The sequence below is a fragment of the Acartia tonsa genome, chromosome 14 (genome assembly GCF_053477335.1).
Source record: "Acartia tonsa isolate MP-2025a chromosome 14, ASM5347733v1, whole genome shotgun sequence".
Classification (NCBI taxonomy): domain Eukaryota; kingdom Metazoa; phylum Arthropoda; class Copepoda; order Calanoida; family Acartiidae; genus Acartia; species Acartia tonsa.
Window position 1 is genome coordinate 32956104 of NC_137273.1, and position 244234 is coordinate 33200337.

General features: G+C 32.9%; 9 protein-coding genes and 1 long non-coding RNA gene across 65 annotated transcripts in view; 5 read left to right on the plus strand and 5 right to left on the minus strand.

Moving 5' to 3' along the window:
• LOC145305681 (uncharacterized) overlaps positions 1-1402 on the plus strand; it is a 3979-nt gene extending 2577 nt beyond the window's left edge. The window contains exon 2 of the long non-coding RNA XR_013874683.1: positions 280-1402. This is a non-coding gene — a long non-coding RNA (uncharacterized LOC145305681). The remainder of the gene's footprint in view (positions 1-279) is intronic.
• Positions 1403-20603: 19201 nt separating this feature from the next.
• LOC145306630 (uncharacterized) lies at positions 20604-28762 on the plus strand. The gene is made up of 9 exons (XM_080148862.1): positions 20604-20730; positions 22622-22810; positions 22893-23447; positions 24506-24703; positions 25215-25703; positions 25996-26184; positions 26304-26921; positions 27025-27234; positions 27667-28762. Exons 1-9 carry the CDS (start codon positions 20668-20670, stop codon positions 28510-28512), a joined length of 3357 nt encoding a protein of 1118 aa, XP_080004988.1. The 5' UTR covers positions 20604-20667; the 3' UTR covers positions 28513-28762.
• fne (ELAV like RNA binding protein found in neurons) lies at positions 25805-208836 on the plus strand. Of its 50 annotated transcripts, none has more exons than XM_080148863.1 (18): positions 25805-25837; positions 166060-166104; positions 167376-167638; positions 174439-174504; positions 179887-179955; positions 180434-180512; positions 181732-181835; positions 182521-182605; positions 185463-185534; positions 190096-190160; positions 193884-193979; positions 198203-198288; positions 199320-199370; positions 200159-200197; positions 202238-202287; positions 203521-203639; positions 204748-204873; positions 205303-208836. In XM_080148863.1, exons 4-18 carry the CDS (start codon positions 174439-174441, stop codon positions 205333-205335), a joined length of 1140 nt encoding a protein of 379 aa, XP_080004989.1. In that variant the 5' UTR covers positions 25805-25837; positions 166060-166104; positions 167376-167638; the 3' UTR covers positions 205336-208836. The 50 variants fall into 50 exon arrangements, with proteins under 50 accessions (XP_080004989.1, XP_080004994.1, XP_080004991.1 ...); XM_080148868.1 differs by having other exon boundaries at positions 193884-193973; XM_080148865.1 differs by having other exon boundaries at positions 193887-193979.
• Positions 33713-38624, plus strand: LOC145306629 (uncharacterized). Its single transcript, XM_080148860.1, has 5 exons — positions 33713-33747; positions 33894-33955; positions 34469-34597; positions 34918-38089; positions 38307-38624. Exons 1-5 carry the CDS (start codon positions 33727-33729, stop codon positions 38487-38489), a joined length of 3567 nt encoding a protein of 1188 aa, XP_080004986.1. The 5' UTR covers positions 33713-33726; the 3' UTR covers positions 38490-38624.
• LOC145305427 (uncharacterized) lies at positions 57372-62829 on the plus strand. Its single transcript, XM_080147044.1, has 10 exons — positions 57372-57419; positions 59061-59181; positions 59630-59755; positions 59895-60077; positions 60805-60863; positions 60958-61057; positions 61695-61910; positions 62069-62151; positions 62527-62658; positions 62739-62829. Exons 1-9 carry the CDS (start codon positions 57372-57374, stop codon positions 62629-62631), a joined length of 1041 nt encoding a protein of 346 aa, XP_080003170.1. The 3' UTR covers positions 62632-62658; positions 62739-62829.
• On the minus strand, positions 63741-104375 carry orb2 (cytoplasmic polyadenylation element-binding protein orb2). 3 transcript variants are annotated; one of them, XM_080148797.1, is made up of 25 exons: positions 104325-104375; positions 102358-102419; positions 97034-97153; positions 96247-96348; positions 95877-95991; positions 95215-95375; positions 91735-91827; positions 90256-90334; positions 89814-89897; positions 78967-79014; positions 78464-78611; positions 78034-78086; positions 77529-77624; positions 76608-76674; positions 76096-76142; positions 75059-75115; positions 74137-74249; positions 73663-73704; positions 73313-73481; positions 71573-71623; positions 70488-70581; positions 69895-69982; positions 69269-69328; positions 68769-68843; positions 63741-68311 (listed from the first exon to the last, which is right to left on the minus strand). In XM_080148797.1, exons 2-25 carry the CDS (start codon positions 102364-102366, stop codon positions 68270-68272), a joined length of 2013 nt encoding a protein of 670 aa, XP_080004923.1. In that variant the 5' UTR covers positions 102367-102419; positions 104325-104375; the 3' UTR covers positions 63741-68269. The 3 variants fall into 3 exon arrangements, with proteins under 3 accessions (XP_080004923.1, XP_080004922.1, XP_080004921.1); XM_080148796.1 differs by having other exon boundaries at positions 77523-77624; XM_080148795.1 differs by having other exon boundaries at positions 76608-76683; positions 77523-77624.
• On the minus strand, positions 110209-155923 carry Taf1 (TATA-box binding protein associated factor 1). Of its 5 annotated transcripts, none has more exons than XM_080148859.1 (56): positions 155772-155922; positions 155333-155438; positions 154841-154900; positions 154418-154477; positions 152100-152240; positions 151608-151699; positions 151375-151434; positions 150864-151056; positions 150573-150665; positions 150095-150192; positions 149161-149246; positions 148899-148943; positions 148517-148590; positions 148218-148268; positions 147927-147988; positions 147412-147482; positions 147083-147161; positions 146689-146838; positions 142312-142429; positions 141634-141706; positions 141188-141284; positions 140608-140689; positions 139399-139476; positions 138415-138544; positions 137804-137889; positions 136984-137066; positions 136177-136294; positions 135434-135639; positions 135160-135234; positions 133750-133864; positions 133174-133281; positions 132674-132814; positions 132210-132289; positions 131412-131490; positions 130626-130760; positions 129863-129924; positions 129221-129317; positions 127523-127639; positions 126813-126911; positions 125801-125936; positions 125097-125215; positions 124666-124767; positions 124260-124399; positions 123547-123681; positions 122591-122678; positions 121843-121998; positions 121326-121463; positions 120167-120315; positions 119618-119709; positions 119092-119208; positions 116922-117034; positions 114462-114488; positions 113960-114052; positions 113256-113339; positions 112646-112738; positions 110209-111294 (listed from the first exon to the last, which is right to left on the minus strand). In XM_080148859.1, the coding sequence occupies exons 1-56, from the start codon at positions 155846-155848 to the stop codon at positions 111157-111159; spliced, it is 5697 nt and encodes a 1898-aa protein (XP_080004985.1). In that variant the 5' UTR covers positions 155849-155922; the 3' UTR covers positions 110209-111156. The 5 variants fall into 5 exon arrangements, with proteins under 5 accessions (XP_080004985.1, XP_080004983.1, XP_080004981.1 ...); XM_080148857.1 differs by having other exon boundaries at positions 126828-126911; positions 148517-148650; XM_080148855.1 differs by having other exon boundaries at positions 148517-148650.
• Positions 208837-213494: 4658 nt separating the features above from the next.
• On the minus strand, positions 213495-225450 carry LOC145306015 (transmembrane protein 129). Its single transcript, XM_080147948.1, has 16 exons — positions 225337-225450; positions 224478-224592; positions 224010-224053; positions 223777-223851; positions 223152-223221; positions 222584-222647; positions 221983-222026; positions 220075-220179; positions 219559-219655; positions 218762-218857; positions 217830-217889; positions 215549-215606; positions 214970-215078; positions 214600-214645; positions 214330-214388; positions 213495-213893 (listed from the first exon to the last, which is right to left on the minus strand). The coding sequence occupies exons 1-16, from the start codon at positions 225401-225403 to the stop codon at positions 213854-213856; spliced, it is 1149 nt and encodes a 382-aa protein (XP_080004074.1). The 5' UTR covers positions 225404-225450; the 3' UTR covers positions 213495-213853.
• A 5906-nt stretch (positions 225451-231356) lies between these two features.
• On the minus strand, positions 231357-232949 carry LOC145305934 (uncharacterized). The gene is made up of 4 exons (XM_080147816.1): positions 232653-232949; positions 232379-232461; positions 231540-231695; positions 231357-231453 (listed from the first exon to the last, which is right to left on the minus strand). Exons 1-3 carry the CDS (start codon positions 232747-232749, stop codon positions 231564-231566), a joined length of 312 nt encoding a protein of 103 aa, XP_080003942.1. The 5' UTR covers positions 232750-232949; the 3' UTR covers positions 231357-231453; positions 231540-231563.
• Positions 232950-233661: 712 nt separating this feature from the next.
• Positions 233662-239811, minus strand: LOC145305428 (C-type mannose receptor 2-like). The gene is made up of 6 exons (XM_080147045.1): positions 239760-239811; positions 238313-238390; positions 236295-236420; positions 235102-235281; positions 233873-233931; positions 233662-233775 (listed from the first exon to the last, which is right to left on the minus strand). Exons 1-6 carry the CDS (start codon positions 239809-239811, stop codon positions 233662-233664), a joined length of 609 nt encoding a protein of 202 aa, XP_080003171.1.
• Between the last annotated feature and the right edge of the window lie 4423 nt (positions 239812-244234).

Here is a 244234-nt window from a genome sequence, read left to right on the forward strand (position 1 = left end):
GGCTATTTCCTCCTCCAAGACTTATTCTAAAAACTATTAATCATTTGTTAAATTGTAAAGGAATAGGTTTACTTCTTACCCCTGAATGGGAAAACTCCTCTTTTTTGCCTTATTTACGAGTCATATTACAACAATATGGAAAATGTAAAATGTTAAGATTTAAACCAGAAAATGTTTTTATTAAAGGATCGGACCCGACTTCTTATTTTGGACCTGATTTTAATTCAGCTGTTCTAGTTTGGTATCTTGATTTTACTTAAATTTCTTCTATCATTTTAGACTATTTTCCTTCGGATACCGGTATGGACTTCCCACCAACATTATTGAGAAATCACCTAAATTTCAAGCCCTATCCTGCTTACCTGTAAGAGACCAGAATCGTTTGATTGAAGCGGATCTTCAAGGTTACAGTCCTAATACACTCAAGTCGTATGAATGTTGTAAACATTTTATTGAATTTTGCCCGGAATTTCCTATAAATATTGTTAAGCTAAAATTATATTTATTAAATGAAGCAGAAAAAGGTCGTTCATTTCTTGTTTTACAACGTATTATTTCTGCCATAAATTTTGTTTGTGATTTTTTGGAATATCCTAAAATTGATACTGTAAAAATCAGAAAACTTAAACGTTATTTACGTAAAATAGCCAAACCACGCAGGCTTGTACGTAAAGGTTTTCAAAAATATCATTTGAATTTATTATGGAAAAATGTATGTAGATATAACATTAAAAATTTAACTTTAATTGAACTTCGTACTTTTGTAATGATAAATGTTTTATATTACACTGGGACACGTTTTAGTTGTGTTCAAAATATTAAACTAACTGATATTGTTTACAAGGATGATTTTTTGCATTGTAAAATAGCTAAATCTAAAACAGACCAATCTGGGGAAGGCCATGTAGTTTATGTACCATATGTTTCTAATTATAATCCAATTAAACTTATATGTATGTATTTAAATGTTAATTTTGCGAATCCATATTTATTTCCTTCTTCAAAGTATGACAGATTGAATAAATCTTGGTTTTTTCATCCAATTAATCCTATAAGCTACAGCACTGCTTATAGACAATTCAAATTATTTTTGGATAAATTTGGTTTGAATTCTAAGTCTTTTGGTTTGCATAGCCCTAGAATAGGGTTTACAACAGATTTGTTTGAAAAAGGCGTCCCTTCCGACGTCATAGATCGTGCTGGACGTTGGTTATCGAAATCAACGAAATTTGGATATTGCAAGCATGAGGAAACTTATTTTAAAAAACACATAAAACGCTTTGTTTCCTCTTCATGATAATACGTTGCAATTTTATCTCACAACTTATCATTGTTTTTTGTACATATGCTTTACTTGAATGCTCAAATAACCTTTGAAATAATAAATTCTGTTTAATTATGATTATTGTTCTTTTTATTAAGTGTATTATTTTAGTTGTTTATTTTCCTAACGCAGTGGAAAATAAAACCAGAATTAAAACATCTAAATGTTAAAATTGGATGTATGGTCTTTCTAGCAACTAAATAAACTAAATAGTTAACAATGTACCTATTGTTACAGAAGTTATCTCATATTTGAATATATAGAATTACAGACTAATCTTATAAGTATAAATGCTTTGCTGTATATAACACAGCCCTGGCCTAAGTGTGTATGTACTAAAATCTTTGTAGAGATTAAATTAAATATGTGAAGTAAAGTTTTGATATTTTGGCCGCTAGCTGTTTAATAACTAACATTAAAGTGAGAAACATTGAACTTCTCGTTAACTTTGGTTTAACAAGCATGACAACATTCATAAAAGCAAGCTCGAAGATTAGGTACATTAAAAACGAATAGTAACTCTTTTAGAGTGTTAGAACTTTTCAGGCATAATATTAATATGTAAGATTACTCAAGTCAAAAAGGACTTACTTTCAATTTTAGGGTTTGATTATAGAGATGCATCGCTTATATGTTTCTTGTTGTCCTAGGAAGCAGTATTCTAAAAATTAAATGAATAAGATAATTATATTATATAAATCAGCCTGTTTTAAATGGACGTGTGAACTTTCTGGTAACGATTAAAGAGTTGCTATTTTTTCTAAATTTTGCTTGAATGTTATAGGAATCATAATGTAATAAAGTTTGAAATCGATAGGACAATTCTAACATGTATATGTATATCAACCAAAACAGCTGGATACGGACGTACGTATGGAATGACTGGTTTAAATTATAAAAACAGCTTCACTTTTTAAAAGGACGACAGAAATCATATAAAGCATAAAGTAGAAATTATCCCAACTGCTGCTTTGTCAGGTGCATGTTGATGTGTTAAAAATAACAAGATTGTTTTGGCCCATATACAGATTTTACTTATTAACATTCACTCACGACAACAATTGTTGTTTTTAAGGTCGGTTGTCTAGCAAATTGATGTTAACCGTTAACGCGTTGCATGGAATTGGTACACAAAAAAACTTATTGGTGTATTAGCTGCGCCATAAGCTTTTTGAAGTTATGCATTCAAAGGGGTAGAGGAAACAGAAAAAATAGCCTAAAACCATAGGACTTAAATATAATAAATAAGTTACCATCCCGTGACCTATGTAAACCTTTGAGAACTTATATCATGGTTCAGTATCGAAAGTCTAAGCTAAAGACAAAAATGCTTAATTAGTGTTAGTTTGACTATAGTAACACATTTGATAACACTTAATCTAAGTTAAAAATCTAATAGGAGCAGAAAAAGATGAGACATTGACACGTGAATTATAATAGTATTTAAAATATGATCTATCATTCGTGGGCTTCAAAACTGTGAGTACTCATAATAATTCTTGATTAGTTGCAGTGTGCGAACTTTTGCACCAATAAGTTTTATAACTTTTATAATATTAGCTTATAGCAATTCTATTAGCAATAGAGAAACGAACGCATCAAGTAGTTAATACTTAATACTATGATTATTGTTTCTGCAATTGCTCCATCCTTGAATACCCAATGCATAGTTTAAAAGTTTAAAGATAAGGGAAACTTGAATTGACTCAAATATAATTTCTCATAATAAGTACCAGAGAATAATATTATTAGAATTCATTCAAAATCATCTGTCAATTTAAGATTTAAGCCTAAATAATTTTTCTTTTAAAATCTAGACTATAACTTTTCTATAATTAGGTTCGGTCCGTACGTCCGTCCGTCCAAGATAGTTAGCTTTTATTCGTTAATTTAGGCATGTTAGAATTGTCCTATCGATTTCAAACTTTGCATGGTGATTTCTGTAGTAGTTAGGTACGATTTAGAAAGCGTAGCAACTCTATAATCGTTACCAGAATGTCCGTACGTCCATTTTAAACATGTTGATTTTTTACTTTTTTAATAACAATTTTTTATGTGATAAAATCATCCGATTGATCTGATTTTTTGATTACTGATTCCTATTACTATAAGGTACGATATTATGAGCGAAGCATCTCTATAATCAAGTATTAAAAATGTCAGTATGTCCTTAAACATAATTCTGTATTTAAGAAGTTTTGCAACAAATTTACGTATAACTTGGTCAAACCCTATATATTCATATTTTGTATATTCAGTTCTGACACTCAACAAAAGTTAATGTTCGTCTGTCATATCGTTTCAGAGCTTCGCTTTTATGGATGTTGTCATCCTTGTTAAGTCTTTAATTTCTGTTGGTTATATAATCTACAGTATGTAAGCAGTTTTGCAGTCTTGATGCATACTGTCTTCAAAAGCTTAGAATGTGTACTTTTTATTATGGTTAGGCCGGATATCCGGTCTGGCCGGTTATCCGGCCGTATATCCGGCCATTTTCAATAGCTGGCCGGATACGGCTGATTTTTGACGCCGGATATCCGGTAAATTGCCGGATATCGAACTTTGGCCAGATATCCGGCCGGATATCCGGTATCCGGCCAAAAAAGTATCCAGCCCAACCTTACTTTTTATGACAATGAAATGCATTCTCTATAGGCTTTGCATATACTGTACATTATCTACTGAAACAGACATTCCATGATTGACAAATTAAAAAGATGTACTTCTTTTCAGGGATATAAAGGGATAAGATAATGGTCGATAAATTGGTTCTACTTCCCCTTACTAGATTGTTATTAGTGGACACACAACTTAATAAATCAAACAATCAAAATACAATAAAAGTATCCAACGTTTTTAGGCAAGTGAAGAAGCACATGATTATAGAACTTTTGGGTACTAGTGTAGTAAACAGAATAATAGTTTTCTTTATTTCTAGATTTTACGATTCTTTGGTTAAATTTGATATTCTATTTAAATTAAGATTAACTCACACAGAGAGTAAAAGCGAAATACAAGTCAGATAAATTAATTTTAGTTCATTATACAGGGTGTCTCAAGTATAATATAGAAATACAAGTCAGATAAATTAATTTTAGTTCATTATACAGGGTGTCCCAAGTATAATATAGAAATACAAGTCAGATAAATTAATTTTAGTTCATTATACAGGGTGTCCCAAGTATAATATAGAAATACAAGTAAGTTAGATTAATTTTAGTTCATTATGCAGGATTACCCAAGTATAATATAGAAATACAAGTATGATAGATTAATTTTAGTTCATTATACAGGGTGTCCCAAGTATAATATAGAAATACAAGTAAGTTAGATTAATTTTAGTTCATTATACAAAGTAGCTTGATGTCTGTCTGTCTGTCCCTTAAGATCTCGGTAACCACTAAACCGATCGGATTCTACTCTTCAGGGAATATACCTACTGGTCCTGTGGGGGGTTTAGGCTATTTTCTTGGGGCGTGGGACAAGTATGATGTATATGATAAAGAATTACATCCGCAATTTTTTTTTTATAATGCATGTGATAAAGATGAAGATCCACCACATGTACTACATTTTAGTTTTCAATTAACTCTTGGGGCAAAGCCCCTAGATGCTAGGGTCGAAGCCGCTAGTATATAATATAGTATTACAAGTATGATAAATTAATTTTAGTTCTTTATACAGAGTGTTTTAAGAATAATATCGAAATACAAGTCAGATTAATAAATCTATCGAGTGTAATATAGAAATACAAGATAAATTAACTTGAATCCATTATACAGGGTGTCTCAAGTATAATATAGAAATACAAGTATGATAGGTTACTTTTAGTTCATTATACAGGGTGTCTCAAGAATAATATAGAAATACAAGTCAGATAAATTAATTTTAGTTCATAATTCCTTATTTGAAACTAAAAATATTTAATTGGACACCCTGTACATAAATTTAGAAATTATATGTCACAGTTTGAAACCAAGTTTATAATTTAAATGATGGTTTTCTGTGCAAGAGTTAAAATCAGGGATATAAAGACAGGTCAATCCTTATAAAAAAAGTAACAGGGTGTATTTTTGTCTCTGTGTTATTTATACCGAAGGATATTGTTAACCAATATGGTTCTCCTTTACAATACATATAGCTTCTCACAGGTCATTGCTGAAAATGGGGGGTCGACCTGCCACCAACTCAAGTTCCCCTAGAGCCCTCTAAAGCATACTGCATGTACTTGAATTCAATGTAAATGCTAAAAAGTCTACATTGAAAAGTTGTACTAATCCTACAAAATTTCTTTAATTTGTCCAGAAAAGGTTTAGAACGGCCACAGTAAAAGTGTCTGACTATGACGTCAGAAAAAATTAACAACTAACCAATGAGAGGCCGCTATAATACTATTAATACTGGCTTCTCATTGGTTAATTGTTAATTTTTTCTGACGTCATAGTCAGACACTTTTACTGTGGCCGTTTAGAACTATTTGTCCACCCTTCCAAGAGAAATCATCAATAGAAAACAAAACTTTCGCCCTCAAGATTTGCTGCTTCTTATTATCGAAGTATCAAGTTTTCTAACGTTATCGCTGTTTTAACGGTGATTAAAGTTAGACAGCTGATTTTTTAAAGATACCCCTCACCATAGAGCATTCAGTATACAACTTACTTGGCCCTTTTGTCTGTCGGCAATTCTACAAATATATACATATTTCATTCTAAAGAATTCGTGACAAGTGCAAAGTCAAACTACAACTGCCTTTTTAAGACATCTTTTGGAGGTTAGTACTTTTAGCAGCTGGCTACAGCTAGCTCTGTTAATAATAATATAGCCAGGGTATTACTTTATAAAATACTTAATTAGTGAGCAAAGCTACACTATCAGTTACCACGCGACAATATTATCATCCTTGTTAAATGTTAATATCATAAATGGATATTAGATCTATAGTTGATCAGTATAAAAGCTAAAATACATTTAGTTGTAAAATTTGCTGGATATTCATTTAATTTCACACCTGACTGAATTCTGTATGGAAACAGGGATAAGACAATGGGTGACAAACTAATCTTCCTCAATCATTCCAAACTCTCCATTTTGTAGGGTAAGGTGGGTCGAAGGCGGTAGCTGGGCGAAGCCGGTTATTTTCCGACAACCTTATTAAAATTACATTGTTATCCATGTTCCCATCGAATGCCAAAAAAAGCATATAAGCAAAGATGTTCGTTATTACCTTGGCCACAAAAATAAGGAGTTGTAATGGTCTTGGTTTTATATAGAAATAATTTATAGAATTCATTTACCCTCTTTTAAAAAATAAAACAGCAAAAATTACCGCCTTCACCCCACCTTGCCCTAGCTTGAAAAAATATACAGTAAAGGTTTGACATAAAAATACCTTTTCTTTTTCAGACTTCTCCATCAGATTATATCTATACATTGAAGACAAAATTTATCAATAAAAGAATTAAATCATCAATTGTCCATTCCCTGAAAAATCTGTAGTGAATATAGCTCAGTAAAGGTGTTTACACCATTTAACCAGTAAATGATAATAAGTCCTACATAAAAATAATAGGATGATTGTCTTTGTGTTTTTGAAACAAAAGAAACTAAGAGAAACTTCTTCTTGTTAATTGTTTTTTCTTTAAAAAAAAAATATCAGGCAGTGGGGTGACATCTCCTACTTTATTCAAAATACTTCTAGAGGCTTACTGGGGCTTAGTACACCGCAAACTTTAATTTTTTTTCTTTCAAACAAATTATTATTGCAGTTTGGTGACATCCCCTCCCCATATAAATATACCTCTAGAGGCTTACTTCTATGTTATCTTCTATGTTTTATTCTCTTTTAATTTAAGTTACATTAAATAAACTCCTTTATAGCTCGGCCATTTATCATTTCATGGTAGATTTAAACCAAGGATGTCTATGTACAGCGAATTTTACATAGTACATTTGCAAGTAATCTAATTGAGTGCACAGGGTTTTGTTAAGGGGGTGTGAAGCTTTTAGGGATGGGGGATTAAAAAGAAGACATGTACATTTTTAATTTTAACGGGGGAAGGAGCCTCTACATCTCCTCACTTTCCCCAACACGCCAATGGAAACCATGGCTGCTTTCCCTCCAAACTTACAACTGAAATAGTCTTATTATCACCTAAATAATAAATATAGTAGTACATCTAGATCCCCAATCAGTAAATAGGACTAATTAGAACACAGTGAAGGTACAATCTGATCATACTATTGGTTAGAACAATGTGTACACATTGTGTTTAAAAGGATGAATATATTTTCATCAATATATAATAAGAGTTTGATATAAAAAGTTGAATTTCTTAATATAAGGCTAGCTTTCTGGAAAATAAATCGTTTTAAATTTTATCGCTTCCATGATTAGAATAAATGTATGACAAAATATAAATAAAGAATTTCGTCTGCCAATAATTCCTTTATAAACTTTGGATTGACAGATTATTTTAGATTGACAGTCTACCATGTATAATGCATCTATGGGTATTTTGGCAGAGAGAGAGGGGACAATAGACTGTTTATTACACTAGTCCCCGAAGTTTTATAATAACTTTTTTATTATTCATTTGTTTATCAACTTTGGTACTTTAGTGAATTTTGGTTGGTTGATTCATTAAGTTGAGTGTTTAAACGTTTCTATCACTAATTTTAATCTACAGAACGGGTAATTTTGTGTATCATCATTGGGGATATACAATAATGTAAGAGTCATTGGCTTTTCCCCCTTTCGATCTATGTTATTATGGGCTTTTAAGCCGTTACCTTATTTGAATACTTGAGAAACTTACTTTGGCTTTTGAAGTATACAAAGTCTATATGAAATACTCGATTTACATAAATCTCTCCTTTTCAAACTTAAAATGTAATAAATAGAAGAGAAATTCATAAACGTATTTTTAAGGTACTTATACTTATATACTATAAACTATGACAGGATCTATGTCAAACTGCCCTAAATTTGAAAACTGGGCTTGGCCCCAAGAGGTGATGGGAAGTCCCTATTCCTAATAATGTAACAATTCTAAATGGGGTATTCCTGTCCAGTTTTTTGTTTAGGAATGAATATTTCTTACCCGAGGGAATAAATGATGGACCGATAGGTCATCATTTATTCACGAGGGTAAGAAATATTCATTCCTAAACAAAAAACTGGACAGGAATATCATTCTCATTTCAACAAAAACTCATTTGTATGCTAGTAAAATGTGGTTTAATTTTGGTTTTTAAATTTCATTTATTTCCCTGGTATAATTTTTCTTTCTTTTAGTAATTAATAAAAATTCTAAAATCTTCCAAAAAAAATTAAAAATCTTCTAAAATCATACCAGGGATATAAATGAGATACCAGGGAAATAAATGAATATTTACATCCACTATTTAAGGGGTTGTTTATATGGGAATGCTTTTTTCTACTTCTTTTTCTTTAATTTTGGGGAGCGCTATCGGTTCAGCGGTTACCGAGATCGTAAGGTTCAGATAGGTAGACGGACGATTAGGCGTACGGACAGACATCATTCTACTGTTAATTGTAGATATAGCTTCGTTAATTCTGGTATCAAACACTTTACTTAGTTCAAACTACTGTAAATTGCAATGCGTGTTTTACAAGGTCAATAGAACGATGCCATAAGAGCTATCCGCAATGGAAGGACAAACGTAATTGACATAAATATAGGAAAGCTTCGCTTTCAATAAAAAGGTCTCATTTGAGTTTAAAATTATGTAATATGTTTGTTTAACCTATATATATATCTAGAGGTTAAAATGTGCAATGAAGCGAGGCTACTCTATAAATGAATGTTGCACAAAAATAAACTCTTTACTATTTTGCCCTTTGGCCAACGAAAAAGGATCAATTCTTTACAAATGTTAAATTTGCAGCGTGGTGCCAACAGAGTAACATCCAACAGACAATCAACCCATCAATTGCGAGACATTTGTCAGGTATTTCTAACTGTACATGATAATGAGATACACATCTTACTGGCTAAGGCTTGGTCCTAGCTTTAACTATTAGTGGCATGCGATATACATAGTATCTGTTGGGTTTACTCGTGTGCGATGCAAATTGTTAAATAAAACTAAAAATCTAATTTTGAAACTTTATCCTAAAAAAATATATGTTTTTGTTGCAAAAAAATTGAAGACGGCTCTTTTCGAATATTATTAGAAATTGCAGATTTTTTTCTTCTTTGTGTTTATCTAAGATGCAAGGTCGCATCTTAGATAATGACCTTTTTTAGCCAGAACCAAGGACAATACTTCTTTAAAGTTAGTGGTGCTAAAACTGAAAGAAAATAAACTTGCTAATATGTATTACTGCTAACAGTATCTTTATACTTTAGGACTATTCTTCAACTTTTAATACAGTGTAAATAAATTTATAGTATAGATGGTTAACCAGACAACTACCTGTTTTCCACTGTTAGAGACCTTTTCGTCTGCTAGCAAATTGCTTTTTGCTCTTTTGTAGCGACACAAGGTCCTCAAGGAGACAAACAGTCATTAAACCCCTTCCCCAACTTGTGTTTTACTATATGGGGTATATGAACACTAACACTAACAAACCGAGAAAAATATTGATATATTTTAATATATTAAACAAAACAAAAACATTATTTCCATCTTAATCTTAAATTAGGATAGTTGAAGATTTTGCGACAATAAGGAAGGTTAATTTCAGTTTTTTTTTCTCAGCTATGTGAGAAAAAAGGAAAGGGATTTCTGTCCCTCATATAATATTAATCTTAATATGTGAAGGTTTGTTGAGTATATTTTTTGGTTAGTCAATAAAGTAGAAAGTTGTAACAAAGATTTTTTGATCGCCGAGGGGTGTATTATGTTTTGAAGCAATTTCTTTATTATAACAATTTAAAAGAAACATAAAAGAATAGTTTATTCCTACGTAGTCTCGTAAAAGACTAAGAGACTTGCACATTCATACAATAACGCAAGGACGTCCAAGACATTGGTTTCAAAACTAAATTATCTTGTATTAACCTATCTATTAATTCCCAGGTTACCAATGCAGTATACTAAGACATTGGTCTCAAAACTAAATTATCTTGTATTAACCTATCTATGATATACCCAGGTTACCTATGCAGTGTCGACACACTAAGATATTGGTCTCAAAACTAAATTATCTTGTATTAACTTATCTGTGATATTCCTAGGTTACCTATGCAGTATACTAAGACATTGGTCTCAAAACTAAATCATCTTGTATTGACTTATCTATGATATACCCAGGTTACCTATGCAGTATACTAATACACTGGTCTCAAAACTAAATCATCTTGTATTGACTTATCTATGATATACCAAGGTTACCTATGCAGTATACTAATACATTGGTCTGAAAACAAAATCATCTTGTATTGACCTACCTATGATATACCAAGGTTACCTATGCAGTGTGAACACACTAATACATTGGTTTCAAAACTAAATTATCTTGAATTAACCTATCTATGATATTCCTAGGTTACCTATGTCATCACACTAATACATTGGTATCAAAACTAAATTATCTTGTATTGACCTATCTATGATGCACCCAGGTTTTCTTTGCTGTGTAGACACACTATACACTGGTCTCAAAACTAAATTATCTTGTATTAACCTATCTATAATACTCGTTGGTTACCTATACAGTGTCGACATACTAAGACATTGGTCTCAAAACTAAATTATCTTGTATTAACCTATCTATGATATTCCTAGGTTACCTATGTAGTGTCATCACACTAATACATTAGTATCAAAACTAAATTATCTTGTATTAACTTATCTGTGACATTTCTAGGTTATTTATGCAGTGTCAACACAATAATACACTGGTCTCCAAACTAAATTATCTTTTATTAACTTATCTGTGACATTTCTAGGTTATTTATACAGAATAATACATTGGTCTCAAAACTAAATTATCTTGTATTAACCTATCTATGATATACCCAGGTTACCTATGCAGTATACTAATGCATTGGTTTCAAAACTAAATTATCTTGTATTAACCTATCTATGATATACCCAGGTTACCTATGCAGTATACTAAGACATTGGTTTCAAAACTAAATTATTTTGTATTAACCTATCTATGATATACCAAGTTTACCTATGCAGTATACTAAGACATTGGTTTCAAAACTAAATTATTTTGTATTAACCTATCTATGATATACCCAGGTTACCTATGCAGTATACTAAGACATTGGTTCCAAAACTAAATTATCTTGTATTAACCTATCTATGATATACCCAGGTTACCTATGCAGTATACTAAGACATTGGTTTCAAAACTAAATTATCTTGTATTAACCTATCTATGATATACCCAGGTTACCTATGCAGTATACTAATGCATTGGTTTCAAAACTAAATTATCTTGTATTGGCCTATCTATGATATACCCAGGTTACCTATGCAGTATACTAATGCATTGGTTTCAAAACTAAATTATTTTGTATTAACCTATCTATGATATACCCAGGTTACCTATGCAGTATACTAATGCATTGGTTTCAAAACTAAATTATTTTGTATTAACCTATCTATGATATACCCAGGTTACCTATGCATAGAGAACATACTAATGCATTGGTTCCAAAACTAAATTATCTTGTATTAACCTATCTATGATATACCCAGGTTACCTATGCAGTATACTAAGACATTGGTCTGAAAACTAATATATCTTGTATTAACCTATCTATGATATACCAAGTTTACCTATGTAGTATCGACACACTAATATATTGGTCTCAAAACTAAATTATTTTGTATTAACCTATCTATGATATACCCAGGTTACCTATGCAGTATACTAATGCATTGGTTTCAAAACTAAATTATCTTGTATTAACCTATCTATGATATACCCAGGTTACCTATGCAGTATACTAAGACATTGGTCTCAAAACTTTCAATTATTTTCACAGACAGAAATAAGGCAACTAAATATTTAAAGATTTGGTCTGATACCTTTTATATTTATTTGATTATCCAAAATAGTAGAGGCTTCTAGAGGCGTATACGCTTGTAATACATAATTCCTGAATCAAGTTATAATACTATGATTGCTTAATACTCTTTATTTATTAAGCAGACGACTATCCTTGTTTAAGATTGTAAATTATGTCGATAAGCTAAATTATTAGATGCAGCAAAAAGGAAAATCTAAAAAAAATACTTTACTTCATATACCCTTTAAGTAACTTTATATACTTTTATATACTTTATAAGTAACTAACGGATACGCCCCTACTACTGGCACTTGAATAAAGGAAAGGGTGGAAGTATTTTGACCCTCAACTTCCAATTTAAGAAGAAAATATGGGGAGGGGGGTTAAAATTTCTCTTGGGAGGGTGTAGGTATCCTCCCTCACAACACTTGTAAACATTCCCTAGATCTATAAGAGGATTAACTGTAAAGTAGATCCATATCTGTTCAGCGGTTAAGTACATCCATATCGGTTCAGCGGTTAGTTAGTCCCTTGCAAACAGACACACAGTTTTCTCTGTATCTGTGGTTTTAGGGAAACTAGCCGCTGCACCACTGTTAATTAAGAGCTCTGTTTTCTAAAGGGTAGGAATGCAGACAAAGTGAACAATAAAGTATCTTCGCAACTAAAGAGAAATTAGTTTTTAGTTTAGGCTGTGTTTCCTAAAAGCATAATTGTCCTTGTTTCATAATACAAATCTCTGTCCTTAAAATCAAATTCTAGAGGAGTAAAACAAAAGAAAAAAGTTTTTGATAGGGTTCAACTTTTTTGCTGTGTTCTACTTTTTTAGACTCGCAGCTTCTGTGTGATAGGCATAGATGTTCATCTGCTAACCAAAATGAATTGAAACTAAGGGTTGGTGAATATTTTTTATGTACCTAACCCCTGCAGAGTCCCTAACCTTACAGGGACTAAACCTGTGATGTTTTAACCTTAAGGACATTTCTGACATGCTTAAATTAACAATAAGAGCTATCAATTACACACGAACGTATTAACCCATATTATAGAAAAGCATTGCTTTTAATAAGTAAAAGTTATCAACATTGAATTTTAATTTTAATTTTTCTTTAAACTTAAATTAATGATTGTAAAATTTAAAAAGTCTTGCTATTGTTTATAAGAAATTATAAAAATTAAAATTTAGAAGTTTGCTTTTACTCATATATGTTAAACGATACCTTAGTTATCATGTTATTTTAGTGGCACAGCTGAAGTATGTGCTAGCCTGTGCGTTTAATAGTCATCAAACTTGATCAATAATAAATATCCCGCGACTGTGTCCTAATTCGTAGGTAGGGGGAAGAAGGCACTCAAAAATTAGCCACGTGACGTCATAAAAATAAAGGATTATCCATCTCTTTTTAAGGGGTTTTCTTTCCCACTTCTCCTCTCACTTCCCTCATTTTTATGACGTCACATGGCTGATTTTTAAGTGACTTTCCCCCCTACATACGTAGCGCATCCGCTCGTTGTCGGGAGGGTGATAGGTTTTAATCTTGGCTGAACAGTAACACACCGCAACATAAATAGTCAGAGAAGGGAGAATGCCTTTCCCCAGAACAGGCGCAACTCATTACCATGCACTATAGACTTTCAGATAAAGGTCCAGCAATTAAGCAAGATTCGGGTTATTCAAAATAAATGTAGGAAATGTAATTAACTGTATCTCTCCGATTCATTTCCACCGTATTATAGCCGGATCTGGGCCTTACTGAATAAATCCTAAAGTTGTTTTGGGGTCACACAATAAAAATAATTCTTATCTTAATTTACGCATCTTTTTGTTAAATAAAGATAAAGAATAGTTATTTATCGCATTGTATTTTAAACAGCTTTCAGCGGATATCAATATAAAAATATAAGATTTAAACAAACCAAAGCTCTGTTATAACAAAAATTGTATTAATTTTATGCTTTTATTAGGGTTGGGCCGGATATCCGGTGTGGCCGGATATTCGGCCGGATATCCGGCCATTTTCAATATCCGGCCGGATACCGGATATTGAAACTATCCGGCCGGATATCCGGCTCAATAATTTTTTATACTTTACACCAAAAATCTCTGCTTTTTAAAATTTTAAATGGCTATAATTTTCTTATTATTGAAGCTAGAAGAACATTTTTTCTGAACAACATTAACTTTATGTAAATTTATATAAGATTTCTGAAAAAAAAATTTTTGCTACCTTAGTATCTGGTAATTTGGCCGGTTATCCGGTCGGATATCCGGTAATTTGGCCGGATAACCGGATATCCGGCGTTTGAAATCAGCCGGATATCCGGTATCCGGTATCCGGCCAAAAAAGTATCCGGCCCAACCCTAGCTTTTATTTTGATATTTGTGGAAAATTGTCTTTAATACGATGCTATACAAAATTTTTCAGTTAGAACTGCTTCTAATCCAGCTGATTTCAATCGGCTTCAAAGCCATACTGGAAACAATTTTGCTTTTACTAAAAAAGTTTAAGGGTCAATAAGTGAAAATTTAGTGCAGAGATAAGGATAATACCTAACAGGAACAATTTCATAATTTAAGATTTTAAGAAAATTTTATAAAGGTTATTTCATCCAGACAAAAGAATTTACTAGTTAAACAAGGAGGGGGGGGGGGGGACACAGTGGGATCTTTTGCCAAAAAACGGGACATTAAGGGTAGACAAAAGTAAATATCAATAAAAAAGCTTGTATTTGACGAAATGATGTAATTTCTTTTGCTTTAACTCAAAAATAACATAAATTTTGCTCCTGTTAACTTCTAATGTGCATTTTGTAAGTACGTCTGGCGGTTTTGGAAGAGCGAAGCTACCCTATTTTTAAAAAATCTATAAACCTTCATAACTTTAGTTAGGATAGGAATATTTTAACAAAATAAACGTCTATGTAAATATTTCTTCAATGCAAACAATGTTTGTGAACATGAATATAGCGTCAGGTGCACCCAGTTCGAGTCCCGGCATTTTTAGGTAGGTCAAGTATAAGTAAAATAGGACACTAATAAGGCAAATTTTCCAATGTTTTTTTTACAGATATAAACAACAATAACATAATTTTCAAAACACTTTTGATTTTGTGTTAATACCTTTATTCTAAGTCTAGCTATCTTCATTTAAAGTTTGTAAAAGAATATAAACATAATTGCTTATATTATATTCTCTCTCAAACGTATATTTCTCTCTCTCTCTCCGACGCATATATAATGTTTTTGCAATATTATAATTAATCCCCGAATTTGAATTTCTGCTGAACCAAAACCAGTTAGAAATACAATTTTTTTTAGGACACATGAAATTTAGCAAATTTAATTGCTAAAATAAAAGTATTTATAAGTCATCTTTTTTTAAGGACTCCTTGTTCCCTTAAATGTCCATTAAAACCGCGAGAACAGCAAAAATCGTTAAAAATAACACCTACGGCGGCAAATAACGGCGAAACGGTTAGCTTGAGGCAAATAATGCATAAGTAAAGAAAGTTCCGCCTCAAAAAGTTAGAAAACATTGCAGAGATGACTTTGGGCTCTAAAATGACTCCTTCCCCCTCTAACGAGGGAAAATTTCAAATTAACAAGAACGAAATTGTTAAACCATGCAATGTAAAATGCTCAATTACTCAAAAACGGCCGGGAGGCCCCAGGTTATGAAAACTGTTTTAAACACAATACATGTTGCATATTAATATTATTATTGCAAAACCCGGGGCATCCTGGCCGTTTTTAGACATTGGTACAGGTATCTGAAAAGTACCTCAATCAAAATTTATTTTCATAAGATGAACATAAATGTATTTTTTGTTGCTTTGAAAAAATTGTGTAAAAAAATCTGAAAAATCATCAAAACTGAAAAGAAATTTTTCACTACCTTTCCGCCAAAAATGAATATTTTTAAAAAATTTCTTTTCTAGCTGTCTACTTACAGCCATTATTAATTCCTAGGATAGATAAAAGTCAATTTTAAATTTTTTGGATGTCCCACTGGATCCCACTGTGGGGGAAGTTCTGACACATTTGCGTAAACCTGGTGTATAGGCTTTACCTTTGGACTGAGAGGATAGGTTATTAGGGATAAAATTAAAATTAAAATTTAAGTCTTACTAGATACTTTAAAAAATAGTCCTACTGCTGCAATGTCAGGCAATAAACAGATGCAACTCATTACCATGCACAGATAGAACTTTTAGACAAAGGTCGCGCTATCAAAGGATTACACCGCAATTATAAGACGTGGAGAGGTCTAGAACCCGAAGCTAAAACAAGCCCTCCAAAGAGGTCATCAAGCTCCTAAATAATAGTTTTAGATATATTTGTATTTTGGAAACCATGTTGTTTGCTGTATTTGTAAATCTTAGAAAATCTTGTTAGCTTTTTTGCAAAGAAATTGCGATAGATAGGATACTTATATGGATGTTTTAGAATAGATAGATAGGAAACTTATATGGATGTTTTAGTTAGATAGATAGGATACTTATATGGATGTTTTAGAATAGATAGATAGGATACTTATATGGATGTTTTAGATAGATAGATAAGTTACTTATATGGCTGTTTTAGAATAGATAGATAGGATACTTATATGGATGTTTTAGATAGATAGATAGGATACTTATATGGATGTTTTAGAATAGGTAGATAGGATACTTATATGGATGTTTTAGATAGATAGATAGATTACTTATATGGATGTTTTAGAATAGGTAGATAGGATACTTATATGGATGTTTTAGAATAGATAGATAGGATACTTATATGGATGTTTTAGAAATATAGATAGGATACTTAAAGGATGATTTATAATAGATAGATTGGATACTTAAATGGATGTTTTGCAATGAGATAGATAGGATACTTATATGGATGTTTTAGATAGATAGATAGGATACTTATATGGATGTTTCAGAATAGATAGATAGGATACCTATATGGATGTTTTAGATAGAAAGATAGGATACCTATATGGATGTTTTAGAAATATAAATAGGATTCTTATATGGATGTTTTAGATAGATAGATAGGATACTTATATGGATGTTTTAGATAGATAGATAGATACTTATATGGATGTTTTAGATAGATAGATAGGATACTTATATGGATGTTTTAGATAGATAAATAGGATACTTATATGGATGTTTTAGCTAGATGGATAGGATACTTATATGGATGTTTTAGATAGATAGGATACCTATATGGATGTTTTAGATAGATAGATAGATAGGATACTTATATGGATATTTTAGAAATATAGATAGAATACTTATATGGATGTTTTAGAATAGATATATAGGATACTTATATGGATGTTTTAGATAGATAGATAGATAGGATACTTATATGGATGTTTTAGATAGATAGATAGATAGATAGGATACTTATATGAATGTTTTAGATAGATAGATAGGATACCTATATGGATGTTTTAGAATAGATAAATAGGATACTTATATGGATGGATGTTTTAGAATAGATAAACCTCACTCTTATATACTAAAAGAGCTGAATTTGTTCATGAATGTCCATTAATATCTCGGACATACTGGTAAAAAAATCATTATTTACTACCCTTTCTAAATTATACCTTGTTGTTGCAGGAATCATCATGCCACAATTAGAGCTTTCAGTTAAGTACTGGCGGACGTACGTCACTTAGGCTTTGTTTTTAAAACAAAAACGTTTTAATTTCATACAACGGGACAATTAAATATTTTAGCGACAAAATTTATTGTGTTGCAGTTTATTTTTAGGGAGGTATGGGTAGATAGATGAAAAGCTGGATATAATAAAAATGCGTAGCGATCATTGGAGAATGCATTGGAACTTAGATGAACTATCTTTTAGGTAGAGAATAAAATAGAGGTGCTTTTACACAAAGTTCCTCTTGAGCACTCATACCACTCAGGGACCAAAACCAGAGCTGGATCTTTAAATCATTTCAATGGTGCGCCAAATCGGAGTGAGCTAACTTTCCACCAATAAGAGCACAGCATTTTACGAAATGCCGCGCTGTGATTGGCTGAAATTCGGCGCACCCCGATTTGGCGCACCATTGAAATGATTTAAAGATCCAGCTCAGTAGTCCCCTAACCCTACTTGGCTATCTGGTACGGGGGACTGCCATTTACACATCCAGCAAATTTACAGTGGATGTGTTTTCGCCAGTGCAATAGATGTATTTATGACAAACTGAATTTTTACTGTATAAATGATAGTAAAATCGATTCTCATGCCATAAAAAAAATTTATTTTAAAATTCGTCCACCCAACTTACAGTGCCCCTAAGAGGCCTCAAGATGAGTAGCTACTAGTGAAAAGAAATACAATCTATTGATACTTCATCTATGTTGATATACCAATTTAAATGCATTAGCTTTATATACTTTTTTCTATATATCACAAATAAAAACAACCCTTAGTCTATTCTGCTAAAAGATATTAAATATTTTCAAGACAAATATATATGCTTTTTTGACTGTTACAAAGGATCTCATGAACCGGTGAACCAATATGGTTTTTCTTTACAATGTCCAGGGAATGTTTTTAACCATCATAGCTCTGTCTCTTCGAATACAGAGCCCCTTGATGCTAATTACATTCCCAAATTATAAACTTATTGATTCTCATAGTTTTACCAAGCAACAGACGAACAAAACGATGTATAGACTGGACACAGACAGACACGAACACTTTTAAAGTAGTTTCGCTACTCAAAATAAATTGTGGCTTTTAAAGCAGAGTCGTGCAGATGGGGGTGTAAATGGGTGTATCCACAAAAACTAAGGTAAATAGATACTCCCCCCCCCCCCCTGCCATATGTGTTCACCTCATTGATAAGGGACTTTCGATGATTTACCCCCTTCAAACAGCCGAGGGGGGTGTCAAATAAAAAAGTGCCAGCTCCTTTTAGAATTTGAGGGGGTATGTACGAAATTATTTAGCTTCTCGCGTCAATTTACAAATCTCAGGATGATTGTTTAACGTATGTTAAGATTATGGGGTGGACACTTATGGGAGTGTATCAGCCCCAATGACAATAAAATTACACCCATCAAGTTGTTTTTACACCCACAAAAGCTTAATCCCACCTCGATTTTGGTATAGGAAGATGTCAAAATACTTGGGTGCGCTTCTCGCCCCCCCCCCCCCTGACAAAATACTGTACACGCCACTGTTTTCAAGCAGGTTTTATCTTTTAACCACACATAAAGTAACTCCTCATAAATAAAAACATTTGTGACAACGCCTCTTAAGGGGCGTTCATTGTATTTTGACAATAGATTTTCTCCTATTTCTAGCCCCTGCGGTGGGCTCTAACCCTGTGAGGCGAATTACCTAACCCTGCGGGGCAATCACCTAACCTAATATAACCTAACCTAAAATAATCTATCAAAAGCTACTGTGAAAATTCGACGAAACCCCTCTTATAAGGCTTTGCCACGAAAGGGGCTATACCCAAACATTTTATTCACCTGATCAAATATATATATTTACTACGTCAATTACGTACTTAGTCATTACTTAGTCATTAATTTAGGTAATTTGTACTATCAAATTTTAAGCTTTGCAAGACTATTCCATTAGTAAGATAAAATTTTGCAACTAGATAATCATTAGCCAAAAGTAAGCAGGTTTGTTGAAACTGTAATTCATCTTAATTTTGGAATAATGCTTTCTTGGACAATTAGGCATGTTATGTTATAAACAAAACACCTCTACGTCTAATTATGTCCTTATGTAGTTCAAGTAACTTTAATTTTACACTTCTACATAATGTTGAGTATTTTTTACTTTACATACATTATGATTCATTTTTCCAAATTTAAAACATACAATATTCCAAAGTTGTTGTTTTTTAAAGTAACTAATACATTTATACATCTTAAGGATCATTAACAAAAATAGACAGAAATGCTACTTTTATGTGTATTACTAGCGGTTACGCCCCTAGAGGCCTCTAGTGGCACTTTTAAATGTTCTTTTTTTCAAGTAATACGTTACCTATCTATGCTGCGTTCAAGTCTCTCGATTTTTTTCTCTTGGGAGGGTGGTGGTACCCTCCCCCAAACTAGTTAAAAACTTTCCCGGGACCTATGAAAAACTACCCTGTTAAGGAGAACCTGATCGGTTCTACGGTTAGTGAGATTCTTCGGTACAAACACACAAACAAAAATCCTGTTACTTTAGTACAAGGATTATCATGTTATTGTTTGGCTACTAATGAACTTGCCTATTCTGTTTTTACACGCCAATCATGTATAGATAAGGGGTAAAGAATCAAAGATTAGTAATATTATGACTATGGAAACTCAAACAAGTAAACAATGAATTCAACAGATAATGTTCAGATAATTGTGGATACAGAAGAATGCAAACAAATAGTGCAGGTTCAGAATTCATTAATAGTTTTCTCTCGCATCGTATTATAAACAGATTTCCACGGATATAAAATGTACAATTTTACAAGATTAAAATTATTTTTTTTAGCCCCGAGTTGCCGAATCTTATGATTGTACATTTTTATTTTCGTAGAAAACTGGATATAATACGATGCTAGACATAGTTTTTTCGTATAGATGAGAACCGGTTCTAAGCCACCGGTTTCAAATGAATACTAGAAAAAAAAATTTAATTCCTTAAAGGATGTTAACTTCTGTCAAATCCAAAAGCTAGAAATTTTGGTGCTGTTCCTTTGTTTGATAAAGAATATTCGACTATAATACAGTCAATTTTTGCTTTTTGCGCACCCCTTTATGTAGTAAACTTTGTTTATGAGTCCTTTTTTTTTAAGAAGTTGAAGTTATTTTTTTCAAGTATTATTCATGTTTTATTAGATATTTATTTACAAATTTTCACAACACATATTTTCGGCGACAGTCTCCTGTATTAGAATAAAAGTTTATTGATTAACTGGGGTGATATCTGTATGGGATTATGCTCTGATGATATAATAGAACTCTACTTTTCAGGGAACATAGCTACTAGTTTTGCAGTTGTTTAAAAATATTTTCATGTGGGTTGTACATCAAACCCGCTTCCCATTCCTCCCCAACAAAGTAATTGATAACCCCCCAAACTAAATTTATGTAAACAGAAACAAATAAGGAGAAGCTATTTCAACAACACTTGTAGAATGCGAAAAAATTACATTTCCTCCTTTTTTTAATTTAAACTGTTTTTAACATATTTTTGAATGGGGGGTCAAAAATATACTAGGACACCTATAGAATCAGACTGCAGAGCCCAAATTTGAATTAAGTCCCCAATAAACTTTTTTTGGGGGATTTAAAAATTAATTTTTAGTGTTGCTGTAATCATTTTATCCGGAGCAAAAGCTCTTTTTTTACTTCGGGTAATATTGTGGCTTACAGAATATTTTTATATAATTCACTTTATATTGATACAATAAAAAAACATTACTCTGTTCATTGGAAATAATTTTTTTTTCCAAAACAATTAATTTCATTGAAAAATCTAACATTTACAATAAAACAAATAATTCTGAAATCTAACCAATAACAAGTCTTGTTTTATATAATTCTTTACAATTCAAAAAAAGAGTGTTTTCACAAAGTGACTTATTTCCAATGTAGTTAAATATTTTTTATTTAATTAAAATGAAAAGAATGAAAACCATACACATAAAATATACATACTTTTTAAAATTATTTTAAAAGATAAGTTTGAATAATCTTATTTTATAACACATTTGTATATGTGACAAAAATAAATTTGTTGTATTGCATGAACATTTGTTGTCATTTAACCCTTTACAGCCATTTTTTATGTTTTTAAAATAAGTGAGAGAACACAAACATGTTAATGTTAATTCATTGATATATTATAAAGAATTAACGTTTTAGTGAATTTTTATAGTAAAATCATAAGGCCTAATTTTACTCTATACCAGAATACAATATTTATGAAGCAAAACACTCTAAAAGCTACGAATTTTACCCAAATAAAAAAAACCTTTTGCTTTGGTCAAAATGATCACGGCAACAGTAAAAATTAATATTTAAATCCCCCCCAAAAAGTTTATTGGGGACTTAATTCAAATTTAGGCTCTGCAGTCTCATTCTACTGGTGTCATAGTATATTTTTTATATACGTTTTAAAAATAGGTTAAAAACAGTTTAATAACTACCACAGTTTACACATTCAATGTTGTGCAAATTTACCCTGGGATAAGTTGTGTCAGATAGTAATTCAAATTAGAAATTTTTTTCTTTATCGATTGGGTTTTACGCCATTTTTAAAACTGATTTATCTATTAAGGATATTTTTGATGATGCAAAATCAGACAAGCTAAAAGCAGCAGTTGGTATAAACATACACAATCCTATCAAAACCATTACAATATGTACATGGAACAAAACTGTTTATTTGTTTGATTTGCTGACAAACCCTTTTTTGATGACAAAAGGTAGAATTGGAGAACTCTTAGAAGCAGAACATGTTTTAAAGGTAGAATATTAGTAAAATAAAAAAATTTAAAGTCAGTAATTGGATTTTATTTTTTGTTTTTGTCTTCAATTTTAAATTTTAGGTTGCCAATATCTTTAAGATCAAATTCAATGAAATCTACAGAAAGTATGGAATAATTACCATGCCATTGTATGACCCTGGCTTATTTAACTACATGGATGGTTGCCCCTTGAAAAGAACTAATGGAAAATGTATCAAATTCATTGAATATGAAATTCTTTGTACAAGTTTTGGCATTGGCAAGGGAAAAACTGCCTTTCAAGTTGAACATTTGATGACAATTATGCAAGCACAGCTAGCTGATAAAAACATAACAGAAAAACTTAAAATAATGACAAAAATGGGATACAATTATATCAAGGAATTAAAACCAAAAGACCAAACAAGAAAAGAAAAGATTATGGCAAATCAGAAGCATTTTCTGATCTCAAATTTTCCAGAATGTGAAAAGGACAAAGATTTATCAGAGATAACAACTGATGAAAATTTAGAAAATCACAAGGAAAACACTAAAATTAGGTCAAGCTTGAAAGAAAACAATCAAAGAAAAACTACTGAACCTGATGATACTATCACAGTGATAGTTGAAACAGAAATTTGTAAACAAATCATTCAGGTATTTATAGATTTAAATCATAGATATGTGCAGCAATAATAAAGTTATGTGAAAGATAATTACTCCTGCCCATTTGCTGTCATGATAGTTATAATATATAATATACTTATGATGGCTGTGTATGGCTACCAGACTTTAAAAGTTTTATTTTTTATTATTTTTCACACATTTACATCTTGAAAATTATCATGAAAATTAATTGATTCACACTTTTAAATTCACAAAAAAAACATAACTGTCGAGGAACATGCTAACAGCCGTTCCCAGATCTTGTCATACAGATAAATTAAACATCTACTCCCATGAGAAAATCTAAGGCAGATTTACGAATACAAGTTTATTGTATAAAAATGGATTGCCTGAAACAAAAATAGTAAAATTAATGCATGATATTACAATAATTCATAATTCATTTTATGTTTTTTGTTTAATAAAGGCTTCAAAAAGGGCTTCAAATTAATTTTAAAATTAAGAAAAATCAAAATAAACAAACGAGGTTTTGTGATCAATATTAATTTTATATTGAACGAGGTTGTGTGAGCTACTTCCGGGTCATTAAATTTTCAAAAAATAAATCTTATTTTTAAGAAAAAACACAGTAAAACTGAATAAAATTAATTAGTTTATGTGTCAAAAAATCATAAAAGCATTATATTTCATTCATAAATAAGTTTAATAAAAAATTAATCGGTCTATCTTTAGAAATAAAAGATATAAAAAATACTCTTTTTAAAAGTAAATAAATTGCATTTTTGAAATTTTTAGCGCACAAAACACACATAAAAATTTACCTAGTTAGATTACTTGGATGTGTTTTAAGCATGGGGGACAATTCTTTCATTCAAAAACATTCTCTTATTGTCAAACACCTTCACCGTGCACAATCAAAAGAAATACAAAAAATGTACACAAAAGCGCTTAACTCAAGGGATATACCGCGCTCAAATTCCAGCACAAATGTCATCTTCCGTATAAGTTTTTGGGGATTTAATCATGTAGGACAACTCAAACATAAAAGGTAACTAAATTCCAATACAATAACAGATTTATCTATTAAGGAAATTTTTGATGATGCAAAATCAGACAAGCTTAAAGCAGCAGTTGGTATAAACTTAAACAATCCTAGTAAAATCACTACAATATGTACAATATGTACATGGAACAAAAGTATTTACTTGTTTGATTTGCAGACAAACCCTTCTTTGATGAAAGAAGGTAGAATTGGAGAACTTTTAGAAGCAGAGCAAGTCTTAAAGGTAAAGATTATTCTATACCTATATGAGCGACAACTTTTTATATTTTTTACTTTATGAAATATTTTCAACAGATTTTTTATAAAACCGCCTAATTTATTGCTTCAAGTTCCATGACAGATCTATATAGGAAATAAACATCTATAAATGAGCTCGTGTCTTCCAATGGTAGAGTGTTTAATACTCATAGTGCTCTAATAATCCTAATTTAACTCTCATTAACCTTCCTAATATAGTAAATTTAAGAAAACTCTGGGTTTTTTTTAAATTTGATTGTGGCGACACTTCCTTTGTGTGTTCAAATATTAAGACTAAAATTTTAATCATATTAACCCTTTAGTGATGGTAATGTGAAAAAAAATATAATTAAAAAAATCTTGTTAAAATCATTATAGTTATATTGAGCGAACTCTAGTTAATGATATAGGGGGGTTGGAAGTTAAAATGTAAGACCATTAGTAATCAAATTGTTTTTTTTTCTTCATATGTTAATTTCAAATTTTAAAATGTTTAGGTTGCCAATCACTTTCAAAACAAATTCAGTAAAATCTACAAGCAGTATGGAATAAAAACAATGCCATTATATGACACTAGCTTAGTTAATAAAATGAATGGGACTTTGAATAGTAAGGGAAAACCTATGAGATTCGTGGATTATAATACTCTTTGCAAGATTTTTAGCATCCATACACCAATGTTTCCAAGGGAAAAACAATTCTTTTCTCCAACTGTTCAACCATTACAAGAAGTACAAGTAAGAAAATATGCTTTTCATGTTGAACATTTGATGACCATTATGCAAGAACAGATAGCAGATAAAAATGAAGATGAAATACAAGAAGTTATCATGATGATTGGGAAACAATATATTAATCAAATCAAATCAATGGTAAAAACTGAAAAGAAGAACACTGTATCAAAACCTAAAGGAAACAATACTGTAGTAACTGATGATAGTATCACAGTGATAGTTGAAACAGAAATTTGTAAACAAATCATTCAGGTATTTATAGTTTTTAAATCTTAGGTTTGGAAATTAGCAGTAAAGATAATGTAAAAGAAAGTAACTTCAGATGGATTGCTGTTGACCTTAATTAATTAATTAAGCTAATATTGCTTGATTCACTTCTACAAGAGGCAAAATGAATTGAAAATGATTGCTAAAATCGAAATATATCTTCATGTCTTAGAATAGTGTATTTTTTTAAAATAGGTTGAAAAACATACTAACTTTAAAATATTAATTAATTCACACAGTTAAAAATAATGAAAAAAAAATAGATTTATCTATTAAGGAAATTTTTGATAGTGCAAAATCAGACAAGCTAAAAGCAGCAGTTGGTTTAAACTTACATGATCCTATTAAAATCATTACTTTATGTACATGGAACAAAAGTATTTACTTGTTTGATTTGCTGACAAACCCTTCTTTGATGACAGAAGGTAGAATTGGAGAACTCTTAAAAGCAGAGCAAGTCTTAAAGGTAAAGATTATTAATTATATGGAGAAAAAAAATTAAAATGTAAGACCATTACTAATTTATTTGAGTTTTTGTTATTTTTAAAAAATTTACATGTTAATAACAAATTTTAATATGTTTAGGTTGCCAATCACTTTATAATCAAATTCAGTAAAATCTACAAGCATTATGGAATAAAAACATTGCCATTGTATGACACTAGCATGGTTAATTCAATTGAAGGTCCTTTGAATAATAAAGGAAAACCAATGAGATTAGTGGATTGTAACACTCTTTGCACGATTTTTGGCATCAAAACTCCAAAGTTTCCTAAGGAAAAACATTTCCAACCTCCAACTATTCGTCCATTACAAGAAGAACAAGTAAGAAAACTTGCGTTTCAAGTTGAACATTTGATGACAATCATGCAAGAACAGATAGCAGATAAAAATATAGAAGAAAAACTTGAAATAATGACAACAATTGGAGAACAGTATATCATTAAAATAAAACCAATAGTCAACACAAGAAAAGAAATATTAAAAATGATAATGACAAATCAGAAGAATTTTCTTATTTCAAATTTTCCAAAATTGAAACAAAACAAAAATTTATCAGAAATGGATGAATATTTTGAAAACCAAAAGGAAAACACTGATATTAAATCAAACTCTAAAGAGAACAATCAAAAGAAAAATACTGAAACTGATCATACTGTCAGAGTGATAGTTGAAACCGAAATTTGTAGACAAATTATTCAGGTATTTATAATTATAAAATCTTTGGGTTTAAACTTATTTACCTGGAAAGAAGTTAGATTTATGTTTTTTTATCTAATCTAATTAATTCAATGAATACTTTTAGAAAATATTTGATGATGGTGATAATGATGTATCAAAGGCAGTTGTTGGTCTTGATTCTGAAGGAGTAAGTCTTGGTCGTAAGGGCAAACTAACACTTATTCAGATAAGCACTTGGAAGAATGACACATTCCTCTTTGATGTTCTAAATAACCCAGGTTTACTATCAGAGGGACAACTTGGATATCTTCTACAATCGGATAGAATTCTTAAGGTATAAACAACTTAATAGCCATTGAAATAATAAAGGGATAGTTTCATGAAGTGCATTTCAGAAATTTGATTTCAAGCATAAGTTACAAGTATACCATCAAACATTTATGATTTTGTATTACAATAAATAACAAACAATTAGACATCACTAAAATAGTCGTCATGCTGTTTTTGTGAAAACAAGCCAGATATATAAATTGCATATATCATAAGAATATGATTTTCAAGTCTTGATAATTTTTAAACTATATGGTAGAAAATTGAAATTCTTCAATGATATGCCCTATAAATGTACTATAAACCATTGAACAGGAAAAAATGTGCAGTTCACTAAATTCAAGTTTAAATACATTTTGTGCAACTACCCCTTTTCCTTTTTAGTAGGTAATTAACTGTATCAAATTATTTTCTTATTAAATCAATTTTTTATAAGGTTATCCATGCCCCAGACAATGATGTTTTGGCATTATACTTTCAGCATGGAATAACTCTGAATAATATTCATGATACCCAAGCTGCTCATTCACTTAACAAGTCAAAAACTAAACAAATTTCCTATATCAAACTAAGCAGTTTTTATGGCTTCAGTGTAAGTAAGATTTCTAAAGGAAAAAATAACATTTACAAAAAACGTCCAAAATTTTGGGAAGAGAGACCTTTAACAGAAAAAATGATTGCACTTGCTGCTGAGGATGTAAAATTCTCCTTGGTGATTCTTGAAAAACAAGCTAAACAAATGACAAGAGAAGATCTTATGCTGTTTCAAAAAGCATGCCAAAAGGAGGTCCAGTTTGTAATCAGAAAACAATTTGACATTGATAAAAAGAAGAAACTTCTTAAACTTCCTGAAATTATTAAAATTCAAAGAAATCAGTTAGAAGAACTAGATTACAGTAAAGGAATTCTAAGGGAAAAAGAATCTACAATAAAAGAATTGACAGCTAAAATCAAGAAGCAAACCAAGAACAAACAAAACTTGAAGAAAGGGCGCAAATGGAAAATAAACTGGAAAGCAAAATATCATCATAGAATAATGAAACAAAACATACAGTTGCAGGAAAGTGGAGAAGATATTAGAAACTATGGAGAAATAGAAGAGATCACTAAAATTGATATTGAGATGTGTATATCAAAATTGAAGGAAGAGCACAATCACAATATGATGAAAGTTAATTATGCTATTGAATTTCTAACAAAACAAATCAATGAACTTCAAAATCAATTAGATGGGATTACTGAAGAAGAAAACAAATTGAATTTGACCTGTGCAGATTTGTAGAACCTTGCACTGTTTGAATTTAACCATTCTCAGTATAAAATAATTAATTTTTACTTGTATCATGAATTTTGTTTCATGAAAAATAGTATACTAGTGCATGATTATTCATAAAACAGATATTTACTAAATTTTTTATTTAGAGTATAAACAACATCTGATTTTTTAAATTATTTTCCTAACTTAACATTGATAATAATACTTCTTTTAGTGTTTTATATGTTTGAATTTGTAAAATATAGAAATATTTAATTATTTTGTACTTAAGGATTAGAGATATTAATTGCTTATTGTTATTTGTCCTCTACAAATTTTTTTTCCTTAATTAGGTTAGCAGCAAATACAACCTTTATTATTTTTCTATTGTCTAGAGTATATTAAAAAGTGTGGACTAGATTCTGAAATTTATTTTTGCTCTTTCCACCTACCACTTCCAATGAGTCCCTGTAACGTAAGGGCACAGCTGATTGTATAATTATAAGCAGTAAACGTTTTTTTGTTTGAAGCTTTAGATCTTAGAACTTTCTTGTCCAAATGGGTTTTATGATACAAAATTTTAAAAAATCAACATGTTCTAAATCGGGCGTTGCTACAAAAGACCTACTCTACAAAAGACCTACCCCTACATAAGACCTACTCTACAAAATACCTACCCCTACATAAGACCTACTCTACAAAAGACCTACGAATATATATTGTTATATAAACATCAAATTTATTAATAAAGTAATACATAATCAATACATGGCCGCAGCGCTCGGCCCCCTGGCCTGCCTAGCCGCGGGCGCTCGGCCCCCTTGCCTATAACCTAACCTAACCTTACCTAAATATTGTAAACAAAAATATTAAAATTTGAAAAAAATCTACCAACCACTTTTTGTAAATCAACGAAATTCTAAAATATAATTAAGTTAATGTACGATAAACATTCATACATTATTACATATAAGTTAGGTTAGGTTATAGGCAAGGGGGCCGAGCTCTGCGACCATGACCTTCTAGCATTACGATTTTTTGTAGAGTAGGTCTTTTGTAGACATTGGTCTTTTGTAGAACCGACGAGTAGGTCTTTTGTAGGGGTAGGTCTTTTGTAGAGTAGGTCTTTTGTAGCAACGCTCTAAATCGTACATTGCTGTTTTTTTAGGAATCCGAATCATCATCTAAAGTTTGAAATCAATAGAACTATCCAAACATGCATAAAATAAAAAAAAAGAGCTAGCAGTAATAACCGCACAGACCCTAATTATAGAACAGCTTTGCTTTTTAAAAAGGAAATTGATATATTTGTGGTACATGATGAAGTTTGGCAGAAATATTATCGTGTTTCCACTTCATTTCTCTCACTACATATGAATCATGATTATACCAAGTTATATCTTTGTCGACGATGGATATAAAAAATTCCTGGAGATATTGACAGGAAAAATTGTTAATATAAACCTCTTTAATTGGTTAGTTCATTCATGTGGAGAGTATGGGTTAAGGGGGGTGGATGTAGAATATCGTTATTTTAGCCACCTGGGATTATAACTTTATTAAAGTACTAGAGGCTACGCCCCTAGTATCTAATGACTATATTCAACGGGAAGAGAAATATAGATTAAAACTATTACACGACTTTTAATAAAATAGCCAAAAAACATCAGAGAAACTAAAATAGAAAAACAATCAGTTCCATATTCATTGAGATCTTAAGCTTCAGACCAAAAATCTTTATTAATTTATAGAATAGGACATGAAAATCTGGTACAACATCTAAGTAATAGCAAATAACAAAACAGACAGGAATTTAGGGAATAAGACAATGGCTGATAAATTGATATACATTCCCAATGACGATAGAAAAAAATACCTTCTATAGATTATAATTACCTCCAATTATACTAATGTCATTAAATTCCAATAATAAAAATATTTTCCTTAAAATAAGTCATTTTTGCATTAAATATGATTGATTGTTGAATTTTATATAAGCTAATTATCATTGCAAATTATTTGATTCATGTATTGCATTTTCCTTAACCCTTAATATTGGGGGCCTTTTAATTACTTAACTAACCTTTAAGAGTAGTAGCCATTGGAGTAAAACGATAGAGGGGGAAGGGGTTATATAACTGTATGTCCCCACCCAGTGCACTTTAAATATTAGCCAATAGCATCTTAAATGTTAATACAGCCAAGATGCTACAAAACCGAGCGGAAAGCAATTTACTAGCAGACGAAAAGGTCCCCAAGACCGGTGGTCAGGTAGTTGACTTGGTTATCAAAATATACTTATTACATTTATTGAGTAGCCAATCATTATGTATATTCTCTTTTATGTAAATAACTTTGTTTAAAAATAAGGATGACAACTTCCATAAAAGCAAAGCTCTGAAACGATATGACAACCGAACATTAACTCTTGTAAAGTGTCAGAACTGAATATACAAAATATTAATATAAAAGTTTTGACAAAATTATACGTAAAAACTTCTTTAATACAGAATTCTGTTTAAGGACATACTGACATTATAAGGACTTAATTATAGAGATGCTTCGCTCAAAATATTGTACCTTATAGTAATAGGAATCAGTATTCCAAAAATCAGATCAATTAGATAATTTTATCACATAAAAAATTGTTGTTAAAAAAGTAAAAAAAATCAACATGTTTCACAGTGCCTTCGAAGGTGCTTTGACTTTAGTGTCAGAACCTAAATTGGGACATAGTGCATTTCATTACCCTAGGTTAGGTAACTTTATTTCACTTTTCAATAAAATCTAAAATGCAGCGGTTTTTGAGAAAATTAAATTCGAAAATTTCAAGTTAAGTTTTCACCCACTAGGAGTTACCGCATAATTATGACAAGAAAAGCAAAGAATATTTATTTAAAATTTTGAACAACTTTGCTTTTAGTTCTTCATAAAACCACTCCTGAAGTGAGTTAATTAATGGCCATTTTTATCAATTGCTTTGCTAAGGTCACGGAAATTCAGCCTTAAATAAATCATATATAGAGAGGTTTTATGACTAACTTTATAAAAGCTTTTCTTGTCATGATTATGCGCTAACCTCTAAAATGTATGGTTCTTCTTTTAAATGTAGCTTCTCTTGGGTCCTGCAATATTTTATAACTATTTTGAGGGAGATACCCAAGAATATTCGCTCCTAAAAAAGAAATAACACAAAAAATTAAAAGAGACCGCCACTGTTTGAATCACTGGGCTTCCCTACGAACAAGGGTGCCAAAACTTTTTACTTTTCAAAAACTATAATTGAAAGTCATAGTTTTCTGTAAGTCTGCTATTAATTTACATGAAACTGTCAAAAATTATTTTAACTTTCCTGTTCAATAAATTTTGCTAATTTATATGAAAACATTGCAATTTATTTCAATGTAGCCACCTTGTTTTGAAATTTCATTTTGCATCTTATTAATAATTATGTCTGTAGAGCAGGTTTATAGAGCTTATCTTCTCTCACCTATACTACACTGTGTGTTAATCGCCTTAGACTTACACCCTCCCAAGATAAATTGCCCCACTAAAAAAATAATCCTCGCCCCCCAAAAATTTTTGTTAAATTAAATTTCCCGACCTAAAGTGCTACTAGAGGCGTAGCCGCTTGTAAACCTCTACAATGGAAAAACCCTATAGGTTCAGTGGTTAGTAGATCTTAAGCTACAGACAAAATATCATACTTTTTTATATAATAGGATAATCAAAATTTAATTTTGATTATCCTCTTTTTACTAAAAAGATTTAGACTAATTGTATTATACTTGTAAATTGGACATAAGTACGAATGAAAAGTTTGCAAATATTAAGACTTGATTTAACCATAGGAAACTATGAATTACTAAAAATAATTTAAAGGTACATAAAAATTTTTCATTCTAATGAATTCAAGGCAACTGAAACTATCAAAATATGAATATTAACAATCTTTTGTTAATGTACCCCTCAGTCTTTACTATTATATTTGAGTAAAGGCAGCTGTAAGGTTCCAACAGCTTGAGAAAGCTAAGTTTAATGACGTTTCATCTGCTTGTTACAGGTCAATGTAATTTAGGGCAAGCAATTAACATTTTTTTCTAATTTCATTTTTTTGTGTAATAAAGCAAACACTAACCACTTTTTCTAGTAGCATATATCTAAACTCGAGATATTTACCAGGGATATAGGATATGACTATAAAAGATTTACAATTCTCCCACTTTATTGAAAACAAATTACTACTTAGATTGAAATTATTTAATGAAAAATGTCTAGAAGGTGGCTTTGTCTGTCTAATCAATCCTTTTTCAAACTTTCTGTGTTGGATTTTTAGGCTAACCAATGCCAGAAGCAAGGTACTTTTTTATTTTCCCAACCTTTATTATGATAGAAAAAAATATATCAGTGTTTCACTTTGATTCTTAAATCCAAATATGCCCTTACTATGTCAAAAAGAATGACACATGATCATACAATTAAAAAGTAATTATTTTAAATGTCATTGCAGAATTAAGTATTAATGTTTTAAAATTACAATAGTCACATATGTATTGGGCATTAAACCACAAAATTCATTAAAGAACTCTTTCTTCTATAAAAACAAAGTAAACTATTTTTAAAAAATAACAATTATTTGTCTTTGTTTTAGACTTGCTTTGAATATCATGTACAACTAATATCAATACATGTTTAAACAATATCCTATCCTCTCTTCCCACACTTCTTCTTTTTTTATCTAGAAAACTCTATTGGATGTTTCAATTATCCTGATACTTAGTAGAATTATAATCTTTTGAGTTATTATTGTTTGGCAGAAAAAGAGACATGTTACTTTACTTAATGTATTATATTTTTTTGCTGATAAATTCCAACATAATTGCAAATAATAAGAAGGTTCACAAATTTAAAACAATTTTAAACTTTGCATTTAATGTCAATTTTATGACTTTAGTATTGTTAAAACTTCAAATGTGTCTGTAATTAAAAATTTTTCTTTTATTATTATAGCCTAAAAATATAAGATGCCTATTATATATTTGATGTTATAGCCACATTTTAAATTTCCATGTATTTTATATTTTTGCATTTTTTATCATTAAACAGAGGGAATTTTAACTTTTGCCTTTATTCATAACTCAATAGGTTTTATATATGAATGTAATTATTTAAGTAAGCAAAACAACACAGATAATAAAATAAAAGATATTATGTTTTTTTCAGAATAAATGTTTATCAAGTATGACAAACATTGAAATTTTGGTAAATATGTTAAGAAAAAAAATTATGACAAAATAACATTAAGAACATAAAATATTGTTTTTTAACTTCTTTCCATTAATTAAAGATTGTATCTTGAAAATTTAGACAGTTAGATTTGTAATTGAAAATATTATAAACTGTTTCAGAAGGTTGTTGTTTTCCTAATTGTGATTTCTTATGCATATTCTGAGCAGATTCAATACATAAGGTAATACTATTTATAAAAATAAGACATGTTTATCAATGAATAACAAAATTATAATAAGCTTTTACAAATGGACATGATATACAAATCTAGATGATCCATCTGACCCCATTTTTTACTTTAAAAGGGATTTTTGCAAAACCTTTGTTTACTTTTTGTTGTATATGAGATAGGGGCAACATTTTTATTGACAAATTTTTAAAACAATATAACTAACTTTATTCTAATAAATTCAACTGTTCATAACTACCTAACTCTTATATGTTTTTACATTTTTACACGAATTAATTTACCAAGAAAAACTTTATCCTAAGATATGCAACAATTTATAGCTGACTCATAATGCAAATAAAATGAAAAATTAGGTCCTTATGTACCAAGATATGTAAAATGTTTCAACCAATGAGCTGTCTTGAATGTACCTTTAGTATTCTCCTATTGGCTAATTTAAACAGTATGACTCTAGGTTATCTCTATTCTATTACTCAATTTATCTGATTGCCCACTTCTTTTTAGAACTAAAAACATCAGTGTAACCAATTTTGAGGCCAGAAGAACTAAAACAGAATTTGCTCGAAGTATTCTTCATTGTGGTTATAAATGTCACTACTGGCAACAATCAAATGCCAGTTGTAACTCCATCAGGTACAGACAACAATGTCTTAGTTTAATCTTCATTAAATAACAGAACATTAAATCATGGTTTTGTCAAATTCTGTTTGTCATATGATTCATTCTTGAATGATTAATAGTTCCATACAATCAATATGATTATACAGCACTCACATTGGACTTTATGAAAATGTGAAAAGCAAAGCTATTCTATGATTAATGTTTCAGCCAAATTAAAGTCAACACATTTTTGCTTTTTCTTGTATGATTAGAGTTTTAACTGGATATACAATAATAATAATAATACTGTTTTACAGCATAAATACCCAAATTACCTTATTTATGTTTCTCAGTTTTAACAAATCACTGCAACAATGTGAGATGGCTGTTCTTGACTTTCTAGAGGATCCAATAGAAACTGAAACACCTAAGGATATCTTAGTGGATCTAAGTGTTATAGAAGAGATTCCCATGCATTGCAGAGGTGGTGAGCATTGCTGCTACAAGGGTCATGCCAACCAATGTGGGGAGGGTGAAGGAGATTGCAATACTGATAATGACTGTGAAGGAGCTCTTGTTTGTGGTCACAATAATTGTTTGGAAACAAGAATTGCTGGAGGTTTGTATGATGATCAGGATGATTGCTGTGAAAGAGCATGTACTCCAGAACATCCTTGTAAACATGGCGAGGGAACTTGTTCTACTGATGATGATTGTCTGGGTCAAGCTGTTGTATGTGGTTTTGATAATTGCATGAATGAACAAACTTTTCCAAGGGCAAATTTTCCCAACAATTACTTTGCTGAACACTTTAATTCTACTAATAAATGTTGTGTTCAACTTTGCGGACCCACATTCAAATGTGATATCAATGAGTTTGGTTGCTCATCAGATGATGAATGTCAAAATGGACTCTTTTGTGATAAAATTGATAACATTTGTAAAGATATTGATGAATGTAACATTACCAATGGTAAAAGTAATAAGATTTATGAATGTGGTCTAAATGCCTATTGTACCAACACAGACAAAAGTTTCACTTGTAGTTGTAATGTTGGATATACAAATTTCATAAAATATGAAGGTTGCTCAGATATAAATGAGTGTTCTACTACATCATGTGGTTCCAGAACAATCTGCATCAACACAATTGGAAGCTACCTGTGTGTTTGTAAAGAAGGCTACACTGGTTCATATTCAAGCTGTTACGATATTGATGAATGCAAACTTGATAAGCATACTTGTAATGCATACCCTACTTTAGATACTGAGACCTCATTTATAAATGGTGAAAAGAAATATTTCTCTTCTGATCCATTTTCTTTAGATGATGGGAAGTACCATTCAATTCGGTTTGATCTGCAAAGCTATGATACATCAGTAATTGGAATAGGAAATAGTGATGAGGAAGTTTTGTTTTATATAAATCCTAGTAGTGTTGATGTAAAATATAGAGAGGGTGAGGCTATATCAACCTTGAATTCAATAACTGACATACCCTCTGAGGGAAGGATTGGTAAGGATTTTGTTCCCTATCAAATTGGATTTAAGCTGCTAAATGGTATGATAAACATTGATTTTGGTGCTCTTGGTTCAAATATTGGGGCAAGCATAACATATTCAAAGTTCCCCACTAACTTCACCGGTTACAGTTTTCAATCTCTAGAAGATTTTGCTTTTTGGAGGAACGTTCGCAAGAATGGACCAGATACCTTAGAATATTGTATCAATACTATTGGTTCTTTTCTGTGTACAGACATTGATAACTTTGGTATTGGATTTGGAGGTACTACAGATAGTTCATATGAGACTTCAACAGATGTAAGTGTTATATCAAGTGCAATGTTCTCTTGTGGTGCTCATCTTATTCCAAAGTTAGAGTACAGTGTTATGGGTCATGGAATGGCAACATTAAATAATCATCTTCTAGTTTGTGGAGGCTTTGAAGATGGAGTAATTAGTATATATTATGCTTCTAGGAATTGCTATAAATTTAATCTAAATAATCCATCAGAAGGTTGGACAGGATCAACTGCATTACCTTATGTAATTGGACATCACAGCATGGTGTCCTATGGATCATCTATATATGTTTTTGGTGGTACTGATACTGATATTAGTCGAAATGATCTTCTTCAATTTTCTCAAATTGGTGGGGGTTGGGTCTATCGAGCTAAAATGTTTTACAATGCACATGGAGTAGGTGGAATAGCCGATGAGGATGGTGGAAGGCTTTGGACATTTGGAGGATACACAAATGGTTATGGACTAAGATCCACAGTCACCTACTACACTGTTGGAACTAATACATGGACCTATCATGGAGAATTGACGTATGCAACAGAATACAATGCTTGTGTGATTGTTTGGACTATGAACAATACTAAAAAGATTGTATGTTTATTGACAGGATATAGTACTATTTACTCAATGTCAATTACAAGCAATATCTGGTATTCTGAGGGATCCTTGTACGCTAGCGGATATTATAGTTTCACAGCAGCAAAGGTGATTGCATTTAATCATCACCAAGCAGCAATACTTTCTGGATATACTACAAAATTTGGTATAAGCCTCTCAAACTTTTTCACCTTTGATTACACATTATCTAGTTATAAAGTTCTCTCTAACTATAAATATTTACAAAATTTTGGATATCATACAGCATGGACAACAATCAGAAGTGATAAAAATTATAAGGCAACTGCAAATTGTCTAGCATCACAGACTTATGCTGCGATTGGATGGGGTGGACAATTTAATACACAATGGAGTGTTGTACTGAGACAAAGAAATAGATATTCTTCAGGAAACTTTGAAACTTGTCATACAAGGATTATTCCAGATTTGAATCCTGGCAAGAAGAGTCCTGGAATAATAGTAGTAAACTATCTCATAATTGTATGTGGGGGAGCTGAATATCTAATGGATGCAACTGAAGAATGTTATTTTCTTGATACAAATGATGTCAATATTACTAAGTTTGAAGAAATTGAAATAAATGGATGGAAAACTATGGAAAGCATGCCTACAGCAAGAATGTCCTTTTCTCTGGAAGCATACGCAGATGTTGTCTTTGCAATTGGTGGTGAAACATCAACAGATAGTGCAATAACTAGTGTTGACAGATGGACGCAGAACACAGGCTGGACTACAAGTACTGATCTGTCTGAACCCTTAGCAGACACATGTTCCACATCTTATGAAGGGAAAGGAAAAATATTTGTAGGAGGTGGTAGGGGACAAATTTTTGTTAATAAAAAGCTATTTGTGTTGGATGTCAAGTCAGAAACATGGAGTGAACACTCTTCAATTGGGATTTCAGAAGGCTCCTGTGGTATGAGTATTGTACAGCATAGAGTTGATGGTCACATGCTATTATACGTAGTTGGTGGGGATAATTCATTTTACTATGACTTAACTGCGGAGGAAAATTCAGGGTCATCATTTTGGAGATCAGTTATTGCAGAGTATTCTTCATCATATACCAGACTTGTGTCATTGTCTATGTCAGAAATGTTAGAGGTAGGTTATTGCTATGTATAGATTACAAATAATTTTTTAGTAACAAAGCTTTTTTTATCTAGAACATTATTTTATTGTAAAGCTTTATTATTGGCATTCAACAGATAAAAATAAACTGTAACATTATTTGAGCTAAATTAAGATAATGTAAACTTGTAATTGTTACTTTCTTTATTAGCAAATGTATCTTCTGTATTTTGACTCGTAATATTTACAGTTAGGTGGGGAAACTTCAACTTATGGAACATCCTACCGTAACGTTGCAGTCTACAGACCTGAATACAATAATCATTACTTAATACCTGGACTCTACTTGACAACTTCTATGATGTATTCAGATTGGACAAGACTGCCAGAGGATGCTAAAATTTTGTCTACCTGTGTTCAAAAGTATATATGAGCTAGACAATTTGATTTCAAAATCGGTTTTCTCTGTAGACTAGGATAATTAAATTAATTAGGTCTAACAAAAAAAAAACATTTTTTTTCAATTGGTAAAAGTTTATTAAAGTTGTTCAATAATATTCACTAATGTAGAACATACTTCAACTAAAGACTGCATGCAAAAAGACGTTTCAGCTTTTAAATCAGCTGGATATGATAAATGTAATTATATGCAATCCTATCTATCTTGATTAATTGTGTTTAGTTATTTGTGCACCACTAAAAAATATGGAAACTTGCAAATTTAGACTAGCTTTATCATTCAGCAAAGCTTACTCTACAATTCTTATTGTCCATCACCAAGAGACTATGTAGAACACACCGTACTACAGATTAACATTAACTTAAAGATATTATATTCAAATATCTATTTACATAAATATTTGTTTGGCATAACTGACAGACAGACGGACCAAATAATTTAATAAATCATATGCTGGAAGCTCATTGGAATAGGGATACCTGATAAAAATTTCAGACGTCTATCTTGCAAAGCAGCTGAGATAAATATATTTCCCCTGTGACGGACGGACAGACAGACAAGCAAAGTAAATTATAGAGTAGTTTTGCTATTAATAAGCAGTAAAAGTTTCAGCTATAATATTACAATTTAGTGTATATTTATTTTAATTTTAAGAAAAACTTTTCAGCTTAGAAAGCCATAATCATGGTTTTAACATGAGAAGTTTATGGTGGAAATTAAAAACCATATTAACAAGCGAAACTTTTAAATTATTATTTTAGCATATTCTGTATGTAATGGAAATACAGGCGTTCATGGGGGGGGGGGTACATCCCTCTGCACCCCCTTGATAAGGGTCTACACAACCTAATACAGTCAAGAGGTGTCAAAGTAAAAAAATCACACCACTATTAGAGGTAATTTATCAATTCAAAAATGCTTGTTTGAGATTTTTGTGGATGGGTAACCATGAAAGGGTTGGTATCCTGCCCTCTGATACTAAAAATACACAACTCTTGTTGTCTATTAATCTTATAAATATTGATGTTAAAGCTTTTAAAACTGCCTCATGATATGATACTTTAAGCTGTTCTTACATGAGGGAATTAAACACACTATAAAGATAAGTTTATATTTCCTTAATAGGTAAAAGATAAACATGGTATCTTAATGACTTTTCTTATGGGAATTTAGAAGTATACTAAACAAGAATTACAATATCCATAAGTATCAGTGTCTTAACTTATCTACCAATAATTATAATTTACTTACAGGGTAATTTTGTATGTCTTAAATTGGGGTACTTTAATCAGTCATCCATTGATTTCTTACAGAAGATTTTTGGGATTATTAAGTGTTTTTTTTTCTACTGATAACAAGGATGACAACACCTATAATGTAAAATAAGCGAATAACAAATAAATCATGGATGGACAAAGGAACAAAGTGAGTTATAGAGCAGATATTTTGTGATTATAAAAAGGGAAATCAAATTTAAATAGAATTTGATAAAAACTAATTTAGTTTATAGCGTTACGGACGGACCGACTGACAACCTGAATAATAGGGTAGCTTTGCTACGACAAAAAAAAACAGATAAAAAGATTTAAACTTATCCTTTCTCACCAAAAAGACTTTTTCTAGTTATAAGAGCTGGTAAAGAAATCGATATTCAATATATGGAAATACATTATCATTTCAATAGGTTACCAATACCAGCCAACTACAGCACAGGTTAGACTTCTTAATAGATACAGAATGTCTAACGGTTTTCTTTATATTGCCTAGCACTGAAAATATGGGAGGAGGTAATTTTTCAGAAGTTAGTGCTTTACCTTAAGTTATGTTTTAGGTTAAGTTAGGTTTTATAGGGTACAGGTTAAGATTGTGGATGGCTTATTGAAATTATTACCATATTTCAAACCAGTGGATACACCGCTAGAGGCCTCAAGGGGCACTTGATGAGGGGTGGGGGGAGTTGAATTCGATAACACATTTTTTTTTTTTAGATTTAAAAAGAAAAATTAAAACTAATTTTTTTAAGGGGGGGGGGGTATGGTTGACCACTTCCATAGTTTTTATTTTTTTAGTTTTAACATGATACAATTAATGACACATGACGAAAATTTAATTTAAAAATCTTAACTTCTAATGTCACTCTTGCGCTTGTTGTCCTTGTTCTTTTAAAAACTAGGAAGTTGATCCTTGGTTAGAATGAGCAGCATAAACCCAATATCAATATTTTATCCAAAGTTGAAGCTTTGAATGGGCCTCAAATCATTTCGAAACTAGGGGCAGAGATAAATATTAAAGAAAAATAGAGTGCATAATAAAGTTCACATAAACTCATTCTTTATGTTTGTCTGTCTAACGCACTTTTTATAATGTAATTATTTGTTTTTGTTTACCAACAAAATATCAAAAATAGATTTTAGTTTTAAAAGCAAAGTTTTTCTATTTAAGCATGTTAGAATTACCCTATCGATTTAAATTTTCATAATTATTCCTGTTAATCTAGTTTTTGTAATATTGAATCCTAGGACAAGAAGATTATAAGCGAAGAATTTCTATAAGTTCTTAAAATGTAAACAATTCCTTGATAGTATCCTGTTTTTTATCACATTTTGTTCAGACTTAAAAATTAACATTCTACCTATTAAGTACTGACACTAGCAATTGTTTCTGTTTGTTTGTGCATATCGTCTAATTTACAAGCTTCACTTTTTTGGATGTTTAAATTCTTATTCTATAAAAATTGTTTACTAATCATCAATCCATAAATTTCCTGGAAGTTTTTACTGGACCAGGAAAGGTTTTTTGCTATTTCCTTGAGTGATAAAAAAAAACCTTAAAAACACTCACCTCACTAAATGTCTCCTTCTTTCATAAACAAACAAAAAATTGGGAATCCCTTAAGGCAATGCTCTTAGAGTGGGGTCAGATCAAATCATCTTAAATGTTGTGTTTTACCTAACACCTAACATACAACAAACCCTACAATTGTTCAATCCATGTCTGGAAGTTTATACTGTGCATGGTAATGACATAGTCATTCTCTTTGTTTCTACTTTATACTGATGTCTTGTGCCAGATACAACAGAACGCAATTCAAAATCTTTAGAAAGACGTGAAGTGGTCGAGACTCAAACTCGATACCTCCAGAGAGAAAGGGGACACTAAGCTGTTTATTACACTAGCCCCAAAGTTTTATAATAATGTTTTCTTATTCGTTGGCTTTGGAACTTAAGTAAATTTTGATTAGTTAGCTCATTAAGTTTAGAAAGTTTCAACTACTAATTTAATCTGCAAAAGGTGTAATTTTGTTTATCATCATTTGGGATGTACCTCAATTCATCGCCCATTGTCTTATCCCTTAACCCTTACAGCTCGGGCCCCAATTCCCACCTTAATAGATTGGGGGGGGGGGGGGGCTCCAAGAGCCCCCCCCCTCTATCTCTGCTCCTGTTACAGATAAAGACGTAAAATTTTTTTCTGGTGGTTCATGTGTATTTTTAAAGAAAATTACTTTTACTAGTCATAGCGGCCAGACCGCTCCTTAGCCGCTTTTTAGCGGCCAGCCGCTAAATTTTAAAACAGCTGTAGAGCGGCCAATTTTGCAGCTAGGATGACCAAATTTTAGGACGAACTATTATTTTTCATAACAAAAAAATTACTTTTTCTGATCATCGCCGAAAAACGGCAAATAACGGAAACCGCCATTTTCGGCGGTTACGGCGGTAAAACGGCGGTTGGCGGCGCCAATTAATATTTGTATCAGTTTGATGTTGCTCAAGGATTTACCAAAAAAAAATTATAGGTCTCTAGCTGTAATAGAAGCCACGATATTCATGATATATGTCTGTAGTAAAAGCCGGACAAAAATCGGTCATAAAGTCGGCCAGGGAGCGGTCAAACGGTCATAACACAACTTTTCTCAGAAGGTCATTGATATCTAAGTATTCACCAAAAAATTTTAGGTTTCTACCTTATACACAAAAGTCATAATGTAGAAATTAAGATTTATTTATAATTTTTTTTCTAATTTTGGTGCTACCCAACCGACTTTGACCGGACACCACGACCGACACAGACCAGATATCCTAATAAAATCAACTCTTGCCGACGTATAATTACTAAACTTAAAAAGTCATGAAGTCACAGCACTCCATCTTACCTACAAAAAAAATGAGATTGAAAAAACTAGAGGGGGGGGCTCTTGGAGCCCCCCCCCCCCCCCGATCTGTAAGGGTTAAGATTTCTGTGATACCTTACTGAATGAAAGATTGCTCGTTATTTTTTGTGAATACCTGCTACGCATCTTAAAATGTGAAACTTTCTTCTTTATTTTAATGATAAGGTAGAGAAATTTGGCCATTATATCTATATTCATAAAGTCTCAACTTATCCAGAAAGGATGGTTGAAAGCCAAAAAAATCTTTATCCAAATTCAAAAAATATATATTAAATAATTAAATCCTTGATTTATGCATTAGAACCATGAGTTTAAACTCAAAGTTATTTAGTATAATAATGTCTGTCTGTCCGTCCGTCAGTCTATAACACTAAGGGGAAAGGAGATTTACTTAGCCGCTATATAAGTTAGAATTTTATAATTTGTCCACATTCCCATCTTTATGAGACATATTTGAGTGTATGTATTAAATCCATAGCAGTCCGACAGCTTTCAAGAAGCTTTTTGTCTACTTCCATTTTTTAACTGATTTCCACATAGCTTTGAAATAATTTACCCAAAAATAGTTATTTCTTGCATCATATTATAAACAGCTTTCCGCGGATATAAAATGTACAGTTACAAGATTGAAACCAAATTTGTGATTGTACATTTTTATATACGCAGAAAACTGGATATAACACGATGCTAGACATAGTTTTTTTTCGCATGGATGAGAACCGGTTCTAATCCACCGGATATATATCGGTCTCGAATAAATACGGGAAAAGCTTTATTCTAATAATTGCGACTATTTATATCTGACTCATTATGCAAACTAAATAAAAAATAACTAAATAACTGATCTTTTGTATAAAAATCTGTACACTTTCTAACCAATTAGGCCAGATTGTTCCTCCACTGTTTTTCCATTGGCTAAATTAGAGATTATGTGTCTAGATTATATTGTGTTACCTATCCTCACATCTTGAAAAATTATCTAAGTTATCTAAAAGACCATTAAAACAAAATTGTTGGATATTAAAAGTTCACACTTCTAGCAAAATAGACCATACAAAAGTGTAGGATAATTTTTAAAGATGTGGAAAATATAAAAGAAAACAAGGATGACAACATCCATAAGTAGAGAAGCACAAACAAAATCGTATACTTAAATTTTCAAAATTGAAAAAAAAATTCTAAGAGGATATTACCAAAATGTGAAAAATAGACTATAACTGTTTTACACTTGTGTCGACGTAACCCCAAAGTTTTATCAAAACATTTTCGTATTTGTGGCTTAACAGTTATTTACTTTTTTAAAAATTTTGATTGGTTGTTTAATTAATTTGAGTGTTCAAACATTTCAACAAATAAGTGAAATGTAGCTGTACAAATTGTCTTTAAAAATCAGCCATGTGACGTCATAAAAATAAGGGATTATCCATTTCTTTTTTAGGGGTTTTCTATCCCACTTCTCCTATCATCTCTCTATTTTTTATGACATCACATGGCTGATTTTTGAGACACTTTGTCCAGCTACAGTGAAATCTACAGAATTTTGTGTATCAACATTGGGTATGTACATCAATTTAACGGCTATTGTCTTATCCCTGGTACTTTCTGTTTTTTTTAATATTGTGTAAATAATGAAGTAATTTTTAGAGCATAAAATTATGAAATATCAAAGTTTAATCCCCATGTAATTTACATTCATCAGAGAAAAGGAAAGATATTCAGAGAGGTTCAATACCTGTAGACAGCTGGTTGCCAGGGTTTTGCCACCTTTTTACCTTCCTAAATAGCTATAAACCTTCCCAGAACCTATGAGAAGCTAAACTGTAAAGGAGAACTGTATCGGTTCAGTGGTTATCATAATCCTTGTACAGGCAAAAAATACTTTACTTCTTTATATCATGGGATTAAAAAAAATATTAATCTAAGTAACACCTCTAAAGGTTTATGAAAAATGTTGACATTAAAGGCAACAAAAGAAATCAGACACAAAGCAATTTTCCAAAGTACAAAATTTAAATCAATTTAAAAGGTTTTTAGAATAACACATTAAGTAAATAGCTCTAACAAATATTAAGTTTACCTTAACTTCATCTTTTTCATATCAAATTATAAAATATATGAAATTTTGCAATAACAAATGAAAATCAATTTAATCAAAGGAAATCATCTATTAAAGTATGAACAGTAAAACATATGTTATACCAATGTTATTCAAAATATTAAACAAATATTTACTTCAACAAACTTATTTGTGTTAATTAAGTGTATTCATACCTTGTTAATGTTTTTTTAAAAACTATTTCGTAGAAAAGCAGTGTCGTGCGAACAGGGGTTATAAAGCAATTTTAAAAAGCAAAGCTTTTCTATAATTAGGTTCGGTCCGTTCGTACGTCCGTCGGTAACGGATAGCTTTTTTCGTTAATTTAGGCATGTTAGAATTGTCCTATCGATTTCAAACTTTCCATGGTGATTCCTTTAGTAGTTAGGTACAATTTAGAAAGCAACTCTATAATCATTACCAAAATGTCCGTACGTCCATTTTAAACATGTTGATTTTTTTACTTTTTTTAACAACAAATTTTTATGTGATCTAATCATCTGATTGATCTGATTTTTGATATATTAATTCCTGGGACAACAAAGTATAATATTATAAGCAAAGCAACTCTATAATCAAGTCTTAAAAATGTAAGTATGTCCATAAACATTATCCTGTATCAAGCAGACTTCTTACATTTTTGCTTCGACTCTTATACATTTATATTCTGATTATTCAGTTCTTACACTATATAAATGATAATGTCCGTTTGTCCTACCGTTTCAGTGCTTCGCTTTCATGGATGTTGTCATCCTTGGTTGTTATTGAAGCTGGAGGCTTTTAAGATATTGGGTCTTATTGTGCCAATCTTTCAGCAGTTAAAGCAGTGTACTTCCTTTAATTATCACAATGTTTGACAATAATACCCAAATGATCTTAGCAAATTGTTGTGGTTGGGATTTTGTACCCCATAAAAAAAACATAGCTGTATGCCTTTAGATCACCTGGTGTAAGTTTGCATAAGTATTGTACATTTATAAAGTTATATTTACAATGAGTAGTCACATGCAATCACTTTAACACACAACAATATTAAACTTTAAAAAATAAAGAGCAGCCTTAGAAATGAGAGCAAGACTGCGAGTTTTTTTTCAAATATGTGCATCCTTGTTTTGCATGTTTCAAGCTTTTCAAGCTTTCAAAAAGTATTTTGAATACCCTGTGGTTGTTCAAACATCAGAAAGAGCAAGAAATGCAGATGAAAGGGCTTTGTTTTACATTTGTGAGACCAAGTTCTCTTTTGATTATCCGCTTGCTAAAGAATTTGGATACGCATCCTTCTCCTCATTTCTGGCAGGTGACCTACTTGGATCAGAGATTCCTTCCTGGAAAGGAATTAATGGAAGCTCTTCATATCATGAGCTGTTCAAAATTTTACTGAACAATGACTTTAGCCAGGTGAAGGTTAATGAAGACACAGAAAAGATGTTCATTTTCCACAATGGTTTCTGCCTAAAAACATTCAGAACATCAAAAGAAATGTTAGAAGTAGCAACAAACAGTAAAGCTTTGAAAATCTATCCATCCCACCCACTTATTGATCTCAAAATAACAAATGCTAAGACTCCTGAGGATACTGTCTTGCTGGATGTTGATGAAAACTTTCATTACTTGAGATATTAATTAATTTATGAAGTACATGACAATAGTATTCATGATGGAATTTCCTGTGTTGACTATCGAAGACTACAAGAAGATTATGGAGACTGTCTCTACAGAGCTTTTAAGAAAGATACCTATGCCACTTATGGTTGTTACCTTCCTTGGATAGATGATGTTGGTGAAAATGTCTGTGAAGAACATGAAACACCAATAACAAATAGAAATGGTCATTATGATAAAATTTTTGATGATTTGAATGCCTTGACTGATGGAGATGACATTGACTCTATGAAGAAATGCTTACCACCATGCTACACTGTAAAAATGTTTTTGAAAAAAAGATCTCACTTTAAAAATACCAGAGATTACTCATTTGCCATAATTACAAATGGCCTTGATACAGTGAAAGTTTATAAATCTGCATACAGCTATGATCTTTTTGCTCTCATCACTGAATTGGGAAGTAGCTTTGGACTTTGGTTAGGTATGTAGTAATATTTGCTTTTTTTGCAACTTGAATTGTTCTTTGTTGTTGATGCAAAATGTTTTGGTTTCTTATATATATCCCTTTCCTAAATTAGTCTAAAATAATAGGTAATTTATTGCGGCAGAAGTGTAATTTAAAGAAGGTTAGTTTTTCAATTTGAAGTCCTCTGATTTGTTGCAATCAATGAGATCTAAGCTGGTAAACAAAGGGTCTTGGTAGTCAATTTATATTCCTCTTGATATAATAAAAGAATATTCTTACAGTACATTTCCTTAAAATTCTTCATATTTACCATTTAGAGGTACAAAAAGAAGACTTAAAAATATAGCATGATGCACCTACCTGAATTTCCCTGCAGGAAAAGATCATGGATTGAATCTTATTCCTGGCCAAAGAAATCTGAAAAATACATATCAAAGTAAAAATCTTCACTGAGGCAATTTTTACTACTTTATATCACCTGATACTTGAAAATGCTCTTTTGTTCTAATATTATTTAACAATTTCAGGGAGGTGCAAGATAACATGAATAGAAAAAATCTTTAGAGCTGCTGATAAGGGGGGGGGGGTATTCACATATCCAGGGGCACATGGTTCTCACCTGGAGAATTATAATGATAATAATACACAAACTAGTATTCAGTTTAAAGTTAGTTAAGAATCTGTTGCCTAAACATTTCAATATCACTTTTGTTGAAATATACTGATTAATATCTTATGATCTTGAAACATTATCATTTATTTAGGACTATCAGCAATGAGTTTCTATGATCAAGTTATCTTCTTGTGGCCAAGAGTCAAACAGATGCTATGTAGAGTTACTCAACACCAGCTGTAACCAACAACTCAAGTTTTTTTTTAATTCTTAAAGGTTTTATGATTTTAAGGAGCGGATTGTAAATGTTTTTTGTCTGGTAAATTACAATAACCTCTTAAGTTTTTAAGTTGATTGATTTACAAACTTTTGATGTCCAAACTTTTCATCTATAATTTTAATCTATGTATAGAGTAACTTTGTTTTTCATAGTAATTAGAGAGAGATTACCCTTAAGACCCCTTGATTTTTAGATAGACTTTTAATACATTTCAATACTTAGAGACTTCAAATTAAGTCATTCTTGACACTATTTTTCCTAAACAGAGAATGACCCTTTTATGAACACAAAATTTTATAGGACAAAAGAATTTTTAAAGTAATATTTACTAATGGCGGCTAGAGACCTCTTTGGGCATTTTATATTTGAAATAACACTCTCCCAAACAATTATAAATCTATATTAAACCTTTAAAAATGACATAAACTTTATTACCTATTCTGTGTGTTAAAATAAACATTATTTAATTGAATAGAAACATGTTTTGTAAAAAAATGTAAAACAATTTTATATCTAAATGAAATTGTTTTAATAATGTATTATGATATAAATATGTTAAATAACTTAGTTTAAGAGGAGTAGGTTTAATGCTACCATCTCATGATCAATGTGCAAATGACACTTTTTCATTATTAAACTTGGCATGAGTAAATTCCTCCAAATCGGACAAAAAGTTTAAGCCATTTTTTTTGGCTATTTTCAGGGCAAATCCGTCACAAGCCTATCTACACATCATTCTCTTTACCTATCCTAGACGTTTTCTATCCGGTAGCCAATGGTTAGAAATCTAAAAAATGTTTTTTTTGTATCATTTCACATGAGTTAAAGCAAAAATATCTTTCAAAAAGTTGATCCCTACGCAATGAATGATAGATTTGCCCAAAAAATATCCACAAAAAAACAGCTGAGCTTTTAGACGTTGCTTTTCTAACTTTTTGTTTGAATATAGACCTATCAAGGATTACTCATGCTCAAACAAAATTTAAATTCTAAGTGCCATCTGCTCATTGATTACGAGATTGGTGCATTAACCCCCCCTCCCATATATCTTTAAATAGATTTCATAATACAAAACACTAAAGTTTTTTATATTATTTTCATTAGTATGCCTTTAAACGACGACATATGTTAGTATATAATTTAAAGGGATCTAATATCAGGAATCTAAAGTTATAAGACAAAGGCCAATAAATTGATGTACATTCACAATAATGTTACACAAAAATTAAGCTTTATGTAGATTACAATTTGTGGCTGAAATATTTGAAAACACACTTAATGAACCAACAAATCAAACTTTAATAAAATTTCCCAAAGTTGATCAGCCAACAAATAAAGAAATGTTATTATAAAACATTGGGGACTAGTTAAATGTTCTCTTCGTCCCTGGCATAATTCTATATCAAAGTATTTATTTGTTTATGTTTACAAAAATTTTTGTCTGCTATTAAAAATATACACAATTATATTTTTACTGTGTGGTATTCGGCAACCGTGAGCCATGTTCTATGGCAACCCTGACCTTGGTTCGGAGAAGGGCCGAGGGCCCTCCCCCGAGTACTGGGGAAGGGGTCAGCCTGACCCCTCCCTATGCTTTAAAATTAATGATAGATTTTGACAGCCTTATTATGGTTAAGCTGTATTGTTTGGTTCCCCCACCCTTTCCAGGGATGGGGGATCATTATTGCCCAATCTGATTATTGTATATGTATTTATATTGATTCTGCTTTAGGATTATTTATTCCAATCTGTGTATTTATTATTTGTTGTATATAACTTTAGTAAACCTTAGACCCTGAATAAAGTAACATCTGAATAGACTCTGTTTATTATTTAGTGATTGCTAGAGAAGCGTAGCTTCTCTATAATATATGTGTCCACGTCTGTTCGCACTGCCGTAGTCATTTGAACTTGGGTGTCTGCCATTTAACCGAGGCGGATACCACAACTTTTGGTGACAGCTGTGTGAGATTACGGCAAACCACAAGTGTAGAGCAGACGCGCAGCTGAAGCTAAGGTACTCCCAGCAGTGAAACTAGCAAAACTGACACAAGCAACCTGAATTACCCACCCTGGATAGCAAGGTCTAACTCTGTATCCGGCAGTTGTGGAAGCGAAACCTAGCAAAAGACCACGGAGAGTGGCGGAACCAGAGCTGCGGAGAGCAGCGAAATCGGACGAGAGACTGCAGAGAGCAGCGAAACTTGACGGAGAACCGCGAAGAGCGCCGAAATCTAACAGAGGATTGAGCGCTTAAAGGCTGAAACAGGCCTGCGGACGGGCTGAAACAGGCCAAATAATTGCAAACGGCTGAAAACAGGCCACCATTTACTGCAAAAGATAGCAGGATCCGAACCCACGGCGCTGCAGGACGGGACATTCCCTGCCGCCACCACCCGGATTCGGACCCATGGCGCTGCAGGACGGGACATTCCCTGCCGCCGACTGGCTGAAACAAGCAAAATAGCTGCGAGCTGTGAGCGAAAATACGAGTGTAGTGTACCAAGCAGAAGAAAAACTACGTTAACTCCAAGTATCCTGAGAGGCTACAGCGCAGCCACCCATTGAGAAAGACAGATATTATACCAGATTTCCAAGTGTCCTGAGAGGCTACAGCCCAGCCATCCATTGAGAAAAACAGATATTATATCAGATTTTATGGATTACCACCCTAGTGTGAAAGCTAAACAATAGATTTATGGGCAGGGTTTGGTAAATAATTTGTTGTGTATTGTGATAAAGCCAAAAATAGAACCTAGATGTAAGATAACAATGCATTGGTAAACAATCTGACCCCCAAACCTGCAGCATGACAAATACACCCCCTTATCCCAACGGAAGGGGAGGGGCCCACCATAAATTGAAGCAAATACAATTGAGGTGACATAAGAATAAGCCAAGGATTAAGGGAGAAGCCCAATTACCTCACCACCCAGTCACCTCAAACCTGCGGCACCCCCCTCCCCATCTGGGGAAGGGCGGCTTTACCCCGTCCCCTCACGCGCTCCCCCTTCTCCCCACACTTGGATAAGTCCGTCTACCGTGCGGAGATAGCGACCGGGAGAACGGAGCGCATTTCACGGGTTGCGCAGCGGAGCTCGGGACGCAACGAAAATTCGACGGACAAAGGAGATAAAGCGGACCAATGAGAGAGCAGATTGAGGGATAGATGCGCGTTTTACCTGTGTGCGCACTCTGACGGCGCGTAGGCGCGTTGCAAGAAAAGGGGATTTCACGCACACACACACACACAGGAGAGGAGCTACTCTATAGCATACAACAGAGATATTTTTAGAAAAAAAGACTTGCAAGCTCCTCCCTCCTATCTACAGTGTGATAAGGAAAACCAAATCAGTTCCTGACAGCAGTTCAGACCCTCAACAACTCTCTACACCTACCAGCCTACCTAAAAGCTTAGAAGCTAGTGACAAGTACCCTAGTGTACACCTATTTTAGATCTTTGTAGTTCAAACTACCAACCAAGTGATAAACAGTATTGGCTGCTAGGATAGTAACCATAAGTGTAAACCGCCTATAGTATTGACTTAAGACTTAGTGTCCCGTCGCTGAACCTTTGACCCGATGGAGCAGCAACAAGCGCAAGGAGGCGACCAGCTCCAAGGATGGCTCCAGGACGATCCCCAGCCGGCTCCAGCCGAGTACCGCAAGCTGATGTTGAGTAACATGCCGGAGTACCGAGGACCGCCCAAGCAGTCCTGGAACTCCCACATCCGGAGGCTGAAAATGTCATGGGCGGCTTACCGCGTACCCCCCCATGACACACTGAACCGCCGCAACGCCCTTTTACTATCCCTGGCGGGCAAGCGGCGGAGATGGCCTCTCATCTGTTTGGAGAGGCGGGCCAAGCCTTGACCTACGAACAAGTCAAGGCCGAGTGTGAAATGTTATTTCGTCCAGCCTATGAGTCCCAGACCCTGAAGCAAGCCTTCAGGGACTACAGGCAACACTCGACGGAGCCCATACAAGCCTACATATCCACCAAGTGTGCGCTGTACAGGGAGGCCTACAGCCACGAAGTTACTCATCGATGAACTTAACCGCGGCATCCGTAATGCCAATGTGAAACGCGAGATGATGGGACATGAGATCGCCTCGGTACCTGAGTACACGAGGCGAGCCATGTTCACCGTGACCATGATCACCAAGCAGCTGAAGGAGGGTGTGTGCCTAGTGGACGCCACCGACGGGCTCACGGGATTGGCCAGCGTCCAGTTGCCCCAGTACGATGATTCGGAGCCAATGGAGATTGGCGCCTTGGCTCCGGGTCTCCACCAGATGGGGAAGGTTGCACCAGACGACGCCTCCAAGATTCCAGGCCGCTGCTACCGCTGCCATGGGAAGGGCCACCGAGTCAGAGATTGTCCTACGCCTATGGAGGTCAGCCTAGAAGAGCGACGCACCCAGCCACGCTGTGACCGTTCTGCCAGATGTGAACGTTGCCATTACTCAGGCCATACGGCAGCCGAGTGCAAGGCTGACTGGGACCAGGTAGCCAACAGGAGACGTGTAGCCGGCAAGGGCGCTCCCTCAGGGAAGCCCAGCCAGGTAGCCAACATGGAAGGGAGCGCGCCCCCAGCAACACTCCAGCAAGCAGCCGCCCCCAGCGCTGTGGGCCACTCAGAAGGAATGCCGCAGTTTGGGACTATCCCAGCCAGGATCAACGTGCTGGGAGGAGCGGCTGAACCCAACCGGGTTGGCCTGGGCTTCAGCCTCAACCACATGGGACCGGAGTTCGTGCAGCCAACCAACATTGCGGAGCCAGAAGTCCTGCGGCCTCTACCATTCAGCCTCAACATGATGGTGCCTGCCAGACCGAGTCCCCCGAAGGAGGAGGTAACCCCTGTCACCCCCAGCACGAGCGGAGGGGCGCTACCCAGCGCCACCGAGACGATGTACGGGGAGGCCCTGGCGGCCGCAGAGCGGGAGAGGCGAGAGGCGCTAGCCAGCGAGTCTGAGTCGATGTATGGGGCGCCATCCGGCGTCGCCACCTGGGAAGGACTATAGGATATTTTAGTATTAGATAACATGAAATGCTTTGTTTAAGTAAAAAAATATTTTTACTTTTTACCTGAATGACCTTACCAGATTTGCTGGCATCCTGTGCCCGCCAGGAAAGAGGTATTCTAACTCTCAGTTATGTGTCATACCCATATTTCGAAAGTCAGTCAGTTATAGCCCTCAACCTTTTATACACAGAAAATGGGATAGAAAAAAACAGAGGGGGGGAGGGTGGCAGGCATTCAACGCCACCTCCACGCCCATCCTCCAACCGTTAGGGGTTGATAATACAGATTGAGGGTAGTAATAGTTAATTAGATTTATTTGCTAAGAAGAAAGATTATTTAATAGTTACTTAATTTTTAAGTTTTAACCTTAATTTTATCCTTTTATCCTATTATATAAAGTAGTAAGCTTTTTTGTCTGTAGCAAAGGATCTCGCTAACCGCTGAACCGATATAGTTCTCCTTTAGAGTGAAGCTTCGTATAGGTCCCAGGGTGGTTTTAGGCTGTTTAATTTCTATAATAAAGTCGTTGTAAGGTTTTAATTTATTTTTCTGCACTTTCATGTCCCTTCTAATATCCCTAGATACTAGGGACGCAGCCGCTATTATAATATAAAATATAAAAAGTTTATTTTACGGCTATAGTCTCTTTCGTGGCTTAAGGAGCGATTATTCGTATTTTTACAGTAGCTTTCCTCCTATTTCTAGCCCCTCGCGGGGGACTCTAACCTTGCGGGGCCAATTGCTTAACCCTGCGGGGCAATCACCTAACCAAATATAACCTAAATTAACCTATTAAAAGCAATTTTAAAAATACAACGAATCGCCCCTTAAGGTGCGTTGCCACGAAAGGGACTATATCCTTTTTTGATACTTTAATATGTAGTAACTTGGCCGGTTATCCGGCCGGATATCCGGTAATTTGGCCAGATAACCGGATATTTGCCGGATATCCGGCCCAACCCTAGTCCAAATATTTCAACCACTAATTGTAATATGTGAAAGGTATAATATTTGTATTATGTACATCAATTTATCAGTCATTGTTTATCCATTCAGACCCCTGATCCTTTACAACGCAATAGCTGAATAATTTTTTTCCAATGCCATAAAGTGATCAAAAAATTTGTATTATCCTCATAGGATTTTTTCTCTCAATAATTTTGTAAACTTTAAGTATAAAGGTAATAAAAATGAATACAATTTTTAATTGTACTTAGCAAATAATAAAAATGTTATTATCCTGGTAATAAATCATATTTTTCAAGCTTACTTGTAGCACGTCTATTAGTACATTTAATATAATAGTATGTTAAAAGTACTAAAACTTATCTAAAATGATTAAAACTAAAATATATCTAAATCCTCCGAAATAACCATGTTCATAACGACAGAAAATAAAAACAAATTGTTAAAAAAAAATGTATTCCCTTAGGACAATTCTTTAGAGCTATAGTAATTTATACCTTAAGTAATGAGAATTTTGCTTTGAATATGATATTTAACATCTCTTATGTCTTAGGGCAGTTGTGGTATCCGCCTCGGTTAAATGGCAGACACCCGAGTTCAAATGACTACGGCAGTGCGAACAGACGTGGACACATATATTATAGAGAAGCTACGCTTCTCTAGCAATCACTAAATAATAAACAGAGTCTATTCAGATGTTACTTTATTCAGGGTCTAAGGTTTACTAAAGTTATATACAACAAATAATAAATACACAGATTGGAATAAATAATCCTAAAGCAGAATCAATATAAATACATATACAATAATCAGATTGGGCAATAATGATCCCCCATCCCTGGAAAGGGTGGGGGAACCAAACAATACAGCTTAACCATAATAAGGCTGTCAAAATCTATCATTAATTTTAAAGCATAGGGAGGGGTCAGGCTGACCCCTTCCCCAGTAGCTCTATCCACCCTTCCTCGGTGTGTACAGTTAGGGGGTAGGTGGAGGAGCAGGGAATCTTGGTGGCGTGGCCGCTATACACCTTTGTCACGGCATCTACAAATCCTGTGGGCTCCACCGGCACCTTGTCCCAACATTCATTGCTCTCCCTTACCACGTACTTATTACGCTGGCAGGTAAGCTGGAGCAATACATCTCCCCTCAAAATAGAGAACGTGCTCCCCTGGACACGCACCGGATGGGCCGGGTCTAGCTGCTGGAGCTTCCAGCAATTGGCCGCTACTTCTTCTGCTGCTGCACTTCTCATTCGAGTTTCCAGGGTAAATCCGATGTAACCCGCGTGTATCTGGGCCTGGAGGGGGACATCCACGTCCCTGGCCGATACTCGGGGCAACGCTGCCGCGGCCGGGTCGGCTGCCACGAACAATGCTGGGTGGTTGGTGGCATGGGCTTCGAAGTTGCAGTTCACTATCGAGGTGGGGGTAGTCATGTTGATAAAGAATTGTGCCTGATGGTCAACCAGGAACGCATCCATCACCAGGCTGGGCTGGAGGCTGCGGATCAGCCTCAAGGGGCAATCTCTCCCCAGGTGGTCCCACACGTACGTGGCCTCTCCAGTGACACAGGACAGCTCGGACTGGGGACACTCTAGGGTCAGGTGGTCGGACTGGGACTCCACCCGTCCGTTCTCAACTACGTAGGTCTCTTCCTTGACCAGCAGCCGTCGCTCCTGGAGCACTAACTCATTTCGGTACAGCTGGCCTTCAAAATGGACGTCCTCCCCTTCACAACCCACCCCCTTGGGGCTGTTGACCAGTGCGCCTACCATATCAAGGGTAAAGAACAGGGGGTGGTTCAGCTGGAACGTCAATAGCTTGGTCTTGCCTGGCAGGGTGTAGACTCGGCTCCGGGCTAGGTCCCGGCATGTTTCTGGGTCAATCTTGGCTGGCCGCATGAGGGTGGGGACCGAGGTCACCTTCAGGTGGCCCCAGACTCCACACCTAAATGTCCACTGGGACACTGTGAGTTGACAGCTATATCCCGTGGTCTCCCGGATCTTAACTTGCTGCAGGATATGTACCTCATGGCCCAAGGGCACCTCCTGGTGTAGCGGCTCCTTGCTACACATCTGCTCTTTGTTGAAGGCGGTGACATGGGTGGGGTTGGCACAGTCCCACCCTACTAAGACATAGCTAGTTGTAGGCCACACAGCTGCTAGCAATAGGCCCCACAGAACCATCCACCAGTGGGAGAATCTGCCAGACAGCCATCGTCCTCGCGCGCGCATCTGGGGATTCTCGGCTCTGGCCACAACTGCTTCCTGGGGCTGGATACTGCTGGACTGCTCCTGGCTAGATATAAATTTCCATTGAGTGTTATCTTTAGACGCCCGGGGCGTCCCGATACCCTCCCCAATGACGGACTGACAGGTGACTGGCGCCTGTCTGGGCGTCGGCTCCCCTAGCCTCAAGGTGGCCCTTCCCTCGTCCATGGCATGCCCAGTGGCATGGGGCTGTAGTGCGTGTGGCACAGGCTCGCCCTGTATTACATCCCTCCCCTGCCCTAGGAACTCAGGTGCATGTGGCACAGGCAAGTCCTGATAACCCCAAATCTCAATCTCCCCAGCCTCTGGTGCGGGAGGCACAGGCAAGGCTGGAGGGTTACAATATTTTGGGTACAATGCATTTGTCAATTTTAACTTATCCTGGCTCAGTTGAGGGTGGTAGACAGCTGGACTCTCTCTGCTGGCTGGGGGCTCTAGATGAGGGACAGCTGGACTCTCCCGCACCCCCAAGCTGATGTCTGGGGCGGCAATTGCCGCCGCCACCTGTGAAGACTGGGGGGTGCTATCCAGCGCCCCCACACTGGTGCCTGGGGCGACAACCGTCGCCGCCACTGAGAGACCTGGACCCAGGAACGAGCCTGCAGCCCCAGAGGGAGGGGTGACATCCGTCACCCCCAGTCAGCCAGCGCCCCCAGCCAGCAGGGAGAGTCCAGCTATCCATCATCCAGAGCCCCCAGCCAGCAGGGAGAGTCCAGCTGTCCCTCATCTAGAGCCCCCAGCCAGCAGAGAGAGTCCAGCTGTCTACCACCCTCAACTGAGCCAGGATAAGTTAAAATTGACAAATGCATTGTACCCAAAATATTGTAACCCTCCAGCCTTGCCTGTGCCTCCCGCACCAGAGGCTGGGGAGATTGAGATTTGGGGTTATCAGGACTTGCCTGTGCCACATGCACCTGAGTTCCTAGGGCAGGGGAGGGATGTAATACAGGGCGAGCCTGTGCCACACGCACTACAGCCCCATGCCACTGGGCATGCCATGGACGAGGGAAGGGCCACCTTGAGGCTAGGGGAGCCGACGCCCAGACAGGCGCCAGTCACCTGTCAGTCCGTCATTGGGGAGGGTATCGGGACGCCCCGGGCGTCTAAAGATAACACTCAATGGAAATTTATATCTAGCCAGGAGCAGTCCAGCAGTATCCAGCCCCAGGAAGCAGTTGTGGCCAGAGCCGAGAATCCCCAGATGCGCGCGCGAGGACGATGGCTGTCTGGCAGATTCTCCCACTGGTGGATGGTTCTGTGGGGCCTATTGCTAGCAGCTGTGTGGCCTACAACTAGCTATGTCTTAGTAGGGTGGGACTGTGCCAACCCCACCCATGTCACCGCCTTCAACAAAGAGCAGATGTGTAGCAAGGAGCCGCTACACCAGGAGGTGCCCTTGGGCCATGAGGTACATATCCTGCAGCAAGTTAAGATCCGGGAGACCACGGGATATAGCTGTCAACTCACAGTGTCCCAGTGGACATTTAGGTGTGGAGTCTGGGGCCACCTGAAGGTGACCTCGGTCCCCACCCTCATGCGGCCAGCCAAGATTGACCCAGAAACGTGCCGGGACCTAGCCCGGAGCCGAGTCTACACCCTGCCAGGCAAGACCAAGCTATTGACGTTCCAGCTGAACCACCCCCTGTTCTTTACCCTTGATATGGTAGGCGCACTGGTCAACAGCCCCAAGGGGGTGGGTTGTGAAGGGGAGGACGTCCATTTTGAAGGCCAGCTGTACCGAAATGAGTTAGTGCTCCAGGAGCGACGGCTGCTGGTCAAGGAAGAGACCTACGTAGTTGAGAACGGACGGGTGGAGTCCCAGTCCGACCACCTGACCCTAGAGTGTCCCCAGTCCGAGCTGTCCTGTGTCACTGGAGAGGCCACGTACGTGTGGGACCACCTGGGGAGAGATTGCCCCTTGAGGCTGATCCGCAGCCTCCAGCCCAGCCTGGTGATGGATGCGTTCCTGGTTGACCATCAGGCACAATTCTTTATCAACATGACTACCCCCACCTCGATAGTGAACTGCAACTTCGAAGCCCATGCCACCAACCACCCAGCATTGTTCGTGGCAGCCGACCCGGCCGCGGCAGCGTTGCCCCGAGTATCGGCCAGGGACGTGGATGTCCCCCTCCAGGCCCAGATACACGCGGGTTACATCGGATTTACCCTGGAAACTCGAATGAGAAGTGCAGCAGCAGAAGAAGTAGCGGCCAATTGCTGGAAGCTCCAGCAGCTAGACCCGGCCCATCCGGTGCGTGTCCAGGGGAGCACGTTCTCTATTTTGAGGGGAGATGTATTGCTCCAGCTTACCTGCCAGCGTAATAAGTACGTGGTAAGGGAGAGCAATGAATGTTGGGACAAGGTGCCGGTGGAGCCCACAGGATTTGTAGATGCCGTGACAAAGGTGTATAGCGGCCACGCTACCAAGATTCCCTGCTCCTCCACCTACCCCCTAACTGTACACACCGAGGAAGGGTGGATAGAGCTACTGGGGAAGGGGTCAGCCTGACCCCTCCCTATGCTTTAAAATTAATGATAGATTTTGACAGCCTTATTATGGTTAATAATAGAACAACAAAAAAATATTTCAGTTTTCATTTAAAAAGTACAGTAAAATCTACAATTCAAAACTTAGGTGTCAACATCTAAAAATGGTTTTAGCGCATTTTTCTTATGCCTAAATCTTCTAAAAAAAAACTTAGATTTTCTGTAGTCGACTTTGGGGAGCCAGTACTCCCTCCCTAGTTGAGATATGACCTTTAAACTTTGATATGTTCTAGTACATGTCCCTAATAGTATCTGTATACATTTTTAGCTCTATATCTCAACTTTGAAGTGTTTTGCAGCCATTCTTGCAAAAGGTTGAATATTTGAGCATAAGAAAAATGCGCTGAAACCATTTTTAGATGTTGACACCTAAGTTTTGAATTTTAGATTTTACTGTTTTTTTCAAAATAAAAACTGAAATATTTTTTTGTTGTTCTATTAATTGCCTTAAAAAACGAAGAAAATAAGTCATTAATCATTAAATTCTGATAACTATAAGTGGGGTAAAATTGCTTTCAAAAAAGTTCTCATAAAAAAAACACACTGTATTTTAGGATCATGTTTATATGATAAACCTTCAAATAGTGATTATTCCTGGTGGGTCGAAATTCCTGAAACAGGTAAATTAATTTTTTTAAATCAAATTTAATAATATTTTCCATCATTGCTTTGAGGAGAAGTGAACATAAAATTGGAATTTTAGAAATATCTTAAAAATATATGATAAAAAGTAATCTTTTTATATATATATATATATAAAATTTTTTTAAAAAGCCTAAAGATGTTTGAAAATTAATGTTTATAAATATTTAAGCTAAAACATGTTAATGCTTTAACATAATTAACTTTAAACCTCTCCAAACCTCTTGATTTTGAAGAAAGCAATACTGAATAATCTTATACTGTAAATGTGATTGAAAAAGTTACCACTTTCAAAGCTGATATTTTAAATAGTAATAACGTTGATTAAATATTTGTATTAACATTGATATAAGTATTTTTAAGCTTAGGATTTTAAAAATACATATTTATTATACTACTGAAACTAATTATATTAATACTGTTTAGGGTACTGTTACTGGGCTACTGGCGATTCAGATGCTCATTGGTGGCAAGAATACAAAGAAACCTGTGAATATTTTGGTGCTGAACTTGCCTACATTGAGTCACTAGAGGAATGGGAGTTGGTTAAAGGTGGGTCCACAAAAACTTAACTCTTTTCAAAGATAATAATAATTTATTATAAATTTTGTATATTCATTTCCATGATATTTTCTGTTTACAATCACTGAACCTTGCAATTAAATTTTCTTATTAGTTAAATTTATTTAAGGGCTTTTGGATAATTTTATGAATCGGGAAGATTCTCAATATTGGGTTAACTCTGGTTATTGGCCATATGCTGGTATATGGTTGGGAGGTAGTGCTGGCCATTCTGGTTTTAATGGATGGAATTCTGGCATAAGAAATAATAATAATGGTACTTTCCCATGGGTGTGGACTAATGGATCTCCAGGTTTATATAAATTTTTAATATCTTATGGGAACTTTCATTGGACTAATAAATACCCCTTTTTGAAAAATAAATTTATAATAAGCATGAGGCTAGTTTTTTGACATTTTTTTGACCTAAGCGGGAACCTGCACTTGAGTTGTATAAGTATAATACACCTCTGGTTGATTTAAAAAACGTTGGCGACCACAGATAGAATGTAAATGGGAGTAAAAAATTTATTGAATCAGAACTATGGCTTCATGGTGCTCCCTGAAAAAGCCTCGAGGAGTTGAATCAGGAACTTTTGTCCGTTTAAAATATCTAGTTCCTTGCCTGACTAAATCTCAAAAAAACCTCTACAAATTGAACAATTCTCAATAAACCCTAAAATATTGTGTTTTTTAGTTATTTATAAGGCTAGGAACAAGATATTTTGAAATGGAAAAAAGTTCCTCATTCTACTCAAGGCCTTTTCAGAAATCATCATGAAGCCATAGTTCTGATTCAATAAATTTTTGACTCCGATTAACAAATAGCTATATAAATCAAGTGCAGGTTCCCGCTTAGGTCTTAGATAAAAATGTCCAAAATCGACCCACCTTAATGCCTAACCCCTGGAGGGGGGGGGGGGGGGGGACTAAACATTAGGTGCCTTACAACTACAGGGCTATCCTGTACCATATATATTCTAAACTAATTTGGCCCTTAAAGTAAAAACAAATAATCAAAACTACTATTTCTTTATTAGTAAATTTTACGGATTGGGCTCCAAATCAACCAAATAGAACTTCTGAAACTTGTATGATGGTAAGTTTACTTTTCTAAGTATTACCTTTATACTGTAGTTGCTAACTAATAAGTGTCAATAAAGAATAAAAGACAATATCATGTCTTTTTATAGGCATACCAACCTGATAATTGGAAATGGCATAGTTTAGATTGCCATTGGGATGATGTTTATGGACGTAAGAGAATTTTACCTGCTTTGTGTAAGCAGCCAGGTAAAAACAACTAATAAGGTCTTGTGTTAAACTTAATTGAAAACTTTTTTTTATTTAACGTATTTTCCGTAAGTTGGGTGTAACCTTTTAGTCAAATGCTTCTTAATTATTAGGCTATAAAAGTTTTCCGGAATTTTAATAAATATAATAGATTTGAAATCTGCATAAAATTTTAAGGATTTTTTATAAAATTCGTTTTTTATATAATTCATTATTTAAAAGCGCAAATCCAATTTTAGTTAATAAATTTTGACCAATAGGATAGGTGGATTGGAAACTACCTGCGCTCTAATTGGTTGAATGATGTACGTCACTTAAGCTTCTCCAATCAGAGCGCAGATAGTTTTCAATCCACCAATCACAGATGTCAAAATTATTTAACTTAATTTGTATTTGCGCTTATAGATAAAGAATTATACAAAAAACGAATTTTATAAAAATTCCTTAAAATTTTATGCAGATTTCAAATCTATTATATTTATTAAAATTCCGGAAAACTTTTATAGCCTATTAATTATGACCAAACGCTCAGTATACATTATGTCATAATTAAGAACAGTTTGACTTAATCATTTGACTAAGAGGTTACACCCATTTTTATGGAAAATATCGCATAAAAATTACCCTCTTTATTCAGTACGTTGTGGTGCAGGATGGATTGAAAGCAACAAAACTACTACAACTAATTCAACTTTTACAACTACCATAGTACCAAAACAAACAGAAGGAACCTGCTACAAGTTCCTAGATGATATCACGGTAGACTGGGAAACTGCAAATAAAACATGTGTAGAAATGGGAATGAACATAACCCTTGCAATCATACAAGACAGTGATGCTGATTATCTTAGTGGTAAAAATATATTTTTTTAACTATTTATTTAATGATTTTAAGCATATTCATTTTTTATAAAACAATATTTTTTAAATTAAAATCCTGGTGGTTTCACTCATTTCAAAATTGAACCACAAACAAACTTTTTGAAAATAATAAAATGAACAAATATTTAGGATTGCTGGTAGACAATCATGTATCCAATGGAAGAGATGGGTTTTGGATAGGACCAAAAAATGACACCGTTTGTTATTATATGGTACCTTTATTTGTATATTAATAATTCTATGTATACATTTAGATTTTGCATGTTGCAAATGTTATATATAAAATACAATGTCCGTACAATGTCTGTCTGTCACTTAAAATCTTGGTAACCGCTGAAATGATTGGGCCCTACTCTTCAGGGAATATATGTACTGGTCTTTATTTCTTTATTTAGTTTGAATTCTTCTTTTAAATTCTTTTTTTAAATTTAAGTTGGAAAACCTCCCTCAGCCTGTTGGGGCAAAGCACCAAAAGGCCAAAAATTTATGAAGGAATGAAATTCCCTTGTATACTAAGGGCGAAGCCACTAGTAATTCATTTAGTTGAGTAATGTAAATATAAAATATATTAATAGTTTTTCTTTCAGAAGGAGAATATGCAAGATGCGTCATATTTAAAGGAACCAGCTAATTGTAATCAAAAACATCACCCAATATGTGAGAAAAAGTGGTCAAGAATTTATGGATGGTAATAAAGATCTTATTAATAATCATCAAAGGTATAATCTTATAGCAATACAAAATGATTGATTAACTAAAAATAATTAATGCATGTTAAAGAAATTTATTTTATTATTAGAATTCTGGCTGATCTTGGATTTGGAATTTTCAAAAATCATTTTTATAAACTTATTTTGTAATTCAAAAACTATCAAAATAAATTTTTTCAATTTTTTCATTTTAAAAACTATACATAAACATTTGAAATGTTTTTTGGGTTTTAAGAAAACTTTACTGTTAAAGTGATTCCTTTCCAATTATTCAAATCCTATTTCTTTGTTAATTTTATGATAAGAGTCTTAAAATCCAAGTTGGCCTTAAGTATCTTGGCAATTATAGAATCAGTCCAAGGTATTTTGACATTCTTTAGACTTTATGTATAGCAGCTTCAACTTCTTGAATAATTGGTGGTCTTATATCTATGCCTATTTTATGTCTTGTTTCTGATTCAGCAGTAATTTCAGATTCAGGTCTGTTCAGCACTTCTGCTAAATGCAATTTCCACCTTTCAGCTACTTCTTTTACTGTGCTGTATCCAAGGATAAGACAAAACTCGAACTCCAAGTAAAGAAATTTTATAGGATTTTTCTCACTGTTTTTTTAGTAGCGAACCTACTCTATAAGTCTATCCGTAAGACACGCTTTGGGGGAATCCTGATTTTTCTCAGCTCCTATTCAAGATAGACGGGTGATAAGGATATCAAATCAAGGAAATATAATATCCATGGCAGTCGGACTGCTTTTTATCAGTTTTTTTTTTGGCTATTTTTATATTTTTATATATTTCCCCGTACATCTTTGGTGAATTTTGTCCGATTTTCGAAGTTTTGTGGATAATAGTCTCAAAATTTGATTTTAAGTTTTTCTGGACATCCGGTATGCTTTGCTTTTAAAATCTACTTGTCCATGATTGTTTGTGCTTCGCTATTTATGGATGTTGTGATCCTTGTTTATTTTTAAAATGTTTACCATTTAACCTAATATGTAAAATCTTTGAGCTTGTCTAATGTTAGCTTGTGTATTGTTGCGCTACATGTAACAATAAAATTGTCCACATTGTGTGAATAAATTAACACTGATATTTGAATTGAATAACACTAATATATATTTGAAAAATAAAATCTACTCAATAATCGGAATAAAAATGACTGAAATATGACTAGACCGTATTATAAGAATGGGGCTACAAAATTGTTAAAAAGTATAATGGCGACAAACTAGAGGAGGTATTACAAAAACACCATTCATTAAGAAGGGGGCAAAAAGGCTTTGGATCAATAGTTTTTAGTACAGTTGGTTTCATCTCACAATTTTAGTTATATCTCCTTATTTACAAAAGGATTTTTTTATTTTGAACCAAAGACTTTTTTTATCCCTTCTTTTTTCTTTCGCTCAAACATACAAAGTGCTAAATTAGCAGTGAAAAAAAAATATTATAAATATTCAAAATATAATCAGTTCACAAAAAATTAGATGGAACTATGAATTAGTATTTTGAATATTATATCATTTATATCAAATGTAATAAAAAAGAACAAAAAAATATATGTAATTTGTTGGTTATAAAGCTTAAAAATGTGAATAATAAAGAAAATATAATAGAAAATTGTTAGTATAATAAAAATAATAATAAGCAAAAATAATCTTTTAATATGTAAAAAAACATGATGCTAAAATTAAAAGTGTTTAAATAATCTTACTAGAAGGATTCAGTTATAAAATGGTTTTCAAGGTTAAATTACAATACAAAAACCAGCCAAAATTTAAGTAAAAAGTCTTCTAAATGAAAGATTTTAAATTTTCATTAAAAAAGACAAATTCAATTAAAAAATTGCAACTGGTTATAATAATGATGTTAAGTGTGAAACACTAACAGTAGTATCAAAGTTAAATATTGTATGTATCAAAGCATTTTCTAAATATTTCATAAATACTGGACTGTCCTGACGGCCATTGTAGCAAAGTGAAAATTGTAGTTTATAATATTATGATAGTTTTTTTTCAAACAGTTTCAAAATTTGTCTTTTCTCAAAAGTTTTTAAGTTACTGCATTTAAACAGCAATTCAAATGTTTATAAAAAGAGAAGAAAATATCTAAAACTGTTGAATTTTTTTTACACACAATATAAAATATGAATTTCGTACCCCAAAAAGTTATAAAATTATGCTTCATTTGATGATTTTTTTAAATATTAAAGTTTGGGTAAAGATAAATATTTTTAATTGTGTGTTTGTAAAATACTTTAGCTAATCACAAGAAAAATTATTGTGAAAACAGGTTTTTACAAGTCTAATATTGGGTTGTAACTTTTAATAGGGAATGTGATGTTTTGCAGGGATATTAAGGGATAAGACAATGGACGATAAATTTATATTCATTCCCAAGGATGATAAACAAAATTATCCCTTCTGTAGATTTTTATTGGTTAAAAGATTTGGACACCATTAGTCAGAGAACTAAACAATCTAAATTTAATAAAAGTATCCAAACTTTTTGTGCCAGCAAATGAAATGACTTGGTTTGTAAACTTTGGGTACTAGTATGATTTACTGTCCAATATCCACACCCTCCCTAGATGTTTTGTTTTATTGTGCCTAACCTTATATCATTAAAATTCTATTTTAATCTTTTAATATAAAAAATACTAGCACAATATTTGAAAAAGTATATGATCTTTGGTTTTTTTTTAAAAAGTTTAAGGCTTAAAATTTTATACAAAATTGTGATGAAAATATTTTATGAAAAATCTAAGTTTTCAAAAATGCCAGTAAGATATTAAAAATAATTTGAGTATTTATTTTCTTGATAAAAAAATTGTATTTGATTATTACTTAAGGCAATTTTGAGCTAATTTCTAGGTCGTCTTCAAGAATCTAATATTAATATTTACAATTATTTAATAACTATAATGATAAAACTAAACTTTTAGAAAAGTTACAAAACTTTAGAATTCCCTCAACAAAAATACTGAATTCCCTTTCATCAAATATTTTTTTATACAAAATAAAATTTTATTTGTGGCCTCTCAAATTTGGGAAAAAAACTAAAACGAAAAAAAAACAAGTCTCAATTCTGTTTTTGATACAAATATACAAAAACACAGAATAAAAATATTTGATTTGTGTATAAAAAAGTTTAAAAAGTTTACATGCACCATAATAGTATAAATCGGGGGCTGACAATTTAAGAACAAATTTCACTAACATTTAATTCTTTTAATAATAATGATAAAAAAGATTATTTCAAATAGTTACCTAAAAGTATTGCAAAAATGTATTGAAAAAAATCAACAACAAGTATCTTTTGTCTACATAAAAACGTGGCTTTCATAAACAAAATTGATTTTCTTTTTTTTATATTAAAAAAGCTATAAAAGGTTGGCCATGGTTAAGAAAAGAGCCAATCACAGCACTGATGGTGTTCATATAATGTAACGGGACAGGATGCCATGGTAGTAAGTAGTAGTAGTATGCGTATATCAAAATAAAGTCTCAAAAAATTTGTATCTGTGGTTAATTAGTTATTAGTATTCGTGTGTATAACTATACACTGTAAAAAATCATACAATAATACGAAACTTTTATCACACTCTAAAAAATATTCCATACTTTATTCAATAAACAGAACTTTCAAGAAATTTTCTGACAATTCTATTGTTTAACTTTGTTATTCATTTGTATTGTATATTTTTAATAAAAATGATAAAATTTCCATAAATATGAATAATTTTTTTACAGTGTAATGATAATAATAATAATAGTGAACGATCAAAATTCCGCTGTTAAAAAAGTGAATGTATAAAAACCTGTAAAAAGGACAATTAGTTTAAAAATAAGTTTTCACACAAAGCAGTTAGTTTTTTTTTTGATTTATTATACAAGCAAAAGTATTTTGAATAAATTTAAAAATCCTCAAAAATACCAAAATTTTGTTATTAATTTTTCCCCATTTTAACTAAACTATTTTGTGTGAAAATTGTAGTAAATATATGCATAAAAAAGAACAACTAATGATTACAAAAGATCTATATATAAAATATTTATGTATAGATATATAAGGATACTTAGTTTAGTCTATAACAAATAGTTTTTATTAGTAAAAATTAAAGCTTTTTAATTTAAAATTTTGAAGCAACATTATTTAGAAAATTTCAAAGCTAAAACAGTTTATAAAAAATAAATTTTGGAAAAGCAAGTAAAGAGCCAATAAAGTATTATAAAAAATTACAATTTACCGGGTTTCTATGCAATATTTATTGAAAACTACATGGTATAAAAAGATTAAAAATAAAGGTGAAATATCCCTATATATATATTTATAAACTAACAGGAAACCATTTAAACCAAACAAAAAACTGTACACAAGAAGGCCACAAAAATTTTCAAATCTAAAAATAAAAATATCTAAAGCTGCACAACATTATAACATTAACATCAAGTGGTTCAAGAAATTTTTTTAATCCTAAGAATTACAGAGTAGCTGCGCTACTCAAAATTTTCAAATTTATTATCTAAAGACTAGATTTATATAATTAGCTTAAGTACCTATATATACAAAAAAATGCCTATAAAAATGAGGCAAAAAACAGTATGAAAAGTTAAATTTTTCCTGTATGAAATAGAAACTAAATTTTATGAATTTCAAAGTTTTTTTTCTACTAAAATATTAACATTAAAAAATTTGCAAAAATTTAATTCTAATATTAAAAAGTCTAATGCTGATTAAGTATTACCTAAAAAGTTATCTATCAAACTCAAAGCACTAGTTTTATTTTGGTTTGAGTAATATTTATGATGCCAAAAAGGAATTTGACAAATCTTTGGTAGTTTTCAATTATCAGATCTTTTCTGGGTTTTCATTGAATTCTTTTAAAGGGATAATTATAATATCCAAAAAGTTTGAACAGTTCTAATGTCCTTATTTTTAATTTAAGATCATTGACTAGAGGAACTTTTTAAAGAATGACAATTAATTCTTTGGTTTCTTAAAATTAACTTACTGTAGAACATGATTAAATATGTGTAAATATTCAAAATTTATATTATCAAACTTTAGACCAAATAGTCTTATAAGTAGGATTAAATAATTCTTATATTTATTAGGAAATAAAAAAAAACTGCCCAATTAAATATTTTAGAAATGTATTTAAAAATTGAGCACCGATTTCTCTAATTAGTCTTAAGAGGTCAACAATCAAATATGAACCTTTACTATAGAAAACTCAATTTTGAATTTTGTCCTAAATTTAATACTTATAAGCTAACAAGGGGTGAAAGAATGTATTTTATTAAAAATAATGATTTTGATATCTCGGTCATATAAGATGCATGGCTGAACTATATTTTAGTAATAATCATAAGGATATCATTGATTATAAGAAAAGGTTAGAAATACAAAATATCAGCTGATACATTCTCAAGTATTATATCATTGTATAATACATTTCTTTAGCCAAAAGCTTCTTTAGGATTAATATTGCACTTATTTTTTTCTTTCTCCATCTCCTTAGTATCGACTAGCAGTGCTTTTTTTCAAGGCAACCTCTTTTTTTGTTATTATTTTTTTTAGCATCGAATTTGAGTATTAATTTCTGGTTAATTTGTTGATATTCAACACCATCTAAAAGGAACAGCTCTGGGTCTATCTGCCCCTTCCTACAAATCATAAAAACCATTTAAAAACTGATTGTTATATTGAAAAAATTTAAACTATAATCATTCAAATAAAAATATATATTACTACTGACTAAAATTTTTACTTGAGAATGTTTTGTTTTATTCATTAAAATATTCCTATGGTATGCTCTATATTACCCAATACCTAGTTAATACAATAAATAATAAGTAAATAAAATATAAAATAGGTATTTAACAACACTTTGACTTAAGAATGACATTGATTTAAGATGTATTATCCATCTTGTAATGATAGATATAGAATAATGGATATTGTGACAGGGTAATTTTCACAGCCTATTTAGGTTGCTAATATAGTCCACAGATGTTGGTCAATACGTTCTTTAATGTTTCTATTTACAATAGACCTGCTCCTTTTTAATCAGTAATTTATTATCATGAATTATTAATGTGAAATAAATGGTTTTATATTTTCCTTGACAAGTGGTTTGTGGAATTCACGTCCTGGTCTGCTATGAATGCTTCCCCAACATTGCTCACAGTAATACTATAATAGATAGATAGATAGACATACAAATAGATAGATAGATAGACATACAAATAGATAGATAGATAGACATACAAATAGATAGATAGATAGACATACAAATAGATAGATAGATAGACATACAAATAGATAGATAGATAGATATACAGATAGATAGATATGCCCGACTATGAATACTTTCCCAACATAATAAATAGATAGATAGACATACATAAAGATAATTAAGACGTTTCAATATCTTTCATAGCATGACCAACAGACTAACGTTCTAAATAATTATTTATTCAAGATGTGCTTTGGCAAATTATCAGCAAAAAAATCAGCAGTCTATCCTAAAAGCAACCGAGTAGATCACATTTTAAGGAATGACGTACAGCCAAAGTTATTTATTAAGTAGCTTCGCTACTAGATGAATAATGTTTTACCTGAAGGCAAGTGACATTAGCACAGAAGAATGGAGCAAATTTACCACCGCAGCGAGCACCCTAAAATACGTAAATAAAAATTTAACATTTTCATACTTTTTCGTTATTCATTTTTTCTCTTTTTTTTCGCGATCTCTCTCTCTCTTTCTCATTTTTTCTAGATGTCTCTTTCTCTCCTACGCTATTCTGCTATTAACAATATCAATATCAGCTATATTTGTAAAGAAAAAGTAAAGCGAAATGTAAATTTATAAAATATAAGATTATATACATTTCAGAAAAATATATACGTACAGAAATTGCGTGGTTTTCATTTAAATTACCAACAAAATTATTTTCTTATAAAAATTTAAATTTTTTTTGTTATTATAGTGAATAAGTAATAATTCGCTTTAAGCACAATCAAAAAGTTATTTATTCATCTTGTCTATCTATCTATCTATCTGTATATCTATCTATCTATCTATCTGTATATCTATCTATTTTTCTATTTATCTATCTGTATTTTTATCTATCTACAAATACCTGACACTCATCGCACAGCTGATCATCAAGAACATATGGTTTAACCTCTATCATCTTGTCTATCTATCTATCTATCTATCTGTATATCTATCTATATCTACCTGACACTCGTCGCACAGCTGATCATCAAGAACATACGGTTTAACCTCGACTCTCTTGTCTATTTCTCCATGCTGGAGTTGAACAAACCTAGAAAATAATTAAAGATGGGATGTAATACAATTACATGTATGTATTGAGTGATCAATATAGTTTATTTAAAAAAGTCTTTTTATTTAGTAAGTATAATGCACAGTGTTTAATAAAAAATAATGTTAATAAATATTTCACTATCATATGATATTTTTACAAAAGCAAACTGTGCACACGAAGAAATAAAGGCACCTGAGGCTTAGCCAGTACTCGGCGCCATTTTAAAATAGGACTTCAAGAAAGTTGACAATAAAAGATTTTAGCAAATAAAATAATAAAAGAGAAAGTCAAAGGTTTTGCTTCAGTCAAACTAACATTAAATTAAGTAAAAACAAAGAATTAGTTGATTACCAAGGACGTACAAGTGGGGGAGGTGGTAACTAATTAATAAGGAGATACTTACACGCTACCTTAACTGTAATTACCCCACATATTGAGATTTTGTCCCTGCCCCTCCCCCCTACACAAAAAGGCTTGGACTTCCTTATTGCTTGTTGTTTACCTGGCTGAAATGGCAGCAATATAACTTTGTTGATTACTGAAAGCAACCCTCCCGGCTCCTTTGGGATACTTCAATTCTGGGTCTGTGTCGATTCCTGTTAAAAAGATACAGTTTTAATGGAAAATGTCTTCTTTATGGTTCGCGACAAGCTTTTTAACTCGAGACTATCTATAATACAAAGTAGCTTGTTGTATGTCTGTCTGTCTGTCCGTCCGTCCGTCCGTCTGAAGCTTAAGATCTCGGTAACCACTGAACCGATCGGATTCTACTCTTCAGGGTATATACCTATTGGTCCTGCGGTGGTTTTAAGCTATTTTTTTGGAGGGTGGGACACCCCCAACCCCCCAAAAAACAAACCCCCCCCCCCTTTTTTTACGAATTTTGCAAATTCGTTATTTAATCGCTATTTTTTTAATTTTTTTTACGAATTTTGCGAATTCGTTATTTAATCGAGAAAATGTTTTCCTGCTGGGTAGGTGCGAAAATTTGCGATCCGTTCTGCTGGGTAAGTAATAGAAGATGTAATTATACCTCTTGGGGCAAAGCCCCTACTAGAGGCTAGGGGCGAAGCCGCTAGTGGAGTAAAAAGTAGCGAATTCGGTCGTTGTCGGGAAGGTGATAGGTTCGAACCTTGGCTCAATATTACATCGTAACTTAAAACGTTAAAATCTTCCTACTCTGTTATGTCAGGTGCAAAACATAAATAGTTAAAGTTAGAACACAGTAATAGTGTCTGACTGATTATGACGTAACAAAAAAAATTAGCCAATGAGAGGCCGTTATTGACCAATGGTAAAATTTATAGTGGCCTCTCATTGGCTAATTTTTTTGTTACGTCATAATCAGTCAGACACTATTACTGTGTTCGTTAAAGTTAGGGGTAATATCATGGCCCAAAAACAAGCGGAATTCATTACCATATGCACAAGATCGTGCAATCAAAAGTTTTGGTTGTCATAAAATTAGATAACTAAGCTAGATTTTGTTTAGTAATATTTCGTATAAATAAAAATTCTAGAACAACAAGTTGATCTAATCTATCTATCTACCTATCTATCTATCCATATATCTATCTAATAACAAACCTGCATAACAAACACCACCATAAAGTCTATCCATAATCATGGCCAGCTCAACTAAAACAAATAACAAACATTAGTTTGTCTAAAATACAAATATACAAAAAAACTTTTTTTATATTTTGTATTTGAAGTTTCTTTCTTTTTGTTGATTTACTATATCAATGGTTTATCTAAACTATATGGCAACAAATACAAGTGGCTATGACTGACATATAATATACGTCATTTTTAGTAGCGAAGCTACTCTATAATTTGAAATGTCCGTCTGTCCGTCCGTCTTAGTTTGGGGGAAACGTAAATTTCTCGGCTCCTATAAAAGATAAAAGGCTGAAATTTTTTGACAACATTCCTATTATTAAGGAGCACAATTAACTATAAAACATCAATGGCGGTCGGACCGCTTTTTAGCAGGTTTTAGGCTATTTTTGTATTTTTCACATTTTTCTCCATATCTTTGGTGTTTATGGTCCGATTTCCAAATTTTTTTCAGTTAAAGATATCAAAATTGAATTTCCTGTCGATTTAAGAAAACAACTATGACGGTCAGACTGTCTTTAAGCAGGTTTTAGGCTATTTTTGTATTTTTCACATTTTCTTCCATACCTTTAGTGTTTATGGTCCGATTTCCAAAATTTTTTCAGTTAAACATATCAAAATTGAATTTCCTGTCGATTTAAGAAAACAACTATGACGGTCAGACTGTCTTTAAGCAGGTTTTAGGCTATTTTTTTAATTTTTCACATTTTATTCCATACCTTTGGTGTTTATGGTCCGATTTCCAAAATTTTTTTCAGTTAAAGATATCAAAATTAAATTTTCTATCGTTTAAAGAAAACAACTATGATGGTCAGAATTGCCTTTTATCAGGTTTTTGGCTATTTTTATATCTTTTACATTTTTCCTCATATCTTTGGTGTTTATGGTCCGTTTTTTTTAAATTTTTGTAGTTAAACATATCAAAATTAAAATTCCCGTTGTTTTGAGCATCCACTATTTAATTTACTTTAACCATCAGTCAGTTTATCATAGTACTGAAATATAAATATTAAGAAATTAAAAACAAATGTTGAAAAGGTTTCGTGATTTTTTCCTAATATAAATGCTTTTGACAACTAGTATCTAAAATCTTATTTAATTGTTTGTGCTTCGCTACTTATGGATGTTGTCATCCTTGTTTTTTATATTAGTTTCGACTAGGTTTTTTTATTTTTAAATTTAAAAAAAGAAGCTAACTGCCATACTGTTATCTTAATGATATTTTGACTACAGTCTTTTGTTAATGTAATAATAAGTTTCATTTCAGGTTAAACAGCCCACCCCATTTAATTTATTTAAGCTATTTGTATAAGGGACTTGCCACAATCATCTGCAAATGCTCTTCCCCCAATTTCTTATCATTAGTTAGCTTTAAAGTTTTGAGGAGAAAAGATCATAAGCTAACATTCTCATAATTTCTTCTCATATACACAAATGTAATCTACTAAAAATTGAATTTTAATAGAGGGGACTTTACTTTATCATCTACTAGTGGTTCCGCCCCTAGCATCTAGGATCTATATTTGAAAGAATATGGAGGGCAGAAAATTAAATAGCCTAAAACCATACCCAGACTTTTTATAGCTTCCATAAAAAAGGAGGACCACATAGGTTCAGAGGTAAGCGTGATCCTTCCCTACAAATAAAAGCTTACTACTTTATATAATAGGATTGTCCTCTCCCTGTCTGCATGGTTGTTTACCCTACCTGCTTTCAGAGGCCTAGGAACCCCGCCGACAAAGACCGTTTTCCTGGGGTCCAGGGGCAACGAATCGTCCAGGACAAAGTCGGCGTCTGACAACTTCCAGGGCCTAATTTGAACAGGCTTGTCCTTGATAGTGGGGCTCGAGACACATAGGTAGAGCTTGTCTTCATCCTAGATAGATGTAAATAGATAAATAGATGGATAAATGGATAGATAGAGAGATAGATGGATAGACTACCAGATATATTAAGAAATGAAGAAATAAATTGTTTAATGGAAAAACATGTGGAAAAGGTACCTACCAAAATTTAAAAACATACATTTTAATGAGACATATAAATGAAATTTCTACCTGTATACAAACTTCTATCAAGGACTGAACAGAACTTTCATCCTAAAATAACAATTTATATATCTAATTCACCTTAACCTAACCTAAAAAAAATATAAAATGTATTTTTTATAAAGTTTATTGTGTATCTGTATTGATTTGAGAAAAAAACAGCTAACTTTTCTTTAGAGAGGCTGCCAAATAATCACTGCAAAAAACCAGTTTGTCTAGCTGAGTTTAAAACAGCAGGGATCTTAAGGGATAAGACAATGTACGATAAATTAATATGCATGCCCAATTATGATCAACAAAAATAACCCTTTTGAATTTTTTTGTTGAAAATTTTTTGTTGAAAAGTTTGAACTGTAGTAGTCTTGAACCAAACCAATCAAAATTACATTAAAGAGTAATTGACCCAGATATGAGATAACGTGTTATGGGTTCCAGAGTAATTCATAGCCCAATGTAAACTCCCTCCTTAATAAAAACATTAACCTGAAACAGAAGGAAAGCATAGCCCTTGGGTGGGAAGTATGACTTGCTCTCGGCCTTGTGGGGCCAATCTACAACAAGGGGGCCAAATCTTCTAAAGGATGCCGTAATTTCATCTAAAAATAATAATTATATTTATTCTGAAAAAATCTAAGGTGGCTTATTGGATAAGACAATGGCAATAAATTATTTTACATCCCAAAGATGTTATAAAAAAAGATTAGAATTTCTGGTGGAAAAGTTTCGAAACAAGTAGTTTTAAACTAACCAATCAAAATTCAATAAAAGTACCCAATGTTTTTAGCAGTGTTTCGGAGCCAGAGCCGGGAGCAGCAACATTTTTGGTGGAGCCGGATCCGGAGCCGTATTTTTCGTTAAAAACGGCTCCGGCTCCGGATTAGCTAAAAATGATTTTTAAAGTAATATTATAATTTGTCAACGGTCTATTTCCATATAATAAACTGAAAAACTATTGTTACTTAACAAAAAGACACACATCCTTCTACTTTTATATAGCTTTAATCAAATAAAAGCAAAATATTTTATATTATTTATTTTATTTTATCAAATTCAATAATGAAAAAAAATTGATATATTAATTTTAAGGTAGGAGCCTGAGCCGGAGCTGGAGCTGGAGCTTGAGCCAGAGCTGGAGCCGGAGCCGCATCAAAATTAAACGGCTCCGACACCCTGGTTTTTAGGCCAAAGAATAACATCACATGGTTATAAAACTTTGGGTACCATTTCACTCAATCCCTAGAAACTCTACAAAAATTTAGCGGGGAAAGAGGCAGATTTTCTTCAAACCTAAAAAAATAATGCAAAGAGAGCGTCATTATTTGTTTAGGTATTGGCCAGGTGTTTTCAATCAAACCCGTGGGATTCTAGAAAACCTAACCTAACCTAATAATAAAATTTATTTTACCTTCATCAATATCAGGTGGAAGTCCTCCAACGAACACTTTTCTGGAAAATCTTTCTCCTAAAAAGTTTATATATTTTTTTAAGGATGAAATGCGCTTCTTGTGAATTCAAGTTGCTTTTTTCCAACGAAAGAAAGGGTATTTTACAAAAAAAAAATGACCAAGGTTATGAAGAGGATGTCTGAACATTTTTTGTGAAGATTCCATTGAATTTGTGACATGTTTTTTTAGACATTTCATGAAACATTACACTTTAGCCACTTTTTTTGTGTATTTTTTTCAGCTTGTTTAAACTTTTAAAACTTAACACAAACTTTTTTATTTTAAAATTTAACATTTAATTAATTTAATGTTACCTCAATGCAAAAATATTAAAATATAAGGGAAATTACTTTTAAGCATTGTATATTTTTCGCTTAAAAATGTTTATATTAATTTTAAATCAGTAATCGTAGGTATTCTTTATAAATTTCATACTGTTAAAACCATGTGCTTTATAGAGTAGTTAGTTACGCTAGTGAAACATACTTGTTATGCTTTTAATATTTACTTGATAATTATATAGTTGACATAAATCAATAGTAACATGATGTATTTTTTGTTTTTAATAACAGTCGGATTTTTTTTGCTTTGGATCTACTTTATATGTCTGTTTTAGAGAGTCATTCTGTCCTTTGCAACTAAATAATAAAAGGTGTATCCTGTAACTATAAAAGAGAATCTTCTTAAATCGTATCTTTTATTGTAAAACACGCAAGACAAGATTTATATGTCACTCTGCTAATAGACGTAATCGTGCATGTTTTACCTTTATGTTAAATAGTTGCTACGCTACCTAGAGGCCTCTAGGGATGTTTAAGGGGATTATTCTTGGGAGGGGTTGTGGTATCATCTCCCCAAATAGTTATAAACCTTCACTGGACCTATAGAAAACTACACTGTAAAGGAGAATCATAATGGTTTATCGATCCTTCGGTACATAAAGACAGACAGGCATCCTGTTACTTTCATATGTAGATAATAATGAAATTAACCTTACCCATGGCGTTATCATACTGATGTCCTCCAATGGCGTTCTGATGGGATCTAAACAACAAAAATATATACACTAAAAGTTTAATTATAGCAAGGGTAAAAAGTTTTCTTTACAAAGTAATAGTTTTATAAATTTATTAAATTATTGTATAAAGATAATAACTATCGTATAGTATTATAGACAGCTTTTCACGGATATTAAAACAATCTTGTTGGTCTCTAGGGGCCCAAGGCCCGGGCAAACATACTAGTTTTAATCTTGAAACAGCGTAAAGTGCCTCCAAAAAAATGACGTCATACAATTAAATGACTAATGATAGGCCAGTATACATTGTAATTGACCAATGGTAAAATTCATACTGGCCTCTCATTAGTCATTTATTGTTTGGCGTAATTTTTTTGGAAGCACTTTACGCTGTTTCTTTAATCTTACGATTTGTATATTAAGAGTCGTGGAAAATTGCATATTCCAGCGGATATAAATCTGTTTCGAAGCCATACTGGAAAACTGATTACCTAGGCGAAGAGCGTGTAGAGTAGAAACCAGAACTTCCTGACTCACTCATCAGGCCTTCTTCACCACCTATGTAAACTAGGATTAATCTAAATAAGCGACTGTCCTTTTAAACATGAATTATATAGATGTATAGAAAAATACTATAAGACTGTCCTTTTATTCAGTAACATAGGTAGTACGTATCACCACCTATGTAAACTAGGATTAATCTAAATATGGGACTGTCCTTTTAAACATGAATTATATCTATAATAAAAATATAATGTATTACTGTCCTTTTATTAAGTAACATAGGTAGTACGTATTACCACCTATGTAAATAGGATTAATCTTTCCTTTTAAACATGAATTATATTATTAAAAAACCTTTAATAGCGTAAAATTATTTATTACTAATATTATATTAAGTAGTAAGGATTTTTTGTCTGTAGCTTAAGATTTTGATTACTACTTAACGGACTGAGTTCTTCATTCTAGGAAAGCTTGACATAGGTCCCGACTCCCAAGGTGGATTTAGAATACCTATTTGTTTTTAGATTCTAACCTTTAGATGGTGTAAACTAATATTATAAATAAGTGACTGTCCTTTAGAACATGAATTATAGGAATAAAAAAATAATGTTATACAGTCATTCGCTACTAAAAATCCGGTAATACTGTTCTTTTATCCATCAAATAATAAAAATGCTTTAAAAACCAATCTGTAAGGTTCCAATTATAAAAAGCAAATCTTTTCTAAAGTCCATCCCCCCACCCGTCCGCCAAAATAACTCTGGTCGTTAATCTAGGCATGTTTGGATTTTCCTATTGATTTTAAACTTGAAAAAAGATTCCTGAAACAATCAGATACAATTTAGGAAGTGTGGAAACTCTATAATCATGACTAAAACGTCCGTATGTTCTTTTCTGTTTACCTTTACCATCAGCGTATTGTCTGGTTTGATTAGGGTTAGGAAGATACTGCTCCATAGATCTCATATTTTCCAGACCCCCTTCGGGGTAATACTCCTCACAGTCTAAACAGAATGTTTATTAACGGGGAAGGTTAGGTTATAGTCCATATACGTCCAAGAGGGTGGTGAGGTGGGTAAAGGGGTGTTTACCCCCTCCGAACTTTGTTAGCCTCATTTAATCCCCTTCAAGTTATTGAAAATACATTAGCTTGACCTTCACAAACCTTTAAAACCCCTCATTTTACCCCTGAAAAACTAAAAATCCTTATATAAAAGTAAATTGGCTGTTTGTATGCATGTAGCTAAAGATTCACTAGTTGTATGAACAATGACATAATTTTGTACTAATAATTAAGAATTTTAAAAATCCCTGGGAATATTATATATCATGTTGAAGATTTCTAAACATTTTATGATATGAGTGAGGAATTTAAATTTTAGAGTAAAATATACAAAATTTTTAGACCTTCACCTCTTGGTTTTTGATGTTGAACTGGGCTAGTTAAACCTCCAAATGGCTTATTTCTAAAAAAATAAAAAGATATTAATTTATAACAATATTGTGTTTTTTTCATGATGATGTAATAATCTATCATTTTTTTCTAAAATATTTCGTATTTTTCTTCAGTTTTAACTATTTTTCTATTCTTTAAGAGTGTATTATTTTAATAGCTTACAAAATCACGAATAAAGATATGGAAAAATATAATTATAGCCAAAAAGATGCTTAAAACACCCATGGATGTTTTGTAATTGATTATGCTCCATAATAAAGGGAATTATGTCAAAAAGTTTCAGCCTTCTATCTATTATAGGAGCCTATCAGTGTCTTGCAGACAGACGGACATTTAGAATAATAAAGTAGCTTCGCTACTAAAAACAATTTAAATATGTAGTAGTACCTTCCATTTTGATGTTGTTGGGGGGTGCGTCTCTGCATGCCCCCACCCATCTGTCCCATGCCCTGGCCCCCATGTGCGGGAGGCTGACCCCAGCTTATTGGGGGCGGGGTCATGGACATTGAGGGCGGACCAGGGGGTGGCCCGGTACCTACGATAATAAATTTTTAAAGTTCATAGATTTTTTGTTTTAAAATTGGAAGATTTTTTTCTAAAAATTGAGATTTAAATTTCTATAATTTATAACAAACATAACTACTTTATTCAAAATGCTATTTCAAACTAGTGATAATAGTATTAGTAAAAGTAGGGGGAATGGTTTGGCCCAAAACAGGCTTAACTCTTTTCCATCCACAGTTAGGATTTCAATATAAAGGTATTGCTATCATAAGGTTAGTTTTCTGAAGGACATTAATCCAACAAGTTAAAGTTAAATTAAACAAGAACTTAAAGTATAAGAGGAGCCCACCTTTAGGTTAGGTAAAAGGAAATAAATTATTGTTTACCTGACCAGCTTGGACTTCCCCATCCTGGAGGCGGGTAAGTTTGTTTACCTATAATCCAGTAGAACATTCAATTTATGAAAACTTGGGGCTTGCACACCAAGTGCATAGTTGGGTATTAATTTGAAACCCCCACTTTTTTGTAATCATACTGGGACCAAAAGTTTTATTTCATTGTCTGAACCTTAAGATCCCTGGTATAGCTTTACAAATGAATAGAAAAGTCAAATTAGATTTCAAGTCCTATTGAAAGAGATATTGAGATGGGTGTTTTTCCCATTCATCCAAAAATTTAAAATTAGCAGAATATTCAAAATACTTGATAAGATGTTGTTGGGCATGCTAGCCCTTGAAGGCATATTTTTTTGAGTAGGAGAGCCACCCCCACTTTCTTTATTAAAAGTAAAAAGTATAATAGTTTTTCATCGCATCGTATTCTAAACAGCTTTCCAATTATAAGATTAAAACCATTTTCAAACCTGAGATGCTGGAGTTACGGGCTTAAAACTGGTTTTAATCCTATGATTGTACATTTTTATATTCGTAGAAAACTGAATATAATACGATTCTATACATAATTTTTCAGTATGCCTGAGAACCGGTTCTAATCCAACGGATTATATTAAACAGGAGAAAACTAATCTAAACTAAATACCTATCCAAACATATTAAAATCTAAATTAAAAAATAAGTTTTGGTATTCAACTCCCCTCTCCTCAAGTGCCCCTAGAGGTTTTTAGGGGCGTAGCCGCTAGTCAAAGATAAGGAAATAATCTTCCTCCTATTAAAAATACTGATTATTGTAGTATGAAAAAACGGGCTAGAAAAAATTATTATCACTCATTTCCTTAAGATAAGATAAGATTTAAGATTTATTTTCCTCAAAGGTACAGCATGTTTTATTAAGTATATATCATACATTAAGTTACTATGCTTTGATTGGTTTGATTCTTCTGGTTTGTTATGTTTGATTCAAGTTTAAGAGCAATTTACATAATAACTATTATTAAGTACCTAGCATGGAATTGGCCGAACTTCGTCTCCACCTAGTTGCCAGGCCAGTTCGAATAGGATGAAAATATCATTTTACAAGAAAAATTCCATGCAACATTGTACCAGATAGTTTGCATAACCCTTTAAGGGTTGTGGAGCCACTGGTGTACTTTGACGCTTGCCAAGCCGATACAATGTTATATGTGCAAAACAATCTTAACAATAATGATAATAATAATAAATACAGTATCTTGCTGTGTATTTCAGACATCCTCCTACTGTCAGTTGCAACTCCTCCAAGCATAAATTCGGAACAATTAAGGAACCAAAACCTTCGTGAGAAGTTGCTATTCCCGTTGTGATCCCTTATCAACTTTACCCAGACAGTTTCCTTTGTAACAAATTATTTTCATTATAGAGTGGGGTTTGTCCGTGTCTAAGGACATCTCCACACTAATAATTACAGGGTAACGATAAATATCGCGACAACGCTGGTCCAATACCAATAAATAAAATACTTAGAAGATGTGTCTATAGATAATAAACCGTACCTATGTGACGTATTTAGGTACCTAAGTGAACAAGGAGTAATGATTGGTTTCGATTCCTACGGAATCTGAGTTTTATTTCTTGGGAAGGGATATAAAAATCCACTAGTGTACAAAAAAAATAAAAATATAGGTCATATGCGATTCCTACGGAATCTGATTTTGGTATTTTGAGGTGAAGGGAGCGTGTCCCTAAGTGTGTAAGGTTCGATTCCTCCGGAATCTGATTTTTGTGTTTTGAGAACTAGTCACAGCATAGCTGTGAATGGGGTACAAACATGTGGTGGGACGTGGGGGGGATTGGGGGAGAGGGGAGAGGGGTTGGTTCCCAAAAAACGTTATATTAATCACGCCTTTTTTTATAAAAGAGAGGGGTGAAAGTGGGTCATGGTAAAGATAAAAAAAGAACTGTGGCGCGCTGTCGCGTGCTTAATTTTGGTCATAGCTTTGCTTTTAGTAGAGTCTTAATCTTACTATTGTTTAGGCACGAAAAATGTTCGGAGAGGAAGAATACCAACAAATGTGGCAGCCGCTACGCAATCGATTGACAATAACATATCAACGACTTCTCAATATAGTTAATGGTGACAATGTCAGCGAGGAAGTGCGTCGTGAGGTAGCCCGTCTACTATACCAGCAGGGTTATCTTGAAACCGAGTTGGCACTCACTCTGTACAATCCAAACAAGGACATGGAGTATCATGAAAATAAATTGGGTGAAATTGCTCAGCAGATTACTGCTCAAGAGGGGGCATGTCTCCAACTTTAACTCTAGAAAGTGGCCATTACCGGTCCAGGACCAGTAACGGTCAAATTCGGTCAAATTCTCTACAACTTCGTATACAAGATATCCTCAAAAATATCCACAAAACATCCACGAAAAATATCTACAAAAAATATCTACAAAGATATCCACAAAAAATCCACAGAAATATCCACAAGATATACCCGTGAAAAATAGAACATTTGAAAAGTTATGCTGCTAATTTTGAATAATTATGGCTATTAAAATGAATTGTTCAGTGAGAAATAGTACTGTTAAAAATTAGAATTAAAATAAAATTAAAATTATTTTGTGTACTTATTTTAAAACATACCATAAATTCATCAATTTTATTTTATTAATAAATCCTAGATATCTTGCAATGAACTTTAATTATAAAAAAAAGAAATGGGTAAAGTAATAGGATGTCTGTAAATATGTGTTAATATGTTGCTATGGGTCAAACCTATTAATATTATTAATATTGTATTGGCATCAAAATAGGAAGTGAAATAAATAAAAAGAATGTAAGTAAAGACTTGGTTAAGTATTGGGGAAAAGTTAAAGAATTGAAAGGGTAAAGGGGAGGATGGGGGGGGGGAAAATCGAAAGGAGAAAAGGGGCGTGGTGAGTGGTTTATTCACGACCGTGGCTACTTGTCAGACTGAGCGGCGCGTATTGTTTGGTATAGGCAGAGGGGGGAAAAAAAAAAGGGGGTGGGGGGAGGAGTGGTTTCCTGGTATAGCGCATAAAAAAGGCGGGAGGAAAAACAATTGGTTATAAAGCATAGGGGAAAATAAGCGGGAAGCGGAAGTGGGGAAAGTGTATTACTTATTAATAAATTTAATTAAAAGATTACATAATATATGGTATTAAAACACAAGGGGGGTATAAATATGGGGGAGATTAGGTCAAGATTTAATTGTTTCCAAGATGTCAAATCAAGAAGAAGAGGAAGGAGGACAAGGCCAAGGTGCTATACCAGGAGGAGCGCCGGGAATTCCGGTAGATGCTGGAGGTGAGGAGGATGCTCCCCTCCATGATCAGGTACAGGAGCTCGTCGCCATGCTTGACACCAGCGAAGAAGCAGATGATCCTGTACCCGTACCCGACGTCCAGCAGCTGTTGAACCTCGCGGCAGTGCCTGATCTACTCCCATTTCCGGGGGTAGACAGGCGCTGTTTAGACCTCTGGTTTATGGTCAAGCGCAGGTTGATGGGCGTCGTGTACGAGGGGGACATGTTGATGTGGAGGAGGTTCCGCAACGACGTCATCGATGAAGAAGTCCTCCGTATGATGTATGGAAACTATGGGTTAGTCGTGCGGTTAATTCAAGCAATGCCCACGTACGCCCGGTCCTTCCAAGCCAACATGGACGCCATCGCCGCAATGGACCGCCTGGTCACAGTCCAGCAGGACATCCTTGAGGAGCTGCTCAACCAGGAACCCGACGGCGCCTACGGCGACTCAAGCGACTACGACTCATAGATGGCTATGCCCTCAAGAGCTTAACCAGTCTGCGATAGTCATTTTAATAAATTTCGATATCAAAATTTAAATAAATAAATAAATTTTCGGCCAAAATTCAACAAAATTTTGTTATTTTTATTAGATAGATAGAGGTTGCGTGATTCGTTAGCTGCTGGATAAAATATATAAAAGAAATAAAATATGGTTGAAATATGGGTAAAAAACCGATAAAAAATCGATAAAAAACCGATATAAAAACGATAAAAAATGGATAAAAAGCAAACTATGCCAAGCTACTCTATACTTGGGTATGTGTGTCGGTTCCTACGGAACCTATTCGTTATGATTTGAGGTTAAAAAAATGCTGTTTTATTGAATTTTATCAAAGAAGTTTAATGCTTACAGAAAGTGGAGGGCTAAGAATAGAATAAGGAGTACGGATAGAAACAAGACTTGCGAAAATCTAAAAAAAAAATCTTAAAATCTTAAAAAATCTTAAAAAATCTTTTCCTGATTGGTTTAAACAAAGAAAAATCCAAAAAGAACAATGTATATTACACTTTGGTATTAACCAATGTTGAGTAAAAAGAAAGAAAAATATTTGCATTTTAATTAAAACTCAATTTTGTTTAGGTAATAAGTAAAACATTTTTTCTTAAAAATATTTTTATTATCAATTAACTTAATTTCAAGTGGAAGGTTGTTAAAGATAGTTGGAAAAGAGTTAAGAGGGGCGTGCAGGAGAAAGTTTCTATTGGTGCCCGGTTCCTAAGCAAAGTTGTTCCTGTTCCTTGTGCCATATGTATGTCTGTAAGTGTTTTCAAAGATTTTAGGAAAAATACCTAATTTATAGGCGTGCATGAATTTACAAACATTGAATTCAATTAATAGGTTGAATGGGAGTATGCCATTAGATTTAAAAAATTCAGCTGTATGAGCTCTGCTTGGTAAGTTTTCAATTATTCTGATGGCTTGCTTTTGTAATTTAATAATTGGTGCTAACAGGTACATAGGGCAAGCAGTGAACAGGAGACAACAGTATTCGATATTCGACTTAATGTAAGAAGTATAGAGTAGCTTTAAATGTTTTTTATCCAATAAGTGACGCATTACTTTCATACTGTAAATTATTTTAGAGACTTTACTATAGACTTTTTCAAGATGATAAGAAAATTTCATTTTCTCGTCTATTTGAATTCCTAAGTGTTTGATACTACCCTCGTTGGTACCGCTAACAAGATCCAGCTTAGTAATTTTTGATTCATCATTTTCATTGTGATTGTTCATATCTACATAAACTTCAAAGTTGGTCTTAGCTGCGAGCTCAGCGGGGGTGAGTATCTCTCGGGGGGAGGAAAAGACCATACATTTAGTCTTGCGGGGGTGTATGAGAAGCTTATTGGCGTTGTACCATTGGGTCAGTCTGGGGACAAGCTCCTTTGCAAGGTTTATTAATTGAATTATATTCTGCTTTTCAATAAAGCCCACTGCGTCATCAGCAAAGAGATTGATTAGGATCTCCTCACTGCATGAAACAAGGTCATTGATGAAAATTAAAAAAAGGATTGGTCCCAGGACTGACCCCTGGAGTACGCCAATGATAATGAATTCAATAGTAGAGGAGAAAAGGCCCTTAAAAAATACACGCTGCTTCCTATTTGCATAATAACTACGGAACCACTCGAGTGCAACCCCCCTTATCCCTGAATTCTCAAGTTTACTAAAAAGGATGTCTCTATTTATCATGTCGAAACACTTCCTTATGTCCAAAAATATGGCCATACAGGAAGCGCTTCGACTGAGTGCTTGGGTGATCATTGTACTTAAATTCAATACATTATGGAAGGTTGAGATTCCTTTCATGAAGCCAAACTGGCGATTGCTAAAAAAAGATCGATCCTCTAAAAACTTAACCAGCGTGTCACAGACATATTTTTCGATGGGTTTGGAAAAGTTATCAATGAGACTAATGCCTCGATGATTATCTGCCTCGCTGAGTGAACCAGATTTGTGAAGGACAACTATTTTAGAAGTTTTCATTTTTTCAGGAAAAGTGCCATTTTGAAGTGATAAATTATAAACATGTGTTAGGGGAGTGGCAATGGTATCAGCACAGCGAGACAGGACATACATCGAGACATCATTGATGTCTGTAGAACGCTTAGGTTTAATGCTACGGATAATATTAATAACCTTGAAGGGGTACAATGGTTCAAAAAAGAGGGAGTCTTGACATGGGGGGGGTAAATATTCAAAAAAATTTTTGGGGGTGGAAGGAATTTCAGGCCTTAGGGAAGACCCAATCTGACTAAAATAACGATTGAATTCGTTAGCTATTTCTTGGTCATTTTCAATTTTGTTTGGGCCTACTTGGAGGTATGTGCACTCAGGGGAAGATTTATTAAAACCAATGACTTCTTTGAGAGTTTTCCAAAGTTTCTTCCCATCCCCATTTGCATCTCTAATTTGTTTTCTATAATAATCAATCTTTGCTCTTCTCACCTGCCTATTATAATTATTCCTATAGACATTGTAAATACTTTCATTTTCTATTGTTTTGTCTTTTAAAAAGTTGCTGTACAATATGTCTCTATGCAATCTACAACGCAATAAGTAATCTGACATGAAAGGTTGCTGGGGCTGGGTGCGTTTGTTTTTTCGTTTTTTTCTAACTGGACACTTTTCATTATAAAGTTTTAAAAAGGTTGAAATAAAATTATCATAAGCAGTGTTTGTGTTGTCTTGACTTAAAACATGGTTCCAGTTAGTGTGGTAGAGTGCATAGTTTAAGGCATCAAAGTTTTCATCATTCAATTCTCTTTTTTCAAAAAAATCTGGAAGTTTGGGTTTATTTACTTTGTCTATTCGGAATGAATTAATAATTGGCAAGTGATCGGAGATTTTTGAAGTTAAAACAAAAGATGACATTAGGTTTTGAATAAAATTCCCTACCCCGAATAAATCAAGAAGGGTTGCTGTGGTTCTAGTAACTCTAGTGGCTCTGGTAACAGTATTTATGATACCGTTAAAAGAAAAAGATTCAATAATTCTCATGGAATTACTGTTTATATTATTTATTTTGAAAAGGTCAAAATTGAAATCTCCTACAATGAAGTATGGTATGTTTAGTGCTGCTATTCTATCAATTAAATCCAAGAAAAGTTCAAAAAATTCTTCGATTTCAGCATTACTTTGGTTGGGTGGGCGGTAGCAGTTTAATAAACAAAACTTCAAACCATTGTAGGAAATTTTTAAGCAAATAGATTCAAGAATATTTTCTTTAAATGAGAACTTATCAAATAATTTATCAACTTTATAATATCTGCTTACTAGGATACCCACCCCTCCCCCCCTACTATTCACTCTGAGTTTGACATGCCAATCATAATTATTAATCCCATAGCAATCCATATTTACATCCTTATTTAGCCATAATTCTTGGAAGCATAGGACATTTAAGTGGATATCATGTTGTTTGAAGAAGTCTACGGTGGAGACAATATCGTTATATTTAGAATGTAATGACTGACAATTAATACTAAAAATATTTTTCGTTTTCGTTAAATGTTTTCAGTTTTTGTACAATTCCTTGTTCACTTGAAAAGACACAATTTATTCCGAATTCATTTTCGAAATCATTAAAATAGTCACCGTAAATCGGATTCATAAGGTTTAGACCAACGTTATCGTTCAAGTTACCGTTATCCTGGTTAATTTGTTCATTAGGGAGGTTTGTCATGGTAGAGTTGGTCCAGGAGCACCGCAGGAGGAATCGTTTTAACGTCAAGTATGGACATCTGAAACACAGTAGATATTAATAAACAAATAAAGATAGTTAATATACAGAATATTATCGTTGAAACGAAAAAAATTACTATATTTACTATATTTATTCCGATTGCGTTTAGTTTATGTGTGTGTTGGGGGTGGCAACACATTTAAAAGCTAGTTTAGTTCCCCCTACTCTTTTCCATTCAAGTTCCATATATTTTATAAGTTAATCAGAAAAAACAGAGATATGGAGGTGACTGAGACTATAGCTTAAGTAAGAACATTAGATTCAATTCGATTCATTCAATTTAATCAATAATCATTAATCATTAATACACTGATTATCTAGTATTCTGACAAAAAAAAGATTAAATTAATTGGAGACATTGACGTATGAACAATAGTAAGTTAAATAGGACATGTAATATTATAGAGTTCACGTCATATCAATCAAAAGTAACTCCAAAATATTTAAAAAATATTTAAGATATTCCGAAAATAATAATTATGCTGAAAGTCTTATGTTAGGTACCTTTTTTCGCCGTTCAAGATACTTAAATTACCGCCTTTGTTGCTGTACGCTTTGCTTTGTTGGCGGTGTCTCTCACTTCCTTGATTTCTCTGGATTTGGCCCTCGTGGCAACAGGATCAGCGGGAGCTGTGGCAACGGCAGATGCAGAAGGTGCAGAAGATGCAGAATATGCGGCGGCAAGTGTGGCGGCAGGTGCGGCGGCGTGTGCGGCGGTAGGTGCGGCAGTAAATGCAGCAGGTACGGCGGCAGACGCGGCGGCAAGTGCGGCAGTAGATGCAGGTACGGCGGCGGACACGGCGGCAGGTGCGACGGCAGATGTCGTGGCTGATGTCGTGGCTGATGCGACGGCAATTGCGGCGTCAGTTGCGGCGGTGAGCGCGGCGGCAGGTGCGGCAGTGAACTCAGCGGCAGCGGCGGCGGCGGGTGCGGCAGGTGCATACTGTGCGGCGGCGGCAGGTGCAACGGCGGCGTGTGCGGCACTAGGTGCGGCGGTTGCGGCGGTTGCAGTTGCGGCATTACGTGCGGCGGCAGAGTCAATTGGAGGGAACACAGCCAGGTCCTCAAGAGCTGGGGCAGGGGCTGATGTCGAATTATGCTGAACCGTGCTGGCTGGATGGGCAGTAATTGTATTGAACTGTCTGGGGAAATCGTCCTCTGTTAAGTCAGCTTGGTTCGAGAAGAATGTTTTCCTTTCCTCAGGCGTTAATTTGTTGAAACGGAGGATCGGCGGTGCTTCAGATAGAAAAAAATCCTCGCTTCCAGGTATGGGCAGAGACATTTCCTTCAGGTCCTTGCCAAACGGATTAAGGCAGCGTATCCAGCGGCTGCCGTTCTTAAGTTGGAATTGCACATATTGGCCAGCGACTTTGGCCCTTGAGATCTGGTTGGTGGCATATACAAAGGTCATTGTCTTCCTGTTGAGGTCTGACATGTCTTGCTTGGCCTGTACAAATCTGTTGGGAAAGAACGGGACTGGTGACGCGTTATTCCTGGGGTTGAACCTCTTGATCTCGGCGTTGTAGCGGTCGAGCACAGCCTTCTTATTGTTCATCCACGCGTCGAGGTAGGATCTAGACATAAAACGAAAGATAAATACAGGGATCTGGCCCTTTGAATATGGGAGCATATGAGCACGCTCAACGATATCACTAAAATGTGAAGGGATATACTCTAATTCCCCTCGTTTAACGGCGGTTTCAAGGGTGGGCCTTATAATGTTTCTGAATATAACAAACTCTGTGATATTTTCGCGGCTCCATGGCTGCTGAAAGTTCACTATTCTACAGCTCCAATCGCGACACCTTTGCTCTCTTATCGAGTTTTGTAGAAGCTGATACTTTACAAAATTATCCCTCGACGTTTCGACAGAGTTTAGATAGTCCTTTTGTTGTGTAACCGTGGTCCTAATCGCTTTTTGTTCACTTGCGACTAATTTAGCGTCGACGAAATTTTCAATACCTTCGATAGATTGTAACTTAACGTTTAAATCTGAGACTCTCGATTTAATATCATTTATTTCGGTTTTATGACTGGCAAAAGTACTATGGATAAGCTCATCCCTTACCTTGGCTATATTCGCATCGTATTCACTAAACTTAACATCCAAAGCTGCGTCCAAATTTGATTTGAATTTTGACCAATATTCTGGGTTGTCACACGTACTACAGGCCATGATGAAATGAAGATGGCTGATCCGAGGGTGCTGAATGAGTGTGGGTCGGCTGACCAATAGTGGGACGCGTGAATATGTTAGCCAATGGGAGAGCTTATTTGTGGAAAGTACTTTGCGCCGGTAGAATGTTGCCAGACCGATAAATTATCAAAAAGTTTTAAAGAGTGTCTTCACTATAAATTGTTCGATAAAGCGATTAGGTTACACATACATATATTTAAATTTTAAAATTAATTCATTTAGTGTTTTATTTTCACTTTTTGTGTTAACAATTGACCGATACGTTAACACAAACACATTGCCAGGCCTAAATACGAGGTGCCCTCTGGCTACAGTGTCTTCCCTTTCCTCCAACTGCGGAGTGACCACGGGCAGTGGGGAGAGGGGAACTAGTTGAGAGAGAGGGGGAAGGTAGAACTGAGCTTAACACATGGGTAGGGCGGGGAGAGCTTGCAAAATGCGTGTTCTCAGCCCGACTCTCTGAACTAAAAAAAACTTAGGACTGCATATTGCATGCATATTTACATAGGTATTAAATCTATTCACACGCCCACACACATACACACACACACATACACACACACACACATTTATCAACTTGTCTAATTTAAAAGTTTGGGTAAAACTTGAGTGAGGATCAGGGATCTTAAGGGATAAGACAATAGAAAAAAATGATATATATTCCCAGTGGTGATAAACAAAACTACGATCATTCTGTAGATTATAATTTTTGGTTGAAAAGTTTGGATACTAATTCTTTGTTAGCAACCAATCTAAATTCAATTAAAAGTACCCAAGGTTTTTGAGCTAACAAATAAGAAAATGTTATTATAAAACTTTGGGTACCAACCAATAGGCATAAGGATCAGGAATATATATTTCCAGGGATCTCAAGGGATAAGACCATAGACATGCGCAGTGATTAACAGAGGGTGTGAAACCATTAGGGGGTGGACAGTCCATCCCAATTTCATAGTAAGGAAGGCGTTGGCACCTCTCTACAGCACGACAATGGACAAAATAATTACAAACTTCCGCCAGTTTTGTCAGTTTTAACAAATGGTACCCAAAACCATTGAATATGATTGTTCGACTCCTTGCCTATATACTGTCCTTGGTGAGGGGGTGGAGGGGGGAGGGCAGAAGACTGATAATGAGGGGCGCGGGGGTAACCAAAATTATTTCCTGATAATTTAAATAACCATTTTAAAAATTATATTAATTAAAAATTTTAATAGCTTTAATATCTTAAGTTGTAACATGTCAATTAAAAGCGCAGGAATAAAAGGCCTAAAAATACTTATATTTAACTGATTCAATTTGAAGCATTTTTGAAGGTACTAGATATTTTAAACTGAGACACTGAAAGAAGGGGGTATAAAAATAGAGTAAAAAAGATTAAATTTGCGAGAAAAAAAATAGAAAACCATCCCGGGGCCTATGTGATGCTTCCCGTAATAGAAGAACTAAATGATTTAAGTAGTTATTAAAACCTTATTTAAGTAAACAGTTTTTCTATACTAATATGAAATGGTTAGTCTGCCTGTGATGGGACGTCTAGCAATTTGGGAAGGTTGTTGCGAGCCGGGCATAGCATACTGGGGCATATACGGGTTCACCTCCTAGATAGATAGATAGATAGATAGATAGATAGATAGATAGATAGATAGATAGATAGATAGATAGATAGATAGATAGATAGATAGATAGATAGATAGATAGATAGATAGATAGATAGATAGATAGATAGATAGATAGATAGATAGATAGATAGATAGATAGATAGATAGATAGATAGATAGATAGATAGATAGATAGATAGATAGATAGATAGATAGATAGATAGATAGATAGATAGATAGATAGATAGATAGATAGATAGATAGATAGATAGATAGATAGATAGATAGATAGATAGATAGATAGATAGATAGATAGATAGATAGATAGATAGATAGATAGATAGATAGATAGATAGATAGATAGATAGATAGATAGATAGATAGATAGATAGATAGATAGATAGATAGATAGATAGATAGATAGATAGATAGATAGATAGATAGATAGATAGATAGATAGATAGATAGATAGATAGATAGATAGATAGATAGATAGATAGATAGATAGATAGATAGATAGATAGATAGATAGATAGATAGATAGATAGATAGATAGATAGATAGATAGATAGATAGATAGATAGATAGATAGATAGATAGATAGATAGATAGATAGATAGATAGATAGATAGATAGATAGATAGATAGATAGATAGATAGATAGATAGATAGATAGATAGATAGATAGATAGATAGATAGATAGATAGATAGATAGATAGATAGATAGATAGATAGATAGATAGATAGATAGATAGATAGATAGATAGATAGATAGATAGATAGATAGATAGATAGATAGATAGATAGATAGATAGATGAAGGAAAATATGGGTAAATAAATTGCTTTTTAGAGATGATTTCTTTTTTGTGGTAAGAGTGTATAATGATGTTTTGTATAGATCTACTTATTAATTATTAATAACATACTAGTACTAGTATATAACCAGAAGGAGGGAGAGGAATATAGCAGTTAAGTTAACTCTTTATACCAAACTAGTGGCTAGGCCCCTTGAGGCCTATTGGGGCAATTGAGGGAGGGTGTACTCAACCCCTGCCAATTTTCATAAAATACAGAAAAAAATCGGGGGGAGGGTCAGTTTTCCTGCCACGATCTCTCTTGGGTTTTTCAATAATAGTTATAAACCTTCCCTGGACCCTTGAGAACCATATAGTTAGACAGATACATACAAAAACATTCAGACACACATCCTGTTATTTTTATAAAAGAATATTTTTACAGAACTTTTAGATTCTTTTACAGAATATTAATGAAAAGTTTTCTTTTTTTTTAATAAAAAAAAGATTGTCCCTTACTTTCGAGCCAAAAATAAGTCTAGCTTGACTTTACCCCAAAAATATAAGAAAATTTGGTTAATAAAGCCTCTTGATAGATAGATACCTGAATAGCAGAGCCCTGAGCCTCCCATGGGGGTAGAGTCCCCCCGTTTCTGTATGTAAACTCCATGTTGGAAGGGTCGATAGCATGGTAAAGCTGAAAATAAAATATCTTAAGAGATCTAAAAAGCTTTAATACAGGTATAGGTTTCAAAATATTTTTGAATATCTCTATGTTTTGTTCATTTTAGTAACTAACTAAACCTTTTTTGAAATACCTGTAAAACTAAATTGAACCCCTTATTTACAAAATATCCCAAGTACAAATTGGACCTTAAAATAACATATCGTCACAAATATGTCACAAATGAAGGCAAATGATAAATCTAAACTTTATAGATTAGTTCTACTTTAAAGGTTTGATTATAAACAATATTAAATTTTCAAATAGATCATGTGTATATTCTAATCATAGAGAAGTTACTATACTTAAAAATGATGAAAATAATAAAATTATGCAATTTGTAAATGTTCAGTATATATAGATGAAAATTTACAGTGTGCCTTTGATTCCGCATAATAGCACATTTGCATGGTGTTTTATTAAAGCAAAAATACAAGATTTTATGGGATAAAACATTTGCGTTAAGCTGATGTATACCTCAAATTACGATATACAAGATAAGCCCTTCACTAGATTAATTCATTGGTGGACAATTTTTGACAATTCTACTTTGTTATACCCAAGCAAAGAAATTCCCCAAAGTCAAAAAAAAGAGGAACTTTCAAACTTTGGAGACAAGTATAATTTACAGTTTTATGTCCCCTCTGGGCCTTTCTCCCTTGCAAAAACACACAAAGTAAAACAAAATCAAAATAATAAGATAGTCTTAAAGTTAAAGTTGCAATTAGTATTGTTGTAATATTATGCAATATTGCCAATCTAATAACGAGATACTCAGCGGAAGTGAATACACACCAGAGTTTAAAAATTCTACAAGATTTGCATTTCTTTCAACTAACAGTGGTAAAGGGGAATGTAATATGACAAAAAAATAAATATATTTTTTAAAAATCCTTTACCACGTATTTCCATGTGAAAATACCTGAATAAGTAAATAAGGATACAAGGACTGATTGAGTTCTTCGTTTTAAGGAAGCTTCATATTGGTCCTGTTATGGTTTTAGGCTATTATATTTTTAAACATCTTGGAATGGGTTTATGCTTTTTTTTCTGCTCTTATGCGCAGTTTGATAACAAACAGTAGATTGTAGTTTAGAAATAGTTTAAAACCGGTTTTTATGCAGCAAAAATAAAATAAATTCTGAGACGTCGGAATAGTATCTTTTTTGTCGATAACACTATCTCTTTATCCCCTCTTTTAAAACTGGGCAAAAGATGCAAGTCAAAAAATGTATGAATTTAATGTATTTTCATACAGTGCACATAGGGGCAACAAGGGGCATCAATTCACCACCCCCAAATCAAGTTTTAAACATTCTATGAGTATTATCATACCCAATGTACATCAGATTTCAAAGGAATCGTAAAAATACGCTTTTCAAGTAAGCATTCTAATGCATGGAAGTCAAGAAATGCAAAAATTTTCTTACAGAAAAAGGCATACTTTTTGTGTTTCACCAACAATTTTAAAAGTATTATAAAATCTCTTAGAATTAACGTAATTAGACAAAATAACTTTTGATGAGTCATGCATTACATATATTTTGACAGTATAAAAGAAAAAAACACAAATTGAAGAAATTAGTCCTAAATAATTCTAGTTGAAGTTAAGATTTTAGTTTATTTTTGTTTGTTTTAAAATCAACATTTAAGTAGACAGTATCAGGAAACATGTTTTCACCGGGTGCCACCGGCTAAAAAAGCAATATTTGATTACCAAAAGACATATTATAATCGCCAGTACTGGTTTCATTTACCCCCCCGCGCCCCTGTAGGGGTTTTTAGCCTGTTTTCTGAAGGTGGGTGCACAAAAACTTGTACTTGGCAGCTGCCAACCACCGCAGTCGGCGGGTGGCGGGAAAACGGCGGCGGATCTTTAGGAAATTTTAATACATTATGTAGACATACAAGAAAAGCTTAAATTTAAAATTTGAAGTCTCTAAGTCAAAAATTGCGGTCACAGGAGGCTTTTAAAGATTTCTAGAGACCTGGAGGATCAGGACCTTCAAGATCATACCTGGAACCTAAAATTGACTTGAATACCTATATTTTACATAAGGGTTTACTACTAGATGATATTTTAGTAAGATAAAAGGCTTTGTTTAAGTCAGAAAAAATGTTTTGCTTTTTATCTGGATGAACCTGTCAGGTTTGCTGGTATGCAGTGCCCGCCAGGCTGGAGATATTTAAAAAATTCCAACTCTCAGTTATGTGGCATAGCCATAGTTAAGAAGTCACTCATTTATAGCCCTCTATCTTTTACACACAGAAAATATGATAGAAAAAACGGAGGGGAGGAGGGGGGGGGGAAATGACCCCCTCCCCCTAACCGTTAAGGTTTAATATACACAAAGAGTAAACAAGAATCATAATTTCATTATAAATATAGATATTAGTTTATAAAAATTGATGTCAATCATGCCTACATTTATAATGGATTTATCATCACTGAACAAACTTGTAGCTGACTAAAATAAGGATTTCCCATCCACCCCCTTTACACCATCCCCTCCCCTTCTACCGAAATAAATTCCCAGGACCAACAACCCCTAATTTGACACTTTGAACACTAAAATCGGACTACAATTGACATAGATACACTTTAAAGGGCCCAAAAAGCTAGTGATAGAGTAGCTGCGCTACTGAAAAATTTTCGTATTACTCTGATAAGTTGAGAAATGCATTCCCTGACCTCAAACATTCTAATTTGACATTTTGAACACGAAATTCGGGCTCTAAATAATTAAATCCCCTTTTTGGCTGATATGCCCCAATGTGCAGTGTAGAAAATATCAAAAATGTTAGCAAATATTAGGTAAATATTCAATATACAGTAAAAAAAAACTATTATTTGTTGTTGATTCAGAATGTGCTCAAGTTAAAAAAGGGCAAAAAAATTACCACTAAAATACTGACTCTAAAAGTTAAATTAAATTTCTTTTAAAAATCCATTTATTGCATTTGTAAAATTGTACATGTACAATGTACACATAATATGTACTGTACACAATCGTACTCTGTATTTGCCTGCCATTCCTCAAACAACATTTACACTTTGTGTAAGATGATTTTGGATCATTTTTTCCTTAAAAATTGCTATTCCTTAAAACAAGCATTTGTTACATTTTATAAACCTACACTATGAATTTGTGAGTTTTTTTTGCAAGCAAATTCGTTTTGGGTAACCTTTAATTAATATTTTAATCAAATTTTAAGAAAATATTTAAAATATTTTTAAAGTTTTTGTTATTTTAATTTAATTAAGTACTTTTTTGCTAACGAATAAGATAACATGGTTCTAAAACTATTGGTACCATTGTAATTAACAGTCCAATAGCCACTTCCTCTCTAGTTCTTCACCTGTTGTGTCATAGATGGAGTAAATGTTGGCTGCTGCTGTGAAACTTGTTGCTGGTGTCCAACCCCTGGCATACCTGGATCCTCCATGCCTCCTGCAGGTAGGCCAGAGCCGCCAGCAAGAGTAGGTCCCACTCCACCATTTCCGTTCGTGTTTGCATATCCTAACAAATATATATTTTATTTGGAGTAGATTTTATCTTCCATTTGCATATCCTAGTAAGGCTGACATCTTCCATAGATGAATGTTTGTCTGTTTTATGTCTGTTTGTCTATCTATTTGTTTGTCTGTGTGTTACAATGTCTGTCTGTTTATCTTCCTCTCTGATTGTCTGTATTTTAATGTTTGTCCATCTGTCTGTTTATTTCATACTGGTTGCTACTACCCTAGCCTCTCGGGAAAGATAGGATAGGTTAGTAAAATAGCTAAAACCACCTCAAAATATACATAAAGGGGGGGGGGGAGAAAAATCGACCCCCACGATCAATTCAAGTTTTAAAAGAAAAAAAAACCATTTTTTTTTGGGGTGGGTGTTAATTTTTTCTAAGGGCAATTTCTCTTGGGAGGATGGTTGCACCCTCCCCCAAAATAGTTATAAATCTTCCCAGAACCTCTGAGAAGCTACCCTGTACAGGAGAACCATATCGAATCAACATTATTATACCTGAGCTAATGTGTTGGTTGTCCGCCTGAACTTGTTGTCTGCCAGTCTCTGTCTGTTGTCTGTTGCTGTTTTCTTCGTCACCTTGAGGTGCTAGGGGTGATTGAGGAGCACCACTCTGTACAATTAATTTACACATTAGGATATTTTTTTCATTTAAAAATATTTCATATGCAATTTTATTTTTATAGATGCTTTTCTACGTTTAGGGTATGTGCGTCCTTTCATTAGCACGATAGATTGCTGAAAATTGATTCTAAGTAAAAATTTCCCCTAACCCCCTTCTTTTTTATCCTCTTCCTTTTAGTTACATCATAAAACAAGCTATACTCCAAAATTACTTTTTTAATTAAAATTAATGTTTATAAATTTCCTGTTGATTTGATGATCCATTATTAGCTGTGGGTAGCTGCTGACTGCTGCCAACTGTCTGACTACCACTTGGAGACTGACGTCCTTTACTTTCAGATGATGCCTAATAGATAGATAGATATTATTAGCTGCTGACTGCTGCCAGCTGTCTGGCTGCCACTTGGAGACTGGTGTCCTTTACTTTCAAAGGTTGCCTAGATAGATAGATATTATTAGTTGCTGCCAGCTGTCTGGCTGCCACTTGGAGACTGACGTCATTTACTTTCAGTTGATGCCTAGATAGATAGATATTATTAGCTGCTGACTGCTGCCAGCTGTCTGGCTGCCACTTGGAGACTGGCGTCCTTTACTTTCAGATGTTGCCTAATAGATAGATAGATATTATCAGATGCTGACTTCTGCCAGCTGTCTGGCTGCCACTTGGAGACTGACGTCCTTTACTTTCAGTTGATGCCTAGATAGATAGATATTATTAGCTGCTGAATGCTGCCAGCTGTCTGGCTGCCACTTGGAGACTGGCGTCCTTTACTTTCAGAGGTTGCCTAGATAGATAGATAGATAAATATTATTGAACTATGATTGACTTACTATATTTAAGTAGATTAAAACTTAAGACTATGGTTTATAAACTTTTTTGTGTGTGATTTACTTCCTTGTACTACAGATAATGTACTCCAAAGTCATACTTTTGATGTACTTCTATGAAATAGAATTGATGTACTTCCTATTACATTATCATGTACTATGTTTGTACTCTCTTATACTATTGACAATGTACATAAATGTACCTTTGGAGAAGAGGCTCCTTGTTGTACCAGAGGTGATGTACTGCCTTGTACTAGGGGTGATGTACTCCCCTGTACAGATGGAGAGGAATTGCCTAAAGAAGCTGTGGGTGGATTTTCAACCTAAAACAAGTGTTCTTAGTTATAACCAAATGTATGTATATAAATGAAATGGTCCATAATTAGGAACAGTTTGACTTAATAAGCGCATTTGGCTAAACGGTAACACATAACTTTTCGGAAAATGCGCGAAAAAAATGACCCCTCTCAAATCAAATTGATGATACTTTTCTTAACAACTTCTTAATTAATTTGTCTTATTTTGAAAGCGAATCTACAAGATTGAAATTATTATAGGGTTACATAAAAATATTTGAAGTCTAGATGGACAATCCACAGTGTAGGAACAAGCCGACCACATTTTTAAAAGCGAAACCTTTCTATAATTAGGGTCGGTCCGTCCGTACGTCCGTAACGGATAGCTTTTTTCGTTAATTTAGGCATGTTAGAATTGTCCTATCGATTTCAAATTTTGCATGGTGATTCCTTTAATAGTTAGGTACGATTTTGAAAACGTAGCAACTCTATAATCATTAAAAAAATGTCCGTACGTCCGTTTTAAACATGTTGATTTTTGTAACTTTTTTAACAACTAATTTTTATGTGATCAAATCATCCGATTGATCTAATTTTTGGTATATTGACTCCTGGAACAACAAAGTATAATGTTATAAGCGAAGCAACTCTATAATCAAGTCCTAAATATGTAGGTATGTCCATAAACATTATTATGTATAAAGCAGTTTTTCAACAAATTTACTTAGAATTTTGCTTCGAGTCTTATATATTTATATTCTGATTATTTAGTTCTGACAATATATAAGTGTTAATGTCCGTTTGTCCTACCGTTTCAGTGCTTCGCTTTTATGGATGTTGTCATCCATGTTGGTAATAAAGGGAAAATTCTTTGTTTTAAAAAATTCAGTTCCATATATTGAATCATATGTGACTGTCAGAAAAAAATAAAATAAAAATCGTTGTCTCCTAAAAATTCCTTGTGACTGATTGAACATCTGGGATAATAAATCTATTAGCTACACACAGTGTTTCTTTTACAGTATGGCTTGGAAACCGATTTATATTTGCTAAATTACAACTCTCGCCTAAAACCTAGCCCTAGCCTTCAGCCCCTCAGGGCTAACAAAACTGGTTTTAATCTTATAATTTTTCATTTTAATATCCGCGGAAAGCTGTCTATAATAAGATGAGATATAAACTATTAATCGATTCTATTTTTATATCTATAATAGTATGCTACTTAAAAATATGTATCTGTCTACACAACTATCTTTTTAACCCTTTTACTTGAAATATTCGCCTTGCATTCCACAAAAAAACTTTGGGACAGGCACACGGTACCCATAGAAAAACAATTTTCCCAAGCTTTTTTCTAGTTTCAACTTATCATTATAAGACAATCCGTTTTTTTATCATATCTAATAAAAGTTTATTCAATATTCTTCAAAATCAATATTTTCATTATTCACAAAGTTGTAAGTAAATATTTTTCTTTCAATGCTCTATCCCTCCTCCCTGGGCAAAACTAGGTTGAACTGTTTATTGACCCTCTGCATATGCAAGCAGGGATACAGGGATAGAACCGTGGCATACAAATTAAACTTGTGCCAAATTCTTGTTGACTTATAGCTTTGATAGATCATAAATGAGAATATTCCAGTTATGATTTTAATTTACATGCTTTGGCATGTTTACACAGGGGGGGGGGGGGAATCTCCTTACAAAATTGGTAAATAAAGAAGTAAATTATCAGAGGTGAAAATAAAAAAGACTCTGTAGCGATACAAAGCTATTCTTTAGCTATTGTAGGTCAGTACGTCTAATTGTCATTCTGTAAGATTAGGATCTCCTATAGATATTAGGTTCATGGGAAAAAAAATTTGTAGTTGATGGGTTATTTAGGTCAGGTAAATGTTAATGCTTGCCCCGCACGGTAAGGAAATTGGTCCCACAGGGTTAGATCCCCCCGCAGGGTTCTTTTTCTTTCCATTATCCAAATATTTTATCTTGTAGGAAGGATAGTAAAATAAAATAGGAATGATTTTTTTCTCGTTCGTAGAAAATTGTTGAATATTGTATACATTTTAAGTTAATAAACTTAAAAAAGACACTTAATAAAATTTTATGTAGGACTTACTTATTGCAAATATCGTAACCCTAATTCTTTGGGAAAATTTTATGCGGGATTTAAATACATATTATAAAAAAAACTCTTTCTATTCAAAAGTTTGTGCTTTCACTCAATCATACTTCTAGAACGCCGAATCCTCCCCTTTATTTTCAATTTGAAAACACCTGCAAGGGGCCTTATTATTACTACTATCCCTTCGGGACACTAACAACCTTTTCTTAACCTAAACTAAAATAAGCATAAAAGGAAGGATTAAATAAAAAATATTCAAGTTAGTTTTTGAATCTTTGTTTGTTAACGTCAAGTGTAGAAAATTTATATTTAGCATGTTTTAAAGACAGCTTTCCACGAATAGTAAAATGAAAATTTTAATATTGACCCCGTCTTAAAAAGATCCTTTTTTAGTATAACTTAGAACCGTTTCTCATTTGGCATTAATGATTAAATATTTTTTCCGAATAAATATTCCATATTGGTGAATATTTATGATATCTTTCTCCCTCTTGTTGTTAGTTCTTAATGTTTTGTCAATAATTTTGTTCACTACACAGAAGTCATTGCTCTCCCCCCCCCCCCCATCCCCCAACAGGACTTTTGCACGCATCTAAAGGGATAAGACAATTATGTACATATATCCCTATTGAAAATACACAAAATTACCCCTATTGTAGATCACAATTAGTGATTGAAACGTTCGGACAACCAACTTAATAGACCAACCAATCAAATAACAAAGAAAGTCCCCAAAGTTGTCAAGCCAATGGCTAAGAAAACGTTATTATGAAACTTTGGGGATAAGTGTAATAATCAGCCCAATGTCCCCTCCCTCCCTGGAACCTTTCCCTACAACCCTTACCTGAATGACGTTTTTGTTAGAATTTGTGTAGCAAAGCTGTTCTATAACTCTAAATGTCTATCTGTCAGTGATTTTCTTAATTTTTCCAAGTTTGTTAATTTCTGTAAAGAGCTTTAATAAATAAGGAAATAAATATTGAAATGAAGTAGCTTAAGTTTTTTACTGGGGTTAGTAGTAGTTAAGACATGTATTTTTCTCATATTATGAGCTTTAATTTTGTCTGTCTTACGGCTCTATGAAATTTGTTTAAAAAATCATTGAGATAGGTATTTCTAATCATTGGTATCTACAATATAAATAACTTTGTACGTTTGTATGTTTGTCTTACTTTTCTTACAATGCTCAGTAACTTATGGATGTTTTCGTCCTAGATACTAAAGTAGTTAGTTGTCCATTCCATTAAGATCTTATAAACGGTTAATGCATCAATGCCAGATTTTATTAAGTTTTTGAAGTAACTTTTTAAAATAAAAATATACTTTTATTGCTAACTAATGTAGATATGTTGTTTTACATGAAATGTCCAATTTTTATCATAAGTTTCATTCCCTTCTCCACAAAAATAACTTTGTTTTACCCTTTCAAAGGAAACTACGAGGAATTGATTTTCCAGTATGGCTTCGAAACCGATTAATATCCGCTGGATTAGAACCAGTTCTGAGCCATACAGAAAAATCATGTATAGTATTCGATATTTTGTATCCAGACTTCTAAAAATATAAAAAATGTACAATCATAATGTTAAAAACTAATTTTGTTAGCCCGTGACTTCGGCATCTCGGAGCTCACAAAACTGGTTTCTATCTTATAATTATGCATTTTTATATCCCCGGAAAGCTATTTATAATACGATGCGATAAATAACTATTCCAAAGAACAATAAATTTTAATTATACAGTATGAGTAATGAATTGAAATAAATCAATGTTTTAAATCATAGCGAAGTAGTAGATTAAAAGATAAAATAATCAATTTTGACTGACTTTAAATAGGTTTAATTTTCAAATAAAAGTTTAGTTAGATACATAACTTAATTTTAGGCTTTGTATACTTTGAATTATTAAGTATCTGCGCTTTTAAAATTGATATTGGGAGTTTCCCTCTAGTAGAATATTTCATGATTTTCTAAACCTATTAAAGTTTTACTTAAGAAAGTAACTTTTTAACATTTTTGTCGTTATAATTATACATTTTATTATGTTATAGCAAAATATTTTGATATAAACAACATTTTAAAACTGTCATTCTTATTTTTGTATTTTTTTCTAAATTTTTTTAATAATAAAAAAGTTCTTTTAAAAGTAACATGATGTCTGTCTGTTATTAACGAAGGATCTCGCTAACTGCTGGACCGATATTGTTCTTCTGTACAGTGCAGCTTATTATAGGTCAAAAAAAGGTTTATCACATTTTTGCGGGGGGGGGGGGGAGGCCCATACCTCCATCCAATCACTATATGCACGGTAGGACAAATACAAAAAATAAGACCTAATAATTTATAGGCCTATGTTCGCTATTTAGTACTGTAAATTTGGGGTTTTTGGAATCCATGAATGAAGCTAGTAAAGGTGGCGGCACAGATTATGACGTCAAAAAAATTAACCAATGAAAAGCCACTATAAATTTTACCATTGGTCAATTACAGTGTATACTGGCCTTAATTGGTTATTTTTTTTGACGTCAAAATCTGAGTTAGCCACTTTTACTAGCTTCCACCTAATTACCACATTGCACGGAATGACAAAGAAAACTAATTAGGATTGTGAATTTAGAGTTTTTAGAATCAATGAATAAGCTTTATCCTAACCAAGCAGTAAGCTTCTCTAAAAACTTTGGCTACAAGTAGAATTATCAGTCAGTTTTCCCTCCTCCCTGATATTGATAAGCTGCATCCTAACAGAAATCATAAAAATTTAATATAGGTATACCTTTAGGTATGAAGTATAGTTATTTTCGCATCGTATTAAAGACAGATTTCTACGAATATTAAAATGATAGAATAAAACCAGTTTAGTTATTCTCCAGGGGCCGAAGGACCAGGCTAACCAAACTGGTACTAATCTTATGATTTTTATTTTAATATTTGTGGAAAATTGTTTGTAATATGATCGGTACTATAATCATTTTTGTTCAGTAAGGCTAAGAACCGGTTCTGATCCAACGTATATATATTAATCGGTTTGGAAACCATACTGGAAAATATCTGTTTGTAAATATAGGCATCCCTATTTTATTTTCTCAAAAAAATATGTAAAACCTTACCTTTTCCATTTTGTGTTTGGTTTTTGGTTTACAGGGCGTTTTTTGTCTGTCCGTTTTCAGCCCTAAAAAAAGAAGAAAAAAATATAGAATTTTTGTATAAATTGGTTGGATTTTTTTGTGTAAGAGGCCATTTGACCCATAACTCTTTCAAAAATGCTTACAAAACAGGCCTTTTTCGACCTAAGATACTGAAACAGTTTCTTTACAAGCCCAAATAATCAGGGATATAAAGGGATATGACAATGTCTGATAAATTGTTGTACATACTCAAACATGATACACAAAATTATCCCTTCTGTAGATTTAAAATTAGTGGTTAAACTTTGGCCTCTCAACTTAATAAACCAACCAATCAAAATTCACTAATGTCCCCAAAGTTATTAAGCCAACGAATAAGAAAACGCTTTCATAAAAATTTGGGGACTAGTGTAATAAACAGCCCATTGTCCCCTACTTCCCTGATTAAAATCACATTCAAAGTGAATTACGTAAATCAGGTGAGAATATGAAACATTTTATTTAAATTTCGTAATAAATTTTCTCGTATTCATTCGAATCCGGTGGATAGGAACCGGTTCTCATCCATACAAAAAAAACTATGTCTAGCACCGTATTATATCCAGCTTTCTACGAATATAAAAATGTACAATCATAAGATTAAAAAAGTTTTTTAGCCGGTCTCGGGGCTAAAAAAACTAGTTTTAATCTTATAATTGTACATTCTATATCCGTGGAAAGCCGTTTATAATACGATGCGAGAAATAACTATTACAATGCTATTGTTTTTTTACATTTGTGATACAGGGATATAATTATGGTGGATAATTAAATACTCTCCCAAAATTTTTTGTTACCATTGTTACTTTGTAAGGTTAGATTTCCCTCAAATAATTTTAATCTATCATTCAAAAGTGAGGACTTTTTGTGTCATATTAGAGGAAAGATTTATCGTTCATTGTCCTATTCCTGTAAATTTTTTAGTACAGTTTTTTAACATTGCATCATCAAGTTAAAAAATTGGATCTAGTCGAATATACAATGGGCTGTATTTTCAATTACTTTAAAGGCTGCAATGGACAAATCTTCCGGCCATTCAGCCTACCATGGACCACCATAATGGGCCAAGTCCTGCAAAATTTCTTAGGATAGCCTCTTTATAGCTTTTTAAGGTTAAGGAACACTAACTCCTAGGATACCATAGAAACATTAATGACTGTTTAAAAGGACTCTCCACAGAAAAATCAACTTTGGATTTTTGAAAATCTAACCTGAAATTATTATTCTCTGTTCAATTTTAGGCATTTTTTGTTTTTGTGGCATCGCGATCGAAGCCCTTTGAAAACTTTGTCCGCCGCCTATTTGTACTGCCGCTATAACAATATATACTTCACTTTCCTCCACTCAATATATGTTCGCCGCTAAAGAACATTTGCTCCATTGCAACCGGCCGCTCTACGATTTATTCTCTTCCTTGACTGGACAATCCTGCCGCCTCCATTTTGTGTTCGCCTCCGCCAAATATAACTATCTTTTGCCGCAGTTGCCGCATTCTCCGCCCTTCTCCGCCGCTATACATTGCGTACGTAGCTATACACAACACCCCCAGCCTCCATTTAATTTCTGAACAAGGGAGAGGGGAGCATGTATTAAAAAGCGACGTACAGCGGAGTAGCGGCGGAGAAGGGCGATGAATGCGGCAACGGCGGCAAAAATAGAAGCTAAAAATCACTAAAGCAGCACAAATTAAATGGCGGGAGGATTCACTTAAAGGAGGTAAAAAATTTCAAAGGGCTTCGATCGCGTGGAGAGTCCTTTTAAAAGGGCTATCGAAAAAATTAAAGATACATAAAATAAAGCCCTAACCCCCCTCAAAAAAATTCGTCCCTTAATTTTAATCCCCGCACATAAAAAATCATTTTATCACATCACATATCCGACCTGCCCGCCCAACAAAAATGTATAATTACCTTATTCTTGATTCACTTTCTATTGTTTCATTATGAGTATAAAAAAGTTCTGTAAACAATTAAAATATAAAAATCCACGAATAGTTATTTATCGCATCGTATTATAGAAAGCATTCGGCAAATATCATGAGAAATGATAAGATTAAACCAGTTTTGTTAGACCCGAGGGGCCCGACCTTACAAAACTGGTATTGATTTTATGATTTTTATTTAACATTTGTGGAAATTTGTCTGTAATACGATGTTCTACATAATATTTCAGTATGGCTAAGAACTGGTTCTAATACGGCGGATATTAATCGGTTTCGAAGCCATACTGGAAATAAAGTAATAGACTTTTCTCGTATTCATTCGAATCCGGTGGACAGGAACCGGTTCTCATCCATACGAAAAAAACTATGTCTAGCATCGTATTATATCCAGTTTTCTACGAATATAAAAATGTACAATCATAAGATTAAAACCAGTTTTTTTAGCCGGTGCCTCCGGCACCTCGGGGCTAAAAAAAACTAGTTTTAATCTTATAATTGTACATTCTATATCCGCGGAAAGCCGTTTAAAATACGATACGAGAAATAACTATTAAATGAAACCCTGAAAATACCGTAAATTCGAGAATGCACATTCAATATATGTTATTAAATAATTTGATTAGCTATCTATTTAAATTTTTCTGTATACATATTTATCATATAATAAATAATTAATTTATAATAATTATTATCTTAAATATAACTAAAATTGATCATATTTTGAAAGAAATTTAGTGAAAAATAATAGATTTTTAGGTCTACTGAAAGAAGGGTTTAAGAATTATAAAAATCAGCTGTAACTTATTGATTTTATTTACTATATACAGTAATTATAATCTTTATATTACATAATAATAGTATAAAAAGTAATTAAAAAAATACTATATTTTTACGCAAATTTTAACTACTTATCTTGATTATTTATAGCACTTTTTGATAAAGAACTTAAATTTCACATTTAAATGAAATATAATGTCGAAATATAATTTTAAGTTCACTAAATAATACAAATAAAATCACCATCTACTCCGATCCTTAGCTATAAAAATTTCACATTAATCCAAAAAATGCAAAAAAAAATCTTCCGGCATTCACTGACCCCCCAACAAAATATCTCCCCCCCCCCCCCCCATCACCACCAACCCTCCCAAAAGAGGATATTTGACCCAGTTCCTGAGTGCAGTACTGCTGGCTCTAGTGTGTCTATCTATCTATGGATATCCAGCTGGATATCTATCTATCTATGTATGTATGTGTAGAGGTATCTAGGTACATATGTACAATACATGGGGAGGGATGGTATCACTGTGAATAACTATTGTCAAGCTAAACTCTGCGGATTTCTTCTTCGAGGTTAACCATACAACTTTCCCCCCCCCCCTAAAATTCCCCCCCCCCCCCGTAGAACGTCCCTACAAAGAAACGATATATTTTTCCATTTCATAAGCAATATCAAAAAGAATAAGGGTTGCATAAAAACGCACTGGATTATTGTCATTTTTATGGTAAAATAATGGTTGGACATTATCTCTAAGCGCAATTTGTTTACCTATTGAAGTTATTACTTAATAAAATTTATGATCAAATAAAATTAGATGTTTATCCTTTAGTTATTTAGACATAGTTGCTTAGTCCCTAGCCTCAAGTAAGGCAGAGGGGGGGGGGGGGGGTTAAATATATTGCTTAAGATATTTATAAAGCATACCTAGAAAACAATAGCATCAAACAAAAACATCCTACTACTTCATTTTAAAGAATGGTAAATTTGGTTAAGGATTATGTGTAATTGTATCTATTTAAATTTGAGAAAAAAATAGTTTTTATTGGTGGTTTTGTATATTATTTCCCCCTTCCTAATAACCATTTCCCCCCCTTTACACCTTCTCTTTTTATAACCATTGCCTTCATCACCTTCCTTTTTTCTTCTTTTGCATATCAAGAGTTCGTCAAATATATTTTTAAACAAGGTAATTTTAGTTCTTTTTCACGTTTTGAATATTCACATATAAAATTTAAGAAAGAAAACTTCTTTAATAAACAGTATACATAGAGTTTCTATTTATAACTTCACTGAAAACATAAAATCACAAAAAATACTTCACGGTCCCTTTAATGGTTACGGGGCGTGGGGGGGGGGGAATAGGGGAGGGGTTTAAATTCCCCTGTATTCCATTCAAACAATGTTAGGCTGGAGTGGGGGAATGGTTTTATACTTGTATGTTGGATCAATACATATAGAATTGTCAATATATCCAAGTTCTTCTGTAAACAGCTGATCCTTTCCCTTTAAATAACTCAAGTATCATACTCCCCCTCTCTCACAAGCTTCCCCTTTCCTTTTTTTTCATCGGAGCTGCTATCTCCCCTTTCCCCCCCCCCCTCTTTTTATTTCTCTCTCTTTCTCCGTTTCTTTTAACTCTGAACGGAGCTATAATATAGTTTCCCTGTCAACAAAAATTTCCCGTATTTTCGACCGAATATTGTATTTTAACCCTTTTATTAAAATATATTTTTTTAATCGAAAATTACATTTGTATTATTAAGAATCTATCAAAATTTGTTTTATCAAAATAACAAATTTGATAAACATTTATATATTTTTAGTTAATGTTCATTTATTTGAAATAAAAGTTTAGATTTATAAAAATTTTAATATAAACAAAAAGTCAATTTAAATTTGCATACAACTTAAAATTGACTTTTTTTTTAACAGGGAAATGATATACCTCCTTCCTATTTTGGTGCCTTTTTCATTTCACTTTCTCTTTCGTTCGGCGCCTGTCAGAGGCATAGAATAGAGGAGGGCGGGGAGTAGATTGAGGGGTGGAACTACCTGCTCACGGAGATTGGATGGGAAAAGGGGGGAGGCACCTCTGAGAGTCAATTCACGACACTCCTCAATTCAATCAAGAGTAATAATTTTCATATTGTTTTATTGATTTTTTTTGCTTTAGGGCCCCAAGAGGTCGAAAGAGCAATTTTTTCTAAGGCCATATCTCTTAGGGAGGAAGATTTACTTCCCCGTTGAAAATACATAAACCTTATAAGGACAAGTATACAGCTTCCCTTACAATTATAGATATTTAAAATATATGTTAACTAGCGGTTGCGCCCAGGATCTTTATGAATTTGGGTAGGTAAGGAATATGGGGGCATTAGAGTAGCCAAAAACCTTCCCAGGACCTATGTTAAGCTCTCCAAAATAGGAGAAGTCATTCAGTTCATTATTTATTGAAATTTCAAACATCAGACAAACAACCTAACTACTTTATATAATAGGATTAACAACAATTTTCGAAATTGATATTGACAGTTTTAGTTTTAGCTTGTTTAGGACTGGGGGTCCTGTGTCTTTCCTTTAACCTCTCTTCTATTTTACACCCTTGTACTTCTATTCCCCCTACACACACACACACACACACACACACACACACACACACACATAAACTGTCAAGCATAAATAGTATGCCCACCTTTGCTTTCCACCGTCCCTTTCTTTTTTTATTCTAGGGGAGGGGGGGAGGTGAGTGGTTATATTTAGCTTGATAGATAAAAGCCGGGAGGCTTTCTAAATTCGGGCGCTCACTAAAAACAGCTGAAAAATTCCTGTCAGAAAATGAAGCATATCAAAAAATAATCCATTCGATTAATTAGACATAATTATATAATGCTCTTTTTTACTTAACGATGTTTCAATAAGAAATTTCCCCGTAACTTCTTTATAAAATTATCGAAAACTCTTCAATTTTACAATAATCTAATCAATAAAATTCTTGCAGTATTGTATTCTAACCAATGAATCTCTAATTTCTCAATATCTAGTAGGTAGAGCTTTCAATTTTGAGGCGGGCTATTTAAATAAACTTCAAATGTCAAAATAGAAAAATTCGAGGATTTTTGCAATTATTATCTTTAATATGCGTCATTTTTTTAGGTGTGTGCGGATTGACTAAAAAAGTTTAAAAATGCAGAAATATGTATCAAGTAAGTATATTAGCTAAGACTTTGTAGTAGACAAAGTAGACTTTATTTAAGACGTAAAAAATTAATTGAGTGTATAAGGGGGCGTTCTGATCGAGGGGGTAATACTAATTACAATCCCCTCCCCCAAACCCTCAAAAACAATTGTAAGGTTTTAAGGTTAAAGAGACAACCAAAAGAATTGTAGGGAAGGGTGGTGTATGATTTTACTGGTTCCATTGGAATTCAGCCCACACGGGATTCAACCCATGGTATTCAGCCCATATGGGATTCAACCCACGGAATTCAGCCCACACGGGATTCAACCCACGGTATTCAGACCACACGGGACTCAACCCACGGTATTCAGTCCATACGGGATTCAACCCAATATATATCTATTTTTTTCTAAATATTTCTTTTTAATTTGTAAAAACAATTTTTTTTTACATTTAGAAAAAATATCTATGGAAATTTTTTTTTAAAATTAGAGAAAAAATCTCAGAAAAAAATATGAAAAATTGAATCCCGTATGGGCTGAATTCCGTGGGTTGAATCCTATATGGGCTGAATTCCAATGGAACCGATTTTACTCCCTATATTTTGCTACATGATTTAGGGCCATCGAGAATACATTCTTTTGAACCAGCCAATCCAAGAACTAATAGAAGCTAGAGTTTGGAAGCAACAAGAAAGTTTTTGTATGAAACTTTTGGGATATAAGTCTATTTTAAAGTCCATTGTCCCCTCCCTCCCTGATATAACACCACAACAATTATTTTGATAAATATTATTTATAAAAATCAATATTTCGCAATAAAAAGTAGGGTTGGGCCGGATACTTTATTGGCCGGATACCGGATATCCGGCTGATTTCTAATGCCTGATATCCGGCCGGATATCTGGCCAACATTCGATATCCGGCAATTTACCGGATATCCGGCGGGATAACCGGATATCCGGCGTCAAAAATCAGCCGGATATCATTGAACCGGATAGTTTTAATATCCGGTATCCGGCCGGATATTGAAAATGGCCGGATAACCGGCCAGACCAGATATCCGGCCCAACCCTAATAAAAAGTATAAGCCTTGTATAATTGTATGGAGAACAAGGACATTTAATAGCAATGGTATATACATGTACTAGCGGTTTCGCCCCTAGTCTATAGGGGCTTTGCTCCAAGAGGTTTAATCAACCTATTTTTGTGGTATTAAGATTTTAAAAGTAAAAAAAACTTTGGGAGGGGGGGGGGAGAATTTTTTTTTGGGGGGGGGAGTGGGATAGTCGAACTCCCCTTTTTTTTATTTTAGTTTTAAAAAAAAAATTTTGGGGAAGTAGCTTAAAGCCATCCCAGGACCAGTAGGTATATTCCCGGAAGAGTTGAGGCCAATCGGTTCAGTGGATACTGAGATCTTAAGCTTCAGACAGACGGACAGGCAGATAGACATCGTACTACTTTGTATTATAGATAAAAATTGGATACTATTTAAACATGTTTGATTTTCTTGTTATTGCTACGCCACTTTCGGACATTAATATCAGATAACCCGCGACAAAATTATCACAGTACCAGTAGGTACATTCCCTGAAAGGCGCATATTAATCTTTTCGGCACGGAGCACTAAAAAATTTGCGTTGACATTATTGGATGTTTTCAGCTCCTAATGTTTTTGGCTACGCACCTGGCTGCGTTTTTTTAACCTTGGGTTTAAAATTTTCAATTTTTTGTTAGTAGTGGAAACATTACCTCAGTGTAGCAGTAAGCGAGATTTTGAAGTACAAGTGAACGGATATACAGACAGACAGACAGACTCAAGGGTAACAGCACTAAGAAAAGATGGAGAAAACCTCCAATAAATAATAGCCTAAAACCTACTAAGAAAATAATGTTACATATGATAATTTATTAAAGTGCAAACAATATACATTTATTTACAAATTTAACAGCAGTTTTCAATTAATGATTATCAAATTGAACTTTTATTGCCTAAAACTTATCAAAATATTACTTATATAGATAAAATATAAAAGGTTAAAACAAACTTTTTATTGAGAGATATATAACTAGATTACTGGTGCTTTCCCAAAAAGTGCCTATAAAGCCCTGATCCACCTCCCCTTATTTTTTTAATGAATTGAAAATATTGGGTGGCGTATTGTTTCCCCTATACCTAACACCTGGTAGATTTATACCAGTTGTGTCTTAACCCTGCGGGGCTAACCAGTGCTTAATTTGACCTTACCTGACCTAAATATAATAGTACCTCTAACATAACAAAACAAATATAATTTATTTAAAATATAGAGGGGGGTTTCCCTGCTCGACATGGCACTTTAATAGAAAACGCCGAACAACTATTTTATTCCATACAATTATTTGATAAATATTGTCGTTTTTATTTAAGATTTTTGTTGTTGAAAATGTTAAAGAATTATTTCTTAAAAATTGTACCTTATTCTTATTACAATAAACAAAGTTTGATCAACATAAACTCAGAAAATATATCACATTGAAATACAAATACTGACTATAAAACAGCTATGTATATTAAAATAAGTGAAAACCATAATTTTCATTTTTTTCTTTTTTCATATTTAGGTTAGTCCTTTATCCTGTGTAATACAGTTTTAAATGTTTACAACTGAATATTATTAAAACAGCACAAACTAATCTTCTCCATTGCTTCAATCTCAGACACTCCCCCTTTCTTAGAGGAATGGGGGGTATCCTTATATTAGCCAGCTGCGAGCATCACTTTAGTAGAGTACATGAAAATCTTGTGCAACATCCATTACATAATAATATCATATTAATTATATATGAATTAGATACTATACTAGAATGCCAGAGCATCATCTGAGGAAATATTTGGTTTCCTGTCCTCCTGTTCTTCTAATTCATCCTCACTACTGACGGCAAGATCATCATTCAGGTTGTGATCATCTCCTCGTGGCAGCTGCGGCACAACGACATCCTTTTAATTAGAACAATATTATTATTAGGGTTGACAATCCGAAATCCGTCCACTTATTGAATTCAGAATCCCAATCCGCAATTTAAATAACGGATTCGGATTGTTGATTTCTATGACTTTTGTAGCACTTAAAATTCTTTTATTTAAAATGTGTCAGACAAAAACCAAAAAAAATTCTATTGTTTCTTAACTACAAGAAAAATGGTGGGTAGCATCCCAAATTTTTTTAAATTTTATTTTTAAATTAGCTTTTCATGCTTATTTTAGGTCAAAGTAAGGGCTTGAAAATATCTGCTGTAAAGGCTAGAATATTTTAATATAAAAAAAAACCTTTTCAAATATTTCTACAATCCGGAATCCGCAAAAAAACGAGAATCCGCAATCCACGGATTAATCCGCTTTATTTTTTGGCGGTTTTTGTAAGAATCCAAATCCGACCCAAAAAATCAGTAGTAGCAAAAATTTCAATAAAAGAATAGTTATTTCTCGCATCGTATTATAAACAGCTTTCCGAGGATATACAAATGTACAATTATAAGATTAAGAGGGGGGGGGGGGGGAGTTTTGACACATTTGCGTAAACAGTGAGTATAGGCTTTATCTTTGGACTGAGAGGATAGGTTATTAGGGCTAAAATCATTCTTATATGATAAATTTTCCAAAGTTTTAAGATTTTTTTGGATATGCCTCCAGGTTCAGGTGCTGCAGGCCTCCAGGTACAAGAGCTGCAGGCCTCCAGTTGGTCTCTGGACAGGTAAAAAAAAATATTTTTTTTTAAGAGATAGAGGTCAACTTATTAACAATAAATGCATCTTTTTCTTCAAATATGTAAATAACATTTAAAAATATACAAATTTTGTTGTATAAAATGACCTCTAACTTTACAACAACAAAAAAATTATTTTGATTTTTGCCTGTCGAGAGACCACCTGGAGGCCTGTAGCTCCTGAACCTGGGGCCAATCCTAAAAATCTTAAAACTTGGGAAAATTTATCATATAAGAATGATTTTAGCCCTAATAAACTATCCTCTCCGTCCAAAGTTAAAGCCTATACTCACTGTTTATGCAAATGTGTCAAAACTTCCCCCCCTCTTGTTATTGATTCTATGATTTTATATTTATTATTCGTGATAAATTGTGTAAAATATGATAGGATACACGATTTTTCAAGATTGGTTAGAACTTGTTCTAATCCAGGTGATATTAATCGGTTTCGAAGCCATACTGTTGTGTTATTTATCCTAAGTGTTTATGTTCGTTTGTCCTACCGTTTCAGAGCCTCGTTTTATGTATGTTGTCATCATTGTCCTTGTTAAAAAATGTAAAATTGTAAAACATGTAAATCTAAACCTGTAGGAAAGCTGTGGGATCATAATCTTCAGTAATTTCTTCCTGTTGTGAGTCCTGCATCTGATCCTGGTACTGATGGAATCCCCCAAGATTCTGAAATAATCATTCTTGTTATAAACTTTTTTGGTGGTTTCCTTCAAAGTACCCAATCGAGCACAAAACCATCCCCCTTTCTTTTGAATTAGAAGTAAAATAAAGGATAGGTTGGTTGTTTTCTTTTTGGTCAGGTTGGGTTAATGTGAGTAATTCTTCCCACATGTTTAGTTAGTGGCAAAAAAACTATCTGTTCCCCTTTATTTTCAAATTATTTAAAAATTGTGGGTGGGGTGGAGGGGCGGACTGGGAGAACTTCAATGTTCAATAGTCAATTTGAGGGCAAGCACCAAAAATAAGAACGAAAAATAGTACATAGTTTTAAAAACTTGATTTAAGGTAATAGCGGCTGTTCTTCTTACATCTAGGGACTAAGTTGTGTTATGGAATTTAATAAAATCTAATTAGGTAACCTATTCGATACACGTAATAATTTTTTCTGTATTTCTGTGCTCGCTAAGCACTTTGAGAAATAGCACCATAACTAAATTAACCATTAATAGAATATTATTTTTACCTGAAGATTTTGAATATTGACAGGATTCAGACCAAATCCTCCATCCATTGCATCACCATACATGTCGTGGCCGCCAGTGACTCCCTGAACATATTTAAACAATTTGTGATTAATAGCTTAGTAATTTAGCTTAATAGACATGTTTATTAGATATGTAAAGTAAACAAGCAAAGTAAATCTAGACTAATATTAGGGGGGTAGATAAAAAGGTTGTCAATTAAAGTGTTACCTCCAATGACAGTAGAATAATTATTTCTTGCATCGTATTATAAACAACTTTCCGCGGATATAGAATCCCCGAGGTGCCGAAGGCACCGGCTAAAAAAACTGGTTTTAATCTTATGATTGTACATTTTTATATTCGTAGAAAGCTAGATATAATACGATGCTAGACATAGTTTTTCGTATGGATGAGAACCGGTTCCTATCCTGTTTACCCGCCTTGTCCTACCTCACACACACACACACACACACACACACAACACACACACACACACACACACAACATACCTGTAGATCCTGGTACTGTTGACCCGCCTGAGTTCCTGCAGCATACAAATTACCATCCTGTCCTGCCTCACACAAACACACACACAACACATACAACACACAAACCACATACAACACTCACACTCACACACATACACACACACACACACACACACACACACACACACACACACACACACACACACACAACATACCTGTAGGTCCTGATACTGTTGACCCGCCTGAGTTCCTGCAGCATACAAATTACCATCCTGTCCTGCCTCAATGTTGAACGCGGGTCCAGCATTCTACAAGAAAATAAAAAAAAATTTAGATTTTTGTCCTTTAGAAATGCAATTAGCCACCAAGTAAAATTCGACGGTTTCCCTTAAAAGTACCTAACCAAGCACAGAACCTCCCTTAATTTGTCTTGAAATAAATTGAACATAAAGGAAAGGGGGGAGGAGATACTCTACTTTATGTCAGGTTGGGTTTTATTTCTTGGTTCAGGGCAGGTTTAGGGCACTGCAGGTATGGGCCCTGTAGGGTTCTGCATATGAAAATATACACACCTTAATCAATTTATTTTAAAAATAAGTGGGTGAGTTCTGTGCACACTATGCAATATTATTTATTAAGAATATTATTTAGAAAAGAAGGAACATATCGGTATTCGAATATTGGAGTTTATATATTTTAAAGATAAAATGTAACAACCTGTATGTTAAAAGCAGGCCCTGCATTCTAAATAAAGACAATAGGTATTAATATTTAAAAACTAAAGTAACTTTCACTGATCAAAAAAAAGTTTAGTTGCAGGAAAAATATATATGATTAATACTTTTGCCTTCTTAGTTTTTTTTGTAGGCTTGTCTAATCAAGTTAAAAGTTGTTTTAATCAATAAAGTTTTATAAAGCAATTAAGAACTAAATTAAAAATCATTTTAAAAATTAAATAAAATAAAATAAAGCAGTTTTAATGCAAAGAGGACTAAACATTATGCACAAATGAGAGCAAGTGATATCAAGCACCTTCCAGAAGTGATTTTGAGTATTTTCTAATTGAATATACCAGGTTTATGTAACTATTTTATATAGTTATTCTAAATAAATAAGTTTCACCAGAGTTTTGTATAAAAACTTTGAAATGTTAAGCATTTTTTTAAAGAAATATACATTATCAAATGTTTTGTTAAGTTCAAACTGCAAAATAAAAGTAACACACAAAAAAAAGTATATTTCAATGTCTATTTTGATGAGTTAAAATCTCAACAGTTCATTTACATAAAGTATACCTAACTATCAAACTGAAAAATGTCTTAAATCATTGCTGGAAGGTGCTTGACAACAAGGGGGGGGGGGCACATCTGACACTTTTGCGTAAACAGGGATTATAGGCTTTGTCTTAGGAGTTATAGGATAGGTTATTTGGGGAAAAAGTTTAGTTTTTGGGTGTATTTTCCTTATATTTAAAAAAAATTTTGATAGGTCTCCAGGTTCAGGTGCTGCAAGCTGGAAGGTCACTTCTGGACAGGTATAAAGGAAAAAAAAATTTTGTTTGAAGAGATAGAGATCAACTTATTAAACTAAATATGCATCTTTTGGGATGTTATGAGCATATATGAAGAAAAAATAAAAATCAGCCTCCAGGTTCAGGTCCTGCAGGCCTCCAGGTGAATTCTGGACAGGTAAAAACTGAAAATTTTAAATTTTATAGTTATAACAAAATTTATTTTACAAAAGTTGCTACTTTATGGATGGTATGAACTAATTTGAAGAAAAATTTGAAATCGGGCTCCAGGTACAGGTACTGCAGGCCTCCAGGTAAATTCTGGACAGGTAAAAACTGAAATTTTTTACTTTTGAAGTTAGAACAAAACTTATTTAATAAAAGTTGCTACTTTATGGATGGTATGAACTAATTTGAAGTAAAATATGAAATCGGGCTCCAGGATCAGGCACTGCAGGCTTCCAGGTAAATTCTGGATAGGTAAAAATTGAAAAATTTTAATTTTATAGTTAGAACAAAACTTATTTTACAAAAGTTGCTACTTTATGGATGGTATAAACTAATTTGAAGAAAAATTTGAAATCAGGCTCCAGGTACAGGTACTGCAGGCCTCCAGTATAAAAAAAGGGATATGAAAACTTTCTGACAAAATTAACTTAAAAGTAACAAACAAACCAAACAAATTTTGTTAAAATAGACAATTAACCTGTCCACCTGGAGGCCTGCAGGACCTGAACCTGGAGCCAGATTTCAAATATGTTAATACCATCCTTAAAGAAGCAACTTTTGTTCTATAAGTTTTGTTCTAACTTCAATAGTAAAAAATTTCAGTTTTTACCTGTCCAGAATTTACCTGGAGGCCTGCAGTACCTGTACCTGGAGCCCGATTTCAAATTTTTCTTCAAATTGGTTAATACTATCCAAAAAGTAGCAACTTTTGTTAAATAAGTTATGCTCTAACTTTAAAAGTGAAAATTTTTAGTTTTTACCTGTCCAGGATCCACCTGGAGGCCTGCAGTACCTGTACCTGGAGCCTGATTTCAAATTTTTCTTCAAATTAGTTCATACCATCCATAAAGTAGCAACTTTTGTAAAATAAGTTTTGTTCTAACTATAAAATTAAAATTTTTAAATTTTTACCTGTCCAGAATTTACCTGGAAGTAGCAACTTTTGTAAAATAAATTTTGTTATAACTATAAAATTTAAAATTTTCAGTTTTTACCTGTCCAGAATTCACCTGGAGGCCTGCAGGACCTGAACCTGGAGGCTGATTTTTATTTTTTCTTCATATATGCTCATAACATCCCAAAAGATGCATATTTAGTTTTATAAGTTGATCTCTATCTCTTCAAACAAAATTTTTTTTTCATTTATACCTGTCCAGAAGTGACCTTCCAGCCTGCAGCACCTGAACCTGGAGACCTATCAAAATTTTTTTTAAATATAAGGAAAATACACCCAAAAACTAAACTTTTTCCCCAAATAACCTATCCTATAACTATTAAGACAAAGCCTATAATCCCTGTTTACGCAAAAGTGTCAGATGTGCTCCCCCCCTTGCTTTCGTTCGTACATAGTCCCTTTAAGCATAAAAATTGAGACATATATGCAGACAGAAATACAGAAACTATTATTTAGATAGAAAGTCTAATGCTTGCAAAATTACCTCTAGTTGTTGATTATGGAAATAATCAGTCATGTCGACAGGTTCTGATTTAACAGGCATTGTATCTGGCAAGTTGCCTGGGTCAGGCTTGATTATAATTCCACCTGGGAAACCTATAATAGATAGATAGATATATAACTAGATAGAAAGATATATACATAACTAGATAGATAGATAAATATATAACTAGATAGATAAATATATAACTAGATAGATAAATACATAACTAGATAGATAGATAAATATATAACTAGATAGATAATTATATAACTAGGGTAAGGGGGGGGAAATTTCGGTTTTTTTTCGGTTTTTTTGAAAAAAAATGGGGTAAATATTAATATTTTCAAATGAAACACAGACCAGAAGAAAGCTTACGGAAAGGACTATCAGGTCCTAAAAGGACATTATCCTAGGACTTTTAGAAGTTGGCCGAAATTGACCGCAAAAAAGTTACCGATATTTCCCCACCACCGGGGGAAATATCGGTAATTTTTTTCAACCAAAAAAAAATCGATGAAAAACGGCCAAACGGCCAGTCGAACATAAATAATCATAATTAGTATAGGTTATAGGGATAATCCACAAAAAGTTTCATAATGATCGGACTATTCCTTCTATGTTAAAAATGAATTTTTATGAAAGACGCGAATTTTCGATTTTTTTTTTCGAAATTTTTTTTTTTAAAAACTTAAAATTAATATAAGATAAAAGCGTATTTTATTACTTTTTAGGCCTGATCCTAAAAAAGCTCACATTGAACTATAGATTTAGCCCAAAAAACATGAAAATTGATTAAAAATTGACCTCAAAAATTGAATTTGAAGCAAAAGTGTCATCTTTGCAAAAAATCTTGACTACATTTTAACCTTAAAAAAATCGATGAAAAAAGGCCAAACGACCAAACAAGCGTAATAAATCATAATTAGTATAGGTGATTGGGATTAACCACAAAAAAATTCATAAAGATCGGACTATTCCTCCTATGTCAAAAATATTTTTTTTTCGAAGGACCAGAAATTTTGATTTTTTCCTCGCAAAATTTTGATTCAAAAAATAAAATTAATTTTTTTTTTGTTTTTTATCTGTTCTATTCATTTTTAGGCCTAATTCTTAAAAAGTCCATATGGAATAATAGATTTGACAAAAGAAAACATGAAAACATGACCTTAAAAGTTGAATTTTAATTTCTTTTGAAATTACCGATTTTTCCCCCGGCGCCAACTTTGGTCATTTTTGAAAAAAATATTAACCCGATTTTAAAGCTCTCAACGGATTTGGAAAAAGCGGGCAATTTCTAGTTCAAAAAGTTTTTCAGATCAGCTCTAGGTCTTACCAATTTTTGTGTAGGTCGATCTTTACACACCTACTAAAAAATTTTTGGAAAAAAAAATTTTTTCGTCCGACTTTGAGACCCAATAAGTACCCTTAATATTCATCTCACAAAAAATTCATTTTATACTTTTTTGTAGGCAATTTAATAAGGAACAAATTTGCTTATATGTTTTTTTCTGTCATTTGAAAGGAACATGGAGAAAAATGTCATTTAATGAAGGTAGGTCGAAATTACCGAGAATAGCCCCTTACCGAAACTTCCCCCCCCTTACCCTAGATAGATAATTATATAACTAGATAGATAAATATATAACTAGATAGATAAATATATAACTAGATAGATAATTATATAACTAGATAGATAAATACATAACTAGATAGATAAATATATAACTAGATAGATAAATATATAACTAGATAGATAAATATATAACTAGATAGATAAATATATAACTAGATAGATTTTGTGACAAAGGAATTTTAGTTCATTAAGGGGATGGGGTAAAGTCACAAGGGTTGGCGTTGGGTGTCTTGTTATCAGGGTAAGCGAGAATCTGTCACAATATCCACGTTTTCTATATCCATTCATACACAACAAAGTTTAACCATACGAAGACGAAAATAGTTATTTATCGCATCGTATTATAAATAGCTTTCCGCGGATTCAAAATGTACAAAACTGGTTTTAATATTATGATTGTAGGTACATTTTTATAATCATAGTAAACTGGATATAATATGATACAATACACGATTTTTCAGTGTGGCTTAGAACTGGTTCAAATCCAGCGGATATTAATCTGTTTCGAAGCCACACTTTTTTCTTCAAATCTCTAACCTGTAGCTCCCGTATTTTGTGGAAGAATATTGATGTTGAAGTTTGGATCCTGTGGTTGGTCCTGCTGCCAACTGCTGTTGTCCTCATCTGACGTCACGTCCAAGTCTTCACTCAAACCTGTAAAATATATTGTATTTTGAAGCTCTTCATAGTGCCTATGAAAAGGGGATGAATTTAAAAATATCCCGAATGACGTCATATTAGGATAATCCATTACTCTATTATGACGTTATTCGAGATACTTCGGCCAAAAGTTTTTAAATTTATCCACTTTCTTTATAGGCAATATCAAGAGTTCAAATATATTTCTTTCTCTTATGTTTAAATGCATTATTCAGTCAAAGACAGTCAGTCAGTCAAGTCCAGGCTTTACATTTTAGGAGGCGATAAAATGTTCAATGAAAAACTAGAACTTGAAGATAATGAAAGATGGGGGAGGGGCTGTTGTGCAAACTTTAATATACGTCTCATAGAAAGAAATTTACTTTATCTGTCTATCTACTGGCTATCTTCTATCTATCTATACCTGATTTCTTTCTCTGTCTACCCTCTCCATCTCCGAAATCTCCTCCGAAGGAGTCAATCTCCTCTCTTTCTCTCGCTCTCTGTTGAGTGTCTCTGCAAATTAAAATAGCAATGCAATGGATCAATATCTAATAATTTTTATTTACAGAAGGGATTATTTTGTTTATCATTAATTGGGTGTAATCGCTTATTATCTTATCCCATAAGATCCCTAACTAAAATACACAGTGGCTGGTTGAGCATTGACACTCACCTTCTACTTATTTTTAGATGGAAGTAGCTTTTTCTTTTGCCCAATTCCTGCTGGGGCACTAACCCTGCGGGGCTACCCAGTACCCAATATACATAACCTAAAGTGATAAACAAACAAACGAAACACTATCCCCGCCCACTAATTTTCAATATTTAAATTTTAAAATAAGGAGGAAGGGGATATGCTTAGTGCTTAAGAGAGTGCTTTGTGTGATAGCGGCAGCGCCCATATTCCTTTCATATTTAAAGCAAGTTGTAATAGTAGGTTGGTCAAACAGTAATTAATCACAAAAAGTACCTAATCTTGGATTCCAGAGCTGTACAATGATCCGCATACTTGTTGAGCTGGTCCCAGACAGCCGACATTAACCTCTGGGCTTTTATTGTGAACTCATTCTCATCACCGTTGAATATACGACTGTTGTTGTAAATCAACTCAAAATCACCCTGAAATAAAAACAAGGATGACAACATGCATAAGAGAAACAATAAAAAATGAATGGACAAACATTCAAAATGAGTTATACAATAGATGTTTAGTTATCTTTTTTGGAAAAATAGAGAGAATAAGTATGCAAAAAATCAAAGAAAATCACGAAACAATATAAAAAAATATTTTTGTCTTGTGATAATGAACGACAGATTGACAGGCAAAATAAACTAGATTCCTATACCTACTCATCTTTACTTAAAACTTCAGCTGTCTATCTTAAGAAGCAACCGAGAAAGTTAATTTTCTACCATAGCGTTACGGACAAACGGACGGACAGACAAAGCGAATTATAGATTAGCTTTGCCAATAAAAAAAGATTAAAGACAAAATCTGATAACTTAATTAGCGGTGCAGTGTAATAAACTTTATTTATATTTAGCAGAATAAGAGTTTTGGATTAGAAAGTATTCAAACCAAGTGTTCAACAAGGACGACAACATCCACAAGTAGCGAGGCACAAAAAAATTAAAATAGTAATAAGAGCAGGGTGATTTAAAGAGTATTTGTTTAAATTAAATAAAGAATTATTGGATTAAAAATATTTTTATATTTTTTTAAAAAGACAAAGAGATAGAACTATGTGATAAATATCTTCAAACAAACAATAATTAACTGGCAGCCGAGAACATCATAATTCCCTTATAGCGTTACAGACTGGCTGACAATGTGAATTTAGAGTAGACTTGCTAATAAAAACAACAACTTGTTTTTGTAAAACTATTCCCGATTCCTAAACTTGTACCTAACATTTTATCATTTAATTTGTTTATCTATGTGTTGTCCTTGTATATGAAAATATAAAGCTTAGATTTTAGTTTGTTTATATTTGCAGATACTGAGATGTGTATAACAGCTACCGTTTTCACGTATGTTGATTAACAAAGTGCACTAGGTACCTATTACAAATGTTACCGTTTTATTGGCCCCGGGCCAATTTTATCAGTTTTTATAAAATGATACTAACCATGAACTCCTGACTGCTATGATACTTTCTTGACTTGACCTTGTTGGTCATAGTCTCCAGGTCCATGGGATGCTTGATCTTCTCATAGTAATCCTTCACTGCCTTCTTGTTCACTGGTTTCATAAATGGCCAAGACTCCTATATTATGATATATAAGTATATAATAGGCCTCTAATGGCAAAAAGGGGAAGAAAACTTACTATCCACCCTACACTTCCTTTTTTTATCATAAAAAAAAACACTTTTTTTGAGGGGTGGGGGGATTTTTTTAGGGGATATTTCTCTAGAGAGAGCTATGGTATCATCCCCAAAAATAGCTATAAACCTTACAAGGAACTAAGAGAATCCACACTCTAAAGAAGAATCATATTAGTTCAGCAGTTAGCGAGATTCTTTGGTAAAGACAGACACAGATCCTGTTACTTTTAAAAATAAATGCTATCCGTTAAGAAGTGATGTGATGTATGGACAGAAACACCAAAGCTAAGAAAAACAATGCTTTAGAAATGTAACTGACCTGCATAGTCTTAACTGTCTTCTCCATAATTTCAGAGAAAATATAGGACAGGGAAACAAGATCATTGTCGTCAAGAAGGGGATTAATCTTCTTCTCCAAGTTCATCAGCTCTCTCTCCTTCTCTTCGAATCTGTTCACTACCGTCTCAAGAATAGTCTACAAATATATAAATTCATGGAGATGCAGATAAAATTATTGGTTAAAAAGTTTGGACACTGCTAGTTCTGAGTCAACAAATTAAATTTCAATAAAAGTGGTTACCAATGAATAAGATAACGTGGTGATAAAACTTTAGGTACCAGTGTAATTTACAGTCAAGTTTCCCCACCCTCATTGCCAAAAACTAAATAAATTCCAGAAAAAAATGGCAAATGATAGAAAACCGTAATAATGTAACCCAGCCCCCTTATTTTCAATTTATTTAAAAAGGAGGTGGGAAGGAAAGAAGGGATCTAAAAGGAAAAGTCAATGACCGATATATTAATTTACATCCCCAATGATGATACACAAAATTACCACTTCTGTAAATACATTTAGTGGTTGAAACGTTTGAACACTCAACTAAATGAACCAACTAATCAAAATTTAATAAAAGTCACCAAGGTTGTTAAGCCAACAGATAAGAAAACGTTATCATACGACAGTGGGTACAAGTGTATTATACAGCCCAATGTCTCCTCCCTCCCTGGAAGGAAGGGGGGTATCAGTGCTCAAGAGGGTTCTTTGTGTGAAAGCGCGCCAAACCTACCTTTGAAGCTGTGCAGAAGATGGACGGATCTCCGTTGTAAATAACAGCATTCTCGTGGATCTGATGTATATCAGCCAAGAATTCTTCCCTAAATAAAAAGAATGGGGTTGTTATGGTAATTTTATTATTAAGTTATTACATACTAGCGGCTTCGCCCCTAGCCTCTAGGTCTAAATATTGACCTAGATTCTTGAAACTTGGTACATAAGTCTAGTCCTATAGGCACTACATCTAAATGTAAAAATTTAAAAAAAAAATATTTTTAGGTTAGTTTAGGTATGAAATGTCGCTTTGGGCCTTTTTTGGTCTATTTTGATGTAGAAACTTAGCTTTGATTGTTTTTTCTTGTTTTTTTCCTTGAACACGCTGTGTCTTTTCACATGGACATTATTTAAGATGATTCAACAAGTGGGGGACCGACCACAGCGGGCTAGGTGGGTGGCTCGCAGGGGTTAAGTAGATTTTTTCATATTTTGTGTTGTCATATATCAAATTACAGGTTTTTTGAGTTTTTTTTTCCCAGCTTGCTAAATCATCTTTAATAGTGTCCTTATTAATAGATATTATTATTCACATATTAGAAGAAAAAAAACATGCATATTTTGTTTCATAAGCTGGTCTCAGTACAGGTAAAAATGAAAAAAAATTTTTTTTGAAGAGTTAGAGGTCAGCTTATGAAACAAAATATGCATGTTTTTTTCTAATATGTGAATGACATTCAAAAAGATGCATATTTTGTTTTATAAGTTGACCTCTAACTCTTCATTTTTACCTGTACAGAGACCACCTGGAGGCCTGGAACTCCGGAACCTGGAGGCCTATCCAAAAAATCTTAAAACTTGGGAAAATTCATCATATAAGAATGATTTTATCTCTAATAACCTATCCTCTCAGTCTAAAGATAAAGCCTATATTCCAGGTTTACCCAAATGTGTCAGAACTTCCCTTCCCCTTACCTTGTATGATATTTTTGTTGGTGTATCTTCTCTCTGATTGTCTGAATATCCATGGGTATCTTAATCTTTTCATAATAATCTGGAACAGATTTGGCTGATACTGGGTGCAGGAAAGCAGACGCTTCTGGCATAGATCTTAACAAAATTAATATTTTGATCGTGTTTAAGGTGGGTTGAGGTTACAAATACTTTTCTTACACGAAAGTAACGGGATATTGGTCTTTCTGTATGTTTGTACTATACCATAGGATCTAGAAAACCACAGGTCTGACATAGTTTTCCTTTTATAGGTCCAGTAAAGAATTATACTCTTTATCTCCACCCACCCAAGAGAAAACACCTTTGGAAAAAATAACCCTCAATGCAAATAAAATAATTCTTCTCATTTTTTCATTTTAAAATATGTAGGTATAATATAAAAGCAAAAGGTTTTCTTGTCTGTCCTTCGAGATCTCGCTAGGGACTAAATCAATTGGGTTCTAAATATTTTTAATAAGTTCTAGGCAGGTCTAACTATCTTACCCTATAGGCAAGGGTCATAGTCACTGGTTCATATAAAAATGTTAGAATTCATCTTATAAAATTCACCTATTTATAGCTGACATGGTACATGGATGAAATAAAAAAATAACTGCCCAAAACAGAATGCATAGGTACGTTATCCTATTGACCAAAAAAAGGAAATGGGGATCTCATCTTTTAATATCTATTACCTTATTTGAGTCATAATCTCTTCAAGATGAGTGGAGAATGAAATAACTGGATCCGTACGGGCCCTCTTGCTGGTGGGATATTCCCTTGGATCCAGATAGTCACAATGCTTGCCTGTGCCTGCACGCTTACGTTTCTTGTCCTACAATATTAATGTTTGTAGTCCGGATTCTTTGAAGTTAGAATTCAGATGCTCACGGAGACTGAAAGTAAGAATCCTTTGGCCAATCTTAGATTGGTAAGCTTTGCGCACAGCTGAGTGTATTGAATGTTACATTACAAGCTGACCCACTATGTCTATATCTTATACTAGATGGAGTAGATTGTAGATGTATTATTAACTATTATTATCTTTCTATCTAACTAGCTGGGATCTATCTATCTATCTATCTAGTATCTACCGACTACCTTCAATGCCTCTTTAGCACTTTGTCTATCTCTACTACTAGATGGAGTAGATTGTAGATGCATAGAATCTCTACGCCGTTGTTCTTCAGCTAATTTTAAGGCCTTTGCAACAAATAATCCATTATTAAAAAAAAAATCATTAATCGTGGAACGAAGGGTCAGTGAACTGTATATAAACACGATCTCAGATTTGTTGTCGAAAAACTTTTAATATATTATGGTTGGGTTTTTACAATCCTTCAATGTTCAAACTTTTTAACCAATAAATTAAATTTACAAGTGGCATTTTAATTTTAATATTATCGTCCATTGTTTTATACATTAAGGTCGTTGAAATAGCCGAAATTAATCCATTCCTTTCAAATGTGTAAAATTTAAATCAAATAGGTAATATAATTTAATCAAACAAAAATAATGGATTATCCTCGCGCCTTCTCACTAATCTTGATCTTTGTTCCCTCACTCGTGATCAAGTCGTTGCTGTCCATGGAGGCCATCATAGTGTTCTCGTCAATGATGGGCTTCCGGTCAATCGGCTCGTCAAAGTCACCTGTAATGCGTAGGAACGTACAACAAAGCGGATCTAGTGTAGTTCAGGGTAAAATGTTCCTGGTAACGATTATCTCAAAAAATCAATAAACTTTAATAAAGGGTGCTAGCTGCCAAACGGCTGAACGTACATGTCATGCCCGCAGATTGTGTTAAGCGGCTTAAGAAGACTTACAAATAATCTAGAAAAGTCAAGATCCAATGATGCGGAAGCTTAATAAAAGAAAAAACGCGTAAAATAAGTCTTTTTCTCGCGCATTTATGTGAACTGCGAGATAACTGTGTGTTATTGTGTATTGACTATTCTAGATTTTTTGTAGGCCTTATTTTGTCAGATAAAATTTTGTGCGAACATAATACATTCCACCGTCTGACCGTTAGCAGCCTTTAAAGTCCCTAGATTTTTTGGAGATAATCGTCACTGGGAACATTTTACCGTGAACTGCACGAAATCCAAAATATTAAAATAGAACAAAAGTATTATGACTCTTTCATTAAAATTATTACAAACTTACCTACCTATGTGACATAATAAAAAATATATGAAATATTTAGAATAAATAAAAGACAAATATTGATCACTTACCCTCTTCTCCTGTAAATTTTGGACAAGTTTTGTTAGTTCTCATGTGGCCTGTTTGTCCGCAAGCGCCGCATTTTAGCTTCAAGTCTGGCCGCATTTTTTCCTTCTTTATTTTAGGGGGTGGCTGCTTGGTCAAGCCCTGAAACAAAAATACAGCAAACTTAATTTCTATTAAAAAATATCATGCCTCTTTGAATTTAAAAAAATACCTACCTGTTTTTTATTATACAGACGTGCCTATAAATACCATAAAATGGGAAGAAATCCTGTTAGTTTAGCAACATCATTATGAAATACAAAAATAAATCGGTTAGGATATTATATACATTAATACATCGTGTTTTAAGTGGGCCTATTTTATGCTTAGACAATACCAAACCCCTTAAAACGACCGATGGTATATTAAATAAAGTTTCATTTAACTACAAAATTGTTTAAACTCAAATGAAAACAGGTTCAAATACAAAAAGTTAAAAAGAGAAAAATACTTGAAAACTATCAAATATTCTCTTACAGATAGACAGACAGCCTGCTACTACATGAATAGCCACAGAAACAACCAAATCAAAGCGAGTGAATGGATCGGATAAGCCACTTTAATTATTCAAATTTGCAAGAAAAAAAAAGAAGAAAAATTCGTCGGATAAAGGCGATTCCGTCTAGGTAAATTCAGTTTGATTTATAAAAGTAGCTCATCTGCCTCTACACTTTTAAAAATAAGTGTAGTATTTCAAAGAAATATTTATAACTTAAAAGCATCTTCAAGAGAAAACAAAACAAAATGTTCAGCTTGCAAAATGTCTATTCTTATGAAAGGGTTATCATAAAATCTATAGTTTTTTCAGAACACTTAGAAACATCCAAAAAGGTTTGTATTGGTTCTTAGAACATTAGGATCCACAATGAAAAAAATATTCCCAAAATGTGTTATAAACTTGTTTAAAAGAATTTTTATTTTAAAAGATTTTTCAGACAAAAAAATATTTCTTTGTAAAAATAAAAAGGTAATACATACTTGTTTATTTGTTACCTGTTTCTCCCTCTCCTGGTTTCTCTTAATTCTTCTCAGCTGTTCTTGGATTCTTCGCTTTTCCTTCTTCATTTCCTCTTTCACCTGATTGATAGGAAGATAAACAGACAGACAGATAGATAGATATATAAATAGTTAGATAAATAGATAGATATATAGACAGACAGACAGATAAATAGATTTATTGGTAGATTTATAAATACTGGTGGAGGTCACAAATTGGATTTGGAGCTGATAGCAAGTCAAGTCCTAATGGGTTTGAACTTGGATCTTAAGCTGGCATTATTAGCTATACAAAAGTATCTCGTCCTACTCCATGACTACATAGATCCAAACATTAAGAAACTATGACTATAAACAAATTATATATTTATATAAATATTAGTGGAGGTTAAGGTTATTAATTAAAGCTCCAATGAGATAGCAAGTCATGTATACTTTAGATCCAATCAATCAATAAGAAAATAAAGCGTATAAAATAAATGGCTAAGTGGCTAGATATAAATAAAATTCAAATAAGGACAATGGCATTTATAACGCTTTTTGGGTGAGTATTTCAACAAATTGCTTGAATATTTTATTTGAAAATTACTTTTAATGTACTCAAATATAAAAATCACACGTGTATGAAGATACGATATAATTTTGTTAGTATTTTGAAATTAAGAGCGCAACTTGTAACAAATTACACTCACCTGTTCGTCCATGGTGGCGTATTGACGGATAAAGGCATCATCCTTAGTGCGGACTTTACAGTAAGTATCTATGACCAGGGGATTACGTACAAGCTCGGTTCTCGTATACACAGCACCCTGAAAAAGACAGTGGTATTAAGGGATAAGACAAAATAGAAATAAATTGGTGTTCATCTCCAATGATGATAAACTAAATTAACACTTCTGTAGATAAAAATAACTGATTGAAAAATTTTGAATCAACCAGTCACAATTAATTAAAAGTACCCAAAGTTTTTAAGTCATCAAATAATCAAAACGTGGTTATTATCTTTTGGGTACCAGTGAAATTTAGAGTCCTATGTCTTCCCCTCCCTGATATGTAAATCAGTCGGTCTGTTTTTAAGACTGTATACAAAAATACTTTTACTTTAGAGGAAATTTTAGTTAGAATTAATCCTGTTAAATTTTAACTTAAAGAGACTAGTACGTTGCGTGTAAATTCCGTAAAGGTGTGAGTTTTAAGGTTTAAAACAGTAGTTGAACAATAATATTATCTAAGTATGTGTATTCCTTATTGAATAGAACCATAGACAAAAAAAAATTTTAAGTTAAAGATTATGATACCTGAAAGTTGTTATAAAAAAAATAAAATTTTCACCGAACACTTTGCTAATGTCAAGCTGACAAAAATTAATTTTTAACATATAATACAAAGAATTACCAAGGACAATCAAATAATGTTTTTAAAACTAATAGGAATCTTTTAAATAATTGGCACTATTTGTAATTTTTTAAACTCTTTCCAGTAATTTATTTTATAATTGTCAATTTTGATCTTATTGTCAGTTTGACATTAGCACAGCATTCAATGAATTTTCTGGGTTTTTTACAATTTTTATTCCTGTAACTGTTGGGTACGATTTAGGGAGCATCCACTCTATAATCGTTACCAGAAAGTCCCTACATCAATTTAAAACATGTTGATTTTTAACTTTCTTGACAACAACTTCTTGTGTGATATAAGGGGGGGGGGGAGTTTTGACACATTTGCGTAAACAGTGAGTATAGGCTTTATCTTTGGACTGAGAGGATAGGTTATTAGGAATAAAATCATTCTTATATGATGAATTTCCCCCAGATTTAAGATTTTTTGGATATGCCTCCAGGTTCCGGAGCTCCAGGCCTCCAGGTCCTCTCTGTACAGGTAAAAATTAAAAAAATAATTTTTTTTTTGAAGAGTTAGAAGTCAACCTATGAAACAAAATATGCATATTTTTTAATGTTATTCACATATTTGAAGAAAAAAATGCATATTTTGTTTCATAAGTTGACTTCTAACTCTTGAAAAAAAAATTATTTTTTTAATTTTTACCTGTACAGAGAGGACCTGGAGGCCTGGAGCTCCGGAACCTGGAGGCCTATCCAAAAAATCTTAAATCTGGGGGAAATTCATCATATAAGAATGATTTTATCCCTAATAACCTATCCTCTCAGTCCAAAGATAAAGCCTATACTCACTGTTTACGCAAATGTGTCAAAACTCCCCCCCCCCCCCTTATCCTATTCTGCATTTAATTTTAAGAATAATGGTTCCTAAGACCACAATGTACAATGTTATAAGCTAAGCATTTCTATAATTAAATCCTTTTACATACAACAACTTAATCCCCTTCCCCATCTTTTGTTTTACTTTAATATTATCAAAACAAAACGTACCTGTCCATCCTTGTATGTTCTTGTGATCCTAAGTACTTGAGAATCATTACTTCCAGCCTCTGAATCATCATCCTTCTTCTTTTTCTTATAATCAGGCCTATAAATAAAAGAGTGTAAAGGCCAAAGGGTAAACAATAAACATTGCTAATGCTATCTTTGTAGTGATCGGCAACCACAATCGAATTCATGTTTTCCACACTGCAGTCGCCCCTCTAATTTTTAGGCATTCCAATTAAGGGCCCTCATTAAGTCAGTAAATAATCAATTAAATCCGCAACAACAAAAATATGAATTATGTACCTACCTATAAGACCGTTTTTACTAAAAACTCATATATATCATTTCTAAGCAGTTTATTTTTTAACTTATTAATCCAATATTGTTAATAATGTTAATTCATTTATTAACTAAACGTAAAGTAGTAAGGTTCTTTTGGGGGGCAAGCTTTACTTAGGTTCTGGGATGATTGTAGGCTGTTTTTATATTTATTTCTTGAAATGGTTATTATTCTTAAGCCCTTTATGTACCCCTCTGAATAAAAATCCCCTAGATACTAGGGCCCCAATCACTAGTTCACTTTAAACCACTGACTTACTTAAGCCTATTTCACGGTGCTATTATTGTTAAAAAATCTAAACTCACCCTTTCTCATTCATTAATTTCTGGAGTCGTTTTCTTTCTATTTCTTCTCTTTCATTAAAGTACTAATCAACGAATTAAATGATTCTTTTTAAAGCGAAGCTTTTCTATAATTAGGGTCGGTCCGTCCGTACGTCCATCCGTCTTTAGTGGATAGCTTTTTTAGTTAATTTAGGCATGTTAGAATTGTCCTATTGATTTCAAACTTTGCATGGTGGTTCCTGTAGTAGTTAGGTATGATTTAGAAAGCGTAGCAACTCTATAATCATTACCGGAATGTCCGTACGTCCATTTTGAACATGTTGATTTTTTTTACTTTTTTTAACAACAAATTTTTGTGTGATCTAATAATCCGATTGATCTGATTTTTGGTATACTGATCCCTGGGACAACAAAGTACAATATTATAAGCGAAGCAACTCTATAATCAAGTTCTAAAAATGTAAGTATGTCCATAGACATTATTCTGTATCAAGCAGTTTTTCAACAAATTTACTTACAATTTTGCTTCGACTCTTATACATTTATATTCTAATTATTCAGTTCTGACACTATACAAGTGTTAATGTCCGTTTATCCTACCGTTTCAGTGCTTCGCTGGATGTTGTCATCCTTGTCTTATTAGACATTAGGTATCTAATTTAGATTGCTATAAACTCTTTTTTTCCTGCACAAAATATTTTCAAAATTTATCAATTTATGATCCATTGTCTTAACCTTTATGTTCCTTATCTACAACCAAACTCAATCAATCATTAATTCATTCCTGTTTCGTGGTCTTCTTGTTGGACAACATGTTCTCAATATCCATGCTGATCTTCTCCATCTCAGCCTCATCCTCCTCCTCTTCAGAACTGGTTTCTCCATCATCGGAGGAGAGTACCTCATCAGAGGCAAGCACCTAAAGAGTTACATGCATTAGTTGGGTTTTTGCAACCCAAGTGAAGCCCAGCTGTTGTCCTCCTTATGCAGGGCAACCCAAGGGAAACCCAAATTTTGTCCTCCTTATGAAGGACCACTGTATAAAAGGAAGTTTCACCCCATAAAAAGGATGAGATCAGTACTGCATGTATGCCGTTAAGATAAGGCGCTATCACATAAAGTACCCTCCAGAGCTTAGTTGACAACAACCTTAACCTCAACAAGCAATTCCATATTCAAGACATTAAATTTAAATACGTTTTTGTAGGGCATTATTTATATAAGCATTTCCGTCAAACTTCAAACAAATTTTGCTGAAATTAAGTTTTATTTTATTGTTTGTTAGTCCAACTGTCTTATTTAGGATCTTCATTTTTATATAGGATGCGGGGGGGGGGGAGGGAATGGAAAACTGTTTTCAGTGCTCTTTATTTTATTCATTTTCCTCTCTCCCAAATATTTTTCTTGTTTTTTCCACCCAAAGTAGGGGAAAATAGTGAGAGAAAAAAATTTTTCAGGACTGTTTATTTTCTTCTTTCTTTCATCCCCTCCCACAAATTCCTCCCTCTCCTCTCTTTCAGCATAGGATCCCATGCAGATTCAGGATATAAAACCCCTGTAATAATTATACCTTGTTCTGTACTTCAAATATTCTCTGACAGTCCTCCCTGTACCTCTCCTGGTGTTCAGCAATACTGTAGCGGTTTCCTCTGAGTACAAAGTACAAATTTAATTAGACAAAGTCCTCCTTACAATATTACATCCTTTTTGTAACATCTTAGTTTGATTGATTGATTAGCCAGAGTTTCTTAGGGTTTGTAACTAAGTAGTCATGGGAGTAGGCTGAGACACTTTTGTCTAGCCACTAGGGCTATCAAACTCCACGTTATGACTTGACCCGCTGTCTCATGAGAGCTACTCATTATTACCTCACCCTCGCCGAGTATGGCATGTGTCCCAAATTAAGTCACCGTAATAAATGACGCCTCCGCAGAGGAGCTTGGGATAAGGGTAGTACTGATATTATGTACTTGACTATTGAGTATCCAAACTTACTCAATAATCTTCTTCTAACACAACCAGGAGAAGTTGTGTGATTATTATTGCGAATGAGAAATTCGAGTCAACACACGGAGAATTGAACTCGAACTCTCACCACCGTAATTCAGTGTATTACTACTGAGCCACGGCGCCCCTTCGTAACATCTTAGTACTTCAGTTTGCTTATTATTAAAGCTTTAAATCATTGACGTGCACACTCTTAGCGATTCACTTGAAGGGGAGGGGGGTTGAAAAAGGGTAAGGCAAGCCCAAATTTGAATTTTAATGAGGATGTTGATGAAAAGCTTTACACTACAAACCCTTACCATTCGCCAGTGCTTTAAAAATTCCATTTACAGTTAAGGGTAAATATTATGTTTTGTTTTACCTTGAAAACTTGAAAGAATCTGCCCCCTCTTCTCCTGCCTTCACCTTCTCTGTACTTAGGGTTCGTACCACATCAATTACCTGAATTAAACTTATTTTAATATATAGAAAAAAAGAGCATAAAATGTATAAATTAGGTATATTTTGATAAGGAGGTAAAAATTATGTCTGCTTGTTATACCAAGAAAGCTACTGGACCAATTAGATCCTCCATTTCACAAAATTTTTACTTTGTCCCAGAGCAACTTTCTTTTTGGGTAAAGGCTAGTACAATATTCGTAACAGAAAGGGCTCCTAGAAAATCAACCCTTCCCCAAAATGCTTATTTAGTTTTGAAATAGTGCATTTATTACATTAGTTAACTTTTATATGATTTATGAAAAGAAAAATTATGTAGGTAAGTACAAACTACCTACCTTTGATAGTTTTTAGAGTTTACAAAAAAATTATTCAGATAAAATTTACCTCCCAACGAGACAGCTTCTTAATTTCATGCTCTGGAACTCCATGTTTCCTCAGGATTGCCTTTGCGTCCTTCAACGGCAGTTTCCTCAAGTCAGCGTCTGTTCCTGTCACAGTACGCTTCGGCTGCGCCTCTTGCTCTTCCTGAAGTGTGTATGTTTAAATTGTTGTAGAACCTGACTTCAAATCTACTTATCACAGATCTTAAGAAATAATACAAAGAACGACAAATTGATGTGTACATCCCAAATTATGATCAACAAAATAACCTCATCTGTAGACTAAAATTATTGGTTAAAATGATTAGAAACTGCTAGTTTAAACAATAGGTATACAATATTCGATAATAATACTTACCAAAAGTTTTTTTTAAATTAATGAATGAGACGGGTTTATAAAACTATGGGTATCAGTATTATTTACAGTCCAATGTCCCCTCCCTCTCTGTTTAGTTATATCTTTGTATTTATATATTATATACTCCAATCTTTTCTATGTTATACCTTATTTGTTGGTTTGTTTGGAATCTTGACATATGAGAAACCTTCTTTAGCATTACCAGTTGGATCTGCAGGACCTGTCAGCTGCAGCAAGCACTTTCCTTTCATGGCCTAAACAAATTAAGTTTAAATTCATCCATTTGTATATTAGCATAAAGGTAAAATGCTACCTGAGAAATTTTCGTCATTTGAGCTTAATCAAAGTGATAACTTTAGAGGACGGAGTTTTCAACGCAAAAAAAATACAATACAAAAAAAGGTAGAATAACAAATGTACTTATGAGAGTCTCTTAAAACTTTTAAAAAGTTAAGTAAAGAAATTAGCCGTGATACTAAGCATAATGATAATAATAATTCCGGTTTTTCTTTTAAACAAAGCTTTTGAGAATAATGGTTATGAAGGAAGATAACGTAATAACACATCTCTTGTTGTCTGTATTACACTTACATAAATTTCAACCCCCACTCCCGCTGATTTTGGGTATAAGGGGGAGTCAATACTTTCTGCACCTCCCAGGCAAAACCCTGTGCACACAACAGTCCTAAACAGATTCCAAATTCCAAAAAATAATGTGTTACCTGTACATAAGCTCTGGTTGTGTTCCAAGGGGCACACTTAATCTCATCATCCATTTTCAGATCCATATTGTCATTGTCCTCATCCTCTTGTGCAAGGATGAATTTGTCTCCATAGCTAAATAAGACAACGTCAAAACTAACGCTTTTCAAGGTTCTTTCCAGTATGGCTTCGAATCCGATAAATATCCTCATGATTAGGACCGGTTCTTTCTCAGCCATACTAAAAAATTCATTTACCACAAATATTAAAATAAAAATCATAAAATTACTAAGAGTTTTGTTAGACCGGGCCTTCGGCCCCTCGGGGTTACTAAAACTGGTTTTAATCCTATAATTTTTCAACTTAATATCCGCGGAAAGCTGTATATAACACCATGCGATAAATAACTATATTTGTAGAGGAACAATCCCCATATAAGGGGGGAAAGGGGGGGGGGGGGTAAAGCAACCATCTCGTAGTCAATGTGTAAATGGCACTTTCGAATATAGATCTGAAATTTTGCATGAGTAATCCTTGGTAGGTCTATTTTCCCTAAATCGAACAAAAAGTTGGAAAAGTAACGACTGGTAACGAAAAGTAAATTAGGTACATACCTAGTAATCAACTAACTTTTTAAAACATATTTTTCTTTAAATCATGTGAAATGATACCAAAAACCATTTTTTAGATTTCTAGTACCAGCAACTACTGGCTAGAACCGTTTGAAAACGTTTTGGAGCGGCAAATAGTATAATGTAGAGATAGGTTTCGTGGTGCATTTGCCATTTTTTGGCTAAACGACTAATCCGCCAGCTGTTAGCCGTTACTTTTCCAACTTTTTGTTCGATTACTCATGCAAAATTTCAGATCAAAATTCGAATTCTAAGTGCCATTTACACATTGATTACGAGATGGTTACATTAAAAACCCTCCCTTACAGAAAAAACGGCATTCTTTTAATTAAATAACAAACACTAAAACACAATATAAAATAAAAGCTATCGGTATTGGCAATTTAAGATCACATGTATAGTATGATCCTGGAAATTTTTAAGGAAATTTTCACTTGCTGCCTTTTTCCAAAAGACCAGTTAAGAAATAGAGAAATGTAAAAGATTTTATCATACTGTAGGAATCTTTGTTAAGCTATAAGAAATACTTATTACTTACCCAGCATCCTTTAATTTATGTTCAGCTGCTATTATACTGTAGAAATACTTACCCAGCATCCTTTAATCTCTGTTCAGCTGTTAACATACTGTAGAAATACTTACCCAGCATCCTTTAATCTCTGTTCAGCTGTTAACATACTGTAGAAATACTTACCCAGCATCCTTTAATCTCAGTTTACCTGCTATCATACTGTAGAAATACTTACCCAGCATCCTTTAATCTCTGTTCAGCTGTTAACATACTGTAGAAATACTTACCCAGCATCCTTTAATCTCTGTTCAGCTGCTATCATACTGTAGAAGGCACAACAAGACTCTGGGTCCACCATCTCTCTGTTTTTATCAATGTTTGTTCATATAAATTTTTTCTAGTTTAGGTAATAACTAATGACACACAATATTGACCTTTTTCAACCCCCTAATAGATAAAATCTTGCCAAAAGAGAAACAAAAGCATTTGGGGATCTTGGGGTTTGGTAACAAAACATTATTGTTGTATTAAATAAACAGATTTTCAAGAACAAAAATATTCCTTATTTCTTCTTCGGTAGGCAACCGGAAGCCAGACTTCATAACCCACCAGTTACTGTCCGGCCCGGTACGCCGGAATTCGGCGCATGGCTTCAGACGTTTTCTTATGGAGGATTCACTGTGCGATGGAAAAGCCTTTTTGATGTCGTCCATTTTTATTCTCTTGGGGTTGTCGCGACTGCGCCAAAACAAGCGGAAAATGAAGACCTAAAATTATTGAATTGCTTATTTGTTTTATAACAATCAGGGATCTTAAGGGATAAGACAAAGTACAAAATTAACATGCATCCTCAATGATGACAAAACAAAGTACCTCTTCTGTAGATTAAAATGATTGGTTAAAAAAATTAGAAACAATTAATATTGAACCAACCAATCAAGATTTGATATAAGAACCCAGTTAAAAATCTTGGGGTACGCCTCCCCCCCCCGGGCCCCCATTCTTCATTGATAAAGGAGTCACAAATGTTTTGTCGCTAAAAATATTCAAATTATTTGTACATAAGGCACTGAAGGTTATAGAGTTGCTATACCCGTAGAGAAAAGAAATTAGGGCTCGGCAGCCGCGTCTATGTCTCAAATTGAAACACGCTTGGATTCGTTCCATTTTATTTTAAAAAGAGGCATTGTCAGTTTGGTCAGTTTAAACTTCAAGCTGATTTTTAAAATTGTAAAAAAAAAAAATTCTCTAAGGCTTACAGGCTGTTGACACGCGGCCGCCGAGTCCTAAACGAACTTCCTTACCTGCAAGAAGTCTCTGATAAAATTATTGGCCCTCTTTGAGTTTGGGCCCGGCACTTCATACAGAGGACATTCCTGTCCGGCTATAAAGAAAGCGTTCACCTCCCTTATACTAAACTCGTTCCTGTTTCAATGAAATTATTACATATCATATAATTAACAGGGATCATAAGGAATAAGACAATATAAGAGAAATTGATATAAATACCATATGGTAATCAACAAGATTACCCTTCTGTAGATTTAAACTATATGTTAAAAAGTTTAGACACTCGGGACTATTTTTGAATTACTGAACCAATCCAAATTAAGTAAAAGTACCCGAACTTTCTGAGCTAATGATTAAGATAAAGTACTAATAAAACCTGAGTTGCCAATGTAACAGCCTAATATCCCCTCTTTTTCAGATGTTAAAAACAAAATTTCTTTAACGAAAAAAAAATTAGGTAGGAAATAGTTATTTCTCGCATCGTATTATAAACAGCTTTCCGCGGATATAGAATGTACAATTATACGATTAAAACCAGTTTTTTTAGCCCCGAGGTTAATCTTATGATTGTACATTTTTATATTCGTAGAAAGCTGGATATAATACGATGCTAGACATAGTTTTATCGTATGGATGAGATCCGGTTCTTATCCACCGGATTCGAATAAATACGAGAAAAGATATTGTACCTATATAAGACCTATTGTGCTTAGAAACAGATAACCCTTTACTGATAAGCACCAATCTTATTATAACTTGCGCCTCATGTAAAAATTGGAGGCATAAAAGTTTTTCTTCAAAGTTTAATTTATAAAATATCATTCCTAGTTCTAATGATAAGAAAGTCTGTTTTGGGAAATTTGTGTTCGTAGATTGGAGATCTATACATCTTGTTCTCTATGGCCTGAAATAGTAGGTAATATTTTTAAAAGCAAAGCTTTTTTTGTTAAATTAGGTATGTTAATTGTCCTATCGATTTCAAACTTGGCATAGTAATTCCTGTAGTAGTTAGGTACGATTTAGAAAGCGTATCAACTCTGTAATCGTTACCAGAATATCCGTACGTCCATTTGAAACATGTTGATTTTTAACCTTCTTGACATTAATTTTTTATGTGACATAATTATTCTATCCATATGATTTTTTTAATACTGATTCCTATTACAACAAGGAACGATGTTATAAGCGAAGCATCTCTATAATCAAACTTTATAAATGTAAGTATGTCCTTAAACAGTGTTATTATTTAAGCAATTTTGCAACAAATTTACTTACAATATTGTTTATATTCTGCTTATTCAGTTCTGACACTCAATAAAAGAAATAATGCTCGTTTTTAGAGCTTCGCTTTTGTGGATGTCATCATTCTTGTTAAGAGAACAATCAAACAATTAATAAACAATCTTTTAATTGAACCAATAGTAACACAGTAGTACAGGAACAATTCGACCACATTATTGGTTAGAAAGTGATTAATAAAAAAAAATCAGTCTTTTAACAATTTTGTTATAAAACCACGTCGACAGGATATCATTAAGTGTGATTTACTTAAAGTTACAGCCGCGCCGAACGAACAAACTTTTAAAAAAACTTCTAATAGATAAGCTTTACTGGTTTAAAATTATAATGCTAAATTCTAACCTGTATCATTTGTCCAGGCGCCATAGTGCCGAGGAACGGAGAGGTGTGGGCTATCTGTAGAGTTCCATATTTCAATTCTCCAGGTCCTAATTTATATTTTATCTTATACAAAGTTTTATGGATTATTCTGCACTTTGTAAACTTTCAATATTTATTAATAAGTTGAATTTGCCTACTGCTGTACTTATCTAAATTTTAAAATTTTAATTTGTTCTGTCTAAATTGTCTAAAATTGATACTTTAACATCACCCTACAATAATCTTATGATTATATCTAAAATGTAACATAAAAGTATTACATCATCCCTAAGTGTCGATCATGCTTATTTTTAGGGAAAAAAATTCGATAGATATATTATTTATAAATGCATAATCATACCTTCCTTCAAGGACGTTTAAGCTTTTTTTTGAAGGGGGTAAAATGAAGGGTTTCAAAGGTTTGAGGGGGGTAATCTAATTCATTAAAAAAAAAGTTAAGGGGTAAACAAAACAAATCGAAAATATTAGAAAAGAAAATTACGTTTTCAAAAATGTTTCATAATTAAAATTGATTATTAACGAGAAAACTTGGGTTGTAGAGTAGCTCTGCTACTCTAACTATCAAAACATACCTTTCTCACTTTCCTTATTCTTCTTATAATAATTCTTGAGTTTAGAGCTCATGCCAGCAAACCCCATCAATGGGGGAAATTCTTCTATGTATTCCATCAGGATTATTTCACCGTCTTTGCCAGAAACATCCTGCACAAAACAGCCGCCGTTAACAGAGTGTTAATTACCTTGAAACCTTGAAAGGAATATGTCATGTTGGTCTTAAATTGGTATTTTTTTGTTTTTTTTAACCTCCATAAAAGTTATGAAACTACCTTTAAAAACTGTTTTTTTTTTTCAGATAAACCCGCCTTCTCAATTTTTCTTAATCACTCAAATTCCTAGCTTTCAGATCATAGTAAAATGACAGTTTCTAATAATTCAATATATTTTAAAAACAAAATATGTCGTTCAACTACCACACAACAACTGAATGAATGGTTGTCAGATCATTTCAATGTTTATTTTTCTATCTTAGAGATCTAAAGGGATAAGACAATGGCCGATAAAGAGATGGGTAGGTTTCTGGTAGAATCCGTAAAAGTGTGTGTTGTAAGGCTTAAAAATAGTAGTAGAACGATAATATTCACTAAATATGTGTATTTCTTATTGAAAAGGACTATAGACGAAAAATTTTTTAAAAAGTTAACATAAATTTTTTATCGTTCTACTAATGTTTTTTACTTACAACACATAACCTTTGCGGATTTTACCAGAAACCTACCCCTCTCTTAATGTTAACATTCTATGAAGACACACAAAATTATCCATTTAGTAGGTTACAATAAGGGATAGAAACGTTGGGTACTCAATTTAATGAACTACCTAGGTAACAAATCAAAACTCAAATAAAGTCTCCAAAGTTGCAAAGCCAACGAATAAGAAACATTATTAACAACCTTTGGGAACTATTGTAATACATATCCTAAATTCCTAATTCCACCTACAACCCTAATTCTATCTACCTTACTATGGAGGCTCTCCTACAATTATATATAAATAACCTTGGCTTCTCTCATAAGGAAAATATCACCGCCTCCCGCATCTTCTCTTTCTGCGTTCCGCCATTTTTCCATTTTGCGCTATGGCAAAGTTACACATTATATTTTAAATGATCAGGGATATAATGATGAAACTATGGAACAAAAAAATGTTTAAGGTTTGGTAGAATTGTGTTGCTATAACTAAATCAACCTTTTTTTTGGCTAATTAAAATTTTTTTTAAAGACTTTGGGCACTAACGCAAAGTATGCCTCTAAAAAGTTATCTTCCTAGGAGATTTAATGAACTGAAATACTGGCAGACAATCAAGTTCAATATATAAATACTAGCGGTTTCGCCCCTAATTTTTCGTATTTTAGATTAAAAAGAAAAATTTTTAAAAAAAATTTAGGGGTGGGAAATTTTTTTTTTTTTTTTTGGGGGGGGGGTAGTCGACCCCACTATTTTAATTTTAGTTTTAAAAAGAAATTTTTTTTTTTGGGGGGGGGGGGTATTTTCCATCTTTTTGGGGGGTTGGGGGTGTCCCACCCCCTAAGAAAATAGTTATAAACCTTCCCGGGACCTATGAGAAGCTACCCTGTAAAGGAGAACCCGATTGGTACAGCGGTTAGCGAGATCCTTCGCTACAAACAGAAAGACATTCAGACAGACATCGTTCTACTTTGTATTATAGATTACAAGTATATTTTGGTTTGTTCTAAAAAAATATTTTTTTTTATTAGTAGGTACCTACCTTTCTATGTAGTATTAAAAAATACCTTTTCAAAAACGAAAAAAAAATTATCTATTTAAAAAATACCTACACATTACACCACCCATCAAAAATTAGATTTGGTTGGTAGTAAGTCAAAGCAAATATCTTCATATACATTCCTTATAATAAAGTAACAGGATCTCTGTCTGTTTGTCTGTCCGTGTGTTTACCGAAGGATCTTGCCAACCACTGAACCAATATGGTTCTCCTTTACAGGGTAGCTTCTCATAATTCCTAAGCAGGTTTGTAACTATTTTGAGGGAGGGTACCACCACCCGTCCTAAAATAAAATGACGCAGGTCCTCCAAAGACAAATATTTAAAACTTTTTCTTTTAAAAACTACAATTGATACTTCGAGAGTTCAACTCCCCTCCCCTCAAGTACCCCTAGAGGCATCTAGGGGCCGTAGCCACTGCACTGGTTTAAATAAAATTATTCAAATATAATGTTAAATCCCTGATGTTTATAGAGGCTCTGTACTCCATGGAAGGCATGATAATTACTCAAAGCACCATGAGAATATCTCTTTAGTGGCCATCTAAAAATTTAAATTGTTAATTTCCTTCATATAACTTAGGGACCACAAAATACTTTTTGGAAAAAACGTAATTAGATACCTACCTACTTAAATATGGATATCATGTAATTTTTAAATATGTGTTATGAAAATAAATTAAACCGTCCAAAATAAAAACAAGGAATTAAAAAGCATAATAAAAAACTAAAGATGGACAAATGGACAAAGTAAGTTATAGAGCAGATATTGTGTTGATATAAAGAAAAGAAACATTAAAGAAAATAACGAAATCTTAATAAAAATAAGTATTTTTGTCTTTTAAAGCATGAGCGACAGACAGACAGATGCACCTATTTCATAGTAATCTTTATTACGAATTTCAGCTGTCTATCTTGAATATCAGCTGAGAAATCACACTTCCCCCGTTACTATATCGTTAGGGCTTGGCAGACTAACGGACGGGCAGATGGACAATGTGTATTACAGAATAGCTTCGCAAAAATACAACAATTTCTTTACCTGTGGAATTGTCTTAACTTGATTGGACCCATGAATGTTGGTATGAACGGTGCAGTCAATTGAACAGATGGCGTCGCATGCTGTAGCAATGTTCCAGCTAAACATTTTTTTAAATTTTGTTTTTTCATGAAATACGAAGATTTTGATTTTTTAAACAATATGAACATATCAGTTAATCCTTTACATATCCTTGCATAAAAGTAATAGGATGTATGTGAGTCTGTCTGTACCCAAGGATCTCGCTAACCACTGACCTGATTCTTCTTTACTATGCAGCTTCTCTTAGGTTCTTGGAAGGTCTATAAATATTTTTTGGGAGGGAACCCCCCGTCCAAAAAAAAAAATCGCCCCTATCATTAAATAACCCCCATCCCAAAATAAATTGGGTTTAGTCGATTGTTTTGTGTAAAGCGATAAAACAAATAAGAGTTGTATCTGAAACTCACCAGTAGCAACTTTAATCAAGGAAGGAGCTTCTTTAGCCTCATAGAACTCATCATTACCAATATAGAATGGATCCCTGGTGTTGCAATCAAGTCATTAAAAAATGCCAAAGTATCAAAGTTCTTTTCAAATATAATATCCATAAATTATTTTAATTTGAAAGAAAAATGACCCGCCATTCAAAACAAAAATCATTGTGCTTTGTTGGCTTAAAGTAATATATAAACAAACAAAACTATATCCTATAATATAAGATAGTAAGGTTTTTTTTCTCAAGCTAAAGATATCGGAATATGCTTCCCTTATTTGGTTGTTCTTTTCATGGAAGCTTTAGTGGTTTAAACTATTTCCCTGACCTCTTCCGTCTTAACCTAGAGGCTTTTGGTGAAGCAACAAGTACTTGAATCAGAATATCTAATGAAATATTTATTATAATTGTGGCTAAGCCCCTAGCAACTACGTGCTCTGTATTTGATGTGGAGGCAGAAAAATAGCCTAAAACCACGACAGGACCAATGTGAAGCTTATCAAGAAAAGAGGATTCAGTCGTTTCAGTAGCTAATGAAATCTTAAGCTGTAGATAAAAAACCTTACTACTTTATAAATATTTAATAGGCTCCTATTAATTTGGGTATTAATTCTTTTGGTAGATTTTATGGCAGTTTTAAATGAACCCCATTCCTGTCGTCATTTTTAGGTGGGGGAGGTGGTGCCTCCTCTTCAACTACGGAAATAAGACCATGCTTGTTCAACAATAACTTAGATTTCTTCACGTGTTTCTGGATAATCTTGATTTTTCTTAATTAAAAATAATTTCAGTTTATTACCTAGGTACTTTTACTAATAGGGTAAGTTCTTGGAAAAAAGGGTATTTAAATAGATGGTACCTATTTAAGTAAAGTTTACAATTTACAACTCTGGATTTTGGAAAGATCTTAAATCAAAAGTATAAGAAGGATGTGAATAAGAATGGTTTGGGCATGGGGGGGGGGGGGGGGGGTTACTCGAGAACCCTTTGACCAAAATTGTGCTAACTTCGGATTTAAGCAACTATAAGGCCAAAGTTACTTTTAAAAGGGGGGGGGTTTTTAATGCAACCATCTCGTAATCAATGTATAAATGGCACTTAGAATTCGAATTTCGATCTGAAATTTTGCATGAGTAATCCTTGGTAGGTCTATTTTCCCTAAATCGAACAAAAAGTTGGAAAAGTAACGGCTGGCAGCTGGCGGCTCAGCCGTTTAGCCGTTTTTTTGCCTATTTTCAGGGCAAATTCATCATTAATTACGTAGGAATAAACTTTTAAAAACTGATTTTTGGTTTAATTCATGTTAAGTGATAGCAATAACCATTTTTTAAATTTCTAGTACCAGCTGCTAAACGGCTAGAACCGGCTGAGAACGGCTGCGAGCTGCCAAGAGTATGAAGAGTTGATAGGGCATGTGGCATGTCTAGGGGTAGGTTTTTATGGTTGCTGAGCTCAAAAATGCTACCAAAAATAGTGGCAGCCCATCCATATGGCAGCTGGGTAACAGCTGCAGCTCAGCTGGTAGCGGCCAAGAGTAGAATGAGTAGATAGGGCTTGTAACGTGTCTAATGGTAGGTTTTTATGGGTGCTGAGCTCAAAAATACTACCAAAAATAGTGGCAGCTCAATCATATGGCAGCTGGGTAACGGCCGCTGCTGAGCTGGGAGCTGCCAAGAGTTGAATGTGTAGATAGGGCTTGTGACGTGTCTAGGGGTAGGTTTTTAGGGGTGCTCAGCTCAAAAATACTACCAAAAATAGTGGCCGCCCATCTATATGGCAGCTGGGTAACAGCTGCAGCTCACCTTGGAGCGGCCAAGAGTAGAATGAGTACATAGGGCTTGTGACATGTCTAGGGGTAGGTTTTTAGGGGTGCTAAACTCAAAAATGCTACCAAAAGTAGTGGCAGCCCATCCATATGGCAGCTGGGTAACAGCTGCAGCTCAGCTGGGAGCGGACAAGATTAGAATGAGTAGATAGGGCTTGTGACGTGTCAAGGGGTAGGTTTTTATGGGTGCTAAGCTCAATACTACTACCAAAAATAGTAGCCGCTCATCCATATGGCAGCTGGGTAACGGCCGCAGCTCACCTTGGAGCGGCCAAGAGTAGAATAAGTAGATAGGACTTGTGACGTGTCTAGGGGTAGGTTTTCGGAGTGCTGAGCTCAAAAATACTACCAAAAATAGTGGCGGCCCATCCACATGGCAGCTGGGTAACAGCTACAGCTCAGCTAGGAGGGGCCAATAGTAGAATGAGTAGATGGGGCTTGTGACGTGTCTAGGGGTAGGCTTTTATGGTTGCTTAGCTCAAAAATACTACCAAAAATAGTGGCCGCCCATCCATATGGCAGCTGGGTCACAGCTGCAGCTCAGCTGGGAGCGGCCAAAAGTAGATGAGTAGATAGGGCTTCTGATGTGTCTAGGGGTAGGTTTTAATGGACGCTGAGCACAAAAATTAGTGCCGTCCCTTCTATATGGCAGCTGGGTAATGGCCACAGCTTAGCTGTTTTTTGAGGCTTAAAAAATTGATTATTTCAGTGGAATTAAACTTCTCCCTAATAACATTTTACCTTTTTTTCATGGATATATTACTAATAACTCTTTTTAATTACTAGATTTCACTGTTTCAAGAGCTGAAAACTACCAAAAAACGGCTGAGAAAAGCCAAAAACAATAGCCAAAAGTACATAGCATGTGAAGTGTCTAGGGGTAGGTTTTTATGGGTGTTGAGCTCTAAAATACTACCAATAAAAGTTCGGGCCTGTCTATATGGCAGCTGGGTAACAGCTACAGCTGAGCAGCAGCCCTTACCATGCTGCCATTTGGATGGGCTTTTCTAATTTTGGGAGTATTAATGAGCTTGGCACCTATAAAAACTTACACCTCTTTGACACATCACAAGCTATGTCTTTACTTGTTTACTTTTATCTGTTGGTAACTGTTCTTAGCCAATTTCAGCCGTTTTACAACTAAATCAATACATTGATAAGGTGTTGTTATTAATAATATAAAATGACAATAGTGTATTTATACTGAAATATTCAATATTTGGTTATCCTTCGATAGTCCCAATAGTCAATGAGTCTTAAATAACGGCTTACTGCTAAGCTTAGCTGTTACCCAGCTGCAATATGGATGGGCGGCCACTTTTTTTAGTAGTATTTTTGAGCTCAGCACCCATGAAAACCTACCCCTAAACACGTCACAAGCCCTATGAACTCATTCTACTCTTGGCCGCTCCCAGCTGAGCTGTAGCTTTTACCCAGCTGCCATGTGAATGGGCCGCCACTATTTTTGATAGCATTTTTGAGCTCAGCACCCATAAAAACCTACCCCTAGACATGTCACAAGCCCTATCTACCCATTCTACTCTTGGCCGCTACCAGCTGAGCTGCAGCTGTTACCCAGCTGCCATATTGATAGGCGGCCACTATTTTTGGTAGTATTTTTGAGCTCAGCACCCAATAAAACCTATCCCTAGACACCTCACAGGCGCTATGTACTCATTCTACTCTTGGCCGCACCCAGCTGAGCTGTAGCTTTTACCCAGCTGCCATGTGGATGGGCCATAACTATTTTTAATAGTATTTATGAGCTCAGCACCCCTAAAAACCTACCCCTAGACACGTCAAAAGCCCTATCTACTCATTCTACTCTTGGCTGCTCCCAGCTGAGCAGCGGCCGTTACCCAGCTGCCATATGGATGAGCTGCCACTATTTTTGATAGCATTTTTGAGCTCAGCACCCATAAAAACCTACCCCTAAACATGTCACAAGCCCTATCTACCCATTCTACTCTTGGCCGCTACCAGCTGAGCTGCAGCTGTTACCCAGCTGCCATATTGATGGGCTGCCACTATTTTTGGTAGCATTTTTGAGCTCAGCAACAATAAAAACCTACCCCTAGACATGTCACAAGCCCTATCTACACATTCAACTCTTGGCAGCTCCCAGCTCAGCAGCGGCCGTTACCCAGCTGCCATATGATTGAGCTTCCACTATTTTTGGTAGTATTTTTGAGCTCAGCAACCATAAAAACCTACCCCTAGACATGTCACATGCCCTATCAACTATTCATACTCTTGGCAGCTCCCAGCCGTTTTCAGCCGGTTCTAGCCGTTTAGCAGCTGGTACAAGAAATTTTAAAAATGGTTATTGCTATCATTTAACATGAATTAAACCAAAAATATGTTTTAAAAAGTTGATTCCTACGTAATTAATGATGAATTTGCCCTGAAATTAGGCAAAAAACGGCTAAACGGCTGAGCCGCCAGCTGCCAGCCGTTACTTTTCCAACTTTTTGTTCGATTTAGGGAAAATAGACCTACCAAGGATTACTCATGCAAAATTTGAGGTCGAAATTCGAATTCTAAGTGCCATTTATACATTGATTACGAGATGGTTGCATTAAAAACCCCCCCCCTTATTGGTGACCGCTGCTCCTGCCATTTACCGCCGTTTTCCGCCACCGCCAACAAAAAAAATTTATTGCATTTCTCGCCGAATTAGGCAATTTGGAATCATTTTAGACCATGCTATTTTTTTTTTAATTTTTACTCTTACCAGCAACCCTGAGAGGGGACTTGGTCATTTTTTTTCAAATTCTCGTTTATCAAACTATATATCTTACATTCAGTGCTTCTCCTGTGCTTTAAAGATATTGAAACAAAATCTTTTTAGGTTGGTCATTAAAAAACATTTGAATAAAAAACGGCGGCGGTACCGCCGCTCCCGCCGTCCACCGCCGCCAAAAAATATTTATTATTGCATTTCACGCCGAATTACCTACGCAATTTGGAATATTTTGAGACCATGTTATTTTTTTCTTCAAAAATTTTTCATCTTACAAAGGTTTTGTTCAGCTAGCTATTATAACGATACCCACCTCGCCCGAATATGACTTTACCCCATCCCATTCCCTGACCATTGAGGAATGGATTGACCAATATTACTGAGGACTATATTAGCAACCTAAATTAACTACAAAAATTCCCCTGTCACAATATCCACGTATTCTATATTAATTTGTTTACCTTTGTGGTTCCTCATTGGGAAGAGTTGATGGATCAATATCATCTGGAATGGCTATGATAATATTTTCATCATTTGGGTCCAGGCTAACAATGTTAGGCTTCAACTTCTTGGGCATAGCTTCTGAGTCCCAGATAACCTCATCTTCCCACCTAAAAAACTTATACTGGTACCCAAAGTATTAAAACCACGTTCTTTTAGGTTGGCACAAAACTTTGGATACTTTTGAAATATATTTCTGAATTTGAGCTGTGAGTTTTTCCTGGAAAAAATATTTTTAGCACTAGCGCCGTGTACCATTCCATTTTAGCTATAATATAGCTAGCACAAAAAATAAACGCCCGAGCATGCCTTAGTTATAAAGTAGCTACGCTACAATAAGAATGTAGTTGTTACCTTCCATACACCAATTCTTCGTTTTCCACAGGGAAAATACTGTACCATGTGTCGTCATCTTTTGTCGGCAATTTTTTACCTGAGCAAAATATCAAATATGTATTTTGTACATATTAATATTTTTCTTATATATTTATTGGAATCATGTGCAGAGTCCGATTGACACAAGAATGAAGAAACGCATACATAATCTATTAAGTTTTTAATGCATAATATTTCCCTCGTTTTCTTTATAATTGATTCTAAATAGAGTAGTGAAATAATTGAAAAAAAAATAGAGCAGGGTAATGGTTGAAAAAGGCCTGATAAGAATGAAGAAAAATACTAACCCATAGTTGCAAGTTTAATCTGCAATTCGGGTTTCACTCCCGGCCTCTGTTGACTAAAGCTGACGGCAGTCCTATTAATAATAAAAGATTAATGAAAAATGGTAAATAAAATTAACCACAAGGTAATGGTTAAGAAAAATAAAGAGAATGTGGCATTACTCTAAATTCATTAGCGCTATTGGGAGCTAACTTGAACAGAAATAATTTTTTTATATAAAAAATTACTATAAAGTTAGGGCAATCAAAGGGTTGGTTGTCTGTTTGTTAATAGATTATTTATTCATTACCTAAGATGTTAAGAGTAAATCTACTAGATATTACAATACCCCCTCATGTTAATTTAACCCCCGGGTAAAAAAATAGGCAGGTATTATTTTTGGGGGGTAGAAAATTTGTCAATTTTTTTTACTCCAACCTCCCACCCCCTCCCCTCACCAAAAGAAAAAGCTTGGACGTCCTTGTTATTGACTTATTGTTCATAGCATTAAAAATAAAATATTAAATAACCAATGTACCTGTTCATACTGCTGGGCACCCATCCTGCAGCATTTGCTTTGGAATTTAGCTTAGACAAAACCTTAATATCATAATAAATGTAATTTTTCTATAATACAAAGTGGAACTATGTCTCTCTGAAGGTTAAGATCTCGCTAACCGCTTAACCGATATCAGAGAATATACCTATTGGTTCTAAAATGTATTTGAGCCATATACCAGAACAGTCTGATTTGTTTTCATTTTTTTTTGTTTCGCGAAGCTACAAGTCATTTTATTTATAAAGTAATGAAAATCAAAATGTTGGGTACCTTGTGTTTTATTTCTTCTCCATTCCATATGATATCTTCTTCCCAATTTACCTTTAAAAAAAACAATTTAAGAAAAAAACAATCTAAGAAAAAACAAGTACCTATTGATCCAGAAAAATACTTTCTTCTTCCCAAGTTTGAAATCAATATGACAATTCTAACATACAAAAATTGACAACCAGAGCTATTCGTTACGGTCGTTTGGACCTATCTTAAAGCTTCGCTTTTTATAAGTTTGAAATATGAGGACATCTATAATTCAAGGGTAGCGTCAATATAAAAATTAAATCTTTTATTACCTGTGTAACCATATGAAAAGCATCATCCGGGTATTCAATCTTTCTTTCTTCTTTCATAATTGGCTTCTGTAATCCTACAAAAATGCGAGACGGTGCATTTCTATACGACACTTGGTCTGTTGTCGTGTAATCATCTAAATATTTACATTATACATTTACAAATATAATACAAAAAAATTAAGTTTCAACCCTTTTTCTAATATATATGCTTTAATTTAGGCCAGCAGCAAGTTTCACTTACATAAAAATCTGGTGCAACATCCAAATAATAATATATCGATTTGTCTCATATAATATACAGTTTAATAAATTGATTGATGTGTAGAATTGAATGCCTGCCTCTGTGCCTATTTTATCCTTAAAAAACTAAAAAAAAGAATACCTGATGAAGTTCCCGGTTTAGGTTCATCTTTCGTCTTTACTTCAACTAAAAATTGATTTTAGATTAAATTTTGAATAGGTATTTAATTAAAATCATAATAATTGGCTTAAAAACTTTGGGTTCTTTTACTATTGCCTAATTGGTAAGTACAAACAACTAACACAGTGTCAGAACTTATCCACAATATTTTTCATCTACAGAAGGGGTAATTTTGTTTCACAATTGGATGTTGTTTTTATCATATCCCTTTAGATAAAAATACCTTTGTCATTATCCTTAGTTTCTTCAGTTGTTTTGAGGCCATAATCATAATCATCCACGTCTGCAGGTACCTCCACCAAATCAAACCTGAATCAAAATAATAGTAAAATAATTACCTATTATCAATGGATAAAAATACATGGATATTGTGACAGGGGAGTTTTTGTTATCAGTTTTGGTTGCTACTATTGTCCTCAGATATTGGTCTTCCTCCATGGTCAGAGGATGGGGTAAAGAAATAAGGATATCCTTATATTATCCAGATGGTAAAAACATTTATTAGGATATTCGAGAATTTTATTGAGATCTAATTCAAGTTACAGTCTAGAAATCAAGCTTCTAATTACATGGTGGGTGACGTGAGGTTAGTTATAATTTAATGAAATAATAACCTACCAGTACTGAGCAGGACCCCATCTCCAGTCTGTCTCTTTAGGTTCCTTCTTAGCCTGGTTCTATCACAATAATAATAATAATAATAACCTACCAGTATTGAGCAGGACCCCATCTCCAGCCTGTCTGTTTAAGTTCCTTTTTATCCTGGTTCTATCACAATAATAATAATAATAACCTACTAGTACTGAGCAGGACCCCATCTCCAGTCTGTCTGTTTGGGTCCCTTCTTAGCCTGGTTCTATCACAATAATAATAATAAGTAACCTACCAGTACTGAGCAGGACCCCATCTCCAGTCTATCTGTTTGGGTCCCTTCTTAGCCTGGTTCTATCACAATAATAATAATAAGTAACCTACCAGTATTGAGCACTAGCAGGGCCCCATCTCCAGCCTGTCTGTTTGGGTCACTTCTTAGCCTGGTTCTATCACAATAATAATAATAATAACCTACTAGTACTGAGCAGGACCCCATCTCCAGTCTGTCTGTTTGGGTCCCTTCTTATCCTGGTTCTATCCCAATAATAATAATAATAACCTACCAGTATTGAGCAGGACCCCATCTCCAGTCTGTCTGTTTGGGTCCCTTCTTGGCCTGGTCTTCTTCTTTCATGGGACTTTCAACTTTTGGCTTGCTCAACTAAAAATAAATATCCAATTGAATTATATAAAGTATTAAGGTATTTTCGTATGAAGCTTAAGATCTCCGAAATTACTAAAGGGTTTTACTTTTCAGTAAAGCTTAATATATACCTATCTTGGGACGGTTTTAAGTTATTTTTTTGACCTCCACAACCATCCCCTAGAAGCTAGGGGCAAAGCAATAGTAGAGTTATAGATTGGATGTAATGGCTATTATTAAATAGAAAATTCAAAATACGCAATTAACCCAAATATTTTATAGCATTGTCTCCAGAAAAATTACACAAATTTCTGTTTAAAAATTTGTTTGCAAAATAATGGGTCATTAAAGAATCACACATGTAGTTGTCTGGTGTATACCTCTATACTTCCACTAACCTGCATTGGTTGGCTGAAAAGAACCTGTTGGTCCACTTCGTACAGATTTGGATCTTCCGGGTCAGGTGCGTAGTGAGGTCCCCAACCATAATGCTTAATACAAACAATAATATCAGAATAGGCAAAAGCAAATTGCAGCACTACGGATATACAAAAATAATTTCTTCTGAAGAATATTGCAAAATCTTGAAGGATCTTTTTATCCCCAAAAATAACTTTCATGGAATACTATTGAAGTTTACCTTTAGTTAAATCATTACATCTAAAATTCTAAAATAGTCTTAACTATACCTTTGGTAATGCATCAAGACTCTCTTGATGTTCAGCTAGCGGATCAACAGGAGTTTCATCTTCATTTTTCTTCTCCTTTGATGTGTCCTCACCTCCACCCTCTTCGTTCTCCTTTTCTTTCTTCTCCTTTTTAAGACGCTCTTTCTGCTCCTTTTCTAATTTTTGTCGCCGCTTTTTCAAGCTTTTCCAAGTTCTAAATAAAATAGGTACCTATTAAATTGATTACTTTATCAAACAAATATTCAAGGCATAAAATTGCTTAAAATCCCAGATGTTGAAAAGGAGATGCTTATTGGGGTGCTATTTGAATTGAATAATTGACATTGTTCCTAATCGTCTTAGGATTCACCAATCAAAATTCAGTTTAGTAAGACAATTTTTTCATAAAAATTGACAGGTAAAAAATCATGTTACAAATTAATGTATACCTATTTATAAAGATTATAGAGTTGCTACGCTAACGTAGGATGCTCTTGAAAGGTTTGGAACCACAGGACTATTTTAACATTACCTGGGCTTATGAGAATCCTTGATAGGAAAGAGTTCTGAAAATCTGAGGACTTGATTTTCCCTGCAGGAAAAATAACTCAAATCTAGACACTTATACATAAGGTTTCCCTAGCGACCCTGGAATTTTAATTTTATACCTATCGCAAAATAATATATTTTAAATCATGCCTGTTCTTTTCTAAATATAAGACTTTGATTATCTTTAATTAGGATTTGATTGAGTTATTATCCTGCCTAAATGCGGGAAAAATATCTGTGATGTCTGTATCTTTGTATTTTTCTGGCAACATCATTGCCAATGGCGTGTTCAGTGGTGGTCTTGGCGGCTGTGAAAAAAAGAATTATTAAAAAATAATAACATTTCTAAACACATTTACTGAACATTTAGTCATAGGATGTTTGTCTGTGTGTTTAAACCCAAGGAACTCTCTGACTGCTGGACTGATATGGTTTTCAATTGCAGTTAAGCTTCTCATAAGTCTGTGAAAGTTTTATGACTTTTTTTGGGAGATACCAACACCCTCCCATGAGAAAACGCCGCTGGAAAAATTCTCCCCCCCCCCACAAATTTTTAACAACTTTTTTTTAATACCTACCTACCTATGTATGGGAATGCAAACATATTAAATGGCAGTAGAGCTTTTATAGTAAATGTACCTAGCCAAAACCCTGTCTTTCACTAATGGTCCCTGTTTCCTCTTTAGAAACTAGAATTGACCGACCAACCTTTTTCTCTGTAGCTGTATTGCTTGTTTGACTGGCAGAAGTGCTGGGTGGAGCAGGGGGAGGGGGCATCAGCTTGGCATCGTCTGGTTCCTGGGGTTTTGGATCTTTGAACTCAGATGTGTCCATAGGTTTGCTCTCTTCCTAAATAAAAAAAAGATGACTACATCATTAATAGTGAAGCTTCTTTTGTGTAGGGTTGTTAAACCTTAACCCAACCCAAAAACCCAAGCCCAATTTTTTGTGGGTTTTGGGTAGGTTATAAAAAACCCGCGGGTTATTTTTGGTTTTATTCTATATCTATTAAGTAGTAAATTAAGTAGGTAAACATTAACAGATTTCTACAAAGAAACATTTAAAAATAGATTAATTCTCTTCTGTTTTGATCATAATTGCAGTCAGTTTTCATCATTACATATTTTTTTCAAAGCCCTTTATCTAACATTTCCTAAAAAAAACCACAAAACCCGGGATTCGTGGGTACCCGGGTTAGGTCAAACTTTTATTTTAAAAACCCAGGCTTTTAACAACCCTGTTTTTGTAAATCATGCTTTTATTATTTTAAGATCCTAAAATTTTTAGAGCTAGGTAACAAAATAATGACTAAAATAAGGGTTATTTAGAAAAGGGGTGTACTCAACATTTTGAGAAAAAAAAGGATTTGACGATTTCCATGCCAGCTCCTCGCAAACCATTTTGTACAAGCCTATCAAATCAAAGATTTAAATATCAAATGTTGAAATATATAGGTTAGGTATTTTTTGTATTTTAGCCCCTTTTAATAAAAAGAATTTGGATCATGGAAAGAAAACAAAGTCATTCCTAAATTAGGACAGAAGTCACCTTCCTAGGAAGGACATAAGTAGCCTTCCTTAAGTGAGAATTTGTTAGATGAAGGGCATAACATGCCTCCCTTAACAAAGATTTTGCAAGATTGAGGACATAAGTAGCCTCCCTTCACCTCACAAAACCTAGCTTTTTGATTCTTCACATAGCAAAATCTTGCATAAAATTGGTTTTTGGTCCATCACATAGCAAAATATTGGAAAACTTAGCTTTTCTGTCCTTCACATAGCTAATTCTTGCAAAACATAGCAAATTCTTACAAAACATAGCAAATTCTTGCAAAACATAGCAAATTCTTGCAAAACATAGCAAATTCTTGCAAAACATAGCAAATTCTTGGAAAACTTAGCTTTTCTGTCCTTCACATAGCAAATTCTTGCAAAACATAGCAAATTCTTACAAAACATAGCAAATTCTTGCAAAACATAGCAAATTCTTACAAAACATAGCAAATTCTTGCAAAACATAGCAAATTCTTACAAAACATAGCAAATTCTTGCAAAACATAGCAAATTCTTGCAAAACATAGCAAATTCTTACAAAACATAGCAAATTCTTAGAAAACTTAGCTTTTCTGTCCTTCACATAGCAAATTCTTGCAAAACATAGCAAATTCTTACAAAACATAGCTAATTCTTGCAAAACATAGCAAATTCTTGGAAAACTTAGCTAATTCTTGCAAAACATAGCAAATTCTTACAAAACATAGCAAATTCTTGCAAATTATAGCAAATTCTTACAAAACATAGCAAATTCTTACAAAACATAGCAAATTCTTGCAAAACATAGCAAATTCTTGAAAAACTTAGCTTTTCTGTCCTTCACATAGCTAATTCTTGCAAAACATAGCAAATTCTTACAAAACATAGCAAATTCTTGCAAAACATAACAAATTCTTACAAAACATAACAAATTCTTGCAAAACATAGCTAATTCTTGCAAAACATAGAATTTGCTATGTTTTGTAAGAATTTGCTATATTTTGCAAGAATTTGCTATGTGAAGGACAGAAAAGCTAAGTTTTCCAAGAATTTGCTATGTTTTGCAAGAATTTGCTATGTTTTGCAAGAATTTGCTATGTTTTGCAAGAATTTGCTATGTGTTGCTAGAATTTGCTATGTTTTGCAAGAATTTGCTATGATTTGCAAGAATTTGCTATGTGAAGGACAGAAAAGCTATGTTTTGTAGGTTTTGCAATGTGAAGGATAGAAAAGCTAATTTTTGCAAGATGAAGGACATAAGCAGCCTTCCTAATGTAAGAATTTGTCAGACAAAGGACATAAGTCACCTCCCTTAAGTTAGATTTTGTTAGATGAAGGACATAAGTAGCCTTCCTTAGATCAATTTCCAGTGACTTCTGTCCTAATTAGGAATGACTTTGTTTTCTTTCCATGATCCAAGAATTTTTTAGTTGGCGGAATATTTAGATATGTAGATGCTATTGACCTCTCTTTCCCTAAATAAAAATAACTTACCTCATCCTCGCTATCTGAGATAGCCTCATCAAAATTAGAATAATCTTCAGCATTCGGATCCTTTATCATAAAAATTCTTTTGATAGTTGTGTTTATTAGCAAAAAACAAAGTCCATAAATGACACAGCAGCATAAAAGAGATCAGAAATAAAAGTATTATCATGTAAGATGTAGAAATGATTGTCGTTCGACCTATGTTACCAACTATAACCAACACTTACGGATGATTCTATGAAGTTTTGACTTTCTGTGATGTTTTAAAATGTCCTTTACACCTTGATTTTTTTATATGATTTTAAATCTATATAATCAGAACTTATACGTTGATCTAAAACTCACTATTAGGACTTACTTAACCCCTAACATTCGTATAATATTCACTTTAAGGTTATATTTCTTTTAAATAATCAGAAAGAATTGTGCCTTGGCTACTTCAGCATCTTCCATTTCTTCATTATCTGAGCCTCCATCTCCTTTTTCATCCTTTAATAGTTATTTAATTGTCACATCGCATCATAGACAGCTTGCCGCGAATTGTAAATAAAAAAAATTAAAACATTAATTCCACTTTTATTAGCTCCGTGGGGCCAATAAAACTGATAATAATATTATGTTTTTTTTTATTTTATCATTCGTTGAAAATTGTCTGTAAAACGATACGATACATGAGTTTTTAATATAACTCAGAACCGGTTCTGATACAGCGGATAATAATCGGATTCGAAGACTTACTGGAAGTACTCTTTTATACTAAAGAAATCCTCATAGTAGTTATTTTTATAAGCGCTGTAGTACGAAATTGGATTACAATAGAATTTAACAATTTTATACAAAATAGATTCCTTTCAATTGAGAAAAATACTTTTTTTTATGTTTGTTCGTGCATGTTTTTGCATGCTAGTTGTTGTTTATGACCTGAACTATGCCAGCAAGCTCAGATCCTTGTAACATTGCACCAAGACCCCGTAATTTAGATACTGTGTCTGCGTCAAATGTATCGCTGTCGGCAAGTTCTCCATTTCTATACAGAAAATAAAATAAAGTGATAGTCAGGTTATACTATCAAAAACAAATTGATTAATTGTTAAAAAGAAATATATACATAGAAAATCCAAAAATAGTGAACAATTCAAAAAGAAAAAAGGTGGTTTAGCTTTAAGTTCTGTACGATTTTGATATTTAAAGTTATAACCTGGTCCTCTACTCCCTCTTCCCATCTTTTTCTTTCAAAAACATCCCTCAAGATTAATTTTAATAAGTTTAATCTATCTTAAGTGAGAGGAATTTGGATAAAAATTCAATTGGTAGGTTGGAAAATTTAACCCCCTGAATAGAAGTAGAATCAAATACTTACTTATCAACGTTACCAAATAAAAATGAGGTCATATTAATTCCCGGGCCGGAATTCTCATCGTCTGAATCGTCCGACATTTTCACTTCTAGCTCAAAAATAAAAATGAATGGAAAATTATAGAAGAAAAGCGTAATCTAAATAAAAAGAAAAATTTAAAACCCCCGACAACTTTCTGAAATCAATATTTTTGTTTAGCCTTTACTCAAGAAATATATCTTTAAAATTAAAAATCAAAAGAAATTTGTAAAAACTGTTTTAATTTATTAAGTTTTTACAACTTTTTATCTAAATACCTACTATCGGAAATTTTTGTGTTTACAAACAAAGACACAACACACTGTGACTTTAACGTGAGAATTCTGCTGTAATTATATACAAAAGTTGTGTCATAAAATATATATAGTAAAAGGTAGCACTTAACACAAATTAATCAAAGTATATAATAATACTTATTACAATTTAATTAGATGCTAAATTAAGCATATATACAGTGCACTTTTACCTGATTCAAATTAAATAGAGATTACCTACATATAATAAAAATACTATTTCATAATATATAAAAAAAAACGTTCTAAATCGTTAATTACATGATCAATTTATCCATACTATGTAAATGCTTAGCTATATTTACATCAAAATCAAACATTTATTTTTAAAATTCAGTTTTTTTTCTTAGAACTTAACTATTTTTTCAATTATATTTTTCTAATAATATTAATTACGTTAAAATACTAAGTAAATAAACACTTAAATTGTCATATTCAATCATTTTATCCTACTTAAATTACCTAAAACATACATATTTCCCAATATATTGCTTAGAATTATATTTACAAATTTACAAATTAAAATTGCACCATTATAGACAATAATTAACAAATGCAAAATAAAGTTTGCGGCATTTGTACCCGGGAAATGACAAAAACTCTTTGCACAAATAATCCCTAATTTGTTAATAGTTATTTTATCCATAATTGTAGTTAACAAAGAATATTAGTACAGATTATAGTAATATTTTTTTTTTTTTTTATATCTTTAAATATTGTTTATTGTGTCATATATTAACTTGTTAGGCTGTAAGAAAGCAAATATTAGAAGGAAAAAAATATACATAAAAATTTCCGCTTTTTGAAATGGAATTCTGGAATAAGGATTAAGAACCTTTTCTGATTTTATTTTGTTTTCTTATTAATTGAATAATAAAACTTTAAAACTTTATACCTATAGTCTATCTTAGAAATGAATTGATATAATATTATTATTTATGAAGACCGAAGAGGTTTTAATTCAGCTCTGTAGATGATATATTTAGAATTTGATAAACTTTAAATTCACCCAACCTCTCATTTTATTGATTTTTTTAAACTAGATTTTTAAAAATTGGATTTTTCCAAACCAACGAGAAAAATTAAAATGCCACTTTTATTTGTTGTTTTTTTTTTACCTGCCCAAAAATTATATTATTTTGAAATCTGTTGACACATGCAGGGTGGTTTATATTGATCTCTCTGCCCCTTCGAATAGATTCTAGGAGCATAACCGCTAGTATAATACAAATTAGAAAAATTTCTGTTCTTCTGTCTGAAGCTTATGATCTTACCAAATTTGAACCGAATAGCATATGCTTTTCAGGACATATTTTTCTTGCAATATCATAGATTATCACAGATCATAGTTTTCCATTTTCTGCTTATGTATTTGATTTGTCTTAAATTATACTTAATATGTAGTGGGGAGGGGGGGGGGGGGGGGGACATGACACATAAGAGAATGTATACAACCAACTTGAATTGGGTTCAGGGAGAATGTGAAAATTCAAATTTATATTTTTTAACTTTTTTTCATTTTTATTTAGAATTATAAAAAAAAATTTGACTGATAAAAATCAGAACAACAGTATTAAAATTAAGTTTACAATGATACAACATTGACAATGACATGCTATAATTTAATAACCAGCTATAATTTTTTTAATTATTTCCCAGCTAGAAACGTCGTAAGGAAACTCGCATCCGATATGTAGTATTTTATCGCGAAAATCTTATTTACGATTTTATAGCAAAAATCGAAAAAAATCGCTAGGGATTAATTCGATTTTGTAGTAAAAATCGCGGCAACCACGATTTGCCTAAGAAATCGTAAACAATAGCATTTTATGTGTGTCAACACACACTTACAAACAGACACACAACCAACTTATAATCAAGATCATTTTGTGATAAATATAGTTTATAAAATTGCCGCTAGGTATTCCCATTACTTTATGTAGACAATTTGAATTTTTTTGTTATCAACCAAAATAAATTCAAAACTGGTATGACATAATATCATAATGTGTTAATGATCTATTATTAAAAAAAAATAAATTGTTGAAAGCATTTTTATTTTAAACAACAATAAAAGTACAAAAATGTCTTAATGGTACTTAAAATAACCAATATTGAGTATGACACAACTTCCTCTCTATTCTGATTGTAATGGTAACAGATGTAATATCACCCCTTACAAATATTGAGTACACAATATTCACATAGAGATTGTGACCCTTTCTCTATCTCTCTCTCTGTATGAAATGTACAAATTTTGATTATTATGAAATTGATTGTATTATGGACCCTTTTCCTTACATTAAACTACACGATGTTAAATATTTTTTAAATGTACTTTTTATTCACGATTTTGGCACGATATCGCTTACGATCCTTACGATAACGCTTACTAGTTCGTAGGTGTATCGCGCAGCTCTAAGTACCTTTTCGACCATTTATCGTAACATATCGTCGATGTGCATTGGACGACTATTTAGCGATATCGTAAGAACTCGTGCTCGATTGCTACACGATATCGTGCGCTATAGTAGCGCGATAGTGACGCTACTTTCTGGCTGGGTTAACGGTAAAACATGAAACTAATCATATTAAATTTTGCAATTATAAAGTAACATCCATAAAAGCGAATCGTTGAAACGGTAGGACAAACGGGCATTAACACCTGTACAGTGTCAGAACTGAATAATCAGAATATAATTTTCAAGAGTCAAAGCAAAATTCTAAGTAAATTTGTTGAAAAACTTCTTGATACAGGATAATGTTTTTTGGACATTTTTGGAAATACTTTCATTTAGGACTTGATAATAGAGTTGTTTCTCTTATAATATTGTATTTTGTTGTCCCAGAAATCAGTATACCAAAAATCAGATCAATCGGATAATTAGATCACATGAAAATTTGTTGTTTAATATGGACGTACGGACATTTTAATAATGATTATAGTGTTGCTACGCTTTCTTAATCGTACCTAACTACTACAGGAATCACCATACAAAGTTTGAAATCGATAGGACAATTCCAACATGCCTAAATTAACGAGAAAAAGCTATCCATCTTAGACTGACGGACATACGGACGGAAGGACCAACCCTAATTATAGAAAAGCTTCGCTTTTAAAAAGTAGTTTTTCTATTAAAAATCTACATTCCCCCCCCCCTCAACCCCCCATTCTCCCCCCCCCCCAAAAAAAAAATATGTTTTAATCTTTTCTGATCTGTTGAATTTTGCTTTATGGACGTTGTCTGTCATCTATAATACAAAGTAGCATAATGTCTGTCTGTCTGAAGCTCAGTACCTCTCCATTGAATTGAACCTGAGTAGGTTTTAAGCTATTTTCTTTGGGGGTGTGATAAAAAATCGCTTCCCCCAACCACGAATTATTTTAAAAACAAAAACAAATAAGGGGGATGGGGGGGAAAACCCAAAAAAGAAAAAAAATTCTTACCTATTATGAATTATGAATAAACTATTCTATATAAGAGCCTAGAGGCTAGGGACGAAACTGCGAGTACATTGTATAATATATAATTCTAGAAGACGGGATACGGGTGAACATAGCAAGTATAGAGCAGCTACTCTACTTTCATGGTAAGATGTTCCTTTTAAAGAGCAGGTCACATGAGTATGTATTTATTTGTGTGTGTTTGTGTATGTGTGTGTATGTGTATGTGTGTGTGTGTGTGTGAGGGTGTATGTATGTGTAGGTGTGTGTGTAAGAGCAAAGAAACTACATACAGACATATATTATTCTGTTTATCATATATAGTGACTCTATGAATAGAATACAGAGAAAAGAAGGGGTGTAAATACTAAACTACAAATTATTGGATACTATATCCAGCAAAATTTTCCCTGTTTTAAAATCTGAACCACAAATGAACTCCAAAGGGATAATACCCCGTAGGAAAAGAACCCTGTGAGGCTATAACCCTAACCCCAAAAGGTTAAAACTTTTTTTTTCAAAATTAAATAGGAGGGGATCAGGGCCTGTTTAGTAATAATTCTTAGGCAAAGCACCTAATTGATTTTGATAAACCATAAATTGAACGCAATTTTTATATAAAATAGTTGTACTATATAAAGATTTTTTTCATTGCATGCTATTTTTGTATTATAGAAATAACACTTTAAAAATATACTAGCGGCTACGCCCCTAGAAGCCTCTACGGGCACTTAAGGTAGGAGGGGGGAAAAGTCGACCTTATCCCATTTTAAATTTGAGTTTCAAAAGAGTAAAAAAATATTTTTTTGGGAGGATGGGGGTGAAGACACCCTCCCCAAAAATAGTTTAAAACCTTCCCAGGACCTATAAGAAGCTTCACTGTAAAGGAGAACAATATTGGTTCAGCGGTTAGCGAGATCCTTCGGGACAGACAAAAACGCTTTCTACTTTATATATTAGGATTCCTTACAAACCATCTCGAAGATCTAAAAGGTTTTTAGACATATTTTTCATAAAGTCAAAGAAACTTTCTTTGACAGCTTTCATAGTTTTTATATCATCAAAAGAGATAATATAGAGAGAAAAAAAGTATAAATATGTCATAAAATAATGAGGTAGAGAAGATATGAAATAGGAAAGGAATGATACTCTATGTCCATCTATCTATCTATCTAAATAATTGTGTATAGAAAAGGGAAAGAGCAAATGGAGAAATATAATATAAGATTGGGGAATAAAAGAATCAATGAATATAAGTGACGTATTCGATCCTGATACCCCATCCCCCTTTAAATTCCCCTTTGCCTGCCCCACTTCCACTTTAAGTTCCCCTTGCCATTACCATTACAAGGATCCCTGTAGGGCTCCCCACTCTCCCTTTGTGTCCCCGCCGGGCCTTCCGAGAGGATCAATAGAAAGCCGGCAAAGAAACCTCGCAGGGTTTCATTTTAAAAATAATTACTTAACTTACTATTTATTGAAAATAATATATTTTTTTCAAATATTAGATCTAATAATCTAAGTATAGTTGATATTTATTACTCTATAAATTTTGAAGAAAAAAATGAAACCCTGTACTAAGGGAGTGGTGATATGTGTGAGTTGAGTGTGTGTGGGTGTGTGTGTGTGTGTGTGTGTGTGTGTGTGTGTGTGTGTGTGTGTGTGTGTGTGTGTGTGTGGCTCCGTGTAGAAGGGCTCTTACGGAGGCTGAATGACTCCCTTTCTTTCTTTCTTTCACTTACACTACAACATGTTCACAGTATAGTTATTCTTCTTAGGTAATAATTTATACAATTTTATCCTCTTTAAACTAATTACAACAACTTCTTTACTAATAGGATTTGTTTTGTTAAAACTGGATTATTACGTACAGTGTTTCTAAGTGTATTTTGTGATCTTTATGTGTATATATGTATAATTATTTTTTTTCTGTGAATATTGATAAAAATATGTTATCCTTATCTTGTGCATATGATAATATGAATGTGTATATATTAAGTGTATAGATATGTATAATATGTATTAATGTACATTTCTCTGTTATATGCTCTTAGTAAGTTAAAATAGACATATTCTTTGAATCTAAGTACTGAAGGCTTTAAAGGCCAATTTTAAACAGCATCAAAAATCATTTCACTCAGAAGGTTAGTTAGGGGGTGTTATTTTGAACCACAGCAGTTAGGGGTTGTAGAGGGTGGAGAAATGTTGTTGACAACAGCTTGTAAGGGAAGGCAACAACAATTTAAAGTACAGTTGCCGGGCTCTTTTACCGTCAACCGCATTTCATTTATTTTACCTAAAATCTCAGTGTATTTAATTTTCCCTTTTTGGTCCAGCTAAATCCCCCCCCCCCCCATTCATTTTCTTATTCCACCCCTGTAAATATGTAATCAGCTGATATGGTTAGTTCATTGACACCCCACCCCCTTCCAACACCACTCCACCTCCCCTTTGTATGTTCCCCTTTTCTTTCAGCACCCAACCATAACCACCCGATGTACTGTGCAGCCATGCGGGGGCGCAATACAGGGGAATGGGAAAGGGGGGAAGATGGGTGGGCGACTGTTCAAGATTTATCCATCCATCCATTTTTCATCATACATCCAAAGCTCAAAACCTTACACCATTTTTGGTGGTTTAGTGCCGGTAGATGATAAAATATCACCATGGGCAGATAGAGAGAGTAAAGCTTTTCCCCATAAGGTTGGGGGGGGGGGGGGGGATCTCCCTTGGGATGGTAAAAAATTGGAAGGTTTGTTGGCTGGTGCAAAAGTATGCAATGCAGTGGTTTAGGACAATTATACTGATATATGAAGTAAATATACATTATATATCAATATATTATGTGCAGTAAAAATATGTATACATAATATAAATGAGTATTTTATATGTTATATATTGCTAATGCCATAACAAAATTAAAACCAATTGGAATAATATAAATACTTTTCTATATTTTCAATTGGACTATACTTAAAGGACGTACAAGCTTTTATTTTAATGGGTAAAATGGGGAGTTTCAAAGTAATCTATTGTATTTTTAAAAAATTTTGAAGGGGTTTCAACTTTTATGGTTGGTACCCCCCGCCCCCCCCCCCCCCGTGAACGTCTGTGGAAATATTACAGCCTTTTGTAGATACTTTTTCTTAATTCCTAAATGTCTCCTTAAACAAAATATTCGTCAATAATCAGCCATTTTTTACATTCTAAGAAACTCCAGTATAAAACCTTAGAAACAATTCTGGCAGGAATGGCATCCACTGAAGACCAGGATGGGATGGGAGCTGCAGCTTTGCAAATTTAAAACCAGGAACCAATAGAACTTTGGGGACATAAATTGAGTGAGGAATATATAGTAACTAAGGGAATTTCAAGGTAGAAATGGGGAATAAAGGGAGCTTGTACGGGTGCAAAATGAGAGAAGGTTTACATGACATGGGTGTATAAATGGTGGGAAGATAGTCCCACTTGGAGAGGACCGGTCTTTTGGGTGCAGTTGTTACATAGCTAGTTAAGTGTTCATACAAATTTACCAAAATATAAATTAATCCTTTTTTTTATTTTGATAAGTTTTCAACTTGTCATATTTTATTTGACCTATACTTTTGTTAGGTACACTTTTACACCATAAAAACTCTCTTATGATAAATTCAAAATCTTAAGAATTATTTTACCATTTTGTCTGGTTGTTTATGGATAGTCCTGGGCGCAGGATGGGAAGGGATTTGCAAGGTTGGCAGCTCAGGGTTTGCTAAAGATTGCATGCACAGTACTATACAGATATACATAATATATATTTATATACATCTACTGAAATGCATTCAACTTAATTGCAACCTCTCAAGCAATTTCCAACCCTCTCCCATTCCTAACTTTACTCAACCTTGCATAACCTTCCCCTAACAAACATTTACCTTTCCTGCACCACCCCTTTGAATTTAGCTTCCAATGTAGAATTTGTTGTTTCCATGCAGAATAGCTGACAACCCAGTGTACTGCACAGCGGCTAAAACTAGTTAGAAGAGCAGATAGATAGATAGATAGAAGAGGGGACCGGCTTAACAGGGCTCATTGTGGGTGCAGTGCATTGCTGTTCTCAAGGCACTCTCAGTCAAGTTAGTTGAGCACACTTGTGTCAAGAGAGGTTTATACCAAGGTGGGAGAGGAAGGGTAGGTGAAGGTTTAGCAAGGTGCAGGGTGGAATATGGTGGCGATAGATTGTTAGCACAGGAGTGCATAGTTAAGATAAGGGTGTATTAGTGTTACAGCATTATAAGATGAGGTCCCTAACAACAACCCTCAGTCCTCAACCGGCCCCCCATACAATCATTAAACAATGCATCTTCCTCACCCGCCTCCCCCATTCTTTCTCTACTTTTAAGCACCTTAGTCCCGGTTCAATACCATTCTTGCATTTATACTTCTACCCAGTTTAAAGTTGACCTCAGTGCTGAATACCTGAAGGCCCCCTTGGCCTGGTACTTTGTCTTCTTTATCATTTCAAAACTATAGTCTAGTAAAGATATTATCAATCAAACAGTTTATCTCAACATAGTCTATTATTATTTATAAATTATGTCAGTTTTAAGAAAATATATTTAAAATCATGTATGTTACCCAAAAGTCTTTGTTTTCAGTGATAACTTAAATGTAATATGATGATTTAACCATATTTGGTACTGTATTGTATATTTTATAGTTAGTATGGTTTAATTCGGGATTGAGAAGTTTGTAAACTATCAAACGCCTTTTGCACATCATTTAAAATTGACCATTACAATTATTTAATTTAGCTAACTTTTTAAACTCAGTATTACACAAAGGGCATCCTACTATTACTAAGAGCAGAAAAAAGATTTTATTATTTATCATTTCATCACTGCAAAAGTTTTTATTCAAGTGTGATTTTATAATTGTGATTATTTGTATCTAAAGTGTTAATTCAAGCTCTATTAAATACTAACAAACAAAAGTACGACCCACCCACTAACATTTAATATTTTAAGCTTATTGTGATGCCTCAGTGTCATTAACCTCATTTTTAAAAGCAAAGCTTTTCATAAATTTACTCTGAATACATATCCATAGTCGTCCAAGGTGTGAGGGTGAAAGGGGTGTTACTTCTAAACTTTGAAGCTATTTGTTTTTCAAACCTTTGACACCCCTCATTTTATTCCTCTCAAAAAAATCATAGATGTTCTTGTCCCTTATTGCTTAAATTTATCTTTTCCATCTTTTAAGGGGCCTTCCATATTTTGCACAAAATTGATCTTGATGATACTTTTACCTTGTATTTTAAGTCATTCTTAAGGATGCACGAGTTGACAATAATCTTAAAAATGTTAATCAACCCATAATAAAGTTTGCTCTATCTTTAAAATCCTGTTTATGAAGAATAAGAAGCTTTTCTTGTTCTTTAAATTGTTACTAGCTGCTACGCCCCTGGCATCTAGAAGCTCTCTATTTAAGGGGCGGAGTGGTTTTAAAACATATCAATAAACCATTCCAAGACTTAAATCTACAAATAAAATATACTAAAACCATGACAGGACCTTTGTAAAGCATACCTAAAATAGAAAACTCAATCGGTTTAGTATTGAGATCTTAAGCTTCAGCCAAAAAATACTTTATATAATAGGATATTATTTAAGATTATGGAAAAGTACTACAACTTTGCATCTTTACTGGAATGATTTTATGAGAAATCAGTATAATCGGGGAAGGCAGTAAACAGCCCCCTAACAAATATCTGTGCGCATCTCTCCATACACTTATAAAAGTATATTATTAGTGTAAGCAAATCACTATATTATATGTTTTCCAAATTCTCTCCAAAAGTTTTCTCTCTGTTTGAAAAAAAAACTATGTGGGAGTTGGTTCAAATAACTTTTACGTCAATATTTCCAGAATACGTAAGTGTTGGTTCAATGGCTTACAAAATCCATATAATTATATATTTTATAATTGAGTTTTTAGTATTGTACTAGAGTAAAAAAAAGTAGAACACTACAGAAAAAAATTGGTAGAAAATAATAGTATGGCTTTGAAACCGATTGATATCCGGTTCTCAGCCACACTGAAAAATAATGTATCGAATCGTATTATATCCGCCGAAAGCTGTTTATAATACGATGCGAGAAATAACTATTCTACCATCTTTTCAAGTATTTGAGTGCTATATATTTTGTATACTTCTCCATTTATTTAAATTTTAAATAAATTATTGTATATATATACTATCAGATATGTTATAATCATTTTAAGCTAGATTTTGTTTAAATTAAACAAGTAAAATAACTTTTATAAGTAACACATCAAAACAAGTAAAAGCATTTGCTATACAAAAGAAGAGGATTAATAGAATGTGTTTAATAAATTAATAAACATAAAATAAATGAACAGATGTTGGGCATAATAGTACTTACTGATTATCTACCTTTGTTATGGAGTAGCTGCGCTGTTAGTATTTAAAATTTATAAAACTATTCATCTAACTTTTTTGTTTTTATTTCAGGTTGTTATTGATTTGAGTATTCTTCAAGATTTAATTCCTTCTTAGGTAAGAAGTTGATATAGTATCAAATGCCTTTTACACATCACAAATAATAATTAGAACTCGTTTGCGTACGAAAGATACTAATTGTTTAGTAGCTTCGCTACGCTACTAAAGAGAAAACCATTATAAAAATGAAAAAACTAGACAAAAAGAAGTGTAGAAATCTTACAATTCTTTTGATGAATTTCTCCCAAAATATAATTTTCAATGACGTTCCCCGCCTCTCTTTTCTACAAATTCTGATGAATGAAATATAGAGCTTCACACACGCAGACACAGACAGACAGAGAAAAAAAGATGGTTTGTTGAACCTTTGCTAGTAGGGAGTATAGCTTCTCTAGAAATAGGATTTTTCAGTTTTTTTTTAACAGATGTACCACTTTAGATAATAGTTTTCATAACAATTCGGAATGTTTAAGCAATGAATGATATCAACTGCCTGAACACTTTTTGAAATACTTTTATTTTTTTCTACAACTTATCAGCTAGCTTATATCTTACATAGCAACTGAGAAAGTAAAACAATCAGATGGATTTGCCCTACTTATAGAGAAGCTGTAAAAATGCAGTTTATATAGCTATGCTGAAAATTTTTCTTATCTCAATAATTTGATTTAAAAATGAATGTATAGTATCTTAAATTTTGAAAAGTAAAATCATTATTCTTTGTAGGGATTTCAATAAATTTAAATTTTATCAAGGAATTTTGTTCAATGAATTATAATGTAACTCTTTTTCTTTGTAAAAACCTCTGTTAGATAAACTTAAAAGGATAAAATTATTAATTTTTGCAAAATTTTCTTTTCAAATTTTAAATTTTGCCTTTGTTCCTAAAGTTGAAGTAAAAAAGATCAATAAAAAGTACTTTGTTGTCCTCTTGAGATGTTATTTTTTCTTCAACCTTGTTCCAAAAATGCATTAAAACAAGGACATTCATGGTTCAAAGAGAGTCAGGGAGGGAGGGGACATTGGACTGATTATTGCACTAGTCCTATAGCATTTTAATAACTTTTTCTTAGTCGTTGGTTTAACAACTTTGTTGTCTATTGGTAAAATTTTATTGGTTGGTACATTTAGTTGAGTGTCCAAACTTTTCAACCATTAATTGTAATGTACAAAAGGGACAAAGGGATAATTTTGTGTATCATCATTTGGGATCTACATCAATTTATCGGCTATTGTCCTATCCTTTTAAATCACTGAAAAAGAGTAGTAATATTTTGAAAGTGAAAATGTTTTAAATGGTATAATTAACAATTTTTCTTTATTTTTAGGTTTATTTACCTTTATTCCTGTACTTTACACGTACACTTACACTAACACAATTGAGAAAGGGTGTTCTCAACTAACCAACCAACCAACAGACCACAACAGCTTATCACGTGACCACGGGTCTTTCCTACAGCAGACGACAAACCAGTTTCTGACGCAAATCCAGCTGTAGTTGTTGTGTACACAAGAAGAAAACCGGTTTAACCCTCTGCAACCGGTTTATTCGCCTGACAAAAGACTTCTCTTTTATTTTCTGTTTAAAAAGGTTAGTAAATAGTTTTTTTTTAAGTTTAAAAATACAAAGTTTAGGGGAAATTACACAAAAGGTTTTAAAATTAAATTTTGTATGTGCAAAATTAAATTAATTTACATTTATAACATCTGACATTAATTTATGTTAGGGTTTGCAATATATTGTCATTGATTTAATTTAGTGATCAAATTAACATAGGGAGTAATCCCTTTAGATAAAATGAGTTATATACTACACTAACCCCCCCCCCCCCTTTAATTTTATTTTAAAAAGAAAAAGTGTAAAAAAAATTGGCGGATTGTATTTTTTATTGTTGCGATTTGCGAGGGTGGAGATACCCTGACCCAAAATAGTTTCAAACCTTCCCGTGAGAAGCTTTACTGCAAAGCAGTTTGCGAGATCCTTTGGTACAGACGCCCACACACACACAGATAGATAGACATCCTGTTACTTTAATATATATGTGTTTTCCACCATATTTATTAGAAATTCTAGCATAATATAGCTTGCTAGAATATAGTAATTATTCCCTTTCTATGAAAATATTACTTTAATATTCTTTTATTACATGTTAGAAAATATGTTTGTATATGATAGCATTGTTTATTGATTTTTTATAAACTTAATTCGAGGATTTTTTCATTTTGACTTGCAAATGAAAATTATGTTAAAAGCTTTTAATAGACTTCACCTAAAACATAAGTTATAATAAAAATAGGCACTTTCGTATAACTTTAAAGATAGCAATACAATAATGAAAAAAAATGCTATTTAGTTATTAGCAGCTTTGTATGGATACTAAATTGAAAGTACACCTGCCATAAACCATATGATTTTTAATCAAAAACAGCTGAGTACTTGAAAAAGCCATTAAAAGGAAATCTAGATTTAATTTTCACTATTTTTGATACACAATACTAAGAAATATTAAACTTTTTTTGTAGATCAGCATACAAATTTTATTGGTCAGTTCGTTCCTCCCAGATTGAAAGGGATATAGTAAATAGTTATAACCCTTCCCAGGACCTATGAGAAGCTACATTGTAAAGGGGAACCAATTGATTCAGTGGTTAGCGAGATCCTTCTGTACACACAGACAGATATCATTTGCCTTTTACCGTTTTTGTCTATGTTTATTTTTTATAAATCTAAATTTTTTTATAATCCGGGGATTTATTTTAAGATTTCTTCGATTATTTAAAAATATAAAATATTTATAAATAAAGGAAGGATTTTTAGTGATATTGGAACATATTTTTAGTAAATAAGTAAAAAACAAATTTTATGTTAATGTTTTAACTCTAAATATAAAAAAATTAGATTAAACGATTATTCAAAAATAGCTCGGAAAAATCGCTAAATTCTTTAAAATATGAATGATTAATCTAAAATTACTTAGTTAAAAAACTCTTAAACTTATGTTTAAAATTTTTATTAGATTCTATTTTTAGACATGTTTTAGTTTTATTTTCTCGTATTCATTCAAAATCGATTAATATCCGCTGGATTAGAACCGGTTCTCATCCATACGAAAAAAATATGGCTACTATATCCAGTTTTCTACAAATATAAAAATGTAAAATCATAATCTTATAATTGTACATTTTATATCAACGGAAAGCTGTTTATAATACGATGCGAGAAATAACTATTCTTTAACCCATCATTTCTTACACAGCACATGGGGGTGGGTGGGGGAAGAGTGGATAAAAATTTATCTCTATAAATTTATCCCCCTTCCCCTTGAAACAAGAAAACAGTAACTATCAAGCGATTAATACCCCCATCCCTCCTTCTCAGACCAAACCATACACACGCCGTAGAAGTTTTTTTCTGGTTTAACATTCTTTTGTATGTTGTCATACTTGTTATAGTACAAATTCATATATTCAAATTCCAGGAATCAAAAGTATTTTTATCTTTACCTAGAAAAAAACCATGAATAGGAAACGATAATAAAATAATGGATATAGAATACATGGATATTGTGAGAGATTCTCGCATACCCTGATAAAATGTTTCTTTTAGCTGGCTAATATAACAATACCCGCCCCCCTCTCTTTAATGACTTTACTTCATTCCCTCCATAACTATGAAGGAACGTATTGACTAATATCAGAGGGTTATATTAGCAACCTAAATTGATGAAAAAAAGTTTACATGTTATAGTATCCACGTATTCTATCCATTAATATTTTATTAAGATTCTCACTTTGGTAGCTGGTTTAAAAAGGGGGGATATTAGGCTGTAGATTTATTTTTATTGTCTAAAGGCAATTAGGAAATGTTCAAAAGTGTACAAATCATTTTAACCCATTTTTACCCCTTAATTATGCCTTTTGGAAAAAAAAACATATAGTTTTACCTTCTTCACCAATTCGTGAAAATTTCAAACAGGCATAAGTTTTCATAAAACTAAGCTTTTTACATTACTAGACCTCATTTTTGGCCAGTTCGTTCATTCAGTAATAGGGGATGGGGTATCGATGGATGGTATTGTTATTTTAGCCATCTACGAGTTGTACAGAGAAGATAAAAATCTGGAGTAAAATCCAAGTAATAATATATAGATTACTATTACAACTTAGCAAATAGCAATAGCAATATAATAAATCGTCAAGAGAATAGGAACTAAAAATAGACAGAGATAGATAGAGACAGAGAAAAAGAGAGAAATATGAAGAGGTAGAAAAAAAAAGAGAAGGAGAGAGAGAAAAATAGAGAAAATAGAGAGACTCTGAATAATTGTAATTTTATTTTATATTTACATGTTTTAGTTTATAACCACCATTCATAGATAATACTTATTCATTATTAGCTTGATTCATATTGTTAATAGGAAAGCTACTTTATAATTCGAAATGTCTGTCCGTCCGTTTGTCTTTAAGGAGCGTATTGGGGGATATGTGAATTCTCAGCTTCTATAAACGATAGACAACTGATTTTTTTTATTTTGCTAACATTTCTAAGTTAATAGTAGAAGTGAAGCAACTCTATAATTTAACATGTGGTTTTGTCCGTATGACCGTTCATTCATCATTTGCTTTGCTACTTATGGGTGGGGTTTGGTAAGTCGACTCTCCAATTTAATTTAAGCTTTTTTTCAAATAAAAAACAAACACTTGATGGGGGGGGGGGGATTTTTATAATGTATCCTCCACAAAAATAATTTTAATTCTTCCATAGACTTATAAGGAGCTTCACTATAAAGAAGAATAATTTCGGCTTAGCGTTTTATTTAGCTTCAGTCAGATACATAGACATACTGTTACTTTTATATAATGAATAATAATAAATATATAATTAGAATGTAGGTATTTATTTTATTTAGACAGACGGATAAGAAATATAAATATATGTTTTATAATATGCATAAATATATTAGTCTGACGTAATTAAATAATGTTAAAATAGTCCTAGTATATTAAAACTAATAATTTGGTAAATGGAATTAAATCTAATTTTAAGTTGTTTTCTATGGCTGAAAAAGAAAGATTTCTAAATTATGTTTTACGTATGTTGGCCATTTTTCATAAAATTTTTTGTTTAAAAACTTATTTCTTAAGTTACTAATCTATTTTAATAAAAAGGCTGACAACTTATTGCATTAAATTTTTTTTTTCTATGATGTTGTATACCTTTTTTATGTAGGTTTTATGTAGATGGATTAGTATATTCTATATCTAATTAATACATTAATATTTACATACCCAAAATGGATTAGGCCGAAAAGAATAAGGTTTTCTTTCTGCAAATCCAGAAGCTACAAATAATCTGAGGTAGCCATACCCATACAAAATATATGTTCTCAAGTCAAATTTGCTCGCGCGTTTTCTCTTGCATCTCTTGAGCATTGACTATTATTTGTAGGCTTGGTTTAGCTTGATTTAACTATCTGTTCAGCCTTGATAGGCTTTTTTTTTGTCATAAATAAGAGTAAAATAAATTTATTGCTTGTTCTATCAAATAACGAATGCGCCCCTAGCATCTAAGTGCTTTTTATTTAAAGGGTCACATATGGGGGCAGAAAATAACCATCTCAAAATTAAAATTAAAAAATATCTCAAAAAATATGTGAAGCTTCCCTAACAAGGAGAACGCAATAAATTCTGTAGTTATTGAAATTTTAGGCTATAAACAAAAAACCTTACTACTTTATATTGTAGATTGTTGCTTTCAAAGTTTAGAAAAACTTTGGTTATAGAGTAGCTTCGCTATCAACGCTAGTTTTTGGGTGTTTAAATATCCATTTAAATAAGGGGTCTCGAAGAAACAGGTTTAATAAAAATGTTCTAAAAAGACAAGTTGGTTGGCTCAGGAAAGAAAATCAATATATTGATCCACCGTAGATATTGGGGAGATAGGTTTAAAGACAGGGATTTTTTAAAGGGATAAGACAATGGACGATGAATTTATTCACATCCACAATAAGGATACACAAAATTATCCCTTCTGTAGATTACAATTATTGGTTGAAAGGTATAGACACTCAACACAATGAACCAACCAATAAAAATTCATTAAGAGTCCTCAAAGTTGATAAGACAACGAATAAGAAGACGTTATTATAAAACATAGGGTACTAGTGTAATAAACCGCCCAATGTCACCTCCCTCCCTGGTTTAAAGAAATAACAATTTATATTATATGTATATATATATTAAATGTAAGTTTAATAATAACGCAGTTTTTTTTTCTAATCTAAAATTAGGTTCGTCCGCCTGTCTATCAGCAAATCTTCACAAGTCAATTGCATAAATTGATGCCTCTTGACTTTACTTAAGTTGACTGTTATTTTTAATTAAAAATTGTTTTAGCTTGTTATTAGTACGATACACATGGAAATGTTAGTCCTTGAATAGTTATTTATCTCATAGTATTATAGACAGCTTTCAGCGGATATTAAAATAAGAAATTATAAGATCAAAACTAGTTTTGTTTGCCCTGAGGGGCCGAAGACCCAGATTATCACACCTGGAATTAATTTTAAGATTTTTATTTTAATCTTCGTGTAAATTTGTCTGCTATACATGATTTTTCAGTAGGGTTGAGAACCGGTTCTAATCCAACAGATAAGGAAAACGTCTTATTTCTCCATATACATATGTGTATGTATATTTAGGGAAAATAATGCAAAGGGGAACGGTCCATATGACCATTGAGGCTTTATACAAAACGGCTAGATTAAACGGCTTTGCGGGGCGGGGGCAAAGGCGAATATTAATTTTTTTTTAATAAATAGAAAGTGCGAGAAGTTTTTCTCTTGATTTAGTTCTCATTAAAGATGAGCTGAGAAATTATCTACATGACACTATTGATTTCGATTCATGTCGACTATAATCTAATTTTTTTTTAAATTTTGATAGTGTTAGATTGGGTTTCTAAGTTTGTGAGGGGGTAAACACCCATACCCTTGGACATCTTTGTAATATTGGAGTAATAATTTTTGTTTATGCTATTTTTCTAAAGTGATTCTGTTTAACGTGAAAACGCCTAGTACTAATGAGACAGAGGGAAATAGGGAAAGTTATTTTCCCCCATCTGGAAGAAATTTATTGATTTTTTCTCATATCGTCTTGGGACCTTGTCTGTGTGTGTGTGTGTGTATGTGTGTGTTTGTGTGTGTGTGTGTGTGTGTGTGTGTGTGTGTGTGTGTGTGTGTGTGTGTGTGTATATTTGTTCGTGTGTAAAGAAGATAAGGTTTTATCTTTGAATAAATTCCGTATTTTTTAAAAACTTAAAAATATCAAAAAGAATCATTAAGTTTAGCTCTCCTAAAATGTAGTAGTAATGTTTTTTGTTGGTTCATTAAAATCTCCGTACCTATTGAGTTGTTCATTTTATGGATGGTTTCGGGCTATTTTATTTTTTCTTATGAGAGTTTTGTTACTACCCTCCTTTCCCTAGCGGCGAAGCTTATAGAATAGACCAAATTAGGATCGCAGATTACATAGAACCCCAATTATTTTTTAAAAATTACCAAAACAAAAATTCTTGATGCATGCTATTACTTTTTACATCTCAATCAATCAAGATATCGTTTTTCTAATCCAACGAATGGAAGAATGAGCTTTTTGAGGGAGAAGAAGAACAATTTATAATCCATTGTCCTCCCCCTTTCTAAATAAAGTTATTAAAATAATGAAAACTATTAATTCTTTAGGGAATAGTACTACATACTACATACTATAACAAACATAAGAGAGAATTATTGATCTGTTTTTATATCACATGTTCAAATACATAATGTTTACGTTCACTAAGATAGATTTTTATTTAAAAAAGATCGATAACAAAAGGTCTTAGCTTTTTAAAAGCGAAGGTTTTCTATATTTAGGGTCTTTACGTTTGTCCGAACGTTAGTAACAGATCTAAACTTTTTATGGTAATGAGTTATGCCTGAATTGGGCGAAGGTATCCCCACCACCTCTACTTCATATTTAAATTTCGTGCATTACTATTGGCTATGCCACTAGAGGCCTCTAGAAGCACTTTAGTGGTGGGGAGTAAACCACATTGCCCCCCCCCCAGTTTTAATTTTAGTTTTAAAAAGAATAAGAAATAATTACTTTTTTTGTGTGAGAGGTCATAAAGAAGAACCATATCGGTACAGACAGAGAGACAGATTTTCTAGGGCCTGTGGAACGTGCCATGTGTGACTTCATATAAATACGTCTAGTATCCATCGCTTTTTTAGGGGTTTCATTTCCCATTTTTAGATGTATTTTTATGACGTCGCACATGACACTTCACACTGTCCCATATCCTGTTACAAATTTATATAATGATTAACAAGAACGTGTATATTTCAGATGCTCCAGCAAGGCTCCATCAACGCCATGAGTCATCAGTCTAATGTTGCTCAGGTCAGTCTAGAGGTATACAACAACTTTTTTATTTTTTTACACAGCATGGTTACTCTATAATTATGAGTCATCAGTCTAATGTTGCTCAGGTCAGTCTAGAGGTATACAACAACTTTTTTATTTATTTACACAGCACAGTTACTCTATAATTATGTCTAATGTCAGTCTATAGGTATACAACAACTTTTTTTTATTTATTTACACAGCATGGTTACTCTACAATTATGAGTCATGAGTCTGATGTTGCTTAGCTCAGACACTCTATAATTATGTCTATTGTCAGTCTAGAGGTATACAGCAACTTTTTCATTTATTAACAAAGCACAGACACTCTATAATTAATAATCATTTCTAATGTCAGTATATTTTAATAAGGAAATTTTGATAAGGATTTTAAACCACTCCCCATTTGATATTTACGAAATAAAAAATGATGATTTTATATCATTTTGGCTGCGTTTCGTTTGGATTTATTTATTCAGTTAGTTAATTAAGTTAAAAACTTTTAATTATTTAAGATGTTATAATTGTTAAATATTTCATATCTTAGCTAATATTAATAGATAAATAATAATAATAAATCTAAAAAGCCAACTTTATTAAAGAAAGTACATTTCTAAGTAAAAGAAATATGTGGTAAAAACTGGAATATAAAATTAATGGCATATTCGACTTAACAATAGCATTAGACACTATACTTTTGTGTTTAATATAACGATAATATGAAATTACTGATAACAGCGGCAATATTATTAGAATCCAGGGATCTCAAGGGATTAATGTACATTTTCAATTATGATAAACAAAATTACCACCTTCTGTAAATTACAATTGGTGGTTGAAACGTTTAAACACTCAACTTAATGAAGCAAACAATTAAATTTGATAAAAGTCCCCAAAGTTGTTTAGCCAACGAATAAGAAAACATTATTATGAAACTTTGGGGACTAGTGTAATAAACAGCCACTTGTCTCCCTTCTCTTTGGTTACTTATGCAATTTATAATATTTTAGAAATAGGACAAGTTTTTTTTTGTAAAAAATGTTTAAACTTTGCAAAACCTTGAAATTTAATTGAAAAAGATTATGCAGAAGATTGTTATTCCAACCATTTAAACTAAATTTTCTTCTTTTAAAAATAATTTTCTTTCTCTCTCTCTCTTTCTAGGTCTTAAAAGTTAAAGGTTTGGATCTAGTGCAGTTCACGGTTAAATATTACTGGGATCGATTATCTCCAAAAATTATGAACTTCTACACGTATATATTATGTTTGCACATCTTGGTAGCCGGCAAGAAGACCTACAAAACATTCGAAATTGCCAAAACACACGCAGCGCACATAAATGCGCTAAAAAGATTTACTTTTTGCGTATTTTTTTCAGTCGAGTTCTCACTGTGGATCTATTCAAGATTATTCAAAGGCCTTTTTAACGACATTCTTGAAACACAAGTGCATTAAACCGTTTGGCAGATAGCTGCTTTTAAATCTCAAAGTTATTTTTGGGATAATCGATCCTAAGATCATTTTTCTGCCAACGGCATGAGATCCTAAATGAAATATTGAGTCCAAATGTTATAAGAACTGACTTGTAAGTGCATCTCTGCCCGCAAAGATCCACAAACAATACTTGTAAAAGCGAAGCTTTTATAAAATCAGGATCGGTCCGTCCATACGTCCATCCATCTGTTCATAATAGATAGCTCTTATAATAAATTTAGGCATGTTAGAATTGTCGTTTCGAATTCAAACTTTTACTTTTACATTAACAAGTATCTACCTTGCAATGACCATAATAATTAAAGGGGGTGGATACAACTCCCAAAGGGGTCCGCCCTCCCATACCCACCAAAAAGGGGTCTACTGAATACATTTTTAGCCTTCTCAAATTAAAAATAACTTTAAAAATCCGTCCTAAAATTCATAAAATGGAACTATATAGGAACTTAATAAATTAAATCATCAACATACAAATTTAAAAAAAGATAAAAAACAGTTTTTTTAATCTTCCAAAATAGGATATAATTGTCTATGATTGCAATACTACCATCCGCAGTATTAAATGAATGTTAGATGGTGCAAGCAACTATACATACAAGAATAAAATGCATTTTCTAGCTGGATTTGCATTCAGATGCAGTCATTGGTAGATAGATAATTTAGTCAATAGATAGACAGATAAATAAGTATTTAGGTAAATTGGTCATAAGATATATACAGAGAGATTAGAGGCAAAGTGATAATATTAGTTAGATAATAGATAACAATAATTTGTTAAGTATTCAAAGAAAGAAAGATTAGTGTATCTATAAAATATTTGTAAAAAGATAGAATGATAAGTCATTAGATAAATAGATTAGTGGTGGGATAGATATATGAGATATAGATGTAAGATATTAGATTCATATGATGTATAGATAGGCTGATAAATGGTAGATAAATATATAGATGAATAGAGAGATAGAAAAATTTGTAAAGAGAGGGGTAGATCACTAGACTATTTGGTGGATGAATTGGTAGATTAGAATATAGAAAGATTATTATAAAGATTGGCACGTATATTCTATAACTGAATCTAAGTAGACTGGATTTAAAAAAAAAAAAAAATTATTAAATATTTTATTACTTATTACATTCGACATGTCGGTCATAGCAGATTCTTAATTATTCTACAAATGAAGTAGTTCGTCCTTGTTTTATCCTTGGAAGTTTTATTTACCCCCTCCCCCCTTACAACTGTTCCAATTGTTTTCTAGAACAACCCCCCCCCCCTCTCTACCCACCCCCGCTCTAGTTGGTTCCAACTTTAGTGCAAAGATTGTAATTGATGATAGCAAAATATATGTTTTTGCAATACTGATAATATGGGTAATTTTGTTTGTCAACATTGAAGATGTACATTAATTTATCAGCTATTGTCTTATCACTTTGGATCCCTGGAAAATATTACACAAGCTTAAACTACCCTCCCTCGAACTTTTTAGCTTAAAAAATAAACAGTTCCTAAGATTGTTGTATAGCAAATATGTATTAGCTGTTTAATTTACATATTTCTTTTGCTGTTTTGGTAAAGTTTCAAATTAAAACTGCAGATTTTCTTGATAAAAAGGAAACTTACAAACTGTGTGTTTCACATAAATAAAGAGAAAGGGTTTTGGCTATTTCCCACCAACTTATATGCTTATTTAGTGTTAGGTTGGGTTTCGATGAGTTTGCCCTCTCATAGAGGCTTTAATCCAGTCATTTATTACTAGCGACTACGCTCCTAGAGGCCTCTAGGGGAACGTAAAATGTTTCCTTTAAATTTATGTTTAGAGCAGCTGTTAACAAAAAATATTTAAACAGCTGCTAGGCGACGCTAGTATCATGAAACATGTTTTTTTTGGTGATTTCTCTAAAGGGGGGTGGTGATGCCCACCCTCAAAATATTTATAAAGCTGCCCAGGACATATGAGAAGCTACATTGTAGAGGAAAACCGTATCGGTTCAGTGCTTAGCAATATCCTTCGTTAAGGACACAAAAAACATTACTTTATTATAAGGATTTAACAAGTTTAAATTAATTTTATATTTCAAACCTGATATCATACCCGCATTTTTAACCGACTATTTTTCCCTGATTTGAAACTAAATTAACAAACCAAGTTTGTTACATTTTTTCTTTCAAAAACTTTAGAAAGTCTAATTAACTAAAAAGTTTTTACTTAACTCATATTACATATTAATTTGGGAGAAGAGCTTTAAAAAGATTTGCTTATAACATCAAAAACAAAAACAAGTTTTTTTAATATGTAGCTCTGAAAAAAGCAAATTAAGAATAGTTATTTGAACAAAAAATAGTAAAATATTACATAAAAATGTTAGTACTTAAAATGGTTATTGGTCCAAATTCTATAAAATATCAAAGGCTAGCCAATCAGTTATGGTTTTTTAAGTCTCAGGCCAGCCTAGACAATTTTATAAGATTTGGCCTATCTATAATACAAAGTAGAACGATGTTTGTCTGTCTGTCTGTCTATTTGTAGCGAAGGATCTCGCTAACCGCTGAACCGATCGGGTTTCCTTTACAGGGTAGCTTTTCATAGGTCCCGGGAAGGTTTATAACTATTTTCTTGGGGGGTGGGACTCCCCCAACCCCCCCCAAAAAAAGAAAAATACCCCACCCCCCAAAAATTTTTTTTTCCTTTTTAAAACTAAAATTAAAATAATGGGGTCGACTACCCCCCCCCCAAAAAAAAAAATTTCTCCCCCCCTAAAAAATTTTTTAAAAAATTTTTCTTTTAAATCTAAAATACGAAAAATTGGTTTGATTATACCTCTTGGGGCAAAGTCCCTAGAGGCTAGGGGCGAAGCCGCTAGTTATCATAAAATTCAGTTACTATTCTTTTAAGTGGTAAATTTTTGGTCAAATTGTTCATTGTAGAATAAAATGGTAGATTTTTATTTGTGCACTATAAGATATTGATAAGAATTCATGACAATTATGCAGTTAAAACTTGATTTTTCAGAGTTGCATTTAATTTTTAAGTGAAAATAAATATAGCTGCCATAAACATTGCCTTGTTATCTGATAATCAACATTAACAAATAAATCCTGAACAATGTGTACTATCAAAAAACGGTCATTTTAAGCAGGTATTGCAATTTTACCATTATTCTTGCAATTTTATGCAAAAATCAGGGTTGCAGTTGCACTTATTTGTCAATTTTAGAATTGACGAGTTTCTTATTCTGTTGAAATAAGAATGAAATATCAGGGATCTAAAGGGATAAGACATTGGGCGATAAATTTACGTACATCCCTAATCCTCTGTAGAATACAACTAGTGGTTGAAATGTTTGGACACTTAACTTCATGAACCAACTAATCAAAATTCAATATAGGTTCCCAAAGTTGTTAAGACAACAAATAAGAAAAACTTTGGATACTAGTGTAATAAACAGCCCAATGTCCCCTCCCTCTCTGATTAAATATGCAGTACCAAGTCAAAATAAACCATCCAGCATCATTTCTTGACCTTCATGCACCAACAACTTTGTCGTTCTATCATTTTCAAACTTATTCAGGATTATTTACTATAAATAAATAAAACAAGAAAGAGAATATCCATCTATAAAACCAAACTTTCAAAAACTAAACAGATAGACGGACTAACGAACAAAGTCAAGACAATAGAATAATTGTATTGTACCTAACTTGAACAGGAATCATCACGTGAAGTTAGAAACTTATCTGGTGATTATAACATGCCTTAATTTACCATTTGAGCTATATTTCACAAACATTCCTACATATTCTAAAAGCCAAGCTGTCACAAATTATTTACAATAGCGAAGCAGCTCTATAGTTAAGAAAGCAGGTCTGAACGTCCAGTAAAAATGTTTATTTTTTTTCAGGATTTGGAGGATAAGGAGAGGAAGACAAATCTGATTGTTAATTATCTTCCACAAAATATGACACAAGTTGTAAGTATTCTTTATTTTCTAATATCATCAAATAAACCAGAACAAATGTAAAATAATAATTATTATGGAGGGGGAGAAGGACTGATAAAAAAGTCGTCTTTACTATGATGTGTTGTCCCCCAAAATCACGAAACCTTCACGAATAATTATTTCGTTGTTGGTTACAAAAGTAACAGGGTGTATATGTTTCTGTCTGTGTGTGTGCGTAGAGAAGGATCTCGCTAACCGCTGAACCGATATGGCACTCCTTTACTGTACAGTATATTTTCTCATAAGGTTCATGACCATTAAACAGCCAAGAAAAAACCTGGAAAAAACTCCCAAATTTTATCTATACTTTTCTTTAAAAACTATAATTCAACATGATTGGACTACTTACGACCCCTACTCTTGAATTTCGGGTTTATATGCCGACTTTTTATAATTTATCTGATTCAAGAAAACTATTAATATTATTTAAATTTTGTTTTATTTGTAGGAGGAAATCAGATCACTGTTTTCTTCCATAGGAGAAGTTGAAAGCTGTAAACTTATCAGAGATAAAGTTACAGGTACAGGTACATATACTGATAGATAGATACAGATGTAAATAGATAGCTACTTAGCTAGCTAGATAGAAAGATAGATAGATAGTTGTATCTGAAAACTTATTAGAGATAAATTTACAGGTACAGTAGATATACTGTTAGATAGATACAGAGAAAGATAGCTAGACAGATAGAAAGATAGATAAAGAGATAGATATACATATAGCTAGCTATAGATAGAAAGATAGTTATACCTGAAAATTTATATAGATAAAGCTACATTGATAGATTGATAGATACAGAAGTTATACAGATAGATACTAAAAGAGATTGAAAGGTATTAACTAGATAGATAGACTAAATCATGTACTTTTACATATTTATTTATAACTTTATTTAACATAAGCTCTTATTAACCTTAATTCAAACGATTATAAATAGTGTTTTTGACGTTATCAAAATTTATACTTATTAAAAATATCCTTAATTAGAAATCTACTTTATATACAATATCTTAAGTTTAATTAAGGTATTAAAAACTATAAATAAGGAAACATTTACATATATTTTATATAGTTTTAGTCAGGGATTTTAGGGGATAGGGCAAGGGACGATAAATTTATTTACATCCACAATGAGAATCAATTCTATAAGCTCTTTTGTAGATCAAATTTACATGTTAAAAAGTTTAAAAACAACTAATTAAAATTCAGCAAAAGTACCCAAAGTTTTTGAGCTAACGAATAATGATAACATGCTTATGAAACTTGGGGACCAGTGTAATTACCTGCTAATCTTCTCTACCTCTCTGAGTTTTGAATTTTTTTGGTTGGTTCCGAACTAGTAGTGTCACTTTTTAAACAGTGGCAACTTTGTTTAACATCATTAGGGATGTATGTACGTGCATTTATCGTCCTTTATCTTATCCCTTAAAGTCCCAGTACAAAATTTATATTTTATTATTGGTCTGTGTGTCTGAAATCACTCTTTCATAATTTCTAGAGAGACAGTTTTTAAGGATACGCGTCTAATAGAAAGTAAATGCGCCCTAAATAATCTTTGCACTCGTTGCGTGATTTATATTGGAATACACACAGCTCAATGTTTTTTCGACTAAATTCTATAAATAAGATAAAAATGTTGTCACTTAAAAACTATATTTTGGCTAAAATCTTAAAAATTCAACTTCTAAGTAATCTTTGCACTCGTTGCGTGATTTATATTGGACTGCACTAGTGTTATTGTTTAGGCCAGAGCCTTGGTTATGGTTTTGTCAATTACCACCGGACAGAGGATGCGGCTAAAGCAATCCAGACTCTTAACGGACTCAGACTACAAAATAAAACTATCAAGGTATCTATCTATCTATTTATTTATAATTTTTATATTTATCTATCTATATCTAGTCATTTATCTATCAAATCTATAATAATATTCTTATTTGTTTTTATCTACACTAGCGGCTACGCCCTTAGAGGCCTTTATGGGCTCGTTAGGGTAAAAGGGAGGGAAAGGGTAACTCCATTTTCAAATTTAGTTTTAAAGAAAAAAAAAGATTTTTTTTGATAGCCAGGGCATAGACGTCCAAGGGTGGGGGTAAAGGGGTGATTACCCCCCCAAATGAATTTGGGGGGGGGTAATCACGGCACCCCCAAAATTTTTGATTTTCAATTTTTACCCCCCCCCCAAAAAAAAATGCCTAAATGTAATAGATTCCCCCCCCCCAAAATTTTTATTTTCAAAATTTTACCCCCCCCCCCTCCCCCCCAAATAAAAAAGCTTGGACGCCCCTGAGCCAGGGTAGTATTTCCTGGGAGAGTGAAGGTGCAGTCCCCCAAATTAGTTGTAAAATATCCCTGGGCCTAAAAGAATCTTAACTGCAAATGAGTTGTACATGTTCAGCGGTTAACGATATCTTAATCTACACACAGATAAACTCCTGTTACTTTTAACAATCAATTTATCAATGTAACTAATTACTAGTCTTTCTATCTTTAAACCTTCTATTTATCTATCTATCTATCTATCTTATGTGTAGGTATCCTATGCCCGTCCCAGTAGTGAAGCCATCAAGGGGGCAAATCTGTATGTTTCTGGTCTACCAAAACACATGGCTCAACCAGGTAAAAATACATGGCCGTCGTTCGGGTGGTCATGGGTTCAAACCTCAGCAAAAGCTGTGGCACAACTACATAAGTTAAAAGTTGTACATACTGCTGTTATGTCAGATGCACGTCATTAATGGTAAGGTAGAGTATGGGGGAATGCCTGAGGCAAAAATAGGCACAAGCTATTATCGTACATAGGATCTATATAAAGCTTATCTAAAATAGAGAACCTAATCTGTTCAGTAGATATCAAAATATTATGATATTTTATATAAAAAGATAATTGTCTTTTTCAATATTTTGATGATTGTTTAACATTTTGTTAAAATAAAATCTTAAAATTAATTTAATCACAATATTGTAGATCTATTTTTTCACAATTTTCTCATCATCTTTTAAAAAAGATTGAAAATACCTTACTACTTTATATAAAAATACTAGGGGCTTTGCCCCAAGTCTCTAGGGGCTTTGCCCGAAGAATTAAATAAAAAAAATTGAGTATCTCTGGAGCTGCCACCACTAAGTTCAAATATTTTTTTTAAAAACCAGTGATATTTTTTTAGTTTTTTTGGGGGGGTTGGGGGTGTCTCACCCCCCCCCCCCAAGATAATAGCCCAAAACCATCATAGGACACGTATGTATATTCCCTAAAGAGCTGGGCTGATTATTGCACTAGTCCCCAAAGTTTTATAGTAACTTTTTTCTCTTCGTTGGATTAACAACTTTGGGGACTTTAATAAATCTGTGATTAGTTGATTTGATAAGTTTTAACCACTAACTGTAATCCACAGAAGATTTAATTTTGTGTATCATCATTGGGAATGTACATCAATTTACCGGCCATTGTCTTATCCCTTTAGATCCCTGTCTATTTTTCTAAAATTTTGTTATCATCTTCGTAAAAGAGATTGAAAATATTTATAAGGAAAGACAAACATCTCAAAATAGGTTGTTAGGAATTAAATATAAGGAATTTTCGGATATGTTACACGTTAAAAATTTGATATCTTTATGTTAAAGTAACTGGATGTCTCTCTATGTGTGTGTATGTGTCTGTTTTGTATTAACCTTCTCAGGAATCATAATGATGTCTGTACCGAAGGATCTTGATAACAGCTGAAACGACAGCGTTCACATTTTCAATGTAGCTTCTCATAGGTCCAGGGAAGGTTTTTACACTATTTTGGATGAGGGTACTAACAACGAATAAGTAACCATTGACATATTCCTTCATCTAATAATTTATATAAGATATTTACTTACAAAAATAAATAAGATTAGAAAATTTTATCTTTACATAAAAATAATTTGGTGGATTTATTTTAGAATTTTAGTCGTAAAAGATTTTATGAATGATTTTAAACAGGGATAAAAAACTTTTTAAAATTGATTTTTATCAATATTTTGTAATCTTCTTAATATTTTTAACATTAATGAAGAAAAAAATGACAAGAAGTTAAAAAATTTTATTTTTAGAGAATATTTATGTCCTATTATTCAAGTAGTACCTAAGGTTATTTTTTTATTGTTAGCTTAAGATTTCAATAACTACTGAACAGATTTAATTTTACACTTTAAGACAGCTTCACGCAAGTCTCAAAATGGTTTTATGCATTTTTTTTATTTCTTGATTCAAGTTTAGGACAGTTTCAGGCTTTTTTGTGTCTTTTCCTACCCCTTCGAACTAAAAGCCCTTAGATGCATTAGGCTTAGCTGCTAGTTATTGTAAAATAAAAGAAAAACAATCCAAAAAGCTTATTTATTAAATTTGCTTTAAGCTACAACGGGTTCTTTAAGGTAGCATTACTGAAAATTATAATTCAATTTAACCTGCAAATTCAATTTAGTTAGACAGAAAGACTTCCCAGTACTTCAAATGTTGAAAATTTATTATTTTTAACATATTTCATAAATCTAAAAATCCATAACAAAAAGCTTTTCAGGATATATTTAACTTTAGAATGACGCAAATAAAAATATAAATTTACAATAAATATTATTTTATAAATAAAAAATTATATCATATTTTATTTTATCTATTTTTTTTAGGAAAAAAAATAATTTTGTTTATTATGAAAAAATTAGAGTAAAATATTAAAATATTCCAAAAGTACAGTTATTATATGCCATTTTAGTAGATTTTAATAAACATTTATTAACATTAAAATTAAAATTATTTTAAACTTTTAACTAAACAAATGGGGAGGCGTTATTCAAAATCTACCCTGTACTTATACAGAGCTTCCCTGAAAAATATGGAAGTGTCAGTCCATCCGCTTGCGAGACTCTAATGGCAGCTTATACCAATAACGAAATTAATTCGAAAAAAATCACAAAACCTATACGTGGTTTTCAGCTGTCGTTGGGGGGCAACATATTGACGACCTCTCCATTTGCCCCCCAAATATTATTTAAGGTATATTTCACTTGTTGGTTATACCTTTCACCTGCTCTAATGGACATAGAAAAACATAATTTTATTAAACAGGATAGGCATCCTTTCATATAAAGTAGTAAGTTTTTTGTCTTTAACTTCAGATTTACCCATCTTTTAAATCGATGGAGATCTATTTAGGGAAGCATCACATTGGTCCCGGGATTGTTTTTAGGCTATTTCCCTCTATAAGAATAAACTCTTATGGTGAATTTTAGTAACAAGGGTACCTTGTAATTCCAAATGTCCGTCCGTCCGTCTGTCCTTAAGAGACAAAGTGGGGGAAACGTGATTTTCTCGGCTCCTAAAAAAGATAGAAGGCTAAAACTTTTTGACAACATTCCCATTACTAAAGAGCTTAATTAACTATGAAACATCCATGGCGGCCGGACTGCTTTTTAGCAGGTTTTGGGCTATTTTAATATCTTTTTATTTCAGCTGATTTGGAGCGGCTATTTGCATCTTGTGGAAACATTATCACTAGTAGAATTCTCTGTGACAACATCACAGGTAAATATTTTTACAGCATGGCTTACAAACCGATTAATATTCACCGGATTAGAAAAGGGTTTTAGCCACACTGAAAACTCATGTATAGCATCGTATAACAGACAATTTTTTACGATTAATTAAATAAAATTATAATATTAATACCAGTTTTGTAATTGTAATTTATATATCCGCGGAAAGCTGTTTATAATACGATGCGGTAAATGACGATGTATATCAGTATGACTTCAAAACCGATTTAAATCCGCAGATTTCGAACCGGTTCTCAGCTATACTAAAAAAAAACATGTTTAGCATCGTATAACAGACAGTTTTCCACGAATAATTAAATAAAACTCATACTATTAATACCAGTTTTGTTAGACCGGGCTTCGGCTAAAAAACTGTATTTAATCTTTTAATCTTCAGCAAATATCTTAGACTAATTTGTCACGTTCCTCCTTCTTCATCAAAATACTTCCTTTAAAACAAGAGTACACACTTTTCAACCAATAATTGTTATCGATCGAAATGATGATTTTGTTTATATTATGGAGAATGATCATCAATTTATTGTCCATTGTCTTTTCCCTTAAGATTCCTAATCTAACAAAATTAGTTGTATCAAATGCCCCTCTTAAGTCTAACTTACATTAATGAACTTTAAAGTGGACATTGGAAGATAAATTTATATACCCCTCAATTATGGTAAACAAAATTACTTTCATTGCTAGTGAAATATCTAACTTTTAAAATTACAATTAAGATTTAATATTAATTTACAGTTTATTGTCCCCTCCCTCCCTGTAATTTATTAAATTCTAAATTTTAAAAATATATTCTATAGCAGTATCAAGTCGATAATATAAAAGTCATTAAATGTAATAAATGAATTATTGAAAAATATATATTAAAGTAACAGGATATCTATATGTGTCTGTACCGAATAAACCGATGTGGTTCTCCATTACAATGTAGTATGTCATATGTCCTAGGAAGGTTTATGCCTATTATGAGGGAGGGTAATACTACCCGTCCAATAAAATTAGCCCCGTTATATAAATAACCCCTCCCCAATATTTTTTTTTACTTAAAAAAAACTAAAATTGAAAAGTTTGATAGTCGACTTACACTCCCCCTCCACCTCTCCACCTTAAGTGCCCCTAGAGGCCTACAGTCACGATAAGCCACTAATATTGTATGTAAACCATATGAATAAAAGTTGAACATGTAGTATTCCTTATGGAATTTCATTAATTTAACTTTACATGTAAATTCATTCTCAAATAAACCTTTAATTATGTTTAGATGTTTACACAATTTAGTCAAAATTATTATAGCAAGAAAGGCAATAATTCTAAAAATAATCTACCATTAGAATGGTTCTATTATAAAAGAAGTGTTAAATGTTAATGCATTTATTTTTAAACTCTTAAGAAAAGTAATGATTAAAAAATATTGCTATTGCTAAGTTAAGATTATTCCTTTAAGGGGTAGAGGGCAGCATAACCCGCTTAACCCCGCGGAAATTAATAGTCCCGTATGGTTTCTATCCCTCCCTTTACATAAAACACGAAAACAAGCAAAAATTAAAGAGAAGATATTTGTATCGTCAAAACTTATCTTTTAAGTTAGTTTAAAGAAACATACTATTTTTATTTAAACTAAAAGTTGTACATACATGAATTGGTATTATTCCTAATATTGCCAAGTAGAACCCCGAAATGAAGCTCTTTATAGTGTCTATAAAAAAAGGGGACGTCATATAAGAACATTGGAATATTCCAATATGACGTCATTCGGGACATTCCGACCAAAAGTTTTCAATTTTATTCCCTTTATTTTATAGGCACTTCAAACCCGCGACCGTGGCTCAACACGTAGCGCATCCGCTCGTCGTCGGGAAGGTGTTAGGTTCGAATCTCGGTCCGACACCGCGTCATAACTAAAGACGTTAAAAATGGTTCCCACTGCTACTATGTCAGATGCGCGACGTAAATAGTTAGAGTGGGGGGAATGCCTTGGCCCAAAACAGGCGCAACTCGTTACCATGCACAGTTAGGACTTCTCAGACAAAGGTCGTGCATCACAGAGAGTTGGTTGTCTGTAATGTACTGTACCACGGGTATGAGGTGAAAGACCAAGAGTCTGGCCTTGAGTTGACAAGTTGACTGTTCAGTCCAGGTGCAACTCACCCATACGAAATTAGCATTATAGGCACTTCAAAGAGTTTCCCCGAAATTCCCCCTCCCGAAATAATCATCAACTTAAAAAAAATTTAAACCTCATATAATTCTTTACAAACCTTACCCCAAAAGTTACCATAATAATAAACTTTTTTTCGTCAAAAATTTTTTTTGCTATCCACTTTCGGTTGAAGTGAGAATTCAAAATAAATCTCTTACAAGAATGATGTAATTCTAACTTTGATATGTTTTCAAACTTCACCGCGTAGTTTTAAAACTTCAAATCTTTTAAAACTTTGGTAAAATTGAGAGAGCCTTTAGTAAAGGGGTGTTATTTTTGATTTATTTCGCAAATTTTAAAGAATTTAACTGTCAAGCTTAAAATATTTACTTTTAGACAACAGGATTTGGATAATATTTGAATTAAAATAAGGGCAATTCGAAACCATTCACAGCTGCATAGGATACACTCACAGCTGCATAGGATACACTCACAGCTGCATAGGATACACTCACAGCTGCATAGGATACACTCACAGCTGCATAGGATACACTCACAGCTGCATAGGATACATTCACAGCTGCATAGGATACACTCACAGCTGCATAGGATACATTCACAGCTGCATAGGATACACTCACAGCTGCATAGGATACACTCACAGCTGCATAGGATACACTCACAGCTGCATAGGATACAATCACAGCTGCATAGGATACACTCACAGCTGCATAGGATACACTCACAGCTGCATAGAATACATTCACAGCTGCATAGGATACACTCACAGCTGCATAGAATACATTCACAGCTGCATAGGATACACTCACAGCTGCATAGGATACATTCACAGCTGCATAGGATACATTCACAGCTGCATAGGATACATTCACAGCTGTATAGGATACATTCACAGCTGCCTAGGATACACTCACAGCTGCATAGGATACATTCACAGCTGCATAGGATACACTCACAGCTGCATAGGATACACTCACAGCTGCATAGGATACACTCACAGCTGCATAGGATACATTCACAGCTGCATAGGATACACTCACAGCTGCATAGGATACATTCACAGCTGCATAGGATACACTCACAGCTGCATAGGATACATTCACAGCTGCATAGGATACACTCACAGCTGCATAGGATACATTTACAGCTGCATAGGATACATTCACAGCTGCATAGGATACACTCACAGCTGCATAGGATACATTCACAGCTGCATAGGATACAGTCACAGCTGCATAGGATACATTCACAGCTGCATAGGATACATAAACCATTTAAATTTTATGCTAACATACTTACGAGCTAAAGCATGTATGTACGAACTAATGATTTTTTGATATTCTGATATGAAAACAATTTGTTTGAAAAACTTTTAATTTAGATTTAGATTTTAAATGTTAGGGTAAAAAATCTTATAGCTTAATGGCACCTTTCAATTTTAACTTTTCAGGGATATCTAAACCTTTGCAAATAAAAACCAGTTTTGGATCATTTTACTGATTTTCATATTGTGCTAAAACGCCAATTTCCCTGCAGGTTATCGGTGGCTTAAGCGCGGCTGCCGAGCCCTGCTTTAAAAAGATTGTTTGTTTGTTTTCAAAACTTTTCTAATAAACTCCATGTTTGCCATTTAATTTTAGAGATTTAAGGTAGATATATACAGTTCTATTTTATTATATCTATATTACAAAGTAGCTTAATGTCAGTCCGTCTGTTTGTTCGTCCCCTAAGATCTCGGTAACCACTGAACCAATCGGATTCTACTCTTCAGGGTATATACCTATTGGTTCTGTGGTGGCTTTAAGCTATTTTCTTGGGGGGTGGTACACCCCCAACCCCCCAAAAAACAAAAAAATGTTTATGGGGAAGTTAGTTACATAAAACTACGGACAGAACCTCTTGGGGCAAAGCCCTTAGATGCTAGGGACGAAGCCGTTAGTTTTAGATAAATGAACAAATTTTAATGAAAATCATTAGTTATTACTTTTTAACAACGATGCATCAATATAATTTACTTTTTCTGTCCGCCAGTCTGTTTGTCTGTCAGTCCGTAACGCACTGCGGGAAATGTGATTTTCTTGGCTGTTATTTATGACAGATGGCTGAAATTTTTAGTGAAGATTTCCATGACCTCTGCGTATCTAGTCTATACATTCTTTTTTTCCGTCTGTCTGTCGTTCATGCTTCAAATTTTTAAAAGGTTTCGTGGTTGCATATGTTCTCAATCTCCACATCTGCTATATAATTAACTTTTACATTTTGCCATCCATGTGCTCATGTATGTGTTCTGACTGATTTGTACGCTTTGATTTTATGGATGTTTTCATCCTTAAAAGGCATTAGTTGTTATGAAAACTAATCTCGTTTATTTTAGGTTTGTCCAAAGGTGTTGGATTTATCAGATTTGACCAGAGAGTGGAGGCAGAGAGAGCCATACAGGTGATGAAATTACTTTGTACAGCATGCCCAGTCTCTGTGTGTACATTACGGCTTATAGTGCCTAATAAAAATGACGTCATACACTACAAATGACCAATGATAGGCTAGTATACATTGTAATTGACCAATTATAAATTGTATACTGGCCTATCATTGGTCATTTGTATTGTATGACGTCATTTTTTATTAAACACTATAAGCTGTTTCGTAGGTGACAAGTATATTCAGGGTCTGATTTTGTACAGTAAAAATATTGTATTTTTCTTGAGTTTTAGTGTACGTTTTAAAAGGTACAATGTAAAAAACAGAGATTTTTTAAACTTAAAGTTCAAAGCATTATTTTGCCTTTATTCTATACAAACTTTTGTACATTTTCGGACTATTTGATATCTGTCAACGTTTTTGTGTGTCTTGTTAATCTATGTTATAGTGTTGTTAACAGTTATTTATCGCATCATATTATAGACAGATTTCCGTGGATATTAAAATAAAAACCTATTAGAACCTAGGCACAGCAGTCCCAAGCTAACAAAACGGGTATTACTTTTATGATATTTTATTTTAATACTCGTAAAAAAATTGTCTGTAATACGATGCTATACATGACTCTTCATTATGGCCAAGATAACCGGTTCTAATAAAGCGGATATTAATTAGGGGGGGGGGAAGTTCTGACACTTTTGCGTAAACAGTGATTATAGGCTTTGTCTTTGGAGATAATGGATAGGTTATTTGGCAAAAAAGTTTCCTTTTGGGATGTAGTTTTCCTATTTTTAAAAAAAGTTTGAATTCGGCCTCCAGGTTCCGGTACTCCAGGCCTCCAGGTGGATTCTGGACAGGTAAAAAAAAAATTCAAGATAGAACAAAACTTATTTAACAAAAGTTGGTACTTTATTGATGGTATGAACTAATTTGAAGAAATTTTTGAAATCGGGCTCCAGGTTATGGTACTGCAGGCCTCCAGGTGGATCCTGGACAGGTAAAAATTAAAAATTTTTAATTTTAAAGTTAGAACAAAACTTATTTAACAAAAGTTGGTACTTTATGGATGGTATGAACTAATTTGAAGAAATTTTTGGATTCGGCCTCCAGGTTCCGGTACTCCAGGCCTCCAGGTGGATTCTGGACAGGTAAAAATTGAAAATTCAAGATAAAACAAAACTTATTTAACAAAAGTTTGTACTTTATGGATGGTGTGAACTAATTTGAAGAAATTTTGAAATCGGGCTCCAGGTTCGGGTGCTGCAGGCCTCCAGGTGGATCCTGGACAGGTAAAAATTGAAAATTTTTACTTTAAAAGTTAGAACAAAACTTATTTAACAAAAGTTGCTACTTTATAGATGGTATGATCTAATTTAAAAAATTTTTGAAATCGGGCTCCAGGTTCAGGTACTGCAGGCCTCCAGGTGGATCCTGGACAGGTAAAAATTGAAAATTTTTAATTTAAAAGTTTGAACAAAACTTATTTAACAAAAGTGGCTTCTTTATAGATGGTTTGAACTAATTTGAAGAAAATTTTGAAATCAGGCTCCAGGTTCAGGTACTGCATGCCTCCAGGTGGATCCTGGACAGGTAAAAACTGAATTTTTTTACTTTAAAAGTTAGAACAAAACTTGTTTGACAAAAGTGGCTTCTTTATAGATAGTATTAACTAATTTGAAGAAAAATTTTGAAATTGGGCTCCAGGTTTAGGTACTGCAGGCCTTCAGGTGGATCCTGGACAGGTAAAAACTGAAATTTTTACTTTAAAAGTTAGAACAAAATTTATTTAACAAAAGTGGCTTCTTTATAGATGGTATTAACTAATCTTAAAAAAATTTTGAAATCGGGCTCCAGGTTCAGGTAAAAATTTCAATTTTTACTTTAAAGGTTAGAACAAAACTTATTTAACAAAAGTGGCTTCTTTATAGATGGTAGGAAGTAATTTGAAGAAAATTTTGAAATCGGGCGCCTGGTTCAGGTCAAATTACTTCCTGCCATCCATAAAGAAGCCACTTTTGTTAAATAAGTTTTGTTCTAACTTTTAAAGTAAAGAATTTCAATTTTTACCTGTCCAGGATCTACCTGGAGGCCTGCAGTTCCTGAACCTGAAGCCCGATTTCAAAATTTTCTTCAAAATAGTTCATACCATCTATAAAGAAGCCACTTTTTTTTTAAATAAGTTTTTTTCTAACTTTTAAAGTAAAAAAATACTGTTTATCTGTCCAGGATCCACCTGGAGGCCTGCAGTACCTGAACCTGGAGCTTGATTTCAAAATTTTCTTCAGATTAGTTAAAACCATCTATAAAGAAGCCACTTTTGTAAAAATAAGTTTTGTTTTAACTTTTAAAGTAAAAATTTTTAACTTTTACCTGTCCAGGATCCACCTGGAGGCCTGCAGCACCTGAACCTGGAGCCCGATATCAAAATTTTCTTCAGATTAGTTAATACCATCTATAAAGAAGCCACTTTTGTAAAAATAAGTTTTGTTCTAACTTTTACGTAAAAATTATCAATTTTTACCCGTCCAGGATCCACCTGGAGGCCTGCAGTACCTGATCCTGGAGCCCGATTTCAAAATTTTCTTCAAATTAGTTCATACCATCCATAAAGAAGCCACTTTTGTTAAATAAGTTTTGTTCTAACTTTTAAATTAAAAATTTTCAATTTTTACCTGTCCAGGATCCACTTGGAGGCCTGCAGCACCTGAACCTGGAGCCCGATTTCAAAATTTTCTTCAAATTAGTTCATACCATCCATAAAGAGGCCACTTTTGTTAAATAAGTTTTGTTCTAACTTTAAAATTAAAAATTTTCAATTTTTACCTGTCCAGGATCCACCTGGAGGCCTGCAGTACCAGAACCTGGAGCCCGATTTCAAAAATTTCTTCAAATTAGTTCATACCATCCATAAAGTACAAACTTTTGTTAAATAAGTTTTGTTCTATCTTGAATTTTCAATTTTTTCCTGTCCAGAATCCACCTGGAGGCCTGGAGTACCGGAACCTGGAGGCCGAATCCAAAATTTTTTTAAAAATAGGAAAACTACATCCCAAAAGGAAACTTTTTTGCCAAATAACCTATCCATTATCTCCAAAGACAAAGCCTATAATCACTGTTTACGCAAAAGTGTCAGAACTTCCCCCCCCTTGGTTTTAAAGCCACTTTAAAAGAAATTTATTTGTCAAGAAAATTGATACCAGAAGTCTAACTAACTTGATTTAATCATAAGGAACACAGTAATAGTGTCTGACTGATTATGACGTAACAAAAAAAATAGCCAATGAGAGGCCGTTATTGACCAATGTTAAATTTTATAGTGGCCTCTCATTGGCTAATTTTTTTTGTTACGTCATAATCAGTCAGACACTATTACTGTGTTCAATCATAAGCATTTGAACTTAATCCTAAGCTGGGTATAACAGGTGTTCTACAATTATGTACTCTAATGAGAAACTTAGTTTAAAGGCCAGAAAGAAGATTAAATTACTGCATGCTCTGTGTTTGTATTTGTCTTGTTTTTTATCTACCTAACTTTCTTTCTATCTGTCTAACTATCAATCTATCTATTTATCTATCTATCTATCTATTTATCTATCTATCTATCTATCTATCTATCTATCTATCAATCTATCTATCTATCTATCTATCTATCTATCTATCTATCTATCTATCTATCTATCTATCTATCTATCTATCTATGTTACTAACCTTACTGTTGAATATATGACCTCCCTCGTCTAGAAGTTGAACGGAACAGTGCCAGATGGAGCCACTGAACCCATCACTGTAAAGTTTGCAAACAACCCCAGCAACAACGCGAAACTGAACGAGGTAGAAGTACGTTAGTTTTCATATTTTTATTTAGTTAAAAAGCTTTCTATGATGAACTTTGTCTAAAATATCTAACAAATCCACAAGAAAATCAGTTTTTGTACATGGGAAGGTGAGTACATTTGCCTGTAAATTACCCTAAATTTGGTATTTTTATTGAACTTTGATTAGTAGGGTACAAACATATGTATTGTCAAAACTTTTCACCCAGTAATTTAACCATACAGAAGGAGTAATTTTGTTTATCATCATTGGGAATAATTGAAAAGAGTTTTTGTCATTGCTACGCTATTTATGATATTATCCTATGTTATTTATTAATTTGTTACTTTTTATATTAAGTTTACTAAAAAAAATACAGGACAGCTTTATTAATTTTAAATTTTAATGTAAGAAAAGAGCTTTTAACAAAAAATAGTTTTAGATTTTTGAAAGAAAATCATAGTTGCTAGTATTTGTATTATTGTAACTTATTTTCAGCTAAATAAAGTTTATACTCTTTATGATATTGAAATTGTTCTGCTGAAATTTCAGAAAAAAAAACATATTGAACTATTTTATCTAAAATTGCTAGGAATGTTAAAAAAAATAAAATTATTCCATACATTCCTTAAACCAATATTAAGCCTTTTTGAGATACTTGAAACTGTTTCTCTAACCATTTTTGAGATCTTACTGGATATATAAACAAATAAACACAAACAAACTTTGGTGTAAGGACTTTATTATTTTCAGGAAGGGAGGCGACATTGGATTGTTTATTACACTAGTTCCCTTTTTCATTTGTTGGCCTAACAACTTTTATTAAATTTCGATTAATTAGTTAATGAAGTTGAGTGTACACATGTTTCAACCACAAATTTTAATCTACAGAAGGGGTAATTTTGTATAGCAGTATTGGGGATGTACATTGATTAATCGGCTATTGTCTTATCCCTTTAGATATCTGTTTATTTTACAGTAACATAAAATGTACATAGCTGTATATTGTTAATTTTATCTAGAACTATATGCATACATGAAAAGCAGACAATTTATATGCAAAACAAAACCCATACCTAACAAATATGCAAAAAGGGTATTTTTATATAAACAAGGATGACAACATCCATAAAAGCGAAGCACTGAAACTGTAGGACAAACGGACATTAACACTTGTATAGTGTCTGAACTGAATAATCAGAATATAAAAGTTTAAGATTCGAAGCAAAATTGTAAGTAAATTTGTTGAAAAACTGCTTGATACTGGATAATGTTTATGGACATACTTACATCTTTAGGACTTGATTATAGAGTTGTTTCGCTTAAAATATTGTTCTTTGTTGTCCCAGGAATCAATATACCAAAAATCGGATCAAACGGATAATTAGATCACATAAAAATTTGTTGTTAAAAAAGTAGAAAAATCAACATGTTTAAAATGGACGTACGGACATTCTGGTAATGATTATAGAGTTTCTACGCTTTCTAAATCGTACTTAACTACTACAGTAATCACCATGCAAAGTTTGAAATCGATAGGACAATTCTAACATGCCTAAATTAACGAATAAAAGAAGTAATTATTTCTTCAAGGCAAATTTAAAAGTACGAATATTTTATCTTTTTTTTTTACAAAGGTAAAGTATTTCTTCAATTTTCATTGCAACCCCTTTTCAATCCCCACCCATTCCATTCCCCCCCCCCCCCAGATCAGTGGTCTTTTTTCTACCTACCATCCAACTTCTCATCAATGGATAAAGAACACGTGGATCTTATGACAGGGGAAAATTTGTCGTAAGTTTTGGTTGCTATTTTAGTTATCATTTATTGGTCAGTAAGTTCTTTCTGTAAGACGGGAGGCGATGGGGAAAAAGGGGAGGATCGTTTTATCAGCCAGCTGAAAGAAATATTTATTAGGGTATGCGAAAATCTCTCACAATATCCAAGTATTCTATATCCATTTTCCCAGCCCTTCCTAGCCGGCATTTTTGCAAAATTTTGTTGCTATGCAGTGGAATCTAGCAAAATAATATGGTGTAGAATTCAGAGAGAATATTTGCAAATATTACGTAATGATATAATTAAGTTAAAATCGTCCTAAAGTTTTAAACTCTTACAAAATAATTCCTGTAACAATTAGGAATAATATTTTAAGAAGATTCTTGTATCAATTAGGTATAATACTGAAAGCATAGCAGTAATCCTTGATTAGGAATTATATTGCACAAAGATTCCTGTAGCAATAAGGTAAAATATCTATAATACAAAGTAGCTTGATGTCTGTCCGTCTGTCTGTCCGTCCGTCCCTTAAGATCTCGGTAACCACTGAACCGATTGGATTCTACTCTTCAGGGTATATACCTATTGGTCCTGTGGTGGTTTTAAGCTATTTTCTTGGGGGGTGGGACACCCCCAACCCCCCCAAAAACAAAAAAAATCCCCCCCATTTTTTTTTTTTTTTGTAAGAAATATCCTTGGTCCTTTGTAGATTTCCTTTGTGGAATATTTTTTTATATAAATTTCACCTTACACTTTTTTTACCATCTCTTGGGGCAAAGCCCCTAGAGGCTAGGGGCGAAGCCGCTAGTTAATATATAAAGCATGTAGGAGTGATCGTTGAACAATTAGGTATAACATTGCACAAGGATTATTATTTTCTAGAATATAAATTTAAATAATACCCTCTTCTTGGAAATGTATCCTAGATGCATTTATTTTATTAAATACATCTGACAAAAAAAGAATACAAAATATACAAATAGTTATATTCAAAGGTATAGAAGTATGGAAGGCTTTGTATCAATAAAAAGCTGGGAAGCTATAAAGTAGTGCAAAATATAAATAAATTCGTGCAAACTTTAAATGCATGTTTATTCCCCCCACCCCTTTTTTTTGGTTGAGCTAGCAAATCCATCTGAATCCTTTGGCATTGCAATTCAGGGATCTACAGGGATAAGACAATGGCTGAAAAATTAATGTACATCCCCAATAATGATACACAAAAATACCTTTTCTTTAGATTACAATTATTGGTTGAATCGTTTGCATACTTAGATTTATGAACTAAATAATCAAAATAAACTAAAAGTCCCTAAAGCTAAAATTTTGGGGCTAGTGTGATAAACGACCCAATGTCCCCTCCCTCCCTGAATGCAACTGCTAAAGTAAGCTATTTATTTCCTTTAGAAAACTTTTGATTGATGTTGGCTACATACAAATATACAAAAGTATACTTTAGGTTAAAGCATAAGGAATCACAGTATATATTAAGTATATTAACCAAAGAATATATTATATTATACTAAAAGACATTGTTTTAATAAGTATAAATTTAACAAAACTTTATTAACGATTTAAAAATGAATTAAGTAAAAGATAGGTGATTAAATATATCAACTAAAAAATAAATCTAGTTAATGTATGTAAAAAATACGGGGATATTATGACAGGTGAAAAACTGTTGTCAATTTAGGTTGATAAATCCCCTGTTCCTTGGTCAGTTCGTTTCTCCACTAGGAGGGGAGGGAATAGGCTTAAAGGGGGGTGGGGGGAGATCGTTATTTTAGCCCACAACAAGTTTCACTAGAAAACATGAAAATCTACTGTGAGATCCAACTAATAATGAATCCATTATTAACATAATATATAAAAGGATAGCAAATTAAAGAGGGGCTCTGCTGCTAAATCAGGCATCACTTTTTGAGTCAGCATGGCAACCAAGCAAAGTTGTGCAGTGGGTAATTAAAAACAGAACAGAAGCTACTAAAATGTTTGCAAAAATTTGCAACTCCCAGCCCATGCAATTTCTATTATTGGTTGCAATATTGCTAATGGACAAAACCATGTACTAAAACATTAAATTCAATTGTTTTTAATAACTAGAATCAATTTTAAGGTATAAAATATGATATAAGAAAGCATCATTACAGTCATTATCCTGAAAATCACTTTAAATATTTTGAAAAACTACTTTGATTGTTTTAAAACTCTTTCCTTACAATAAAATGTAGTTTTAACATAAGAAATATAAGAACTCTTTGAATGTCAAATTTTTATTCTGCTTGTTTTTAGGAAGCTCTATTTAATGTTTTAGATAATTATTCTAAGGCTTGATTTTATAGATAAGATAATCTAAAACCTAATAATGAAAAATTTAGTGGTTAAAAAGATCTAAACGAACAGACAAAACTTCTTTTTTTACATAATTTTTCATTCAACAATCTTTGACAATTACATATTTATTTTAGGCGCTGCCACCCTTGGCTGCATACCTGGCCCCCCAGGCCGCCAGAAGAGCTCTTGGTGCTGCCCTGCATCCTGCAACCAGATTCAGGTAAGTCTCAAAACCAGGGCTTGGCAGCCGCGCGTCAGCCTCAAAATTAAACCCGTTTAGATGCTCTGAAAATATAGTCATATTTGGGTCAGGTAATAACTTCCAGCTGATTTGTAAAATTTTATTGGTTGATTTTCATGAGGCTTACAGGAGGCTGACGCGTGGTTGCCGAGCCCTACACAAAGCTTTTCAAAAAAAATATCCTTCCTCCTCAAAACTTGTTCTCCTTAGATTGTTAAATTCTTTCCTTGTATTTGAATTTTTATTATTATCATTCTTTTTCTTATAATTGAAAAATATCACCAAAAATCCTAAAACTTATGAAATAAATTTAAGTGCAACATTTAAAGAATATTCACTGTAGGCAGTGTCAATTTTTATTTAATTTTTTTGATATAATTTTTTTATTTACATAATTTTATATTATGCATTTGTTTTAGATGTATTTCCTAGATAATTATACATTATTTAGTTGCATTTTCTTGGATTATTTATCATTTTTAAATGTTATTGATATTATTAATTTAATTTTCCGTGGTCGTAACTATTTTTTTTCAAAAGATGTTTTTTTTGCTTGAATCATCTACTAAATTTGTTGGTTATTGATGTTTACTGATATACATTTAAATTTTAAAAAAACTTTATTAGTTTTTATATTCAGCTTTCTACAGATAATAAAATGAAAAATTTTAAGATTTAAACTAGTTTTGTTAGCCCTGAGGGGCCGAAGGACCGATCTAACAAAACTGGTAAAATTTTATGATTTTCATTTTAGTCATCGTGGAAAATTGTCTATAATACGAAGGTATACCTGATTTTCAGTATTGCTGAGAACCGATTATAATTCAGCGGATATAAATCGGTTTCAAGGCCATACTGGAATAATCTTTACATAATTGTTTTTTGTCATTAAACAACATAACCAACAATAATTTAGTAAAAAATCAAATTTGGCTTCATTTGTTAAATTTTTGTTATTTCGTGCACTTTGGGTTATTTTTTCATTTATTTTTATTTATTTTTTTTCTCAGCCCTTACGGTTTGCCAGCCACCTTACCATTGGAGCTAAGCCTAAAAGAAGGGTAAGCTATTTATACCCAGTAGGAAAAAATTCTTTACCATGTGGCTAACACAATTTTACACCAAAAAGGCCTTTAGAGAGTGTCTCAAAATTATTTTAAACTTTGAAATAACATGTAAAGAATCAACCTTTCCTGCTGGGAGTTTTTTTTCATTATCATTTATTTGTTTTGCTTTTATTTTACATTTGTTATATTATTATTGTTATTATTATTATTAAGTTTATCTTTATGTCCCTCTACGTAGTTATACATTATGTGACATGTTCATGGTGGATTTAATATAAAATTAACAGGATGTATGTTAAGTGTCTGTTTGTTTGTACCGAAACCACCGAACCGATATGGATCTTCTTTGCATTGTAGCTTTAATAGGTTTTGTGACGATTTATAACTATTTTGGGGGAGGATATCACCACCATCACAAGAAAAATCTCACCCCAATAAGAAATGGGTCAACGTCACCCCCAACCAAAAAAGTCACCCCAGCGGCCTCTTGGGGCGAGGCTGTTAGTATTTTAAGAAGGCAAATTATTTATTTACCCTGTTTCTTAATTTCTTGACAAAACAGCAACCAAAAAAGTTACTATAGTGGTTACGCAGTAGAAATCTATGTTTTGTGCTTTATAGATCCTTATTTTTATTTAAAAGGATAGTCCTTTTATTTCATTTTTATTTATTTTGGTTGGACAGTCCTTTTTGTAATTTTTAATTTGAGTAAAACTTGGGGGTCGATATAATTTTTAAATAATTTCCCTGATTTATTTTAATTTATAATTGTTTTTGTTAAGCCCTGGGAAGGCCATTATCCAAGGAAAATCTGTCCCAAGGCAAGTAAACTAAAGGGTGTCCCAAAAAGTGTTTCCCCCAATTATAATATACAATTCTACCTTTTCTAACAAGTCATGATTCTTTATTAACACCCTTTTGTTAAAAGAATAATATAAAAAGAGTTATTTTATTTGATCCCGAGTAAGCTTGCTGAAACTTCAAAAGAAATGGTTTTTAGGACACCCTTTAGAAGTTTTATTATTTTTAGTTTTTTTTCTCGTGTTGTGTATAAAACAATTTTATTTATTAATTTTTATTATTATTTTCTTCTTAACTGTTAACCAAACAATTTTTTGTTTTTTCTATAATTAACCCAAAAATTAAATAACTCTAGAGTTAAATAACATAATCTAATTATTAGGTCGAAAAATAATGTAATCTTAATCAAGTATCAGAGAATAGGTCAAACAAATATACAATTTGAACTAATGCTTTCTAAATAATAGGAATTATTTGCTAACCTCAAAAGGAAGGACCATGTCAGAAATACGAAGAAAGTTATTTATTGAATTGTATTATAGACAATTTTCCGCGGAAAATGAAAATTTAAAGACAATTTCTAGTTTTGTTAGTCCCGAGGGGCTGAATGCGGGGGTAACAAAACTGATATTAAAATCTAGATTTTTATTTTGTTATTCGTAGAAAATTGTTTTATGATATGATTCAATACATGATGTTTCAGTATGATTCCGAACAGGTTCTAATCTAGCGGATATTAATCGGTTTCGAAGCCGTACTGAAAAAATAACTTGTTTGTAATTCTGACTTGATTTAAAAAAATAGAACTTACAAGTATAAAATTCTAGGTAGAAACAACAACTAGCTTCCACTCGCATTAGCAAAAGTTTTGCTTGTCTCAACACTATTTAGTAGCGAAGATACTCTATAATTTGAAATGTCCTTTTGTATGTATGTCTGCCTGAAACGTGATTTTCTCGTCTCCTATAAAACATAGAAGGCTAAAACTTATAATCAACATTCTCATCAATATGAAGCATAATTAAATATAAAACATCCATGGCAGTCAGACTGCTCTAAGGATTCCTTATTCTTATACATTTATTTTTTTGTGCATCGCTTCTTATGGATGTTGCCATTCTTGTTTTTATTCCGTTTGCCGCAGTCAATATTTAACTTTGATGTTTTTGAACAAGGATATTAATTAAGCTAAGTTTGTTAAAGTACAATTTAAAGGCATATAATAGGAAGTATTAAAAATATTAACATGTAATTTGATAAAAATATGTAAGAGAAAATTTAGAATTATTTTGAGGGGTTATTTTAGAAGCTAAGAGTTGAAAACTAAACAAATGACCAAGAAAAGATTTAAAGATACGCTCATAACAATTTGAAATGAAGGCATGTTACTAAAATTAACGAGAAATTTTTAGTTTATTTTTTGTGTTTTTATTTTAGCATGAATTATTTTTGTACTAACATTTTTCTTGACTTGCCTACAAATGATTAAATATTAATCCCCCCCTCATTTTCACCCTCCTAATCTTAATTACAATAATATTAAACAATGGGTTTTATTATACATGAACAAAGTAAGGATAATTTTTTCCGCGTAATTCCGAAAAGTTAGGTTTTATGTTGTAGTCTAATGCTCTTATTAAGTCAAACTGTTCTTTAGTATAAAAACACTTAGACTTAATAAGATCATTTGACTACAAACCAAAACCTAACTTTAGGGAAATACGCGAAAAAATGACTATCTTCATGTGTTTTTGATTAATTAGGTTGTTAAATAAGTTTCAATAGATTTGAATAAAAAATATAGATAGGATACTCAAAGTTGATCAAAATATATAATGCTTGGAAAAAACATTGACTTTTAGTAAACACATAAAAAAACATACCTATTGGTACATAGGTACATCTATTTAAATAATTAACTAAAATATTTCACCTATTTTTTATGTGCTTTAATTTAGAGTGAAAATAGGATTATCAAATAGAAATAAAATGAGTGTTTATTTTTTCAACAAAAAAAATTTTAGAAAAAAGGCAAAATATTTGATTTTTACACTTTGCAGGTATTCTCCACTTGCTGGTGATCTTCTGGCTGGCAACACCCTCCTTCCAGGTACAGTTCCATACTTTCCCAGTATGGATTTGAAACTGATTAATATCCGCTGGATTAGAACCGGTTTTAAGCCATACTAAGAAATCATGTATCGTATCGTATTATATCAAGTCTTCTAAGATTTAAAAAATGTACAATTATAAAATTAATACCATTTTGCTACCCTTGCCTTCAGAATCACGGGGCTAACAAAGCTGTTCTTAATCTTAACCTTGTTGTCCTAGAAATCAGATGATTGTTAGTCAAAAAGTTAAAAATCATCTTGTTTTAGATGAACTCTCAGTCTTTCTGGTAACGATTATAGAGTTTCTACGCTTTCTAAGTTGTGCCTAAGTGTTACAGGAATCATTAAGTAAGCTAGACAGTTTTAACATGCCTAAATTTACCCTAGGACATATTGAGCCTAATTATGAAAAAGATTGTCATAAAAAATATTTGCAATTTTCAACTTCTAAAATCTAATGCTGACAAACCATTATTATAAATTATTTAACATTTTATTTTATTTTTAAATAAAATTTTGTTCATAAAAAATGAATTTTTGTATGTGATAATTTTCAATTATTATTAATCCGCTGTGAAATAGGTTAATCTTAGTCTAATTCTGATAAAATAGGTGTGCATCACATTTTAGAAATCTATAAAGAAAAACATTATTTCTCAAGATTAGAAAAATTAAAATTATAATTCAATTCGTAGATTCAATAAATCGGTAATTTTGTTATGTTTTACTATGATTTGATTATCTTTTTTCGTAACTTATTAAAACTAAAGAATTAATAGATTTTACTTAATGAAACTGAAAAATTTACCATTGCTAATATTAATGTTTACTTTATAGCATTAGATACAAGGGGTTATTACGGACAAATAATTGACATAACTGCATTTAAACTAATTACTTTTGTTGATATTATAACAAACGAAGTGTTAGATAATGTCCTAAATAAGTTAAACAAGCGGCTATGCCCACTTGCTAGAAGGAAGGGGGTTGGGTAAATCTCCACTTCCAATTTTAGTTTTAAAAAGTGAGAAAAAATATTTTGGGAGGCCTTCCCTTGACCTATGAGAAGCTTGCCTGTACAGGTCAATAGCTGGCGAGATCCTTTAGTACGCACAGAGAGACATCCTGTTACTTTAATTTAATGTTATTAATGACAAAATATATGCTTTTAGTGTCCGAATCCGATTGTACAATATTGGAACGAAGCTCCTAAACAATTTATTTTATAGGTATGACTGCGACTAACGGTTCTGGGTGGTGTATATTCGTGTACAACCTGGCCCCTGAGACTGAAGAAAATATTCTCTGGCAACTATTTGGCCCATTCGGTGCTGTTCAAAACGTCAAGGTGAACAAATTTGATTTATTTTCATTTCAGTATGTCTTTGTTGTCGATTGATATCTGCTGGATAAGAACCGGTTCTTATTCTTAGCCTTACTGAAAAATCATGTATTACAGACAATTTTCTAGTAATAGTAAAAAAAAAAATCATAACATTAATACCCGTTTTGTTAGACTAAGGGGCCGAAGGTCCGAGCTAAAAAACTTAGATTAACCTTATAATTTTGAATTTGAATTGAATCTGTGGAAGGCTGTCTAAATATATAATACGATTGGATAAATAACTATTATTACTATTTGGTTTACTTTCTTAACCTTTTTATTAATAATTTATTTTTTTTTGATAGCTATTTTTTTCATAAATCATATAGGAAAAATTAGTTCAAATTATATACAATTATTTCATGATTTAATACAATTTAAACGCAGTGTATTTATATATTTTTAATGTAAAAGGAAAGTAAAAGGAAATATGTATAAAAAAAAAAGAAACAGAATGCGGATTTTTTTTGTCACATTTCACTTTGGAATTCAAGGTTTCAAATAAATATGGCCAGGCAATTTTATTTCCCGTTTTTGAAGACAATTGCGTAGTTGATAATATCCAGCGAGGGAGGGGACATTGCTTTGTAAATTACACTTGTACCCAAAGTTATAGTACAACGTCATCTTATTGGTTGGCTCAAAATAACTTTGTCTATTATTATTAGGGATCTATATCAACTTACCATTGCCTTATCCATTAAGATAACTGATAATATATGCGCGACTTCTCTAATACGTTCAAGCTACATAAGCAGAAATTATCCAATCCTTGATAGATTGGAAACATTTTTTAGTTTACAAACATCATTAAAAATTCTTATGATTGACCCCCCTAGGCATAAAAAGGGAAAAGACAATGGCCGATAAATCTATGTATATCCTCTAAATTTGCCCCATCTGTAGATTACAATTAGTGGCTGAAACGTTTGGACACTTAACTTAAAGAACCAACCAACTGAAATTCAATGAAAGTCCCCAAAGTTATTGGGGACCAGTGTAATAAACAGTCCTCCCTAATTGACCCTCCAAGGTCATATACCTAAAAATTGACGTTGTGTGTAACACCCAGGTGATCCGCGACCTGCAGACAAACAAGTGCAAAGGATTCGGATTCGTGACCATGACCAACTATGAGGAGGCGTTGGTTGCCATCCAGTCACTTAATGGATATACTCTGGGTAACAGGGTCTTACAGGTATGTAATACTTTATCCACATACACAAACATCCTGTTATTTAGTATAAGGATATACTATATTAATTGGAATGATTAAACAAATAGTTTGCTTGGTTATATAGGCAAAAAAATGTGTGAAAATCCTTGTATGAAAGCAACAGGATGTCTGTGGATTTGCTCTTTGTAAATACCGAAGAATCTTGCTAACCGCAGACAATGTAGCTTTTCATTGGTCCTGGGAAGTATGGAAACATTTACGAAAAAATGAAATTTGCTGTCAAATGCTTTGTGAAAGTCTAGATGTCATACCTAAATATAAACTAAAATTTTTTTTCCATTATGGCTTCGAAACCGAGGCTATCAAAACTGGTTTTATAATTATTTTATTATCTGCGGATAGCTGTCTATAATACTATGGTAAAAATAACTATTAATATTTTTTTTTCAGGTTTCCTTCAAGACAAACAAACACAAAGCTTAAGCAGAGGAATTCTGAACGAAAAAAACTTCAGAAAAAATGAATAAAAACACCCTTTCCGCAAACAGTGGTTTTTATTAGTATTATAATTCTTCTCTTCACTATTTTGTTATTTCATCTATTGCCAACACTACTCCCCCCCTCCCTTCCATCATATATTTTGTATTTCCCTCTTACAAAAAAAAGAGAACCTAACCCCCAAATTAGACTGGCTCCTGAAGCCCTGAATCATAAAAAACACCACTATTCTCACTATACTACTTTTATTATTAATTATTATCATTATTATTCTATTATTATATTTAAACCACTTTTTATCTATTCTATCTATCTGTATTTTCGTATTTTTCAAGTTAGATTAAATGTTTGATTTGGATATTATTATTCTTATTTTCATGTCTTTTAAAAAAATATAAGAATTATATTTGATTAAAGACATGAGATACTTATTAGGATTGTCCAAAATATTATTTAAAACCATCAAAATAATTGGACATCCCTAATTAATAATTCCAAATGTATAATATTAATATGATCTCTTTGTTAATTTACTATGTTTATATAGGATTCCAAACTAATTTTTAGACACAACAAAACTGCATGACCCCTAAAAATAATGCGTTTCAAACTGAGACAATGAAAACGACATACCCCTGGATTTTTTTAAATCTAAATAGTTTTTTAGAAAATTTAAAATGACTTTTAAAAATCAGTTGGAATCCTATTTTCTTCTTTGTTCTTTTTTTCTTATTGTATATCTAGATTAATATAAATTACTATATGTATGGTTCAAAACAAGAAATACAAAAAATACACGAAATTTACATAGTGCTATTTGCAAAAAAAATAGGTATAATGCTAAATATATCTAGTCAGATACCAAAGATATAAAAATCTAGTCATGTCAATACTCGCAAGCAATTACACCACTGTTATACAACACAATTTTTAAAAAGTGAACCATATATAAAAACATTATATAATTACAAGTTTAAACAAATATCCAACCTTTTAGGGACCCAAAAGAAGCTTTCCACATATTTCTTCCTTCAAAAAATATCTTAAATTTTGAAAATGAATATGTTGATTTATATTTAATGTCAATTTTTAAGACATAATTAAAGGAGAATAATATAAAGGGATAAAATCTTTTGGGAACCTTTTTATTCTGTGTTAGAGTTTGCTTTTTAGATTTACTAGTGGTTGCTTAAATTAATTATTCAATAATATATTAAACATATAAACATTCTTCTTACCTACAGCTTGGTCAATAAAATTATATATATACATTATTTATACATATTTTCATCATTGTATATTATATATATTTTTGAAATTTATATTTCTAAATATATTTTAAAATATTCTTAAATCTTTAATAATAATGATAAATCGCCATAAGATGCAACAGAAATAATTTTTAAAGAAAAAAATGTATATATATAATTTTCATTAAACCAATTTTGGGTTTCATATTTTTTTTCCATGTTTGAGAAATTGTATTATAAACATCTTTAGTCTGTTTCAACTGTTGTTATTAAAAAGAAATAATAATGCTTCCCCAAATAATATCTTTGTCAAAAGAGGAAAAGAGAAAAATATATTGTTATACAGAACTGGGAAGCCAGGTGGCTCATATGTATACTATACATGGATCAATTAATTTTAGTTGAACAAAAAAAGCGAAGCACAAAACTAAATATTTAAAGAATATTTATTCTTATTTTCTTTTATTTTTTATTTTAAAATCAAGTCACCTGTCTTTCTCTCTCTCTCTCACTCCTCAAAGCTATTTTTCCATCTTGGGTTCCATTCATAACAAAATTTAATAATTTCTTAAGCATTAAACATTATATACTCTTTTAAGAAAAAATCATTTGTTTTTGTCAATTGTTAAGAAAGAGTTGTTAAGTTTTGATTATGGATGCAACCCTTGCTTTGTTATTATTGCTGAAACTGTTCTATATCAACTACCAATGGATAAATATTTTCTTGTTTTTTTTTCTTTAAAAATGCTGCTTAGGATGTGAAATAGTGTTGGAGCTGATAATCATAAAGCATTTAAAACATATTATAGTGCCATAAATATCTACTTTGTTGATAATATGATATTAGCTGGGACACTGTCAAACACCTTTCTGAGGTCAGAAAATTTTGATGCCATTTTTATATGGCCAGCATTATTTCTTTTCTTTTTTGAACAGTTTATAAATTCAGCATAATTATCAAATTATTAGCTCATTTATTAAGATAAAGAGTCATGCTCCGGTATATTTTTCTACCAGAAAGGTATAAATTAAGAAATGATAAGAATTGTATAAAAAATATAAATTCATGCAGAACATTTTCTGTTAAAATTTAAGAAAAAATCTACGAAGAATTACACCACAGCTGGATTCACAAAAATTGATGAAAAAAAAGAAAAATGTAAAATTTTTGTGATCCCGTTTCTATTTTTACAAAAAATGTAAATTTTAACAAAAGATTGCTGTAAAAAACGTGAAAAAAACTTGGGCTCTTACTTGCAGTGCCGTTTTTTGGTTTCTTTTTTTGTCAATCTGGACGATTTTATTAATGATCATTAAAAAACACTGAATGAATTTTACCCAAAAGTAATATTTTTCAATATTTCTTCTTTACAACGACCTTTCTCAGGACATAAATTTTCAAAACAAATTTTTAACAAAATGGTCATTGGTAGAATCTTTATTATTTGTAAATTTCTTCTTTATGATCCAAACTATTTAAAATAGACTCCGACCTGAACCTAAAATTAAATAAAAAAATAACAAAAATCCACGAAATGTAAACTTTGTTGACATCTTGGGTGTGTAAGTGATAAAAAAAGCAAAAAATACCAAAAAAAAATTACTAAATTCAGGTTGGACAATGAACGGTTTTATGTATACTTGAAAACAGACTTTTTTAATTACTTATTATTATTATAATTATTACTATCTATCCACTTATTTAAACCAGTTTTATAATCTATATTTATGATTACAATTGTTCACTTTAAACTAGATTCATAAATTTCAGAAAAAAACACAAAAAAATAAAATATAAACTTTTTTGTAGCCAACTGCCCCCTAAATATAAAGAGTTAAGTTAGAGTTAATTCTAAATTCTGGCAGACTTGGTGTTTAAAGAAAAAAAACTTTTGATTAAAAAAAAGCCTTCTATTTACTTGTTGGTTGGCTTTTTTTACAACATACTTTTGAAAAACTGAACCAAAATCTTTAGATTTTGGTCTCTTCTTAGAACATGGATGGCTAACTTAATTAAAAAAAAAACTCAAATAGTATCTTCAAAATTGGATTTTTTACAATACAAACTTTTAAAAATCAAATATTTTTTAGCCATCCTGTTTTAAAAACAACTAAAATAGTTTTAGCTCTGTGCATTATCACAATATCTAATTTTATGTATTTTCAGCTTCTATTATTTATTGTTCCATTATTGTTTAGATTTCAAGACAGCCAAATAAAAATTGCAAAATGAAAATATTTCTTTTGTTAATTTAAAATTATGTAAAAGTCTTAAATTTATTGAATTTAGGACAAAAATACTCTGTAGTAGCGCAGCTAATATTTGGTAGTTGGTCTTTTTATTATATACTAGCGACTACGTTTCTAGAGGCCTCTGGGGGAATTAAAGAGTGAAGCGTAGATTTTTTTGATGCAATTTTTCTATGGAGAAAGTTGTTATTCTGCCACAAAATCAGGATTGTTAACCCATAATTCAACCCAAAACCCCAAACCCGGTTTCTTGTGGGTTTTGGGAAGGTTATAAAAAACCCGCGTTTTTTGGGGTTTTATTCTATATTAAAGTGGTAAATTTTGACAGATTCCTTTTTTCATCATTATATACAGGGTGTTTCAATAGAAACGTCTTTTTTAAAATCTTAATTATGCATAGAAAATAAAACAATTATAAAAAGTGCTTTATATATCTGGAAAACCTATTCTGGGACATTTATGTTTCAAATATTCAAAAATGATTTTTCAACAAGTTACGCCTTAAAAACCGGTTTTCCAAAGTCCTTATTTTAAAAGATTTACAGATTTAAAGATTGTGGAAAAATGCGCACGTTTTTAAAATTCAAATTGCGCGGCTTGTATTGATAGTAGAAACACGTTATGCATACCGTTAGAATCGTCATAAACTCTGGTTTTTGGAAATATAAGTACTATTTTTGTGCTATTTGTAGTTTAGGAGCTACGTTGAAAAATGTGAGAAATGTTAAAAAGTTTTAAGTAAGTTGGGATATTTTACCACGTAGCTTCTGTAATATACGTAGCACTAGAATGGTTTTTATATATTCAAAAACTAGAGTTTATGACGATTCTAACCGTATGCATAACGTTTTTCTGCTATTAATACAAGATGCGCAATATGAATTTTAAAAACGTGCGCATTTTTTCCACAATCTATAAATCCGTAAATCTTCAAAATAAGGCCTTTGGAAAAACCGGTATTTAAGGCATAATTTGTTGAAAAGGTCATTTACTAAGTATATTTGCGATAACTTTTATTTAATGAAATCTTCCAATTTTTAACATGTACAAAACGGCCTGCTTAATTGCTTCAAGATCCATGTCAGATCTATATAGGAAATAAATGTCTATAAACGAGCTCAAGTTTTCCAAGGAATATTTGTTTAAAACTCATAGTGCTCCAATAATCCATAATAAACTCTCATTGCCCAGAACGATAAGACCCATTATTTTACTTTATTAAAAATAAATTCCTTTTTTTAATTTCATGTTGCTATTTACCTTATATTGATGTATTTAATTTCTAATCATAAAAAAGAAAATTTAAATTTATAAAATAATAAATGTAAGAAAACTCTGTTTTAAAAGAATTCGATTGTGGCGACACTTCGTGTGTTAAAATATTAAACTAAAATTGTAATCATCATCATTAACCCTTTGGTGATGGTAATGTAAAGAAAAAATATAATTTAAAAAATCTTTTTAAAATCATTTAGATTATTAATATTTACTTTCTTTTAGATAGTAATGCCGGGTGAGCAAAATAGATTTTTTTGAGAAATAGATATGCATATAGAAAACTAGCCAATAGGGAGATAATTATATCGAGCCAACCCTAGTATTTAAATATTTGAAACATAAATGTCCCAGAATAGGTTTTCCAGATATATAAAGCATTTTGTGTAATTGTTTTATTTTCTATGCATAATTAAGATTTTTAAAAAGACATTTCTATTAAAACACCCTGTAGTTTATTCTTAAGCCCTTTATTTAACATCCTAAAAAAAACGTTTTTTGCGGGTACCAAGGTTGGGTCAAACTTTTGATTAAAAACCCTGGTTTTTTAACAACCCGGTACAAAATAGAACAATATAAGTTCAACTGTAAACAAGATCCTTCGATACACACAGATAGACAGACAGTGGGCATTCTGTTACTTTTACAGAGGGATAATCCAGATACTTAGACCATCGTACAGCTTCATAATTTTTTCACTGGGGAAAAGAAGGTATGGGACAATGGTAGATAAATTGATGCTCACCCCCAACTCAAGTACACGTACGCAGAGGCCTCTAGAGGCGTATCCCTTAGTTAACTAATATACATACAGTATCGAATAGCGGTTACAATTTTTAAATAAAGGGGGGGGGAAATGTGGTGACTCGTGCCACGACATACCAGCAATTTTATTTTGGGTGCTACTCCCTTAGTTTTAGAGATAATTGGGTGAAATCTTTTGGGCTGGGTCACTTATTACCCCAAGTTTTGGTATCTTTAAAAAAAAAACGGCGGCGGGTCCGCCGCTCCCGCCGTTCGCCACCATTTTAAGCCGCCGCCAAAAAAAAAATTTATTGCATTTCTCGCCGAATTAGGCAATTTGGAATCATTTGAGACCATGTTATTTTTTTCAAAAATTTTTCCCCTTATAACCAACCCTTCAAATTCTCGTTTATCTTAAATTCAGTGCCTCTCCTAAGCTTTTAAAGATGGTGAGACAAAACCTTTTGAGGTAGATCAGTAAAAAAATATTTGAATGAAAAATGGCGGCGGTACCGCCGTTCGCCGCCATTTTCCGCCGCCCCAAAAAAAACCAACCCTGCGGGGGGACTTGGTAATTTTTTTCAAATTCTCGTTTATCAAGATATATCTTAAATTCAGTGCTTCTCCTGTGCTTTTAAAGATATTGAGACAAAACCTTTTGAAGAGGTAGATCAGTAAAAAAATATTTGAATAACAAATGGCGGCGGTACCGCCGCTCCCGCCGTTTTCCGCCTCCGCCGCCAAAATTTTTTTATTGCTTTTCTCGCCGAATTAGGCAATTTGGAATCATTTGAAACCATATTATTGTTAAAAAAAAATTTTCCCCTTACAAGCAGTCCTCTGGGCGGCGGAAAATGGCGGTGGACGGCGGGAGTGGTGGTACCGCCACCATTTTTATTCAAATATTTTTTTGCTGATCTTCCTCAAAAGATTGTGTTTTAATATCTTTAAAAGCACAGGAGAAGCACTGAATTTAACCCTTACAGATCGGGGGGGGGTCATATTGACCCCCCCCTCTAGTTTTTTCAATGTCATTTTTTTTGTAGGTAAGATGGAGAGCTGTGACTTCATGACTTTTTAAGTTTAGTAATTATACGTCGGCAAGAGTTGATTTTATTAGGATATCTGGTCTGTGTCGGTCGTGGTGTCCGGTCAAAGTCGGTTGGGTAGCACCAAAATTAAAAAAATATTCTAAATAAATCTTAATTTCTACATTATGACTTTTGTGTATAAGGTAGAAACCTAAATTTTTTTTGGTGAATACTGAGATATCAATGACCTTATGAGAAATGTGGTGTTATGACCGTTTGACCGCACCCTGACCGACTTTATGACCGATTTTTGTCCGGCTTTTACTACAGACATATATCATGAATATCGTGGCTTCTATTACAGCTAGAGACCTAAATTTTTTTTTGGTAAATCCTTGAGCAATAATAAACAGATAAAAATATTAATTTGCGCCGCCAACCGCCGTTTCACCGCCGTAACCGCCGAAAATGGCGGTTTCCGTTATTTGCCGTTTTTCGGCGATGATCAGAAAAAGTAATTTTTTTGTTATGAAAAATAAAAGTTTGTCCTAAAATTTGGTCATCCTAGCTGCAAAATTGGCCGCTCTACAGCTGTTTTAAAATTTAGCGGCTGGCCGCTAAAAAGCGGCTAAGGAGCGGCCTGACCGCTATGACTAGAAAAAGTAATTTTCTCTAAAAATACACATGAACCACCAGAAAAAAATTTTACGTCTTTATCTGTAACAGAAGCCGAGATAGAGGGGGGGGTCAATATGACCCCCCCCCCCAATCTATTAAGGTGGAACTAGGGGCCCGATCTGTAAGGGTTAAGATATATCTTGATAAACGAGAATTTGAAAAAAAATACCAAGTCCCCCCGCAGGGTTGGTTTTTTTTTTGCGGCGGCGGAAAATGGCGGCGAACGGCGGTACCGCCGCCATTTTTCCCCCCACAGGGTTGCTTGTAAGGGGAAAAATTTTTGAAAAAAATAACATGGTCTCAAATGATTCCAAATTGTCTAATTCGGCGAGAAACGCAATAAAAAATTTTTTTTTGCGGCGGCGGAAAATGGCGGTGGACGGCGGGAGCGGTGGTACCGCCGCCATTTTTTATTCAAATATTTTTTTACTGATCTACCTCAAAAGGTTTTGTCTCAATATCTTTAAAAGCACAGGAGAAGCACTGAATTCAAGATATTTCTTAAAAAACGAGAATTTGAAAAAAAATGACCAAGTCCCCCCGCAGGGTTGGTTATAAGGGGAAAAATTTTTGAAAAAAATAACATAGTCTCAAATGATTCGAAATTGCCTTATTCGGCGAGAAATGCAATAAATTTTTTTTTTTTTTTTCTGGCGGCGGCGGAAAATGGCGGCGAACGGCGTGAGCGGCGGACCCGCCGCCGTTTTTTTTTGTGAAAGATACCAAAACTTGGGGTAATAAGTGACCCAGCCCAAAAGATTTCACCCAATTATCTCTAAAACTAAGGGAGTAGCAACCAAAATAAAATCGCTGGTATGTCGTGGCACGAGTCACCACATTTCCCCCCCCCCCCCCTTTAGAACAGACAGAGATTAGTTCTAGAGTAGCTGAATTTTCAACATAAGAACATTTCATGAAACAATAACTTTTTATTTCTATTTCAACAAATTATGTATTTTGTGCTAGAAAAATAATAATATCACAGCAGATCACATTTAAATCGTGTAATTTTCAAACTATATACAGCGCAGCAATAACAGGCTGATTAATAGATGAATAGTTAAGATTTTACCCAGAGGTGTATAAATGTTTTACAAAATCTCATCCCCTTGGGTGAAAAGAAGTTAAAACTAAGGAAAGTTATCCTTATTAAGTTGGATTGCTTTTACAAATAGACAAACGTCCTGTTATTCGAAGTAACATTATACATTTTGATTTGCGCATTTTTATACAATTTTCTTTCGGTAATACTTTTGTACAAGATATTTCATAGATTTATTCAACAAGGGCAACATCTAAAACACAAAACTTGCTCCTAAAAAATAAATGAATGGAAAAATAAAGACTACAAAAAATTCTTTTGAATTGGGAAAGCTAATTGTCCTTTGAATATAGACGTACAAACTCCGGAGAACAGTTTCCTTTAGTTGAGTACAGAATCTCCCCTCCCCCCCCCTCTTATTAAAAAAAAAATAGAAAGCAAGGGAAGAACATATTTAATTGCTCTTTACTTTATGGCAGGTTGGGTCAGGTTTTATAGGGTACTGTGAAGCCCAGTAGGGTTAGGGCACCGCATAGTTAGGGACCCCCCTGCATAAATTAAGTACTCCCCTCGTTAATTTTCAAAATTATCCAACATATAGGGTGTGAGGGTTCATTGGTCTGTAGGTACTTTGAGGAAAAGCACACAATATTTTAGTCATACCTATCCACCTATCCTTTTATCTACAGAATAGAGTAAATGCATTTACCTACAAGTAGGACAAGGGCACCTGGATCCAAGCCAGGTTTCTGGTAAATCCTGATTTTGCCTGCAGAAGTTTAAGGTCCAAAAATTTCGATTTAATGCGATCATAAAAGTTGATTAAAATATTTTGACAAACTCGAAAGTATTGAAGTTTAGCTACTAAGACATCAATGTTGGCTAATGCAAGCAAGAAAATATAAAAACATTATGGAAAATGTCAATAAGTAGTGCAAAACAATGTGCATCATTTTTTAGATGGAATTTTTGTTCCTTTCCTTGAAGCAAACCATTTAGCTAAACAGGTAATACACCACATGGGCCTGAAGTATTCCGCGGTTGCCATGTTGTATCAATTTCTGGATTATAAATACCTATTATAGTATAGCCTAGGTTAAGATCAGTGGCCGAAAATTTTGAAACCACCCTTAAACCAAAATTGAGGGGGGTACAGGAGGGTGTAATACAGGCAATAAAAGGGGTATCCACCCTCTATAATTTACTAACCCCCTTTTTCACGCCTGTTTTAACTGCACCTAAACTACATATTGATATATTTAGTTGTAAGAATAATCTTGGACATAGATGATAAAGAATCAAAAGTTGCAAATATTGCAAAGCAGAAAAAATTAACATGGCAACCGTGCCTACAATAACAATTGACACATCTGTCTGCTAATGGAACACCATTTTCCTCGGCATTCGTGGTCCCACACACGCGAACGAGCTTCACATTCGCCTGATTCACCATACAACCTAAACTGAATATTTTGAAGGAAGCCTGTAAGAAATACACCGCTTGAGCTGCCACAAGTAGACCCAATACTTCAAATTTAAAGCCTTTAGCTTCAATAGCAAAAAAGATACAGGCATCTGAAAATTAAAATGAAATTGAAAATTAAATGAAATTTTGAAGCTTTAGGGAACAAAGTAAGAATGCATCCAAAAGTATAGAACAAAATAAAAACACGAATGGACAAACAGTTATATAGCAGATGTTAAGTTGTCAAAAAAGAGAGAATATGTAAAACAAAAATCACAAAGACTTTAGGATGAAATAAGTTTTTCTTTTCGTTTAAAAACAATGAATAGACTATATCTTCACACAAAGATTCAAAATCTTAAAAAGATGACCAGAACATCACATAACACCTTTCAAAGTAACAGCTAATAAAAGAATACTTTCCTTAGTATTTTGGAAATTTAAATATGATTTTTATGCTTACCAATACAAGGCTCTAAAACATCTGTAACATGAGCTCTAGGATTTCCCTCAACTTCAGCCTACAGAAATAAAATCAAACAATGCAAATGAAGGTTGATGAATATCTACATTATAGTCCCCAAAATTTTTAAGTAACGTATTAACTATACTAGATACTAACGTCTTATCTTTATGTAAAAAGATGTAATTTCAAAGTAAGTATTGCAATATTCAAAGGTAGCGAAGCTCATAAATGTGAATGTAAGAAGAACAGCCAATGAGATAGAGGTAAAAAGAGCAGTACTAAGTAATTCATAGATTATATGTGCATAAGTCAGAAAAATCTTCACACAAAATCAGTCTTCTATCTTAAATGACAGAAGTTAAAATTATATTTCCTCTATAATATGATGTACTTTAGAGTAAGCAGACAGACCGACCGACGGTTAAAGTGAGTTATAGAGTAGATGCTCAAAATCTTTCGTCTGTCTGAAATAGTAGCCAAGAAATTCACGTTTCTTCCTAAACGTAGCTGACAGACGTAATTTTGGAATTATAGAGTAGCTTCAGTAATAAAAGCACTGATGTAAAGTAACAGACATGTTGTGTTATAGCCAGTTGTAGCAATGATTTATTGGAGTTTATAATCATTTAAAATTTTACTTAAACACTTAAAGGGCGAATATAGGTTCAATATGATATGAGCTTATATGAAAGGTGCAATTAAAGGGTGAGCAAAAAAAAATGCGTACCTTTTTAAAATTGAAATTGCGCGGCTTGTGTTAATAGTAGAAAAATACTACGCATACCGTTAGAACCGCTAGGAAGTCTATTTTTAGGAAATATAAAAATGATTCCTGTGCTACGCATAGTTTAGGAGCTACGTGTTAAAATGTCCCAACTGACTTAAAACTTGACTTGCGAGTAAATTTTGGGACATTTTACCATCTGGCTCCTAGATTATTTATAGCACAGGAACCGTTCTTATATTTCCAAAAAATACAGTTCATAGCGGTTCTAACGGTATGCGTAACATTTTTCTACTATTACCACAAGCTGCGCAATTTGAAATTAAACAATGTAGGCATCTCTTTTTGCAAAATATCTTCTCTAATTTTTAGTTATATTTTAAAATTTACTCGCAAGTCAAGTTTTACATCAGTTGGGACATTTTAACATGTAGCTCCTAAACTATGCGTAGCACAGGAATCGTTCTTATATTTCCAAAAAATAGACTTCTTAGCGGTTCTAACGGTATGCGTAGTATTTTTCTACTATTAACACAAGCTGCGCAATTTGAATTTTAAAAAGGTACGCATTTTTTTTTGCTCACCCTTTACATACTTTTAAAATAACTATGCTAAATTTAGAAATTCAAAAAAATTCTTAAGTAGATTTTACAATTTTTGCATTCATTTCAACATATGATAAATCAGAAAGTCAACAAAATCGTTTTTTTTAACCATTATAAGATCTTTTTTTCACTATTTTTCTTAAATCAATTTGATTGTTATATTGGCATGCATCTTATATGATAACATAAATGTTTATTTGTTTTAATTATATATTATTTTATTACATTTTTAATTTCCGTAAAAAAATTTTACGCAAGAGTGCCTCAAATATAGCGTCAAGGGTAAATAATGTGTTTTAAAATTTATTTTCTCTATGAGCATCTGTGATTAATCCCTTATGAAATATTTACCCTAATTACGATACGTAACACGAACATACATACACAAACATGATGCAACTTTTAGCAAAAAAAATAATATTTTAATTTTTAAATATTTTTTTTAAATTAGTGGTTCAGCCCTTACTTTTTCAATGTACTTTTACAAAATTATTTTATGAAACATTTATTTGATCAAAAGTAAAAGTTGCAGCATCCAATGTCTGTCAAATCCTTTCCTCTTCATTATGACTATGATTGAACAGAAGCTTTATAATTCAACCTTTAGACACAGCCTTGTGTGATGCAGTGATGTTTGGATTTCTTAGGGAACTACATTTGTTACGCAAAATTACGTAATTCTATCGACGAATTGGATCGGTTTTTGGCTAGAAACAGACTTATACAGTTAAATATGTCAATGTCTTTAAGTTATTTATAATCTATATAATGGCACCTTTGAAATAAGCTCATATTATATCAAACCTATATTCGCCCTTTAAATGTGCGGAATTCATGATACACCAAATATATTTACAAACTACATCAAATAAATTTATAGGATAATGAATATAGTGTAGCTTCTTTTAACCCATATTGTGCCAAATCATTATAGGAATAGAAAAATTACCTTGAAAACATCCACAAATCGATCACTAACACTCTTGGATATTTGAATATTCCGGATATTCTAAATCAAAACAATCATATCAATAGGTAGAAGTCTTAAGAGTGGTTTTCAAAATGTACATTCTGCAACATTCAAAACTATATGGTTGAAAATGATATTTTTTTCTCTTTGCAGACAAATATTATTAAAATTGAAACAAAAAGAAAAGCTAATTTTAGGGAAGAATTGGAAAATGACGGTTTAATAAAAAAAAATTACACTTTTTTAGATTAAAACTAACGGGGTGTTCTGAATGTTCTCGTACGAGGTGGAACCCTGTTTCATCTTTCAATTGAGTTTTTAAATATCAGCCAATAGTGTCGGAAATATTAACACAGTCAAGTCGCTACAAAAGAGCTAAAAGTCTTTTTCTAGCAGACAATAAAGGTCTTCCCCACGGGAACCAGGAAGTACCTCCCCCCCCCCCTGGTCCTCTAAAAACAGAGACTAATTCTAGCAGACAGAATTTTTGGGTAAGTTCATTTTATCATCCATTGTCCCGATCCTGATGAAAAACTGTGCTAAATCCCCTAAATTTTTTGCATTTTTCTCACTAAGCTTTTCTAATCCAATTACGTGCATTTCTTTTCAATAAAAAAAACTTTAATACATGCGCTGCTACAGCTTCATAAAAGACTTTTTTTATTGGTAGGTCCTTCTGTGCGTCCGTTCAGTTAGCATAATATTTATTTATTGCATCGTATTATGTACAGGTTTCCCACACAGGCTCGGGCCAACAAAACCAGTTTTACATTCATGATTTAATTTTAATATTCGTGAAAAAACTCTCTGTAATACATGAATTTTTTAGTATGGCTGAGAATCGATTCTAATCCAGCAGATATCAATCGGTTATGAAACCCCTTCCCCTTGCTATTTGTTTGAATGTGTACCTGAATTGCAGCTTGCAGTTTAGACTGTATATTCTGATATTCCAAAGAGTTGACTCTGAATCTAAATCCAGGAATACCTGGCTTCCGGTTGGTCACCTAAAAATTTATATATTTAATTCCTACCAATTATAATAAAAGTAAGTAAAAATATAAGTAATAAAAATATTGTGTTTAGACGGTCAATGATAAAGCAACTAGTAGTAAACAAATTAACAAGGATGAAAAATACTTAAAATGTTATTAATTTTACAGAAATGATGAGTTATAAAGTTCTTCAACTTTCGTATTGAATATTAGGTTTTTAAAAATGATAGTTATTCTTCTATGGTTCGATTCTAGAATTAAACTATTTGTCTAAAAAATTTTAGGCTTTGGCATTATTTTTTTTTTAATGACAAATATGTAAGGAAGGTGAGGGGATATGTCCGTTTTAGTAACCAAGCTAAAACACAAAGGAACACAACTAAATAATGAGTTACAGCAATGAATTTTGGCGGAAAACATAACTACGAAGATCTGTATTGTACTACATTGAAGCAACTGCCATACCAAAAGTCACTGCTGTAACTCTTTTTTTTGGTTGGATTCCTTTGCGTTTTAGGTTTGGTTACAAATTAGCTCATCCGCCCTACCCTTTCATCGCATTGTTGCCATAAAATTTTATATATTGGCGAAGCCTCAAGTCTACATATCGAACTATTTACACCCCTTTATCGTTTTTTTTGTATGTCCGTTGAGTTTTTGACAGGAAAGCTTCAAATAGTTCCTGGGATAGGTTAAGGCTATTTTATTTTTACCTGAATGCTGAGATATTGGGCACCTCCCGCATCCCCTTCTGGTGAGAGGCTGTGAGAATCTGAATCCATTATTGTCAGCTGGGCATCATGTTGGTGACTAGATAGGTAACAGATATTGATCAAGATAATGGTAAAGCAAGGACGTCCAAGTTTTCCATTTTGGGGGAAATAAAAACTTTTATAGAGAGAATTTAATGTGCAGAAAATCCCCCCCCCCAAAAAAAAAAAAATTAAATGTTTTCTTGGGGGTAAAATTTACATGGAACTTTAGCCATCTTCCCCCATCCAAAATTGACGTCCTTGTAGTAAAGCATAAATAAATAAAGGATACAGGAATAATGTGTAAATCCCAAGTTTTATATTGAAAACACAAAACTTGGAAGAAATTTTTTTTGCCCAACTTTTTGCCTTTGAAAGCGTCTAATTTGATAACTTAATGGATAAAAATTTAAACAAATAATGATAAATTACAGTGTTTAAACAGGCAAGACGTAAGATTTTAGATTACTGTCTTACCAGATATGAAAATGTTGAGGAATAGAACCGAGGATGAGGATCCAGTTATCTGTTATGACAAGATGAGTCACTGAGTTCACCTCCACACATACTTTATCCACTCGTCTACAAGTAAAACAAGGATAACAATACCCATCACAAAGCAAAGGAATACAAGATTACAAAAGAAAAACAATGAAACAGGAAGACAATCTTTCATAGAAAATAGATAGGTAAATAACATTTCCCTGACATAGGATAATGGCAAAAATATATTACCTACTTAAGAAAATATCATATTTGTACAAAAAAAAACTTTAAAAACTGACAAAAATAAAGTAGCAAATGTTTTGCTTTATATTTCAAAATGAAAATGCGAATCATTCCATAAAAGAATCCATACAATAGCTCTTAGTTTCTACAGGACTCCTAAACCAAGCAGGATCTTAGCCACAGATAGGGCTATCAAATCCTTTCTATGATAAACCAATGGATATAGAATACGTGGACATAGTGAGAGATTCTCGCATACCCTGATGAAATGTTTCTCCCAGTTGGCTAACATAACGACACCACCTATACCCCCACCTTATGCATGCCGTTACTCCATCCCCTCCCTTGACTACAGAGGAACGTATTAAACAATATCAGAGGACTTTATTGGTAACCAAAATTGACAACAACAATTCCCCTATTACAATATCCACGTATTCTATATCCATTGATAAACCTAAACTTTCCAAACTTAACCTAACATAACCATTTTTTTCACGTGTGGGTGCATTTTATTTTAACGTATTTTTTATATAGAACAGACACATAAGCGGCTACTCAAAAATGTAATAAATCTGGACTTAACCTATAAATTGAACCACTTATTTTATTTATCCTTAGGTAAAACTTCATGATTCTAAAAATTAAACAGAGGTGGATTCTTTAAAGAATAAGGATCTTCACTCGCTGGTGAGGCAAAATTATTTTAGTGAAAAATCCTCCAAAATCGCATAAAAAACTACAAAAATTAAATAAAATCATAAAAAGGTTATTAGCATAAGATTTTGTTAAATTTTTGTAGATTTTTATGTGATTTTTGAGTATTTTTTACAAAAACAATTTTGCCTCACCAGTGAGCAGCGACCCCAATTTTTAAAAGCGAAGCTTTTCTATAATTAGGGTCGGTCCGTCCGTCCGAGATAGATAGCTTTTATTCGTTAATTTAGGAATGTTAGAATTGTCCTATCGATTTCAAACTTTGCATGATGATTCCTGTAGTAGTTGGGCACGATTTAGAAAGCGTAGCAACTCTATAATCATGACCAGAATGTCCGTACGTCCATTTTAAAAATGTTGATTTTTCTACTTTTTTAACAACAAATTTTCAAGTGTTCTAATTATCCGTTTGATCTGATTTTTGGTATATTGATTCCTGGGACAACAACGAACAATATTATAAGCAAAGCAACTCTACAATCAAGTCCAAAAATGTAAGTATGTCCATAAACATTATCCTGCTTCAAGCAGTTTTTTTCAACAAATTTACTTACAATTTTGCTTCGACTCTAATACTTTTAAATTCTGATTATTCAGTTCAGATACCATACAAGTGTTAATGTCCGTTTGTCCTACCGTTTCAGTGCTTCGCTTTTATGGATGTTGTCATCCTTGTTTTTAAAGAATCTACCTCAGATTATTTGCAATTTTTAAGTAGATTAATCCTAAGATTGTCTCAAATTCACTATTAATGTATGTATAAATAAATAATTTTATGAAAATCATTTTTCTACACTACAAATTAGAAGGAAGTCTAACCGCATAAATTTGACCCTTTAAAAGAGGGGGGGGGGGGTGAGTATGCGACGAACCCCCTAGAGGCATCAAAACCAGGTAGGTAAAATAAATATTCAAGACAAATAAATGCACTTATTTTACCTAAATTCATGGTTTATGTCTAGGATTAGAGTCTCCACGCTTCCCTAAAATAAATAATAATAATTCTCAAGAGATTAAGTTGGTCTAATTTATAAGTTTTTTATTTTTCTTTTTGCAAAGTAAAAGTACGAGAGTTGACTTAAATTCATGTTAAAATAAGTAGGTGCTTCATACACATAATTAAATACTTGATATTGACTTATAAGGGTAGGAAAGGAAATCATTTCTAATACTGTGGGAAACTTCAACCAAAGGCTGACACTAATGACGAGAAAGCACTAAATTTTTTTCAATTTTTCAAAAAAGCATAAAAGGGGGTGGGGGATGTTCCTATGCGGGGAGCCCTTACCCTGCAGGGCTGCCCAACACCAATATAAGCTAAACATAATTGACATTAAGTAATAAGCATAATAAAAACTTGCACCCCTCCCCCCCCCCCCCCATTATTTTCTATTTATTCAGGAGGAGAAGGGTTTCGTTGCTCATCAGGGAACTTTGTGTGATGAGTCGAAAATTGTTCTTACAATATGGACAGATTATGATCACACCAATATCCTTTTTTAAAGCTTTTGAGAATAATTCTGATAATAAAAAAATTTACCTGAGCATAGGCGGTTATCTTCTGAATTATTGGATGGTTCACATAATTATTCAGTGATAGGTACCTAGAAGAAAGATTTGGATATTTTATTGGACAAATAGCAGGGTTAAAAAGAACCCCTGCAAAATATCTATCTTTTAAAAAATATATTCTAGGGGCGAAACCGCTTGTATCTAAAATTTGGTTTTCACAAGACTAGTTCTCATAAAAACTGATGCCTTTTCGAAATAAAGAAAAGATTGAAGACTTTCTAATAACACACAATCAATAATCCTACCACTTTGGAAGATAAAAATCCAATTACTACCTACTCAGGACGTCTAGAAATTGTTAACTTTTACAAAAACATTTAATAAAGATAAAATTTCCCCAAAAAGTGATATCACAGTACACTACACACGGACAGAAACTGACAAACTTTCTGGAGACCACTCTTTTAGAGATCCCCCCGAGTGTCATAACAATGACAAGAAAGCAATAAATTAAAATATTAATCGGTGGAAGATAAAGAGACATTAAAAATATTGGGTAGAAATAAAGAAATGAGTATGTCAGGTTGTCCACTTACCATGCATATGAGACAGCCATCACAGACAAGGCCGCTGATAATTTTAACATTAAGAACATCCAGGTATGATCTGAGTTGTAATGAATTATGCATAATAATATTTTTCATATAATGTATTAGATACCCTTTTAAGAAAATGATGTAGGTAGTATCTCAAAATAAAATATCTATAAAATAAAACTATAGGTAATAAAAATCCCTAACACTATTATTACTTTGACATTGTTTTACCCTACAATTTTTAATTATTAAAAAGGTAAAATGCAAAAGGGTAGGTAATTTGTAAAAGATATCTATAAAATAAAACTATAGAAATAAAAATCCCTAACACTATCATTAGTTTAACATTTTTTCCCTAGGTACAATTTTTAATTTTTAAAAAGGTAAAATGGCGCCTTTCCTTGAAGTTCCATTAGAAACACAGTAACCGCTCCTCCTTGTTTTGAAATAAATAAATAATAAGAGGGGGGATGGGAGGGGGGGGGTGGAGTTGTTCTTTATTACTTCAGATCAGGTTAGGTTATATAGGGTACTAGTTAGTAATGAACAAAAGAGGTTAGTCACTAGAAAAACTAAACCAGCCTTTTCCATATTTCTATTTTCATTAGTTAAGCATAAAACATTCCTTTGAAAAATTCTGACATGGACCGGTAATCTCCATCTAGATATGTTGACACATAGCTGTATGTCACAAGATAAACTAAAATAAAATAAATATTAAGATAAACTAAAAGTATGGAACTATGTAGAAACGGCGATGTAACTGCTTCTCCTGACACGATTTTTTGCTTATTCTTGCCAAATAGTTAACCTATCACTAAAAGCCAAAACATTCTGATAATAAATTAACATACTTACCAAAGGGTAAAAGTGATCTAAGAACAATGGTACCAGAAGTTCGTCTAAAAAAGAAAAATAAAGATTAATAAAAATAAGCTAGAAAACTTACCTACTTATAATATTTTTGTTGTTGAATGCAGTTTTCATGTATAAGAATGAGACACAAAAGCATAGAATGTACCTATAGCAATATCATTTTATTATGAACTCAAGGTCCCGCCTCGCTAGACCTGAAATCCTCACTGGAACTTACTCATTATTAACCAACTTTTACCTGAACATTGCAGGTGTCCTACATTTATCTAACCAGGGGGAGGGGAGGGATGTTGAACTGTAAATGATACTGCCACCAAATGTTAAATGAGAGAGGATTGCAAGAGGTTACTTATAATATACATGCAATGTTTAAAATAAAAGTGTTTAACATATCCACCAAAAAATATCTAGAGGAAATCTTAATTTATTGTCTCATCCTTTAATTGTTACCTAACATGATATTGAATAAAACTATTCTCTTCATCTTTGACAAGTCCCAGAGCTGTTAGCACGAATTCTGGGGTTAGGCCAAGCCCTCGGGCTTCCTTCGACTCATACAAAAATCCTAAAATAACACATTTTTAAAATCATTTGGTGTTCATATTACTATTGACTTTTAAAATTAAAATTTCTTTGACGTCCATTTTTTTCTAGGGGTAATTTTTATAGAGAGGATTGTGGTACTCTCTCCCAAAATAATTAAAAACCTTTCAAGGGCCTCCTTAAACTGTAAAGGAGAACCTTTTCGTTTGAGCGGTTAGCGATATACTTCCTTGCACACACACAGACATCCTGTAACTTTTTCAAAAGGATTAAATAAGCCCCATAATGATAAGGGCAATTCCATACCCCCGACTGCGGCATACCATGTAGCGCATCCGCTCGAATCTCGGCCCAACACTGCGTCATAACTAAAGACGATAATAATGGTTCCTATGGCTGGTGTATCAAATGCATGAAATAATCAGATAAATAGTAGAGAAAATGCCTTGGCCCAAAACAGACATAACACATTGTCTAACCACATTAAAATACACATCATTAAGCCAGATTTGGTTTAGAGATGCACCAAAATAAGTTCACGTGGTGTATCCAAATAGGCTACCCTCCTTCTAAATGGGGTCATAGTTAATTTTTTGTTTTGCTGCGCTATTTGTCGTTAAAATTATCCTTGTGATGTTTGTATCCACTTAATCAATACGTATCTAGACTAAACAGAGTTTATATATGTTGAATACGTACCTATGCTATGCATTTGTTTTATTAATTTCATACCTAGGCTAAACAAAAAATAAAATTACGTAGGTACCTAGGCTGAACAGAAAATAGAATACACTGAAAATAATTGTTCCAGGGACTTCGCCTACACGACTCATTTTTATATTTTTATTAACAATTTTATTATAACATACTGAAGAATATATATAAATATATGAATATAATTCTTATATAAAAGTAACAGGATGTCTGTTAGTTTTTCATTTGAATCGACCGATCTTGCTAACTGCTTTGGTTCTTCTTTGCAATTAATGTAGCTCCTCATAAATCCTTGGAAGGTTTAAAAAACTAGCTATTGTGGAGGAGAATACTACTGGCCAGTGGCGTGCGAAGCACTTTCTCTAGGGGGGGGCATTTTGAAGATTTTGTAAAATTTTGCCCCCCCCTAAATCAAAGTGCCCCGGGGGGGCACTTTGCTTTAGGGGGGGGCGTTTTGATTATATATACTAATTTTAAATAAGGGCGTTTTAAGGGGTGGGATTATTTTATTATGGGCCTTCTAGTCCTTATCCCTTCTTCCCCATCCCTTCCCCCATCCCTATTTCCCATTTATATCCCCCATCTCTTACCCCCCCCCCACATCTCTTCTCCCCCACCCCTTCTTCCCACCCTGCAATGACCGAAGGGAAGGGAGCTAGAAAGCATCTTCGAAAAAAAGTATAGAAGATAATTTAACCTTCCCCCCCCCCCCCCCCCACCACAAAACATTTTTTATGGGTGGAAGGGGATGTTATAAAATCTCAGCAGGAAGGATGAATAACCCCATTAAAAAAAAATTTTTGGGGGGGGGAAGATAAAAATACTCATTTTGGAAATAATTTACCAAAAATTAACCTAATATGTAAAACTGATTTCAAATATTTCTTTATTGTATGACAACAAGGATGACAACATCTTTAAGTAGCAAAGCACAAAAAATCATTAATAAGAATACAGACAAGTAGATTTAAAGAACATCTGTTGAAATAAATATATATTTTAGGTAGAAAAAGTTACAAATCCTTTTTCCTGTATGTTGTGTGATGACAGTCAAAGTAAATTACATACTGGATGCTCGAAACAGCAAGAAATTTTATTTTTCTAAATATTATAATCCACAAAAAATTTATCATACCATAAAAACCAAAGATATAAAGAACTATGTAAAAAATAAAAAAAATTAGTTGTCCTTTCATCTACAGATATAAAAATCTCTTAGAAATATGGAAAACTTTGGGGTATAGTCTCTTTTGTGGCAACGCCTCTTAAGGGGCATTTCGTCATATTTTCATAGTAGCTTTTAATAGGTTATTCTAGGTTAAGTTAGGTCAGGTGATTTTCCTGCAGGGTTAGGCAATTGGCCCCGCAGGAGCTATAAATAGGGGAAAAGCTACTGTGAAAATACGACGAAATGCACCTTAAGAGGCAATGTCACAAAAGGGACTATACCCAAAATTTAAAAGATACAAAAATAGCCATAAACGTCCTGAAAAGCAGTCCGACCTCCATGAATTTTTAATAGTTAATAATACTCCATAATGATGGGAATGTTAACATTAAGTTTTAGCCTTCTATCTTTAATTGCAGTTGCAATGTCACAAAAGGGACTATACCCAAAATTTAAAAGATACAAAAATAGCCAAAAACGTCCTGAAAAGCAGTCCGACCTCCATGAATTTTTAATAGTTAATTATACTCCATAATGATGGGAATGTTAACATTAAGTTTTAGCCTTCTATCTTTAATTGCAGTTGAAAAAATCACATTTCTCCCTTAGCATTACGTACTGACAGCCATAGTGAATTATAGAGAAGCAAAAAAGTTATATCAACATATCCTACCCTCTTTAAATGGCACTTTCAAACTCTGTTAATTTTTCATTAAGTGGTGTTTCCAAGGATTTATAAGGGCGGTGCGTGAAGCACACCTAAAAATATTTACTCCCTATTTGTACTAAAATCAATTAAAGACAACAAGAGTGGCGTATTTTATCAAGTTAGGAATATAGAGTGTAGTTAGTTTTAAGGGTTTTTAATGAAAATTGCCATAAAAAAAAACATGTCTTTTGGTAAGGGTATGTACACAAAAAAAATGATAAACTTATCCTGAAAATGATATGACATCATAAATAGTTATTCATTTAGACAGACATACAGTGTTAAGAAAAAGGCTTAGATAAATATCAACGATGTTTCTTTTTTATATAAAATAACTTTTTGATTAAATATTTGTTGTTTTCAAATGTTTTTATAGAAATAAAAATTAAATATACAATGTGATAAAAAGCAGAAACCATTTGGAAGGGCGCGAAGCGCAAATTTTTTTCTTCAAATATGCAGGGAAGGAGGGATTTTTGGGCTATTTATTACACTAGTCCCCAATATTTCAAATAAAATTTTCTTATTTGTTGGCTCAACAACTTTGGGGACTTTTATGGAATTTTGAATGGTTGGTTAATTAAGTCGAGTTTCCATACATTTCATCCACTAATTGTAATCTATGTAAGGGGTAATTTTGTGTATCATCATTGGGGATGTACAAAATTTCTTTGGTAAGTTTATATTATACAAAATAAAATACTTTCTATTACCTGGTTTGTTATGTTCAGTGAAAAAAGATTATAACCTAATTTCTACACTAATTTAAAAATTTGGTAAGGTTAAATGAATAGTAACTGTCTGTTTGGCGCGAAGCGCCAAATTTTTTTTTTTGAGTATTTCTTGATCTTTTTTTTGGAAACTGGGATAGTTTTGCTTTTTGTAGGGTAGGGGGCAAAAAGGGGCATTTTTGTTGACCAGGGGGGGGCAAAATGGGGCATTTTTTAACATTTAGGGGGGGGCAGGGGGGGCGGTGGCTAGGGGGGGGCAGAGGGGGGCGTTTTGTTCGCTAGGGGGGGGCGATTGCCCCAAATGCCCCCTTCGGTTCGCACGCCACTGCTACTGGCCCTCTCAGGAGAAATCACCTCTAGAAACCCCCCCCCCCCCAAATCATTCTTTACACAACTAAAACTAAAAATGTTGGAGGATTTCTTTAGAGGCCTCTAGGGGCGTAGCCGCCAGTTATAAAGTACCAAAAACATTTTTATACGCTATTATTTTAGTGCCTAATCGTCCTATATATAATAGTCACCAATTCTAACATTATTTTTTTATATGAATTAACATGCAAGATGTAATATATTATTAGGACAATTCTTTAGAGCTATAATCTGTTAAAGACTGACGGATATACCTTAATTATAGAAAATATTCCCTTTAAATATTTTATTTGACGTGTGTTAGTTTTAAAGTGTTGTTAACTTGTTGTGTGTAATGTGTATATTTTTACTAGCAGACGAAATTATTGTAAACGTAAACAAACTTTATTAATGTCGTCTTTGTTAAATAAATATTTTAATTAAGATATTATGGAACTGTTTAATAGACAAGCTTAAAGATATTCGGTTAAATTTTAAACATTTTGTACATAAATAAGGATGACAACGTCCATAAGTAGCGAAGCACAAAAAAACATGGATAATAATTAATATATTTGGGGCTAAGTAGACAGATCCATAGTGATCTATTCATGGTTACCCGGGCCGACAGAACGGATTTAGGTTGTTTATTGTTATAGTAATTTTAATTGTATATTTTATAATTTTTTTAGTTTAATTTTTGTATGCCCAAATAAATATGTTTATGTTTAATACAGACAAGGAGATTTAAAAAGCATTCTGAATGCTCTGAAAAACGGAAAATTTGATTTTGATACTATTATTCACAAAACATATGAAAATTGGACCAAAAACACCAAAGATAAGAGAAATATGAAAAAAATCCAGACTTTTATCTTTGAACACAAAAATCCCTTGAAACAATCGAAATTTAATTATTTTCCAAAAAAGTTTTAAAATCTGACCAAAAGATATGGGAAAATATGTGAAAATATAAAATTAGCCAAAAACCTGCTAAAAAGCATGGATATTTCCTTGGTTTTATTTTAATATTCTTATCTAATTAATTGTATTACTCGTCTATTTTGAATAGAAGCTGAGAACATTACCATGCAATTAGGTGGCAAATATAACAATAAGGATGACAACATCCATAAGTAGCGAAGCACAAAATTTCGTGGATGGGACTGACGGTCATTGTTGTTTTCTTCAAACGACGGGAAATTTAATTTTGATATCTTTAACTGAAAAAATTTTGAAAATCGATTAATAAACACCAAAGATATGGGGGAAAATGAAAAAATATAAAAATAGCCAAAAACCTGCAAAAAGGCAGTCTGACCGTCATTGTTGATTTCTTCAAATGAGCGGAAATTTAATTTTTAAATCTTTAACTGAAAAAATTTTGAAAATCGGTCCATAAACACCAAAGATATGGGGGGAAATGTAAAAAAAAATATAAAAATAGTCAAAAACCTGCAAAAAGGCAGTCTGACCGTCATTGTTGTTTTCTTCAAACGAAGGGAAATTTAATTTTGATATCTTTAACTGAAGAAAGTTTGAAAATCGGAACATAAACACCAAAGATATGGGGGAAAATGTAAAAAATATAAAAATAGCCAAAAACCTGCATAAAGGCAGTCTGACCGTCATTGTTGTTTTTTTCAAACGACGGAAAATTTAATTTTGATATATCTAACTGAAAAAATTTTTAAAATCGGACCGTAAACACCAACGATATGAGGAAAAATGTGGAAAATAAAAAAATAGCCTAAAACCTGCTAAAAAGCCGTCCGACCGCCATTGATGTTTTATAGGTAATTGTGCTCCTTAATGATAGGAATATTGTCAAAAAATTTCAGCTTTCTATCTTTTATAGGAGCTGAGTAAATCCCATTTCCCCCATAGCGTTACGGACGGACTGACGGACGGACAAAGTGAATTATAGAGTAGCTTCGCTACTAAAAAGAGTAGTGAAACTAGTAATGGTAAAAAAGACACCACTGCAAAAAGTAGCTGAAAGGTGAAAATTTCATTTTGAAGAAGTGCTGAACAGACCTGACTTGAAATTACGGCTTAACCAGAACCAGGACATGAAAAAGACATAGATATAAGACCACCAACTATTCAAGAAGTTGAAGCTGCTATATAGTCTAAATAATGTCATAGCACCTTGGCCAGTTTTTATAGAGTGACCTTGGTTATGTAATTCATAACTACAATAATTTGCAAGCTTTTTCCAATATGGTAAATTTTAGAGACAAGAAAAGATATCAAAGGACTGGTCTAAAGGAGTTAATGTGGTATCCGCCTAGGTTAAATGGCAGACACCAGAGTCCAAATGACTACGGCAGTGCGAACAGACGTGGACACATATATTATAGAGAAGCTACGCTTCTCTAGCAATCACTAAATAATAAACAGAGTCTATTCAGTTGTTCCTTTATTCAGGGTCTAAGGTTTACTAAAGTTGTACAACATAATATAAATACATATGGATTAGGAATAAAGATAGTTAAAGGTAAATCATACAAGTAAAACATAGATAGTTGCAATGGTTAGGTAGATGGCTATCCCTGTCCGGGGGAGGCAGGATAGCCCATGGAACAGCACAATAGGTAGATAAGCATAGAGGGGTTGAGTGGTAGGTCTGGGTACTAAAAGGGAAGGTTTGATGATTACTGTGACAACAACAGTCTGTGTGGGTGGTGATTCTATCGGGTGAAGGAAGGCTTAGATCCTTTATCCTCAGGGCTGAGGTGGTGCTGATAACTTGGTGGTTGAAGGGGAAGGTTCCGGTGCTTAAGAAGGGAGAGGGAGGGGTAACACCCCTCCCTCCACTTGCAGGACAACTGAGAGATGAAATCAATACCGTTATCTGACATATTTGCAGGTGGCTTTACAATTGTAGAATAACAGGATTTAGCTGGGTGCGTAGCATCACTATAATGTCTTGGTTTCTGCATGGCCCAGAGTTGCCGAATACCACATTAACATAAAATTAAAAATCAAAGAGGATTCAAATAATTGTGTTAATTGGAAAGGAATCACTATAACATTAAAGTTTTCCTCAAGCTAATAACATTTTCAACATTTATGAGTAGCTTTTACAAGCAATATTTCTATAAAAAAAAAGATTAAATTTTGAAAAAGTTTATTTTAAAAGTTATTTAATTACAAAATAAGTTTATAAAAATAGTTTTAAAAATTCCAAATCCAAGATCAGCCAGAATCCTAACAATAAAATAAATTTCATTAAAATGCATTAAAGATTTTTTCTTTAATTTAAATAATGATTTTGTATTGCTGTAAGATTATACCTATGATGATTATCAATAAGATCTTTATTGCCATAATTCAGCTCTTGACCACTTTTTCTCACATATTGGGTGATGCTTTCCTTGGTTACAATTAGGTGCTTTTTTCTTTGTATAATGATTAGGGGTATTGTTATTCCCAGTTTGCATATCCTCCTCCTGAAATAAAACTATCAATATATTTTCTATTTACATTACTCAAATAAAATATACTAGTGGCTCCGCCCAGGTATAAGGTATAACCAACAAGCAAAATAAATCTAAAATAATATTTGGGGGGCAAATGGAGAGGTCGTCAATTTTAAGATGTGTTGTCCCCCAACGACAGCAGAAAAACAAGTATAGGTTTCGTGATTTTTTCCTTAATTAATTTCGTTATAGGTATAAGCTTGGGGCTAAATGTTCATTAGTGATTTTTTTTTATAAATTTTAAAAGATTTTTGAAATTTTTTTTACATTTTTTCTATATTTATTTTTTAATTTTCTTTTTCGTTTTTTTATCAATTTCTTTGTCTTTGCCTTGGTGCTTTGCCCCTACAGGGTTAAGGTGTTTTACAAATTTTTTTTGATAAGCAAAAAAACGAAAAAAGAAAAATTCGAACAAAAAAAGAAACAGTTTAAAACCACCAAAGGACCAGTATTTATATTCCCTAAAGAGTAGGACCCAATCGGTTCAGAAGCTTCAGACAGACAGACGGACATGATTGACTATAGATCTTCTGAAATAGATTTTCTGAATGGACATAAATGTAGAAAACATAGTTCTACTTTGTATTTTAAATATAACTGTGGCAAAATCCGAATGTGTCGATTTTAAATTATTATTCTAACAATAGACGTACCATATAATAACAACCAGTGTTATCTTTTGGTCCTATCCAAAACCCATCTCTTCCATTGGATACATGATTGTCTACCAGCAATCCTAAATATTTGTTTCATTGTATAATAGATTTCTCTAACTTTGTTCATTGTAATTTTTAAAATTTTGTTGGTGTTTAAAACTTGATATAAGTGAAACCACCAGGGTTTTAATTGAATAATATAATTTGAAGGAAAATGAATAATTTTAGAAAATCATTAAATAAAAAATTTGTTAAAAAAAAATATTTTTACCACTAAGATAATCAGCATCACTGTCTTGTATGACTGCAAGTGTTATGTTCATTCCCAATTTCTCACATTCTCTCTTTGCATTTTCCCAGTTTACCATGATATCAGTCAACAACTTGTAGCAGGTTCCTTCTGTTTTATCAAACTGCGTACCATCCCTCACTGTTCCATTGATAATAGTTATTGTTTTGTTACTTTCAATCCATCCTGCACCACAACGTACTGAAATTTTTTTAAATTTAGTCTTTATATTCCTTTAGCTTGTTTATATTCAACTAGCGGCTATGCCCCTAGAGGCATCTAGAGACACGTATTTTTTCTTTTCTTTTCAATCTATTTTAAAATCAGCTAATTACCAAAAATATTTTTTCGCCGATATATGGTGCAAAAAATGTCCGCAGGGCGGCGTTTTTAATTTTTTTGTCGATTTCTTTGGGGAGGGTGGTGGTACCCTCCCTCAAAATAGTTATAAACTTGTAAGAAGCTACCCTGTTAAGAAGAACCCGATTCAACGGTTAGTGAGATCCTTCGGTATAAACATAAAAACACACACAGACATCCTGTTACTTTATTGTAAGGACTAGCGGCTACGCCCATAGAGGCCTCTAGGGGCACTTTAGGAGGAGAGAGTCAAATTTATTAACCCAATTTCTTATTCTAAATTTTTAAAGAAAAAGTAAAAAAAAATTTTTTGGGAGGGGGGTGCACCCCCCCTCATTTTTAATTTTAGTTAAAAAATTTAAAGAAATTTTTTTTTGGGGGGCGGGATTTTTCATTTTTTGGGGTTGGGGGGGGGGTGGGGGTGTCCCACCCCCAAAAAATAGTTATAAACCTTCCCGGGACCTATGAGAAGATACCCTGTTAAGGAGAACCCGATCGGTTCAGCGGTTAGTGAGATCCTTCAGTACAGACACACAGACACACAGATACACAGACACACAGACATTCTGTTACTTTATTATAAGGATTAAGCATAGCACAAGACCATATTAGATATAGAAGAGATAAATTACTATGATCTGCTATTACCTGGCTGCTTGCACAAAGTAGGTAAAATTCTCCAAGAACCAAAAGCATCCTCATGACAATCTAAACTATGCCATTTCCAATTATCAGGTTGGTATGCCTGTAAAAAGACATGATATTATCTTTTAATTTATTTTTTAACACTTAATTGTTAGTAACTACAGTATAAAAGGTAATAATTAGAAAAGTATAATTACCATTATACAAGCTTCAGCACTAATATTTGGTTGGTTTGGAGCCCAATCCATAAAATTTACTAATAAATAAATATACAGGAAAATAAGTTAATTGTAAAGAGTACGACATTTTTTTAGGTAAGGGGGGGGGGGGGAGGATGCATTTCTGATATTTTGCTGTAAGGATATGTGTTCTAAGATTTAAAAAAAAAGTTTTTCTCAAATGATTCAAAATCAGAAAAGCAAAAACAACTTGTGGTTGCGAACAAAAACATTAATAAACCTTTTTTTCAAACTTTGAGATGTGTAATATGTATGTATGAAAATATAAATCTAATGTAGTAAATAAGTTTCAGTATAATCTTGAGCTTTCAGAATACAGAACCCTAGACTTAGGACTAGCCCCTTGCTTTTCATAAATTTATTTTTATAAAGAGTGGAAGTTATCAGTACAATATCTGCCTGTCTCGTCCTCTTTTCGAGGAAGCTTATTGTCCTTCAAGCCCAGAATTAATTTCTGCCCCAAAATCCTTATCCCAAAGTGTGCAGTGATTGTTTGTGAATCAGCTGATCTTTGTCTTGCTTGGTTGCCATCTTAGGTGCGTATTTGCAGACACTTCTTGATATAATCTTTGTGATACAACATGTTATGAGACTATTATGATGCTTCTCGTATGTTTAGAGAGTGAATATCAACCGTAGTAGGCCAGGTGCTACACCAAAATACACTTCTTCAGGTGCGTAAGAACCCACCCATTAATTTTAGTATGAGAATATAGGGCCAATATGACTTAGTTTTCCAAAGGCATTTTTTAGCCACAATAGTAAAAGAATACTATTATGATTCTAGGATGTTTATTCTTAATTTATCCTACATATACTAAAAAGTTACCTTGCTACATTTTATTTAAAGTATTGAGCAAATTAATTTAATTAATGTATCTTCGTTTATTGAGTTTTAACCCCAAGATTTAAACAACGAGCTTTGTCTTTTATTAAAGTAAACCTAAGTTCAAGCCTTAAAAAAGCAAATAGTTGAGACCCAAATGATTATCAGGTTTATTTTTATAATATAACTAACTTATGTTGTTATTTCAGGATCTTGTAGATAGAGTTTGGTCAATAAATCTATACTCAAACCTGTTGTTTTTGGTCCTGGTCTTGGCTGTGCATGACCATAAAATACAGGTGGTCATGACACTGCCCCTTGTGCAAAAGCACCCATTATATAATTAAAAATCTATATAAACCTGGAGATCCATCAGTCCACACCCATGAGAAATTACCAGTATTAGGCACAAAACTATGAGAAAAGGCATCATAACCAGAATTGCCAGCACTTCCTCCCAACCATATACCAGCATATGGCCAATAAGAACCGATAACTGCATTTTGTGAATCATATTGATTCATGAAATTATCCAAATAACCTATAATATATTAAACTTAACCCTTACAGATCGGGCTCAATTCCCACCTTAATAGATCGGGGGGGGGGGGGGGGGGGGTTATATAGACCTTCCCTCTATCTCGGCTCCTGTTACAGTTAGAGACATAAATTTTTTTTCTGGTAGTTCATGTGTATTTTTAGAGAAAATTACTTTTTCTAGTCATAGCGGTCAGACCGCTCCTTAGCCGCTTTTTAGCGGCCAGCCGCTAAATATTAAAACAGCTGATGAGCGGCCAATTTTGCAGCTAGGATCGATGACCAAATTTTAGGACGAACTTTTATTTTTCATAACAAAAAAATTACTTTTTCTGATCATCGCCGAAAAACGGCAAATAACGGAAACCGCCATTTTCGGCGGTAAAACAGCGGTTTGCGGCGCCAATTCATATTTTTATCTGTTTATTGTTGCTCAAGGATTTACCAAAAATATTTATAGGCCTCTAGCTGTAATAGAAGCCACGATATTCATGATATATGTCTGTAGTAATAGCCGGACAAAAATCGGTTAAAAAGCCGTTCAGGGAGCGGTCAAACGGTCATAACACCACTTTTCTCAGAAGGTCATTGATATCTAAGTTTTCACCCAAAAAAAATTAGGTTTCTACCTTATACACAAAAGTCATAATGTAGAAATTTAGATTTATTTAGAATTTTTTCTAAATTTGGTGCCACCTAACCGACTTTGACCGGACGCCACGACCGACACAGACCAGATATCCTTATAAGATCAACTCTTGCCGACGTATAATTACTAAACTTAAAAAGTCATGAAGTCACAACTCTCTATCTTACCTACAAAAAAAAAATGACAGTGAAAAAACTAGATGGGGGTCAATATGACCCCCCCCCCCCGATCTGTAAGGGTTAACTAATTAGAAAATTAAATAGTAAGGTTCAGTGATTCTAAGCAACAAAATATCCCAGAAAAGAATATGCTAAATTCATAAGAAATAATTATTTAAAAAAAACAGAATTAAGTTATTGTAGTCCCACCTTTTACCAAATCCCATTCCTCAATCGACTCAATGTAGGCAATTTTTGAACCATAATCTTCACACCATTCTGGTTTATCATCCCAGTACGAAGCATCAGAAAAGTCATAATCCCAGTAACAGTATCCTAAACAGTAGTATTAAAATTTGTTTGATTAGTTTCATAAATACATAGTTTTAATAAAATCATGAATCCTTAAATAAAGAGGTTTGGAGGGGATTAAAGTTAATTTATAAATATTATTCTTAAAGATCTTTGGGCTTATTAAAGCAAGATTATATGTTAGAAAAAAGATTACTCTTTACCATATATATATATAAGACCTATTACTCAAAATACCCTTTATTGAATTTCATTCTTCTGCTAACCTAAAAAGTTACTTTAGGGGCCTAGAAATACATGCACAAAATTTCAGCGCCAGGCATGTAAAATATCAACAGATAACGGTATCACGGCCGTTTTAACAATATCTCAGCAATGTGCAGCTCAATATTTCTGTAAATAGGCTCAGAACTCATATTTTTATTGTTATGGGGGTCTTTTGCCCCACTAGCCCCTAGAAGCAAAGTCTCAAAATGAAATCTGTATTCTGTAAAGGTTACTTAGTTCGGTTATGTTAAAAAAGTTTTCTTTAAAAAATCAGGTTGATATCTTTAAAAATAAGCTCAGAAAATATCAGGTTGATATCTTTAAAAATAAACTCAAAACTCATATTTTTTAGTTTTTTTGGGTTCTTTTGTCCCACTAGCCCCTAAAAAGAATGTCCCAAAATGAAATCTGTAATGGTTACTTAGTTCAGTTAGGTTCAAAAAGTTTCATTAAAAAATCAGCTCAATATTTCTGTAAATAGGCTCAGAACTCATATTTTTATTGTTATGGGGGTCTTTTGCCCCATTAGCCCCTAGAAGCAAAGTCTCAAAATGAAATCTGCAAAGGTTACTTAGTTCAGTTATGTTAAAAAAGTTTTCTTTAAAAAATCAGGTTGATATCTTTAAAAATAAGCTCAAAAGTCATATTTTTTTTTGTTTTTTGGGGGTCTGTTTCTCTACAAGCCCCGAAGAAAAGTCTTGAAATTCAATTTTCAAAGTTTTGTGTGCACTTTGCTTTTTACTGTGTGTTGATATCTCTTTTACTTCTTGAGATAACTACTGTTGGCCGAAGAGGAGGGCAAGTAGAGGCACAGAAGTTTAACTGCCGGTTTTTGCCAGTTTTGGTGCTGGAGGCGCCAATTGTTTTAACTGAGAATAATATCTTAATAAGTTGTAAATATAAACAATGAAAAAAGTGACAAAAAATATATTTTTTAGGCCTTTTCAAAGGGCAGTTTTGAAATCCCGTTATATCATAAAAAAATTTAAATTTCTTAGAGAATGGCTTGGAAGATGAATTTAGGTGTTCTGCATATATCAACTTAAACACATAAGGCCAAAGATATAATATCCCAAAAATCTTTTGTCAAAGTCTACTCTACACCTAGCACTGGCGATTTCTTTTTTCACAATTTTAAAATGCATGATTTTAGAAAACTGACTAGCGCTAGGTGTAGAGTAGACTTTGACAAAAGATTTTTGGGATATCATATCTTTGCCCTTATGTGTTTAATTGAAATATGCAGAAGAGCTTAAAACCTGCACATTGCTGAGATATTGTTAAAACGGCTGTGATACCGTTATCTGCTGATATTTTACATGCCTGGCGCTAGGTCACCAGTAGAGATAAAGAGCTGAAATTTTGTACTTGTATTTCTAGGCCCCTAAAGTAACTTTTTAGGTAAGCAGAAGATTGAAATTCGAAAAAGGGTATTTTGAGTAACAGGTCTAATATATATATATACTAAGATATAGTCCACATAGAATGAACAAAAGTTTATTTGTAAAACATCATGTTTCATGCATTAAGCAATCTTCAGTTACAATTTAATACTAATACTAAGATATATCTAAAATTCCAGCTTAGTTCACTTGTTAAAGCAAATTAAGAAAAATATCATTAAATTTGATTTAAAAAAATTTATTTACCTGTTCCAGGGATTTCAGTGAACCAAGTTGCACGTTCATCATCAACAGCAAATGAAGGTTTATCATATAAACATGATCCTCAAATAAAAACAAATATGATTATCCAGCTTAAAAATTAAGAAATCTCTCCCAAGGCTCAATTTTTCTTAAGTCCCGTGGCCTAAATGAAAAAAAATATTGACTTGTAATTTAATTCACTCAACCATGTTCTTTTGTCTTTCCCATTAAGAAAAATTTAAATTAAAAATCGTAGGGACAGGCTACCCTGCCTCCCCATTATCTCAAAATTGAAATATTTACTTATTCTGACATTTGATACTGATGATTGGTAATATCCTCTTAGCATTTTTTTTCAATTTTAAAAATCTGAGTACCACCAACCTCCCCCCTCCCCTGACAGAGAACAACTGACCGCAGCGCTCGGCTCCCTAGCATAACCTAACCTAACCTAGGGGGTGGGGGGGGGGTACTCAAATTTTCAAAATTGAAAAAAAATTTCTAAGAGGATAATGCCTGAACATTAATTGGAAGATGAAATAAAAAATGAAATTTATTCCCAATAAAATAAATAAAAACTAAACACTCTTTTAATAAGAATAATTTTGTTATGTAACATAAAAAACTTATAATTTTGATGAAAAATGTAGATTAATTCTAAACAAGGATGACAACATCCATAAGTAGCAAAGCCCAAAAATTCATGGATGGGAATACGGTTGTTTTCTTAAAACGACAGGAAATTCAATTTTTATATCATTAACTTAAAAAATTTGGAAAATCGGACTATATACATAAGAGAAATGGAAAAAATTAAAAATAGCCAAAAACCTGCAAAAAGGCAGTTTGACTGTCATGGTTGTTTTCTTTAAACGACAGAAAACTTAATTTTGATTTCTATAACTGAAAAAAATTTGGGAATCGGACCATAAACAAACCTAGTAATAGTGTCTAACTTTTTATCTTTGTGACGTAACAAAAATCCATCTCTTTTTTAGGGGTTTCCTTTCCCACCTCCCCTCTCATCCTTCGATTTTTGTTACGTCACAAAGATAAAAAGTTAGACACTATTACTAGGTTCCCGTCATAGTTGTTTTCTTTAAACGACAGGAAATTTAATTTTGATTTCTATAACTGAAAAAAAAATTTGGAAATCGGACCATAAACACCAAGGATATGCAGAAAAATGTGAAAAATACAAAAATAGCCTAAAACCTGCTAAAAAGCGGTCCGACCGCCATTGATGTTTAATAGTTAATTGTGCTACTTACTAATAGGAATGTTGTCAAAAAATTTCAGCATTCTATCTTTTATAGGAGCTGAGTAAATCCTATTTCCCCCATAGTGTTACGGACTTACTGACGGACTGACTGACGGACGGACGGACTGACTAACGGACAGACAAAGTAAATTATAGACTAGCTTCGCTACTAAAAAAAAATATTTTAACCTTCAACAATATTTTGTATTAGACATGCAAAGGCAAGCAAACACAAAATCATTTTCTAAATATTTTAAATTATTGTAAGTAAATAAAGATTTTTTTTATGAAAATAACTTTCATTTTAGATTGATAAAAATTCCTTTGGTAACTTAAAAAGGCCAAGGCATTACCATATTTTACCATGACAATAAGCAAATCATAGTTATATAAATAAATTAATTTTATTGAGCAATACCAAAGTAAAGTAGGTATCTACTATTTAATGTTACAAAATATTTACAATATTAGTGACTTGAAATAAATAAAATAATAGTTATTTCTCGCATTGTATTATAAACGGCTTTCCGCGGATATAAAAATGTACAATTATGAGATTAAAACCATTTTTATATTTGTATAAAGCTGGATATAATTCGATGCTAGACATAGTTTTTTCGTATGGATGAGAACCGGTTCCTATCCACCGGATTCGTATGAATACGAGAAAAAAATTTACTTACCGCTTAACTGAGAGATGAGCTGAAACTGGTAAATCTTTAATCTTGTAAATACAATTTATTTAGAATAACAAGTATTTTAGTCAAAATATTTAAAGATTTTTTTGTATATCAACAATCACAAACTTACTAGGAATCATGCTAGGAAAATAAAAGTACTAGTGTGTAAAACCATCTAGAGAGACAATCCCTTGAATGGAACAAACCTTGATTTTTTTTCTCTTCAATTTAATTCATATTTTTATTATATTTTTATAAATTTGACTTAAAATAGTTTCAAAAGCTATTGATCCATCTGAACCCAAGGCTTCTTTATCAAACTAACATCTTAGTACAGGCCAAATATATATTTCAAAAACTAAAGTTTTCATCTCAGCCGTTCTGTAAAGGAAAAAACCCAGAAATCAATAAATAATACATACAAAAGTCTATTTGAAAATCTGAATTAGATGTTTAATGTTTTTTATGTGCTTTCTGATTTAATGAATTGTAGAGATGCATCACATCTTTCAAAAAAGTTGGGTAGGTAAAAATGATATTAAAAATCAAATTTTTAAAATTTATTTTAAAAGATTCTGAAATCTAAACTTTTCCATTTTATAGCAGAGATGTCCTGCTAGCATATAAGTTTGTCAGTGTGCTAGTTTTGTTTTCAATCAATGTTTTCTCAATATGTTACTTTATCTTATTTATCTGTAAAAGGAATTAAGCAGCAGTTCAGATGACTTTATTGAAATATTCCTGATGAAAAGGGCAGAGGGGGGGATGCTACTTAAGGTTTCTTATTCTCTTTTTATGCTTTCAGGCTTGCCTTAATTCCAGTATCTCTTAATCTCAGTTACAAAAAAATGATAAGTGTAGTTTTAAATCCAAACAAAGTTGGGTAGCTACAGTTACAGCTTTCACAAGGCAGTTTATCTAATTGTTATTTTGCCTGAGGATTGCTTACTCTTAGTGTAAGAGTGCTTATTCATACTCTAAGTCACATAGGGCTTCTACTAAAGTTGGGGATTACTGGGTGACTCAGCTAGGCTTTTGTAATTAGCTTAGCTGTCTGCCAAGCTATGGACAAAGCCAAAATATTAATAACAAAACCGTTTTGAAATAGAGGGTTGTGTTTTTGAAATAGTGTGCTGTTTTTGCTGAAGGTTGCTTTATCTGTCTGTGGGGACCAACAATATTTTTTGGCTTAGGATGTCTTTAAGCGACCTATCAATTACCTCATACAAAGCTGTTGTCCATGAAACTTTAGCAGATACTACAATGGATATGGAGAGCCAAATCTCTTCTTTTCTGTCCATACACCTTGGATATTAGGTTAAGTAACAGCCAACAGACAAACCACTCTTTGATTGCACGATCTTTGTCTAGAAGTCCCAAGTGTTCATGGAAATGAGTAGCGCCTGTGTTTGGCCGATGCGTTACCCCTACTCTGTCTGTTAACGTTCGCAATTAACATAGCAGCAGTAGGAACCATATTTTATCATCTTTAGGGTATTAGTACTCAATTGATTAGTTAAAAATCTTACAATACTCTTAAAGAAGACAAGAAATTTAGAGGTTGATTTGTATACAAGGGAAAAGATCAAGGTCAAGTGATTCTTTTATATAAAAAAAACTAAGAAGGCAGATACCAATGAAAATCAAATTAAAAAGTTTACAACCTAACCATTTTATATAAATTTAACCTTGTTTATGCCGATCCCAAGCGGAAATATAAGTTCTTGTGATCAAAATGTTGTCATTTGTAATGATGTGCTGCATATGAACATTTTTATTTTAGATTTTTCCAAAATTGTTTTACTTTTATTATTTTGTATAAAATTTTTGTGAAGCAAAATTAACAGATGAAAGTTTAAGTCATGAAAAAAAATTTTTGCTCTTTACCTGTATGATCCTGCCAGGTATCCTGGCATCCTGTGCCCGACAGGATGGAGATATTCAACTTTCAGTAATGTGTCGTGCCCATTTTAAACAAGTCACTTAGTTACAGATCTAAATCTTTCACACACAGAAAATGAGATAGAAAATACCAGAAAGGGGGGGGGGGGGTGCCCCCCCCCCAGACTGTTAAGGGTTACCAAACATTGTTTATTTGGTTGTGCAATATCTTTTGATATAATTCCCGTCAATGTAGCTTAAAAACAAAGGAAGTTACAGCTTCTGATATGTGCTTATTAGACTATCTTTACACCCCCCCCCCTTGACGCCCTTTGTGTAAAACCCCTATTATAAGTATTTTCACCATTATTTTAAAAGATATATGTATACTTATTGCTTTTTAAATAAAATTTCATCAAAATGTTCAAATATACACTCTCTATGATTTTTTGTCATTTTTCGGGATTTCTGGAACACAGTGTTTGGGGACTTTTAACATCTAATGAATTTTGATTGGTTGTGTCCAAAAGTTTCAACCATTGACTGTAATCAAAAGAAGAGTATTTTCTGTGTCATCATTGGGGATGTACATCAATTTATCAGTTATTTTCTTATCCCTTACCATCCCTGCTTAACAAGTGAATATAGCTGACGTGTATCTAGAATAGACCAAAATGTATCTATTGCATCAGAATAAGTATTATTTCATTTGAGTATTTAATTTGAAATATAATTTAATTAAGTTAAATTTTATATACAGTTTGAAATTGGTAATAAGATTAAGTTAAAGCCTTAGAACACAAACAGATGAAACAAATATCGATCTTTTATTTTTTGTTTTTATGACTTTGTTTAAATTTTAATGCCCAAATAAATATGTTTATGTTTAATCCTATTATCAATAAAAGAGCATAACTTAAAAGGTCAGGTCGGGATCTAAAACTCAACCCCTTAATATCTACACTCCTATTATAGCTAGAGGTCTAAAGATTTCTTTGGCGTGTCCTTTTTTTGTACAGAACGTTTGTTTTCAGGTAAATTTGATATCTCTATCTATAATACAATGATGTCAGTCTGTCTGTCTGTCTGTTTGTACCAAAGGACCTCGCTAACCACTTAACCGATCGTGTTCTGTTTTACAGGGTAGCTTCTCATAGGTCCCAGGAAAGTTTATAACTATTTTCTTGGGAGGTGGGACACCCCCAACTCCTCAAAATAAAAAAATCTAAAATACGAAAAATTAGGTTGATCAAACCTCTTGGGGGAAAGCCACTAGAGGCTAGGGGTGGAGCCGCTAGTTTATTACAAACATCCTAAGAAAGAAAGTGTATGTTAGGTAGGAACAACCTATGTCCAGGAGATTAATGAATAAGTTAATGCGGGCTCAGACAATTGACGACCAAATGATGTGCGCTATGTGTGTGAAAAATAGAATAATTGGTGCAAAGAATGGGAAGTACTAGATTGTAAAAGTCTCAAGAATTTGAAAAAATTGCAATGTAGCCAAAAAAGATGTACATCACCAATAATGATTGACATAATTATTACCCCTTCTGTAGATTGAAATTATTTGTGAAGACTTTGGCACTGATAGCTTATAGATAAAGTAAAGTAACATTTAACATCTTTATCTTAACATTTTTGAAATTATCGATATCAAGCTTTACATTGATAGCGGATGGTTTTAGACTATTTAATTTTATTTTTAACACCACTAAATGGAACCTAAAAATATTTCCAGTATGGGTTCGAAACTAAATAATATACACTAGATTAGAACCGAGTCTACCCCATATTAAAAAATCATGTAAAGCATCATATTACAGAAATTTTTTAATTTTATTTAATGCTAATATTTGTTGATAAAGTCAAGATATTTAGTATAGCTACAAGTGCATTCTATCTAAATAAGTTGTCAAATTGCATTCAATAACGAACAAAAGTCTATTTTTAGTAGCAAAGCTACTTTTTAATTCAATTTGGTTGCATATTGGGTAAATGTGATTTTAAAGGCTGCTATTTCACATAGATTACTCAGTTTTGGTTTCAGATTCTTCTTAACAAAGAGCATGCATATAGTATATCATAAACTGTTCATATTTT

Excerpts from the sequence above, each read along its gene's own strand:
- LOC145306630 (XM_080148862.1), top strand. The coding sequence starts at position 20,668 with ATGAATTCAACAGATAATGTTCAGATAATTGTGGATACAGAAGAATGC. Across the intron at positions 20,731-22,621 it reads AATGCAAACAAATAGTGCAG|GATATTTTTGATGATGCAAA; the intron begins GTTCAGAATTCA and ends TTATCTATTAAG. Across the intron at positions 26,922-27,024 it reads TTTGTAGACAAATTATTCAG|AAAATATTTGATGATGGTGA; the intron begins GTATTTATAATT and ends GAATACTTTTAG.
- LOC145306629 (XM_080148860.1), top strand. The coding sequence starts at position 33,727 with ATGACAAACATTGAAATTTTG. Across the intron at positions 33,748-33,893 it reads TGACAAACATTGAAATTTTG|AAGGTTGTTGTTTTCCTAAT; the intron begins GTAAATATGTTA and ends AAACTGTTTCAG. Across the intron at positions 34,598-34,917 it reads GCCAGTTGTAACTCCATCAG|TTTTAACAAATCACTGCAAC; the intron begins GTACAGACAACA and ends TATGTTTCTCAG.
- LOC145305427 (XM_080147044.1), top strand. The coding sequence starts at position 57,372 with ATGTGTAGCAAGGAGCCGCTACACCAGGAGGTGCCCTTGGGCCATGAG. Across the intron at positions 57,420-59,060 it reads AGGTGCCCTTGGGCCATGAG|TGGGGTAAAATTGCTTTCAA; the intron begins GTACATATCCTG and ends GATAACTATAAG. Across the intron at positions 59,182-59,629 it reads GGTCGAAATTCCTGAAACAG|GGTACTGTTACTGGGCTACT; the intron begins GTAAATTAATTT and ends AATACTGTTTAG.
- orb2 (XM_080148795.1), bottom strand. Across the intron at positions 69,983-70,487 it reads ATTGCTGCCATTTCAGCCAG|GTTTGTTCAACTCCAGCATG; the intron begins GTAAACAACAAG and ends ATTATTTTCTAG. Across the intron at positions 68,844-69,268 it reads CTAATGTCACTTGCCTTCAG|TATTACTGTGAGCAATGTTG; the intron begins GTAAAACATTAT and ends TATCTATTATAG.
- Taf1 (XM_080148855.1), bottom strand. The coding sequence starts at position 155,848 with ATGTCGGACGATTCAGACGATGAGAATTCCGGCCCGGGAATTAATATG. Across the intron at positions 148,944-149,160 it reads AACTAAGGATAATGACAAAG|TTGAAGTAAAGACGAAAGAT; the intron begins GTATTTTTATCT and ends ATCAATTTTTAG. Across the intron at positions 122,679-123,546 it reads CAACAAAAATATCATACAAG|GGAAGAATTCTTGGCTGATA; the intron begins GTAAGGGGAAGG and ends CTTTTTATTTAG.
- fne (XM_080148863.1), top strand. The coding sequence starts at position 174,439 with ATGCTCCAGCAAGGCTCCATCAACGCCATGAGTCATCAGTCTAATGTT. Across the intron at positions 181,836-182,520 it reads TACAAAATAAAACTATCAAG|GTATCCTATGCCCGTCCCAG; the intron begins GTATCTATCTAT and ends TCTTATGTGTAG. Across the intron at positions 202,288-203,520 it reads TGGCAACACCCTCCTTCCAG|GTATGACTGCGACTAACGGT; the intron begins GTACAGTTCCAT and ends TTTATTTTATAG.
- LOC145306015 (XM_080147948.1), bottom strand. The coding sequence starts at position 225,403 with ATGAGTCGTGTAGGCGAAGTCCCTGGAACAATTATTTTCAGTGTATTC. Across the intron at positions 223,852-224,009 it reads TAGATCACTTTTACCCTTTG|TTTATCTTGTGACATACAGC; the intron begins GTAAGTATGTTA and ends ATTTTATTTTAG. Across the intron at positions 218,858-219,558 it reads CCCAATATCTCAGCATTCAG|GTGACCAACCGGAAGCCAGG; the intron begins GTAAAAATAAAA and ends ATAAATTTTTAG.
- LOC145305934 (XM_080147816.1), bottom strand. The coding sequence starts at position 232,749 with ATGGTAAACTGGGAAAATGCAAAGAGAGAATGTGAGAAATTGGGAATG. Across the intron at positions 232,462-232,652 it reads TGATGCTGATTATCTTAGTG|GATTGCTGGTAGACAATCAT; the intron begins GTAAAAATATTT and ends ACAAATATTTAG. Across the intron at positions 231,696-232,378 it reads ACACTGGTTGTTATTATATG|GAGGAGGATATGCAAACTGG; the intron begins GTACGTCTATTG and ends GTTTTATTTCAG.
- LOC145305428 (XM_080147045.1), bottom strand. The coding sequence starts at position 239,811 with ATGATTTTGTGTTTGCTTGCCTTTGCATGTCTAATACAAAATATTGTT. Across the intron at positions 236,421-238,312 it reads CACTGAAATCCCTGGAACAG|GATACTGTTACTGGGATTAT; the intron begins GTAAATAAATTT and ends ACTACTGTTTAG. Across the intron at positions 233,776-233,872 it reads GTGCTGAAGCTTGTATAATG|GCATACCAACCTGATAATTG; the intron begins GTAATTATACTT and ends GTCTTTTTACAG.